The 219054-nt window shown below is 42.1% G+C and overlaps 3 protein-coding genes, 4 long non-coding RNA genes, 1 other non-coding gene and 1 pseudogene across 12 annotated transcripts; 4 read left to right on the top strand and 5 right to left on the bottom strand.

Moving 5' to 3' along the window:
* Positions 1–7384: 7384 nt before the first annotated feature.
* DUSP6 (dual specificity phosphatase 6) lies at positions 7385–11928 on the bottom strand. The gene is made up of 3 exons (XM_027543197.1): positions 10976–11928; positions 9963–10400; positions 7385–8911 (listed from the first exon to the last, which is right to left on the bottom strand). Exons 1-3 carry the CDS (start codon positions 11373–11375, stop codon positions 8604–8606), a joined length of 1146 nt encoding a protein of 381 aa, XP_027398998.1. The 5' UTR covers positions 11376–11928; the 3' UTR covers positions 7385–8603.
* Positions 11929–12211: 283 nt separating this feature from the next.
* On the top strand, positions 12212–43972 carry LOC113893299. Its single transcript, XR_003511277.1, has 3 exons — positions 12212–13272; positions 37234–37341; positions 43933–43972. It is a non-coding gene; the product is annotated as an uncharacterized LOC113893299 (long non-coding RNA).
* Positions 43973–44049: 77 nt separating this feature from the next.
* Positions 44050–52425, top strand: LOC113893297. Its single transcript, XR_003511276.1, has 2 exons — positions 44050–44089; positions 52080–52425. It is a non-coding gene; the product is annotated as an uncharacterized LOC113893297 (long non-coding RNA).
* Positions 52426–70291: 17866 nt separating this feature from the next.
* Positions 70292–71383, top strand: LOC113893296. The gene is made up of 3 exons (XR_003511275.1): positions 70292–70611; positions 71033–71165; positions 71282–71383. It is a non-coding gene; the product is annotated as an uncharacterized LOC113893296 (long non-coding RNA).
* An 11565-nt stretch (positions 71384–82948) lies between these two features.
* Positions 82949–83760, bottom strand: LOC113893798 (annotated as a pseudogene).
* Positions 83761–89470: 5710 nt separating this feature from the next.
* POC1B (POC1 centriolar protein B) lies at positions 89471–194456 on the bottom strand. Of its 5 annotated transcripts, none has more exons than XM_027543196.1 (12): positions 194289–194456; positions 193547–193631; positions 166790–166961; positions 160186–160365; positions 146969–147076; positions 146727–146842; positions 145458–145591; positions 142740–142808; positions 141972–142124; positions 126095–126175; positions 94810–95028; positions 89471–91021 (listed from the first exon to the last, which is right to left on the bottom strand). In XM_027543196.1, exons 1-12 carry the CDS (start codon positions 194301–194303, stop codon positions 90917–90919), a joined length of 1437 nt encoding a protein of 478 aa, XP_027398997.1. In that variant the 5' UTR covers positions 194304–194456; the 3' UTR covers positions 89471–90916. The 5 variants fall into 5 exon arrangements, with proteins under 5 accessions (XP_027398997.1, XP_027398991.1, XP_027398994.1 ...); XM_027543190.1 differs by lacking the exon at positions 194289–194456 and adding an exon at positions 186749–186814 and having other exon boundaries at positions 193547–193698; XM_027543193.1 differs by lacking the exon at positions 142740–142808 and having other exon boundaries at positions 194289–194392.
* Positions 107790–107892, bottom strand: LOC113893832. The gene has a single exon (XR_003511355.1). It is a non-coding gene; the product is annotated as a U6 spliceosomal RNA (small nuclear RNA).
* Positions 187883–193514, bottom strand: LOC113893293 (polypeptide N-acetylgalactosaminyltransferase 4). Its single transcript, XM_027543189.1, has one exon. It carries the CDS (start codon positions 192958–192960, stop codon positions 191212–191214), a length of 1749 nt encoding a protein of 582 aa, XP_027398990.1. The 5' UTR covers positions 192961–193514; the 3' UTR covers positions 187883–191211.
* LOC113893295 lies at positions 193703–207736 on the top strand. The gene is made up of 3 exons (XR_003511274.1): positions 193703–193975; positions 206315–206412; positions 207521–207736. It is a non-coding gene; the product is annotated as an uncharacterized LOC113893295 (long non-coding RNA).
* Positions 207737–219054: the final 11318 nt, after the last annotated feature.

Below are 219054 nucleotides of genomic sequence, written 5' to 3'. Positions count from 1 at the left end.
ACCCTGAAGCTATAGAATCTGCCACTGTCATTAAATAGATAGTGTCAGAATGTGGTTTAATTGTGGGACATCCAGCTGGTATCACAGAAAACTGCTTGGTATGGGGAAATTCCTCTGCACGTTGGATGATCAGAAGTGTCGAAAGAAAAGTGTGTGAGTAGTAAAGGAGACACAAGAAACAATGGCACAGGAGGAGAAAGCTGGAGTTTTTCCAGTTCAAGATGTTACTGGGAAGGCAGACAAGGCCAACCAAAAGTCACTATTTTTTCTACTCTCTGCAAACTCTTTTTAAATTTCACCCCCCATATACCTGGTTTTGTGACTTGAAAAATACTTTTGCTGTGCCTTACAAAGAATTTGTCTTTTACTACTTCCAAGTCTAGACATAATTCATCACCTATAACCGTAGCATCCTTTTCATGTCTGTGAAAAATACAGCACTCTTCAAAACTTGGTACAAGATTTAGTACACCCCAAAATGCTTCTACACCAGCCCCAAGTAATCCAAAGTAGCTATTCTTTCAACTCGATCTCTGTTTCCATGTTTGTTAAAATAGAATCAGTGGTTTTCAAACCTTTTTACCCACAAGTCCCATGATTCCCTAAGGCCTCCATTTAAGGTTACGCAGGTTGGTCACTGCCATTTTTGTCACTGTCTTTCTGGTTAACACCTTTCAGAGCGATACAGTATATAACCTGCCATTAAAGGTGCCTATGCCCTTCCCTGAGAAGCACCAGAGGGACAAAGTTTGAAAATCACTGCACCAATATTTTCAATGCGTATAATCAATAAGGGACTAAGTGCTTAGGACATCAAAGCATTCCTTGTGCTGTGCTTAGTCACTCAGTCGTTTCCAACTCTGTGTGACCCCACGGACTGCAGCCCATCGGACTCCTCTCTCCAGGGAGATTCTCCAGGCAAAAATACTGGAGTGGGTTGCCATGCCCTCCTCTAGGGGATCTTCCCAACCCAGGGATTGAGCCAAGATCTCCCCCATTGCAGGCATATTCTTTACTGACTGAGCCACCAGGGAAGCCCTTAAATCAATAAAAAAAAAAAATAGAGGTTATGCAATCAAAAACTTGGCAAGAGGCTTAAACAGGAACTTTTCAAAATAAAATACATATCCTTTGGCCAATCAACACTGAACAAAGGCTCAACCTTGTGAAGAATCAGAATACTGAAAGTGACTGCTACTGCTAAGTTGCTTCAGTCGTGTCCAACTCTCTGCAACCCCATAGACGGCAGCCCACCAGGCTCCCCCGTCCCTGGGATTCTCCAGGCAAGAACACTGGAGTGGGTTGCCATTTCCTCCTCCAATGCATGAAAGTGAAAAGTGAAAGTGAAGTCCCATGGACTGCAGCCTACCAGGCTCCTCCGTCCATGGAATTTTCCAGGGAAGAGTACTGGAGTGGGGTGCCATTGCCTTCTCCCACTGAAAGTGAAAATCATAGTAAATAACCATTTCACACCTTCTAGATGAATGACAATTAAAACAAGTCTGACAGTATTAACTATTGACAAAAATGTGGAACTACAAAAACTCAAATACTGTGGATGGTATTGTAAACTGGTACAACACTTGGAAAAGAATTTGCCATTACTGGGGATCTACACAGCCTATTCCTATTCCATTCCTTTTCTACTCTCAGAGAAATGTGTGCACATGGGTATCAGGGTCGATGCACAAAACTGTTCTTAGCAGTACTGTTCATAATAGTTAAAACTGGAAAAAATCCAACTGTCTGTCTATGTAAGAGGGTCTGCTACAATGGAACACTATGAAATACAATAGAATACAATTTTTCTTGGAAATAATCAACTATCACTATGTTTAATAACTTGGTTGAATCTATCACAAATATAACACTTTCTCTGGACCAAATGAAAGCGTTAACATTCTTTTGCAAACTGTTTCATATTTTATTTCATGGGTCAATTTTTGTTAGTGTCTCAATGGTATTCCTACACTGGGAACATTGGAGACAGAAGAAAGAAGAGTTGGATTAAAAGAATAGCTGCAGCATTGTGGACAACTATAATCTTTTCAAGATAGGATCATGAGACCAATTTGGGGGCTCATTATTACTTCTTGGAGTCCCGGATTCAAGCAGTTTCCACATAAGATGTGGCAGTCTCTGTTTTTCAAAAATGGTTGTAGCCATATGTTCCACCCCATGGGCTTTTCCAGAATCTTGCCCCTCCTTCATCTCCTCACCTCAAATCCTGTAGACCATTGTGTGACTGTGTGAGCCTGCATCCTAAAAGTCAACACGGTTTCCACCTGACTCTCTCACTTTTTCACCCATGGAACTCAGACTTCATATTGGGAGGAAATTTAGACCATGTGAAAAAGAATCAAAGTCCCTGGCACCAGCCGGTGGCTGAGCGCCCCGCACCAACTTGCCAGCCATGTGAAGGCACCATCTTGGAAACAGCTTCTGGGTTGCAGTCAAACTACCCCAATAATATGGCACTGAGCAGAGACCAGACTTCCCTGCTGAGATCTCTTCTAATGCAGACCTATGAGCAAAATTGATTGTTGTTGTTAAGCCACTAAGTTTGGGGCTAGTTTTTTACATAGCAGTAATAGCCAGAACATAAGAGAAAGGGATATTCCTGCTACAATTGTCCTTGGAGTTATGTGCTGCCAAAGAACGTCTTCTGTACCCTCCCCTCTTTCTTCCTTATCCTGTTAGCATTTTGCAATAGGAAGTAAACTAGACTTAGTGGAAAATCCTTAATGTAATAAATACTTAGTTTGTCTCCAAATGCAGGAAAAGGAGAATTCTAGTTAGAAGAAGCACCTTTTTTTTTTTTCTTTCTTTCGTTTTTTTTTTTTTTTGGCTTAGTGCTTTTGAGGATGTCATTATCAAATCGTGTATATTTTTTCCCTTTGTGTGCCTAAGAGTTCATTTCTGGAGGTATGGTAGGCCAAAACTTCTCATTATTAAAAGCCTGCGAACAGTTTCTAAAGGTATTTTCCATGACAAAATAGGGAAGTGGGTGGGCCAAACTGCAAACATGTGGGCTAATAATCCTTTCCCATATAAAAAATAAAATATCAGATCTAAGGGCTTCCCTGGTGGTTCAGACAGTAAAGAATCTGCCTGCAATGCAGGAGACCTGTGTTCAGTCCCTGGGTTGGGAAGATCCCCTGGAAAAGGGAATGGTTACCTACTCCAGTATTCTTGCCTAGAGAATTCCATGGACAGAGGAGCCTAATGGTGGTAAAAAAAAATATATATATATATATATATATAATTTTGACTGTTGCCTCAGGTAAGGACATACAAGTACTTGCCCAATAGCTCCTTTGGGCTTCCGCTTTGACTTGGAGCACCAGCAGAAAAATTGAGAGGTTACACTTTGAAACATGACTTTGTTTTCATCAGCCTTTGAGGGCCTGTTAAGTCTTCAGTCCGGTTACTTTTTATTTTAAACTTGTTTCAACCAAGCAGTGCAACACAGATCAAGGCCTGGATAAATATTTGTGAATTGTTTGAACTTTGTTCTGTGCCCTTAGATACTCTTAGGAAATCAATTGTGGACTTTAAAGAAGTTTAGAGATTTCATCACCAAAACCAGACTAATTCAGGGACCACTGTAGTAGGAACATGCGAGGAGTATGTGTATTTGAAAGTCTGCGAATCTTGTATGTGAGGAATGACATATAAATTTATACCCAAAATAATCCTTTTGAAGCAGTTTGAAGTCTGAAGATTGAGATTTTAGATGACTTTTCAAGAATATTTAGTTACAGCCAGCTTTCACATGATCTGCCCTTGTATTCTGCTTCTCCATTTGCTTCTAACATGCCTCTCTTATTCTGCAGCTCTCCATGGTTCCCTCTCTCCCCCTCCCCCTCCTTCCCCTCTCCCCTTCCCCTCCTGCCCCATCACCAGGCAAGTTTTCTTCCAACTGGATCACAGGGAGGAAGTGACTCTCTCTGGGGCCAGTTCACTTGTGTAATCCTGAAAGGGGAGTATGGGCAAGGGTCAGGGCCAGCTGGCCTGTTGCTAGCTGCTCTAGAGATTCTTAGGAAAATCAGGTTTGTAATTCTGGGCCCATAGGCCCAAGACAGAGCAACTTCTCCAGTAGAGGGAGGGTGGCATCGTCTAGGCAGGCTGATTTCTCTCCGATGACACATCAGCCAGGGTCCTCTGACTCTGTTGATTTGGGTTTGATTTGGCAGGTCACTTAACCCCTGCTTCCTCCACTTCCTCGGCTGTGAAATGGGGTCACCACTTCCTAGTCAGCATCACAGGACTTTACAAAGAGAAAATTCTGATGACAAGCAGTTTTGCAACAGGAAGAGCTAAAGCTTCAACGCTCAATTGTACCAGTTCCCACGAGCTGACCATAGGCTCTGCTGGCCTCTCCCTGCCTCAGTTTCCTCATTGAAAATCAGGATAATAATAGGACTCATCTCAAAGCTGCTTTGAGGATTAAATGAGATAATATTGTACTTGAAGTACAGTATCTAATAGCCTTAGTAAATGTTATTTGTTTCCCCTGATCTGCAGCTCATTTTACCATTTAGTATGTGTACCAGAGCACTGGAATAGATAAGAGAATCCTACAATGAAAGAGAAAAACTCTCTCACTTTACAGACAAGAAAAAAAAGAGAGAGAGAAAGATGCAGTGAGATTGGGTAACTTGCCCAGGGCTTCTGATTCATTAGTGAGAGTGAAGTTTAGGGCTTCTAATTGTTGGGTCAAGCAAGCCTCCGTTTTCACTCCTTTGAAGGTTGTGCTGGTATTTCTATCCCCAGATAACCCTTTCGAAGTCTGATATTAACCCTTAGACCAATTTTGACCATTAAGCAATACATTTTCTAAGTCTCCAGCAGTCCCAGGAAACCTGCAGAAAACCTCCAAGAAAGCCACCGCCTCCCGCAGCTCCCTGCAGAAGGCCAGGAAAGGTAGCTGGCTCAGAGACCTGAGGAAGCCACTAACGGGGACAGCAGGTGAGGGGGGAGGCCGGGGAGCTGCAGCTGCTGGGAAAGGTTGCCCTAGTAACCATGCAGGGCTCCATTCAGGAAGTGAGCCTAACTCCAAGGTGCAAAACGATCGCCTTCACGGGGGCTCCTGCAAGCACAAAGGCACCAAAGGAACGAGGGCCGGCCCGGAGAAAGGAGGCGCGGGGAGAGGTGGGGGCCCACGCTGTCATTTACAACCCTCCACCTTCCAGAGAAGAAAGAGAAAGAGAATAGCTCTTTGAATCTTCTGGCCTGTGTGAACCGTAAAAATCCCCATTTAACATGAGGCCCTTTGTGGCAATGGAGAGAAGCTGGCCCCGACTCTGTTCACCAGCCTTATGAAACAATATACCAGGAGAAGGGGGAGAAATCCCTAACATTGCAACTTTATGGGGGCCCTAAACTCTCCTTGCTCCCTCTCTTTTATTTGCACTGATGACAAAGACCATTTGCTACCAATTTATTGGAAACTTTTTTTTTTTTTTTTCACAGCTTGAGCTGCTTAAAGGCAGGGAGCTCCCTCTCCCCCAAATCGATGTCAGACACTTGCTGAATGGGCTGGGCTCAATTATGCTCCCACCGCAAGCTCAGCTCACACTGTGACCCTGCATGGCTTCCTGCTATTCATATGTGTTACTTCCCCTTTGTGGTAATGGCTTGTGGCATTCGGCCAGAAAACATTATTAATTTCAGAAGTGGACTGACAAACAACAAGCCCACAGTGAACCGAGAGGAAGTGCCAGGGAGGCCAGCTGTCGGCCTGAGCAGAGCCGAAGGAACTCAGTGTTTGCAAGTTCTAGAAGGAAAGGAGACGATAATCCACAAAGAGGAAATGCACTAAAATTATCCACCGCCCGTATTAAAGAGAGAAGAAAGAGAAAAGAGAAAAGAAATCAGAGAAAAGAGAAGGGAGGAGAAAAGCACACAGCTACTTGAGCTGCAGCTGGACAGGAAATTGCTAAGGCTGCTCGCAAATCCCTACTTTGAAGAGGCAGTTTAGGGAATGCCAGGAGCGGAAACCGTTCAGAACCGGATTAACACGAGCCAAGTTGAACTGCAACCCACTTCTCCTTTCGGAGCTCCGGCTGACTCAGGGCACCCAAATGGGAGGGACTGACTTGGTATTTTTCTGCACTGTTTCTGCCTTTTGTACATGCTTAGCTGCTAAAAGTCACACGGGACAGCTTGATACAATTGCCATAGAATCAGGGTTATTTGCCTCCTAGCAGATAATCCAACTGACATCTCACATGTACCGTGTGAGTGAAAAGCTCATTTTTCTCTCCACTGCAGACAAAGGGACTAAGCTCATTCAAAAGGGGCTGGAAATTATGTTCTAGTTCTTTTGATTTCATACACTTTTTATTTTGTGTACTTGGTCACTCGAGACAAGGAGAGGGATGTCCTGAGGGAAATGACAGAATATTAAGCTTTTACCTTGAAAATTAATGGTTCAAAATAACCTCAACATAAAAAAAACTTTTTTTCAACAGGGGTTTCTGGCCCACATTCTAAATTAGTTACGCATAAAGCACATTAGGACAAGAGTGGTGATGCTTCAAGCGCTAATGTGAAATTGTGGCCACGTCCAGACTCAGGGAGAACGCTGAGCTGTGGTCTGCCATGAACACCAGAAAGGGGAGACACCATCTGATTCATTTACTATTCCAAGACTAGAATTTGCAGGTAGAAGTGCCAGTTACAAACCAGAGAAATAATTATCTCTACTTTCTTCCTGCTATGTGTATTACTGAGCAGAAGACCCTGTCAGGGAAAATCAAGAGAGGTTAATGCTGTCATTTTGTTATTCTGATGCCTTCTCTTTGTGACTATTCATGAGTATCTAAATACTGTCATTTCAGAAAGCTATGCTCTTAGTACACTATTTTCCTTCAAGAGGATCACGGTTTTCTTAAATAGGCCAGACTTACTATATTTTGTCCATAGGAATGATATGAACTTCCCTGGTGGCTCAGATGGTAAAGAATCTGCCTGCAATGCAAGAGACCCTGGTTCAACCCCTGGGTGGGGAAGATCCTCTGGAGAAAAGAATGGCTGCCCACTCCAGTATTCTCACCTGGAGAATTTCATGGACAGCAGAGCCCCGCGGGCTATAATCCATAGGATCACAAAGAGTCGGACACGACTGAGAATTTCACACTGACACTCATAGGAAATGATATAGTCAATCCCTTCCATTACATCACTTTTACTTGAAGCAAAAGGTTAATTTCATAAACTGTACCTGAAGACTTCTTGGAAATAGTTTGAGATGAGAACTTTGCCCCAGTATTCCTACATGTATTTTAAATAATCCAGTATCAATCCCCAAATGAAAAATCCTAAAATTTATCACTTCACATCCAAGTACAATTAAGGAGAGATTTAGAAAAAATACACATTTGATAGCCAAAATAGTTATTTATTAATAATTTAAGGTTTTACATTCTTATAATAAAATTTCAGCTCAGAACTTTATACCATGAACATATGGAGCCACTTGTCTCCTTCCTTCACAATCATATGCATGTCGCCTATCGAATGAGTAGTACCCATGCTCACACACACACACACACACGCTTCCAGTTTCACACAAATTGTTTTTTAAAAAGGAAAGAAACCAACCCAAAATATTGCATTTGAGGTGACACTCCCTGAAGAATTTTGTACAGAGGTAAGATACTGTTTAGCACAGCTGAAGTTTCAACAACAACAAAAAAAGTGAGCCCATGATTTTGGTGTCTTTCCAAGATATCCCCTTTGAGACAATACAAATCAAAATATTTACAGAGATAAGGCAGAATCAAACTACATTAAGGAGAAAAAAAGTCACAAGGAAGATATATGAAAGAGACTGAAGACTGCACCATAACAAGGTCTCCATGATCATTCAGTGTCCATGAAAATGTCATTCAGAATTGGTAACGTTGAGCATGCTGCAAATATATCCTTTGGATTCAAAAAGAGCAAAAGTTTCCATTGTTTTTAAGTGGCAAACTGCTCTTTCTCCCTTTGGATGATTTCTTTTAAACCCATCAAAGGAAAAACACAGTTCAAACAAACACTGTCAAGTGATTTAAGATCAAATATTTACAATAATCAAATGGAATATGAGATTCATTTGATTGATTATTTATTTTTGTTTTTCTTTTTTTTTTTTTTTGCAAACTGATACTACAAATACAGAGCTGAAACCTCTCTTTGGCTCCTCTATATGCAAAATTGAATCGGTCTTCACTGAAGACAATATAGAATCAGTTCCAGATGCAAAAGAAACAGTCATACAAGGCCCTAAAGAACACATGCTCCTACCCTACCATTTGGTCCTACCCTATGTACCTGGAAGTCCTCGAATCCCAGTCCCTGCAGGGGTAGGCTGTACACAGGGGTGTGGAGCAAACCTACTGCCTCTATCTATACAGCAGGTCCTGTTCTTCCAACAGGAAGGGAGCAAATCTCTCCCTTGGGAATAACCAATGCCATACGTGGTAACCTTGTCTAATACAGACAGCTGGTGTCCTGTTGACACCTGGGGCCACATACAAAGAGAGCAGCCTGGCTGATGCTGCTAAGAGAAACTGCTCAAGATCGGCTGGACACATCCCAGCGGGGGGTGCCCTTCACGTGGATTGCAGAGAGTCCACCTGGTAGACATTCTGGTTGGAGGGGGTGGTGAAATAGAGCTGCTGTGTGGGGACGCGGTTGTCACAGGGGCTGCTCAGTCCCAGCGTCCTCTCGAAGTCCAGCAGCTGGCCCATGAAGTTGAAGTTGGGGGAGATGTTGGATTTCTTCATCTTCACAATGTCATAAGCATCGTTCATCGACAGATTGAGCTTCTGCATAAGGTAAGCCACAGTCACAGTGACCGAGCGGCTGATGCCAGCTAAGCAATGCACCAGGACGCCACAGTTTTTGCCCCGGGCTTCATCTGTAAACAGAAAAAGAAAGGGAAAAATATCAGTAGACCGAAAATCCCCCTTTGTGAACGATCAGTCTAAAACCTGAGTAATAATAATACTAAACATTAAAAAATAATTGTGTGTGGCAGCTGAGCCCTGCAGGCAGCAGAAAATGTATCACTGGGCTAAAACATGTACACTGGGCACAATTACATATTTCAGATATTTTCTGAAAAGGGAGCTTTTGTATTAAGTTTCTGCCAACACAAAACCCCTTAATGTGTGCATTCTTTGCCTCAGCATGTGAATACCAGAAACCCTGCAATATGGTCGTGAATGCCTTTTATACAGACAAGCAGACTGCAAGGGTCTATTAAATTATTCTCCAACTGTTGTGCAGCGAACAATGGAGGTATTCAGGCATTTCAGAAAAGAGAGAGGGAAGTCACAGGGGACAGCCCATTAGGAGGAACAGGATGTCGACATGGCCTGAAAATGAGTTCCTTTGTAATAGGAAATGCATTACAATGCCTGGAGATTCGCTTCTCCAGGCTTTCAGCCCACAGTTCTTCCTGCTGGGCTCAGGTTACCCTCACTGTCTCACTGTGAACCGGTATCACAGTAACATTTAGTTGGATTACAGCATCTCGCATTCACAGAGCTTTCCAACAACTAACTTGGTGTCCTAAAACAACTCCCAGGTCGTTCTTTTAAAATTATTAAGTCATGCTAGGATTCCTGTTTACCAAGAGTACTTCTACCGGGCCCTCCTCCAGTCCAAAGATGGTGGGAAAATCCTGCTGTCTACTTACAAATGGCCCCTCTTTCAAACGACTGGAGTCAGTCAAACAACAGACAAAATTTGCAATACACCTGTGGTCTGCAACCTTGTCAAAAGGCACTTTTTTTTTTTTTTTTTTAAGGAAGAAGATATACCAGAATCAAGAACGGTCCTGGAACATTTGAGACCTGCAGTCCCACAAATTAGCAAGCAGCGAGAAAGATGAACAGCTTAAACTCTAAGAATGGTGAGGAATTCTGCGTTTAAAAGTCCGAGCAAGAATTGTTCATTAGTCTCACCTATGAAAGAAATGGCCTCAGGGAAAAACTGGGACAGGTTTTGGCTCCAGTGATCCGAGATGGGGATCTGCTTGTATTTGAACTCTCCTGCATTCTCAAAGAGATTCGGCAAGTTGGGGGTGACGTTCAATATGTACTTGATGCCAAACTCCTCCAACACGTCCAGGTTGGTGGAGTCCTTGGCACAGCCCAAATAGAGGAAGGGCAAGATCTCCACAGGGAAAGAAGGCTGACTGTTGGACAGCGGGCTGCCATCCGAGTCCGTTGCACTATTGGGGTCTCGGTCAAGGTCAGACTCAATGTCCGAGGAGGAGTCGGAGCTGATCCGCAGGCCCCCGAGCCCCAGCACTGGCAACGGTGGCGAGCTGCTGCTACACGAGCCGTCTAGATTGGTCTCGCAGTGCAGGGCGAACTCGGCTTGGAACTTACTGAAACCACCTGCCAGGAGGAGAAAAACAATCATGTAACCCGAGATCCCGTAGTAGTTTTCACAGCTTTGAGAGCCACAGCCGCACGCATAAACACACCACAGAACCCTACCAACCCCCCCTACACGCGAAACTAAATGTAAGAGAAAGACACTAAATGTGCACCCTTGGGAACAGAACGAACGGGCCCGCCCACCCTGGGAACCCTCATTCTTTTGAATCCGGAAATGAACAAAATGGCAACTTTTCCGAATATCTTGAAGGGCTAGAAGGTGCCAATCTGCACCACAACCGTCCTGCAAAATCTGAATCAAAAACCGAACGACAGAAAGTAGGGAAAGAACATTTCGGGTAGGAAGCAGAGGTGGTTAGAAAGAAATGGCCCAAGAGTGCGGCCGGAAGCGGGCCGGTTCCTCGCGGGCCAAGCTCGTGGGTGCCGGACGCACGAGGGTTCGCAGCCGGGGGACAGGCAGACAACCCCTGGCGCAGCAGTGGGTTCAGAAGCGCCGGCCGAGCGCCCTGCCTGCAGCTTGCAGCTCGGTGTCCTCCGCCTGGCCCCCCTGCGCGGAGCTCCCCGGCTCGTACCTTCCAGGTAGAACGCCCGGCATCCCTCGTCCTTGAGCTTCTTGAGCAGCAGCCCGAGCACCGACTCGCCGCCCGTATTCTCGTTCCAGTCGCTGCTGCTCTCATCGTAGAGCACCACGGTATCGGTGCCGCAGCGCCGGGTGAAGCGGTCCCGGTCCTCGCCGCGCGTGAATAGCGCGCGCACCGGCAGGCTGCCCTTCTGCAGGCGCCGCAGCATGATCCCTGGAATGGCCACGTTGATGGCGGACTCGATGTGGGACGACTCGTACAGCTCCTGCGGCCGGCAGTCCATCAACAGCAGCCGCTCGTTGCCCAGCTCCAGCTGCTCGTTGAGCCACGCCACCGTCTTGCTGATCGCCATTTCCGACGCGAAGGGCACGGGTCTGAGCGTATCTATCATGGGGGTCGAGCTGCCGTAGAGGGCGGGGTGCCTATCAGACGCCCCTCGGGGCAGGCAGAGGCCGAGCGCGCCGCGGGAAGCCGCCGCTCTCGGAGCGGGGTTGGAGTCCACCTCGCCTTTCCCAAGCCGGGATAGCGGTTGGGGCAGGCGAGACCGAAGTAAAGCCGGCGGTTCCCTCTGCACCCGGCTGCAGCCGCTCGTTCTCGGTGTCAATGAATCTCTCTGAATGAAGCTGCCCAGACAGTTTTGTTCCTCTAGGGTGAATGAAATCCAATTAATTCGGACTCCGTGCTACAGAGAAGGGAGGAAAGAAAAGAAAAGTCCAGCGGCTCCTAATCCCTCCCTCCAAGACTGCACCTCAAATCCACCCGGCCGTCTTTCTCCTAGGATTATTCAAACCTCGATTGCTCACTCTCTCTTGGCCTCGGCGCTCGCACACCCCCTGCGCAAGGCAGCTCCTCAATGGATACAAACAGCGAGCGTCTCAATGGATACATTCTCCGGGCCAGCCAATGAGCGCTCTGCGGAAGGGGCTGTTGCCGTGGGGACGGGCCGGCTGGAACAGGTTGTGTTGATGAATTGTTAATGAGTTTGTCATTCACAAAAACGGAAAGGAATTTCCGCTCCGGATAAGCCCCAGTGCAAACAAGCTGCAACAGCGGGCTCCGCGGGAGGAAGGAGAAAGAAGAGGAGGCGGCGGCGGCGGAGGAGCAGGGCACACAAACCAGGGCACTTCAGTTGTCTCATGTTTCCTTCTGTTGAGAGTTCACACTTCGCGTCGGAACTTTTGCGCACAAATGGTGCAATTAGCGGGCACAAAAGCCCTTGTTCGCGACGCCTGTGAGCGCAAGCTAGCTTTAGAGAAACTTGTGCTGACTTTTTCCCTTTTCTTCCTTTTAAACTCATTTGCACTGGAGTTCACCATTGCCCACCCCACCCCGCCTTAGGCAGTGTGTGTGGCGTTTGTTTGCCAGTTTTAAAAGCCCAGCTCTGTTTGCTCTGATGTTCTTTTAGCCGAGGCTCTGTTGGGGCTGGTAAACTGCCTGGGCTTTAGTGACCGATGAGGTGTTAAATGCTAATCCAACATCTTTTGAAACAAACCAGGATTTTGTTCAAACATTTTTAATCAAGCAATCAAATGCTTGGAAGTCCAGATAATAGGAAGCAAGCCTTTTTTTAAAAAAACGGTGTTTTAATTAATTTTTTAAAAACCAGTGGAGACTGCCGGAACAAAGTCGTTGGGCAGTCTGATGCTTTTATTTCTGGGGCGGTGTGGGGCGTTATAAGCCATTGTTCCGGGGATCCAAGCACCCCCTCCCCGGTCCCCGCAGTCACCCACTGCGCGCTGGGTGGTAGTGCTCGTTAATCATTTCTGAGCAGCGAGCTCAGCTTCCAGACACAGGAGCCTCCCTGGAGGGGCTGCCTGGACGCGGTGCACCCGGGCACGCGGAGCTGGGCCGGCTGTCCCCACCATCCGCAAAGCATGGGGAAGTCCTCCCGCAAGGCCTGCAGGCTGCGGGGGCTCAAGTGGGGCTCGCCGATTGGTTTACTGTAGACCGAGGCATGTCAGAATGGAGCCACCCGGACAACCCGCGCCGGGTCAGCCCCTTTCTTCGCGGGGCAGCAACCCCCTCCCTTGCAAGTCGCCGGGCACTGGCAGAACACTGCCCCCTCCTGCGCGTTGCGCTCCCCGTGAGCACCCGCCGCCTCCGCAGCCCAGTTCAGCTGGCGCCGAGCCTCTAGGGACCCTGGGGACCGGTGGGGGACCGAGTGCGGGACTTTGGGCTCCAGTTCTGCCTGGGGCGGGTGTGGGGCGAGGAGTGCGTGCCGGGTCCTCTGCTCCAGAGGCGACCTGGGGATTCTGGGGAACGTCTCGGCCGCGCTGCATAGCCAGCAGGTAACTGGGGAGGTGCTGGCCAGACCAGCGATCCGCGCTCGGCTGGCGTACCACGGGGTGGGGCGGACTGCCGGATAGAGGCGTGACGGGTGGGGGCCGCGGCGGCGGCGGCGGCGGCGGCGGCGGGGAGGAACACTCCCAGCGCGCACAATCATATTGTTATATGAAAGTACCCGAGCCTGCTGCTCCCGAGCGGAAAACCACCTGTGTGCGGCCGGCGCGGCGCGCAGGGGGTGGAGGTGGGGGGTTGCGGCCGGAAGGCGCGGGCCCCAATCCGGCCGCCCCTCCCTAACCCCGGGCGGAAAGAGGCCGCGCATTGTCCCGTCGCCGCCGCCGCCGCCGGGGAGGCGGAAGCGGAGGCAGCGGCTCGGCTGGGAGCGGCTTTTCCGAGCGCCCTCGCGGCGCTCTGCGCCCACCGCGGATATCTCCGGGGGCACCTGAGGTCGCGGGGTCTCCCCAAGCTAGACGCCCTGCACCCACGGGCCTGCCTGCTGACGCCCCCGCTCCAATTTGCATCTTTAGTCACCCGCCTCTTCCCTGGTTTGGAGAATGTAGGCTTAAAAAAAAAAAAAAAAAAAAAAGGCGGCTGCTAGGCCCAGGTTGCCAATTTTGGAGCTTTGCTGCGGTCGGGCCGCCCCTGGAGGAGCGTGCTGGGAGAAGGTGGGGTTGCAACGCTTTTTGGCTCCCTGCGCCTTTTTTGGGCATCTGGTGGAACAGAACTCGCATGTTTCACTGGATACCATCCGGTTTGAGCTGGAGGAGGCCTGCGCGGGAGGTAACGCCTCCGACCCGCCCCCACCTGTTGCTGATGTCCCTTTCTGTTAATGGGACCTGGAGGCCAGGAGCCGAGAGGCAGGATACCCTGCAGCGGAACTGAGACGTGCAAAATCTTTCAGCCCAAGCCCTCCAACAGTAAAGGCAGGGAGAGAAGTTGATTTCCATTTAGCCATTTTAAAAGTGCAGTTACCTGAGCCTAGGCATCAATTTGGGGTGATGGTCGCAACACTTAAACTTGAAACATTTAGCTTTGCCCATGCGTCTGAACCCTTCAGCTCCTCTCTAGACATTTTATAGAATGGCCTTCTAACCGGTGGGTCTGAAAAAGTGCGGTGTTAAAAAAAAAAAAAAAGGCGAACTCCGGGAGTTGGTGATGGGACTGGGAATCATGGCGTGCTGCAGTCCATGGGGTCGCAAAGAGTCAGAGACGACTGAGTGAACTGAAGTGACTTGAAAGAAAGGGCCCCTGGGGTGGCGACGGCCCGAGTTTGAAGGGGTCCGTCCCCACCCCTTCCTAAATGTGCGACGTTGATTATATCCTCTACCTTTTTAAGCTGTAGTCTTCCACGTTGGCATAAGGAAATTGATAGAATCTCTGATGATTGAAAAGGTAAAGTGAGATGCCCTAAGACGTTGTTGGTCTGTCATTAAGCATTGGTATTATTTTGATCTTTCTGAATTTGGAACCTGCAGAATGGACCCAGTCCTTTCCATCCCAACGATGCTGTGTGAGGCCTAAGAACCCGCCTGGAATTCCCTAGTCTCAGGAGAAATCCTCTGAGGAACTGCGCTAAGCAGTGTAATCCATCGCGATTCAGATGTCAAGAAAAGCACGTGCTGTGACAGACCGGCACCAAAATCCTTTAAACCAGTTAGATACAAAATATACCCAGCTACCTTTCTAACTTCTCCCTACTGCTTCCCTCTTAAACACTCTGTACCCTATGCTGATATAATTGAAGTAATAGGGGTAATGGGCATTTACCACACATTGGCTGCTGCTGCTGCTAAGTCGCTTCAGTCGTGTCCAACTCTGTGCGACCCCATAGACCGCAGCCCACCAGGCTCCCCCTTCCCTGGGATTCTCCAGGCAAGAACACTGGAGTGGATTGCCATCTCCTTCTCTAGTGTATGAAAGTTGAAAAGTGAAAGTGAAGTCGCTCAGTCCTGTCAGACTGTTAGCGACCGCATGGACTGCAGCCCACCAGGCTCCTCCATCCATGGGATTTCCCAGGCAAGAGTACTGGAGTGGGGTGCCATTGCCTTCTCCGCCACACATTGGGCATGGTCTTAATTTGTGTGTTTACATACAGTATTTCCATCAGTCTTCAGAAAACCCATGCAAATTATTCCCGTTTACAGAGATTAAGGAGTTTGCCTGAGGTCAGAGGGTAGCAAATGGTGGGGTGGGGATTTGAGGTCTGACTCTTTACAGACCCTTAAGGATTACCATGTATCCGTATTAGAAGGCCTGTGGAGACCGCACCCACCACACTTCCTTATTCCTCCTGAAGTTTGAAAGAATCAAGGTCTGCACTTGTGAACTGAATTTTGGCCACCAGGCTTTTCTGGGCTTCATGTTTTATGTTGCTCCTTCCCCACAGATGTCAAGGATCAAAAGTCAGGCTCATTTCCTTCCTGCTCCTTTTCCATCCGGTGGTTTTCTTTTTCTTCATCAGTCAACCATTCAATAAATGCGCGTCTAGCGTTCTTAGCGTATGTCCTGGATGCTTATCCTCACAGCCACCATTACTGATGGGTGTTGGTGTAGCACCCAGGACCTGAGTTCAAATCTTAGCTCTGTCTCCTAAGTAATAGTTTGACAGAGGAAAGTCATTTAACCACTCTGGGTCTCCATTCATTCATTCACCCATTTATTCATTTACTCTGGATTCCAGGAAGGCAGTCGTGAGTAAAACAGGTAAGAATCCCGTCTTCCTGGAGCACACGTTGTAGTGAGGACAATAAACAAAATAAATAATTATACAGCATATTAAAAAGGGAAAGTGCTACAGTGAAAAATAAAGCAAGGAAAGGAATTCAGCAGTATGTAAAATGGGGAATAGTTAGGCCCGCCCCGAACAACTGTGAGGGTTAGGGACAGCCAAGATGACGCAAAAGGCACAAAGTAGGTACTCAATGGATGATGCTTTTTAAAATCACTGCTACATTTCTGCATAAAGCTGGCTGGCTGTTGCTGATTATCCTGCTTTGAATCTCATTCTGGCCCTGTTGCCAGGGCTCCCAGGAAAAGCTCTCTCAGGAGAATTCCAGTGACTGTGAGAACCACAGGCTTCTTTACTTCCGGAGGCCTCAGTTCCCTGCTTAGGGTATCAGTCACATATAGAAGACTGTGTTTGAAGGTTGCAGAATATGGCCAGTCATCTCTGCTCCGTTTTCACAAGGGCACAGAAACAGTTTCATAGATCCTGCTGTCCCTCTGCGTGTGTGTTTGTGCATGCAATGAGCACCTGTGCTGAATTCTTCCTCATATTTCCTCCTGGGAAGTTCCTTAAAATCTTGTGGCTATAAACGTTTGCTTGGTTATTGGAGAAGCATTCCAACTTGGCAGGAATTTTCCTGCATTTGCGAACACTTGTGATTTATGAGACCTAAAAGGGTTGGTACGACCTTTAATCTTCTTGGAGTAATCTCTGTGAATACAGTGACATTTATTAACACATCATGTGAAAATAGTTAAACAGATTTTCACCTAATATGGAGAGCGTGTTTTGGAAGATCAAACTTAAAATGGAGCCTTCTGGCATATCCAGGATTTGGTATTTTTAGAGGTCCTGGGGAGGCCCTCAAAGTGACAGTCGAGTGAAGTCAGGCAGAGAAAGACAAATATCATATGATAGTGCTTATTTGGAATCTTAAAAAAAAAACCGGGTACAAATGAATTTATTTACAAAGCAGAAGTAAAGTCACAGTTGTAGAAAACAAACTTACCATGAGGAAAGGGGAGGGGAGGGATAAATTGGGAGATTGGGATTGACATATACACACCACGATATATAAAATATGTAACTAATAAGAACCTGCTTTATAGCACAGGAAACTCTCCTCAATATGCTAATGATTTTTTGAGAAAAGAACCTGAAAAGAGTGGATATATGTATATGTATAACTAATTCACTTTGCGATATATCTGAAATTAACACACCATTATAAATCAATTATACTCCAATAATTTTTTTTTAAGTGACAGTCAGTGACTTTCAGGACAGCTAAACCTCAGAACAGAATTTAACTGCATTTGAAAAATATGTTTGAAATAATCTGACTGTAAATAAAGGGCATATGGGTTCACAAGGGCTTCCCAGGTGGCACAGTGGTAAAGAACCTGCATATTCACAATGGAATATTACTCAGCCATTAAAAAGAATGCATTTGAATCAGTTCTAATGAGATGGATGAAGCTGGAGCCTATTATACGAGTGAAGTAATTCAGAAATAAAAACACCAATACAGTATACTAACGCATATATATGGAATTTAGAAAGATGGTAATGATGACTCTATATGTGAGACAGCAAAAGAGACACAGATGTAAAGAAGTCTTTTGGACTCTGTGGGAGAAGGCGAGGGTGGGATGATTTGAGAGGGTAGTGTTGAAACGTGTATATCATCTTATGTGAAGCGGATCACCAGTCCACGTTCCATGCATGAGACAGGGTGCTCAGGACTGGTGCACTGGGATGACCCTGGGGGATGGGATGGGGAGGGAGGTGGGAGAGGGATTCTGGATGGGGAACACATGTGCTCCCATGGCTGATTCATGTCATTGTATGGCAAAAACCACCACAATATTGTAAAGTAATTAGACTCCAATTAAAATAAATAAATTATATTAAAAAAAGAAAAAAAAAAAAGAACCTGCTTGGCCAATGCAGGAGACATGGGTTCAATTCCTGGTCTGGGAAGATCCCCTGGAGGAGGAAATGGAAACCCACTCCAGTAGTCTTGCCTGGGAAATCCCATGGACAGAGGAGCCTGGCGGGCTGCAGTCCATGAGGTCGCAAAGAGTTGGATGTGACTGAGCACACGCACAGGAGGTTCACAGATGTATGCTGAGCTTTCCTGACAGGTGCCTCAAAAAGACAGCAACTTATGTCAGAACAGCAGGAACTGTACAAGAAGCCCAAATCTCTGACGTTAGGAAACCCAGGTAATATACAATGATGGGCTGTGCATGGAGAAAACCAAAGGGAGTTTCAAATACGAGCACCAAATTAAAATACCATGACTGCAAATCCGGGTTTTCCAGCTTACCGCTTCCAGTGTGGCAGCTTCATGCAGCTTGCCCTAGGGTCAGCAGCAGGGAGCTTATTCAAGGGTCTGCAGGATCTTACTGAAGGCAGGTTAACAATTTCCCCAGACAGTGCAGCACTGAAGGGAAAGGCGGGAGAGCTTAGATGGTGACTGACAAACAGCTAGAGTTCCAGAGTCACGGCCACAGTCTCGTGGAGGGGGCAGACGGAGCTTTCCTGTAAAAGATGGCGCTTCCTCACCTTGCCGGAATGATACAGCCTGAAGGAAGATAGGAACTCCTGTGAAGTTCAGACCTTGACCCCAATCGGGCAAAGCTTCTAAACCTTAGGTCTTTATCATCTTTCGCCTGTTTCTGTTTCTCATCATCTGATGGAATGCCCATTAATGTACTTTCTGGATCCCACAGAGATTATATCAAGAATATTGAACATAACTTTGTAAACTTGAACCTAACTTTGGAATTAGTTTCTAGTAAGGAAATTCACGTAAAGCAGTGTTGATTTCTTCCTTCAGAAGCTTTTGTCCTTTTCCTTCCAAGGGGAAAACATTCATTGATTTTTCCCTCTCATCCTTTATCAATTTTTTGAGGGGGGCCCCCCTGTGTCGCATAGCATGTAGGGTCTTAATTCCCAGAGCAGGGATTGAACTTGCGCCCTCCACAGTCAAAGCACTGAGTCTTAACCACTGGATCACCATGGAAGCCTTTCCACTGACCCTTTATTTTCATAAAGTAGGAAATGTAAAAGCGCATGTAAATACATATGGTAGAAATCATCAGGAGTTTGGCGTCTCTACGTCAGCAGTACAGCCAAGTTCATTTTCTGTTGGTTTCTTTTCAGTTTTCTTTTTTGTTTTGTTTTGGGAAAGCAACGATGGCACTTTGCTTCCCCTTGTACTATTTCCAAAGCCTCAGCAAGGATCTTTGGTGAGAAATTAGGCCTTCCGGGGAGATGAGGCCTTATATGTACTCATCTTTCCAGAACCTTCCCTGGCCTAGTCATGGGGCCTCATGTGTGAAGGACCCTGCACACTGGCCATGCTGCGTCTACACGCGGAACATTTGCCTTGCACCTCCTTATGTGGGCCGTATTTCCCCGGGAGACTTTTTTCCTCATCTTGCGTTCCTTTATTTATGCAGGTGTGAGCAGTACAAGTAGTTGTTGTATAAGAGAACTGATTATTTTTCTAAGTAGGTACTATTTCCTGCCAGCCTGTTTTTGCCAGCAGTCAATGGAAACGGCTGTGTGTCCACAACGCAAGGACTGCTTTAGCTCCGTTGATCACATGTAAGAACTCACTGATTCCCCAAGAATATATCAGTGGAACTCCAGAGGCCTCCAATCTCCAGTCTGCTCCAGTCCTGCTTTGGGCCATTTGGTGAGCTAATTACAAAAGTTGTATTTGGATAGACCATGAAAATAACAACATAAAGCTACAATTGATGCTACATCAAGCTTTGTACATGTTCAGTCTAACTACCCTGGTAATTCTGCATAACAGGAATACTGTTATCACAGTTTTATAGTGGGGAGGGCTGGCCTCAAATATCAGATCATTACCGTGGAATTCAAATACCTCAGTCCCTTCAAAGCTTCTTTTGTACACCTTACTCCCTGCCTGATAAGAGTGACTTCATACAACCTGTCATAAAAGAGCAGCGTCTACTGTTTTTGTTCAGTTTGATCTTGCAGGTCAAGACTGGAAGTTCTAGAGTCAGACCAACTTGGATTCTAAACCTTTCTAGCATGTGACTCTGAAGGACATCGCATAATTGTCCTATACCTCAGTTTCCTTATCTCTGAAGGGAGGGAAGTTTATCAGAGGACTATTGTGATAAATGAGTTATATTTGTAAAGGGGTTAGAAAAGTCCCGAAGCAATACTAATTCATTGATAGTTACGTGTTTTTATTATTCACACACACACATACAGCTCTTAATAAATGTTGATTGACCTGTCTGAAAAGGGATCATATCATGAGAAACAATACAGTGTCAGTTCTGTTCTTAGGAATAGAAAGAAAAAAAAATTCATGCAAGATTCTTAAAGAAAAGTGTTAAAGAACAGAGCCCATTGCCTTACCACCCCTCTTAGTGGCTATTGTACGCAGCCTAGATTTCAAGGTGCCTAGAGATAAATAATTAAATTGGGGATAAATAAATTGGGGAGCTTGGGGACATTGGTTGTCTCAGAGGGACTTCCCAGCAGTCTGGGACTGCAGCAGGCACTCTTCCCCTCCATCTCTGATGGCTCACAGCCATTCCCATTGCCTGCACAGTCTTGTTCTTCACTCACTAAGCCGTGTCCAACTCTTTGCAACCCCATGGACTGGAGCCTGCCAGACTCCTCTGTCCATGGGATTTCCCAGGCCAGAATACTGTAGTGGGTTGCCATTTCCTTCTCCAGGGGATCTTCCTGACCCAGGGATCGAATCTGTGTACAGATTCTTTACCACTGCGCTGCCTTGGAATCTCCCTGCACAATCTAAACGAGGCAAATTGGAAATCTACTGGCGGAAGCAATGCAGCCATCCTCCGTGATCTGGATTTGTTGTCGCTGATACTGAAGGTTTTAAGGCCTCCTGCATCTAAGAAGTCTCTGGGAAGTTCCTTCCTTCCTTTGATGTCTCGCCTGGCAGGAGCTTTTCAGGTAGAGGGAGAAGGAGCTGAGTCAGAACTGAGTATGAGAGCCACTCTCCCATGAATGGGAGGAATCTTCCATTTGTGGGTGAAGGGTGCTTTTGCTGAAGGCCGCATGGTAGAACCACACCTCGCCTGCTCAGCACACTTGCTGTAGTAATTTTTGCACATGCGTGATTTCAAAGTTATTTTTATTAAATGTCTGACGTATGTGCTTTGTGTGTGTGTGTGTGTGTGTGTGTAAGTTTGTCAAGTTTTTCTGGAGCCATCAGAAATTTTAGATTCTTTTCAAAAGTCTAAACCCTTGCTTGGCCGTGCCCCCCCCCCCCTTAATCCACCCCGCTGGCCTGACCAGTTTCCCAGGGACAAAGCCTTTATAATGGGGATTTCTCTGCTCTTTTGTTAGAGTGTCTATATGGTAATTTCCTTTAGGTAATTCAGTATAGCTCCTGTAGTACTCTAATGCTGTAAAGATGGAGAATTAGCTGTGACATTCTCTAGTTAGACTCAGTGACCTGTGAGGTTTTTTTAATTTGCGTAAAAAAGGTTAAAAAATTATTTCTGTTACTGACATTGGTGGCACTTGCGATGTGTCATTGTTAGCAGATGCCCCTCTCTCCATGGTCCCAGAGGGATAGAGAAAGAAAGGCACTCTGGATAAGAGCCAGGTGGCATGAACGAAGGTTTGGAGGCAAGGACAGCTGTGCATGAGAACTGGAGAGCAGGTGAGCAGTTAGAGAGGGTGTGCATGTTCAGTCGCTCAGTCATGTCCCACTCTTTGAGACTCCATGGGCTGTAGCCTGCCAGGCTCTGTCCATGGGATTCTCCAGGCAAGAATACTGGAGTGGGTAGCCTTTCCCTTCTTCAGGGGATCTTCACAACCCAGGGATTGAACCCAGGTCTCCTGCATTGCAGCCGGATTCTTTACCATCTGAGCCACCAGGGAAGCCTCAAAATACCGGACTGGGTAGCCTACCCCTTCTCCAGGGGTCTTCCCGACCCAGAAATTGAACCCGCGTCTCCTGCATTGCAGGCGGATTCTTTACTCACTGAGCCACTTGGGAAGCCCTATAAAGGACACAGAGGCAAAGAAAGAGGAAAGGGAGTTTAAAGCCAGGTGGACCTGGGCTTTGGATATCCTGCTAAGGAGTTTGGAATTTTTATTTAGATAGTGAGAAGTCATCACAGATATTTATATGTGTGACGTGATTTCAGAATATGGTTCTGTTAACAAAAGGAGTGAGTAGACTGGAGGAGAGAGAGAAACTGGGGGCAGGAAAACCAATTAGGAAGCAATTGCAATTGTTCAAGAAAATGATGCTCTTCACCACAATAGTTCTGTTCCTAAAATAATGAACTAATCATCTTGCTTCATTTTATTCTTCTTATTTCTGGGGCTAGAAAAATCACTTAGCCCTTCTGTGACTCAAAATCCTTCCCTATTAATAGAAGATGACAAAATCCTTATCTTACCTCACACCGGGAGGTACTGAGAGATGCTTGTAATTGTAGCCAGGAAAGGGGGGGAAACGTTCTTCTAAATGCCAGTGATGTCATTTCTCTCCAGGAGAGAAATTGCTTTTTGCCTCTAACTTTTTATTATGAAAATTTCAGACCTGCGGAAAAGTTGAAAGTGGAGTAAAAGCATCCTAGTTAAGCTTCTAGAGAAGTTCCACTACTCAAGAAGTGGCGTTTCTAATACATGCAACAAGTGGGATTACAATCACTGTTCCTTAAAGTGAAGTTTTGTTAATAAATAAATGAATACAGCTTCTGTCCCTCATATTTTTCATTAGAAACAAAATTGTAAGGGATCAGTCCTATTGCTGCAATGGAGGTGGAGGGCCGTCCCTTATCTGTAGACAGAGCTAAACATGGTTATTTAAGTGGAGAATTGGGCATATTGCTTTCAGGTATTCTTGTGTTTGGGGCCCCTGGAGGCTGGCCTGGTAGCAGAGGACACCTGGCCGTGCCTTTTCCACCTGCTCCCAGAGTCTCTCTGACAACAAGATGTCCATTTCACTGCCCTGAACCATAGCAGACTTCTCTCCTCTTTTTGGAAAAATATCATCAGTATCTGTCGCAGAAGGCAGTACAGATTGAAAATGTTTTATGCTTTGCCAAAATGACTGTCTTCTACCTTTCAGAGAATCCATGCTCGGTATCTCTGATGAGTTGGGGCAAGGTCTTCTGAGGGGTAAAAGAATAAATCACGTGGGGACACTCCCCTCAAGTAGGTTACAGCTGGGACCATGATCTAAGATAGACTGTTGCAGAGGTAGCCTCAGTGTCGTCTTAGTATCAAGTTCAAGATCCATAAGGATGGTGGTGGTGGTGACAGACAGAGTCCCACCAACACAGGATGGGAAGATTTAGACTTACAATGAGGAACTCCAAAAATCATCATTTTATGTATGAAAACTAAGTGATTATGGAATGATGTAATAAGAAGACATGGCAGGAAGGCATAAGAAGAAGATAACATACAGTACTTTCTAAAGTACACTTACATAAGGAAGAAGTGATTAGTTCTCCAAAATGGAAATATTTGCTCTGGTACAGTAAATTTTTCTGTTTAATTTGTTCTGACTTACCATGCATTTCTTGGAAAACTTAATGGCAAAATTCATCACCAAGCAATTGGGAGATTACAAATTATAGAAGAATAACTTAACTTTTTAAAGCTTGCACAAATTAGGTCTTATTTTAAGGGCAGTTTAAATATCACAATATGAGTTATCAAGATATGAAAAAACATGGAAGGAAATTAAATGCATGTTGCTAAATGAAATAAGCACATCTGAAAAAGGCTACACACTGCATGATTCCCACTATATGACACTCTTGAAAAGACAAAACTACTGAGACAGGAAAAAAATCAGTGATTGCTAGAGGTTGTAGGGAGAGAGGGGTGAATTGGTGGAGTACAGAGGATATTTAGGGCAGTGAAACTATTTTGAACAGTATTAAAATGCTGGATATGTATCAGTATATATTTGTTAAAATTCATAGAATGTACCGAACTGAGAGTGAATCCTTATTTAATTTGTGGACTTTTGGTGATAATGACATCTCATTATGGGTTCATGGTTTATAACAAATGGACTCTGGTGGGGGATGTTGGTAATGGGGGAGGCTGCACACGTGAGTAGATGGGAAACCTCCTGCTCAATTTTGCCCTAAATGGAAAACTGCCCTGAATAAAGTTTATTTTAAATAAATAAAGCTTATTTTAAAATAAATGAAAAAATAATGTGTATGTTGCTTCCAGTTGACTTGGAACAACAGAATAGAGTTTTCTCGTGAATTAGATGAAAACTCCCTTTCAAATGTCTACATATACAGTTTTTCCTCCTCTTAAAAAATAAATATTAGTGACATATTTGGATAGATAATACTCAGACTTCCCTGGTGGCTCAGACGGTAAAGAATCCACCTGCAATGTGGGAGATCTTGGTTCAATCCCTGAGTTGGGAAGATCCCCTGAAGGAGGGCATGGCAACCCACTCTGGTATTCTTGCCTAGAGAATCTCCATGGACAGAGGAGCCTGGCGGGCTGCAGTCCATGGGGTCACAAAGAGTCGGGCACGACTGAGCGCCTAAGTCACAGCACAGATAATACTCATGCATGGAACAAAATTCAAAAGGAAAGAAGTGGTAGAGAGTTAAAGTAAGCCTCTCCTAGACACCTAGATCCCTTCCCTGGAGACAATAATTGTTAACTAGTCTGGTGCATACCCTCGAAGAGAGAGACTATACATATACAAACATACACATTTACTATTGCTGATGTTATCATTACACAACAGTGCAGACTAAACATACAGGAGTGCAATTTGATTTTTCACTGAACACATTTTGGAAATGGGCTCACATCAGAAAACATAGAGCTTCCTCATTCTTTTTAGTTGCTCTATAGTATTCCATGGGCTCCCCAGGTGCTGCTAGCGGTAAAGAACCTGCCTGCCAATGGAGGTAGACATAAAAGATGTGGGTTTGATCTCTGGGTTGTGAAGATCCCCTGGAGGAGGGCACGGCAACCCACTCCAGTATTCTTGCCTGGAGCAGCCCATGGACAGAGAAGCCTGGCAAGCTACAGTCCATGGAGTCACAAAGAGTCAGACAGGACTGAAGTGACTTCAGTTCAGTTCAGTTCAGTCGCTCAGTCGTGTCCGACTCTTTGCGACCCCATGAATCGAAGCACTCCAGGCCTCCCTGTCCATCACCAACTCCCGGAGTTCACTCAGACTTACATCCATCGAGTGATGCCATCCAGCCATCTCATCCTCTGTCGTCCCCTTCTCCTCCTGCCCCCAATCCCTCCCAGCATCAGCATCATGAGTCAACCCTTTGCATGAGGTGGCCAAAGTACTGGAGTTTCAGCTTTAGCATCATTCCTTCCAAAGAAATCCCAGGGCTGATCTTCAGAATGGACTGGTTGGATCTCCTTGCAGTCCAAGGGACTCTTAAGAGTCTTCTCCAACACCACAGTTCAAAAGCATCAATTCTTAGCACACACAAATAGTTTTCCATTGTGTGAGCACAGCATGGTTTATTTATGAAATCTTCCTGTCAGTGGGCATGGTGGTTCCTCATTATCTTTTTTACCAGTGCAAGCAATGACTGCAGTGAGTATGCTTTTATTCACTTATCCACTTTGTGTATGAGTATGTTTGTGGGATACATTGTTACATGTGGAATTGCTTGGTTAGAGTATGCAAGTATATGATTTTGCTTCTTGTCACCCAAATGCCCCTTTCCGAGACTGTATAGTTTGCATTCCTACCACTAATGTATTTTTTCATACCTTAGCTGACACACTGTGCTGTTAAAGCTATTGCCAATCTGACAGATGAATCTTGATATCTCGTGGCAACTTTAACATCCATTTCTCATACTAAGAGTCAGATCAAGCATCTTGGCACATGTTTAAAGTCTGTTTGAATTTCCTTGTCTTTGAACTATCTACTCATATTCTGTCCCCCCCCCCCTTTTTTTTTTGATTGGTAAATAAAATAAAAATCCTATTTTATTTTTATACCTTATTTTTCAGCCATAATATTAAGTTGATAGTAGCCACTGAACTTAAAATACCATAACTCAATCATTAGCTTCAAATTAAAAAAAAAAAAAATGTAGAGGCCTTTAACAACCCCTGAACACACTTTGATATATAACTCACTGATACCTGACTTTTTCTTTCCATCTCATTCTAAATGCCATCTTATAATGAAAGCTTTTCTCATTCCTCAGGCTTGCTCAGGATCCAAGAGTCCCAACCTTTGTTTGTTTTGTTTTAATCCCAGAAGAGTGTTTGTCTTAAATTCAGCCTCAGATATTATTATCAATGCAAACCTTCTGAAGAATTTTAACTCATTAAAATAACAGCCTTAATACTCTCTTCCAACATTCATAGACTCTGCTTTTCAGTAGCACTAAAAATCTAAGCGCCTTTATCCTCACCCCCTTTCTCTCCATAAGAAGATACTATCTGGTTCATTAAATATGGAAATGAAATATTTTTCACTTTCTCATTCTGGGTATGGTTTAAAGTGTCTTGTTTACAGTCTTCAAATATCACATTGCTCTTGGTGTCTGATATTCTCAAACTGTCGATTTTACCCAAAACATATTTTACCCAAAACAGAATGTCCTGAATCAAAAAGATTTTGATTTTTCCTTTGAAACAGATTTATCGTACATACATATCAGGAATTTGCTGAGAGTAAAAGGGAAGGTAAGTATACAAGGAAGATGGAGCGTGGCATCAAATACGATAGAGATCTGGAGGTAGGTTTGTAAATACCAGGCTATATGTAAGAAAAACTATTTCTGGGTTGTTCTTTCTGAGCCACAGTGCAAGCTTTCTAACCCGGGGAGGGGTTGGCAGATGCTCCCTCCAACCAGACTGGACAGAAGCAATCAGTTTGAGAAAAGAACCGCTAGTATCCAAGCATCCTGTGGTGAGATGAAACCGACTTACAGAGAAGTTAGATTTAGAGAACATATTCTCCACCCAGAGGCACTTCACTGGAGCAGCTCTAGTTAACCTTGATATAAACTTTAGATCTCTGTTCATTCTTATTAAAAAGAAAATAGACTGTAGGTAGGAAGCTAGACTGAAGATATGATGTGTGGGGTTTTTTTTTTTAATCATTAGCCAAATTCCCTAGAGAATAAAACCTATGGCAGAGATTGCTATGATGGCCCCTGCAATCCCAGGGCTGCAAAAGTGAGACACAGAGATGAGACAGGGGAGAAAGGAATGCAGTTACTAGGCAGGCGTGTTGGGGACTGGCCATAAAGTCATGAAGAATTACGAGCCAGTTGCTCATCCTGCAAGTCACCTTGAAACAATCCATCAGATAGAGGTGGGGGTGGAGAAAGGAAGAAGGATTTATCTTCTCGGCCTCTAGTTCCTTGACTCAAAGTTTTAGTCCCCTGAACATCTGGGTTGTTACTCGGCCATTTCAGGGAGCCATTAGGGAAGCCAGATTCCACATCTTAGCAAGCTGCCTGGAAGAGGCGGGAGGGCAGCAGCCTTCCCTGGGCATGAGTTTTGTCAGGTCAGACCTGGGCCAGGAACCACTGATGAGGTTCCTGTTATGGCAGGTGAGCTGTGATCCCACCAGATCCCCACCCCAATCCCCCACCCTCTCCAGCCCCAGGAGGCTGTCCATTCAGGACCATGCTGGGGCTGGGGGTCAGGTGAAGCTGGGTGGGACATCCCAAGAACCACACAAATTAGTCTGGTATGGCCATGTTTATAAATTATGAAGAGTTATTTTAAAGCTTTTGAGGATCCAAGAATTAGTGCTTTTGTGAAGGTTAATATGAAGGACTTTCAGATAAACAACTCATCACATCATAATGAAGGTGAAAATTCTATTATTTACTAGATTTATGATGACAGATTTTTTTTATGATCATTTAGATTGATTTCTGGGCTGAGTTTACTCATTCTTGATCAGATGACTTTTATGATTAAAGTTAATTCTGAAGGAGTGTTCATTAATTAAAAAAAAATGCATTTTACCACAGTTCTTTGTTTCCAAGTGGTATATAATAATTTCTGTTAAGAAACATGGGCTTCCCTGGTGGCTCAGTGGTAAAGAACCCACCTGTCAATGCAGGAGACTTGGGTTCAATCCCTAGGTTGGGAAGACCCCCTGGAGAAGGGAATGGCAACCCACTCCAGTATTCTTGCCTGGGAAAGCCCATGGACAGAGGAGCCTGATGGGCTACAGACTGTGGGGCTGCAAAAAGTCAGATGTGGCTTAACGAATAAGTAGGCATGCTCACACATTAAGAAACATATCTCAACTTCTAGACATGTATTTTACCAAAAATCCTATTGCACTAAAAACTAACAAGCTCTTACCTCTCTGCACATTCATTCACGTGCTCACACCAGAGTCCCGTCCTGTGCAGCTAGAGGTGGGAGGGCAGATGGTGATGATGGAAGTGGGGGGAAAAATCAGTGGAAGAGTTTATTGATGGAATGAGTTTCGTAATCTAAAAATAAAATAGCCACAATTACTTATCTTAATGTGACATCCACATAACATTTGGAAATTTACTTAGAAGTAACAGGAGGGTCTACATGAAACCTTCTGGGGAAAAAAGTCAAGCTTTTCCAAAAATGTATGTTCTCTTGGATTCTCGGGATTCTGGAAACTTATTTCAGTTATCCAAGTGAACAGACTGTCTTTGGTATCATCTCCATATATATAGCAAAAAGCTACCTTTGGAGAGCAATACATGGACACTTGTCCCCACAACTGTAGTGTCTTTATGTCCTTTCTGCACCCCCCGGCCCCCGCCAAAAGCCCCACCAAGAACAATTTGTGTTTTCCTGCTTAATGCAGATTTCTATCTATAGGTAGTCTGTCTCCTCTGGCTTCCCTGTACACATCTGCCAACCCCTTCCCGGGTTAGAGAGCTTGCCCTGTGGCACGGAAAGAAAATTCACATCCTGACTTCATATTCTACAGGAGAAAGAAGACCGCACGAGAAATTCTCTTGCTACTAACTGAAAGGAGTTTATCACCTTATTAGAATGTTTAATGTCAAAACTTCAAAGAGAGGACCAATATTTCAATCTGAACCTAGCCTGAGTTTCCCACTCTCCCTGGAATTTCAGTGTCTGAGAGGAATCTGAGCAGATGTGCAATTACATGTTAGTATCTGAAATCGGGCGCAGCCCCCACCCAAAATGAGTGTACACTGACTCCCAAAGGACTCGTGTCCAGAGGGTGGTGGAGGGAAGGAACAACGGAGGCAGCCACATGCCCACACACTCAGCCATCTGCTGTTCCAACCACACTTCTCTCCCCTCCGTTTCCTGCAAATGATTCATCTATTCTTTTTCTCCTTCTTCAAAGATAACTGTGTAGGCATTCAAAGAGGGGAAAGTCATTAAGAAAAGTGGAATCTGGAGTTCTCAGGATGAGGTAGAGCAGATTAAACAGTCTGGAATTTCACAAAGCAAACAGCGTGGGCGAGGGCTCCGGGCTCCTCTCTCCTACTGGTACCCTGTTCCGTAAGAGCCACTTGTCATCCGTCGTGAGCAGGTCAATGAAAACGGCTGCATGTAATCTGTGAGTGACTGAGCTGCTAAAGAGCAGAAGAGGAGAGGACGGGGGAAGTCAGTAGAGGGAGGAGACACCATCATACCTGGCTTCTGTCTCTGACTTTACATGAATGAATGACATCTTTATGACTTTCTTTAGTAAGCAGACCAAAAGGCTGCCATCAAAGTCATGCTTTAAAGGAGACCTTGACCCATAGCCAGAGAAGATGACTATGGCCATGTCCCCACCACCAAAGTATTTTAGTGACAGCATGCTACGTGTTGATAAGCATGCTCAAAAAGAAGGACTTCGTAGACAGTTCCTGAATTGTGTCTCTTGGAGGCGGACGACCCTCGGTTCCAATCCTGGCTCTTCGTTCAGCTTCAGGGACGTTAGGCAAGATTGCCAAACCTCTGGGACTCTCAGTTGCCTCATAAGTGTGTTGGGGGATAAGGATACCTCCCTCCAGGGGTTGGAGTGAGGACTGAAGTGGATGATGTAGGTAAAGTACTTCCTGGGGTCTTCAAAAGGAAGTAGATATACAGATATCAGATGATTAGGGAAATGCCTTATTATTTCATTTCGTCTTCTACCACACCTACACCTTGATGCTAGCAAGGTCAAGAACTCAAAGGAACCAACTCTATAGACTATTTCAGTACATGCATGTGTGCGTGCTAAGTCACTTCATGGCATCCAACTCTTTGCAACCCTATAGACTGTGCCCTCCAGGCTCCTCTGTCCATGAGATTCCCCAAGCAAGAATACTGGAGTGGGTTGCCATGCCCTCCTCCAGAGGATCTTCCCAACCGAGGGATTGGATCTGGGTCTCCTGCACTGTGGGTGGATTCTTTACAATCTGAGCTACCAGGGAAGCCCTTTTTCAGTACAACTCTAGCCTATCCTCATCAGGAGAGAAAGGGGCAGTCATCATGGGGGAACCAGCAATCAAACTGCAGGAGACATACTCTTCTTGTTAATGCAAGACACACCGGAAGGGGAGGAAGAGAAAGGCAGAGAGACAAGGAGGGCCTGATGTCATCTTTTCCCACCCCCAACAGTCACCACATCCTGGGGGCAAGTGAAAGGCCTGAGAAGTGAGTGATCTTATTGCTGAGTAGAATGAACAGATCTCAGATCAGACTGACTTCTTAAAGACTCTAGCATGATGTCTCCATTTTTTCACCTGTAAAATGGGTGTCATAATAGCACTTCCATCTTGAGTTTTATGAAGATGAAATAAGATAATCTATGTAATGCGCCCAGGACAGTCAGCAGTATATAACTGTTATCTACTGCTATCATTCTGTATCCTTTGTCAATATGTGGAATGTTAACAATTCATTCGTTAACTTGTTTATTGATCAGTTTCCATTTGATAAATACTTGCTCACCCCATTAAGTGAACTGAATCATTCAATTACACCATCCATTTATTTATCATTAAATATGTGTTCAGATCTTAGGCTGTACTGGTGCTGTGCTGGGCTCAGGAGATGCCAAAGCTCATTTGGCAAGAGGCTTGAAGCCTACTCAGGGAGAGATGTGTAAAGAAAAACAGGATAAGACAAGGTATAGAAAGTGTCAGGAGTGAAGAAGGGATTCACTTTTTGAACTTTTTGAAAAGGAGACGCTTTTTGAACTAGATCCTGAGGAGTTGGGACCTGTGAATTTCAAGTAATTAAAACATCTTGTGAAAAGGGATGAAATTGTTAAAAAAAAAAAAAAGTGGGCTGAGAGCCACGAGAACTTTGGTGTGGGTGGTGCTTGGCCATCTGCCTGGTGTCTTTCCCTGAATTCAGGCTCATTCCTGGGCTGAGGCCATGGAGACTCATGTGCAGCTCAGCCCTATCCCAGGAGTTGAACCCAAGTCTACTCTTAGTCAGAGGAAGTGTAAGTAGTTCATCTAATCAGTATCTGGTCAGCTGGGCTCCAGGTTTATCTAATCAGTATCTGGTCAGCTGGGCTCCAGGTTTATCTAATCAGTATCTGGTCAGCTGGGCTCCAGGTTCTGTTCTGAACTCCTGTTTCATCTCCATCTGTGGCAGCTTGATCCACGATGGGTATTGCCTGCCAGATTCCTACTCTTCATCCTCTCAGGTAGGGTACAGACTGATGACCTCTTGTTGAAAATCTCTGATGACCACCATATGGCCAGCCCATCACTGCCTAAACAGGAACTCTCATTTACAATCTGTTTCAACTGCCCAACAGAACTGCCCCTAGAGTCCTCACATAAACAAACCTGGTTTGGTTCCCCACTGATGGAATGTCTAAACTTCAATCCATCTCTTGCTAATGCTCTACCGTGTGTTGGTAGCACCAAACATATGCTGTAGGGGACACAGCTTATGCAGTATGCTTCAGCAAGTTCCCCACAAGCATTTGGACTTAGAGAAGACTCTTGAGAGTACTTTGGAGAGCAAGGAGATCAAACCAGTCAATCCTAAAGGAAATAAACCCTGAATATTCATTGGAAGGACTGATGCTGAAGCTGAAGCTCCAATACTTTGGCCACCTGATGCAAAGAGCCAACTCACTGGAAAAGACCATGATGCTGGGAAAGGTTGAAGGCCAAAGAAGAAGGGGGCAACAGAGGATGAGATGGTTAGATAGCATCAATGGACATGAATCTGAGCAAACTCCAGGAGATAGTGAAGGACAGCGGAGCCTGGCATGCTGCAGTTCTTGGGATTGCAAAGAGATGGATACGACTTAGTGGCTGAACAGTAACAAGGTATCTATTAAAAGCCCCCAGAGATGGGACTTCCCTGGTTGTCCAGTGGTTAAGAATCCACCTTGCGATGCAGGGGGCACAGGTTTGATCCCTAGTTGGGGAAGTAAGATCCCACATGCTGCAGAGTAACTAGAAAGTCTGTTAGCCACAATGAAAGATCATGCTTGATGCAGTGAAAATCCCACAACCCACAGCTGAGACTCCACACAGCCAAATAAATAAATATTTTTTTAAAAAGCTCTGGGAGTATATGAGCCTTGGTGTTGTGGGCCCAGGCCTGTGCGTTCTCATTGGCGTTTGATGGTGTGTGCCTTAACATTGCTCAGAAGATAAGACACCAGTCATATGCTACCAGCTACAACTTTTAAAAAACAAACTTGAGGATAAAGTCACAAGAGGAAATGCAGACCATTTGGAAACTTGAGAACCCACACGTTCTTTATGTGATTTTGTCTTTCAGGAAGGATTTCAGAGTTTCAACCTGTTTTAATTCTAGCCCATCTGGCTGCTTCATTAATGAAAACAGCAACGTCTTCTAATGCTCTCATGTGAGGCAGTACTTCCAAAAGATAACAGAAAGAACTTTTGGATTTGATGTACCATATTTTGTCTTTCCCCCTTCAGGGAGGAAAAAAAAAACCAAACTGGAGCACATTTTAGGGAGAGTATGTGCGTAGAAATAGTGAGTCATTCCTTGTGTTGTAGGTCTACTCCGGTGCGTGGGGTTTCCAGAACAATTACATAAGTGTTCACATAGCCAGGAACTTTTGACATTTGTGGCAGCTTAATGGAGCTCTTTTCTTCATTGAAAATATCCTAATTGTTGTTTCCTGAAATTTAAAATGCATAAAACTAGTGGAGCAGTATAAATTGATTTTGAGGCATTTCTATCAAGTGTGCTTTGCTGGCAAAGAAACTGAGGAAAATGTATTTGAAATGAAATACAGGTGATCAAGTTGTAACACATACAATAATCTAATCACCCAGCAAAAAACTGCCTGGGAGCATCAACTGTAAGTGAGATATGTTGGTTTCTTTGTCTTCTATCATCCTTCAAGATTTCCTTCACAGTCTGAGAGTCTGCAGCCCATTAGTTACTTGGACAGCCTTAAATAGGGGAGTTATTTAATAGCATGGATCTGAAAAGTCTGAGGTTCCTAAAGTCACTAGAACACACCAATATCTTGCTTTTATTTTCTCAGAAGATCACCCAGGAAATAATGTGATATTCTGAATGCCACTAATATGTTCCTTAAAATGTTATTTTTTTTTTTAAAGAGCCTCAAGTTCCAAGATATCTTCCAAAAAAAAGAGAGAAACTAGAGAAAGACCCAACTAAAGCCATTGTCAATTCTTTTCCATCTCAACAGTGAGCGCCTCACATCCAAGGTTGAAGGGCTTTCCAGGGAGGGTGGAGTGCTTGGTTCTTGTGGATATTTGTTCAGTGTCTTGCACAACTTCCCTAACTGGCTTATTTTCCTGCAGATAAGAGGTGGTAGTTGTGGGTGTTCCTGTATTTATTGGTTCAAAAGATTGGTGCAAAGGACAGTCAGGCAGAGCGGGCACTGACTCACAAAGGTTGCTGTTTGCTTGTGAGCTGTGTGTTCCTTTTGAGGGGAAAGAGCATAGTCCACCAAGTGCACCTCTGCCCAGCGCTGCCGGATTCTTTCCACATGACCACACCACTCCTTGAACACCTTTCCTCTGTAGCAGAGTTGACGGCACAGGACACCTCAGGAACCCGATAGGGAAGGAGCGCTGAGGTGGTGTGAACTGCGTGGGCTGTGGTCATGTAGGTGAGGATATAAATGGAATCACAAATGTAGCGAATATCCATGTGACGTCCAGTCATCATCGGAATGTGCTTGTTGAGGTTGGACAATGACATGCTGTCCAGAGCTATTTCCAAGAATCTACTGTACACGTACCCTAGGGGCTTAGGAGGCAAGGCGAAAGGAGGAATTTGATGTCCCTGCCAACTGGATAATGGAGATGATTTTTTGGGAGGAAGTGATGTGTTCATCCCAGGACTAGGAGGATAGAGGGGGGCGAAGAGGCAGCCTTCACAGGTAAGAAAGCACCACCAGAACCAAGGCCAGGTTAGAGCATACCCTCTAGACCAACAGAAAGGAGTTGACGTGAGCTGCCCTACATGGTTTCATGGAAAAACAATTCTTGTGACTCTTCATATTTCTGCATGGTGGTCATCAAGTCCAGCTAGCTCTATCTCTTTGGATTCTAGAATTCATCTTTCCTTCTTTCACTCTCTACTCAGTGAGTTCAGTCTCTCACCATGTCTCATGTGGATTACTACAGTAGTCTCCTAACTGGTCCTCCTGCTCTCAATCTTGTCCCAGACAACCCATATCACACCCAGGGGATTTTGTCTTTTCACTGTTTAACAATGCGACCTGGACTTTCCTGGTGGCACAGTGTATAAGACTCTGCCTGCCAATACAGGGGATATGGGTTCAATCCCTGGTCTGGGAAGATCCCCCATGCTGGGGAGCAACTAAGCCCATGGGTCACAACCTCTGAGCCGGCGCTCTAGAGCCTGTGAGCCAAAACCACTGAAGGCCACGTGCATAGAGCCTGTGCTCTGAAACGAAAGAGACACCACCGCAGTAAGTCCACACACCAGCATGATGCATAGTCCCTGCTAGCTGCAACTGGAGAAAGCCCAAGCAAAGCAAAAAAGACCCAGTGTAGCCAAACATAAATAAATAAAATTATATATATATTAAAAAAAAGGGACTTTATCAGGAGGATTTCTATCAGCTCTCTGGAGGGTCCAGAAGATGCCTAAATTGATAGAAACTGGCAGGGATGGGCCTAGGAACACTCAAGTATTGTCAGTGCCCTGATCCAGAATGAATGATTTTCTGTCATTTCTGGGGATTTTTTTTTTTTTTTCCCTTTCTATCCTCCTTTAAGATTTTGATTCCAAGGAATAAACAGTGCTCCGGCTTGGTAAGGAAGCCACTCGTTGGTGAGTAGAGGGTTGTGGGGTCTTCCCAGGTGGCGTTCGTGGTAAAGAACTTGCCTGGAAATGCAGGAGACAAAAGAGACCTGGGTTCGATCCTTGGGTTGGGAGGATCCCCTGGAGGAGGACATGGCAACCCACTCCAGTGTTCTTGGCTGGGAAATCCCCTAGACAGAGGAGCCTGGTGGGCAACAAACAGTCCATGGGGTCACACAGGGTCAGACACGACTGAAGCGACTTAGGATGCGTGTACCCAGAGGGTTGAAAACCCCTAGATTTAACAGTCTCATCAGATTTTCCAGTGGAGAAGATGTAATCCTTCTAGAGAAAGTCAGATTAGAGAGAATAATGTACGAGCAAAAACCAGTGTGTGCCCATGATATGTTGATTATAGAATGGGCATCTAAGGACAGAGAAAATATGTATTATCCCACTCCACTCTGACAGCTTGTTAACTTCTCTCTCTTCCTCAATAGACACTGAATTCCTTGAAGGAAGAGCCATGTCTTACTCATCTTTGCATGCCTGCCCTCTCATAGACACTCAAAGACACACAGCATAAATACTCATTGTATGAAAGAATGAATCAATGTCCACCTAAATGAAAGCTTTGTTTCATCTAGTTTATAAGTTTTCACCATGTCTTTATGGTCCTCCAACCTTTAGCCATCCTTCTCCCTGACCTAAACTGCTCAACACTGAGCTCAGAAGTACTCAATCCACTCGCTCACCCTCTGGGCACCCCCAACAGGAAAGGGAGAGAACCACGAGACTATATGTCAGATACAACATATCTGACATATTTCTGCCTCCATTTAGCCAACTCTTCTAGCGTCATTTTGGTCTTAGGAACTCGTAATATGCATTTTTTTCCTGGAATGTGTAGTAGTTCTTGATGAGCTGATAGCCAACTATCTTATTTGACGTAATACAATGGGAGGAATGTGCTTTGAAATCAGACAGATAGAGGTTCCAATGTGAACTTACAATTACTAGCTTTGTGACCCTGAATACTTTTTTTTTTTAAAGCTCTCTGGATCTTGGATTACACATATATTTATGTTTGTCGTGTGACAGATATCTGGTAAACATCAGCTCCATTCTGGGTTGGGGACTTGTCGCCACTGAGAGGGGAGGGAAATTTGCAGTGCTGGGGGAGGTGATTGGAACTGAAAGGGAAAAGAGAAGTGGAATGAATGTACTGATTTGCTCTAACATGAATCAAAGTCAAGGGTTAACTTTTTGCCGAACTGTATGAAACATACCAAAGTTTTAAAAGAAGTAACAAATACGTTTAAGAGAGATACAGGTCTTTATATTTTCTGAAGCAGCAACAGAATTAGATACGTATTCTTCAAACTAAGGCTAGCACAGGTGTAACCCTGGAAGATATTTTCTTCTCTAGGAGGTGTTGTTTTGCTCCACTCCAGGATGCACTGGGATGAAATCCTGGGTGCATTATAGATTTTTAGGAAGTTTCACCTGAGAGGTCATTTTCATGGAAACCCTCGAGCAAGATACATCACGGACTGGACCATCAAATGAGCAAGCTGCTTTGGAGCGGCTGGAAGTGAGGGTGCTGAATCTGCCCAACAACTTCCCCACTTCTGTGGCACCCTCAGTTTTTGTCATTGTCTATCTCATCAATAAAAGAATATTTTAAATTAATGGTGCATGTTATAATTAATTGTATGATGTAATAAATTTTAGAGAGGTCAGTTCTAGAAAAAGAAATTTAAAAAACATCTTGGATATTACTCTTCGTTTTCTCTTCACATGTTAAAAAAAAGAAATCACAGATAGCAGATTTGAAGGTATTGCTGTAGAAGTATAATTCGAGTTTCTCTCAAATTAAATACAAAATGTGTTGACCTGAGGAGAACAGAAATCAACAGCTCAGAAGAAGAGCACGATACGCGCACCTCTGCTCTCCCACATCTTTCCTTTAACTCGTTTTTCTCCTTCTCCAAAATTCTAGGCTGCTCACACATCCCAGACTGTTCCTGCAGGGACGGGTGTGTGCTGTCCTGGTGTGCTAACACATGGTTTGGAGGAGAAGGAAGATATGGCGTAGAACTGGAGGCTGGTGAGTTAAAAATACACACCATGTTCTACCCTGCAGTGGGGCAGACACGCGCCACCACAGCCTGAGGAGAGACAGCTTTGATTTTTCTCTGGAGAATCCCTTTTTCCCTGTAGGAGAAACATTTTTCCATCACGTGCCTTCCCCTATCCTAACCGAACGGAGAGCACATACGTAGCTGAAACTAGGTCTCCCAGATGCTCTTGAGCTGGAATTTTAGTGTGGAGACAAGTGATGCAAAAACTGAGAATGGTTCTAAGTCACTTACTCTGGTAGCAAGGGCCAAAGGGAATTGTATTATTCCTGCCACTTGAATTCCTACAGCTTCTCTCGTACTTTGATAAAGTGGATTCCTGGCTTCTCCTTCTGTTCCGTGAGCTCTTTTGTATCCTTCCAATACATTCATTTCTTTGCTTAAGATACCCGGACTCTGCTTCTGTTATTTTCATCACAGAATTCGGACCAAAATCGATTCTCAGATACTGCATGTTTCAATATGCAATGCTGGAAGGGCAGTATTTGGGAGGTGGAGAGAGTCACTTGGAATCAAACATTTATTCAGGCACCAAACTCAATTTTCCTCAAGCCATTTAGATCGCAATTGTTGGCTTTACAGCATCGCTTGCAAGCCTAGGAAAGAAAAGGAGCCCTTGAACCAATTTTCCCAGGGGTTCATTTGGTTGAAATCACCAGATTCTCTAGCTCTGCCAATGCAATTCTAATCAGCCCCACAGATTCTAGAAAAAGTTCAGTGATGCTGGTCTAGGTGGCTAAGTTTAAATCAGTTTTGTAAGAAGCAGCCTGGAAATTGCTCAGTAATTATGTAACAGATTATGATGGAAAAGCAGCCACTGCAGAGAGGTCAATAGGCATTTAAAAAATCACTGCGTGGGAAACTTTTCAAACCACAACCCTCCATTAGGAGCCTACATTTCCCAGAAGATCGTCATTCCTTCATTTAGGCAGCAATTTTAAAGTCAGCCGGAACCACTGTTTCTGCATGACAGCCACTGAGAAAGAGACAGGCTGTATTTTACTTTCCTGTAAGCAGCATCTCCTGGTCATGGCATTTGATATCCCTAAGATGTCACACTCTTTTGAAGTGTTTTTAGCTTTGGTTTGAAAAGTATCCTAAATCAGCAATGACCAGCCTTCTCCTGATGGAGCTTAGGGAGCAAGAGGGAGCCAGGGAAGGAGTGCAGAGAAGATGAACTTTTGGAAACCTTGTCCAGAGCCCTCCTCAACTTGCTGGAACTTCCCTCCTCCTCTTCTTTCCTTCCCCGCCTCCTCCTCCACTCTTCCTCCACCCCACTTCTTCCCCTTCTGTCCTTTCTCTTCCTTCCCCCACTCTCCCTTCTCCTCCTCCTCCTCTTGTTTGTTTTTGCTGCAGAAGCCGCTCCAGCAGCCTAATGAGGAAAAACCTCTCTCTGTTCTTTCATTCAACAAGCGCCTGTCAAGGACTTATTCCATATACATACAGAATATATTCTCTAATATCCTGTACCAGGCACTGGTAAACTAGGAAGGCAAGGTCTTTGCCTGCCAGGTGCTTCTATTTCAATGGAGAGAGATGATCTGCTTGGCTTATAGGTAGACCCTGGGTCTAACCACTGGGAGAAGGGGAGTCAAATGTCCTCACCTCCCAGCTAGAAATGGTTGTTTGCGCAAAGTAGCAATTAGTTCACCAAACACTTTAGACAATGAAAATCAAAACAGGAAATCATTGACCAGTTAGCTTAAGTGGACCAGAAACCAGGCCTTCCCTTTCCTGGTCAGCACCACAATCCTCACTCTTCCCCTTCCAGCTATCTCATCGTCTATAACCTTGTCATCTACCACAACGTGCTCTGTTGCTGTGGGTTTGATGGCGATTAGCCATAATTTTTGATTAGGATACACAATATTCCCCTGAGATGCAAACACAGTCCTAGAAAGCATATACCTCTATAATCTGCTCCCATCATTTGTCAAAAATTATTATTTTTAAACCTTTTCTTCCTTGCTCAGAAATCATTCAGGAAAAGAACCACATTTCCAATGGGGCATTTGCCTTCTTGGTAGACACAGTCATTAGAAACCATGCAGAGAGGACACCACACACCTAATGATTGTTTTGCATCAAAAACACTAGAATCCCTAGAAGGAACATTGATGTCATGTTGATAACAACGCCTCTGAATTTATAACAGAATCTCAGTCTTCCATGACCTGTTTGCCTGATTCATCCACATAAAAGTTGACCAATGTATTGGAATCTGGGATTAATATATACATACTACTATATATAAAATAAACAACAAGGACCTAGTGAATGGCACAGGAAACCATATTCAATATTTTGTAATAACCTATAAGGCAAAAGAATCTGAAAAAAAAAGTGTATGTGTGTGTGTATATATATATATATATATATATATATATATATATGGGCTTCCCTGGTAGTCAAGAATCTGCCTGCAATGCAGGAGTCGCAGGAGATGTGGGTTCACTCCCTGATTGGGAAGATTACCTGGAGGAGGGCATGGCAACTCACTCCAGTATTCTTGCCTGGAGAATCCTATGGACAGAGGAACCTGGCAAACTACAGTCCATGGGGTCGCAAAGAGTCAGACACAACTGAAGTGACTTAGCATGCACACATGTGTATCTATTTACATAAAGTGAATCACTTTGCTGTACACCTGAAACTAGCACAGCATTGTAAATCAATTATATTTCAATTAGAAAAAAAGAAAAGCAGATCAGTTTAGTGAAAAGGATGGAAACCACACACAAATAAACCATTTATTATAATAATATGGACTCTACAAATAAAGGTAACATTTCTCCAGCACCTGTAATAGGCCAGGCCCTATGCTAAGTGTTTCATATAATTATCTCACTTAATCCTTACCCCAACCTTTCAGGCAGGTACTATTACTATAACCATTTTACAGATGAGGAAATGTAGGCTCCAAGGCTAACTGTCTTGCCCATTGATAGGTAACTTCTTTGAGATGGAGACAGCAGTTGAAACCACAGCTACTTGACTGCAGAACCCTCTTTCCTGATCACTGTTCTAATTAGGGGCACAGATTATTAGGGCTAGACCTTAGTCTAGGCACTTCCCTGGTGACTCAGATGGTAAAGAGTCTGCCTATAATTCAGGAGACTCAGGTTCGATCCCTGGGTCAGGAAGATCCCCTGGAGAAGGAAACGGCAACCCATTCCAGTATTTTTGCCTGGGAAATCCCATGGACAGTGGAGCCTGACAGGCTACAGTCCATGGGGTCCCAAAGAGTTGGACACGACTGAGCAACTAACCCTTTAGTCTAGTCATGAGGTAGCAGAGGCCCCAGGTGATGAAGGATCTGCTTAAAGTCACACAATATGTCTTCACCAACAGAAAGAGACTTGCATGTACATTGTGCCTCCCAACTGGAGAAAAGCTAGAATGAGGCTTTCAGTATTTGCCTATATATTTACAGAGGAATATTTTTTTGAGGTTTTGAGCTGAGAATATCCATGCCATGTAAAGTAGAATCTTGACAAATCTGTACTCACAAACCCAATTATGAGGCTATCTATTTAGTCATAAGAAACACTTCTAAGCCATTGGAAAGTAGCCATATTCCGGTAGGAGTCTCCAATTCCACCTGGATCTGTTCTGATAAGAGCAAACTTGAAGAATGATAATCTGTATCATAGTAATATATTTATCTCAAGCTTTCAGGGGAGTCATCATTGAAAAACTCATAAGCAGAAAGTTAAACTGTTGTAATAAGCTGATGGTGATGGTACAGATTCTTATTACTTTTGTTGTTTGGGTTGTTTTTCTTTTCTTTTTTTTAAGAACTCGGTAAACCACACTGAATGTTAACAATCCATCAGCTCTACAGGGAACATTTTTCACTCCCAGAAAATTCATTTTACCTCCAGAATCTGAACCTGTAAATGTAAAAGCTTTTTTTGTCTTATAAAAAGGCTTAGTGTTAATTGTTTCCACAAGGTTAGCCCAATTGATCTGAAGCACCTGTGCTTCTGGCAAATGTAGGACATTATCAATTTTAACCATTTGTTCAGCAAGCTCTTTTTGGACTAATGCTATTTATCCAGCTGGGTATACTGACCAGGACAGGGAAGATCAAAGCAGTTGGGGATTGTGTAACATCGAAGATCTGTCCTGGTCGTTAAGCCTGGAGCGTATGGAACTGATTACAAAACTCCTGCTTATATATCCTTTTAGGACCCTGATGAGTGGAAGGCTGTGCTGCCTGTAATGGCCATAACCTACATCAAGGATTCCTAGGACCACTTTTTAGGTCTTTCTGTGGTTCTTAGTTTCCTGCATGGTGAGCTCACGGAAAGCACCAGATGGAAACTCTAAAATGCAATTTGCAGCCTTGAGACCCTTGAGATCGTTAAGAGAATAAGTTCAAAGGGGTGTGGGAGGAGGCCTGGGGAGCTGTGTGTGGCCCTGTCTAGGATGGGCCTGCTTCTGCCCTTGCCAGGGAAGAAGGCTGGGAACCGCACCCGCATCCCCATTCCTGCCCGGCTCCCCCTACCCACCCCCACCCCCCACAATGGCAGGAAGTCAGAGGAGAGCACAGGAAAAGACACTCCTCAGGGGAAACAGCCATGGGTTTCAGTGAAAGCCTGAGGGCTGGGGACCAGAGGACCCAAACAGGAAGAGGAAAAATACAAGACGGTCTGGAGAGAAAGGAAAAATGGAAAGAGCCAATATATATATATATATATATATATATATATATATATATATATAGTAGTAATAAAAATGATGGGTTTATATGAAATCATGTGTGTGAAACTTTTGAAAATTTTATAGCACTATAGAATTCAAAGAATCAAGTTTTAAAAATGTGGAAAAAAAAATGGGATGACCTAGATGACTGGGATGAGGGATGGGTGGGAGAGAGGTCCAAGAGGGAGGGGATATATGTATATATACAGCTGATTCACTTCACTGTATGGTAGAAACTAACACAACATTTTACAGCAATCATATTCCAATTTTTTAAAATTTTAATTAAATTAACACAAAAACAAAAACAAACCCCACTGGCTATATTGACCTGAGAAGCAAGAAACCAAAGGAAGCAACTTGAAAGATGCAAAAGTGGCAGGCAGTGCTGGGTGCTCCCAGCTGCCTTCCCTGGGCAGGGCCAGGCCTCAGAATGAGAGAATCCATTCCCACCAGGCACCTCACAGCCTGGCAAACGATTACTCTCTGAATGATTCTGGCTTCACCCAGCTGCTTGGAAAGGAGCTTGCAGGAAGGTAGGTGGGAAGGGATTGCAGAAAAGCTGCTGGCATGCCTCTTCCCTTTCTGAGTCTGAAAGCTGCTCAGAGAACTTTAAAGGCTGACAGCTAAATTTAATCAGAGTTAAATTACTGAAATGAAGATGATGTTCTTATGCAACACAAATGAAAGGTGGTTCTGCCAGCACTTTCCCTACAAGGTAATGGTACAGACTCCCAGGAGCAGTCTGGCAGTTTGGCAATGTTATGAATTCAGGGGAGGCAGGAAATGTGAAAATCTGGTTCATTGCTAATATTGTCTTCTGGGGACTTGGGGGCCTGTGGGTTCAACAGACAGGGTTCCACAGCTGGTGTTCTGTGATGATGGTGCTCACTCGCTGGCAAGTCTGTGAAATGCTTCAGACATGGCATCTTAACTGTATTCTATATTTAAGACAGCCATTTTTTTCCCCCCTCAGGAACTCCAAATGTTTTCTGCCAAAGGAACTCGCATAAACGTTACAACCTGGGACTTGGACTGAATGGAACATTAGTTTATTTCCAGAGACTCTGACAGTTTGATTTTGTGCCAGTTCTGTCCTTGTTAAAAATGGACAGAGTTGGCTCTAGTTCAGACTAATTTGCCACATGATTTATTTTCTTTAAAAATAAATGTTAAATCAACTGTGATTTAACATTTAATGAACATAATCAGGTTCGATCCCTGGGTCGGGAAGATCTCTGGAGTAGGAAATGGCAACCCACTCCAGTATTCCTGCCTGGAAAATTCCACGAACAGAGGAGCCTGGCAGGCCACACAGTCCATAGGGTTGCAAAGAGTCGGATACGACTGAGTACACATGTATACAATAGACGTAATCTTGATAAGGTGGGACAAGAAGGGCTCTTTACCTCTGAGGCTGTCCTCCCCAAAACCCATCAACCCATCTAATCATGAGGAAAACATCAGATAAAGCCAAATTGAAACACATTCTATACATTACCTGACTCATACTCCTCAAACTTCATCACAGACAAGGAAAGTCTGAGAAACTGTCACAGTCCAGAGGAGTCTGAAGAGATGGAACAACTGAGTGGGAACAGGAAAGGACATTAGGTAAAAACTAGGGAAGTCTGAATGAAGTACGATCTTTAGTGAATAATGTCCTGTTACTTTTGGTTTCTTAGCTGTGACAATGTCCTGTACTTGCTGATGATGTAAGATGTTAAGGGAAACTGGGTGTGCGATATACGAGACCCCTTTCTTTGTACTATCTTTATAACTTTTCTATAAATCTAAAGCTGTTCTAAAATTAAATGTTTATTAAAAACATAAATGTTGGACTTCCTTCGCAGTCCAGAAGCTGAGACTCCGTGCTCCCAATGCAGGGCACCCAGGTTCAATCCCTGGCTGGGGAACTAGATCCCACGTGCACCAGCTAAAGATTCCATATGCCACAACAAAGATTGAAGATCCTGCGTGCTGCAGCCAAGACCCGGTGCAGCCAAAGAAGTAAGTGCTTTAAAAAAACGTAAATGTCAGTTTGGCTGTTGTTCTTAAATGAAACCAATCATTTAAGTCTACTCGTGTTTCCACTTCTGCTTGATTTAAATTCCTGTCCTGTTATTGCTGATAATTTACCAAGAGGAAAATTGAACCATAAAGACAGAACTGAACACATGGTGAGGGACGGTGTGGTAAAGGGAATATTGTGCTTCTAGAACTCCTCTTCTTGCTTCATCATCAGGTACCTGACCTATGGGCCTTGCACAATTATCTCCTGCCAGGATACTGGGTGATAAAGGAGTTTCAGGAGTCACCTTCTTAAGGGTTGATGTATTTTGATAGGATATTTTGGAAAAAGCAAGTCCTAAGGAATGATTTTCATGATGGTGAAATTTCCATAAAAACATACAGTTGGGTAGGAACAGAGACAGGCTCGCTCCATGGGTCCTCAAGCCCTTTCTACTCATGGGGCCAGCCCCTGCTCAAATAACACAGTATTAGGGCTGTGGCCATTAAATCTTATGCCTAAGGTCATGACTTCTCAGAGTCCATCTGGGATAACGTGACTTCTCATTCAGGTCTATGCAACACAGTCAGTGTGGGAGGGAGTCCTGGAGTCCATAATAGCAGGAGGAATCAGCCTTGTCAGGGATGACCTGTACTTTGCCTTTTGGTCTTTAATAACCTGAACATTGTTACCGGCTATCTAACCAAACCCTGCTACTGTTATAACAAAAACATGGCAGACTTTGTGCTCATAAAAACCTGAGTTCAAATCCTCACTTCTAGGTTTGCACTTCTGGCTGGGTGGCCCAAGTCAGGCTGCTTAATCTCACTGACTTCCAGGTTTTCCATCAGCACCAAAGCTGATGGTAATCTTGCTTTGAAAGATTGGTGTGAGGATAAACTACACTGGGTCTGTAAGAGCCCCTTACCCAAAGTCTGGAATACAGTAAGCTCTGAACAAATATTCTTTCCCTCCCCTTTTCCTTCCTTTCTCACAGAGCCAGGTCGGTGGAGACAGGCACCGTCTGGACAGCTCAGACCTTTCACAAATGTTTCTCTCTGTTTTCATGAGATTAGCATTTCTAATAGGATCAGAAATTCTGCTAATTCATTGATCATTAATCCTGAGGTGTACAAATAATCCCTTCTGATTTCTGCAGAACCAAGCAAATGCTCTTTGAGGACATACATTTATTTATTATTATTTTGCTGTTATTTGGGGGAAAGGCCTAATTTTATCCCACCAGAAATTGTCTGGGCAGCTCTCTTGCTCGATGATGATGGTTTGTTGAACCCAGGATCTCTGCAAAGTAGCCCCTAAAAATGATCGTTGGAAGCAAGATGGGAACCGTCTGCCAGCAGGATGCCTTGTTGGGAAAGATGCCAGTACAGTTTTGATAGAATTATGGGAGCAAATACATAACACACAAAGCACCTGAGAAGGCTTAGAGTGGTAGGGGAAAGGATGCAAAGAAACAAAAAAGCTTAATCAGTTAATTAAAATAAAAGGCAAGTGGCCAGGCATGGTGAACTAGAAATGAACACTTAATACAGAGACAATCTGAAGGTGGAAAGGCTGGGGAAAGTTCCGATCTGAAACCCCAATAGGAGATGGAGAAGGAAAGCACTCCCAACACACAGGCCAGTTATACTTCTGATAGCAGCGTCTTCACAGTGACCGTATTTCTGTTATGTTAAGTGTATCAAGTGTGTGTTGTTATATCCAACCTTGCTCATACTGAACTGTTTCCCTATGGTTGGGATATAGTTTGTTTCCAGATCTTTTTATTAGAAAGTATTAGAAAGTAGTATGGCCATAATATGTTTTAAGATTCTTCAAATGCTATGATTTTGTTACCTCAAGTTATTTCTACTTAAATATCAGACATTTATTTAGTGCCCAATGTGTTCAGCGTGCTGGGGTAACAAGATGAGTAAGGTACGGGCTCTGTACCCAGGATACTACAGTGAAGACAGAATGTAGTGGAGACAGATACTTATTAAGATATTTTACTTCACCTTGAGAAGTATCATAATAGAAGTAAGTGCCAAGTTCTATGATCTAATGTGTAAAATTCGTTTGTACTGTACATGGCATAGTAAATGCTCAATACTAAAATGACAATGGTGATGATGATTGTAGCCATCCCATTTCTGATAGAATCATTTAAATGCTGCTTCCCATGATTCACATTTATAGAAAAAGAAATAAAATCAAGAAAGCCCCAAAACGTGTTCTTTGATCTACAAAAATTGATGATATAAATTCAAAAAAATTGAAATCATCTCAAGTATCTTTTCTGATTACAATGCAGTAAGATTAGATATCAACTACAGGGAAAAAAACTATTAAAAATACAAACATATGGAGGTTAAACAACACACTTCTGAATAACCAACAAATCACAGAAGAAATAAAAAAAGAGATCAAAATATGCATAGAAATGAAGGAAAATGAAAACACAACAACCCAAAACCTATGGGATACAGTAAAAGCAGTGCTAAGAGGAAGGTACATAGCAATACAAGCCTACCTCAAGAAACAGGAGAAAAACCAAATAAATAACCTAACTCTATACCTAAAGCAACTAGAAAAAGAAGAAGCACCCCAGGGTTAGTAGAAGGAAAGAAATCATAAAAATTAGGGCAGAAATAAATGCAAAAGAAACAAAGGAGACCATAGCCAAAATCAACAAAGCTAAAAGCTGGTTCTTTGAGAAGGTAAACAAAATAGACAAACCATTAGCCAGACTCATCAAGAAAAAAAGGGAGAAGAATCAAATCAACAAATGAGAAATGAAAATGGAGAAGTCACAACAGACAACACAGAAATATAAAGGATCATAAGAGACTACTATCAGCAACTATAGACCAATAAAATGGACAACTTGGAAGAAATGGGCAAATTCTTAGAAAAGTATAACTTTCGAAAACTGAACCAGGAAGAAATAGAAAATCTTAACAGACCCATCACAAGCACAGAAATCAAAACTGTAATCAGAAATCTTCCAACAAACAAAAGCCCAGGACCAGATGGCTTCACAGCTGAATTCTACCAAAAATTTAGAGAAGAGCTAACACCTATCCTACTCAAACTCTTCCAGAAAATTGCAGAGGAAAGTAAACTTCCAAACTCATTCTATGAAGCCACCATCACCCTAATACCAAAACCAAAGATGCCACAAAAAAAACTATAGGCCAATATCACTGATGAACATAGCTGCAAAAATCCTTAATAAAATCATAGCAAACAGAATCCAACATATTAAAAAGATCATACATCATGACCAAGTGGGCTTTATCCCAGAGATGCAAGGATTCTTCAATATTCACAAATCAATCTATGTGATACACCACATTAACAAATTGAAAGATAAAAACCATATGATTATCTCAATAGATGCAGAGAAAGCCTTTGACAAAATTCAGTGTCCATTTATGATAAAAACGCTCCAGAATGTAGGCATAGAAGGAACATACCTCAACATAATAAAAGCCATATAAGATAAACCCACAGCAAACATTATCCTCAATGGTGAAAAATTGGAAGCAGTTCCCCTAAAGTCAGGAACAGGACAAGGATGCCCACTCTCACCACTACTATTTAACATAGTTTTGGAAGTTTTAGCCACAGCAGTCAGAGAAGAAAAAGAAATAAAAGGAATCCAAATTGGAAAAGAAGAAGTGAAACTCTCACTGTTTGCAGATGACATGATCCTCTGCATAGAAAACCCTAAAGACTCCACCAGAAAATTACTAGAGCTAATCAATGAATATAGTAAAGTTGCAGGATATAAAATTAACACATAGAAATCCCTTGCATTCCTATACACTAACAATGAGAAAACAGAAAGAGAAATTAAGGAAACAATTCCATTCACCACTGCAATGAAAAGAATAAAATACTTAGGAATAAATCTACCTAAAGAAACAAAAGACCTGTATCAGTTCAGTTCAGTTCAGTTGCTCAGTCGTGTCTGACTCTTTGCGACCCCATGAATCACAGCACGCCAGGCCTCCCTGTCTATCACCGACTCCCGGAGTTCACTCAGACTCACATCCATCAAGTCAGTGATGCCATCCAGCCATCTCATCCTCTGTCGTCCCCTTCTCCTCCTGCCCCCAATCCCTCCTAGCATGAGAGTCTTTTCCAATAAGTCAACTCTTCACATGAGGTGGCCAAAGTACTGGAGTTTCAGCTTTAGCATCATTCCTTTCAAAGAAATCCCAGGGCTGATCTCCTTTAGAATGGACTGGTTGGATCTCCTTACAGTCCAAGGGACTCTCAAGAGTCTTCTCCAACACCACAGTTTAAAAGCATCAATTCTTCGGCACTCAGCCTTCTTCACAGTCCAACTCTCACATCCATACATGACCACTGGAAAAACCATAGCCTTGACTAAATGGACCTTCATTGGCAAAGTAATGTCTCTGCTTTTGAATATGCTATCTAGGTTGGTCATAACTTTCCTTCCAAGGAGTGAGCGTCTTTTAATTTCATGGCTGCAGTCACCTATATAGACAACTATAAAACACTGATGAAAGAAATCAAAGATGACACAAATAGATGGAGAAATAAACCATGTTCATGGATCAGAAGAATCAATATAGTGAAAATGAGTATACTACCCAAAGCAATCTATAGATTCAATGCAATCCTTATCAAGCTACCAATGGTATTTTTCAGAGGACTAGAACAAATAATTTCACAATTTGTATGGAAATACAAAAAACCTTAAGTAGCCAAAGCAATCTTGAGAAAGAAGAATGGAACTGGAGCAATCAACTTGCCTGACTGCAGACTATACTACAAAGCTACAGTCATCAAGACAGTATGGTACTGGCACAAAGACAGAAACATAGACCAATGGAACAAATAGAAAGCCCAGAGATAAATCCATGCACCTATGGACACCTTATCTTTGACAAAGGAAGCAAGAATATACATGGAGAAAAGACCATCTCTTTAACAAGTGGTGCTGGGAAAACTGGTCAACCACTTGTAAAAGAATGAAACTAGTAAAAATAAACTAAAAATGGATTAGAGATCTAAATGTAAGACCAGAAACTATAAAACTCTTAGAGGAAAAGATAGGTAAAACACTCTCTGATGTAAATTATAGCAGGATCCTCTATGACCCACCTCCCAGAGGAATGGAAATAAAAGCAAAAATAAACAAATGGGACCTAATTAAGCTGAAAACCTTTTGCACAACGAAGGAAACTGTAAGCAAGGTGAAAAGACAGCCTTCAGAATGGGAGAAAATAATAGCAAATGAAGCAACTGACAAAGAATTAATCTCAAAAATATACAAGCAACTCCTGCAGCTCAATTCCAAAAAAATAAGTGACCCAATCAAAAAATGGGCCAAAGAACTAAACAGACATTTCTCCAAAGAAGACATACAGATCACTAACAAACATCTGTATGTCTCAGATGCTCAACATCTGAAAGATGCTCAGCATCAAAAAGATGCTTGACATCACTCATTATCAGAGAAATACAAATCAAAACCACAATGAGGTACCATCTCACGCCGGTCAGAATGGCTGCTATCAAAAAGTCTACAAACAATAAATACTGGAGAAGGTGTGGAGAAAGAAGAACCCTCTTACACTGTTGGTGGGAATGCAGACTAGTACAGCCACTATGGAGAACAGTATGGAGATTCCTTAAAAAACTGGAAATAGAACTGCCTTATGATCCAGCAATCCCACTGCTGGGCATACACACTGAGGAAACCAGAAGGGAAAGAGACACATGTACCCCAATGTTCATTGCAGCACTGTTTATAATAGCTAGGACATGGAAGCAACCTAGATGCCCATCAGCAGATGAATGGATAAGAAAGCCGTGATACATATACACAATGGAATATTACTCAGCTATTAAAAAGAATGCATTTGAATCAGTTCTAATGAGGTGGATGAAACTGGAGCCTATTATACAGAGGGAAGTAAGTCAGAAAGGAAAACACCAATACAGTATATTAACACATATATATGGAATTTAGAAAGATGGTAACAATGACGCTATATGCGAGACAGCAAAAGAGACACAGATGTAAAGAACAGACTTTTGGACTCTGTGGGAAAAGGCGAGGGTGGGATGATTTGAAAGAATACCGTTGAAACATGTATATTATCATATGTGAAATAGATTGCCTGTCCAGGTTTGATGCATGAGGCAGGGTGCTTAGGGCTGGTGCACTGGGATGACCCTGAGGGATAGGATGGGGAGGGAGGTGGGAGGGAGGTTCAGGATGGGGAACACATGTACACCCATGGCTGATTCATGTGAATGTATGGCAAAAACCACCACAATATTGTAAAGTAATTAGCTTCCAATTAAAAAAGAAAATACAACACTGTAAAAAAAAAAAAAAATTCAGTGATAACCCGTATATGCCTAGGCTATGCCAGCAAATAACAAAGATTATCAAGTTCTATCTAAGTGTAAAAAAAAGTTGCTCATGAAACAAAAACTTCTTTCATAGTGATGTTTTAATGGCATGATGTTATCCTAGCTTAAATGCTGTCAGATGGAATGACTTTGCTCTCTAAAGGTGACATGGGTCAGATAGAGCTATTTTCAGATAAGAGATTGGTCAGTTTAGTTGTAACTTCTATTTCTCTAAAAAATGTGCAATATATAAATATATGCATATTTGGTATCATACTTTTATTGGATCAAGGCAGATATGGGAACCCTAAAATTTTCCGTAAATTGTATTTTTTTGCATGTGATTCTGGATTTCCCACATTGCCTTCGGCAGCCAGGTCTACAGACCTGAACAATGGTTAATGTTTAAAAAGGTACAGAGTGTTCTGGTTAGCAGCCCTGCTCATTTCCTCTTCCTGATGGTGCTGTTGTGATTGTAGGTCTCAATAAAGGGCTTTTCATGACATAAAAATACATGAGAACTGATGCTCAAATCATACTGAATGTGAGATTAAAGTCCCTTGAAGATAAAGAAGTTGCAGCCTTAAAAAAGAAAAAAGAAAAACCTGAATTAGCTTGGATCTTTATGGGGATAGGTTTATAGTAGTACATGGAAATAATCCACAGGCACCACTGAAATAGGCATAAGGATTTCAGACAGGAAATAAAGGAAATGCTGCATTAAACTGAAAGCACAGTGGGATTTAAATAAGCCAAAGAGAGATTCTCTGGTGAGCATTTGATCAGGAAGCTGGCATTGGCTCACCCTCTCAACTACAGTAGTGGAAAGAGTGATGTGGTCTGCCCATCAAATCCAGAATACAAAGTGCTTTCCATGGTCCTCCGACTATTCTCTTTCCTCAGTTATTAATTCTGTTCTCATGAATCGCCTGCACAATGGTTTCTGAGAGCAGCGCAGTGCAGCTACTGACATTTCCCATAAATGATATGTCCAGTCCTTTTCCTACCAATCCAATTAGTTCCACTTCCTTCAAATGTTACTCAGCACTCCTCTGAGAAGCTCTCCCTGGTTACGCTATGGTCCTTCCTCTGCAAACCATCAGCAGTTATTTGTGGATTGATTTGCTCTGTATTGCTGGGTATTTACTTGCACTGGGCTTGGTCCTGGAGCTACACTGATGAGTAAACCCTAGTCACTGCCTTCATGGAGGTCACAGTCCACATGGAAAAAAATAGTCTAATAAAATGTGATCAAGTTGATGACTGAGATAGGTATGCAGGAGCCCGCACGCACTCATCTTCCAGGGTGTCAGAAGATTTCCTGGAAAATCTGATGCCAGAGTCTTCTAGGATGAGTATAAGCTGAGCAGGTAAAGGAAGGTGGGGAAGCACAGATGGGATGTGCAGTAGGTGGAGGAGGCCAGGAACGATATGACAGGCCATGCATGTGCCATGCCATGCGTGGGTACATCAATAGTCTTCCATTTGTTTTGAGAAGTTCTCTGAATTCAGGTTCTTTTCTTACAATTAAATTTTAAGATCTTGTTTTCTAATTATTTTGCCTTCTTCCCCTTGGGTCTATTACAGGAAAGAGTACGTACCTTCCACCATCCTGGGAAATAGTGCTGACTTACTGGCCACCTCCAATGCTAACAAGACTCTATGTGGCCGTGGAAAGACCATCATGTTTTCACCTGCAAGCCAAGACCCTGGAAAACACGCACATCTATGACTCAAATCAAGTATGTGCTGCCTGAATAGAGAAGCCATCCAAACCACTTACCAGAAGCTCCCCCATTCCCATCAAATACCATCATTCAGCTCTTTCATATTCTTAGATTTTGTGATGGTGCTTTACATTTTAGATTCAAAAAACTCTGTGCCAATATTTTGATTAATATTTCATTGAATAATTATAAATATCACTGAGCAAGTGTGGAATAGATGTTCTAATCATCCTACAAAAACAGAAATTAGTCATTTTTTAATTAAATTATTGAAAGTCCCCTTTTAATAGGGATAGGATTGCCACCTCAAAAGTACAAATGCCAGGTGAGTCACTGTCTTCCCTTGATCCATCTGACTTTACTTAAAGGGAGAAGTACTTAATGGGCATGCAGGCCAGTATGTTATGAATCTTTGAAAGCTTAGTTGAGTCCCTCTGATTCCCAACAAGAAGGTGGAATCTCACAGACTGAGGTTGAGGCCTGGGATGTGTGCATTTCTGGCCTCACATTTGGCCTCTAGGTAAACAGACCACCACACTTCCAAGGCTGCCAAATTGCCATCTTTCATGGATGGTTTTCATGGATGGTTAAATCTCACCCCCTCTCTCATTGCTTGGGGTCAGGGGTAGAGAAGGAAGGAGAGGTAGAACAACATCACGGTAAACTCATTAAAAAACACACCAAACAAGTTTTACAGGCTTTGCTGTCCCAAAGCTGTTGTTTCAAGGTCATGGCTTTAGAGGTGGTAGGTTTCCCCCTGAGCCCTCCTTCATGGAAACAGCCAGCATGTAGCTTGCCTCTGGAAAGAAGAAAAAAAAAATCATGGAGCATGGAGGCAGGTGGCAAATTTTGGTCACTGAACCCTGAGCTTTGGAACTCCTAAATAATATGTGAGAACCTTTGTGTCTGGTGGCCCACAAGCAAAGCCTAAATAATATTTTAGTGTGAAGAAACTAAGGGCCTGTTCTAATTCCCCAAACCTTGGTGATATGCTAATAAACAAACACTCCATGGATGAGATGATTAGACAAAAGCCACTTTCAAACCCAAGGTCTGCATCACTGAGGGGAAGAGAAGTAACGCAATAATTCCTATCTGGTTAAACTTCACAGTATCTACATCAAGTAATGCATTTCAAACATATTAGCAAAACCTGTTCATGAACACTTTGGGAAAGCAAATTATGCAAACTGATTGGCTTTTGCTGTCAGCCTAGTGTCCTTATTTTTGTATTAGAGATAGTCATTTGTTATTGTTTGGTCACTAAGTCACGTCTGACTCTTTGCAACCCCATAAACTGTAGCCCTCCAGGTTCCTCTGTCCATGGAATTTTCAAGGCAAGAATGCTGGAGTGAGTTGCCATTTCCTTCTCCAGGCAATCTTCTCAACCCAGGGATTGAACCCACATCTCCTGCATTGGCAGGCAGATAGATTCTTTACCATTGAGCCACCAGAGAAGCCCTAGAAGTCCTCAACTCAGTAAGACAGTTATATAGATAAGAACCCGCGGTATAGCACAAGGAACACTACTCAATACTGTAGGGACTTATATGGGGAAACGATCTTAAAAAGAGTGGAAATATATGTATGTATAACTGAACTGCTTTGCTGTACAGCAGAAACTAACACAACACGATAAATCAATTCTACTCCAATAAAAATTAATGTCAAAAAAGACAGTTACAAAGATGGCACAAGATAAGACTTCTAAGTCCTCACACACTAGATATATAAAGATGATCTGCTTCCTTCTTTTCTCCTACTATTCTTTCCAGCTTGGTAGTTGATCACCTAACCAACTCAGGGTGCTTCTGTGTTCATGATTTCTCTCCTGGGAAGATCTGAAAACTCCTTGAGGATGGGACCCGTGTCTGAGGTGCTTCCCACAGAAGGCTGTGTGTAGTAGGTTAGACAGTAGGTGCTCCATGGAGACCTGCATTTCTAAACCTGCATGAATGGCTTCACTCTTGTCTTCCTTTTCTTCTCTCTCAATGACGTACAAAAGATGATGGGACAGCATAAAATGCTTTTCAATACTTCTATGGCTTTTCCCAGATTTAAAAACTAGAAACTGACAGGAATGAAACTGAAGGAGAAAAGTATTTCTTAACATACATTGGCCCTGGAGAAGGGAATGGCAACTCACTCCAGCATTCTTGCCTTGAGAATTCGATGGACAGAGGAACCTGGTGGGCGATAGCTCATGGGGTGGCAAAGAGTTGGACACGATTGAGTGACTAACACATGCACAACATACATTGGTCTAATTAAAGGACCATGCCTGAATTTCCCAACAAGGACAGCATTACTGGAGAAATTACCCTCTAAGCAGTTTGAAAATACAGACTCAGCAATGTGTAAGTTTAAAGCAATTATCTGGTCAACAGGGCATTTTACAGATAACTCCATAGCTTTCCTAAATACAACTCTGTACTCCATTGTAAAACACCAGCATGCCTGCAGCTGTTTATTGATACCATCAACCAAGAGGTAAGGAATATTTGGGGAGACTTGGGCTCCTACAGGTTCTACAGGGTACTTTCCAGGTGGCACTAGTGGTAAAGAACCCACTTGCCAATGCAGGAAACATAAGAGACAAGGGTTGATTTGATCCCTGGGTCGGGAAGATCCCCTGGAGGAGGACATGGCAACCCACTCCAGTATTCTTGCCTGGAGAATCCCATGGACAGAGGAACCTAGTGGGCTATACAGTCCATGAGGTCACAAAAAGTTGGACATGACTGAAGTGACTTAGCACACATGCATGGGCTTCTACAGATAGATGATTTTGATTCACAGATACAGAAGGACATTTAAGATGACCAAGTCTTTCATTTTACAGATGAATAAGCTGAAGCCAGAGAAATGATTGTTTGCCTTCAATCACAGGGCTAGTTAGAAGTTGAGCGAGGTGGAAATACCTATAGCCAATAGTTGCTAGTCCAATCCATTCATTTAAAAGATGTTTATTAAATGCTTACTCCTTGGAAGGAAAGTTATGACCAACCTAGATAGCATATTCAAAAGCAGAGACATTACTTTGCCAACAAAGGTTTGTCTAGTCAAGGCTATGGTTTTTCCAGTGGTCATGTATGGATGTGAGAGTTGGACTGTGAAGAAGGCTGAGTGCCGAAGACTTGATGCTTTTGAACTGTGGTGTTGGAGAAGACTCTTGAGAGTCCCTTGGACTGCCAGGAGATCCAACCAGTCCATTCTGAAGGAGATCAGCCTTGGGATTTCTTTGGAAGGAATGATGCTAAAGCTGAAACTCCAGTACTTTGGCCACCTCATGCGAAGGGTTGACTCATTGGAAAAGACTGATGCTAGGAGAGATTGGGGGCAAGAGGAGAAGGGGATGACAGAGGATGAGATGGCTAGATGGCATCACTGACTCAATGGATGTGAGTCTGAGTGAACTCCAGGAGTTGGTGATGGACAGGGAGGCCTGGCGTGCTGCGATTCATGGGGTTGCAAAGAGTCACACGACTGAGCGACTGATCTGATCTGATCTGATGAACTTAATATATTAGAAATATTGACTACTACAACATGATCCTTATATACTCAGGGAATGTATAGTCTAAGAAGGGAAGAGAGACATGAGAAACATTTTTATAGCACAATGTGGAGTAGTAGGTGTAAAGGTTACCAGGAAAGGCGGGTAAGGAGACGTGAGGCACTCACTTTGGGCTCAAAATTTAAAGGGACACCAGAAACTAGGTAATCAAGATAAAGAGTACTATCAAGATTAAGTTCAGTACCACTCATTTTTTCCTTTTGTTTCAAGTTCCAGTGTGGCTCAGCATGGCACCATTGCTAATCCTGTCTTTATCTAACTTTATCTAACATGTGCATATTTTGTTCATCGTTAACTTTTTGCATTAATTAAAAAAATTTTTTTGACATGTACACACTACTTTATTTATGTATTTGGCTGTGCTAGGTCTTCATTGCTTTCTCTAGTTGTGGAGATCGGGGACTACTCTCCAGTTTCAGTCATGAGCTTCTCATTGCAGTGCCTTCTTTTGTTGCAGAGCACAGGCTCTAGAGTGTGCAGTCTTCAGTAACTGAGGCACACAGGCTTAGCTGCTCTGTGGCATGTGCAACCTTCCCGGACCAGAGATCGAACCAGTGTCCCCTGCATTAGCAGACGGATTCTAATCCAATGCACCACCAGGGAAGTTCAACTTTTTGCATTAATTTTGTTTGTTAGAGTAATACATTAAAATGCTCTTTATCTGCATTGCTGAGTGTTTTTGGTGCTCTCCACTAACACTTTGTACCTTAAGCAGGGATCTCTCTGCTCGCCAGGGGAATCTAGGGGACACTGCATAAGAATGGGAGGAAAGAGGATTCTTTGTGCGTGAGTTCCAGCAGAATTGCCAGGTTTTCAGATTTTGCTTCCAAGAGACCTACAGGTGAAGAGGTAGAACCTTTTCAGCCAGAGCAGCTCTGCCTTGATCTATTTTTTTGGCTAACATTTTGGGTAAGCGTTTGTTGGATTCCTGGTTTGGTAGAAAGGGATTCTTAGGTCTAAAACGTGTTTAAAAAGTTCCTGCAGCAACGAGAAAAGACTAGATTCACACGCATAAGACCCATCACATGCAACGTGGGGCTTGAGTTAGGGGTTGAGGGTCAGAATAAATAGATGAAGCGGACAAGGCATCAAGGTCCAAAGAAGCCGGAGGCTGACTGACCCACCAGAGATGTCATGGGTATCGAAGCTCAGCTGTCTGCTTTCGTCCCTCGCTCCCCTTGGAGAGAATGTTAGCACATGTCTGCTCGTTTTACCGGACCAAATGGCTTGCATGCCTTTCTTGTCCACCAGAGAAAGGGCCAAGAAGGATAATTTTTTTAAAAAAATTTGACTATCACACCAGAAAGTGTGCTTTTCTCAGACAAACACTCAATAGATTGTGAGGGGAAGGACAGAGCCAGAGAAAGAAAGCATCTCAGAAATGATTCCTAAAACTGAACTGAGTACAATGTAGTCAGAACTTTAAGGGGGCTGTCACATTGCACAGCTCCGAGGGGGTGCCTTCTCATTGTGGTCTGTGTCTGTAGCACCCTGTGGAGTCACACAGGGCACAGCTGGTTGAGTATACAAGGCAGCAATGGTTTATGAGAGTCTTCAAAATACCACAAGTGAATAACAGCTGTGTTCATACTTGGCCATCCTCATTCAACCTATCAGACTTTCTGTTTATTGACAAGTTAGATTTTGACATTCTGGAAATTTTCTCCATCAAGATGGTTCACTTTTCATTCTCTTGAATCCCTGCAATTATTGAGGAAGGAGGAGGGATGTGTGTATAGTGAGAAGTGATGAAGGGGACAGGAAACTGGGAGGCCACTGAGAGTAAAATCGGTGAAGAAAGATTTCAAGATCAGAGGCAAATTTATTATATTGGTTGGGTTCTATAAAAGCAAATCTGGTAAGGGCAAGTTCAGGGCAGAAGATGCAAAATGGACCCTCATAAACTCCCAGCAAGGCATAACTTGTTGTTTCTGAATGGCTCTGTGGGGGTATGTGTTCAAAGTCTAAATTATATGCATATTTAAAAATTTAAAGCAGGTTTTTAAACTATGTATAGAGTAACATCACTTTGCCAACAAAGGTCCATATAGTCAAACCTATGGTTTTTCTAGTAGTCACGTACGGATGTGAAAGTTGATCCATACAGAAGGCTGAGTGCCAAAGAACTGATGCTTTCAAATTGTGGTGCTGGAGAAGACTCTTGAGAATCCCTTGGACCACAAGGAGATCAAACCAGTCAATCTTTGTTTTTTGAATTTGTTTTTTTTTTTAATTTATTATTTTTTTAATTGAAGGATAATTGCTTAATAGAATTGTGTTGGTTTCTGCCAAACATCAACATGAATCAGCCATAGGTATACTTAAGTCCCCTCCCTTTAGAATCTCCCTCCCACTTTCCTCTCCATCCCACCCTTCTAAGTTGTTATAGAACTCCAGTTTGAGTTCCCTGAGTCATACAGCAAATTCCCACTGGCTATCTATTTTACACATGGTTGAAGCAGGTCAGGCAGCAACAGTTAGAACTGGACATGGAACAACAGACTGGTTCCAAATAGGGAAAGGAATACGTCAAGGCTGTATATTGTCACCCTGCTTATATAACTTCTATGCAGAGTACATCATGAGAAACGCTGGGCTGGAAGAAGCACAAGCTGGAATCAAATTGCCAGGAGAAATATCAATAACCTCAGATATGCAGATGACACCACCCTTCTGGCAGAAAGTGAAGAGGAACTCAAAAGCCTCTTGATCAAAGTGAAAGTGGAGAGTGAAAAAGTTGGCTTAAAGCTCAACATTCAGAAAACGAAGATCATGGCATCTGGTCCCATCACTTCATGGAAATAGATAGGGAAACAGTGGAAACAGTGTCAGACTTTATTTTTTTTGGACTCCAAAATCACTGCAGATGGTGACTGCAGCCATGAGATTAAAAGACGCTTACTCCTTGGAAGGACAGTTATGACCGACCTAGATAGCACATTAAAAAGCGGAGATATTCCTTTGCTAACAAATGTCCATCTAGTCAAGGCTATGGTTTTTCCAGTGGTCATGTATGGATGTGAGAGTTGGACTGTGAAGAAAGCTGAGCACCGAAGAATTGATGCTTTTGAACTGTGGTGGTGGAGAAGATTCTTTAGAGTCCCGTGGACTGCAAGGAGATCCAACCAGTCCATTCTAAAGGAGACCAGTCCTGGGTGTTCATTGGAAGGACTGATGCTGAGGCTGAAACTCCAATACTTTGGCCACCTGATATGAAGAGGTGACTCATTGGAAAAGACCCTGATGCTGGGGGGATTGGGGGCAAGAGGAGAACGGGACGACAGAGGAGGAGAAGGGGATGACAGAGGATGACAGAGGCTGGATGGCATCACCGACTCAATGGACACGAGTTTGAGTGAACTCCGGGAGTTGGTGATGGACAGGGAGGCCTAGCGTGCTGCAGTTCATGGGGTCACAAAGAGTCGGACACGACTGAGCGACTGAACTGAACTGAACTGAATGTAAGTTTCCATGTTACTCTCTCCATAAATCCCACCCTCTTCTTCCTCCCCACTCCCGTGTCCATATGTCTGTTCTCATGTCTCTGCCCTGCAAATAATTTCATCAGTACCATCTTTCTAGATTCCATATATATGCATTGCTGCTGCTGCTGCCACTAAGTCGCTTCAGTCATGTCCGACTCTGTGTGACCCCATAGATGGCAGCCCACCAGGCTCCACTGTCCCTGGGATTCTCCAGGCAAGAACACTGGAGTGGGTTGGGATTTCCTTCTTCAATGCATGGAAGTGTAAAGTGAAAGAAGTCACTCAGTCGTGTCAGTATTTGTTTTTCTCTTTCTGACTTACTTCACTCTGTATAATAGGCTCTAGGTTCATCCACCTCATTAGAACTGATTCAAATGCATTCTTTTTTATGGCTGAGTAATATTCCATTGTATTTATGTACCACAGATTCTTTATCCATTCATCTTTCGATGGACATCTAGTTTGCTTCCATGTTCTAGCTATTGTTATAGTGCTACAATGAACACTGGGGTACATGTGTCTTTTCCAACTTTGCAAACCAGTCAGTCTTAAAGGAAATCAACTCTGAACAGTCTGGAAGGACTGTTGCTGAAGCTGACACTCATGTACTTTGGCCATCTGATGTAAAGAGCTGACTCACTGGAAAAGACCCTGATGCTGAGAAAGATTGAAGGCAAAAGGAGAAGGGGATGACAGAGAATGAGATGTTTGGATAGCATCACCGACTCAATGGACATGAATCTGAGCAAACTCCAGAAGACAGTGGAGGACAGAGGAGCCTGGCTAGCTACAGTCTAAGTAGTTGCAAAGAATCAGGCATGACTTAGTGACTGAACACACACATATAATGACTCCACCAAAAATACATAGGGATACAGGGGGAGAAATGTGAGTTTATATGTATGTAAGCAATGATCCTCTGGATACTGTGGTTATGGATGTTTCTTTTTCAGCTTTACTGAGATAGAGTTGACTGACATATAGCATTATGTAAGTTTAAGGAGTACTGTGTGTTGATCTGATAATTATATACTGCAAATGATTACCATCATAACTTTAGCTAACACCTCCATCACATTATATAATTACCATTTCTTTTGGGGAATGAAAACATTTAAGGTTTATGGGGCTTCCCAGGTGGGGCTAGTGGTAAAGAACCTGCCTATCAATGCAAACTCAGGATACACAAGTTTGATCCCTGGGTTGGGAAGATCCCCTGGAGTAGGAAATGGCAACCCACTCCAGTATTCTTGCCTGGAAAATTACATGGACAGAGGAACCTGGTGGGCTATAGTCTATGGAGCTATGAAGAGTCAGACATGACAGAGTGCACACACACACATTTAAGATCTACTCTTTTTGCAACTTTGAAGTATATACTGCAGTATTATTAGCTATAATCACCATACTATACATGAGATCCTCAGAACTCATTACTGGAATTTTTTGCCCTTTGTCCAACATCTCCCCATAAACCCCACCCTTGGCCCCTGGTAACTACCATTCTACTCTTTTTTCTAACACCTTTTGTAGTTTCTATTACTTTTAAGTGAGTTCATACATACTGCAAGGAGATCCAACCAGTCCATTCTGAAGGAGATCAGCTCTGGGATTTCTTTGGAAGGAATGATGCTAAAGCTGAAACTCCAGTACTTTGGCCACCTCATGTGAAGAGTTGACTCATTGGAAAAGACTCTGATGCTGAGAGGGATTGGGGGCAAGAGGAGAAGGGGACGACAGAGGATGAGATGGCTGGATGGCATCACTGACTCGATGGATCTGAGTCTCAGTGAACTCCGGGAGTTGGTGATGGACAGGGAGGCCTGGCGTGCTGCGATTCATGGGCTGCAAAGAGTCGGACACGACTGAGTGACTGATCTGATCTGATCTGATACAGTATTTGTTTTTCTCTGTCTGACTTATTTCACTTAGATTAATGTCCATAGGTCCATTCATGTTATTATAAATGGCAAGATTGCTTTTCCTACTGACTAAAATTTCAGTCTGACTGAAATTCCTCATGGCTGACTAAAATTTCCTTTTCAAATATATGGGTGATTTTTTTTCCTAATTCTCTCCTTTTACTTTCCTAATTTTTTGGAAAGATTTATTCACTCAACAGACATGTCTTGAGCACCTGTCACATGCCAGGGGTTTTCCAGGTGCAGGAGATAAAACAACAAATCTCATGGCACTTAGATTCTAATGGGAGGATCTAGGCAACAAAGGAAATAATAAAGTATGTCATGATATGGAGAAAAATCAAGTGGAGAAGCATATCAGGAACAATGGGGTGGAGATTTGTGGTTCTTATTTTACTTTATTTTTTTAATATTTATTTTGGGGACTTCCCTCATGTCCAGTGGCTAAGCTTCCAAGCTCCCAATGCAAAGGGCCCAGGTTTAATCCCTGATCAGGGAACTGGATCCCCCATGCAACAACTAAGAGTTCTCATGCCATAACTAAGACACAAATAAATATATTAATTTATTTGGCTGTGCTGGGTCTTAGTTGCGGCATGCGGAATCTAGTTCTCTGACCAGGGATCTAACCTGGGCCCCCTGCCTTGAGACCCCAGAGTCTTAGCCACTGGACCACAGAGAAACCCCAGATTGTGGTTTTTAAAATAAGTGTCAGGAAAGGCTCAGAGAAAGGTGAGATTTAATCAAAAACTGAGTGTAGGTGAGGGAATAAGTCTTTCAGGAGTCTGTGGAGAAGCATTTCCATGCAGAACAAATAACACGCAAATAATGCATGAGGTGAGGACAGAGCAGGCAAGAGGAGGAAGGTAGCAGGATCTGAGGTTAGAAAGGCAATGAGACTGATCATGTGAAACTAAGGTCTTTACAAGAACTCTACTTCTACTCTGAGTGAGATGGAAAGCCATTGTCTGATTTTGAGCAGCAGAGTTACATGTCCTTGCGCATCCTTTGTTGGTACCCCTCTGGATGTGTTGGGAATAGTTTCTAGGAGAGGAAGGTGGAAGCAAGAAGACCAGTCGTGAGGTTCTTTCAACAGTCCAGGGAAGATGTTCTGGTAGTTCAGACTGTAGTGGTGGTGACGATGGTATGGTACTAGATACATTCTTAAGATGTGACCAACAGGATTTGCTGAAGGTTTGGATGGATAGAGTGAGGGGCCAAGAGAGATCAAGGAAGACTCCAAGGTTTATGGCGCTAGTTAGAGTTGCCATTGACTGACACAGGCACATCAGTAGGAAGAACAGTTGGGAAGGTGAAGACCAGGGGTTCAGTCTTGGACACACTGTATTTGCAATGTCAAGGAGGGATGGATCTGGAGTTGGGGGTAGGATACAGGTGGGAGAAGGAGCCTAGGCCGGAGTGTTACATTTGGGAGTTTGTTAACACGTCTACGGCCGAGAGACTGAATGAAATGACCAAGAGTGCCTTTAAACAACAAAGAGGTGTCCAAATCCTGGCTTCTGGAACACTCTAGAGTTAAGTTCATGGAGATGATAATGAGCCAGCAAAGGATGCTGAGAAGGAAGAAGTGAAGGCGAAGGATAACCAGGAGCTCATGATATTCTGAGCCTTGTGAAAAGAAAAAGAAATTAAAAAAAAACCTTTTTCAAGGAGAGAGATTCATGATCGGTGTCAACTGCTGTGGATTGGTTAGGTAAAATGAGAGGAAAAGTTGTTCATTGACTACAGCAACTTGAAGGTCATGGCTGACCTTGACAAGAACAGTTTTGGTGGAGTGTGTGCATGAAAGCCTGATTGAAGTGAGTTTAAGAAAGAATGGGAGGAACCGGAACCAGTGAACGAAGACAATTCCTGTAGAGTTTGCTGCAAAGGGGAGAAGAGAAATAGATCTGTCGTTAGAAGTGGAAACGGGGCCAAGCGAAGGGTTCTGTTTATTTGTTTAGAGAGATGGGAAAAATAAGAGTTGTTTTATTGATAATAATGATCCACAAGAAGGAGAGGAAAAATTGATGGTGCAGAAAAGTGAAAAGACACTTTCTGGAGCAGTGTCTGTGCATAGGCAAGGGGGAACTGGCATCCAGTCCCGAAGCGAAGGGAAGGCAGGGCTCAGGTCAGATAGTGGCAGAAGTGGTGCGGGAGAGAGTGGAAGCTATCTTCTGGTGGCATTTATTTTCTCACTGAAATAGGAAGCAAGTGTGAAGAAGATGAACACGTATTACTTAAAGACAAGAAAATCAGGAAAAGAAAACTTAAATATGCATGAACTTTCAGTTGGCAACATCACTTCCAGGAATTTTTCTTAAGGAAATGATTAAAGAATTTTGTCAAGATGTTCTCTGGCAGGATTTTTTGTGAAAGCAAAAAGTTAGAAACAATCTAAGAGCCTCACAGTAGCAGACTGGTTCTATGTAACCAATCTATTAATCAGCACTGACTTTCAAATACATGAATTGATATGGAAAGCTATTAACTATAGCTTTCCATAGTCCCAGGTGGTGCTAGCGGTAAAGAACACACCTGTCAATGTAAGAGGATGTGAAAGATGCAAGTTCAATCCCTGGGTCTGGAAGATCCCCTGGAGGAGGGCATGGCAACCCACTCCAGTCTTCTTGCCTGGAGAATCTCATGGACAGAGGAGCCATAGGGTCCATAGGGTCGCAAAGAATCGGACACGACTATATATTTAAAAGAAAAACAAAGTTCCCATGTTTGTAAAAAATATATATTTATTTGTAGATACCTATCTATATGTATTTACATGTTTAAAATTGGCAGTCCATGACAAATGGGATCATAGATTTCTGATATTTTTTGTTGACTGTATTTTCTGATCTTTCTATAACAAGCAGAATGAGAAACTTGCAATAAGAAAGCAGCAACACAAGAACCAGCTCGGTGTATCTGTGCTGTGCGGCACCTTTAGATTTTTGGGTGACTCTCAAGAGGTCCAGGGCCTCTTTGCCCTGGGTCCTTCCACATCCTGCAGGACCCTCTTGCTTGATCCAACTCAAATGTTGCCTGTATAGTCCTGTTGTATGTCAGCAAGTCCCCTTCAATCTATGCCTGTTAGATGCTGATTGATATCCACAGAAGCAGCTCCTGCCTGCTTGCTAACACATGTATGTATGTCTGGCTTTCTCTCGGAGACTCGCTTGAATTGTGACATGCTGCCTGGTGTGGATCAAGTAAGGCCCACTGGCCTGTTAGAAGAAACTGCTGAAATTTCTCAGGAAGACCCTCATGATCATCTCTTGGTCAGATTGGTTTAGGCCATTTGTTACGTATAAAAATAATCATATTACTTGATATGTATCATGGACATTGTCTCAGTAGTATGTGAAGTGGGTATAAAGCATATATAGAAAGTTATACTTCCACTGATCTGTTGCGTGCAATCTAAGTTTAAAAAAGCGTGCTGCCTATGGCACACCTTGAAGACAACCCTTAGCCATCCATTTTTTAGACAGATTGCTGCTCCAAGCCTGTACTGTCTAAGAATTCTGGTGCTCCTCCATCCCACGAAGGACTCTGGGTATTTTTTTGATGGCTATCTGCCTTGTTTCCGCAATGTGCCACTTACCTTTGAAAACAGCTGCTCCACACTTAAAATTTCCAGCCCTAAGTTGTCATTTCTCTGAACCATTTGCAACTTATGCACTATTAATGTTTGGACTACACTGGATAACTTTGGAGGTTAAAATTGATTCATGCAAATAGATGACTGAGTAAGCAACAGAAACATGACCTAGAATAATCTCACGGTTTGCTATTGCATAAACATGTTTTATAATCTGTTTAACAGCAAACTTGATACTTCCTGAATGTGCCAACCATAACATGCCCTTTTCTGTTTGACAAGAGAAAAAGAAAAACCAGCTTTTTCTTCTCATTCATAATCAAGGAAATTATTAAACTAAGAAAATCTGATTGCCCTTAGTAAATACACTTTCTTGTGCGCTCCTTTTCATTCTGGGTTCTTTTATTATCTTCTTGTGTGGAGCTGGGACAAAGGCACTTCTCAGAGTTGGAATGGTGGCATTTAACCCCAGGTTTATGATTTTCAATACACCTGCCTGACTCTGACCAGAGACCAAAACAAGCATCACCAATAATGGGAGAGATTGACATTATATGTCACTTGATATGAGTCACTGAGAGAAACACCCCCACTTCCATGATGTGTATGTATGTGTGTTAGTTGCTCAATAGTGTCCAACTCTGCGAACCCACAGATGGCAGCCCGCCAAGTCCTCTGTCCATGCGATTCTCCAGGCAAGAACACTGGTGTGGGTTGCCATGTCCTTCTCCAGGGGATCTTCCCAACCCAGGGATCGAACCCAAGTCTCCTGCGTGGCAGGCAGATTCTTTACCATCTGAGTCACCAGGGAAGCCCCCACTTCCATGATAGTTCTGGCAAAATGCAAATGATCATAAGGAAACACCATACAAACCCAAACTGAGGGAGATTCTACAAAACAACTGGTGGAAATCTTCAAAAACATAGCAGTCATGAAAGACAAGTCCAGATTGAAGATCAAAGAGACATCAAAAGTGAAGGTGACATATTATCCTGGATTGGAACCAGAAACAGGAGAGAAAAATGGGGGGGTGGGGGTAGTACATACTAGAATAATAAGTGAAATTTGAGTGGCATGAATGGATTACATGATGATACTGTGTAAGTGTCAACTTTGTGCTTTTGATGGCTGAATTGTGGTTATTATGTGGGAAAATGTCCTTGTCTTTTTAACAAATTCATATGGTCATATCTAGTGAAACTAGGGCATTATGTCTGCAACTTTCAATTATTTCAGGGAAATAGCTCATAAAGATAGATAGAGATAGAAACACACATAGATAACGATAAAACATAAGTATACTTACCATTCTTCTTAAAGTGAGAATGTTCACTATCATCATAAAACAAACATCTGTAGCTACAGACAGTTATTATTGCAGGCAGACTCTTTACCCTCTGAGCCACCAGGGCAGCCCTATTATTATATATAAGATATAAATAGACAGTATCCATCAATCTTTTTTATATCTATCTTACAAAAGTATGGACTTCCTTGATGGCTCAGTGGGTAAAGAATCTGCCTGCAATGCAGGAGACACAGGAGACATGGGTTCCAGCTCTGGGTCAGGAAGATCCCCTGGAGGAGGGCATGGCAGCCCACTCCAGTATTCTTGCCTGGGAGATCCCATGGACAGAGGAGGCTGGCAGACTACAGTCCACAGGGTCGAAAAGAGTCAGACACGGCTGAGCATCTGAGCACGTGCACATGTGTATATGTATATAATTTGCCTGGGACCCTGAGGGTCTGCTGAATTAGAGTACGGGTGGGGATGGAGTGCCCCTAGAAAGCCTAGAGGTAACGATGGCACACAGCCAGTGCAGCGGGTCGCCCTCTAAGCAAGTCCCCTCAGTTTCAGGAGCTCTTGGGTGGGTCTGGGAAGGAAGGCACACTTCTGCTTCTCGTCCTGGCTTCTGTCTCACATTCCAAGCCCAGTACCTACTGTCCGTCTCTCTTTGGCTACTTCCCTAGAGTACAGATGCCTGACGATGACTCAGCAAATCTTCCCAAACCGAGTTTCTCGAAAGCCTAATGTGTTCTCAGAAAACAGATGAAAACAAAAACAAATAATCCGTTTGATTCTAAGTTGAATAAGTCTACATACCCCTTCACAGAAGAGCTCCTTCCTGGACATTTATAAAATGTATTCATTTATAAATGGCTTGCAAACGGCTGCATTTTGCATAATTCAGTATTTCACACATGCTTTCGGCCATGGAATGCTTTCCCTCCCACTTAACACCGATCACATTTGTGTTTCTTCAGGTGCTTAGTCCCAAAGCCTGGTGAACAATGAAGGACACTGATGGGAAAAGTGTGAAGGTACTCGGCTCTGGGGATGGCTCACTCAGCGCCTGGCGCGGGCTGTTTCTTCTTATTCTCACAGCTCTGCCTTCTTGCCTATGTCAGCTTATATGCGAGGTGACTCCCCTCTTGAGATTTCAAGATGCTGTAAGCAACAACTGGGTCTAATATTCCTGCCTTTGCAGACAGACAAAGAACATATTGTGCTCATCCTGCTCAGATGAACCCTAACCAGTCCCCAGACCCAGGGAAATGGGATTGCCCTGTTAGCCTGGACCAGCCAGTGCTCACTCATCCATACATGGTGGTTACACCGTGGGGCGGGGGGTGGGATCGATGTTGGGGTGGGATTATCCGAATGTCCTCCACAATGTGGATCTTAAGCCAATAGAGGACTGTGGTCTTGTAACTGCTTGCTGTAGCCACACAACACTCCCCAATCACCCGCTCCTCATGCAGTTCTCGACTAGGTTAACCTGTCCTGGGGTGAGGAAGGGGCCCCCTGAAAGTTGAGGGTAGCGGGCAGAGGCAATGGCTGACCCAGTGGCTGCTCACTGAAAAACAGATAAGCACGCCAGTGAATTGAGTTGCCTTTTCCATATTTTTCCTTGCTTCCTTTTTTCACGTTCTTTCCCACGATTGGATTTTTCTTTTTCTTTAGCCCCACTGGGCAAGCCTGGTCTCTAGGAATACAGCTATGTTCAGGACACTTCTGAAAAGAGTGCTGAACACAGATTGCTTGCCAGTTCCCCTACTGGAGGCTGAATTCCAAAGGTTATTTTCTTTAAGCCTTAATCTCAACCTTTTGCCTCATAATTTTGAAGTAAAACCCTTCTCAAGACAGGTCCTTACAAAGTGCTTAGAACTGAACAATGTGTCATTGTTACACTTGCAGTAATTCCCAAACAGCATCAGTGAATTCAAATATTTGTAACTTTGCATGGGTCAGTCGGCTGCAGCCAAGGAGACTCCCATGCCGAGGTTAATGATGTAGCTTTAGTTTGATCTACTGCAAACAATGAACAGAAATCAACACAGGTTGGATTTTCCCACCTTTCCTGTGAAATAGTTAATGCCACAAATACAGTGCTTTCAGAAGATTACATCTAGCTTTGAAGACCGGCCATCACTCATTCATCACCCAAGTGATGAAGGATTTTAGGGCTTAGTTGCCTACCCTAGGAAGCCTCAGAAAGTGCCTGAGCCTGTGCCAGAGCAGGTGTCCAAAATGTATATACTCTCTCCTTCCTTCTCTTCTGTCCCCCAATCAATGCCCCAAAGGAAAAGACCCAAGAAATTACTGAAAATTAATGTAACTGGTTACTTCTACAGCTACTTTCTGGTTGCCATTCCTGAAATTATCAGCCATTCGTTATTAGATTACTGCCTAATTCATTTGATAAGTCACTAGTGATGAGGTGTGTTATCACACACACACATGCACACATACGTTTCTAAAATTGAAATATTGTTAATTGATAAAATAGGTATAAATATAGTTATTTCATAAAATGAATGCTGTATTAGTTCCTGGTGATTAGCAGGTATTAGCAAAGTGATTTAGTTATGCATCTGTATATATATATACACATATATTCTTTCTCATATTCTTTTCCATTATGGTTTATTACAAGATGTTGAATATAATTCCCCTGTTGCTTATTTTATAAACAATGGTTTGTATCTGCTAATTCTAGACTCCTAATTTATCCCTTCCCTCTCCTTTCCCCTTTAGTAACCATAAGATGGCTTTCTATATCTGAGAGTCTGTTTCTGTTTTATAAATAAGTTCGTTTGTGTTGTATTTTAGATTATTCCACATATAAATGATATCATACGATATTTGTCTTTCTCTGACTTACTTCACTTAGTGTGATCATCTCTGGGTCCATCCATGTTGTTGCAGATGTCATTATTTCATTCTTTTTATGGCTGAGTACTACTCCATTCACATATTTTAATGTGAGAACTTCAATGCTTCAATTCAAAATAGTGATGGGAGCTGAGAAACTTAAGCCTTCTCCTCACCATCAAGTACTTGCTACTCAAGTCAACTTTAGCAATGAATTTGGTTTAAATTTTTAGGGTCCCTTTGGGCTACAAGTAACTTCTTAAAACCTGATGCTTATCAAATACCTGCCTCAGAGAAGAGTCGGAGCCAAACAATTATGAGAGTTTCTTAAGGCTCATAACTCCACAAGGCCACCTTAGATGTGTGAATCTCCTTTACGCCCAGAATGACTTCTGCATTGACCAGTTCAGCAGATGTAACACAGGATCATAGAATCTCAAGAGAGGAGCTGGGCTTGAATGTTCCATGGTCTATTATAAGCTACAATTTTCTTGCCAATTGGTAAGCTAACCTCCCTTGAGCTATCTTCTGCCCGGTAGAGTCATCGAGATTCTTACCTTCTTTATGCTGACATATATCCTTCTAAAAATCCCTGTATTACCTGAAACAAATCAAGTGAATGTCTAGTCTTTGAACCCACAATAATTTAGCTCAGAGTTCTCACGTTTTCCAAATCTTCTCTTCTCTGCAAATGTTTAACCATCTGCAAATGTTTAAACCCTCCTTCTGAAATGACTTCCAGTTGCTGCAGCTTCTCTGCCTGCCCCCCTCATCTATCCTCTCTAAAGTTCTCAGTCCTACCTCCTCACCTCCAACAACCAGCATCAAAAAGAAGCACATCAGACAGCTGCCCATTCTAAGCATGTGCTTTGTATCTCCAGCATAAACAGAAGGCTTTTATGAAACCAAACATGTACCTTCTTTTCACTCTTTTGAATGATCAGAGTAGAGATTTTTCTTCCTAATCAGTACCGTGGCTCCCAAAGATTGTTAGAACCAAGCTCATGAAGAATGAACGCAAAAGAATGATTATGGTCTTGAGGGGAACATGATGAGTCTTCTTTTGATCTCCTGACGACCCATCTTCACTGGGTAAAACAAACAAAGGTATTGACTCATTTCAATTTACTTAGCTGGTACTTGGAAAATAAGTATCTGAAAAAATATGTCAATGTTTTTATGTATATCCAGTTTTTGACTGCAAGTCCAGATGGCTCAGTGGTAAAGAATCTGCCTGCAATTGCAGGAGATGGTGGTCCAACCCCTGGGTCAGGAAGATCCCCTGGAGAAGGAAATGGAAACCCACTCCAGCATTCTTGCCTGGCGGGCCACAGTCCAAGGGGTTGCAAAAGTCGGAAGTGACTTATCAGTTAAACCACGACAATAGAAAACCTAATAACTGCATAAACCGTAGGATATTACTGAATGCTGGCATCTAAAGCTGGATGCATTAGAAAAGTCTATGCTTTTGTTTTTTTTTTCCATTCAAGGTTAGAATCTGTGACTCTGCCTCCAGAATTCTGCTTGGCATTTTCACATAACTGTGTTCAAGACAGAAAGTTCTGAAAATAATGGAGCCACCAGCAGACTTCCCCTCCCATCTCAGTCAGCATGGAGGCACCAGGCCAGTCTGAGCTATAGAGAAGCAAAGAAGTGAGTTTCTGGCAAGGGAGGTCATGACCAGGGAAAGCGTCTGCTTCATTGTGTTCAGAATATTTTAAAAAATAGAGCTTTATTTTATTCTAAAAGTTAATACATAATTATTTAGAAACTTCGTGGAAAAAAAGTTTTCCCAATGCCATGGCCCAAAGTTGTTTTTCAGTGTACTATTTTAACACTGTTCTAATCGTACTGTACAGAGTGAATTTTTTCCTTTTTTTTTTCATTTAACATGGTTATTTTAAAGCTCTATGGTTTTTGAGAAACAGGTACCATTTTGAAATAAAATATTATAGAAGCCAAAGGAAGCAAGATGGGACAGTGGAAAGAGGGCTGGCTCAGGAGTGAGGAGAACATGCTTGTGGCCGGGGCCCTGGTACTAATCCATCACTGTATTCCTGTTTCCTCGAAATAGAGAACTGTGTTTCCTTAGTTCCCGCATTTCCAAGTCTTCAAGATCATGAGAGCTGTACCTTTGAGACACCCAAGCACGCTGTCCAGTTGCTGACTCAACTCAGAAGGTCAGGACCACAGAGACAAGCAGACAGGTGAACTGGAGGTTACCACCGAAAGAACTGAATGCCTGATACATAATAACGTAAGATATCACACATAATATGTACTACATGACATTAATGTAATACCAGTCCTTCTTATTTTTCAGTGGAAGTCAGAAAGCTGCATGTTAATGTGAAATTATTCACTTTTTAAACATGGGCTGATGCTGAAGGTCTGATGCTGAAGCTGAATCTGCAGAGTCATTGGAAAAGACCTTGATGCTGGGAAAGATTGAAGCCAAAAGGAGAAGGGGGCAGCAGAGAATGAGATGGTCAGATGACATCACTGACTCAGTGGACATGAATTTAGGCAAAATCCAAGGGATAGTGAAGGTCAGGGAAACCGGGCATGCTGCAGCCCATGGGGTTGCAAAGTCAGATACGACTTAGCAACTGAACAATAACAAAACATGGGCACATAATTTGCAAAACAAAATACTTTAGAAGCCAAACAAAACATGTCTATTAAATGCAGTCTGCAACTCTGGCTAAACTAGTGGCCAACTTGAGCAACACCAGGTAAAAAGATGTACAGGTATATCATAGAGGAGTGCTAAGAACAGCTGCTTATAAGACATTTTGGCTACACCGCTACTGTGTTATTAGAATCCATCTAAAATATCGACTGTTTATATTAATGGTGAATAAATATAGTCTATGATTTTATCATCTCTAGTGTTTTACATTGATGGTAACTGATAATTACTTCCCACCGCTGTTTCCAAAACACCCCGGGGTAGGAGCTGAGCTTTGATGTGCTCTTTTGAATACATGTGTGCTCTACGGGAAACATCTGAGACAGGACCCTGCTAGGCCATGTCTCCTTTCATATGTGTGTTTCATGTTCATGATTTTTTGTGGTTCAAAATCAAGTCCTGCGTCTTTTGTCTCAATCATTCCGGGTAAGGACAAAATGAAAATGAAAAAGTCTTATGAAATGAAAAATGATGAAAGTCTTAGACAGGAGTTCCCTTGAGAAAGAACCGCCACCGCAAGTAGTTTGCTCTCTTCTCACACTGATGTTGCATCTTTAATCTCTCCTTTTCAGAGAGACAATGAATGATCAACGTCACCAGTCACCGCGGGCCTTCGCGCTCCGTGGTTTAGACTCCCACTAGCTGAGAGCAGGGCAGAAAGAGGATCTGACAACTTTGAACTTTCTATGTGATTTTTGCCTTCGCCACAGTTGTTATTAGGGTTCTAAAAAGGCAACAGCTCCCTACAAGAACGTCGAGTTTCTAAATGATTCATCTTCTCACAGACCTTGATATTTAATCCAGGTGTAGGAATAAACAGTAGCCCTTGGGTCCTCTCCTCGGGGCTTGGAAAGGCTTCAGTGAAATTCTATAGCAAAAGGCCCCCGTGCTTCCCCTGACTTTCTTTGTTCTACCAACTTTTTATCTCTGAAAAGCAGAGGGATTTCCTTTGGGGATTAAGCTGAGGAAACAATTTAAGGTAGCGATAGTGTTTCATTAGCATCATGAGATGCAAAAATATCCTGAAGTCAATTCAACAAGCAGCTCTTTGCCCTGATCTTAGAAGGTTCCCCCTGTATATCGAGCAGAGAGGATCACAATCCCTTGCCTCAGTGAGGCTTCTCATCCTCTGATCTGGCCTCACCAATATCTTGGACAAACCGTAGTGGTTTTTTGAGTAAGGCAGAGAGGTGTCTCACCTGAATGCGATACATGCCTTTTTTTTTTTACTTTTTCATTTTAAACTTTTTACCCATTTTATTTTACTAACATGAACTCATTTTGAAATATGGCTGATTGACGTTGTTGTACAGCAGAAACTGGGCCCTCCCTGGTGGCTTAGTCAGTAAAGAGTCCGTCTGTAATGCACGAGACCTGGGTTTGATCCCTGGGTCAGGAAGATCCCTTGGAGAAGAAAACGGCAACCCACTCCAGTACTCTTGCCTGGAGAATCCCATGGACAGAGGAGCCTGGTAGGCTGTACAGTCCGTGGGCTTGCAAAAGAGTCGCACACAACTTAGTGACTAAACCACCACCACACCAGAAACTAAAACAACATTGCAAAGCAAGTTTATTCCAATAAAAAAATAAAAGGAAATGGAACATTCCAAAAAAAAGATAACGTAGAATAAAATTTTAAACACACACATGAAATGAATAGGTCCTATTCTCATCCTGATGTGCCCTGGTTTTGAGTCACTGAACAGAGATAGAAGACCAAGACAGATGATTACTTTTCTTAATGACAGACCTTAGAAGCTTCTGTTCAAAGAATGACGTGCAAGTGAAGAGTTTCCTGTTCACAGAAGGCCAGTGCGTACTCTACAGATTGCTCCTCCTCACACTTCTTATTCCAAACCCGGAGTCTGCAGAAGGATGAGGATAAAACCGTAAAAGAAAAGGATTTGTGTCAAAAGCTACTAATGCTAGCCTGACATATCCATCTCCTGTCAACACAGAGCTAGATAAAAAGTACATACTTAGCTGCTATTCAAAGAGCCACTGAAAAAAACCTTGAAATAAACAGCATATATCACATTCTATTAGATTTCTCAAAATTTTACATTCTGATTGATGCCTGACATTTACTTTAAAAATGTTCAGTAGTGGTAACCTGAATGAACAGATTTTAAACTAACCATAAAATAACCGCGCTTGTATTAATTACTCTTGAAGCCCTAAAGTATTTGTTTTTATTAATTACTTTTGAAGTAAAACAAGTTTTATTCTCTTTTGGTTAATGATTAACCTCAACATTTTTCAAAGTGCCAACTATTTTTTTCACATTTCCTTATCTAACTTTGTTATATTTTCCTTTTACTTATTATGATCACTCTTTACATTTTTAGGGAGACATTTGGTTCATACTTTCATTATTTTGGCTCAGTTTAGTTCAGTCACTCAGTCGTGTCCGACTCTTTGCGACCCCATGAATCGCAGCACACCAGGCCTCCCTGTCCATACAACTCCTGGAGTTCACTCAAACTCACGTCCATGGCGTCGGTGATGCCATCCAGCCATCTCATCCTCTGTCATCCCTTTTTCCTCCTGCCCCCAATCCCTCCCAGCATCAGAGTCTTTTCCAATGAGTCAACTCTTCGCATGAGGTGGCCAAAGTACTGGAGTTTCAGCTTTAGCATCATTCCTTTGAAGGAAATCCCAGGGCTGATCTCCTTTAGAATGGACTGGTTGGATCTCCTTGCAGTCCAAGGGATTCTCAAGAGTCTTCTCCAACACCAAAGTTCAAAAGCATCAATTCTTCGGTGCTCAGCTTTCTTCACAGTCCAACTCTCACATCCATACATGACCACTGGAAAAACCATAGCCTTGACTAGACAGACCTTTGTTGGCAAAGTAATGTCTCTGCTTTTCAATATGCTATCTAGGTTGGTCATAACTTTTCTTCCAAGGAGTAAGCGTCTTTTAATTTCATGGCTGCAGTCACCATCTGCAGTGATTTTGGAGCCCCCCAAAATAAAGTCTGACACTGTTTCCACTGTTTCCCCATCTATTTCCCATGAAGTGATGGGACCAGATGCTGTGATCTTAGTTTTCTGAATGTTGAGCTTTAAGCCAACTTTTTCACTCTCCTTTTTCACTTTCATCAAGAGGCTTTTTAGTTCCTCTTCACTTTCTGCCATAAGGGTGGTTTCATCTGCATATCTGAGGTTATTGATATTTCTCCCGGTAATCTTGATCCAAGCTTGTGCTTCTTCCAGCCCAGTGTTTCTCATGATGTACTCTGCATAGAAGTTGAATAAGCAGGGTGACAATATACAGCCTTGATGTACTCCTTTTCCTATTTGGAACCAGTCTGTTGTTCCATGTCCAGTTCTAACTGTTGCTTCCTGACCTGCATATAGGTTTCTCAAGAGGCAGGTCAGGTGGTCTGGTATTCCCAGCTCTTTAAGAATTTTCCACAATTTATTGTGATCCACACAGTCAAAGGCTTTGGCATAGTCAATAAAGCAGAAATAGATGTTTTTCTGGAACTCTCTTGCTTTTTCCATGATCCAGCGGATGTTGGCAATTTATCTCTGGTTCCTCTGCCTTTTCTAAAACCAGCGTGAACATCTGGAAGGTTTTATCTCATCTAATTTGACATATCGCATATCTACTTGCATTTAAAAATACTCTTTACTACATTTGGGAGTTTACTGTCTGGCCTGAATGTTATTCAGTTAAGTTTTCTTTTTCATATTTTCTGATTAGTAAATCTGATTTTATGATTTACTCTCTGGATATATGGAATACAGAGTTGTGACTTACTTTTGTGTTACAGTATGTGGTCAATATTTGTATAAAATATACTTGGGCAAAAAAACAAACTTGGTTATATTTCAATATAATTTTCACACATATGTTAAATCTGCTGTATTAATTTTGTATCACTCTGTGTCATGTGGATTAACTAAATTCTACTTATGAACTGTTGATATTCCTTATTACATTATGTATTGTATTTCTGCCAATTTTTTCTATTCATGTACTTTATAAACTTAGAAGTTTAAGGTGACTGAGTTATTTTTCCTACAGCTTTGGGTTGTGAAATCTACCTTATTATGAGAAGAATTTCAAATCAGAGGCTTTATTTTTAATATTAATAGAAACATGCTTGAGATTTGGTCCAAAAGAAACTGCAGCTGATGGACTTTGCAAACAAAAAGTAGTTATACACACCCTTCCCACCCCCATTAACCTGTGCCTCTTGGCAAGCCATTGACCTATTTTCCTAGTAAGGCCAGGCTACCATTGTGTTATCTGGCTGAGTCACAGTTGGGGCTTATAAAGGACAACCTGGCAATTACACTGTGTTCCTAGATTCAATGTACATCCATAAATCCTCTGGTGCATGAAGTCTAAGATCTTGTGACTTGCTAAGGCAGCATACTGTATAAGCCATCAGGGAAAATGAAGCATATAGTGCATTGATGTAATTCCACTTATCTACTACAGACCTGTTTTTATCATTAAATTTGCTCATGAATTGAGCACAATTATTTGTCAGTAAACTCCAAATATTTAAATTTTTTTCTTTAGCAGCCAAATATTTCTACCCGGGGGCAGACGGTTTATCTTCCAATCCTGTTGCATGGTCTGGATACTCAAGATGGCTGTTCTCTTGCTCTCTGTACACCCCCTGTTCCATCAGTCCCTGCCTCCCCTACACCCCACGCACACGAACGTCTTTCCTCTGCCCTAGCTAGTACTTGTTCTAATCCTTAGGCCAGAAAGTCTCCACCCACCAGTTTATTAAAAGGAAACATCAGCCCTCATGATGCTGGTTAAACTGAGGGGGCTGTGAGGGATGTGGCTCAGCTGCTGGTTTCCCTGGTAACTGATAAGCCAATAAGGGGGAATCATCCCCCCTATAAATGGGAGCCTCCTTCTGCTCTGGGTAGCAAAAATGGCTGCCACGTCCTGACTGCTCCAGGACCCCTTGCCTTGGATGTGTAAGCTCCCCTGTCCGATAAATCACCGATGGCTCTGTGGCTGTCTGAACTCTTTCTTTGGTCTCCAGGCTGGGCAAGTACAAGGCTTGCAGGCAGGCAGGGTGCAGTCCCACAACTGCTGAGCCACAGACACTCCTATGAGTGCATGATGCAGGCAAGTAAGGACAGAGAATGGAAAGTTGTGGAGGTAACCCCAGGGTAGCCATCCTCTGGAGGGGGTAACCTCGAACCATCTATCCACTAGCATGTGTGGCCGAGTGACAGCTGGGTACCATGAGAGAAGTCTTTCTCTTCCATTGTATTGATATTCCTGCTAACCTCAGTCTCTTCCCAGGTTACAGTAACAGCCCCATGCTCCCGACTGCATGAGGATGACTGGTGAATACAGATGAATGCAAGGACCTGGATTATCTACAGAATACAGGGATACCCACACCCACCACCCCTAGACAATTATAGACACAGGCTTTAGGGATATTCACTCCGGAGCAGGCTGGTGAATCGGGTGTTGCCAGTTACCCGGAAGGGTTTGATAGGGGCCCTAGGCAACAGCAAAATAAAAAGAATACCCTTGGGCCTCTAGTCCCAGCTGTGGAAGGGTGCAGAGCAACAACACAGAGTGAGGAATAGATGGAGCAGCGGCTATGTGCAGTCTATGATGCTTTCCACCAGGTGGAAGACTTTCCAGAAAGCCTGCCTGAGTCCTTGCTGCTGCTGCTAAGTAGCTTCAGTCGTGTCCGACTCTGTGCAGCCCCAGAGACGGCAGCCCACCAGGCTCCCCCGTCCCTGGGATTCTCCAGGCAAGAACACTGGAGTGGGTTGCCACCTGAGTCCTTGAGCAACACACGAAAAAAACACTTGCTGTGAAGTTCAGGAATTGACGGACAAAAACAACATACACTGGCCTTTCCACCTGCCCTACATCCCTACTACTGCTGGGCTAATTGAAAGGATGAGTGGATGACTTAAACAACAGTTGAGATGGAAACCTGCTTTCTCCACACAGGGACTAACTTAAGCCCTATGCACTATATAACTCAACATCCCAGGAGCAGTCATCTCTAACCCTATGCCATATGAACCCAGAGGCAACTAGTCAACACAACCTGATTTCAACTGTTGACCACTACTGGTCAGGACAATAGCTCACTTTTGCCCTTGTCACAGGATCTACCCCAGGGGAACACACTATAAGATGGGACTGGAAGGTAGGTCCCCAGTGGCTCGAACAGAATTAGAGAAGGACTTGCAGATTTCACCGGGGCTTCTACCTGGCCCCTCCTAAGGCCACTAAGGTAATTAATCTGGGCCTCCCACAGGAGAAAGGCACCATCACATGAACCCTGTGGGCTGTTGTTAAACTGCCTCCCCAGTACTGGGCACCAATGGTGGGGATGGATAGTGGACAGGCAGAATTGTCCTGCAGGCCAGGGGGAAAGTCACAGGCAGGGTTGCTATGATCTCAGAATGCTGTTACTGCTTCCATCTTGCCTAGCGGTCATGATCTTCCCTGTACTGTGCCTGTTCAACATTTTATGTTTCTTCCTTAATCTGAACAGAGGGAATCTGCTTGTGGACTGGGCGACGACAGTGGCCTCACTGAGAAATGGGCTTCATTGCTGGGCTGACAGCAAGGTACTGCTATCATCCTTTGGACTTCCATGAAAGGGTGATCCAATAAAGCATCTGGCTCCAGAGTCTACCCACCTGTTGGACTCTTGATCCTCTCGCTGCTGTTGTCTGTACTTCATTTGTGGTATTTGGCTGGAAGGCACCTCTACATACCTGATCCCAGGGCTATCAAGGATGAGGGGCAGACCAAGATCATAAGGGTTATGCAGAGTACAAGTAGGGGTGGATGTGGTCAGGCCACTCAGATGACTGTTGTCTTGACTTTCTACATCATCTGCTCCACCAATCCCTGCCTCACCTGCAAAGCCTTGCGTGCACTGATCAGGTAGGTGGCCCCCCTCGATCATATGCACACCCTCCTTGTTCACCTGTACATCCACTTTTGTTCACGTGCCCCATCTTGGGTCACATGCATGGTTCCCCTTTGATCATGTACACACCCTCTCTTGATCACAGTGTACACCCCCTAAAAATCCGAAGTGTTCACCATGGCTGGCATTCTGTGTGCCCTCAAGGGTACATGTTATAGATTGAGATCTTGGGCCTACAGCTGCTCTGACATCTGGCTCATAGGTGGGATTTATTTCTTGGGATCCAAAGGTGAATTTGAAACCAGAAATCCAAAAATACTCTCAAAGGAGGCTAACCAGGGTCATTCCTCCAGCCCTTGTCCAGTCCACTTCTTATTGGCAGGAAGTACCCAGAGCTGACCTAGCCCTTTTCCCTCCAGATGAAAGAATGATCCAAAGATGAGGGGCTGAACCCAAAGGTTCAACCCACTCCACTTGCCCTCAGGAATTAAAGTCGTGAAGACTTTGGGTTCTCCAATCAGCACAGAGCCTAACTAACGAGCTCTTTCCTGGAGGAATTACTTTCTAGGAACTTGGAGCCTCAACTGTGTCTAGCTGGGGCTCAGCAGGTGAGACTGAATAGAACCCTGGACCCCTACCCTGGGCCTGTGCCCTTTGCCGCCTGGTCTGTTGTGAACGTTTAGGGACCTGGAGCCTGCGCAGAAGGGCACTTCCCCTGCATCTTTTGCCAGTTACCTTTGCCCGCCCTCCTCACGCAGCCTACTCCCCAGCCTGCCTAGCAACTTTATCCTGATCCATCAGTGCCTTCTCTGAGGCAGATCTGAAGCCTGTCCTGTCTCCTTGCCTGGCTTTCTCCAAAGAAACCCTCTCCTCAGTTCTACCGTCTGCATCTGGACTGGCTGTGTATCTGGCAAGACGAACTTAGTTGTTTGGTGACCAGTTTGGAAGCCAGTGGGAGGGCATCCAGAGGGACCTTTGCCTGACGATCATGGTCCCCGGGGGCACTAATAGCCGGTGTATGAGCACCTGTGGCCTTGGGTCCCTTGCTTCCAGCACCACCCTGGAATCCTCCAGGCACCACCCATCACCTGAGCTTGATTTGGGGTTTGGGTAAGATGACACCTTTTGCTGAGTAACCTCATTATGGAAATGTACCTGGCTCTAGGTTGTTCCATGGAGCTTTCCAGATTGTGCTAGTGGTAAAGAATCTGCCTGCAACTCAGGAGACAGAAGAGACACTGGTTCGATCCCTGGGTTGGGAAGATCCTCTGGAGGAGAGCATGGCAACCCACTCTGGTATTCTTGCCTGGAGACTCTCATGGACAGATGAGCCTGGCAGGCTACACTCCATGGGGTTGCAAAGGATCTGACAGGACTGAAGTGGCTTAGCATGCATGTTGGCTGGGTTTGTTCCACAGTCCTGAGTAGATCGTAGTTGGAAGTCCCACTGGCGGATTTTGGAGGCAATAGGAAAGATCTTGGCTGCTGAGGTTCTCCGTGCCTGGGGGAAAGGTTCAGTTCAGCTATTTGTCCTTTTGTTCTGGTCTTCTGTGTCCAGGACCCTCTATATCTGATTGTCTTGTTAAGGATTAGATATCGGGGACTGAGCTTCTTGCTGAGCACAGTAAGGACCCTGAGATTTTGGTACTGCAAGCACCTGGAAGCAAGCCCCTTCAGAATGGTGGTGGTGGTAGTTTAGTCACATCTGACTCTCAGGACTCCATGGATTGTAGCCCACCAGGCTCCTCTGTCTATGGGATTTCCCAGGCAAGAGTACTAGAATGGGTTACCGTTTCCTTCTCCAGAGGGTCTTCGCCTAGGAATCAAACCTGCATCTCCTGCATTGCAGGAGGATTATTTACTACTGAGCCAGTGGGGATTCCCCTCAGAATGGATGATGTTAATTCAACAACTTGCCATTTCCTCTAACTTGCATTCTCCAAAATTGGGTGACTTTGAGTAAGAACAGAAACGGTATATATCTAACAGAAGCAGAAAATATTAAGAAAAAGTGGCAATAATACACAGAAGAAGTAGACAAAAAAGATCTTAACAACTTAAATGACCATGATGGTGTGATCACTCACCTAGAGCCAGACATCCTGGAATGTGAAGTCAAGTGGGCCTTAGGAAGCATCACTATGAACAGAGCTAATGGAAGTGATGGAATTCCAGCTGAGCGATTTCAAGTCCTACAAGATGATGCTGTAAAAGTGCTGCACTCAATATGCCAGCAAATTTGGAAAACTCAGCAGTGGCTACGGGATTGGAAAAGGTCAGTTTTCAGTCCAATTCCAAAGAAGAGCAATGCCAAAGAATGTTCAAACTCCTGCACAATTGCACTCATCTCACACGTTAGCAAAGTAATGCCCAAAATTCTCCAAGCCAGGCTTCAACAGTACCTGAACCATGAAATTCCAGATGTTCAAGCTGGATTTGGATACAGATCATTGAAAAAGCAAGAGAGTTCCAGAAAAACATCTACTTCTGCTTTACTGACTATGCCAAAGCCTTTGTGACTGTGTGGATGACAAAAAAACTGTGGAAAATCCTTAAAGAGATGGGAATACCAGACCACCTTACCTGCCTCCTGAGAAATCTGTATGCAGGTCAAAAAGCAACAGTTAGAACCAGACATGGAACAATAGATAGGTTCCAAATTGGGAAAGGAGTAGGTCAAGACTGTATGTTGTCACCCTGCTTATATAACTTCTATTTAGAGTACATCATGCAAAATGCTGGGCTGGATGAAGCACAAACTGGAATCAAGATTGCCAGGAGAAATATCAATAACTTCAGATATGCAGAAAACACCACCCTTATGGCAGAAAGTCAAAGAGGAACCAAAGAGCCTCTTGATGAAGGTGAAAAAGGAGTGAAAAAGCTGACTTAAAACTCAACATTCAAAAAACAAAGATAATGGCATCCAGTCCCATCAGTTCAGTTCAGTTCAGTTCAGTCGCTCAGTCATGTCCGACTCTTTGCAACCCCATGAATTGCAGTACACCAGGCCTCCCTGTCCATCACCAACTCCCAGAGTTCACCCAAACTCATGTCCATCAAGTCAGTGATGCCATCCAGCCATCTCATCCTCTGTCGTCCCCTTCTCCTTCTGCCCCCAATCCCTCCCAGCATCAGAGTCTTTTCCAATGAGTCAACTCTTCGCATGAGGTGGCCAAAGTACTGGAGTTTCAGCTTTAGCATCATTCCTTCTAAAGAACACCCCGGGCTGATCTCCTTTAGAATGAACTGGTTGGATCTCCTTGCAGTTCAAGGGACTCTCAAGAGTCTTCTCTAACACCACAGTTCAAAAGCATCAATTCTTTGGCGCTCAGCTTTCTTCACAGTCCAACTCTCACATCCATACATGACCACTGGAAAAACCATAGCCTTGACTAGACAGACCTTTGTTGGCAAAGTAATATCTCTGCTTTTTAATACGCTGTCTAGGTTGGTCATAACTTTCCTTTCAAGGAGTAAGCATCTTTTAATTTCATGGCTGCAATCGCCATCTGCCCATCACTTCATGGCAAATAGATGGGGAAACAATGGAAATAGTGACAAACTTTATTTTGGGGGGGCTCCAAAATCACTGCAGATGGTGACTGCAGCCATGAAATTAAAAGACTCTTGCTCGTTGGAAGGAAAGCTATGACCAACCTAGACAGTTTATTAAAGAGCAGATACATTACTTTGCTGACAAAGATCTGTCTAGTCAAAGCTATGGTTTTTCCAGTAGTCATGTATGGATGTGAGAGTTGGACTATAAAGAAAGCTGAGCACCGAAGAATTAATGCTCTTGAACTGTGGTATTGCAGAAGACTCTTGAGAGCCCCTTGGACTGCAAGGAGATCCAACCAGTCAATCCTAAAGGAAATCAGTCCTGAATATTCATTGGAAGGACTGATACTGAAGCTGAAGCTCTTAATAATTTGGCCACCTGATGCGAAGAACTGACTCATTTGAAAAGACCCTGATGCTGGGAAACATTGAAGGCAGGAGGAGAAGGGAACGACAGAGTATGAGGTGGTTGGATGGCATCACTGAGTCTATGAACATGAGTTTGAGCAAACTCTGGGAGATGGTGATGGACAGGGAAGCCTGGCATGCTGCAGTCCGTGGGGTCGCAAAGAGTTGAATATGACTGAGCGACTGAACTGAACTGAGTTATGAATCCACGTTGGAGATACTGTTTTAATTCTTGCTGTAAAATGACAGGTTTTAGAATGGGATCGATGTGTTCATAAATGATAAATTGTGCTTTTGGGTTCAAATTTCCCACTTCAGAGTTCAGTTGGGTGACACCACCCATGTGTATCAAAGAGAAGCATGCCTTGGAAGAGTAATTCATTTGAGTATGAGATGGAGACATACTGGATTCTTTTTTTTTTTTTTTTTTTTTGGATGTCTGATCTTATTTATTTGTTACTCTTAGAACATCTCATTTTTGACTGGACTCAGACTTGGAAGTAGAAGCTCTCAGAGAGGACAGCCTCCGTCTCTTGGCAATCTGTTCCTGCCGTTTTTCTTTGGCCTCCTTCATTCTCTTGGCCAAAAGTTTAGCATATTCTGCAGCCTCTTCTTTTTCTTAGTACGCTGTTTCTTCAGAGCAATACGCCGGCGTTTGTGCCACAGAACTCGTGGAGTCAGGAGACGCTGAATCTTGGGTGCTTTAGTCCTAGGTTTCTCACCTAGTCTTTGTTTAGGGGCTTTCACACAACATATTGGCGGACATCATCTTTAGAGAAATTGAAAAGTTTGCGGATTCTGCTAGCTCTTTTGGGACCCAGGCGATGAGGCACTGTAGTATCAGTGAGTCCAGGAATATCCTTCTCCCCTTTTTTCACGATGACCAAATTGAGAACACTCAGATTGGTATCCACAATGCAACCCCATACAGATTTTTACGCTTTCTCTCTCCAGTCCTCCTTGGTCTGTAACAGGAACGCCCCTTACTCAGTAGCAGGCAAACTTGGCCATGGGTCAAGACACCCTGCTTCATGGGGAAACCCTGCTTATTGTTCCCGCCACTGATTCGGACCACATGACCCTTCCATTCTCCACCTAGAGCGTCAGCAGCAACTTCTGTGGCCATACGCTTCTCGCAGAAGGTACGAAGTTTTCATTCATCGTCCACTTCAATGAGCTTCTGGCAGCCAGTGGCCAGGAAAGAGATGTTCAGCTTCATTCTGAAGCGGCCGACAGCCTCCGAGGCACCATGAAAAAGACCATACTGGATTTTTATAGGCATGTGTGGAGCAAAAAAAACACATCATTTCTAAGATGTCTTCTCTTCAATCATGACTGCCTTTCCCTATAGCTCCCCTTCTAGGGTCCTGACCCAGAATGAGAAAGGTGGGTCCCCCTGTGTGTTCCCTTCACTGCAAACCATGAACATGCATATTCATTTTGTCTTGGCGTCCCTGACACCACAGCCCTTTATTCTGCAGGGTTTGGTCTAGTAAAGGTACCAAAAGGCATCCAGCACATGAGTGGTCCTGCCTTTAGCATTCTTGCTGACTGTGTATTTTACCAGGAAATCAAGTGTTGAGTGAATAATGATATCAAGTTTGCCTGCCTCTGTGAGAGTAAGAAGAACATGTATCACTTGAGTGGGCTTACTCCACTTTGGCTTTCCCATGTTTAACATGCTGTTAGCATCTGTGCGTTTCTGTCTCATCTTCTCTCCCCTTTTTTCCTCCCTCCTCATCTCCCAGAAGTCTTTTGAATCAGTTATGAAAGCTACATGGTAGAGATGGTTTCTGTTCAGGTGCTTACGTGTCTAGAACCTTATGTTTATATGTTTCCATTATAGTATATGATGGTATTTTCAATATTTCTTGCACTTAAAAAATTAATACCAGAATTGCAAACAACTTAGGGGCCTTTTCAGATGGTCATCTTTCACTTAGTGATATACATTTAAGATTCCTCCATATCTTTTTATGACTGGATAGCTCATTTCTTTTTAACAGTGAATAATATTCCATTGTCTGGATGGATCACAGTTTTATTAAACAAATCATCCCTGAAAGAGATCTTGTTGGTTTCCAAGTTTTGGCAATTATGAATAAAGATGCTGTAATCATTCATGTGCAGGTTATTGCGTGAGCACATTTTCAATCTATTTAGTTAAACAACCAAAGATAATTGATTGTCGGACTGCACGGTAATTGGTATGTTTATTTTTGTAAGAAACTGTCAAACTGTCTTGCAAAGTGGCTGCCCCATTCTGTATGCTTATCATGGAGCTCCTGTTGCTTCACATGGTTACCAGCTTTGGTTTTCTCAGGGTTTGCATTTTAGTCATTTTAATAGATGTAAAGTCATCTTTCCTTGTTTTAATTTGCAATTTTCTAGTGACCTATGATGTTGAAGATCCTGTTATGTGCTTATTGAGCCTGAATTTACCTTTGGTGTTTTCAATTGGTTTATTTGCTTATTTTTTGTTTCACTGGGTCTTTTTTGCTGCTCGGTCTTCCTCTAGTTGCAGCGAGCAGGGGCTGCTCCCCAGTCGCAGTGCGTGGGCTTCTCCGTGTGGTGGCTTCTCTTGTTGCAGAGCATGGGCACTAGAGCTCAGGCTCAGTGGTTGTGGCTTCATTGCTCTGAGGCATGTGGATCTTTCCGGATCAGGGATCAAACCCATGTCCCCTGCGTTGGCAGGCAGATTCTCAACCACTGGACCACCAGGGAAGTCCCAGGTTTTTGTGTTTATATTGTTGGGCTTCAATTGTTTTATGCCTATTTTAGATAGGATTCCTTTATCAGATAAGTGCTTTGAAAGTATTTTCAAAGGTCGGATGGGCCAAAGAGACCCTCCTTTTTGGTTCCCGACATTAAAGCACCCCAACAAGTTTGCTCTGTTTATCCCAGATCAAAGTTTGGGAGAAAATTACACTGAGATACTTGATGAATAATTACTTGGTGCAACAATTAGGACTAGTCAAAATCAAGTTAAAAGGTTGATAAAAGGGCCTGAGTCTCTTGGCTCAACCCCTGACTGGGGGCCCCAGGACCTTTTATACAAAAACAGATGAATGGTCAGAGATGAAAAGAAAGCTTCTAGGACTCCTTGTAAAATCAAGGCTTTTTAAGGGGCTTCCCTGGTGGTTCAGCAGTAAAGAATCTCCCTGCCAATTAGGAGACAACGGTTCAATTCCTGGCTCAGGAAGATCCCCTGGAGCAGGAAATGGCACTCCAGTCTTCTTGTCTGGGAAATCCCATGGACAGAGGAGCCTGGTGGACTCCATTCCACAGTATCATAAAAGAGTCAGCCATGACTTAGCAACTGAACAACAATGGAGACTAAAATCTAAAGGTGTGAAAGTTGGTAGAACTGAGATGCAATTTTATAAAAATCGGTATATTTAAATAGGTTTTATTGAAGCTGGGTTGCCTAAGTATGTTGTTGAAAAAACACTTGGTCTTGCTGGGGAATGCTTCCTGTGCTGTGCTTAGGCAGTCAGTCATGTCTGACTCTTTGTGACCCCATGGACTATAGCCCACTAGGCTCCTCTGTCCATGGGGATTCTCCAGACACAAATACTGGAGTGGGTTGCCATGCCCTTCTCGAGAATGCTTCCCTTGCTTGGTATTATAAGGCAGGGCATATGAATCTCAGGAAATACACTAATTAGCATACTAAAGGAAATGGATGGGGTTAGCTAAAACTGTGCAATATAAAGTAAAAACTGGGAGCTAATATTTCGGGGATAACTTAAAAAAAAAAAGAAACTTTACTCTGGATCTAGCCTTGCACTCTGAAAGAGGGCCTTTGTTGAATGCCTTGTGCAAGCTTTTGAATGCTTGATAAATTAACCCTGAAATTCTAGAACATAGAACTCTTGAATTTCAGTTTAGTTGGAAATCTTCTCACTTATATTAAAAGATCAAATTAAAGAAAATATAGTTGGGCAAAATCAATCTTTTAAAATCATTTGGGAGGCACACGGGTTCTTTGGAGAATTAAAAGCAACTATCTTTCTCTCCCCAGGCAAGAATACTGGAAGTTGCCATGGCCTCCTCCAGATCTTCCCAACCCAGGGATCAAACTCAGGTCTCCCTCATCGAGGGCAGATTCTTTACCATCTGAGCCACCAGGGAAGCCCATCTTTCTCTTGCAAATCTCTACAAATCAGAAACTTAGCTATAGCCCACAATGACCTGAGACTGAGCCTAATTAATCAGATAGAACCTGACAACAAGGAGAGAAAAAGTGGAAAAATAGCCTTTAAAAACTCCAACAGTTGGAAAGGCTCCTTTGCCTAGAATCTAATTCATAGCCTCCTTAAGGGTTTATCAAGGGCAAGTAAAAATCTTATTTCTTTTCCAAAAGGAGTAAAGCCCTAGTCCCCTGGCAAGCAAATTTAACTTATTCCAGCTATTATTTATAAACTGTTTATGAGCTTCACCGGTGGCTCAGCAGTAAAGAATATGTCTGCAGTGCAGGAGACGCAGGAGACACAGTTTTGATCCGTGGGTTGGGAAGATCCCTTGGAGGAGGGCCTGGCAACCCACTCCAGTATTCTTGCCAGTAGAATCCCACAGACAGAGGAGCCTGGTGGGCTATATGGGGTCGCAAAGAGTCGGACACGACTGAAGACTCAGCACACAGCATGCAAGTTTATATTATAAGTTTATATTGTTTATAAACTTACTTTATTATAAGTTTATATCTAAGTATATTGTAATGCCGGATTCATAACTGTTACAGGGAAGCTATGAGATTTCAGAGTGTCTGTGTAGACTGAATAGCCTATATCACACAGTCTCCAGCCGATCTAGGAGTGAAACTTCCTAGTGCCATGGGACAAAATTGATCACTAAATGCCTTCCAAACGGTTGAATTTATGATTGAGAGACATAGAATACTGGAGACATAGAATGTTGCCAGCATTTCAGTAAACAGAGAATGTTGTGGTCACCGCACCCGCCCTCGACTGGGCACCCTGAATTCAGAATGGAGAAAAAACGGGATACTGGTAGTAGATGGTTAAGGTGCTATCAAAGGAAGATTTTCAATAAGCCCAGACTCTTGCATCTTCTTATACATAGAAAAGTGCTAAAATTCATTAGCTCCAGATATCTGGTTTTCTTCAACAGTAATCTTTTAATGTTCTACCTAGTTTGTATTTGTTTTGTTATGTTGTTTTATTTGCAAAACTTCTATTTATCCTGCTCCTGTCTTACCTCTTTAGAAAAAGTCCCTTAGAGTTATCTGAGAGGCTGTATCTTGGACGTAAGTCCTCCGTAAGTGCACTGAATAGAATCTTCTCAACTTTTAGGTTGAGCTTTTTTTTTGGATACCTACCTGTTGAGCTGCTCCTATGAACTGTGCTAGTTTGGGAATCTAAAGATGACCGTGCTTACTTTTTGAAGAGGTCAGTTCACAGTGGAAGAGGCTGTGTGCAATCTTATTGTACCAGGGCTAGGCAGGGAGTGAATGGAGGGTTACTATTTCACATAGGCTGATTAGGAAGGGCACCTCTGAAAAGGCAACATGTGAGCCGGGCTGGAATGTTATGAGGGACGCCTGGGGACAGGGCTCCAGGCAGAGGACATGGCAAGGCCAGTGCTCTCAGGTGGGAGCCGTTTTGCTTCTACAAAGGGAAGCAAAGAAGCCACTGTGACCAAGTGCAGTGAGTAAGTATGGCCCCCAAGGGGAAGATCAGATTAGATCAGATCAGTCGCTCAGTCGTGTCCGACTCTTTGCGACCCCATGAATCGCAGCACGCCAGGCCTCCCTGAACATCACCAACTCCCGGAGTTCACTCAGACTCACGTCCATCGAGTCAGTGATGCCATCCAGCCATCTCATCCTCTGTCATCCCCTTCTCCTCCTGCCCCCAATCCCTCCCAGCATCAGAGCATTTTCCAATGAGTCAACTCTTCGCATGAGGTCGTCAAAGTACTGGAGTTTCAGCTTTAGCATCATTCCTTCCAAAGAAATCCCAGGGCTGATCTCCTTCAGAATGGACTGGTTGGGGAGGTCTAAAATGAAGGGGTGGGGAGCATATCACCACTGTCAGACCCTAGGCTTCTACTCCGAGATAGGAGGCCCTGAAGGGCTTGGAGCCGAAAGAGCCACATGTTTGAACTCCATCTTTTCAAGAACCACTCTGGCCTGCTGTCCAAAGGTGATGGTGGAGACAGTTAAGAAGTACTGCAGTCATTCTGGGAAGAGACAATGATGCCCTGTTTTGGTGGACGAAGAAGGGGTGAGAAATGATCCGGTCTCTCATATCTTCTCATAAGATTTGCTGAAGGAATGGGAGTGGAGCGTAGGATCAAGGATTCAAGGATAACTCCAACCTGAGTGCCTTGAAGGAGAGTTGGAGGTCCGGAGACTAGGGGAGAGAGGAGCTGGCTGGTGGTTGAGGGTACAGTAGGGACTGGCTTTGGGCACATTCAGAGACGGCCTGCCAGGTCTTCCAAGTGGAGATGTTGCTCACGCAGCGAATAGGCAGCTAGGACAAATGAGAGGCTTGAATCCGAAGGAAAGAATCCTCAAAAGTATAAACAAAGTTGTGGGGGAGGGAAAGAGGGTTATAAAATATCCCTCCTGAAAACGTTTTAAGGCTTTTAAACTTCTGTCATCACTGTTTTTATATCACTTATAATCAAGGTCTATGGCCATAAAAGTATGTGGTAACACCATGTTGCAGGAAGTGGCTATAGCTGGTCAACAGTTTCTAAACTGTCGGCCTGAGGCCAATAGCACCAAATCTCCTGTGAGCTTGTCAGAGATGCAAATTATTGGGCCCTGCCAGACCAGACCTAGTGAATCAGAAGCCCGAGGAAAAGCACCGGAACTGTTTTGACAAGTTCTCTAGGAGGTTGTTACGAAGTTTAGAGTTAAGTGAGCTAGATAAGAAATTTACTATTATTTCTAGACTTTAATCACTTAAAAAGAAACAACTTTTTTCAAAGGTAAAATGTCTTTTATTGTTTGAAGAATAAAAAAGTAAACAAAAATTGGTATGACATTTCATTTCTTAGTCTTCTCAACGAGGTTATAAAATATACAGTGCCACTTAGTCTTATAAACGCTTGAAACGGTCTAGAAGTTCCTACTTAGTATTGTATAAAAAGGCACTTAAAACACAAGGGATGATAAAACAAAACCACCTCATAAATACAATTGAAATGGCTTTGAGAAATTTCTCAATATAGACCCGTACGTAAATAGGACTTTTTTCTTTTCCAAAACATAGTATTTTCCCCAGGGTATGCCTGCAGGTATCATAAATGCGGCCCGTCTTCTTCCACCTTCGGTTTTTGATATAGGTTAACAGAAATGCAAGATAAATTCATTTTTTTTCCAATTTAATCTCTTATTTTGTTTAAGATAAAATTCTTAAATTATAACCAAGATCTTTTAGAATGTTTTACTCATTTTCATTTTGTTTCAAATCACAATTAAAAGAAACAGGTAGACAATGATGCCAATAAATGTTCTTTTAAAGTCCTTACATTCAGGTACCAAAATCACCCTAAACATTCCTGAAGCATGTGAACACACATGTGTGTATATTTTTAAGTAATGCTGTTGCATGGTTCTGGGTTTTGAGGATTCTGCACTAATTTAATCTTCATAAACTGATATCACAGGTTTGGATATAACTGAAAACATTTAGTGCCTTCATCTACGGAAGATACGTGCACGTCACATATTTCTAACTCTTCATTTTCTTTCAGGTTGGTCAAAGAATAAGCAATATATGCCGTAAATTAAATCAAAATCCCTGCCATATGTCCTGTATGTGCTGTTGCTAATTAAAATAAGTGTATTCTTGCTGTGGAAATTCTGTGGTTTGAGAGTTTGTGAGATCATCTTTTCATCAAATGGCATAGGTAAGAAAGAGTAAATTTTTTAAACTGGGAAATACAAGTCAGATCATTAATTCATTCTCTGCACATAAAATGCTATTTTAGAGGTAAGTGAATTATTTCACCCTAAGGGTACAGTTCACTAAAGAGTACACTAATTGTTGAAGGAATTGCCTGAACATGGTCAATTTGAAATCAAAATGAAATCCAAAGATTTGGTTATTTTCCTGGCAGGATTTGAACTATTAACAAAAACTAACATTTAAAAAATAATATGGGGGGGAAATATAGAGCCACTTGAATGCTTATCACTTTATTACTGGAACCATAAATAGTAATGATTTGAATTAGTCCTAGACATTGATTGGTATGTTTAAACTGGTCCTTAATTCTGCCTTTTCTGCCTTTTGTTCTGTTGCTCACCCTTTTAAGAAATGCCATGCCAATTCGCACATGGCTGCGTTGCATGAAGCAGCTGGTACTGCCTTCCTGAGTATACGTACATGTGTTCATTTCTCATGCCTCTGCTCATACTTTTCTGTTCAAATTTTCTGTTGAATTGCATTGAAAAGCTTTTGCTGATTTTCAAGGCAGTCTTTCAGCTTATCCTCTGTCAAAGTCAGTCGCTGCTCCAAGATTGAAACAGTCTGCAAAAAAAGGAGGACAAAGTCATCAGGGCCTGGTGACCTGGTGGTGAGAATGATGGTGATAATCTCTGCACTGATCTTTTTCAGAACTGTAATGCCTACCCTCTTGCCAGGAGGTTGGTTCAGAAATGAGCTCCAGAACTTGCTCCGTTTCTGCAACCCACCACAGGACAAAGCACTGCCAAGCCGTTTGAGGAAAAGGGAAAAAGAGGAAGCATTTAAGAAAAAAGGAATAAATGATCAAGCCTCTGTGGACAATTCTAAAGTCTGATCTTCTAAAGCATCGATGCCAGAGAAGAGACCACATGAGGCATGTTAAATAGTGTCCCAGGTAATGTGGAATGTGGGAAGTGGGACGGAATGCCACATGCACCACTACTACTTAAATGGCATCACTGGTCATTCTGCCACAATCAATCCATATGGGCCATATCTATATTACCCTAGACAGCTGGATACCTAGCTTACCTTGAAAATATAATGATTGCCACTCATTTCTGCACCCAGAAGATGATAACAGCACCTCACAGAGTTGGTAGAAAGACTGAACGAAATCAGGGATGTAAAATGCTTAAGCTAGTGCCTGGCACAACAAGACTTTACAAATCTTAGCTATTCTAACTCCTTCGGCTAGTAAGTGAGTATATGACTATACACACACACACACACACACACACACACACACACACACACACACACGGCTACTTTTAAATTGTGATTATCGATTACTTCAATTCTTTTTTTTTAACTTCACTATAAACTTGATTCAGGAAATTGCACACTAAAAAGTATCAATGAATTCTCATGAGAAAAACACCCTTGTGACCAGCACCAGGTCAAGAGCTAGTGCCTTGCATGCACCTTCCCCTTAACAGCCACTATCCTGACCACTATACGAATAATCTGCATGTTTTTATGGCTTTATCTTTCAAGTATGCATCCCTAGAAACTACAACTTTATCTTACCCATTTAATCTGCAGATTACCCACTTCCTTGCTTTATTTTCTTTATAATTTGTCTATTTACAGGCTCAGGCCATCTGACCTGTAGATTCCCTACCAGACTGGATTTTAGGGACTGTGTGCTCCAGATACAGTTAAATCTGTTCTTTTACTTTCTGTATTTTATATAAATTGGAAACGGGATTCAAAGGCTTGATAAGACTCAGGCTAGATCCCTCGGTAAGTCTATTCTTTCTTTACAGGGCAATGACATTCTATTTCCATTTATTAGTTGGGATGGTTTACAAAATACACTTCTCATATATTATTTGGTTGCCTGGAAGTACAGTTCATACAGGAAAAGCAGCATAAATTCATGGTTACTTTAGTCAATAAGTTTCAAGATAATGAATTGATTCCCTATCAGTTTCTGACAGTAATCAGTTGTTCTTTTTTTTTTTTTCTATTATTTAATAGTTTTTTTTCTTTCATATTCCATACTATAGATCATGACTTGTTATGATTGGCCTGGGAAATAGGCCAATCAAAACTAAAGCTGGCATGAGGTTGAGAGAAAAACTGCCTTTTAAAGGCAAGAGATGTCTGATAAACACAAAGTCACCTCCAGCACAACACTACACTACTGTTAATGATCAAAATTAACAGCAATGCTCATAATACTTTCTAATATTTCTTGGGGGCCTACTATGCTCCAAGCATTTTGCCTGATATTTACATAATCATAATGCAAAAAGCAAAAGCTTTTGATACGTATATTATCAACACCTATAACACTGGTTAACTCCAGTTACCTACTGTCTGAAAAATTATAATGAGAAAGTGATATTGTTGGGTTGGCCCAAATGCTCATTTGAGTTTTTCTGTAACATCTTATAACTTACAGAAAAGCCCAAACGTTTTGGCCAACCCAAAACAATCTGTACTGAATTATAAACATTGCCACAGGGTTAGGAGATACTCAGTCATCTGTAATTGAAGTGAACCAGAATGTGCTTATTTCACTTGATTCGCCCACAGATTCACACTGTTCCCATTTTGCAAGTGTGCTGTGCCTGCTTTTCACTTCTTTCGTATTTGAAGGGTAGTCAGTCCTTCAAAGTTAAAAAAGTAGAGACTTTCAATACAGTTTAAAGTGATCCATTTAACCCTGAATCAGGGAAAAAGGTGAAATGGGTCACAAAGCTGATAGAGCAGAGGATGCAAAGACCCGCAAGAGGACCTGCCACTCAATGGGATAGGCAAGTGAGGAAGCCAGCACGTGCGGAGCCAGGGCCCTCGGAAACAGGCCCCAAAACTAAAGCTGGCAGGAGGGTGAGAGAAAAACTGCCTTTTAAAGGCAAGAGACGTCTGATAAACACAAAGTCACCTCCAGCACAATACTGCAAAGCAAAAATTGGTGATTTTCCTATGATTTTTCACTGAACAAATCTTATGACTCCAAGGTCTCACAAGACTTGTTCCCACAACCTGTCACGACTCATATCCATGTCCCTTAACTCCAAGGTTCGGAGAAGTTATCTAAAGGGTAACATTTTTAATTACTGGCTCTAAACCCAGAAGGGAAAGTTAAAAGACCCATGCCAAAACCTTGAATTCTCTGGAGATGAGAACTGGACATCTGGACGATTCTTAATTGCCTGGGCGATTATAATGTACAGCCAGGGTTAACTGTACATTAACTTATATGCAAGATAACTTCTATACAAGAGCTATTTCAACTCAAAATATTTATTCTGGGAAAGTAATTGACATCTCTAGTTCATGTCATAGCTTCTTTCTGTATAACTTGGGACAGCATCTGCTCTGACAAATATTAGTGTCCTCATCCTATTTATCAAAGAATGATAAGACTTATTCAAAAGAAACACCAAGGAAAGCTGGAAGGACAACCTTTGATGTATCCATTTTAATACACTGCTTCCATTAAATGACATCTAAATTTCCTGACCAAGAGTTGGAAGACCTTTGGTGTGTTAAGATTCATTGTATTCCTTCTTGGCAAAGGTAAATTGGCATTCAGTAAAGCAATTATCCTTCAATAAAAGAAATAAATTTAAAAAATTGCTTAAATGTAATTAAAAGGGATTAAGCCATTACGTCTTTCCTTTTCACTGTAAAATTATTCATTATAAGCATGACCATATAATGAAATTTAATAAAAGGATGTATACAGTCTGGTAAAAAATAATGAATGCTGAAAGTCATCCTGTGCAGTAAAAAATAAATTAAAATTTAGCATCAATGAAAAAAAAAAAAAAAGACTGGGTAATATTCTAAAGGGGGAATGTGAAAACCTCATCTCCAGAACAGAGTGTCCCGTAAGAAGCTTTGAAATGAGGGAAGTTATACATTGGACAGAGGGAATTATCCTCAGAGTGAAAACTAAAAGCATTGCCAATATTTCATTCTAACTGAAAGGATTAATCCCAATACATTTTTTCTTTTGGCCTTAAATATTTCTTTGATAATATCCAAAATCTAAATACACTGCATTAGAAAATTCTTAGGGCAAAACATTACTGTCCAGAATCAGATTTATAGCATGAAGTACCCCAATATTTCGTCACTGTCTCCTCCCCTCCCTTCTGGTCCTCAGATGCCAGATATAGTACAGTCTGCGTATGCACACGTTTACATACGCATGGGCTCAGACCTTGCCTCCACAAGACCTAGAGCACCTCAGCAGAGCACGTGTTGCTCTGTTAACTACCACCTTTGAGCTTGCTAAGAAAGAAAGTCTCCCCACGCTGCTCTGCTAGTTCTGCAGCCTGCTGTAGCCAGGATTTTGTACATCTTACCTCTAAGTGTGAAACATGCCAACCCACCTGTGTCAAAACATTGAGCTGTTCCATAATATGCTCTAACGCATCAGTCACAGCAAGCGGTATGCTTCTTTGACTCTCAGAAGGGAGGTCGCTTATGTCTTCTGTTTTCTTTTTCAAAATTGTAGGTGAACATTCTGATGACATTAAAGAAGGATTCAAGAAATACCCGCAGATCTCTTCACCCTTGTCTGGTAGAGTTCTAACAGTTGTTTCCGTTGTCTTTGACACCATAGAAAAGATGGGAAGAGTTACATTTTCCAAACTTTAAAAATTATATATTAAATATATATATAGTTTCAATATTCCTCTTTTAAAAGCCAAACTTGCATTTAATTTTCATCTTCAACTACTGCAAATTACAAGAGGAAAAAAAGGCTAAAAAAGAGAATGGAGGAAATTCACAATTTTCCTTGATTTTTTTTCAGTGAAATATAGTTTGTATGTTGTATATATCTGTCTAAAGGATGAGGTGTTATACATTTAAACGGGTTGTTAAATGCTGTCTAATTCTTGATTTTAAAAGTCACATCAGTTAAGATAACTATTATTTGATTTCTGAGGGGAGGAACAAGATGGCAGAATAGAAGGACTTGGGCTTGAGTCCTCTAGTGAAACACCAAAATTACAATAAACTGCTGAAGAACCATTGACAAAAAAGACTGAAACCTATCAAAAAAGATATTCTACACTCAAAGATGAAAAAGAAGACAAAGCAAGATGGTAGAAGGGGGTGCTTTCTCAATATAGTCAAATCCCATAACCACTGGGTGGGCAATAATTAAATAATTAAACCACAGAGGTATTCCCACAGGAGGGAGAGTTCTGAGCCTCACTTGAGGTTCCTGAACCTGGGGGTCTGGCATCAGGAGTAAGGAGGAGCCTCTGACTTTGAAGAGCTTAAGTACAGGAGCTCCACAGGACTGGGTGAAACAGAGACTCCACTCTTGGAGGGCACCCATAAGATTTCAAATGCACTGTGAGCCAGGGTAAGGTAGTGACTCCATAGGAGCCTGGGCCAGGCCTGCCTAAGGGTCTTGGAGGGTCTCCTGGGGAGGTGGGGCTGTGGCTCACTGTAGGGTCAAGGACACTAATGGCAGAGATACTGGGGAATATTCACTGACATGAGCTCTCCCAGAGGTTGCCATTTTCACACTGAGAACACAGCCAACAGGCTCCAGTGTTGGAACACCTCATGACAGACAATCAACAAGGTGGGAACGTCTTGGGAACACCTCCCAAGTAGAGGGAGCCCCATCCATCAGTAGACACGCTGCCTAAAGTTGTCCTGAATGTACAGCCACCTCTAAACACACACCATGACACAGCCCTCCCACTGGGAAACCTGCACAAAGCTCTTAGACCAGACACACCCAGCAGGAGGCAGCATCAGAAGCAAGAGGAACTACAATCTTTCAGTTTGTGAAACAGAAATTGCAATCACAGACAGTTAGACAAAGTAAGATGATGGAGAAATATGTTCCAGATGAGGGGACAAAATAAAACCCTAGAAGAACAATTACGCAGAGTGGAGATAGGCAGAGTACCTAAAAAAGAACTCAGAATAATGATAGTAAAGATGATCCATGATATCAGAAAAAGAATGGGGGCACAGACCAAGAAGATACAAGAAAATATAAAGAGCTAGAAAATAGAAACAACAAACAGTTGAACTATACAATAACTGAAATGAAAAATACACTACATGGAATCAATAGCACAACAAATGAAGCAAAAGAACAAATGAGTGAGCTGAAAGACAGATGGGTGGAAATCACCGCCGTGGAACAGAAAAACGAATGAAAAGAAATGAGGACACTCTCAGAACCTCTGAAACAACATCAAATGCACCAACATTCCCCTTATAGGGGTCCTAGAAGAAGAGACAAAGGGTCTGAAAATATTTGAAGAGATAACAGGTGAAAACTTAACTAACTTGGGAACAGAAACAGTCACACAAGTTCAGGAAGTGCAGAGAGTTCCATATATTAATAGATAAACCCAAGGAGGAACACGCCAGGACTAATACATATTAATTAAACTGACAAAAATACAATTGACACCACAGAAATACAAAGAACCATAAGAGACTACTACAAACAACTGTATGCCAATAAAGTGGATAACCTAGAAGAAATGGACAAATTCTTAGAAAGGTACAATCTTCCAAGACTGAATTAGGAAGAAATAGAAAGTATGAACAGACAAATCACAAGTACTGAAAGTGAAACTGTGATTTTAAAAAATTCTAACAAAAGTCCAGGACCAGACGCATCATAGCTGAAGTCTATCAAATATTTGGAAAACAGGAAACATCTATCCTTCTGAAACGATTCCAAAAAACTGCAAAAGAAGAAACACTCCCACACTTGTTCTATGAGGCCACAATCATCCTGATTCCAAAACCAGACAAATTGTTGAAGTGAAAGTCGCTCAGTCATGTCCGACTCTTTGCGACCCCATGGACTATTCAGTCCATGGAATTCTCCTGGCCAGAATACTGGAGTGGGTAGCTGTTCTCTTCTCCAGGGGATCTTCCCAACCCAGTGATTGAACCCAAGTCTCCCTCATTGCAGGCGGATTCTTTAGCAGCTGAGCCACCAGGGAAGCAATAACCAGACAAAGATACCACAAATAAAGAAAATTACAGGGCAATATCACTGAACACAGATGCAAAAATTCTCAACAAAATGATAGCAAAGCAAATCCAATGATACGTTTAAAGGATCATATACCATGATCAAGTGGGCTTTATCCTAGGGAGGCAAGGACTTTTCCATGTCTGCAAGTCAATCAGTGTGATATACCACATTAAGAAATTGAATAATAAAAACCACATGATCCTCTCAATAGATGTAGAAAAAGCGTTTGCCAAAACCCAAAATCCATTTATGATTTAAAAAAAAACAAAAACAAAAACAAAAACACAATTCTCCAGGATGTGGGCATAGAAGGAACCTACCTCAACATATTAAAGGCCATATATGACAAACCTACAGCTGACATCATTCTCAATGGTGAAAAACTGAAAGCATTTCCTCTAAAATCAAGAACAAGATGAAGATGTCCACTCTTGCCACTCTTATTCAACATAGTTTTGGAAGATCTAGCCATGCCAATCAGGGAAGAAAAAGAAATAAAAGGAATCTAAATTAGAAAAGAAATAAAACAGTCATAGTTTGCAGGTGATATGATAACTGTGTGTGAAGTGTTAGTCACTCAGTCATGTCTGACTTTGTGACCCCATGGGCTGTAGCCCACCAGGCTCCTTTGTCCATGGGATTCTCCAGGCAAGAATACTGGAGTGGGTAGCCATTCCTTTCTCCAGGGGATATTCTCAACCCAGGGATTGAACCCGGGTCTCCTGCATTGCAGGAGGATTCTTTGCTGTCTGAGCCACCAGGGAAGCCCAACATGATTCTATATGTCGATAATCCTAAAGATGCTACCTGAAACCTACTAGAGTTCAACAGTGAATTTGGTAAAGTTTCAGGATAAAAACTTAACACACAGATATCTCTTCCCTTTCTATATACTAACAAGGAAAGATCAGAAAGAGAAATTAAGGTAACAATCCCATTCACCATTACTTCAAAAAGAATAAAATACCTAGGAATAAACCTACCTAATGAGGCAAAAGACCTGTACCACACTCCAAAAACTTTAGGATGCTGATAAAAGAAACTGAAGATGACAGGAACAGATGGAAAGATATGTTTTTGGACTAGAAGAATTGATATTGTTAAAATGGATATACTACCCAAAGGAATCTAAAGATTTAATATAATCCCTATGAAACTACCAATGGCATTTTTCACAGAACTAGAATAAAAAAAAATTTTTTTTTAATCTGTATGGAAACACATAAGACTTTGAATAGCCAAAGCAATCTTGGGAAAGAAAAATGGAGCTGGAGGAATCAGGCTCCCTGACTTCAGTTTATACTACAAAGCTACAGTAATCAAGACAATATGGTACTGGCACAGACACAGAAATATAGATCAATGGAACAGGACAGATGCCCAGAAATAAACTTATAACCTATGGTCAATTAATCTATGACAAAGAAGGCAAGAATATACAATGGAGAAAGGACAGTCTCTTCAATAAGTGGTGCTGGGGAAACTGGATAGCTACATGTAAAAGAATGAAATTAGAACATTTCTAACACCATACACTCTCATAAGTCTTTGTGCCATCAGTAGAGCACTTATCGCTTCTTGTTCTATTTGTGTTTTCGTGTCTATATCCCCTAGCAGCTTGTGAGGGTTACTCTCTAGGAGACATAACTTGGTCATTTTTCTTCCTAAGGTGCCTAGCATAGAGTGTGAGACACAGACTGGGCTCAACATTTGTTAAACTAAATTCAACTGACTGTCCTGCATCTGTTGAGCCATCAACAAAATGCAAATATTAATAATTTGACAGTATTTGGGGAGAAGTATAAACTTAAAGTTAGGATAATACCATTCTCTACTAAAACTTAGTCTTAAATGCCTCCTAAGGGTGTAGTCTCTTCTCAGGTTGCACAGTTGGTAAAGAATCCACCTGCCAGTGCAGGAGATACAAGAGATGTGGGTTTGATCCCCGGGTTTGGGAGATCTGCTGGAGAAGGAAATAGCGACCCACTCCAGTATTCTTGCCTGGAAAATTCCACAGACACAGGAGCTTGGTGGGCTACAGTTCATGGGGTCATAAGGAGTCGGACATGAGCACGCACACACACACACACAGGCACAATGAGGGAGCAATATAAGCATTTATCACTTACCTGAAAATCACTGCTTGATTTTTATCCCCTAAAAGTATATTTGATGGTTTCTGGTGAAATAGCATAAGGATTTTCTGACAAGCATGAACGCAAAAGGAGGCACTTCACACGTAAAGTGAAAGTGAAAGACTCTCAGTCGTGTCCGACTCTTTGTAACCCCATGGACTATACAGTCCATGGAATTCTCCAGGCCAGAATACTGGAGTGGGTAGCCTTTCCCTTCTCCAGGGGATCTTCCCAACACAGGGATCGAACCCAAGTCTCCCCATTGCAGGCGGATTCTTTTCCCCTGCACCACCTGGGAAGCCCTAAAATAAGTCAGTTTGGGCTTATAATTCACATTGCTAGTTTTGCTTTAATTCTGTAAGTAGAAAATAAAACAGAAAACAGTCTACCCAAAAGTGGTCTTGACCCCTCCAGCTCAAGTGAGTTTCCCATCACCGAAGGTTCTAAAATAGACTTGGGATGGTCACTTGTCAGGGATATTGTGAGAAATATACAAACATCAGATCAGGAAATTCAAACTGAATGCCCTTTAAAAGTCCTTTCCATTCCTGACATTCTGAGAGTTTTTAAGTCACTACACGCACATTACTCTCTCTCTTATAAAATGCCTGCCTGAAATAGACTAGGATAACAAAAAATATCTTTTGCCTGGACAAAAATAAAAGCAAAGGCTACTTTTCAAAGAAAGAATGGATCATTTATTTTCAATGAGAACATTCAGAATCAAGATTAGAAACTCCAATTATCTTTATATGGTATCTAAAACAATGAAGATATACCATTTATTCAAACAAGATTGTTTTATTTTAGCACTTATGGGTCTGGAAAATTCTAGATGCCAGAGATATAGGAGTATATTAGTTTCCTACCATGACTTAAATTACCCACAAGTTTAGTGGCTTAAAACAACACAGATTTACTCTCTTAAAGTTCTGAAGGTCCAGATCGATTTTATGGGGCTAAAGTCAAGGTGTCAGCAGAGTTCCCCACAGAGTTCCTTCTGGCGGTTCTGGGAGGGAATCTATCCTTGCCTTTTCCAGCTCCTTGAGGATGCTGACATTTGCAGCTCTAGGCTCCATCACTCTGATCTCCACTTCTCTACTTCCCATGCCTCCCTCTTCACCCTCTAAGGACCATTGTGATTGCACTGGACCAGAATCTAGGATAATCTCCCCATCCCAAGATCCTTAACTTGATCATATTTGCAAAGCCCCTTGGCCACGTGCATGCCTGCTTGCGTGCTCAGTGGCTTCAGTTGTGTCTGACTCTTAGTGGCTCCATGGACCACAGGCTGCCAGGTTCCTCTGTCCATGGGATTCTCCACACAAGAATACTGGAGTGGTTGCCATGCCCTCCTCCAGGAGATCTCCCTACCCAGTGATCGAACTGGCATCTCTTCTGTCTCTTGAATTGGCAGGTAGGTTCTTTACCACTAGCGCCACCTGGGAAACACCTTTGCCATGCAAAGAAACATACTGACAGTTGCTGGGGATGAGGACATGGACACCTTTTGGACCATTACTCTGCCTAATACAAGAAGTGAATAAACAGGAGACCCTGTTGACATGGGGTTATATTCCAGTGGGTAAATACACAGATATGTGATGTAATCTCAGGTAGTAACAAAGGTTATAAAGAAAAATAAAGCTGGGTAAGGTGTTACATTATAATTTAGCACCACTGATGATGCATTTTTTAATGGGAAGAAAGGTAGAGAATAAATTTTGGGCATGTTAAGTTTGAGATGCTTATGTGATTTCCAAAGGGAAAAGTCATGGATATAACTGGAAATACATGAATCTAGATTTCTGTGGAGAGCCTGGGGCTAAAGATATAAATTTGGGAATTATCAGAATATATATGGGCTTCCCAGATGGTGCTAGTCATAAAGAGTCTGCCTATAATACAGGAGACCCAGGTTTGACCCCTGGGCCAGGAAGATTCCCTGAAGAAAGGAACAGCAACCTACTCCAGTATTCTTGCCTGGGAAATCCCATGGACAGAGGAGACTGGCAGGCTACAGTCGATGGGGTTGCAAAGAGTCGGACACAACTGAAGTGGCATAGCACGCAGCATAGAACATACATATATTTACTAGTTTTTACAACGGATATAAATGAACAGCCAGGTGAAGAGGTACATACGGCAAGGTCTGGAAGGGCACCACTTGCAGAAGCTTCTGTTCCCTTGGAGTTGGGCTGTGAGGCATGTGACTCTTTATAGCTATGAGTCTAGGAACCAAACAGAGTAACTGCAAAGACTTTAGAAGGCAGGAAGAAAGGAGCAGGAAAGGTGACTGGCGGCTCATGTGGAAGGAGAGGTGCTGGACCAGCAGCCAAGTAAGGAGAAGGCAGTGGCCACCAAGACCAAGTCCTGTAGAAAGACTGATGTGGCTGACCCACCGGAACCTTGACAGGAGTGGACTGGTGGGGGCAAAAGCTGAACTGGAGTGAATTCAGAAGAGTGAAAAAAGGAAAAGGAAAGCAGAAAGACTGAATGTATGCCTTTCTTTTAAGGAGTTTTGCCAAAAAGGAGAGCAGAGCAATGCGACAGGACTTGGAAATAAATGAGGGGTCAAATGAAGTTTTGCTTTTGAAAGATGAGAACTACATTACAAACGTGTGCTGATGAGAAAGATCAAACAGAAAGAGAGCGCTGATGTCACAGGACAGGGAGGAGGTAACCGCTTAGTAAATGGATTGCTAGGCAGTACTGAGCGCTCCTGGAGTTTTGTATGAATAAATTTAAGGGGAAGTCAGTCAGCATGGCTGGCTAGTCAACTTCAGTTGCTTGGGTGTACAGAGTTGGCAGAAAAATTTAATCAGGCTGAAGTTTTTTGGGGTGACTACAATGGAGATAGATGGGAAAACAGTGGAAACAATGTCAGACTTTATTTTTTTGGGCTCCAAAATCACTGCAGATGGTGACTGCAGCCAGGAAATTAAAAGACGCTTACTCCTTGGAAGGAAAGTTATGACCAACCTAGATAGCATATTGAAAAGCAGAGACATTACTTTGCCAACAAAGGTCCATCTAGTCAAGGCTATGGTTTTTCCTGTAGTCATGTATGGATGTGAGAGTTGGACTGTGAAGAAGGCTGAGCGCCGAAGAATTGATGCTTTTGAACTGTGGTGTTGGAGAAGACTCTTGAAAGTCCCTTGGACTGCAAGGAGATCCAACCAGTCCATTCTGAAGGAGATCAGCCCTGGGATTTCTTTGGAAGGACTGATGCTAAAGCTGAAACTCCAGTACTTTGGCCACCTCATGCGAAGAGTTGACTCATTGGAAAGACTCTGATGCTGGGAGGGATTGGGGGCAGGAGGAGAAGGGGACGACAGAGGATGAGATGGCTGGATGGCATCACTGACTCGATGGACGTGAGTCTGAGTGAACTCCGGGAGTTGGTGATGGACAGGGAGGCCTGACGTGCTGCGATTCATGGGGTTGCAAAGAGTCAGACACGACTGAGAGACGGAAATGAACTGAACTGACAATGGAGAGAGAAAGGGGGCAAGGGCGTGGCTATGATGATGACTATAGAATCTAAGCCCATAAAGAGACGTGCACACAGACACAGAACGTGAGCAATGAAAAGACAGAGGCTTGGTGGACTGGAGCTCCTTCTGGGGCTGATGAATGATCAAAACCAGAAGACTAGAGGAAGTGGTGGCCAGGGAGTGGGAGGCTTTACACTGAGTTTACCGTCAACACAAAGGATTCAGACAGTTACTGAGTTCATCTGAGAATCCTGACCAGGAGAGGACAGAGGTATTTCAGAAGTGAGTCAGAGTGTTGCTCTGTCTTTGGTTCTTGCCTTGAGATTAAAAGCCAGTGTTAACCAAGGTGTGGATGGGTCAATCAGAGAAACAGAACACAGAGCTATGGAGTCACCTGTGTGGGCTTGTCACAGGGCCACAACACAGGCAGGACTCGTTCTCAGTTTCTAATGCCCTTAGGAAGAAAAGGCTGTTCATCCTGAAAGAGAAAACCGCATCTACTTTATATCTGCACAGTGTATTGTACATCCTTGTGAGAACATACTTATCTGATCCAGTCGGATTGATTTAAAAATATTTCTAGGATAGAATCAGAGAATGTCATGTGAAATTTGTGTCTCCCAGACTAAATTCGCTGAGCTGAGAAAGCCTTCTGTTTATCCCTTGGGAAAAATCGTACATCTTTTTTTTCTCAAAGAGAGAAAAAAGAGGCTTTGGGGATAACGTTTTACTGAGGGCTTTGATTTCTCTTCTTCAAACCAAATTGGAAATTTCATTTTTGTCAGAAGACTTGAAAAACACCCCTGCCTCAATGCAGCTATCAACTAGAATATCTGAATGATTAATTCGGTGCCCTTGGAAATGACAGCCAAGGCCATAAATCTGTCTGTCTTTGTTTTTAATCTTTACTATCAACTCCAGAGAAGCTTATTAGTTTTGAAGCCATGAATAGGTAGGATAGAGCTAGGAAAAATAAATCTGTGCAAAAATATCCTTCCACGTTTCATGATTAGGCAAACATAAGCTATGAATCCCTTAAAAGAATATTTGTCTTCAAATGCCCGGTGCTGAGTCTCAAATCGTGCACTGTATCAAATAACTCTTAATTAATGATAAAGCACTACCCAGAATTATCTAGGGGAGGTGGAGAAAGAGAGCAGGTAGTCCATGAACTAGAATTAGAACTCTCTCTTCTGAGTTAATATAAAACTAAAAATGCTATTCCCAGTATTCTAGATGAATATAAAACCAATAAAACTTTCTGTAAATTCCAAACAGAAAACACATAGTTATTACATCTTTGTAAATCCTGCTGTTATACCCCAAAGGCCTACAGAGTAAGGGATTTATTCTTATTATCTCTTTCCTGAAGAATCAACAAGAACATTTTATGCAAACTGCTGAAATGACTAGGGTAGAAATCAACCATTATTTATAGCGATACCTCACTCTGTTCAAAAAAGGTGTGTGTGTGTGTGTGTGTGAATCTAAATTCTGAGGCAGGTAGTAGCTTATACTGTACAATGATGTACTGCTTTAAGAGATGTTTTACATTCAGGTAAGGATCACACCTTGCAAAAACTCAAGTTTGATGTGGAAGACCACATTTGGTTTAGTTGCACCCACATCATGTCTCAAAAAAAACCCCATCTGTTCATCTTTCAGAAAGCTGCCCTTCTCTGTACGCACATCAACCATCTGGTGAAATTAATATAGGCACGAATAAGAGATGTAACCTCACTGCAACACTAACATTTCTGAATGAATCTGGAATCCTTCTCTTTTCATCTCATAATAACTGATGTTTTTAAGTTCCAATTTTGCTCTTAAAATTCAATGAAAATACCAAGTGAAGTTAAGTCAAAAAGAGAAAGACAAATACCATGATATCACTTATATGTGGAATCTAAAATAGGACATAAATGAACTTATCTGTGAAACAGACTCACAAACATTGCGAACAGCCTCGTGGTTGTCAAGAAGGTGGGGGAGGAACGGCTCAGGAGTTTGCGATCAGCAGAAACAAACTCATATATGGAATGGATAAACAAGGTCCTACTGAATACCACAGGGAACTATATTCAGTGTCCTATGATAAACCATAACGGAAACCAATAGGAAAAGGAATGTATCTATATGTATAACTGAACCACTATGCTGTACAGCACAAATTACCATAACATTGCAAATCAACTGTAATCAACTTTTAAAGAAATTCAGTGAAAAGGTGTAAGAATAATAAAGCAACCCTCTCCCCAACCTTAAGAAATAAAGTATACTCTACCTCTCCCTCTTAAAGGATGCCACCATCTTGAATATGGTGTCTGTCACCCCAAGCTATGCCCTTTACTTTTATCACATAAGCTGACATCCCTAAATAGCATATTGCTTTTGCATGTATTCAAGCTTCACATAAAACAGTATTATATTAGGTCTCTTTAGTAGTTTCTGTTAACCGATATTGATGGATTTGCTACAGATAAGTCTGCTTTACTTATTTTCATTGCCAAATAGCATTCCACTGATGGATTATTCCACAATTTATGTATCCTTTGTACTGGTAACTAGCATTGAATTCCATAGTAAGCACTCTTATAAATGTGTCCAGTACACAGGAAGGTGAGTTTCTCTAGACTCATAGTTTTACCAGATATTCTCCCAAATGGTGGGGTCAACCTACTCTTCCCTGAGCAGAAGAAAATCTCCCCTTTTTCTACAGAGTCAAAAATATTTGACAGACATTTTAAACTTTAACAAAATAATGGACAGGAAATGATTTCTCAACGTTTTAATTTTATTCTGCATTTCTTTGATTACCGGTGACTTGAGCATATTTTACGTGTATATTGATCATTCTTCTGCAAATTGCCTATTTAAGTCTTCTGTCCACTGTTTAGTTGGTCTACTTCTCTTTTTTCTAATTAATATTTAAGAGTGCCTCATGTAGAGAAGTGCAAATCAGAACTACAGTGAGGTAGGTACCACTTCACACTGGTCAGAATGGCCATCATTAAAAAAAAAAAAGAATTACCATGTAACATAGCAACCCCACTCCTGGACATATATCCAGACAAAACTACTATAATTCAAAAAGATACATGCACACTTACATTCATAGCAGCACGATTCACAATAGCTAAGACAAGGAAGCAACCTAAATGTCCTTTCACAGATGAATGGATAAATAAGATGTGGTGCATACACACAATACTATTGAGTCATAAAAGAGAATGGCACAATGCCATTTGCAGCAATATGGATGTGACTAAAGAATATCATACTACGTCAGTCAGAAAGAGAAAGACAAATACCATGGTATCACTTATACGTGGAATCTGAAATATGACACAAACGAACCTACCTATGAAACAGAAACAGAATTAGGAACAGAAAGAACAGACTTCATAACTGAATCACTCTGCTGTACAGCAGTAATTAAGACAACATTTTAATTCAACTAAGCAATGGCACCCCACTCCAGTACTCCTGCCTGGAAAATCCCATGGACGGAGGAGCCTGGTAGGCTGCAGTCCATGGGGTCGCTGAGGGTCGGACATGACTGAGCGACTTCACTTTCACTTTTCACTTTCATGCATTGGAGGAGGAAATGGCAACCCACTCCAGTGTTCTTGCCTGGGGAATCCCAGGGATGGGGGAGCCTGGTGGGCTGCCGTCTATGGGGTCGCACAGAGTTGGACACGACTGAAGTGACTTAGCAGTAGCATACTTCAATAAAATAAACAAAAAAGTGTTCCTGATATGTTATAGATGTAAATACTTTGTTTATATGTGTAATGCATCCCATACTCTGTGGATTGGGTTCACTTTTATTTTATGGGATATATTTTTACAGATGTTTTTGCTTTAAATGTAGTCAAATTTATTAAACTTTTTCTTTTATGACTTGTACATTTTATATTTTGCTTAAGGAATCCTTGCCTACCCAAAATACACATATGTTCCTCTGTTTTCTTTTAGAAGTGTTCAGGTATGGTTTTTCACACTTAAGGCTTTAACCCATCTGTTATTAATTTTGTTTGTGGTTAAAAGTAAGAACATAATTTTATTTTTTTCCAAATAGCTAGCCATCCCAGCAACATTTATTGAACAGTCGCTTTAGTGTCTACGTCATCTTCACGGGTCCAGAGAGTCAGGCCTTTCATATACTAACCATCCGCATTTGTGTGGTTCTGTCTATGTGTTCCCCACTGTGGACTCTGTCTCACCCTGTAACAATACCGTGTGTGCATGTGTGTGTGTGTGTGTGTGTGTGTGTGTGTGTGTGTGTTAGTCGCTCAGTTGTGTCCGATTTTGCAACCCTGTGGACTGGAGCCCATCAGGATCCTCTGTCCAAAAAATTCTTCAGGTAAGAATACTGGAATGGGTAGCCATTCCCTTCTACAGGTGAATCTTCCTGACCCAGGGATCAAGCCTGGGTCTCCGGCATCACAGGCAGAGTCTTTACCATCTGAGCCACCAGGGAAGCTCATTCTTAGAGCTTAATGAGTCCCCAACATTCAAAGAGCTTCAAAATTGCCCTGGGTATTTTTGGCCCTTTGCTCTTCCATATATGCCATGAAATCAACTTTATGGTTTCATTACAAATCTTACTGGGATGTGTATTGGAATTACCTTGAATTTGTACATTTATTTGGGGAAATCTAACATCTTTATGATCTTGAGCTTCCCTATCTACAAATAAAATATTCCAAAACCCATGGCACATTTAATAAATTCATGTTATCCTCTTGTGGAGGCCACTCTAGTATTTTCTGTATCTTTTCAATTTTAGTATATGTGCTGCAAAAGCAAATACACCACCACCACTTTAGTATCACGGTAACGCACACAGAGGACCAACCAACCCAGCAAGCCAAACGTGCTCCTCAAATAACCATCCTCATTGTTTCTGAAACATAAAATTACCACAGAATCAAAAGGATTATTTAGAATAAATTTCTGAAAAATTATTTCCTGGGCTTGCTGACTCCCTGAGATAAATAATGCCATCCCTTGACATTTTTTTACAAGCTTATCTACTATTCCTTAAAACTCTTCAAGTGCCAAGTTCAGGAGAAGTAAGCTGTGTGTGAAAAATCATGTTTTAATTGTACACATAAAATAACTCATGGTTCATGCTTTGCTCACTTGAATAAGACTAGCTTCCTCACTGTGTTTTAATACTATAAAGAAGCAATTTTAAGTCAGGAATTCATCCAATCATTTAACAAAGCTACATTCAGAAAACTGGCAAGCTTTATAGAACATCTTTTAGAGGGCAAATATTATATTTATTTATGGTTCTACTCACCAGCTAGCATAATGTGAACATTCTAGTATGATTAATGACAACTGTGATTGTAACAGGAATATATATTCACAGCTGGGTACTGAGAACCACTGTTTTATTTATTATTCATTATATCATTCAAAAAACAGAGAGTGAGAGCTTTCTGTGTGATCTCGGTATACACAGTGCACTTTGTATTAGTTGATTTCAATTTGCATTTGGAAATTAATGAAGTCATTCCTCATCTTCCCCAAAAGGATGCAATTTGTCCCTGTTCTAAATCTCTATAAAAATTCAAATTTTGTTTCTGAAAGGCAATTATCATTTTCCCTTCCATTTCTGCTATTTGTAATACTGTGTAATGATCCATGCTAACATATAATATGGCACTATATGAATGAGGCATCAAGTCACACAAACTTGGGTTTGGTCTTTTCTGTGTACTGACTGTGTGACCTTGGACAAATTCCTTGGCCTCTTTAAGCCTTCGTTTCCTCATCTGTAAAATGAAGAAAATTTTATTGGGCTATATTATATGGTGGCTGTGAGAATACTGGTAAAGAGTTTAATCTGTAGTCTGTAATCAATTACCTATCATTATCAATATTATCATATTGTGTCCTCCCCTGCTTCCGCTAAAATCTGAACTGCACCTTTCTATAAGACAGAAGGCATATCTCGTCTTCTTTTAGATAGTTGACCATTTGGTGAGTACTGTCTGTATAAGGCATACATAAAATAATTAATAAAGTCTGTTGAATTAAAGATAATTTTCTATCCATTATATTCAAAGATTAAAAAATTCTCCTATGTCTGGTTTCTCTAATTAATAGGCTATTTAAGGGCTGGTGGCAGTTGAATAAATAAATGAATGTGTGTGCGCTCAGTCACTCAATCACGTCCAATTTGTGACCCCATGGACTTGTAGCGCACCAGGCTTTTCTGTCCATGGACTTTTCCAGGCAAGAATACTGGAGCGCGTTGCCACTTCCTACTCCAAGGGATCCTCCCGACCCAGGGATCAAACCCATGTCTCTGGCATTCAGGACAGAGAGCTTATAAGTAGAAAATCAGTAACAAACACTTCATTATAAATAACTGAAGATGCCATGTATTACTGTTTGATAGACATACTATATTTTTCTTTCCTACATTTTTATGTTTACAGTGTAGAAAGGTACAGGTGTTTTGCTCCTAATTTTGCTGGTAGAAGAAACTCAGAAACCAAAGGATAACAACCATGATTGCTAACTAAGAAGGACCTACTGTATAGTACAGAGAACTATACTCAGTATTTTAAATAACCTTTAAGGGAAAGGAATCTGAAAAAATATATAATATGTAAATGGATCACTTTGCTGAACATCAGAAACTAACACAATATCATACATAAAATATACCTCAATTTAAAACATTAATTTTGAAAATGACTGTATTTTTAACAAATTACCATGGGGAACATGGTCCAGGAGAATTCATATTCAAAAATATAAAGTTCAAAAATATTTTTCATGCCATCATGAGTCAAAGAGAATATAAACTAGATTCAGTAACTTTATAAAAAGAGTGGTTAAGAATCATGAAAATTTATTTGCACTAAACACATACCCAGAAGAGTAAGCAGAAAGTTACTTAAAGTTACTTCCTTAAAGAGGAAGCCATGACACCACCAGAGCACACTGCTACTTATCGCCATTAAATGCAACCCACTTTACCTGCTTTATGTTTCAGTTACAGTATTTACCAAATAATCAGCATTATTCAAACAGTTGTCTAATGATTCCTTCGGATGAATGAGATGAGATTACTGCCGATCATCTATCAAAATCGTTACCGTATTTGGTATGGAGACCCAGGTTAGGGATCATCCCGTGGGACCTTACATCTTACTCAGTTAGAGATTCTTAGATCTGTGATTCTGCCTGGATGCTGCATATCCAAGCCTGGGCTCTCAGTGCCGTTATCTACCTAGGAGCTTCAGACTGGGAGATATTCTATACTCCTGCCTCTCCTCCTTGTCTAATCAGTAAACAGAATTTTAACTCTTTCTCTTCAGGATCTCATGGTTCAGTCTTCTCTTCTTTATTCCCCTCCACGTTACTGCTGGAGATCAAACACCTCCCACCCTGCATCTGGATCACTATTGCACTTGCCTCCTCATGTTCATGCCTCCAGTCTCACCTCCCTCTAACCTCTCCTTTATCATGTCTCTAGAGTAACTGTCCTAAAATCCAAATTTGCTCTTGCCACTCTCCTGCTTAAAATCTTTCAGTGGTCTGCCAAAAATTATTAGGGTGAATCCAAACACCTTCAAATGGCATTCAAGATCATTCATGATCCACCCTCATCTTTTCTCTCCTGACTCATCTCTTGCTATTCCTCAGCCCCAAGAGTCGGCTACTGTTCCCCACAGCCAAGCAGCAATGTTCATGGTTCCCAGAATTTGCCATCCCCTTTCAAGCCTTCTCACCCATACACATACTGAACTGTGTGTTTTCCATAACGGCAGGCAAATCCCTAAAGAATCAGCTCAAATTTCAACCCATTCCGGGAAGTTATCTCTGATTTAAGTTTTCTGTCCCCCACCCTAATTTTCTGGGCTTCTCTGGTATATCAATGGTAAAGAATCCACCTGCCAATGCAGGAGACACGGGTTTGATCCCTGGGTCAGGAAGACCTCCAGAGAAGGAAATGGCAACCCATTCCAATATTCTTGCCTGGGAAATCATATGGACAGAGACTTGCGGGCTACAGTCCATGGGGCCGCAAAAAGTCAGACACAACTGAGCACACACACTCTAATTTTCTAGCACTTACACACATGCTCTGGAGAAGGCAATGACACCCCACTCCAGTACTCTTGCCTGGAAAATCCCATGGACAGAGGAGCCTGGTGGGCTGCAGTCCATGCGGTTGCGAAGAGTCGGACACGACTGAGCGACTTCATTTTCACTTATCACTTTCCTACATTGGAGAAAGAAATGGCAACCCACTCCAGTGTTCTTACCTGGAGAATCCCAGGGATGGGGGAGCCTGGTGGGAGGCCGTCTATGGGGTTGCAGAGTCAGACACGACTGAAGTGACTTAGCAGCAGCACACACATGCACACACTCACACTTCTTATTTAACCACTCTACTGATGTACTCCCATAGCAACTTAGGTATTTATCACTATTACTGGACTGTCTTTCATCTGTGTATTCTCATTGCTTGGTATATAATAGATGCACAACATATATATTGAGTAAAAAATTAATATCTTCTAGCTGTCTCCTCCTGAATGTTTTCTGAACATTCAGAAAACTAAGATCATGGCATCTGGTCCCATCACTTCATGGCAAATAGATGGGGAAACAATTGAAACAGTGACAAACTTTATTTTGGGGGCTCCAAAATCACTGCAGATGGTGACTGCAGCCATGAAATTAAAAGATGCTTGCTCCTTGGAAGAAAAGTTATGACCAACCTAGACAGCTTATTAAAAAGCAGAGACATTACTTTGCCAACAAAGGTCCGTCTAGTCAAAGCTATGGTTTTTCCAGTAGTCATGTATGAATGTGAGATTTGAACTATAAAGAAAGCTGAGTGCCAAAGAATTGATGCTTTTGAACTTTGGTGTTGGAGAAGACTCTTGAGAGTCCCTTGGACAGCAAGGAGATCCAACTAGTCCATGCTAAAGGAAATCATTCCTGAATATCCAGGAAGGACTGATGCTGAAGCTGAAACTCTAGTACTTTGGCCACCTGATGCAAAGAACTGACTCACTGGAAAAGACCCTGATACTGGGAAAGATTGAAGGTGGGAGAAGGGGACGACAGAGGATGAGATAGTTGGATGGCATCACCGATGCAATGGACATGAGTTTGAGTAAGCTCTGGGAGTTGGTGATGGACAGGGAAGCCTGGCGTGCTGCAGTCCATGGAGTCACAAAGAGTCAGACATGACTGAGCTACTGAACTCAACTGAACTAAGCTGTTTCTTTGCTCACCCTGCCCCCTCTACTCATTGTTCAACCCACTTCATACTGGCTTGCACTTGTATTAGTCCACTGAAAGTGTTTTCCAAAACGTAACCAAAGACATCTGCTAAATTCGTCATTTTAAAAATTCTTCTCTTAGTTTTCAGCAGTGTTGACACTCCCATCTTCTTGGAAACACCCATCTCTTGGTTGCCCAGGCACCACATTCTCCCATCCATCCCTTCGCTCCAGCTATCTTTTCAGTCCCTAGAGCATACCAAGGTCCCCAAAAGTCTCTGCATGTACAATACCCTTGGTCTAGAACACGCCTGTAGTGTCCTTAATGTCCTCACATCAACTCTTACTGAAGCTTTAGCCCAGCACTTCTCAAATCTCAATGTACACATAAGTCACACCTGGGGATTGTAACATGCAGAGTCTGACTCTAAAGGCCTGGGATGGAACCCAAGACTCTGCATAGATCTAAGATGCTCCCAGGTGATGATCAAATATACCATGGACACGTTTTGAATAGCAAGGCTTTGTATCTCAGCTCCAACAACTTTTTCAGGGAAACTTTCTCTGATTCTACCTCACTTACACTCCTGACTCAATCAAATGCACAATTCCTACTTTCGCTGTATCATGTAACTTTCCATGATAGCTTTGGCTTATAATAACCTATATCCATCCTCCTCCCCCTCCCCCCCCTATTCCTAGCTAGTTCCTGGCATATTCATTTTTTGAAAAATGAACGAACAGTGTCTATTGAGCCAGCCCCTGACTTAGTCTGAGTCATTCCCTTCAGGATGCTACACACCACAAGGTTCACTACTCTGAGCTCAGCTCCTACAGAAATACAGCTCATCTGTGGTTAGCAGCCTGTAAGATTTTCTATTCCTGCCAAGACTCACTCATCTAGGGTCTGCAGAGCTATGGCAGAAGAGTAATTCCATATGCACTGGTTTTTCTACTCTAACAAGCTGGTTGGCCATATCCTCCATATACACAGGCTACTAGTGCTCCAGATTTTCCTGTGCTAGGTGTATAAGAAGCAGAGGAAAAAAGCAAATCCTGGTTAATGTGGTCCGATCCAAGTCTCCCTCCTCTGTCTTTTGCACTGACAAAAAGTTTCAGTACATTCTGAATTTTTTCCATTCAAAATTCATTGTTAGATTCTCAAAAAATTTATTTTTTTTACATTTAGGAAAATAATTTTGATTAATAATACTGTAGAAAAATTATATAGGTTAATAGCTGGATACAACAGCTATTAGAACACTTACATGAAATAAGTTTTGAAGTGGAATATAATGGAAAAGTTTAATTGCATAAAACATGACAACCAGAAGCATTGCCACTGTTGCCAAGAGAACTGCCTGGAAAAAGTGCCAAAGCAAAACTAAAAATAAACAAATAAAACATAGTTTGAGATAAATCCCAGGAATGTCATTTCTCTCAACTAATAAGTACATAAAAATAGTCATTGCACATAGTAACAGAAATAATAAGACCTTAATGCTTGATTAAAATATTAATCATGTAATACCTTAGGAAAGACTGTTGTTCTTTAAATAAAATGTTTCAAGTATACTTCAGGGAAGAGATAATTTATCTTTAAATAGAAATTTTTTTTCTCAATTCTGTTCGATGAACCCAGTGGCACCCCACTCCAGTACTCTTGCCTGGAAAATCCCATGGACAGAGGGGCCTGGTGGGCTGCCGTCTATGGGGTCGCACAGAGTCGGACACGACTGAAGTGGCCTAGCAGCAGCAGCAGCAGCAGTATACTCAATTGTCTAAATGGCGATTTTTTAAAAACATATTATTTGCTTAAAATTTTTCATGTCATTTAATTGTATGTCAGACAGAGGCTGTTTTCCCTGAGTTGGGAGGAAGAGGGTGTGACTCTCTGATAGATGAGTGGTCAAATGTAAAACAGCTATAGCCTTATGGCATTTATAAATCACAGAATATACATAAACTATTTCTTGAAAAAGAAAGAAGTTTTAAAATAGTTTTAACAGCTTGAATTTTTTTTTTTTTTTTTAAACTTGGACATATTGATGGCTGAGCTTCTCTAGGGCCAGTGTTCAGTGACAAGAATATATCTGCAAAAAGGCCACCAGTAGCAGCCGCTCCTCGGAAAACCGAACAGCCAGCGTCTCCCAGGGCTCATCATCCTAACAGCTTGAATTTTTTCCAGTAATTTTATTGTGTACTGAATTTTATAGAGAGTACACAGAATTTTCTAAAAGTACAAATCTGGAAGACTTAATTTCTTAGTCAAATTCTTCAAAGTTTCAACTGATTTTTCAAAGCACAAAACTGTCTTCACTGTATCTTAAAACAATGCTTAAAATGAGTAGTTATTTTTCATCCTGAAATTTCATTAAATGATTATTATCCCTAAAATGTATTTTTCTGAGTTTAGAATAACATTTACTCTGGTACTTTGTCTAATGCTAAATGTCATTTAACATGAATTTATTTCACATAATATCAACCTTAAAGAATGGGCAAAATAGGGCACAGTTTCACTGTACTGAACCTGTAGCGTCAAATAAGAAATTTCCAAGTGAGTTAGGAGATGTCTTCACATTTCACCTATGGGGACAAGGTTTACCACGAACAGGACATAATTACTCCCTAAGACGAGATGGGAACTGAGTCTAAGGAGCCGTGAGCGTGGTGGGACTGGATCCCTGTAACTGTGGGTAGTTCTGATCTGAGCAATAGCAGCAGCAAGAGAGAAAGGAAGGTTGGAGGAGACAGTCTGGGTCCTACAAATAGGTGCACAGCTGTACAAGTGTCTCAGATCACTAGAAAGAAACCCCAAATATTACGGGTTTGAGCAAGCTTTTGAGACTTGTTCCTAAGATTTCCAGCCCAATGAACAGAATATTTACCAAGAAAACATAGCTCAGTTAAGAAAAAGTCAATGGAAAATGTTATTCACTTTATAAAATTCACACTGTAACCAAATCTGATGGACACTGACATTATCACCTATCCCACACAGGAAATTATATCTGTATGTATCAGAAAGAATAGCAGTAACACCAAAGAAACCTTAAACACACACACAATTCTTGCCACAAAGAATACTCTGCCTTAAAAAAAGAAAGAAAGAAAAAAAAAAAGAACAAAAAATTTTTTAAAAGTTACAGAGTGAGGTTGAGGACCTTGGAAGGTCCCTGAAGTAAAAGAAAAATAACTACAAAGTCCTGTGAAGGAGGGAAAGCCCAGACTCAATTTTTGTCAACTGTCATAATGATGTTCTATACAGTAATTTTTTCCATCATCCCAGAATCAAATCCAGAGTCATACACACACATTTAGTTGCTGTTAAACATGGTATGGATATATAATATTCTATCACTTGACATAATATGCTTTTATTTAACTAATACTCTCTTGAAGGATATTTGATTTGTGTCCATTTTTTGTTGCTGTTGTTTTCAGTACGCCGACATGAATACCCTTTAAGTTTGTTTTCTTTACATCTTATTATTTATTTAGGATCTTTAGTATGATCATTCAGAACCCAGCAGGAAAACAGAAACCACAACAGCTATTTTAACAGAGAGAATTTAATATAGGGAACCCAGTTAGGTTTGGAAGTCTGCAAAGGCTAAAAGGGAGCACAAAGGTGAGAAGAAATAGTAAATGCAAGAAGCAAGGCCCGCTTGGAGCTGAAGGAACAAAGCAAAGAAGCTGGTTTGTTAGAAAGTTAGATACGCAGAGGCCCCTTGCTGAGCTGAGATAGTTTGTTCATAAGGAGGGAAGAGGAATGTTCATTAAAAAGACATTCTGAAAGGAACAGGAAATGCCTGGCATTCCTTCTCCATCTCTCCTTCAACTTAAAACAAACAAATAACTCTTCTGTGCTTCAGTAAAACAATCCAAACAAATACATGAAAACTTAAAAGAATTTTGCCACCATAAATGCTGAAACCCACCAAAATTCTGTAGTGATCTGTCTGGAAAGCAGTTTAAAAAGCACATATGATATTAAAGTTGGGCTTTATAGTGACCGTCATTATTTCAACTAAAGGAAAAAGAAAATACTGTAGGAATTAGGAAAAAAAAATAGGGAGTCAAATGATACCAGAACATTCCTCAGTTGTAAAAGTCATTTCAAGTCAATCATAATTTTTAAATTATAGGGGCTGATGGGCTGGCTGGTTTGAAGCAGTTTTCTGTGTGCTTGAGGATGTATGACGGTGCACAGAGAATGGTATCTTCTTCTGAGGCCTGACTGTCTCAGAAAGGAAAACCAAGGACACTGAAAGACACACACAGAGCTAGGCGAGAACCAGCAGTGAGCATCCGTGGCCAGTTCACTCAGGCCATGGGGATTTAATCTCTCTCAAGTCCTAATATATTAATAGTTTACATCACCTGACGTCCTAAAGCACAAAGAACTGCAGAAAAATCAATTTCAGCAGACTTGGGGACTACCTCCACCAAATAATTAGCTGTCAGGTGGCTAAATAAAGAAAGGAGCAAAGGCAACTAGCTTCACCGAATAAGCAGCACCGCATAACTCAAAAGTAGACGGGTGTCCTACATGGAACAGCTGAGAGTGAAGCCTACTATTTCCCACACAACTCTAAGGGACCCCCGTCTGGTGTGTAGCTCCAGCGCAGACCTCCCCCCGGGTCGGCAGGAAGCCGGTTAAGGGCTGGCCGTCCAGGAGACAAGCACTTGGCAGTCGTTTCCTGTGTGAAAAGCCCACTGCTGTCCTGCATTCCTCAGGGCGCCTTTCTCCTCCTCTCAGAGGATGTTGCTCTTCCACAGGAAGAGGAAGGAACCAGTTGTTACTGGATGTGTGGGCTGAGGCTGTCGGGCATTTTCAGCATGCCTCGGTCTCAGCTGTGGGAACTGGGGATGCGGCTTAGATTCCCAGGCCTGGGTCAGCCCCGAGTGCGGCAGTTTAGAAACACAGGAGCTCAGGAAGTTGGAAGGCAGAAATGATACCTGGAATTTTAACAGCTCCAGTTCCCAGCAATGTGCTCAATTTCTAAAGGAAATTCAAAAAGGTATTTACTCTGTTGGGCTCCCAAAGAGCATATTTTATAAAATCCTTCTGTAAATTCTCTGTCCCTCCATTTCATATAGAAAAGTTTAAGTCCTAAACCCCTTTTGTCAACAGGTTATAAAGACCAGTTTTATTGCACAAATTTTAAACTAGGACGAAGCCTAAAATTTTAATTAGTATAAAATTTTTGGTAAAAGGAAACACAATTTAAGCTTTCTTTCTCTGTGACCTTGAAACTTGAAGGGAGTGAAGCTCAAATTAGTTAATCCTTAATGGACAGCTAAGTCAAACACTTAGGGACTTATGATTACTATGATTTTTATCAAAAAGTATATTTGGAGAAAAAAAAGAAAGCCTCTGACCCACACTATTAATCTCCCTTTACAGTGGTACTTAGTAAATCAGCTTTTTAAAAAAGCCATGTTCCTTTAACAGACTAAAAAGTTTTAGTTGGTTGCTTTTTTCCATAATCCCAAAACACATTTTTTTAAAAAAAGTCAGTTATCTCATTTACAACTGTTTGTAGTTCTTATAACATATGGGTCATGATGTACCCAAGCAAGGATGAAACTAATTTGAAAATAGTCTCATTCTCTCTAATGTTTTTTCTAAAATAACTTGTATCTGAAAAAAAAAAAAATGTTTTCTATTCTAAAGGGTAAGAGATTTATGGAACTGTATTTTTTCTTATTTACTTGTTAGTTACCATGTGTGACTTTTTTTTTTTTTTAATGCTTTGACAATTTAATTACTTTATTTCTTTTAGTTTCAAAGAGTGAGGTTTTAAAATTATTTCTCAACTCTGCTAAGAATTCAAGTTTTACTCCTAATATCTAACAGTTACACAACTTTTTGAGACACTGAATTAAAAAAAAAAGTATTACTGTATCTCACTTGACACATTCACTATCATTTGAAATTAAGACTAAATGTCTTAATAACATGAGGCTAAACTGTGGAAAGCACCTCTGTGTCAAGTCCAGAGCTGAGTTTTACAAATGCCTATGTTCAATTTCTTTCAAACACTTAAGAATGGGGACAGAAGAAAAATATTGAGGGCCACTGAACCAATGCCTAAAGATCCCATAAAAATGCCTTTTCCTAAAGCTTAGTAAGTACCAACAACAAAAATACAAACTTTTTTAGTTTTGGAAATCATATGCACTAAACTAACAAGTCAAATGCTACCTTATAAACTATTGCAAAGTTTAAACACTTAAAAAAGAACTTCACCTACCCCAAATTTTAGAAGCTCTTTATATGATAATCCAGGAATGTTATCATACAGAAAAGCAGTGTAAGCAGAAGCTTTGTGCAACATGATTTTTATTAGTTTTCCTGGAAAGGTAAATGGGGTATCTGAGGACAAAATGCTGTATATTGCCAATTTACACTTTCTAAATTACAAATTTTAGTTTTGAGACTTTTAGGTTTGCATACACTATTCTTTCAAATAAGTCTTTCCAAATCTTTGCTTACACAAGCAGTTAGAACTGGAATAATTCTGAACTAGTTATGTAATGTTGTCTAGTAACCAGGATGAACTGTTGCCACAACATCCATGGAGATATCCTCTCTGCATTGGCAAGTTTATTCTGTCTGTCCTTTCATTTTATCAATACATCAGTATTTCTCAGATAGCATGTACCATATGACAACCTCCATGAGACTGGATTAACTTTTTTCTTCCTAAAAGTAGGCTGATGTGACCATCTTTCCAGAAGGGGAAATCAATGAACTTTGCTAAAAAATGCAAATCTAAAGGACACCTCGGAAGGAAGAGAGTGTTTCACCACTGTCCTTCTCCAAGTCAAAGAAACAGTACAGTATCTCTTGCTTTGATTCAGCTGACCACTTTCTTGATCCCAGAAAAGAAGATAGAAAAATCAAAGGTCTTTTTCCTCTCAGCAACTCCTCTGGTAAAATGATGCTGAACCGGGAGATAATCTCGGCCACCCGGAGATTACTCAGGGCTCCACCTTACTGTCCCTGGAGACAGGAGACAGGGAATCCCACAGCTGACATCCAATCTGTCAGGAAATCCTCTTGGCTCTGCCTTCAAAATATCAATACATTCAGAATCAGATCACTTAAAACCACCTCCTCTGCACCGTGGATCAAGCGACTGCTGCCTCCTGTCTGATGATTTCATTAGCTTCCAAACTGGTCTCTTTGCTCTCCTCCACTTCCTTTTCCCAGTTCTTTGGCCACCTGATGTGAAGAGCTGACTCACTGAAAAAGACCCTGATGCTGGGAAGGATTGAGGGCAAAGAGGAGAAGGGGGCGACAGAGGATGAGATAATTGGATGGCATCACCAACTCAATGGACATGAGTTTAAGCAAACTCCAGGAGACAGGGAAGGACAGGGAAGCCTGGTGTGCTGCAGTCCATGGAGTCGCAAAGAATTGGACCCGACTGAGCTACGAAACACCACCACCACCACCACCACCACCACCTTCGCCAGCTGATTTTCAACACAGCGGCCAGAGTGAAGCTATTACAACACTTGCCAATCATGCCTCTTTCTCTGAAGGAAGCCCACCCCCAGGCGGTGGATCCTCCTTACTCTCAGTCTGGCCTTCTATCACTGCGCCCACTGGCCTGGAGTTGCCTCCCCACAGATTCTTCTCATTTGTTCACTTCATTCCTTCAGTTCCTTCCACAAACATCACCTTTCACGTGACTCCTGTCCTGACCACACTATCTAAATGCACCCCTCTTCCTCCCTGAGTTCAGTGCCATCTACACCTTTGCATTGTTTCTACTATACTACATGGTCTATTTCTAAAATCTGTGAATTGCTTGTCTCCCCCTCTAAAATATAATGTAGGCTTCCCTGGTACAGGCACCTTTTGTTACTCATGAAGTGTGGATTGAGAGCTAAAACTCTGTGTGGGCAGGTATGCTCCTGGCATTCTCCCACATCTGCTAGCCCATGCGTTAGGCAACGTCAGAGACTCCAGATGAGACAGACGCCCTTACCTTACTAGGGTACGTATCACATTTTCAGTCACTTCTGAGGCATCTACTTATACCTTGCTTTCCCCACCTGGAATGTCCCTATCAAAATTCTACCCATCTCCAGTCAGGTCAAGACCTGGTCAAAGGTTTTTTTTTTTTCTTTAAGAGACGTCTTATTTCCTGTAGCCCATTCATGACCTTTTTCTGAATCCTTCTGTTAATAATCTTTCATTTGACAATTGTATACCCTTGGCATCTGGACTTCCCAGGTGGCACTAGTGGTAAGAACCTGCCTGACAATATAGGAGATGTAAGAGACGTGGGTTCAATCCCTGGGTCGGGAAGATCCTCTGGAGGAGGGGCATGGCAACCCAATCCAGTATTCTTGCCCGAAAAATACCCAAGACAGAGGAGCCTAGTGGGCTATAGTCCATAGGTCATAAAGAGTTAGACACAACTAAAGCAACTTATACTCTTGCCTGGAAAATCCCATGGATGGAGGAGCCTGGTGGGCTGCAGTCCATGGGGTCGCTAAGAGTCGGACACAACTGAGCGACTTCACTTTCACTTCTCACTTTCATGCATTGGAGAAGGAAATGGCAACCCACTCCAGTGTTCTTGCCTGGAGAATCCCAGGGACGGGGGAGCCTGGTGGGCTATTGTCTATGGGTTCGCACAGAGTTGGACACGACTGAAGCGACTCAGCAGCAGCAGCAGCAAAGCAACTTAGTATGCACTCTTGGCATCTAGTATTTTGAAACCAACACTTATATTGTGTTTTCTCTCTACCTAGGTTATAAGTTTCTTGAGGTGAGGCAGACACCCTGACATCCTGTCTTCAGGATATCATGTGATGCCTCCATGCAGTGTGGCTTTAAATATTTTGACTGATGGAGCAAAGAAAAGAGACTGTAGACTTTGATTTTCTCCTGTAATGCAATTGTCGATTCTCAGTTATTTAAGTAAATTTAACCCGGAAACTGTCCCTAATTCTAAAGAAAGGCATATATTATGTTCATACTCTACACAGTTCCCAGAGAGAAAACGAGAAATGCAGTTGTCTGAGAAGAGTCCATTGTTTTGATAGTCAATCAATGGAACATGAGCAAGATCGACAATTCCATTGCGGTCATTTGTTGGGAAAAAAAATAATAAAATACATCAAAACCTAGGAATCTAGTTTATCTAAAAATAACAATTTTAGTAATCTTAGTATTTTAAGTAAATTTTGCTTAGTCAGTATTTTTAAGAAATGCCACTTTATATAGACAATTGCTCCTTGAAAGAAAAGCTATGACAAACCTAAACAGCATGTTAAAAACCAGAGACATCACGCTTCCCTGGCAGGTCAGTGGCTGGGACTCTGAGCTTCCAATGCAGGGGGTGTGAGTTCAATCCCTGGTTAGGGAACTAGAATCCGTATGTTGCATTGCACAGCCAAATAAGTAAAATAAATATGTAGTTTTCTTTCTTTCTTTTTTTTTTTAAAGGGAGACATCACTTTGGCACAAAGGTCCATATAGTCAAAGCTATGGTTTTTCCAGTAGTTGTGTACGGATGTGATGTCTAGACCATAAAGAAGGCTGCTGCTACTGCTAATTCATTTCAGTCGTGTCCGACTCTGCGACCCCACAGACAGCAGCCCACCAGGCTCCCCCGTCCCTGGGATTCTCCAGGCAAGAACACTGGAGTGGGTTGCCATTTCCTTCTCCAATGCATGAAAGTGAAAAGTGAAAGTGAAGTCGCTCAGTCGTATCCGACTCCTAGCGATCCCATGGACTGCAGCCTACCAGGCTCCTCCGTCCATGGGATTTTCCAGGCAAGAGTACTGGAGTGGGGTGTCATTGCCTTCTCCAAAGAAGGCTGAGCACCAAAGAACTGATGCTTTCAAATTGTGGTGCTAGAAAAGACTCTCGAGAGTCTCTTGGACAGCAAGGAGATCAAACCAGTCAATCTTAAAGGAAATCAACTCTGAATATTCATGCAAGGACTGACTGATGCTGAAGCTCCAATACTTCGGGCACCTGATGCGAAGAGCTGACTCATTGGAAAAGACTCTGATGCTGGGAAAGATTGAAGGCAAGAGGAGAAGAGGGTGACAGGATGAGAGGGATGGCTGGCATCACCAACTCAGTGGACGTAAGTTTGAGCAAACTCCAGGAGACGGTGAAGGACAGGGAAGCCTGGTGTGCTGCAGTCCAAGGGGTCACAGAGTTGGACAGAACTGAGTGACTAAACAACAACAGAGAAATTCCTGTCTTGCTTGCCTAGTGAGGGGAGGGGCTGAGGATGTAGCCACACCACATGTCAACCTAATGTTGAATGGCTCTGTATAATTTTGATGACAAAATCTTGGTCTATTTCTAAAGAATAAATGAAAACATTAAAATACTCAGTGAGAATCTTGAACTAAATAATCTTCAGAAGATCAGAATTTAACAAGTGACAATGTAATTGGAATAAGATTCAGAAGTTTGAGATCATTTTTAAACTATGTCTATGTGACAGCCTTTACAGAAACATTTTTTTTTATCAACAAAGCTTTAAAAATGCAGATTGGGAACAGCTTATTTTGATCCTGAACTATTGTATCAAATTTCCTGCCTGGCATTAGAGACACAAGTGCAAGCCACAAAGATACCAGCTGTTACACTGTATCCCATAATTTCTTCTCTGTTGTAAGAAGGCATCAGAGCACAGATATCAATACACTAAGATCTAGAAATCTGCCTGAATGTAATATTAAATCAAGTCGAAACAGGAACAGAAGCCAATTATTTCTTATATCATAAACAGTCTGCCTTTATCCTATTAATAAATTTCACAAATTAGGTTTTAAAGAGTAATCTTTTTATATCTCATCTTGATGAAAATGAATTTCTAAAGAAATGTTCTTCCAGTCTGCAAAAACCAAACAAATCTCTAAAATAAATAGTAACCACAATAACAAAAACCACCTTTAAATACGGCTTTTTTTTTTTTTGGCTTCCAACATTTCTCTGGGTTTTTAAATTATAATCACATGCAAAGTTCACACCACACTAGTGCTTTATGCCAGAATAGAAACAAATATCCTTTACAATTATGCTTGACTTGTTGTGCAGAAGCAAAAGAAAAGCAGCCAATATGTAGAGGAGATGACAGATTAAGAAATACTTACCACGAAATTAGTGGGCTTCCCTGGTAACTCAGATTGGTAAAGAATCTGCTTGCAATGCAGAAGACTCAGGTTCAATCCCTGTATTGGGAAGATCCCCTGGAGAAGGGAATGGCAACCCACTCCAGTATTCTTGCCTAGAGAATTACATGGACAGAAGAGCCTGGTGGGCTACAGTCCATGGGATTGTATTGAGTTCATGGGATCGCAAAGAGTCGGATTCGACTGAGTGACTTCACTTTCACTTTTCACTCTCATGCATTGGAGAAGGAAATGGCAACCCACTCCAGTGTTCTTGCCTGGAGAATTCCAGGGACGGGGGAGCCTGGTGGGCTGCCGTCTATGAGGTCGCACAGAATCAGACACAACTGAAGTGACTTAGCAGTATAGAGAACAGACTTGTGATGGCCAAGGCAGGGAGATGGATTGGGAGGTTGGGGTTAGCAGATGCAAACTATTGTGTGTAGGATGGATAAAATAACAAGATAAAAACACAGGTTTCTGTGTAACACAGAAACTGTATTCCCTGTGATAAACCATGATGGAAAATAATATTTTTAAAATGTATATATGTATATAACAGAATCACGTTGCTGTACAGCAGAAATTAACATAACATTGTAAATCAACTACACTTCAATTTGGAAAAAAAAAAGAATTGTCGTCTTGAGGTCCTACCTACTCTGTATTCCTGAGTCAGTTGCTCAGCAGTGTCTGACTCTGTGATCCCATGGACTGTAGCCCACCAGGCTCCTCTGTCCATGGGATTCTCCAGGCAAGAATACTGGAGTGGGTAGCCATTCTCTTTTTCAGGGCATCTTCCTGATCCAGGGATCAAACCGAGGTCTGCAACGCAGGCAGATTCTTTACCCATCTGAGCCACCAGGAAGCCCTGGCATTCCTGAGTTAAGGTCCCATAATGTAGACACTTGACTCTGATGCTTCTGCAACACCATCCAGGGACAGACAGCCTGCTATCTCTTGCTAGCTGGAATTTTATGCGCATCTCCATAGCATACTATCGAGAACACCAGGATTCCTCAGGTCATGAGGCTTTGCAAAGTTTGAAGGGTACTGGCAAGGAGAGTGAGTCTCAAAGTTCAGACCAAAGACTTTTGATGATCTCTTGTATCTTCTAGGACAGAAATACCCAATTTTAGTCTACCAACTACCTCACAGGAAGGCAGCACATCTCAAAAGCCACTTATCTTTTGCTCCTCTCACTACTGGGGCAAAAACTCAACTCATCAGAATTTATAAATTTCAACAGCGGGCCTTTTGAGTAATTCATTGAACATTAATGTATTGAGCACCTACTATAAGCTAAGCACTGTGGCAAGAATTTGATGTCTAGTTAATTTTTAATCTCATAAATAACTTATTAATGCAGGAATGCTCACAGGTTTATTTTGTAAACATGAACATTGTAAGAGATAAGATCACAGACCTGCTTGAGGTCCTAGTGCATGCGTGCTAAGTCACTTCAGTCGCGTCCCACTCTTTGTGACCCTATAGGGCCCATCAAGCTCCTCTGTCCCAAGGAATTCTCCAGGCAAGAGTACTGGAGTGGGCTGTCATTTCCTCCTCCAGGGGATCTTCCCGACCCAGGGACTGAACCCACATCTCTTATGTGTCCTGTACCGGCAGGTGGGCTCTTTACCACTAGCACCACCTGGAAAATTACCAACAATTCTTGGGATTCTCTTTGACAACCAGCCCCTAGGCTGACCCTCCAGCTGATTTCCTGTCTCTGGAACTTCTTATGGCTGATCTGGGAGTCTTTTGTGCATGGAATTCACCCTAAAAGACCCTTTAATAAGCAGACTTCTTTCTGACACAGGATAGACTCAGGATAGACTAGTTCTCTGCAGAATTCCTCGACAATAAATACAATTCTTGAGATCTACTGGAAAGTTTATAATATTGTAATGTCAAGGGTTTGTCTTGCTTGTTTTCTTTTTTTTGGCCACATATGAATAATTTACCCCCAATATTTAACTATACTGACACTATTTCAGTAGTGTTGCCAAAGACTATGCCATTCCTCCCATTTGTTTTTAGGACTAGTTTTGCTCTAACAGAATTGATAGCAGAAATGATCTGCCTTGCAAAGATTAAGCACACTCAAAGTGAAAGGCTAAAACTCAATTTTTTAAGACTTCGGATACACTGATAAATTGTATGTATGCAAATACACCTTAATTTTTGGATTATCCATCAAGAGAGATGAACAAAGGAAAATGACTACCTTTCTTACAGCTCTAAGGAGAACAGAAGCAAGTTTAGCACCTCCGAAAGGCAATTAGGAAAAAAGGAAATCTGTTCTCCAACAGCACGTGAAATGTCACGTGGACTACCTTAAGAGGAGGTGAGACAGCATGGATTCTCCTGCCCTCAAGGTCCTCAAACTACTTTTCTGGAATCTGGTACTGCTCCCCCTGGTGGCAATTTAGACACATTGTAAGTTGACTTTTCATACAAGGTTTTTTCTAAACTGTTAGGCTACTTAAGTCAATTTTATAATCTTTTCTCCCACACACTTTTTAAGGAAAATGGATTATGCCAAACAATTAAATACCACTTAAATGCCAAAGGAAACTTACTGTGGTAGAATCAAAAGAAAGGATGTCCACAACAGGGGGAGTAGAGGTCTGCAAATCGGTTACATCAAGCTTTGGATTAATCTGCATATATACATTAAAAAGGCTAATATTAGATTTTTATACCAGAAGAAATTGGATGCCATTTGTAACAATCTAGAGGGTATTTCCTAATATATTCTAAAATTAAATATATTTGTATATTAGCATGGATACAAAATTTTTAAATATTAGCCTATCAAATCTATCAGTATGTAAGAAAAGATCACTGTGGCCAAGTTGAATTTATCCCAGGAATAAAAAGTTGCTTTTACATTTGAAAATCAATGGGATTCACCTAGAAAGGGCTATTAAAAATAAAATAAATGACCCACCTTAAAAGATGCAGAAAAAAATCCTAGCCAGTTCAGTAAGACAAGAAAAGGAAATAAAAGCATTAAGATGTAAGAATTGGAACAGAAGAAATAAAAATTGTTATTCATATATAATTATCTATAAAGAAATCACAAAAGAATCTACCACTAAATCATTAAAACTAACAAGAGAGTTTACTAGATCCAAAATTGATACACAAAATCAATTACATGTCTGCACTTTAGTACACAGAAAATGTAAATTTTTAAAAATCATAATTTACAATATTATAAAAATTTAAAAATACATCAGAGAAAAACCAAGATGCATAAGACCTTTATGGAAAAATAAAATCATGTGAAGTTATTAGAGAAGTTTATTGCAAGTTATACCATGAAGAGCTCAGAAGCAAAGTCCTGTATAAATGAAAAACAAATACAAAATAAAAATGGTGCCACAAATCAGTAGAGGAAGGATGACTTGTACCTGAGACACAGGCTCACTAAATAGATCCCTAACATGTCATAAAAGATGGGCAGCAGATAAATTATAAACCTAAATGGTATGTTAAAACTATAAAGTTAATAGGAGTAAATGTGTAAAAATGTCTTTCTGACATGGGGTAGAGAAGAATATCTTAAACTAAAGCTGCAAAAGTAAAGCCATAAGGCCGAAAAAGGTAAAAATGGGTCCATCTTATTTACACCAATATTAAGGATTTCTGTTTCACAATGGATACCATAAAGTTAACAATCAGATAATGGAACAGGAGGAGATATTATGTTTGAAACTGGAAAAGGACAAATATCTAAAATATATAGGGAAAAACCTACAAATCAATGTGAAAAGAAGTCCTAAGAAAACATCACAGGAAACCTAACAGTTATCTAGACTATGAAGAGATTTTCAGAAACAGTAGTAGTAATTAGAAAAGGGAAGAGTAAAGCAAAATCCCACTTACTACCTATCAGGTTACAAAAGCTAGAAAGCTCAGTGGTGTGCTGACCCTGTTTATAGAGCATTTTTTGTAATGACAAAAACAAAAACCACAATCTTGGAGAAACTAACACTACATTGTAAATCAACTGTCAATAAAATAAATAAATTCAAGAAACAAACCACAATCAGAAATCCCCAAATGTTTATCTACAGTAGAACAGATACATAATCATGGGAATTTCTGTCTTAAATTCATTGGAATCCTATACAGCGGTGAAAATGAATGAAATACAACTATGCGTAACAACATATGAAAGCATGAATTCAGAATCCATACATACAAATCTCAGGATTTTAATGTTAAATAAAAAAGCAGGTTGTATAAAAATATACATAGTATGATTCCATTATATAAAGTTTAGAACTGTCCAAAATTAAATAATATCTAATTATTGATTCAAACATATATAGTAAAATTTAAAAGAAAAGCAAGAGAATAATAGAGTGGTGACTACTTTGGAGGAAGATTATTTCAGAATTTGGAAAAAAAAAAAAACAAAACAGGAAAGAAACCACAAGGTCACTAATTATTTACACTAAACATTATGAATACAAAGAAATAAACAAAGGGCAACCAAGATAGCAGAACTTGGTATCAAACAAATGCTGCCAACAATGAGAGTACTGGCGAACCTCAGGAAGGGGCTGTTGACTGAGAAAGGCTTCCCATGGGGAAAAGAGAGCTTAAGATGACTTCTTTAGAAAAGTTACGAAAACAAAAGCAGAGAGAGACGGAGATGAGGTTATGGGCCTCCCTGAGCACAGAGGCAGAACGCTGACACAAACTTGCACAAGGTGGCCACGAGAGAGGGTGGCAACGGTCAAACTGTGACGGGTGAAGGCATTTGGGGAGGCACAGAAAAACTGGAGGCTAAAATGTGCGTTAGAAAGATTATGCTGGCGGGAAACGTAGAGTATCCAGAATAAAGTGGGGATGTAACAGTGAGGAGAACACTGCAGCAGTCAGGGGCTGAACCCGTGGTTAAGAGGAGTGGAATGATTTCAAAAGCAGTATCGTGTTTGCTCCGTACAGTTGTAGCTTTGGAAACATTATGAAGTATTTACATTTATCCAGCCACTTGTGTTACAGGCAGAGGGGTACACACCCAATAATCCCCATACTGCAATAAAGAAGGAATCAGAACCGTACAAGACAATCTGTTTGGCCGCCTCGGTTTTTTCTGGCCATTCCACAGAGCAGAACACACAGCCTCCTTCCCATCAGCTCTGGGTCCAGAGTTGAAGCAAAGATAAGAAACCTGAGGTGACTTGCTTTCCTTTCAGTGGTGAGCTTAGCTGTCCGGAAAGTGCTTGCAGACGCCTTATTTTCTTTTATCTACTGCCACCTAGTGTAGATGTGAAATTGTTTACCAATGAAAAATTGAATCTGCTTTTGCCATCTGAAACAAGAACTGCTCCAAAAGATGAAATCATATGGAAACGATCAGTGTCTCTCATACAGAAATCCTTGAGTTTCTACGAGCTGGGAAATTCTTGCTATAACAATATTTTACTGTATCGTGCTACAAGTTGCTGCCACATTGATTAAGTGAAGCAGGAAAGTCTCACTAAGTAAAAGTTTATAGTCTTTTCCACAAAGAAAATATGCTGAGACAGTGACACTTACAGTTATGTTCTTTGCAAGCTAATCTCTGTGAATATTAACAGCACCTTCTAGCTCTTCATTTTTATTAAAGGAAATAACGCTTCAATAACAACAGTTGCCTTGAAATAGGAATCAGCTGCCTCATGAGAGGCTGAGTTTTCCATCATCGTGCAAGGAATTCATGCATGATGGAGGATTAATACAGGTGCCCTCACAGATTCCATCCCATGCCGAGGTTCTGGACAGTGAGGCGTTCATGAGCTAAAAAATTCTGAAGAGCAAGAAGCATGTCCATCTTGTCCATTGTTGCGTAATCTAAAGCTACTATGATGTCCAATATTTGTTAACAGGATGAAATCAAATTTCGATTCTACTGAAGCACTGCATGAAAATAGTTAAAGGTACAGAATGGAACCAGAGTGACTGGTTTCAGTTCTCATGTTGCTGCTTGCTAGCTCTAAGATTTAACTTTCATGGACCTCAATTTCGCATGGAATAGAAATGGTGCTTACTTTATAGTTTTTAGGAAGACTTAATGGGAGAGGGCGATGGCACCCCACTCCAGTACTCTTGTCTGGGGAATCCCATGGATGGAGGAGCCTGGTGGGCTGCAGCCCATGGGGTCACAAAGAGTCAGACATGACTGAGCGACTTCCCTTTCACTTTTCACTTTCATGCACTGGAGAAGGAAATGGCAACCCACTCCAGTGTTCTTCCCTGGAGAATCCCAGGGACAGGGGAGCCTGGTGGGCTGCCATCTATGGGGTCACACAGAGTCAGACACGACTGAAGTAACAGCCCAGCAGCAGCAGCTGGGAGACAGTAGACGACAGAGGAGCCTGGCGTGCTTCAGTCCATAGGGCTGCAAAGAGTTGGATGCAACTTAGAGACTGAACACCACCACTACCAACCCTTCTTATAATATCCTGCAACTCTCCAAGAATAGCTATTTTGAAGCCTTTCTGTCTCCAAGATCTACCATCATCCTTTAGAATGGCTCTATGTCTTCCCATCAAAATGTGCAAAAATGTGGGGAAGAAAAGTGTCAGGCACACACTAAGTTCCTCCTTCAAGGAGGAAAGTTTGGTTTCGTCTGGGGGTTTGGACTATGTAGCCCAGCTCGTGACAGTCTGAAAAAGACGAAGTCGGCGTGAATTAGTGATGTGCCATTGCACAATGTGGACAGGGTTAAAATACCTTGTATTAAAAATGAGCTTCTTTCCCACCAAGAAAAGAAAGTTGTTCTTATGTTTTAATTAAGACAGTGTGCCCAGGCCAGGAGCATTAACAAAGGCTCTGCAGTTAGATGAGCAGAAAGGACAGAGGAGGGGTCTGACACAGTGAAGAAGATTTTATGCTTTCTGCCTTCTTTCATGTGACCTTCATCTCTCATTTATTCTAAAAGCAATCTGGCCATCACCCTCTCTATCTGTGTAGGAATTAGTAATTTTTATGTGTAGTCAGCTGGTACCCAAGGTCTAAGACTCCATAAGATTCCACACCTTCAAACAAGTGGTGCCTTTAAAAAGACTGGCAAATGGATGACTTTTGTAAATTGCAAATAATTTCACTCAGAAGATTGAGATTATGTGATTCAAATCAGCCTAAAACATAATAAAATACAGATCACAGGAATATGGTATTGCTTCAAACTCAGAAATGAAACCCGTCTGTTACTAAAAAAAAGAGGAAGCTGGGGAAATTAGATCATTTAGATGCTATTTATTTCACATTTTCTAATAATATATTTTCATTCTTTTAATTAGGAATTTTGACCTCAAAAAAAGGGGGTTACTTGTTTTCAGTTATTTCCAAAGTAACATATTACTTTGCCTAAAGCTTTGAAAAAAAAAGTTTAATCCATCAAAGTTAGTATTTCAAAGTAAAATTTGCTTATCTTAAATAATACACAGTACAACTTCTATTCTGACTCACACTATTCTAAGTGACATTTAAAAATTAACAGCCTTTTAGCTATGAGAGATTCATAGACATTAGTTTGAAGTCTTTAAAAAATAATTTGATATTTAACAATTATTTATTCATAATGTTAAAGATGTTCTCTGTCCAGAAAACTTTATACCCTTGCTTTACTTTAAGAGATTTTACGGGAAAAAAATGAACAGTTGGTTGTTCTTATGCAGAATCCTATATCACAAAGTCTCTGGCATTTTATGTCACAAAATCTGAATTTTGACAAATGTAAGCCATACTGTATACTTAGTTTAAGCAGGTAATAAATGCAAAGTGCTCAGGTAGTAACTGATATTTAGTAAATGTTCAATACTCACTGGGCATCTAGTAAGAATGGAGCCTTTTGTTAAATATAAAAAATAAAAACAAATTGGAGTTGTAAGAATATCTTCTTGTACAATCTATATACTCTCTCAGGAAATGGCTCTCGTCGCTGTCCTATATACAAGCCATACTTAAGAGTGTTAAATCATAATTACTTGTAACACTTAGGGAAACAGAACATTAGTTCCCCCAATCATCTTCCATAACTAAGAAAAGGGAAAGAAATGGATAATGACTCTATGAATTGGTCTCTGATCTGCTAGTATTAGAAACTGAATTATGTATCCAGACATTCACTTTCTCAGAAGTGCCATTTTCAAAAATTTTCTTGGTAAATAAATGATGGATGACAATCGCTACTGAAACTTTATTTCAGTCCATTTAGTAAATATGTATAAGTACGTACAGGCTTCCCAGGTGGCTTAGTGGTAAAGCATCCACCTGCCAAGCGAGAGACATGGGTTTGATCCCTGGGTTGGGAAGACTCCCTGGAGAAGGAAATGGCAACCCACTCCAGTATTCTTGCCTGGGAAATCCCATGGACAGAAGAGCCTGGCGGGCTACAGACCACAGGGTCACAAAAAAGTCAGACATGACTTTGAGACTAAACAAGAGCAACAAGTATTTACAGAAAATTTAAACTATACACAAAGGTTGACTTTCTCAAGGCAACAAACATAATCATTCAGTCCCAATGTTCAAGATTCTGCACCAAGTAACTGAGCTGTAACTCCAAGATGAAAAGCCAGTTTTTAATAGATTTTTAAGTGTCTATGTGAAAAATATGGGTATAGAATGGTTCTGCATGGCCTGGGTCATCCTGACCTAGCCATACAAAGCAACCCAGCTAGTTTTACTGCTTTCTGGCTGGACTGCCAGAGCAAAGCTACTGAGAGAACTTGTTGACATCTTAAAGAAAGTCTAAGCACTCTTAAGTGGGCTACGGGCTAAGAGTAAATCACAGAGAAAATGGCTTGAGTCCCCAGAGCCGAGGCAGTGTGATATCACGCAAGTATCACTAGATTAAGGGTAAGGAGAACTGGGCTCAGCCTGCAGCTCTGTCACCTACCACTCTGGAAAGGCAGGTGGCTGAATGGATAAAAGGACAGCAGCAATGCTGCTGATCAGGCCCAGCCAAGCTACAGAAATACCAGAATGAAAAACACCAAGAGTCCATAAGATCAGCGTGGGTGAAACAAGGAAACTCAAGTTAAAATATATTTCACATATACTTGATGTGAATACATTTGATCACAGGGGATCAACAAATGCATCTATAATTGTAGAAACTGAAACAAAATGTGATAAACCAGAAATTATAATATATTCTTTCAAAAAAATAAAAGTGGGAGAACCAAGATGGTGGAAAAGTAGGTGGATGTGGAATACATCTCTGTACATAGATGGATCAGGAGTACATCTAGAGATACCTCAGTTCTCACAGAACACTGGCTGAATACTAGGAGTCCTTGGCCACAGGAAAGGACCGTACAGATCTGTGTGTGACTGGGTAGGATGGAAGGAAGGGGGAGGAGAGCACACAGGACCAGACCTGCCTCTAGGGGTCGGGGAGCTGAAGCAGGGGAGAGACTCCTGCTGTTGGTTCTGGGTTTCTAGGGTTTTTTCCTTTCCTTTTTCTCTGATGTTGTGGTTGTTGTTTTTATTATTAGTATTTATATTCAGGCTTTGGGGATTTTTTTTTTTAACCATACTTTTTACTTCTTTTATATATTTCTACTTCTACTTTGGCTTTCTGCTACACTGTCTTTTTAAAATTTTATGTTGTTTTTTGTTTTCTTTTTGGGGTTGGTTTGGCTCTTTTTGGATCTTTTTTTTGATGTTGTTTTAATATATACAGATTTTTTTAATATATACTTCTATTTCAAATTTGCTTTTCTGAATTTCTTTTTCTTTTACCATTTTTGTCTTTTTTTCCTTTGCTTTATTCCTCAGTTGGCACTCTGCTTTGGTTCTGCTTTGTTTTGTATTTTAGTTTTGTTTTTAATTGGTGGATTTCATTTTTGCTTTCTTTTGTTTGTGGGGTTGCTCTCTTGTAATTTGCTTTCTGTTTTAGTTTTGTGTGTGTGTATGTGTGCTCTTTTGTTTTTGTTTCTGCTTGTCTAATTTTGCTTTTACCATTTGTCTGGAGTTCATTTTTTGTTTTTTTTTTTTAAATCCCCTTTATTGCCATGACAAACGGCTTATGGGGTCTTGGTTCACTAACCAGAAGTTGGGCCTTAGCCTCTGGGTGGGAGTGCTGAGTCCAGGACGCTGGACCACAAAAGTACTCCTGATTTCAAGCAGTATTATCAGTGAGAACTCCCACAAAAGCCTCCATCCAAATCCAAGACCCAGCACCACTCAACTGTTGGCAGCACCCAGTGCTGGGTGCCTCACCCAAGGAATAAGCAAGACAGGAACACAATCCCAAGCAGCAGCAGACAGGCTGCCCACAGATACCCCAAAACATACCACCTTACACAGCCCTGCCCACCAACAGGAAAAAACTCACTTCCACTGACCAGAATGCGGGCACAAGCCCCTCCTAACATGAAGCTTACACAAGCCACTGGACCAACCTCACCCACCAGGGGCAGAGACTGGAAGCAAGAACTATGACCCTATAGCCTGAGGACAGGAGACCTCAAACACAATGACACAAAATGAAAAGACAGAGAAATATTGCAGAGTTGAAGGAACAAGGTAAAAACCCACAAGACCTACAGACGATGGGGCTGCAAAAACAAAGAGGAAATAAGCAAACTACCTGAAAAAGAATTCAGAGTAATGATAGTAAACATGACCCAAAAATCTCAAAAATGGAAAGGAAAAAATGCAAGATTCTTTTAACACATTTGGCAAGGACCTAGAAGAAATAAAGAATAAACAGTAATGAACAACACAATTACTGAAATTAAAAATACTGTGTATGTTAAGTCACTTCAGTCATGTCAGACTCTTTGCAACCCTATGGATTATAGCCCAGCAGGCTCCTCTGTCAATGAGATTTTTCAGGCAAGACTACTGGAGTGGGTTGCCATGCCCTCCTCCAGGGGCTCTTCCCAAAGCCAAGGACTGAACTCACATCTCTTTTGTCCCTGCATTAGCAAGCAGGTTCTTTCCCACTAATGCCACCTGGGAAGCCCAAAGTACTCTAGAAGAAATTATTAATAGAATAACTGAGGCAGAAGAACAGATAAGTATGTGAGCTGGAAGATAAAATGGTAGAACTAACTACTGAAGAGCAGACTAAAGGAAAAAGAATGAAAAGAATTGAGAATAGTCTCAAGAGACCTCTGGGACAATATTAAACTCACCAACATTTGCATTATAGGGGGCCTAGTTGAAGAAAAGAAAAAGGGTCTGAGAAAATTTTTGAAGTGATTATAAGTGAAAATTTCCCTGAGAGGAAAAGAAATAATCAAGTCCAGGAAATGCAGAGTCCCATACAGGATAAACCCAAGAACGGTGACAAGACATATTTATCAAACTAACGAAAATTAACCACATATCCCCATAAGGTTAACAGCTGATCTTTCAGCAGAAACTCTGCAGGCCGGAAAGGAGTGGCAGGATATACTTAAAGTGATAAAAGAAGAGCCCTACACCCAAGATTACTCTTCCCAGCACGGATCTCATTCAGATTCAATGGAAAATCAAATCTTCACAGATAAGCAAACTTAAAAGAATTCAGCACCACCAAACCAGCTCTATAACAGCTCTATAACAAATGCTAAAGGAACTTCTCTAGACAGGAAACACAAGAGAAAGAAAAGATCTACAAAAACAAACTCCAAACAATGAATGGTAATAGGATCATGGACTTGGTGGCTCAGTGGTAAAGAATTCGTCTGCCAATACCTGAGATGCAGGTTTGATCCCTGGGTTGGGTGATCTGCTGGAGGAGGCTATGGCAATCCACTCCAGTATTCCTACCTGGGAAATCCCATGGATGGGAGCCTGGTGGGCTGGGGGTCCCAAATGAATTGGACATGACTTAGTGACTAAACAATAACAACAGTAGGATCATACATGTCAATAATTACCTTAAGTGTAAATGGATTAAACAATCCAACCAAAAGACACAGATTGGCTGAATGGATACAAAAATAAGAACCCTACATATGCTGTCTACAAGAGACCCACTTCAGACCTAGGAACACATACAGACTGAAAGTGATGGGCTGGAAAAAGATATTCCATGCAAACGGAAATCAAAATAAAGCAGGTATAGCAATTCTCATATCAGATAAAATAGACTTTAAAATAAAGACCATTACAAGAGACAAGGAAGGACACTACATAATAATCAAGGGATCAATCCAAGAAGGAAATATAACAATTATAAACATATATACTCCCAACACAGGAGCATCTCAGTACACAAGGCAAATGCTAACTATAATAGTGGAAATAGTAACACAATAATAGTGGGGGACTTAAACACCCCACTCACACCAATGGACATATCATCCAGAAAGAAAATTAATAAGGAAACAAGTCTTAAGTGACACATTGGAGCAGACAGACCTAACTAGGTCTGTCCAGAGGACATTCCATCCCAAAACTGTAGAATATACTTTTTTCTCAAGTGCACATGGAACATTCTCCAGAATAAATCACATCTTGGGTCACAAATTAAGCCTTGGTAGATTTAAGAAAATTGCACTTTTTCTGACCACAATGCTGTAAGATTAGATATCCATTACAGGAAAAAAAAAAAACTGTAAAAGACACATGGAGGCTAAACAGTAAGTTTTTAAGTAGCCAATCAGTGAAGAAATCAAAGAGGAAATAAAAAAATACCTAGAAACAAATGACAATTAAAACACAACAACTCAAAACCTATGGGATGCAGTAAAAACAGTGCTAAGAGGGAAGTTCATAGCAATACAAACCTACCTCAAAAAACAAGAAAAATATCAAATCAACAACCTAACCTTACACCTAGAGCAACTAGGAAAAGAAGAACAAAAACTCCAAAGTTAGTAGAAGGACAGAAACACAAAGATCAGAGGAGAAATAAATGAAAGAGACAAATAAAACAAATGCAAAGATCAATAAAACTAAAAGTTGGTCCTTTGAAAAGATAAACATTAAATAAAAAATAAATTGATAAATCTTTAACCAGACTCATCGGGAAAAAAAGATGACTTAATAAAATTAGAAATGAAAATGGAGAAGTTACAACAGACAACCAAAAATACAAAGGATCATAACTGACAAGAGACTGCTGCTGCTGCTGCTGCTAAGTCGCTTCAGTCACGTCTGACTCTGTGCCTTCAGTCACGTCTGACTCTGTGCGACCCCATAGACAGCAGCCCACCAGGCTCCCCCGTCCCTGGGATTCTCCAGGCAAGAACACTGGAGCGGGTTGCCATTTCCTTCTTCAATGCATGAAAGTGGAAAGTGAAAGTGAAGTCGCTCAGTCATGTCCGACTCCTAGCGACCCCATGGACTGCAGTCTACCAGGCTCCTCTGTCCATGGGATTTTCCAGACAAGAGTGCTGGAGTAGGGTGCCATTGTCTTCTCCGGACAAGAGACTACTATATGCCAATAAAATGGACAACCTGGAAGAAACGGTCAAATTCTTAGAAAAGTAAAACCTTCCAAGACTCAACCAGGAAGAAATAGAAAATATAAACAGACCAATCACAAGTGCTGAAATAGAAACTGTGATAAAAAAAATCTTCCAACAAACAGAAGCCTAGGGCCAAATGTCTTCACAGGCAAATTCTGTCAAATATTAGAGAAGTGCTAAACCTATCCTTCTCAAACTTTTCCAAAAAACTGCAGAGGGAGGAAAACTCCCAAACTCATTCTAAGAAGCCATCATCACCCTGTTATCAATACCAAAGATACCACACAAAAAGAAAATTATGGGCCAATATCTCTGATGAACAACCATCCTCAACAAAATACTAGCAAACAGAATCCAATAACACGTTAAAAGGATCATACACCATGATCAAGTGAGGTTTATCCCAGGGATGCAAGGATTCTTTAACACACACAAATCAATCAATGTGATACACCATATTAACAAATTGAAATATAAAAACCATATGATCATCTCAATAGATGTAGGAAAAGTTCTCAACAAGATTCAATACCCATTTATGATAAAAATTCTCCAGAAAGTAGGCACAGAAGGAACCTACCTCAACAAAATAAAGGCCATATATGACAAACCCAGAGCAAACATTCTTAATGATGAAAAAGTGAAAGCATTTCTTCTAAGATCAAGAACAAGACAAGGATGCCCACTCTTGCCACTGTTATTGAGTATTGTTTTGGAAGTCCTAGCCATGGCAATCAGAGGAAAAAAAAAAAAGAAATAAAAGGAACCCAGACTGGAAAAGAAGTAAAACTCCCACTGTTTGCAAATGACATGATACTATACACAGAACACTTTAAAGATGTCACCAGAAAATTACTAGAGCTAATCAATGAATTTAGTAAAGTCTCAGGATACAAAATTAATACACAGAAACCTCTTGCATTCCTATACATTAACAACAAAAAGTCAGGAAGAGAAATTAAGGAAACAATCCTGAAAAGACAACCCTCAGAAGAGGAGAAAATAATTGCAAACAAAGCAACTGACAAAAGATTAATCTCCAAAATAACAGTTATAGCAGCTCAATATCAGAAAAACAACCCAGTCAAAAAACGAGTGGAACACCTAAACAGACATTTCTCCAAAGAAGCCATTTCTCCAAAGATGGCCAACAAACACATGAAAAGATGCTCAACATTGCCCATTATTAGAGAAATGCAAATCAAAACTACAATGAGGTATCACCTCATGATGGTCATAATGGGCATCATCAAAAAAATCTATAAACAGTAAATGCTAGAGAGGATGTGGAGAAGAGGGAACCCTCCTGCAATGTTGATGGGTATGTAAATTGATACAGCCACTATGGAGAGCAGAATGAAGATTCCTTAAAACACTAAGGAGAAAACTACCATATGACCCAGCAATTCTACTACTGGGCATATACTCTGAGAAAACCATAATTCAAAAAGACACATGTACCCCAGTGTTCATGGCAGTACTATTTACAATAGCCGGGACATGGAAGCAAGCTAGATGTCCATCAACAGATGAATCAAAAAAGAAGCTGTGGTACGTATAAAAAATGGAATATTATTCAGCCATAAAAGGAAGGAATTGAGTGAGGTGGATGAACCTAGAGCCTGTTGTACAGAGTAAAATCACTCAGAAAGAGGAGAAACAAATATCATATATTAACATACATAAATGGAATCTAAAAAATGGTACTGAGGAACTTATTTTCAGGGCAAAAATAGAGATGCTGACATAGAGAACAGACTGGTGGGTATGGGTGGGGAAGGAGAAGAGGAGGCGCATAGATAAGCGTAGCATTGACATATATATAGTACCATGTGCAAAACAGCCAGTGGGAAGTTCAGCTTGGTGCTCTGTCACAACCTAGAGGGGTGGGATGAGGGAAGTAGAAGGGAGGCTGATTCACATTGTTGTATACTGGCACCCCACTCCAGTACTCTTGCCTGGAAAATCCCATGGATGGAGGAGCCTGGGGGGCTGCAGTCCATGGGGTCGCTGAGGGTCAGACACGACTGAGCGACTTCACTTTCTCTTTTCACTTTCCTGCATTGGAGAAGGAAATGGCAACCCACTCCAGTGTTCTTGCCTGGAGAATCCCAGGGATGGGGAGCCTGGTGGGCTGCCGTCTATGGGGTTGCACAGAGTCGGACATGACTGAAGTGACTTAGCATAGCGGAAACCAACACAACATTGTAAAGCAATTATCCTCCAATTAAAAATGTATAAAATTTATTTTAAAAAATGAATAATGATTTCAATGGAATACAATCTATTGCATAGAATTAAATTCCATGAGCCATCCTCATGTAAATACATAGATGACTACAGTTCATCAAGCATTTGTAGTTGTTTTTAGAGGGAGGTAGCCATTTAATTACACTGGTGAAAATGGAACTTCTTACAACCCATTCTGAAGATCTAAAACATATACCACCATGTATTCACACAGAGTACGAACTTAATAAATATGGGTAGAGTCTAGGAATATATAATAAAAAAAGCGAATGATATTATACTCACTTAATGTTCTGACCTGCCTCCTGAGAAATCTGTATGCAGGTCAGGAAGCAACAGTTAGAACTGGACATGGAACAACAGACTTGGTTCCAAACTGGGAAAGGAGTATGTTAGGACTGTATACTGTCATCCTGCTTGTTTAACTTATATGCAGAGTACATCATGAGAACGCTGGACTGGATGAAGCACAAGGTGGAATCAAGATGCCAGCAGAAATATCAATAACCTCAGATTTGCAGATGACACCACCCTTATGGCAGAAAGTGAAGAAGAACTAAACAGCCTCTTGATGAAAGTGAAAGAGGAGAGTGAAAAAGTTGCCTTAAAACTCAACACTCAGAAAACTAAGATCATGGCATCTGGTCCCATCACTTCATGGCAAATAGATGGGAAAACAATGGAAACAGTGACAGACTTTATTTTGGGGGCCTCTGAAATCACTGCAGATGGTGACTACACCCATGAAATTAAAAGACACTTGCTTCTTAGAAGAAAAGTTATGATCAACCTAGACAGCATATTAAAAAGCAGAGACATTACCTTGCCAACAAAGGTCCGTCTAGTCAAAGCTATGGTTTTTCCAGTAGTCATGTACAGATGTAAGCTGCTGCTGCTGCTAAGTCGCTTCAGTCGTGTCCAACTCTGTGCAACGCCATAGACAGCAGCCCACCAGGCTCCCCCGTCCCTGGGATTCTCCAGGCAATTACACTGGAGTGGGTTGCCATTTCTTTGCATGAAAGTGAAAAGTGAAAGTGAAGTCACTCAGTCGTGTCTGACTCAGCGACCCCATGGACTGCAGCCCACCAGGCTCCTCCGTCCATGGGATTTTCCAGGCAAGAGTACTGGAGTGAGGTGCCACTGCCTTCTCTGATGGATGTAAGAGTTGGACTATAAAGAAAGCTGAGTGCCAAAGAATTGATGCTTTTGAACTATGGTGTTGGAGAAGACTCTTGAGAGTCCCTTGGATGGCAAGGAGATCCAACCAGTCCATCCTAAAGGAAATCAGTCCTGAATATTCATTGGAAGGACTGATATTGAAGCTGAAACTCCAATCCTTTGGCCACCTGATGTGAAGAACTTACTCATTGGTAAAGACCCTGATGCTGGAAAAGACTGAAGGCAGGAGGAGAAGGGGACAACAGAGGATGAGATGGTTGGATGGCATCACAGACTCAATGGACATGAGTTTGAGTAAACTCTGGGAGTTGGTGATGGACAGGGAGGCCTGGTGTGCTGCAGTCCATGGGGTCACAGAGAGTCGGACACAACTAAGTGACTGAACTGAACTGAATGTTCTTATTTTCAACACATTATCCTAGTATTAGATTTTACAATAAATGTTGAAATAATTGATTAAAGAAAAAGCGAGGAAATGATAATACAATAAATGGCACAAAGATGAGGTAAAGCTCAATGGTAAATACTTTATTTAGAAGGTCTGGAAAAATGGTTGCAAGTTGAAAAGGACAAAAATTATAGCAAAGAACTGAAAATAAACACTACCATGGAAAAACAAGGAAAGAAATCCCAAAGATGTGGCCAGATTAAACAAAATCTAGAAAACTGTCCAAAGATATCATTTTTTTCTGAAAACTTACACATGAGTGTATACACACACACACACACACACACACAAAAGAAAAAAACCCTGAGACTTACAGAAACAGCTGAGGTAAGAGAAAAGACCAAGACCGACGAAACGTAAGTTAAAGGACTGACAGCGGGTGAGGGACCAGGAACCACGGAAAGGAGTCGAACCACAGCATGAATAATAAGCACGAAGTGGCTGGGAACTGCCATTCAGGAATAATATCTGAAAAATTCAAAACATCTACTCTAAAAACAAAGAAAGATTCTGCCAATGATTGGGGAAAAAAATTCAGATGAACAGACAATAGTGATTCCTGATTTCAGCTCTTGCTGAGAGAAAAAAGAACTTAAGAAGAATCATGCAAAATCGAAAGAAATAGACTAATCCCAGCTAAGTATCCAGCAAAGACAAATGTACAGCTAAACAGACAATTATATATGTGAAAATATATGTTGGCAAACAGTAAAATGGTCTCAATTACTAGGTGTAATGCTTAAACCTCTTCTTACTGTTCATAAGACTTGCTTCAAGATACCCATTTCAATAATCGCTCTAAAAATTCTTGCCTTTCAGCTGTTCTCTTGACAGCTATCACATGAGTTTCCTAAACACATCTAGAACACCAACTAGCTCAGACTTTACCGTCAGCGGCCTTCGATTTGATTCTTCATTTCCCATTATTATTATCACAGTTTTTAAGTTTTATTTCTAAATCTTCAAGCTGCAAATATGAGGCTTTAGCACTTTATATACTACTCAATTTATAGTTTTATTAGTGAATATAATTGTTTCTTAAAGTGCTGTTGTTTTAAAGGAGGGCTAGGCTTTATATAATTCAGTGTAACTCCAAGCATACAGTTCGCCAATAGTCCCAAAGTGTACACTTACAAATGGCAGGGCAAATCCTCAAGTACTCACCTCAACAGTGTCAATTCTTCCCTCATGGGGATGTGGTGTCCTTGGGTAGATATCGAGAAGATGTGGTGGTGAATCAAAGTGCAGTCTTTTGAGATTTCTTTTACTAACATCTTTATAATTCAGTTCATCAAAGTTAGTCCTCCATAATAAGACCTATAAAAATTAATCAAGTTGGCAGTTGTTGATTTGCAAGTAGTAGAAGGAAATTTTTTAAAAATGAACATATAAAATATCAAGCATTCAAAATAATTAGGAAGGCTAGATACATTTTTCCACAACACTATATCTCAATACTTTTTAAAAGGGTAATAGGGAGAGATTTCGTATTCTGAATTTTATGTCCACCTTATTCCAGAAATGTGGCTCTGAATGACTTTTGGTCATTTCAAATAAATACAGACGTGTTACAATTTAAACGTACCATACTCAAGAAGTTTAATCAACACTTGAAAAATAAAACACACAGACAATAGATTAGGCAACAATTCAAGTGAAAAGGCCCACACCAATATTAGGCACTCAGTGTTAGTTTTATGTATAAGTATAAAGATGAGCAAAAGAAAACAACTGCTATTTGAGTTCCACAAATGATCAGAACTGGTACCGTTTCAGTTATGAGACAGCAGATTCCCTGGCACTAACGAAAACATAAACTCATTCATAATCATCTGAACATAGACAAACTAGCTGGTTGTAAAAATCTTAGCTCAAGTCTCAGATTCCATTTCCCCTAATCAAATCAAAGAGGGAGCAGAGAGCTTTACAAACCTGTGCATCTGCACCTCCTGATGTAAACAGCTCTCCACCTTTTGAAAATGAAACAGTGAAGACAGGCCCCTAAGAAATAAATGGAGATAAAAGGAAAAAAAGCATTTGATAACATGTTTCCGTGGCCAAGAAGGCTGTGAGTACTAATTTTTCATCCTAATTTGTGCAGACTATTTATGCAGTAAGTGTGAGGACACATTCAGCTGCTAGCAACCAAGGCAGGCAAAGAGAATCAAAGCATCAACTCAATTATCTGAAGACATCTATAAACAATACTAACTGAAAAAGAGATACTAATAAAAATGAGAAAATACACTTTTCTTCCCTTTAAAGAAGTTCATGCATAGGTCAGTGAGTAAGAATTTCTTCTGTTAAGATTTTCTGGCTTTGGAATCTTATTCAACAAATCACTAGCAGAAGCTGAATGATGGGAATGAGGCTGTATGAAGAGAAATCATTCCCTGAACCCCAACATGCTTCACCGAGTTCTTCACGTGGGCAACAGTGAGCCACTTATAGTTCTGAGAGCAGGACACAGATAGGAGAAGAGCTGTGACTGATGACAACTGATACGACGACTGTGAGAATGATGAGCTGGAGTCTGAAAGAACGGTTGGAAGCCACTTAGGAAGTTCCTGCAGTTATCAGGGTGGGAGGTAACAGGAAAGCGAGCATGGTGAGCAATGGCTGCGGTGCTGGACGACGCGGCACAGTCACAGCATGACCTCTGGGTCAGTTTTAGTCAAGAAGACTCATTTCTCATCTCAGAAATGCTAGTATACTGTTTGTTTTTTTAATAAGTTGGTAATCTACACAATGGAAACAGTGAGAGACTTTATTTTGGGGGGGCTCCAAAATCACTGCAGATGGTGACTGCAGCCAGGAAATTAAAAGACGTTGCTCTTTGGAAGAAAAGCTATGACCAACCTAGACAGCATATTAAAAAGAAGAGACATTACTTTGCCAACAAAGGTCCATCTAGTTGAGGCTATGGTTTTTCCAGTGGTCATGTATGGATGTGAGAGTTGGACTATAAAGAAAGCTCAGCACCGAAGAATTGATGCTTTTGAACTGTGGTGTTGGAGAAGACTCTTGAGAGTCCGCTGGACTGCAAGGAGATCCAACCAGTCCATTCTGAAGGAGATCAGTCCTGAATATTCACTGGGAAGACTGATGCTGAAGCTGAAACTCCAATAATTTGGCCACCTGATGCGAAGAGCTGACTCATTTGAAAAGACCCTGATGTTGGGAAAGATTGAGGGCAGGAGGAGAAGGGGATGACAGAGGATGAGAGGGTTGGATGGTATCACTGACTCAATGCACATGATTTTGAGTAAGCTCTGGGAATTGGTGATGGACAAGGAAACCTGGGGTGTTGCGGTCCATGGGGTCGCAAATAGCCAGACACAACTGAACGAATGAACTGAACTGAATCTATACAAGAAAATCTATGGGGGAAAACCTCTATATCTTTCACGTATACCAGCCCACAGTCTCAGGTTATTAACACCTCATAAACACCTTCACCTCCAGACTGTGAAGCCAGTCTCCTGGCTTTTCTCCTAAATTATTTTATTTACCTTTTTTTCCAGTACTCAGTCCTTCTTCCATGGATATTTTAATCCATGGCCACTTTTATTGGTTGTTAATCCAGCCCAATTCCATGGGTACACATATATCTGAGCTGGTTAATTGTCTTATTTCTGCTTCCCTCTAACACAGCTGTGAAACAAATGATAAAGCAAGCAGGAAGTCTGGCAGGATACATGAAGGCAGAAAAAGAAAAGTTCTCCCCTAGACCACAAAGCCCATTCTATTTCTGGATATAAATAGCTTATACTTGGTTAAAAGGAAGTACCTAGTACATCTTATTAAAAAAATAGGAGGGGATGTATTCTAAAAAATTTAGAGAAGTTTGAACATTTACCCAGAAAGGAAGAATAGTTTTTACACTTGAAAAAGTTTTTGTTCGGTATATTATACATCAGTATGTGCGTGTGTGTGTGAGTGAACAGGCTCAATAAATAGCACCCCACTTCCCCACTGGGTTCCTAAACTAATTAAAAAATAAGACAAAGAAATATTATCTTTCTTACTGATGAGGGCTTGTAAAGAGAATATAGCTTCATCTGTGGGTAAACGGGCTTTTTAGAACTGAAATCCAAAGTGAGTCAGACTTGAGTACCCCGTCACAGGCAAGACTGGACAAGGGCTGGCCTCCCACAAGAAATACCAGAGGAAAACCATGAGCACAGGCTCCTAGGAGCTGAAGGTGTTAGGCTCGACTTGCAAATTTCTCCTTCTAAACTCACCCATCAGTTTAGTGGAAAGCGAGAGTGAAAGGGTGTGAGAGGGTCCGAGCTGGCGCGTGAGCGGAAAGAGTAGAAGTCAGAAAAACACGGATCTGTCACCATTTAAGCAGTCAGATCCACACTACATACTGGGGAAGACAGCAGTGGAGGATTAAGTTACCAGCCAGTGAAAGATACATATTGATTTTGACAAGAACTACAATAAATAATACTTTGAAGAGTTGCTTCCAGAGGATGAAAACACAGCCTTGCAAGCAAAAGAAAAAAAAAAAAAATTGCAATAGCAGCAATGTGTAGTACACTTGGAAAAATGTAATAAATTTTTTACATATATAAAGTTTATATTTTAGTTAGTGCCATATACTAAAGTGGATCAGAACTAAAGCAAATATCTTAGGGTTCACACCGTGTGTCCTTGAAGTGTATATATAAGCCTTCCTTCTAAGAGGTCCAGGATCTTCAGCGTACCATCTGAAGAAGCAGTGATGAGATAGTTACCCGAAGGATGGAACGACACACAATTAACTCCACCGCTGTGAACTGATTTGTAGAAAATAAAAGCAAAAAGTTCAGAGAATAATTCGTAATTCTAAAGATGCCCCTTCACCCTACTAGCACCATTAGGTTGAAAGCAAGAATCCATTAGAGGCAATGTCTCCATAGCACCAAAACTCTACAGAGCTCACTAAAACAAGTAAGTAGAGTGGCACCAAACAGCTTAAGCTTCCAGTTCATGAGACAGAAAAACTTTACAAATGAAACTCTGTCATGGAAAGATGATCTTATTAACTACGTAACTATAAAATCTTAGGGTATGTTACCAATATAAACAACCACTGTCTACCACCAGTTCACGTAAGGTATACATCCCAGCCTTAAACTGAATTTAATAACCAATTAGTTGCTTGGGACAAGGGGCGAAGAGTATGGAGATGTCTTTGGAGAAGGGCAGCCTTGCCAGTTTGAGAATTCATTTCTGGACATCATCCTTCCAACAGGAGGCAGTATAACACAGCGATCAAAAGTTTGTTAATCACTGTACTTTGTAAAAAACGTACTTTGTAAACAGAAAGACCTATGTCAGTGGGAGCAAAATTTTAGCAAGTGACATAGGCTCCTTCAGCCTCAATTTCCTGTCTTTAAAGTGGAGGGAACATACCTCTGAGGGCTGATGTGAGAATTTAACCCAGTGTCTGCTGCATTATGTTTATTAAGGGACGGAAATTTGGATTTAATATAAATCTAATATACATTAAGAAATCAGTTCATTTCTCTTTTAACTTCAATAGACAGGCACAGTAGGATGCTGTTTCCTGCCAGTTTTAACACCTATTTGTGCTCACGTATCTCTTTCTGAGTCAACTTCTATCCTGGATTCTTTACAAAGCAGATAACCAAAGTCTGAAAATCTTACAGTAACTTTTTTTCTTTTCTTTTCCCTTTTTTCTCCACAGCTCTCGCATCCACCTCCCTTTGCAGGCTGGCACCTACGCCAGCTCCCTTTGCAGGCTGGCACCTACGCCAGCTTCTTGGACCATGCTGCTGATGGTGGCTAACTTTTCTCTAGTCAGTCCATCACATTTAGTAAGAGGGCCAAGCCACACTGAGAAGAATAGCCTCTGCTAGTGTAAGAGAAGCCCGTTGTACAATTCAATTCTGTTATGGAAGTCGTTACCTTGATAATGCTGGAGTAACTTGTTCACTCTTATATCCCAGATTTTCACAGTATGGTCAGAACCTGCTGAAGCTATGCATGTACCATTAGGGTTAAAAGCCACAAAATTTGCAAACCTGGGAGAAAGGAATAAGATGGTCTAATATTTCAATTTCACTTTAATTTCTTTATTTGAATTGTAATAATTAAATACCTCCTTAGCAAACTAACCTATATAAATGCAAAAAGAGAAATGGACTTACCCTACGAAATCTGAGAAGTTGTTAACACACTGCTTATTTGTGGTATCCCAGATTTTAATAGTTTTATCCTCACTGCATGATACAATTAGTCTGCCATCGGGTGAAAACCTGGAGAGCATAAGAAAGATCATTCTTGTGGAAGGCTCCTGACAATCACAATCAACTCTACCATGACACACAAGTCAGGCTGTATGTATTAAATGATACCACAGCATGCAGCAGAACCATGTTCTGCTACCAACATCTTTCCAACTGAAAATAACACAATGAATGACATTAATAAACCATTAAAAAAGATCACAATATATGATATAGACTAACCAAGTTTCTCTTAACCTTTTATTCTTCTATTTAAATAATTTACTTTTATGGTATCTGTTCTAGGTCTGCACTGCTTCCAAGCCAAATATCTTATGCTTTTTTTTTTTTTTAAAGTATTCTCTATTTCTGTCATTTTCTGGTGTTATCCATACGACCCAAGAGAGTCTCTATCACTCATCTTACCAACCCTGCAGTGACGCTCTTTGTAAGAGAACGACTGGTATCTTAAGAATTAAAACTGAATGCTATCAGCAATAGAGGCATCAGTGGCTCCGTCAGTAAAGAATCTGCCTGCAATGTGAGAAACCTGGGTTCAACCCCTGGGTCGGGATGTCCCCCTGGAGAAGGAAATAACAACCGACTCCAGTATTCTTGCCTGGAGAATTCCATGTACACAGGGGCTACAAAATGTGTCCATGGGGTCACAAAATGTCTAACACAACTGAGTGACTAACTTTATCATTGACAGGCGAACAGATTCCCCAAGCCTGTAACTTCCTGGATGAGGGGAGGCCAGAGAGCTTCAGCGGACTGAAAATAGGACAACTCATTTATACAAAACTGAAGTTCCTTCATGGACTACTATCCACACACCCCATTAAAAAACAAATGAGAAAATTCTCAGACATCTTGTCTACTACGTTCATGCTCTCTCTCCCTTTAAGATCCTTTCCAAGGTTGCTTTTCTGCCTTAAGTGCCTTTTTAGAATGGAGACAGAAGAGCAGAAGATCAAAAACAAAGTGAAAACTATTAGGAAACTATGAATACTAATTTTGCTATTAATACTTCAGCAATAGCAAAACCCAAAAAAGACAGATTTAGGTCATAGACCGATAATGTTTCAATTTTATTTGTAGTTTCCCTCTCGGCCCAGATTACTATAAAAGTCATCAACTAAGTAAGGGTGTGGATTATAATTGAAAGCTTTTCTTTTTGTTCTCTGACCATCCCCTCCTCCCAATTCCTGTTCTTAAGGCTGGCCTAAAAATAATTCTTCCTAACAGAAATTTTCAATCTAGAATTTATGAATTCACCATATTTTAAAAAGGACAGAGATAATTAAATTCTACATGAAATAGTCCTTAAAAATTCAAAGAAATAAACTTGCAAGGAAATATCTTCCACACCGGGCAGTTCAGCTTGATTTTATAATAACGTATCAATCTTTTCCTTTAGAAAATATGTAAGGAAGATTCAAATATGAATGGCAGTATTATAGAAATGCTCCAAAGAGATGAAACTTATTTTGTATAGATTCTGGAGAAGAAAATCCTATTCAGTATCCCCATGAAAATAACCTTTGCATAAAATTATAAATAATTAGTGCAAGAAATCAAAGTGTGTTTCTTAATATGATATCTTTTTTAAAAATTACTTAATGTGAACATTTTAAATTTTATTTCTAAGAGATGACTCAGTTATTACATTTTAAGAAAGCAATGATGAAAAATGTAATAAAATGGAAGGATTAGGTGAAAGCAAAGTACGAAGTACAAATTCACACTATGACATTATTGGCCTAATACAACCACTGCCACGGCCACCACTACCACCATTCTCATTTATCCTGCCAATATTAACCGAGCATCTATGTGCTAGAATGGTTCTCAACACTTTACTTATAACTCATTTAATTCTCAAAATAACCCTACCAAACAAGGGCTACTGCTGGCCTCCATTTACAGATGATTAAACCAGGGCATGTAAAGGAAGAAGAGGAACTGCCCGTCACACAGCCGGGAAGACCTGAACTAGGAAGTCTGGCTCCAGAGCCAAACCGCTCAGCCACTCTGTTGAAGACTCTGACAGCAAGGAAAGTTTCTCTTACTGGCCAAAGTAGAGCACAGGAAGTTCTGTGTGGCTTCTTTGTAACCACAGAAAGTTCTAAAGTGGAAGCAAACCACAGGCCATGCTCTTAGGAGGCTAAGTGCCTGGGTTCTGCTTGACAGCCTGACCACCAGACTATCTTTTAATAAAAATCTCTGTCTGCTGCCATGCCCCATCAGTGCCCTTGGGGAGTTTGTGGGAAAGACATTCATTCATTAACTCATTCAAATATTTACTGAGCACCTGCAGAAACCAGGCATTGGGCACTGACCTGGGTTATAGGAATATCGTGGTGAATGAGACCGATAAGACCCCTGCTTTCAGGAGGCTTTCATTCTAGGTGGGAGGACAGGCACACAAATAACATAATTTTAGATAATGGTAAGAAAAAAGTTTTTAACAAAAAGGTGCCCATTAGTCACTAGAAGCGCCCCAGAGAAACTTGTAAATAAGGAAAAGAATGTTACCTTGATTAGCCAAAAATTCATCCTGAGCAGCTGGAATTAAAGCCTGGGAGAAATTTCCCCAGTGATGAAGAAATGAAATGAAGAGAACGTGAACTTCAGATAAGTGGGGAGTGGAGGAGCTGGCTGGGATGAAAGGAGCCAGTGCAGAGAGGATGTTTCTATCTCCAGCTTGGCAGGGCTGAGGCAGGGCTCAGGTACATGCTCTGGACACTGTATTACAACCCCTGCATATACTCTCTGTAGTTTCTTTTTGTCTACGTGTGTATGCTATCCCTCAGCCATGTCCAATGCTTTGCAGCCCCATGGACTACAGCCCACCAGGCTCCTCTGCCCATGGAATTTTCCAGGCAAGAATACTGGAATGGGGTGCCATTTCCTCCTCCAGGGCATCTTCCCAACCTATGGATCGAACCCGCATCTCTTGCATCATCTGCACTGGCAGGCAGACTCTTTACCACTAGTGCCCCCTGGGAAGCTTTTTTGTCTTTGGAAGGGTTGAAAGTGACAATGGCGATTTGGCCTTCTCCTCCCTTTCAGTTTTAATTAGATACATCAAATAGTTTGGCACCAATAAGAGGCTACTCTTTGCCCTGTCTTTGATCACAAAATGACAGTCCTTTTTTGTGTGTGTGAGGGTTTAAACAATACCTAACAGGGTTATTCGGAGAAGGCAACGGCACCCCACTCCAGTACTCTCGCCTGGAAAATCCCATGGATGGAGGAGCCTGGTGGGCTGCAGTCCATGGGGTCACTAAGAGTCGGACACGACTGAGCGACTTCACTTTCACTTTTTCACTTTCATGCATTGGAGAAGGACATGGCAACCCACTCCAGTGTTCTTGCCTGGAGAATCCCAGGGACGGGGGAGCCTGGTGGGCTGCCGTCTATGGGGTCGCACAGCGTCGGACAAGACTGACACGACTTAGCAGCAGCAGCAGCAGCAGCAACAGGGTTATTAATTTTAAGAATATTAAGAGGATATAAAATTTCTACCAAGACATTAACAAATTTCTAACTCTCTAATTCAGTACCACCCAACCACCTTTTAAGACTTCCAGCAAGTGTGTCACCAAGATGGATATTAGTCAGTGGTGACTAATGGATCACCAGATGTGAACTGTCTGTAAGGCATATGAGAAGTTAACTACTTCTTATTCAATCCCTTAAAATATACTTTGGAGAAAAGGAGGAAATTCTCAAGCTTTTTGCTAGAAAAACTGGTTGACATGTCCTTGAGAGTAGCCAAAGTTATATAACAGGAGTTCTTTAACTTTGAATCTATAGAGTTCCTAAAACTATATGTAAAACTGTAGTCCATAAGCACAGTGATTGAGTTACTTCTTCATCAGTGAGCCAAACAGATCCGTGAACCCTGAGAAGTTTTAAAGTGCATTCATAAGAAATCAAAATCCTCATTTGGATAATTCTTATCATTAGACTAAATATTCTATAAAAACCACTATATACATGCATGTATCAAATCACCACACTGTACACCTTACCCTTACACAAGGTTATATGTCATTATATCTTAATAAAGCTGAGGGGAAAAAACACAAAGGCACACAATCTCCACCCCTGCCAGACAATTAGCTGCATGGAGGAAGGGCTAAGCCTTCTGAGATGAGAGCTTGTGACTCAACTATTAGTCCTCCATGCAGGGGAAAGAAATAGTTTAATTTGAGAGTTAGATAAACAACATTTAGGAATTAGTTATGGTCCCTGAGGACCAACCTGGATTTCACAGGCTGAAGGAGATTTACTAAGCATCCAGTATCAGCCAAACCCAAGGCTCCAACTGCATGCTGCTGCTAAGTTGCTTCAGTCCTGTCTGACTCTGTGAGACCCCAGAGATGGCAGCCTACCAGGGTCCTCTGTCCCTAGAATTCTCCAGGCAAGAACACTGGAGTGGGTTGCCATTTCCTTCTCCAATGTATGGGAGTGAAAAGTGAAAGTGAAGTCACTCAGTCATGTCCAACTTTTCGCGACCCCATAGACTGCAGCCCACCAGGCTCCCCTGTCTATGGGATTCTCCAAGCAAGAGCACTGGAGTGGGGTGTCATTGCCTTCTCCATCCAATTGCATAGGGGATTAAAAAAAAAGAATTTAAAATAAGGGAGGATAGAAAGGAAATAGTGGAAGAGAAGGAAAGCATGAAGAAAACATAGAAAGAAATATATTCCCAAAAACCAAACTTACATTTCTGGCCCCCAGGGCTCTGAGACCAAAGTAGGCATTGTTCTATGTCCCTTAAGAAACAAATTGTTAGTAAGTGGTACTCTGAAGCCAGCAGCTATTCAATAGGAGGGAAAAGCAGTGAAAAGCAGTGAAAGTAAGACTGCCCGGTGAGTACAGAGTCTGAATTTTAAGGCCATTTCTGCGGCTGCCCAGATATGTAACCTTATGAAGCTCCTAACTACCCGAGCCACTGTTTTCTGTCTGGATAATAAGAGAGTCTGAACTGCATTCAAGACTAAAACTTTCATGTGGTGGTTTATTTGCTAAGTCAGGTCCAACTCTTACAAAACTTTCATAGACTCATTAAAAAAAAAAAAAATTGGCAGCCTCAATGTTTGCTTTGATGGGATTTGGGCTTTACATACTGAAGGTGGAGTTCAAGGCAATAAGCAAAACATTCATGTTTTTTTAAGTGTTGGGCAGCATTAGAAGAGAAACCATCTGTTGATTGCAGTGATAGAATTCATTCCTATAAGTGCTGAGAGACAAAAAGCAGATGAAAGAGATGCAAAAAGATTTAGGTGTACTGTGAAACACGCTAATTATTGCTGGATCATTTACCATTTACACGCCCAGACTCCTCTCCTGGGATTTCTAGGAGAACTGCCTAGTAAGCGCTTCCTCTTGCATATGCTTCGGGCACTCTCTGTACTTGTCCCAGTCTGAACTCATCTTCCTCCCCAAACTCCACTGTTCCTTTTCTCAGTAAATGACTTCTCAAGCCAGAAACCCAGGAATCAAGTGCGATTCCTATGTCTTCCACTCACTCTCACTGTCACATTCCAGTCTATCACCAGACCCTGCTTCTTCAGATCCTAACAGGCCCCGCTGACGTTCCATTCTTCACAATCAAAAACGATCTTTTTTTTTTTTTTAATTAAAACCCTTTGGTGGTTTCACAGTTTTTCATGGGAAAAACTGCCTGCAGGGTCTGCCCTCCTGTCTCTTCATCATCACCTTACACTTCCTGGCACCACACCCCGCTTCTCTCTGTTCTTGCCCCAGGTGTTCCCCCATATGCTGTTCGCTTTGCTTCAAACAAGGCTCCCTACTCTTTATCTTGTTTCAAATACTGACTCTTTGTGACCCCATGGACTATACAATCTATAGAATTCTCCAGGCCAGAATACTGGAGTGGGTAGTCGTTTCCTTCTCCAGGGGATCTTCGCAAACCAGGGATCAAACCCAGGTCTCCCACATTGCAGGTGGATTCTTTACCAGGTGAGCCACAAGGGAAGCCCCTAGTACTGAGTATTCAGTTCCGTTCAGTCTCTCAGTCGTGTCCGACTCTTTGCAACCCCATGAATTGCAGCACTCCAGGCCTCCCTGTCCATCACCAACTCCCAGAGTTCACTCAAACTCATGTCCATGGAGTCGGTGATGCCATCCAGCCATCTCATCCTCTGACGTCCCCTTCTCATCCTGCTCCCAATCCCTCCCAGCATCAGGGTCTTTTCCAATGAGTCAACTCTTTGCATGAGGTGGCCAAAGTATTGGAGTTTCAGCTTCAGCATCAGTCCTTACAATGAACACCCAAGAGTGATCTCCTTTAGAATGGACTGGGTGGATCTCCTTGCAGTCCAAGGGACTCTCAAGAGTCTTCTCCAACACCACAGTTCAAAAGCATCAGTTCTTCTGTGCTCAGCTTTCCTCACAGTCCAACTCTCACATCCATACACGACCACTGGAAAAACCATAGCCTTGACTAGACGGACCTTTGTTGGCAAAGTAAAGTCTCTGCTTTTTAATATGCTATCTAGGTGGTCATAACTTTCCTTCCAAGGAGTAAGCATCTTTTAATTTCATGGCTGCAATCACCATCTGCACTGATTTTGGACCCCAGAAAAACAAAGTCTGACACTGTTTCCCCATCTATTTCCCATGAAGTGATGAGACCAGATGCCATGATCTTTGTTTTCTGAATGTTGAGCTTTAAGCCAACTTTTTCACTCTCCTCCCTCTTTCACTTTCATCAAGAGGCTCTTTAGTTCCTCTTCACTTTCTGCCAGAAGGGTGGTGTCATCTGCATATCTGAGGTTATTGATATTTCTCCTGGCAATCTTGATTCCAGCTTGTGCTTCTTCCAACCCAGTGTTTCTCATGATGTACTCTGCATATAAGTTAAATAAGCAGGGTGACAATATACAGCCTTGATGAACTCCTTTTCCTATTTGGAACCAGTCTATTGTTCCATGTCCAGTTCTAACTGTTGCTTCCTGATCTGCATATAGGTTTCTCAAGAGGCAGGTCAGGTGGTCTGGTATTCCCATCTCTTTCAGAATTTTCCACACTTTATTGTGATCCACACAGTCAAAGGCTTTGGCATAGTTAATAAAGCAGAAATAGATGTTTTTCTGTAACTCTCTTGCTTTTTCAATGATCCAGTGGATGTTGGCAATTTGATCTCTGGTTCCTTTGCCTTTTCTAAAACCAGCTTGAACATCTGGAAGTTCACGGTTCACGTATTGCTGAAGCCTGGCTTGGGGAATTTTGAGCATTACTTTACTAGCGTGTGAATTGTGTGGTAGTTTGAGCATTCTTTGGCATTGCCTTTCTTTGGGATTAGAATGAAAACTGACCTTTTCCAGTCCTGTGGCCACCGCTGAGTTTTCCAGATTTGCTGGCATATTGACTGCAGCACTTTCGCAGCATCATCTTCCAGGATTTGAAATAGCTCAACTGGAATTCCATCACCTCCACTAGCTTTGTTCGTAGTGATGCTTCCTAAGGCCCACTTGACTTCACATTCCAGGATGTCTGGCTCTAGGTGAGTGATCATATCATCGTGATTATCTGGGTCATGAAGATCTTTTCTGTACAGTTCTTCTGGTATTCTTGCCACCTCTTCTTAACATCTTCTGCTTCTGTTAGGTCCATACCATTTCTGTCCTTTATCGAGCCCATTTTGCATGAAATGTTCCCTTGGTATCTCTAATTTTCTGGAAGAGATCTCTAGTCTTTCCCATTCTGTTGTTTTCCTCTATTGCTTTGCACTAATTGCTGAGGAAGGCTTTCTTATCTCTCCTTGCTATTCTTTGGAACTCTGCATTCAGATGCTTGTATCTTTCCTTTTCTCCTTTGCTTTTCGCTTCTCTTCTTTTCACAGCTATTTGTAAGGCCTCCCCAGACAGCCAGTTTGCTTTTTTGCATTTCTTTTCCACGGGGATGGTCTTGATCCCTGTCTCCTGTACAATGTCACGAACCTCATTCCATAGTTCATCAGGCACTCTATCTATCAGATCTAGGCCCTTAAATCTATTTCTCACTTCCACTGTATAATCATAAGGGATTTGATTTAGGTCATACCTGAATGGTCTAGTGGTTTTCCCTGCTTTCTTCAATTTCAGTCTGAATTTGTCAGTAAGGAGTTCATGATCTGAACCACAGTCAGCTCCCAGTCTTGTTTTTGCTGACTGTATAGAGCTTCTCCATCTTTGGCTGCAAAGAATATAATCAATCTGATTTTAGTGTTGACCATGTGGTGATGTCCATGTGTAGAGTCTTCTCTTGTGTTGTTGGAAGATAGGTAAAGCATTAAAAAACTTTTCAACAGGATTGGGACTAACTTCATATTATGATCAATGACACGACTGAGCAACTGAGCATGCACACACGCACACAGTCAGTGAAAGCTGATGTGTAAAACTTTTGTTCACTATTTGCACAACATGAATGTACTTAATGTCTCTGAACTATATACTTGAAAATTGGTTAAATGGTAAATTTTATACTATATATAGTTTACCCAAATACAGAAAAGCCTTAGCAATTCAGAGGATCAAAGATCACTTGTAACACGACCAAAAACTGAAAATTAAGGTCAGATTTTCCCTGTGAAAATTAATGCTAGAGAAACAATGTTGGAAAAGTTGTTTCGTTGGCCTCTACTTATTTTTGACTGAGGATACCATGAAAAAGGTAGAAGAAGAAGAAGGCTGAGCACCGAAGAATTGATGCTTTTGAACTGTGGTGTTGGAGAAGACTCTTGAGAGTCCCTTGGACTGCAAGGAGATCCAACCAGTCCATTCTGAAGGAGATCAGCCCTGGGATTTCTTTGGAAGGAATGATGCTAAAGCTGAAACTCCAGTACTTTGTCCACCTCATGCGAAGAGTTGACTCATTGGAAAAGACTCTGATGCTGGGAGGGATTGAGGGCAGAAGGAGAAGGGGACGACAGAGGATTAGACGGCTGGATGGCATCACTGACTCGATGGACGTGAGTCTGGGTGAACTCCGGGAGTTGGTGATGGACAGGGAGGCCTGGCATGCTGCGATTCATGGGGTCGCAAAGAGTCGGACACGACTGAGCGACTGAATTGAACTGAACTGAACCATAAAAAAATACAAGTTAGCCCACACTGCACATTATTTTTAAATATTGAACTTTTAGAAAAATCCTTGTGCTGCTAAAAATAAGTATTTCTCACCTGCATATGTAGATATTTCAAAGAATACATGTTTTCTTCATTACTCCTTAAACAAATTGCATGTTTAAAAAAGCTGGGAAATATAGTAAGTAAAAACAGCCCATAGCACCATCACTCAAACAAAATCATATAATATTGTGTGTATGCAGGAACTTTATCTTTTGTTCATGTATAGATCTTTTATATTATATGTACGAGTTCTGAATATTGCCCCTCTTACCTCAAACACAAACATATTTTCAAGTCACTACTTATGTATCTTCTTTTAATAGCTATATAATCATTTAAGTTTATTTAACCAGCTTTCTCTACTTGGAGAACTTGATTATTTCCAAGTTCTCATCATTATAAATTACACTGAAAGCAGTATCTTTAAATACAGATTTTTTTCTTTGAATAAGAATTTGAATAAATCTATTTAGGATAGATTTCCAGTTGTGAACTCACTGTAACAAGGACTCCTGATACACTTTACAAATGGATTTCTAAAAAGACTGTGCTAATTTCTATTTTTAAAGCATGAATATATCTCCCAACAGATAACATATCTTAAAAAAAATATTTCTGTGAATCAAGATGTATGATTGAAACAATAGGTTAGCCTAGAAAACACAGCTACTCATCTGTTCTTACACTAATGGGCACTACCTCTATGCCACACGGAGTGAGTCTGGGCTCCAGGGACAAACTCATAGTAAGTACGGGGCCCAGAAACAAGGCATTGAATTTAAATTACTTAAGTCAACGACACACTTAAAATTCAAATACTTAAGGGAGAAATAATTGCTCTGTTGACCCTCTACATTCATTTAAATATATTGTCAATGCATTGGAAGGAAAAGCAGTATCACTTAGAGTATTTCTAATGTTAAGCTGTCTAATTTATCTGTACTTTTTGGAAATGTGTGGTGTGCAATACAGATCTAACTTTAAATTTTTCCAAATAGAAATCTAATTATCTGAACTACATACATACATTTTAACATATTAAATAACTACTTAATATTATCTTAATATTTTAACAACTATTCATCTACTTCACCACTGATTGGAAATACCATCTTCATCAGAAAGCATATGTGGATCTGCACCTGAACCTTCCATGACCCATGTCCCTAATCTGGTACCATGACTGTCTTATTTTAATTTCTACAGTTTTATACTGTGTTCTAAAAGCCGGTTACGCAAGCTTCTTTCAATTTTTTCTGGTCATTCTTTTCTTGGTTGTTCTTGGACATTTAATTTATACATATGAATTCTGAAATCAGCTTGTATAAGTTTCCACTAAATTCCTTTGGCAAAACTTCCCGTTCTGAGTAAGGGTAGTAATGATTATCAGACTTACTCCCCTACTATAAAAAAATCATACAACTCAGCAAAATACATGAAGTGATTGTTTTTAGGCACTGGATGAAAGACAGAACAGGGTTGTGAAACTTGAGAGATAGAAAATAAAGGAGATAAGCACCAAATGCATCCCAAATTTCTACCTGGGAGCATTTTTCAGACATGGCTTACGGACACAGAGCCCAAGGAAACAGCTGCAGTCTCACTGGGCAGACAAACAGCAATTAGAATTCAGAACTGCTGAAGGGCTGGAATTTTGAGGGCAGGATTGATAAGAGGACCTGTGAGGAGCAGAAATACCTCCAAATCTGCCCGAGTCTTGAGTCTTTGATTAAATGCAAACCTGATAAGGCTCAGGACAAGAAGGATTCGAAGAAAACAACAGAGACTGTGAATCAAACAAAGATTCCTGAGGTTACACAGTACCGAGGCATGTCCAAGTTCTCACCAGATCTGGTTGAACATTCCAGGCATTCAATGGAGGCCCTAGAAAGGCCACTAGTACTAAAGTCCAAGAGTAAAGGCCACTCTAGATCCACCCTAAAAAGTCTACATTCAACACAATCTAGCTAGGCCAGCAGAAAGGTAACAGCTTACCAAAACAAAACTCAACACTTTTTAGATGATAGAGTAACTCATACTCTCAAACATTTAGCCATGTTTGAGCATACAGTAAAACATTTAAATATAAACAAGCAAAAATGTTGACTCGGATATGACATAAATATTGGAATTAACAGACAAGGACTTAAGAACTATTATTATAAATATGTTCAAGAATTTAAAGGAAACGATGAGCATAATGAGCAAACAAATGGAAAATCCCAGAGAAATGGATAAGCTTATAGTACACTGGACACGGCCAGGAAAAAATACCATTGAACTTGAAAAAAGGTCAATAGAAACAATGCAAATTGAAGCACAAAGAGAATATAAGTTTGAGAAAACGAACAAAGCCTCAATAAATGATGGAGGTTTATTGCAAAAGTCTCCATAAGGGATAACGATGCTGAAAACGAAGGCAGTGTTGGGGCTGGAGATACAACAGGTATTATGAGTGCACGTGACTGTATGCAGGGACCACTCCCGCTTTTCCAAACTCTGCTTCACTATCACTTCCTATGGAAAGTGCCTTTTTAAAAAAAGAGTGACAGGAAATGTTTTAAGGCTCATGTCTCTGTCCCCTTCCACCTCTCCTCCCATTCCCTTACTAATAATTCCAAGTATGGCTTTATCCCGAAACCACACCATGTAATTAGACAGCAACTTCTGTCTTCCTCTCACAGCTCCACTCTCCTCTGAAAGAATCAGCATCATTCTCAAATCAGTATTTTGAGCACGGTGTCCCTCAGCAGTACAGGTTCAAATAAGACTTGGACTGTCTCATGCCAGCCCTCTAAATGCAAAGTCATGCCAGTAGCACAGATCAATCAACAAAAAAGAGCTCAGATCACACTTTAAATAAGGAATTTAAAACAAAAGTGCTTCCCTCCAGGCCAATTTCGATAAGGAAAGAAGATAAATATTAAGTACTGTAGCAGTGGGTCTTAGGAATAGAAGGCTCCCTGGCTGTTAGCAGATGCTAATAACACTTATAATAGCACTTTTCCCAATAGACTGTTGCCAAAGGTTATGGAGTCATTCTTGGTTCTCTTTCTCATCCCATCCAATTAGACACACACTTTTGGTGGTAACTTAACCACAGTAGACCGTTGAACAACATGGTGATTAGCGGCACCAACCCTCTGCACAGTGAAAACTCCATGTGGAATTCAGTTTACCCTAGGAATCCAAGGTTCCTCCATATTCCCAGTTCTGCATCTGTGGATTTAACCAACCACCCCTGCAGCTCAAACCCACGTTATTCCAGGGTCAACTGAATAAATGATCTAAGATCCAACCACGTCTCAAAATCTCCACAGCCACCACCGTGGACCAAACTGGGGTGAGAACTAGTGCAATAGCCCATACTTCCCAGCTCTGTCCTGACTTTTGATGGTTTACTCTCCACATGGTGGTCAGGGAGATCCCATTAAACTGTAAGTCAGAGAGATGAACAGGCTCCAACGGCTCATCTACTCCGCCTGTCCATCAGAGCTATTCCTCTACTCTCCCACACTCTCCACCACCCCTGCCTTCCAGCTCTTCCTTACATGGCCACCCAGCTCCCGCCCGAGGGCTCTCACTCTTGTTTCTTCTATGCAGGACATTCCTTTCCCAAACATCTTCAACTCTCACTCCCTGCCCTCCCTCGGGTCTCTGCCCAAAGGTCACCCTCTCTGGGAGCAATTGCTGAACACCCTATTTAAACCAGCAGCTCTGTTTTTCTCCATAGCACTTACCACCATATCGAGTTTCCTATTTGCTTATTCTCTGTCTCCCCTCCCCAGAACATAAACTTCATGAGAGCAGCAGTTTTTGACCATTTTGTTTATTATTATTCCTGGCACACAATAAACATTTGGTGAATGAATAAATAAATGAATGAATGAATTTGCCCTCAATCCCCTTTTCTGGGATTTGGGGGTAAAATTCAGACTACAGCAGGAAAAAACATATGGAAACGTTACGGTGAAACTCTGCACTTACTTGGCACAGCGAACCCAATGTGTGTGTCGGTACAAGGAATATAAGAAGCGCTGGCGGTACATGTTCCAGACTTTGATAGATTTGTCTTCAGAAGCTGAGGCAAGAAACTGGCCATCGGCTGAAAAGTCCACACTTCGAACTGGGGCTGTGTGAGCTTTAAATTCAGAGGATTTCCCTCTCCTGGAAATAAATAGTTTAATATTTATAACATGTGATTTAATTATAATCACGATCTTATCAGTATACAGACTTTGAAACATATACAATAGTTTAACTCATAAAAACTGACAGAAAGTGTGGAAAGGATGTTTTGAACTGCGCTCCGCATCAGAACCGTTTAAGCCAGTTTTGTTCACTGAAGTCACAGCTGATACTTAACAAGAGAGAACCCTGGTGGTCACGACCCAGAAATTCATTTGCTGAGTTTGTTTTAACGGGAAGCTAGGAAATAATATTTCTTTTTGGAAATAATATTTTGAACCAATCTCTACCATGTATTTTAAGTTCCTGTTGTTCCTCTAGAGACCGCAATATACAGTTTAAATAAACTGCAACCTAGCAAAGCTAAGATTTGTTTAAATAAGGAGCTCTAAGGCAGTGTTTTCAACTTTCACATGCAAGTTGTGTGGGCTGGCAGTCTGGGTTGGGAAGGAGGAAATGTCCTCCGTGTCATATGCCTCGGCAAAGAACGTCCCTGGGTGATTTGACGCTCCTGTTTTGACCCCAGCAAGGGGAACTGAGACCCCTGGGGTGTACCTACGACCCTGCTCACCTCTGAGCCCAATCTTACATTCATAAGCAAAACAAAAGATAAATGGTAATAACATACTTCGATTCTCAACACCTTGAAATTTCAGATACCTTCTTTCTTTTTCTTGGCTAGGGTGCAGAAAAGAAAATAGAAAAAAAAAAAAAAAAAAGATGAAAATAATGTGTGGCATTTAAGGAGAAGCAGCGGGAAAACAACTGAAATAATTCAGGGCAGGCCAGTAGATGGAACTGGAGTTAAATGGTGACATTCGGGAAATGCTACTTTGTGTCAGCGTCTCCACTTTCCCAAGGTACTTTCACTTTATACCACATTTAGACTTAGCAATTTTTTCCATTCAGAAAGTCACATTTATACAGGTGATGCCTTATGGGAAAAACTGCCACAAGTGTGTTAAAAAGATGAGGCAGCAGAACTGGCAAAAGCCCAGAAGTTACACCCAGCTCCTCCTCTTCTCCAGTATCCAAGGGGTCAGCAGACCTATTTAGTGCCAGTGAGATCGTCATCGCCTCCTAAGTATCTTCTGAATCCCTTCTCTTCTTTGCATTCCGGCTGTGCTCGTATTAAGGTAGATATACACACCCTCTGTATCCTTCACCTAGATTACTGCAAAAGCCTCTTAACTGGTCTCCCCGCTCTAATCTTTTATCCCCCTCAAGTCACCTACATACTGTGTTTATACACTTGCTAAATGTGTGATTCTAAGCATGTAAATCCCAGTGTAAATGTGTCATAGGCTGCTCGCCAAGAAAAAGTACAATGCCCAGGCTCTTTGGCAAGACCCCCTGCCACTGCACTGACCTTTGTACCCTTAAGACAACCACACTGCCTCAGATACTTCTCTGGCTTTGTACTTGCTGCTTTCTTAGCCTGACTGCTTCCTCCTACCCTGCCTTTCACCAACCCGGATAGGCTTACTTGTTCTCTATCTGCTGTGTCTATTTTGCTTATTATACAGTAATTTTTGTTATAAAATAGACTTGCTTCTCTATTAGGCAGTAATTTTTCTGAGGACAGGAATCATGACTTACTTATCTCTAAAAGACCACCATCTAGCACAATATCAGGCACGTAAAAAGAGCATATGCTTTGCTGAATTCTGCTGGGAAGAGTTGAAACTTAAATGATTCTTAGATCCATCCTGGCTTTCCCTTCCAGTGGTCTGTAGAAGGCAGAGGCGACTCTGTCATAAATCTCCATCACCTGATATGTGGTATTTCACCACGAATAATGAAAATAATACAGGAGGGAACATTCAGGGACTAGTCCAGTGAGGTTTCAAGGGAATGTTCTATGAGTAGAAGTCAGGAGGCAGCATGGGCTGATTTTCAGCATAAGGCCTAGAGTAAACAAAGTAAAGATTGGCATCTAATGTGACCAGGAAGCCAAGGGTAGTCAGTATCATCAAATCTGCCTTGATCTTTACTGGGCCCTCCACACTGCAGAATGTCTATCCCGTCTGCCTTCTTTGTAACAGCTCCTCCTCTTCACAATCAGTACAGTTCAGTTCAGTTCAGTTGCTCAATCGTGTCTGACTCTTTGCGACCCCATGAATCACAGCACACAGGTCTCCCTGTCCATCACCAACTCCCGGAGTTCACCCAAACTCAGGTCCATCAAATTGGTGATGCCATCCAGCCATCTCATCCTCTGTCGTCCCCTTCTCCTCCTGCCCCCAATCCCTCCCAGCATCAGAGTCTTTTCCAATGAGTCAACTCTTCGCATGAGGTGGCCAAAGTATTGGAGTTTCAGCTTTAGCGTCAGTCCTTCCAAAGAACACCCAGGGCTGATCTCCTTCAGAATGGACTGGTTAGATCTCCTTGCAGTCCAAGGGACTCTCAAGAGTCTTCTCCAACACCACAGTTCAAAAGCATCAATTCTTCGGCACTCAGCTTTCTTCACAGTCCAACTCTCACATCCATACATGACCACTGGAAAAACCATAGCCTTGACTAGACGGATCTTTGTTGGCAAAGTAATGTCTCTGCTTTTGAATATGCTGTCTAGGTTGGTCATAACTTTCCTTCCAAGGAGTAAGCATCTTTTAATTTCATGGCTGCAATCACCATCTGCACTGATTTTTTGGAGCCCCCCAAAATAAAGTCTGACACTGTTTCCACTGTTTCCCCATCTATTTCCCATGAAGTGATGGGGCAGATGCCATGATCTTTGTTTTCTGAATGTTGAGCTTTAAGCCAACTTTTTCACTCTCCTCTTTCACTTTCATCAAGAGGCTCTTTAGTTCCTCTTCGCTTTCTGCCAGAAGGGTCGTGTTATCTGCATATCTGAGGTTATTGATATTTCTCCTAGCAATCTTGATTCCAGTTTGTGCTTCTTCCAGCCCAGCGTTTCTCATGATGTACTACTCTGCATAGAAGTTAAATAAACAGGGTGACAAGATACAGCCTTGACTTACTCCTTTTCCTATCTGGAACCAGTCTTGTTCCATGTCCAGTTCTAACTGTTGCTTTCTGACCTGCATGTAGGTTTCTCAAGAGGCAGGTCAGGTGGTCTGGTATTCCCAGCTCTTTCAGAATTTTCCACAGTTTATTGTGATCCACACAGTCAAAGGCTTTGGCATAGTCAATAAAGCAGAAATAGATGTTTTTCTGGAACTCTCTTGCTTTTTCCATGATCCAGCAAATGTTGGCAATTTGATCTCTGGTTCCTCTGCCTTTTCTAAAACCAGCTTGAACATCTGGAAGTTCACTGTTCACATATTGCTGAAGCCTGGCTTGGAGAATTTTGAGCATTACTTTACTAGCGTGTGAGATGAGTGCAATTGTGCGGTAGTTTGAGCATTCTTTGGCATTGCCTTTCTTTGGGATTAGAATGAAAACTGACCTTTTCCAGTCCTGTGGCCACTATTGAGTTTTCCAAATTTGCTGGCATATTGAGTGCAGCACTTTCACATATCATCTTTCAGGATTTGGAATAGCTAAACTGGAATTCTATCACCTCCACTAGCTTTGTTCGTAGTGATGCTTTCTAAGGCCCACTTGACTTCACATTCCAGGATGTCTGGCTCTAGGTGAGTGATCACACCATCGTGATTATCTGGGTCGTGAAGATCTTTTTTGTACAGTTCTTCTGGTATTCTTGCCACCTCTTCTTAACATCTTCTGCTTCTGTTAGGTCCATACCATTTCTGTCCTTTATTGAGCCCATCTTTGCAGGAAATGTTCCCTTGGTATCTCTAATTTTCTGGAAGAGATCTCTAGTCTTTTCTCATTCTGTTGTTTTCCTCTATTTATTTGCACTGATCGCTGAGGAAGGCTTTCTTATCTCTTCTTGCTATTCTTTGGAACTCTGCATTCAGATGCTTATGTTTCCTTTTCTCCTTTGCTTTTCGCTTCTCTTCTTTTCACAGCTATTTGTAAGGCCTCCTCAGACAGCCATTTTGCTTTTTTGCATTTCTTTATGTTAAGGATGGTCTTGATCCCTGTCTCCTGTACAGTGTCACAAACCTCTGTCCATAGTTCATCAGGCACTCTATCTATCAGATCTAGTCCCTTAAATTTATTTCTCACTTCCACTGCATAATCATAAGGAATTTGACTTAGGTCATACCTGAATGGTCTTTTCAGGTTTTCCCTACTTTCTTCAATTTAAGCTTGAATTTGGCAATAAGGAGTCCATGACAATAGTTCTTGGCAATAGGCAGGCCCAGCTGATGAATCCAGACCCTGTTCCAACAGGAAGCATGTAAGACCCCGAGACAGGAGTGCCCAGTGCTTGTTGTGCTGGTGCTTGGCTGATTTCTAGCTCCTCTCCAGCGTTAACAGAGTCTGTCCACCTCCCACACAAGTACCTGCCCTTTCTGCCCGAATTTTCTTGACTGCCCACTGTGACTAACGCCAGCCACACCTGCCTCCCAGCTCGCTCCTGCTAGCCTTTTTCAGACTTTCGATCACCAGCTGAGGTGTCCGTCTGCTCACCTGGCTGCCCACAGCTCCCCTCTCCGCCAGGCACACACACCACTCTTCCCCACCAGCGGCAGAATCCACCAATTTCTCCTCCTTCAAATCTCAAGTTGCAGTCAGGCTACTGTTGTGACCGACTGACCGACAGGATGTGGCAGAAGGCACAATGGGCAGGTTCTAGGCCCAGCCTTTAAGAAGTCTAGCAGCTTCGGCTTTGATTATCCTAGATTGTCCTACAGCTGCCATGCTGCAAGGAATTCCTTTTATGCTGCTGCAGAAAGGGCATGTCGAGGACAAAGGTGCCCAGCCAATAGCCAACACCAAGGCCACCGGCATCTGAGGGAGGCACTGGACCTGCCAGCCCAGCTGCCAGTGTAATGAAGCCAACGGCCCACATTAACAGGGCAGTGGGATAAATCGTCCAGACAGCCCCGAAAACTGGGAGAAATAATAGTTACTGTCTTAAGCTACTAAGTTTGGGGACTGTTATGCAGCAACAGATAACTGGTTCATCAGTTTCCTTCTCATTGCCATGATCCACTATCGCCCTGGCCTGCTGAGATATGATTTAGGAAGAGGAACTAGACGTGTCTACACAAGCCTAATTGTGGTGCTTAGATCAGGCAGTGAAAATGAATGATCCGTGTGCTTTTAGCTCACCTACCCAGTGCCTTACTCACAGAGCTTTCCCCAAAATAGCAATTGGAGACGGAGGCTGTACTGGAAACAGCAAACCACTAGTCCAAAATTCTCAAAGTCAAGGCTTTTAAAAATGCTTTCGCTTTTAGACCCTGAGCCAGTCTCTCTTCCTTACAACTCCCTCTTACACTGCTATCCGTAGTGTCAGAACGTGTCAACACGTCACTTCTCCTCAGTAGTGTTTCCTGCCTGGAGATAATCTTCAGATTTCTCCATTTGGTTTCCTTTAGGCAGTGGCAGGGAAAAAAAGTGCCCACTGGCAGGGAAATACTTCAGGAACTTTCATTTATTGGGGAGTGCCTGGGCCCATTCAGGCACAAACCACAGATCAAATCCTGCCCCCACAGAGTGAAGGAAAACATTTCTTATTATCTGAAGAGAAGTGATCTGATGTGTACATATCCCAGAAAACAAGGGGGTGGAGGACGGATGAAACAAGACTGATGGAACACTGAAGAACCACTGAACCCGGTAGATGGTTATGGTGGGGAGCTGTCACGCTATCTATTCTACTTTCAGATATGTTTGAAATGTATATAATTAAGAGTTTAAAAACTTAAAATAATCAAGGCTCAATAACTGCTTAAAATAGATGGACTATCAGCTAGGGTTTGAAAAGGTAGTAGGTTGAAAGTCAAAGTGTTAATTGCTCCGTCATGTCAGACTCTTTACAACCCTGTGGACTGCAGCCCACCAGGCTCGCCTGTCCATAGAACTCTCCAGGCAAGAATACTGGAGTGGGTAGCCATTCCCTGCTCCAGGGGATCTTCCCAACCCAGGGATCGAACCTGGGTCTCCTGTATTGCAGGCAGATTCTTTATCATCTGAGTCACCATAAACTGTAAAATCTTGGTTAGGCAGTCCGATGTGTATCTCTCTGGGGAGATGATCTAAAGCTTACATGAGACTGATAAAGGGATTGATAACCATCACCCCCCCAACCGCCTCTTCCACAAAAACACTTAAGACATTATTAAGCATATTCCCATGGTTAGAAATAATTTTCAAATAGAAGACACAATTATGAGTTCAAGATGAGGAAAAAATGGTATGAAATAATTTTACCAGGCCAGTACGCCTCGTTTGTGACTTAGACTAAAGATGTACAGGTAACTGGGGGGTTAGGCAACCCAAGAGGGACACAATGCACAGTTCAACCCCAGTTATCTTTTACATTTCTAAACCCACAGCATAGCAGCTGCTCTTCTCTTACTTATCAGGGATCCAGAGTCTAATGGTCCTGTCTCGTGATGCTGATGCCAGTAAGTTTCCAAGTGGAGAAAACTGCACGCTGGTGATAACGTCTTTGTGACCCACGTATCTGAAAGCTCTAGCTTGAGGCCTGAGACTCCACAGCATGAGAAATGTATCCCAAGAGCCGGTAGCTATTAAGAAATAGAAGAACAAAACCACTGTGTGTTAAAATGCAAACATAGGCATGTCTCATTACAATGGGCAGGGTATCTAATAACAAGACGTCCAGGTAACAGAGAGGCTGGAGGTGGCATGACAGACCAGGTAATGGCAAAATATTTTAAAAAGAAACCCAAAGCCACATCACTAATCTGCAAGCATGGCTGTGTCCTATGTAGCCGTACAGCAGGATTAGTGGCCCCTGTATTTGGTTAGGACTCAATGACTACTAAAAAAAGGCAGCTCAGTACAACAGAGACACAGGACTGGGGGTCAGTTCTCTCTCTCTCGGGGTGACTGGGAAAGTAACTTCATCTCTGTGTCATAAGCACTGCATGCTTCTCCTGAGAGGGCTGGAAGAGATGATTTTTTTCAACTGTTCATATAGAGATAATTTCACAGTTGCAGAACAGTTATATTAACAGTATAACTAACATTAATATACTTTTTACCAGATCCACCTGTTGTTACTATTTTGCCCCTTTTGGTTTATAATTTGCTTGTGGGCCCACTCTCTCTTTTTCTGAACACAAGCATGCATGTGCATGCACGTGTGCACACACACACACACACACAATTTTTTTCTTAAGCCATTTTGGGGTAAGTAAATTCAACACCATGGTACCTTTATTCCTAAATACTTAAGTGCATATTTCCAAGAATAAAGCTATTCTTCTACATACCAATAACACTGCAATCAACTTCACAAAATTTATCAGTGACAGTACTTTAAACGACCAAATGTTTTCCAGTTTTGTTAACTGACCAGTAATGTCTTTTATAGCTAGATAAGGTAGGCTTAAAACCCACTTTGTGCTGTTATGACATCCTACAATTAATAAAAGAATCATGCGTTTCAGACATCACCTTAAGGCTTTAAGAAAAGAAAGACAAATGGAATCAATAGTGGAAATAAATGCCTTTGATCAAGAAGTAAACAAATGAAAGACAGATCTAACTCTTGCCACAAAACCAAATGTTATATGCGCATTGAAGTGAAGTGAAGTGAAAGTTGCTCAGTCATATCTGACTGTTTGTGACTCCATGGACTATATAATCCATGGAATTCTCCAGTCCAGAATACTGGAATGGGTAGCCATTCCCTTCTCCAGGGGAATCTTCCCAACTCAGGAATTTAACCCAGGTCTCCTGCATTGCAGGCGGATTCTTTACCAACTGAGCCACCAGGGAAGCCCATTATATATGCCTGTACCCCCAAAATAGCCCCAGGGAGAGAAACCAGGCCAGTGAGAATCATTAAGTTTATATTATAGAATGTTTAGGGAAAAATACCTTGAAACACAATTAGTATTATTGTTAGAAGAGAAAAAGTCTCTGAAGCTCTGAAAAGCTTCTAAGTTCTTTAGCCATAGATAAAATTCATTTGAACTTGGTCTATGCATTGTTTCCACGTAAAACAGTTAAAGTGAGTTTATAAGCTGCATACTATGCCCCTTTTTTTTCTTAAAGTACGAAAACTGATGTTCCATCACAATTCATCAAATTATTAAATAAATAAGGTTCAAATTATTTGCGGCTAATGTGAAAAAACAGGGAAAACAATGGATTATCATATGTGTTATATTTAGGACTCGAGTTCTAAGGTATTATACTACAAACAAGAGCTACAAAAGGGAATAAGACACAATTTCTTGGAACTACAATAGAGTAGGAGATAGCTCATCAGTAATGTCATACATATTCAGAGGACTTTTATATATTATTTATTCTTTTCTTCTTCCAGTTATGAGATATACATCATAAAATGATTATTGCAATAGATTTAGCAAACATCTATCATCTCACAACTCTTATTAAAGAAATAGAAAAAATTTTCCCTTGTGATAAGAACTCTTAGGACTTACTCTCTCAGCAATTTTCATATATAGCATTACAGCAGTGTTAATTAATGTTATACATCATGTCTCTTGTACTTATAATGGAAGCTTATACCTTTTCCCCATTCTTAATGTTATGAGTGGTGAGTGGTTCTGTTTAAGGAAAGGACATCCCCATTTGAGCAGAGACTTGAGTGAAATGAGGAGTGATTCAGGCTAAGACATGAAGAAAGAGCACTCCAGGCAGAAGGATTCCACCTGTAAGGGCCCAAGACAGCAATAAACTTGGCAGCCTAAGAAACAGCAAGGAGGCCAGCATGTCCGCCGGGACAGGGAGAAAAAGACAACCAGGGATGGAAGCCCAGAAGGAAGCAGATGCCAGCAAGGAGCCACGTGAGTGGTGTGTGTTTAGTTCTAAGCCACTGAAGGATTCTGAACAGGGGCATCTTGTGATTTAAGAAAACTGCCATTTTGACAGTCAGAAAAGGATGGGCTAGCCAACAATAATGGTGGGTCAACTGGGTATTCACAATGAGAAAGACAATGTCTCCTATATTTTATACTATACATAAAAATAATTCCATATGGATTACATATCTAAATGCGATAGGTAGAACAATAAGCATTTAGAAGAGAACTTCAGTTCAGTTCAGTTCAGTCACTCAGTCGTGTCCAACTCTTTGCGACCCCATGAATCCCAGCACGCCAGGCCTCCCTGTCCATCACCAACTCCCGGAGTTCACTCAAACTCACGTCCATCGAGTTGGTGATGCCATCCAGCCATCTCATCCTCTGTCATCCCCTTTTCCTCCTGCCCCGAATCCCTCCCAGCATCAGAGTCTCTTCCAATGAGTCAACTCTTCACATGAGGTGGCCAAAGTACTGGAGTTTCAGCTTTAGCATCATTCCTTACAAAGAAATCCCAGGGCTGATCTCCTTCAGAATGGACTGGTGGGATCTCCTTGCAGTCCAAGGGACTCTCAAGAGTCTTCTCCAGCACCACAGTTCAAAAGTGTCAACTCTTCGGCGCTCAGCTGTCTTCACAGTCCAACTCTCACATCCATACATGACCACTGGAAAAACCATAGCCTGACTAGGTGGACCTTTGTTGGCAAAGTAATGTCTCTGCTTTTCAATATGCTGTCTAGTTTGGTCATAACTTTCCTTCCAAGGAGTAAGCGTCTTTTCATTTCATGTCTGCAGTCACCATCTGCAGTGATTTTGGAGCCCAGAAAAATAAACTCTGACACTGTTTCCCCTTAGGGGAATATATTCATGGCCACTGGGGTAGGCATGACTATTTAAATAACACCTGAAAATTACTAAAATACTAAAAGAATGATAATTTATACTACACTAAAATTAAGAAATTTTATTCACTGAAAGACACCACTAAGAGAATAAAATGGCAAGCCACAGAGAGGAAAAAGATGTTCACAATACAGTTATCCAATATATAACAAAGAATATATAAAGAACCTTACAAGTCAATAAGGAAAGTCAAGAAAACACAGTAGGCAAATAGGCAAAGGGCTTAAATAGGCACTTCATAAGGGAAGATATACAAATGGCTAATAAATGTATAAAAAGGTGCTCAAATCCATTAGTCACCAGCGAAGTACAAATTAAAACGACAATGAGATATTACTACACTCTCATTAGAATGGCTACAATAGAAGACATCAGTTCAGTTCAGTCGCTCAGTCGTGTCCGACTTTTTGCGACCCCATGGCCTGCAGATCATCAGGCTTCCCTGTCTATCACCAACTCCCGGAGTTTATTCAAACTGATGTCCATAGAGTTGGTGATGCTATCCAAGCGTCTCATCCTAGGCTGCCCACTTCTCCTGCCCTCAGCATCAGGGTTTTTCTAATGAGTCAGTTCTTCACATCAGGTGGCCAAAGTATAGGAGCTTCAATTTCAGCATCAGTCCTTTTAATGAATATTCAGGACTGATTTCCTCCAGGATTGACCGATTGGCTCTCCTGCAGTCCAAGGGACTCCCAAGAGTCCTCTACAACACCACAATTCAAAATCATCAATTCTTCGGTGCTCAGCTTTCTTTATAATCCAATTCTCACATCCATACATGACTACTGGGAAAAACCATAGCTTTGACTAGACGGACTGTTATCACAAAGTAATGTCTCTGTTTTTTATTATGCTGTCTAGGTTGGTCATAACTTTTCTTCCAAGGAGCAAGCTTCTTTTAATTTCATGGCTGCAGTCACCATCTGCAGTGATTTTGGAGCCCAAGAAATTAAAGTTTCTCACTGTTTCCATTGTTTCCCCATCTATTTGCCATGAAGTGATGGGACCAGATGCCATGATCTTCGTTTTCTGAATGTTGAGCTTTAAGCCAGCTTTTTCACTCTCTTTCACTTTCATCAAGAGGCTCTTTAGTTCTTCTTTGCTTTCTGCCGTAAGGGTGGTGTCATCTGCATATCTGAGGTTATTGATATTTCTCCCAGCAATCTTGATTCCAGTTTGTGCTTCATCGAGCCCAGCGCTACTCATGATGTATTCTGCCTGTAAATTAGATAGGCAGGGTGACAACATACAGCCGTGACATACTCCTTTCCCTATTTGGAACCAGTCGGTTGTTCCATGTCCAGTTCTAACTGATGCTTCTTGCCCTGTATACAGATTTCTCAGGAGGCAGGTAAGGTGGTCTGGTATTCCCATCTCTTTTAAGGATTTTCCACAGTTTGCTGTGATCCACACAGTCAAAGGTTTTGGCATAGTCAATAAAGCAGAAATTTTTCTGGAACTCTCTTGTTTTTTCGATGATCCAACGGATGTTGACAATTTGATGTCTGGTTCCTCTGGCTTTTTTAAAACCAGCTTGAACATCTGGAAGTTCTCAGCTCATGTACTGTTGAAGCCTCACTTAGAGAATTTTAAGCATTACTTTTCTAATGTGTGAGATAAGTGCAACTGTGCAGTAGTTTGAACATTCTTTGGCATTGCCTTTCTTTGGGATTGGAATGAAAACTGACCTTTTCCAGTCCTGTGGCCACTGCTGTTTTCCAAATTTGCTGGCATATTGAGTGCAGCACTTTCTCAGCATCATCTTTCAGGATTTGAAATAGCTCAACTGGAATTCCATCACCTCCACTAGCTTTGTTCATAGTGATACTTCCTAAGGCCCACTTGACTTTGCATTCCAGAATGTCTAGCTTTAGCTGAGTGATCACACAATTGTGGTTATCTGGGTCATGAAGATCTTTTTTGTATAGTTCTTCCGTGTATTCTTGCCACCTCTTCTTAATATCTTCTGCTTCTGTTAGGTCCATACCATTTCTGTCCTTTATTGAGCCCATCTTTGCATGAAATGTTCCCTTGGTATCTCTAATTTTCTTGAAGAGATCTCTAGTCTTTCTCATTCTATTGTTTTCCTCTAGTTCTTTGCACTGATCACTGAGGAAGGCTTTCTTAACTCTCCTTGCTAGTCTTTGGAATTCTGCATTCAAATGGGTATATCTTTCCTTTTCTCCTTTGCCTTTAGCTTCTCTCCTTTTCTCAGCTATTTGTAAGGCCTCCTCAGACAACCATTTTGCCTTTTTGTGTTTCTTTTTCTTGGGGATGGTCTTGATCACTGCCTCCTGTACAATGTCACAAACTTCCATCTATAGTTCTTGAGGCACTGTATCAGATCCAATCCCTTGAATCTATTTGTCATTTCCATTGTATAATCGTAAGGGATTTGATTTAGGTCATCCCTGAATGGTCTAGTGGTTTTTTTCTACTTTCTTCAATTTAAGTCTGAATTTGGCAATAAGGAGTTCATGATCTGAGCCACAGTAAACTCCCAGTCTTGTTTTTGCTGACTATATACAGCTTCTCCATCTTCAGCTGCAAAGAATATAATCAATCTGTTTTTGGTATTGACCATCTGGTGATGTCCATGTGTAGAGTCTTCTCTTGTGTTGTTGGAAGAAGGTGTTTGCTATGACCAGTGTATTCTCTTACAAAACTGTGTTAGCCTTTGCCCTGCTTCATTCTGTACTCTAAGGCCAAATTTGCCTGTTACTCCAGGTATCTCTTGACTTCCTGCTTTTGCATTCCAGTTCCCTATAATGAAAAGGACATCTTTTTTGGGGTGTTAGTTCTAGAAGGTCTTGTAAATCTTCATAGAACCATTCAACTTCAGCATCTTTAGTATTACTGGTTGGGGCATAGACTTGGATTACTGTGATATTGAATGGTTTACCTTGGAAATGAACAGAAATCATTTTGTTATTTTTGAGATTGCATCCAAGTACTGCATTTCAGACTCTTTTGTTAACTATGAGGGTTACTCCATTTCTTCTAAGGGATTCTTGCCGACAGTAGTAGATATAATGGTCATCTGAGTTAAATTCACCCACTCCAGTCCATTTTAGTTCACTGATTCCTAGAATATCGATGTTCACTCTTAGCATCTCCTGTTTGACCACTTCCAATTTACCGTGATGCATGAACCTAACCTTCCAGGTTCTGATGCAGTATTGTTCTCTACAGCATCAGACTTTACTTCCATTACCAGTCACATCCACAACTGGGTGGTGTTTTTGCTTTGGCTCCGTCTCTTCATTCTTTCTGGAGTTATTTCTCCACTGATCTCCAGTAGCATATTGGGCACCTACTGACCTGGGGGGTTCATCTTTCAGTGTCCTATCTTTTTGCCTTTTCATACTGTTCATGGGGTTCTCAAGGCAAGAATACTGAAGTGCTTTGCCATTCCCTTCTCCAGGGGATGGTGTTTTGTCAGAACTCTCCACCATGACCTGTCCTTCTTGGGTGGTCCTATATGGCATAGCTCATAGTTTCATTGAGTTAGATACGGCTGTGCTCCATGTGATCAGAGACTGAGTCAGACCTGCCTTTGAGTGTTTCAGTGTCTCCTGTGGAGGTATGGGTCAGAAATTCTTACACATGTTCAGCAGAAGATATATACAGTAATGTTTATGGAACTACTACTCAAAGAAGACCAAAACTAGAAACCCAATTGCCCATCGAAATAAAACGGATACACAAATTGTGGTATATACATACTGTGTACCTGTGTAATTAAAATGCACTCATGAAGTTCAAGAAGCAAAACTGATCTAAGGAGTTAGAAGTCAGCATAGAGATTATGTGGGTGGCAGGCAGGGAGGACAGTGGCTAGAAGGGAGATCAAGGGTACTGGCAAAACAGGCAAGTCACATTGTGGAGATTCAGCAAGCTGTTCAAAGTTGGTACATATCTTATACTTCAAAAAAATGTTTAGACAAAACAAACAAAAAAATCTCAGTCTGGCTGTTGTTTGGAGTGCATACAGAGGGAAAAAGGAAATCAATTTGGAGGCTGTTGCAATAGTCCAGCCAGAAGGAGGTGGTCTGGACCAGGCTGAAGGCTGTGGAAACAGGAGAAGTAGTCAAAACCAAGGTATATTGTAAAGACAGAGTCCACAAGGTTTGCAAATGCACTAGATGTGAGGGGGAAAGGCAGAAAAGAAAACAAAGGTGCCTGGCTGCTGGCCTGGGCACCCAGGTGAATGCTAGAGATATTTAATGAGATTAAGGCAATTAAGGTATTAAGTGAAATAATACTCATAAGCCAAGCCTGGCACACAGAAAACACTCAGCTGTAGCTATCATTATGGTAGTTTTAGTTTTTGCTACTGTCAGCAGTGGCAGTGTGGATAATACATTAAAGACTGGAAATTGGATGGGGTCACTCAAGCAGTAAGTCTAGATACAGAAGCGGATGAAGGCACTTAACCTGGAGAGAAGGAAGTGAAAGGAAGGAGCCATTAGTGGAGTAGAAAGGGCCAGGAGACTGCGGTGTCCAGGAATAGAGTGTGTACTCACAGAGGGTGACAGAGCTGCTGTCAAAGGCTTCAAAGAGACTTGGTAAGATCAGGCCTGAACACGACCAGCTACATTTGGGATTCAGTATAAGATATAAACGTGGGGTCTCTTGTAGGAAATCAGTGAAAATGTCAAGACCAGGATGGCAGGGCCTTAAACTAAATGTGGGACTTATGCGACCCCACAGGTCAACTGCCCAAGAAGCCAGCTGTAGGCCCGAGGATCAAAGGCTGGTTTGGCAGCAGAATGGTTTCAGTGGAGTGGTGGGATCAAAGCTGGAACGGTGTGGGTTGAGGACAAAATGGGAGGGAGGCAGTAGAGAGAGTTAAGACACACAACTGACCCACGAACTCACTGAAGCTTCATAGGGTCCCTAATATTCAATATGGCAAGGACCAGGAAAAAATGTTATTATAGGATCAATGTGAAGTGACAATTAATTGGGGCTGGTGGTGGGGGTGGGAGAGACACAGAGCCAGAGACACAGAATATGACACAACCAACATGGTGACACAGGAATTGAGCTTTTACATATTTCCTCAGAAAAGGAAAAGGGCACCTTAACATTAGAGTTAGTGTTAGCTGCTCAGTCGTGTCCAACTCTGTGATCCCATGGACGGCAGCCCACCATGCTCCTCTGTCCATGGGATTTCTCTAGGCCAGAATATTGGCGTGGGTAGCCATTCCCTTCTCCAGGGGATCTTCCTGACTCAGGGATTGAACCTGGGTCTCCTGCATTGCAGGCAGATTCTTTACTGTCTGAGCCACTATGGAAACCCTTACCCTTAACCAGAGTGGATGCTCAAAAATTGTTAGCTTTAGAGTTGATGGCTACTTACCTGTATTACAGCAATACTTGCTGTTATCAGCATGAGGCCTGCTAAAGAGAAGTGACAGAAAGCAGGATGAACGCTTAGTTTAAAGGATGTGGACAGTTAATCCTGAGAGCCAGGTGGCAGTTTCGAGCCCTATTAATGATGAAACACTAGCAGCAGAGATGTCCCACTTAAAACTCTGTGGCTCAGCACACATGCTACGTTGTCTTCCAATTTTCAAGAAAACAGAAAAAGGACTAACAATCTACAAATCGCTCATGAATGCATTCTTCTTGGAAACTATGAAAACCGACACTGAATTTCCCTCCTTAGTTCCTTAACCGTGACCCACCAAACGCTAACACCATCATAATAAAAGATATTTGATTATTGGTATCCGTGCTGTACTGTGTCAACTTGGAATCTGCGTTCATACATTTCCAGCAAACCACACCCTCTATAAACATTACCCCCATCATTTAAAATGTCAAAGCTTGTACCTAAGCACCATCTGTTTGAGATTAACTATCAGAGGGAGGAAGCTAAAAGTTTAATAAGTCTAGCCACTAAAAAAAAATCTTTAAATTCTATTCTATAACAGTAGTCCATTGTTTCAAGAAATCCTCATTAGGACAAAAGAAAGAACAGAGTCCACATTCACCTGGAGCTGACAACAAAGAATATACTAATGGTTTGCTCTCCATAATGTCCAAAAGGGCATCAGTTGTGTTGAATAGCAATAACTTTCTTTAATCAACCCAAGCGCTCTCACTGATTTAACCAAAATCAACTACGGTTAATTAGAAGCTTGCTTTGTAAGAAATACCTTTTCTGGAAACTATGGTATTGCCTCTGGTTTTTTTACATTTGTTGTTAAATTCCTATATCTATTCTGTTGTGCAAGTGTGTATGATACAGAATTCCAATATTACAGGAGTATTTACTGAATTTCCCTCCAGCCCTTGGCCACCTGGTTCCCCTTCCGGGAGGCATATTTAACATATTTGTTTAAGCATAGAGGAGAGAAGATACTCATTTTCTTGAGTATCCTCCTATGTGCTTAAACAAATATGGGTGTCTAGTCACATTTTTGTCTAGATTATTTATAATTTTTTCCTCCAGTTTTATTGAGACATAACTGACATACTATACTGTATAAATTTAAGGTGTACAGCATAATGATTTGACTTACATGCCTCAAATGATTACCACAATAAGTTTAGTGAACACCCATCATCTCATATAGATACAGCAAAGGAAGAGGGAAGAAAAGATTTTTCCCCATGATGAGAACTTTTAGGATTTACTCTTAACTTTTATATATAAAGTCAGTTGGTTGCTCTGTTTTGATCAGTTGCTCAGTCATGTCCGTATCTTTGTGACCCTATGCACTATAGTCCGTCAGGCTCTTCTGTCCATGGGATTTTCTCAGCAAGAATACTGGGGTGGGTTGCCATTTCCTCCTCCAGGGGATCTTTCCAATTCAGGGATTGAACCTGCTTCTCCCACACGGGCAGGTGGACTCGTTACCACTGCGCCACTTGGGAAGCCCACATATAATGTACAGCAGTGTTAATTACACTTCTACCCCGCTAGTAGTACGTCTCTTACAGCTGGAGGTTTGTATCTTTTGACCACTTTCATCCAATTCCTCCTTCTCCTACCACTGCCTCTGGTAATCACAAATCTGGTCTTTTTTTTTTTTTTTGAGTTTCTTTTTGCTGATGTTTCCTTGTCATTAGATTTAGGATACATACATTTTGACAAGAATGCCACAAAAAGTTATGCTGTGCCCTTATCAGTGCATTGTATTAGGATACATTTGATATCTGTTTGTCCCAATATTGGTGAGATTAACTTTCATCATTTGGTGTAGGTAATTTTTGCCTTGTAAAGTCAGTGTTTTTTCCCCTTTGTAATTAATAAGTATTTTGTGGGGGAGATAGTTTAAACTATGTAAATATCCTCTTCCTCAATAAACTGTCACCCACTAATTTTAGCATCCTTCAATAATTTTTGAACCCATTATTCTTTAATTTACTAATTAATGTTTAATTAATGAACTAATATTTAATTTGTTGATTTATTATTTTAAGGAAGAATCTTCTCTTTTTCTCCATCTATCTACTTATTCAATTACTCATTTACATCAGTATGGACTCAGATTATTTTACTCAATGGGCTATTGTCCAGATTTATCATTACTTATTCTGATTCTCATACGTTCCAGATTTGGCTAGGAAGAGCCCCTTAAAGCTCGCCTCTGTGTCCTTCTGATATGTATCCATCATTCTTTGAACGCCTCCTTACTTCCGTAATTACAAGGTATTGCAAGATGTACTTTCCCTGCTCCAGCCCTGGTGCAGGTCTTTTCTTCCCCAAGAAGTTCTGATTCCTTTTCATAGAGAATGGCAAACTTAGAAACCAAGATCTGGCAACTATGTTTGCTCATCGCTACTGGGCTTACCAGGTGGCGCTAGGGGTAAAGAACCCGCCTGCCAACACAGGAGATTTAAGAGACGTGGGTTTGATCCCTGGGTTGGGAAGATCCCATGGAGGAGGACATGCCAACCCAGTCCAGTATTCTTGCCTGGAGAATCCCATGGACACAGGAGCCTGGAGGGCTACAGTCCACAGGGCTGAAAAGAGTCGGACACCACTGAAGCGACTTAGCACACATGCACAAGCTGCTGTGACAGCTGACAGAACTAAGAAATGAGATACAAACAGGAATCTCGGAACTAAGAAATAAGATATAAATGGAAAGCAGTATCTATCCATATGCAGAAATCAAGATAAAGATATTAAGAACCATGTGTTCATGTACTGGTAACTCCCATTTCAATCTAACAGCACAGAGTACATTTCAGCCCTCTGTCTTCTAACATTTATAACTCTCCTTGCCCATAATAAAAAGAAAAAAAAAAAAAAAAACTGGCTCACATTACACTCCAATATTTTTGTTCAAGTCTAGAGCATGCAAACAGTTTCAGAATCACTAACCCACACCCCTGCCATAAGCAGTTCTACTAACTAGAGTCAAGGTGCAGTTTTACGTTTTACTCCCTTTGATCTTGTCAGACTTGGTTTTATGCTTTGTTAGAGTGAAACTCCTTCAGTTGTGAACTGAGTTTTCGGGCACATGCTTTATTTCAGATGTGGTCCTGATGCCTACAGCCTGGCCTCCCTGGTGTCTCGGCTGAGGTGCTGGGAAAGATCTCCCCTCTGCCTGAGCTACAGCTTGGTCGAGTTCTACCCGGCATGGTCCCTGGGATCACCAGCCTCTTCCTCATCCTCCTCCGCCTCCTGCCTGGCAGGAAGGGATCTCCTCTAGACCTCACACCCTCTCAAGTGCAGCTCAGCCAAAACTGCAGAGGCCCCACAAAATCTGAGGCCACCCACCTGACTCAGCAGCTTGGCCCTGACACAGCCAGAATTAAGGCCTCTGCTGCCTTGGCTCAGCCAGGCTCACTCTGCTCGGCTCTACCTGCCGTGGGCAGCAGGGAGAGTGCCCCTGGGAGAAAGCCAAGGCCGTGTGCGAACGGGAGGGGCTCACCTTGTGTTTCCTTCTTGCAAGGATCACCAGTTTACGTTCCCTGTCACTCAACATCTGAAAATAGCTGCCTTGCATATTCTGTCTCATCTCACAGTTGCTTTCAGCTGGAGGGCAAGTTTGGTTCCTAGTTAACTACCGTGACTGGAGGCAGAAGTCGGCCTCAGTCTTTTTCGTAGCCGAATAGTATTCAAGGTGGTGGTGGTTAGTTGCTAAATTGTGTCTGATTCTGCGACCCTGTGAACTGTAGCCTGCCAGGCTCCTCTGTCCATGGAATTCTCCAGGCAAGAATACTGGAATGGGTTGCCATTTCCTTCTCCAGGGGATCTTCCCAACCCAGAGACTGAACCCACATTTCCTGAATTGCAGACAGATTCTTTACCACTGAACCACCAGGGAAGCCATTCTATGATGTACCTATGTCTTAAGTTTTTCAACCAGGTGACCATATTTAGGTTGTTTACAAACAACGCTGCAATGAACATGTGTCATTTCTGATATGTACAAAATATCACTGTGATAAATTCCCTGAATAATTATTGATGGGTCAAAAAGTACATATTTTAGCAGGCCCATGTTCACCATCTAGCATCCTTCACAATTTAAAAAATTTGGATTATATTCCTCTCAGGCCTTTTCATTCCATAGTCAAGAGGGTCTGAAAAACTCAATCACCTCCATATAGAAACTCTTGAATTTTTCAATTATTTCAGAAGTTCCTCGATATACTTTGTACCTTCATTATGTCTGCTTTAAAACCCCCTACCAGGATGAAACTCAGCTTTCTGGTTTGAGGGCACCACGATTTTGTACTTTCTGTTGCATTTCTAGGTTCATATTGGTTTGGGGTTACAACAGAAAACATTGGATCACCTTCTTCAGAGAGATATAAACAAGAACATTTTCTAAGGAAATCTAAGAGGAGGAATTCACTGTAAATATTTTTTTTCAAGACAAGAAAAATAAAATGTAATCCCCAGTCAAACACACCACAAACCAAGAGAGAAGTAAGAGAGAGGGTTGCACAATACAAAGACAATATTCTAACCATAACTAGATAAACTTTGCTGGGAGAAATACCAATAACCTCAGATATGCAGATGACACCACCCTTATGACAGAAAGTAAAGAGGAACTAAAAAGCCTCTTGATGAAGGTGAAAGAGGAGAGTGAAAAAGTTGGCTTAAAACTCAACATTCAGAAAACGAAGATCATGGCATCCAACCCCATCACTTCATGGGAAATAGATGGGAAAACAGTGGAAATAGTGTCAGACTTTATTCTGGGGGGGCTCCAAAATCACTGCATATGGTGACTGCAGCCATGAAATTAAGATGCTTACTCCTTGGAAGAAAAGTTATGACCAAACTAGATAGCATATTCAAAAGCAGAGACATTACTTTGCCAACAAAGATCCATCTAGTCAAGGCTATGGTTTTTCCAGTGGTCATGTATGGATGTGAGAGTTGGACTGTGAAGAAAGCTGAGAGCCAAAGAATTGATGCTTTTGAACTGTGGTGTTGGAGAAGACTCTTGAGAGTCCCTTGGACTGCAAAGAGATCCCACTAGTCCATTCTGAAGGAGATCAGCCCTGGGTGTTCTTTGGAAGGAATGATGCTAAAGCTGAAACTCCACTACTTTGGCCGCCTCATGCAAAGAGTTGACTCATTGGAAAAAACTCTGATACTGGGAGGGATTGGGGGCAGGAGGAGAAGGGGACGACAGAGGATGAGATGGCTGGATGGCATCACTGACTCGATGGACGTGAGTCTGAGTGAACTCCGGGAGTTGGTGATGGACAGGGAGGCCTGGCGTGCTTCGATTCACGGGGTCGCAAAGAGTCGGACATGACTGAGTGACTGAACTGAACTGAATTCTTTCAGAATCAGCTTGTCCAATCCAAGCACTATTAAGTGATGGCACTAACTCAAAATTCCTCTTCCATGAATAGGGAATAATTTTCCTGCTAGCTGACACGAAGTAATTAGCCTGTTAGTAGTGTAAACAGAGTCTCATAGAAACTGTGGCTGCTTTAAAAATAATCTTTAGTAATGACAATGTGGAGAAATTTAATTTATTCAAGCTCTCCATGAGGGCTGAGGAGCTTAACAACACAAACCTTTCAGGAGTTGTCACTAAGGGCCAAATCCTTTTAAGAACTTGGTAAACATTCTTTTACTTAATCCTCACAAGGAGGTAGGTGACTATCATTATCCCTTTATGGATGAGGAAATGAGGCTTGGTGAGGTGAAGTAACTTGCCCAGGGTCATAAACATAGAAAGGAGTAGAGTTTAACCCAGGTCTATCAGACTCCAAGGGCTTCCCTGGTGGCTAGGTGGTAGAGAATCTGCCTGCTGATGCATGAGACGTGGGTTCGATCCCTGGGGTGAGAAGATCTCCTGGAAAAGGAAAGGACAAACCACTCCAGTATTCTTGTCTTGGAAATTCCATGGACAGAGGAGCCTGGTGGTCTACAGTCCACCCACTGGGGTCTCAAAAGAGTCGGACACAACTTAGAGACTAAACAACAACAACCAGACTCCACATCCACATCCGTTTAACCAAGAACCCAAGCCCTGGGGATTCACGTATTATCCCCGCTGGAATTCCTGGGGACCCTGTTAAAAATGTGTGTTTCTAGTAAGCTACATTCTCCAGAGTGAAACCCAGGAACCTGGACTTTTGACCACTTTCTCCGTTAATTCTGACGAACACGGAAATCTGAGAAAGACGGCACTCTACTTCTGCCTCTCAGTGCACACCTGAGGTCACTTTGGCACTTGGGAGCAATATTTAAAAACTGTAACAGGAGGAGAAGCTTCAATAAAAGCTGCTACACAGGTTGCCATCAAGAACCAGAATAACAGGCTTCCCTGGGGGCTCAGGGGTAGAAAAAGTGCCTGCAGATGCAGGAGATACGGTTTGATCCCTGGGTCAGGAATATACCCTGGAGTGGGAAGTGGCAACCTGCTCCAGTATTCTTGCCTGGAGAATTCCATGGACAGAGGAGCCTGGTGGGCTTGAGTTCATGAGGTCTCAAAAGAGTCGGACACAACTCAGCAACTAAGAACCAGAAGAGAAAAAGAATTTCTGGCAAACTTCAATTATGGTTTCACTGTCAGGAAAATAACTTTAAAAATTCACAGTTTCATTCTGCCTCTATTCAGTAAGAAAAGGGGTAAATAAAATTGTTCTACACCATCATTTATTCTACAAACAACCCAGAGATTAAACAGGGAATGAGTCGACGACAGAGCAACCCTGAACACAAAAAGAGGAAAGGCTGATAACGTCAATGCTAAAATACATCATTTTAACTGGAAACTTCTAACATGCAGCTTAGATTGTGCACATCATATGAAAATGCTCTTAAACTCATCTAATGTTTGTATAAACTTGAGTGCGGCCCTCTGGGAAACTAAGCTAAGGGGAAAGAGTGTGGCTCCAGAAGCTGACAGGAGATCGGACTCAGCTAGGCTCTGCTGCTTACCAGCTACACCGCTTCCGCTAACTTACTCAGCTTCCAGTTTCCGCCTCCATAAAGAGGGATGACATTCACAAGTTATCATCTGCTCCTATTCTCTCCCCTCTGATTGCCTCCCATCCTGTGAAACCCAAGAGCCCACTGCCTTCTGAGAGGCTACTGCATATACATAAATCCACCACACCTCCCGTTCTGTTTCCTCCAGTCATGCCTTCAGCCCCACTGCGTCAATCACACTGCACTCTCACTCTGATGACGCTCGAGATGCTCCCTGGGCTGACCCTGGTACCACACTTGCTCTCCTTCCCCGAAGCTACCACCTGGCCAGAGAAATAGCACTTACAGGATCTCTCTTGTACACACATCCTCCTCTCTGAAAGTCCCCCCTCCTACTTACCTACTTACACATTGACTCTGCTTGGGGACATCAAGCTCCCTGAAACCCTCCCAAGCGACAAGCATTTTCACACTTCACCTACCTGAGGTCACAGTCTTTCTCTCTGTTCCAAGTCTTGGTATTATTAGTTCACTCAACAGATATCTCAGCCCTACCACATGTAAGGGCAGGGTGGCTGGGGTGGGGGGAGTCCTGAGTCACAAAATAGGCAAAAATCTCTAAACATGGAGCTTCAATTTAAGCAGAAAAGAGGGCAACAAATCAACAAGCAGGCTAACGTATCAATTTAAATTGTGTTAAGAGGCATGAAAGATAAAAGCAGGATGTCATATGAGAATTTTTCATGGGCACAGAATACTTAATTCAGGTGAAGTGAGCAGTGGCATTTTAAGCGGAGGTATGAAGGACACAAAGGAACCAGCCAAGCAGAGTGAGGTAGTGAAGACCATTTCTGACGAAGGGGACAACCAGGCCTCTCTGAAGCCTTTTTCTTCCATGTGTCCTCAGCATCCTGTTCCAGTGGCCACACCATGGATGTTACCACAAGCAGTGCCAACACTCCTCTGATTACTGACTGAAACCCACTATCCTTAACGACACGCTTTCCTTATAGCTTGCTCGTTCACAGCTTCTATCTCATCCAGGACTCCAATGCACCGACCTACGTTCTCCACCGAGGCTCTCTTTCACTATCTTCATTTCACTATCCAATCTGTAGTCTTCAATTCTTTCCTTGCCCAGTTTATAAACCCTTTCTTGCACATACATTCAGTCCTTTGACTTGTCTTCCTCCCTTCAAATTCCTCTGGCAAAATCCCAGTCACTTGGCCTTTTCTGAGACTGTATTTGTGACAGAATTGCTAGACACACTCCAAGGAAGACCAGGAACAATACAAATTCAAGACTGCTCGCTTCACAGGGACCTGTCTACACTGCTCAGTGGCGCTCAATTCTGCAATAATTCCCTCCCCCACTCTAATGACTAACATATTCTCTCTTTTCAACGTTTTTACTCTACTCTATCTACACCTTGGCTTTCATAATACCCTGCTATAGAGGCATTCCCTCCTATTCTTCTAACCATTCCTTCTTGGATTCTTTTGTTATTTCCCCTTCTCACCCACAGGCTGGAGATCTTTGCATGTGTGCATACTCAGTCGCTAAATCGTGGCTGACTCTTTGCGACTCCATGGACTATAACCTGGCAGGCTCCTCTGTCCGTCGGATTTCCCAGACAAGAATACTGAGGTGAGCTGCCATTTCCTTCTCCAGGGGATCTTCCTGGACTAGGGAATTAACCAAGTCCTGCACTGGCAGGCAGACTCTGCCACTGAGCCACCCAGAAACGGGCCATTGGCACTCATTGTTCTGTTTTTCCCAGGTGACTTTGTCTATTCCATGACTTTAAACACCATTCAGATGCTAGTAACCCTAGTTTGAAGACCACCATCTTAGTTTGAATCACCACCATCTGCTGATATTACTATAATGGCTCCTAACTGATTTTTCTACTCACAGTAGTTCAATCCACATAGAAACTTGAGTGACTGTTTTGAGGTGTGAATCAGATTGTGTCGTTCTCTCCCTTAAAATCCTTCAACAGATTTCCACGACTCTCAGAACAAAAGCCTAAAACATGGCTTCTGTCTTAGTTTCCTGCGGCTCCTGTAACCAAGTACCATAACTTTGGAGCCTTAAAACAACAGAAATTGATTCTCTCACAGGTTTGGAGGCCGGAAGTCCAAAATCCAGGGGGAATGCTGGCAGGACCACACTCCCTCTAAAGGCTCTAGAGGTTTCATTCCTTGCCTTTTCCAGACTCTGGTGCCTCCAGGATCTCGTTGGCTGCTGGCTCTATCATTGCAATTTCTGCCTCTGGTTTCCTGTGACTTCTCCTCTTATCTCTCTGTATGTCTCATTTAGGGCCCACCCAGATAGCTCAGGAGGAGCTCTGCTCAAATCCTGCAAAAACCTTTTCTTTCCAATGGAGTCACACTTAGGGGTTCCAGGCATTAAGACAGGGACACATCTTCGGGAGGGTCGCCATTTAACCCGCTGCAGCCTCCAAAGACTCAGTGAGCTGTTTCTGCCTCCCCTGCAACCACACCTCCTGAAGCTTTCTTCACCTCCCAAAGCCATTGTTTATAGGCTTTACCCATCCGGGCCTTCTTTTATCTCCTTGATCAAGGACAAGCTCTTTCCCACTTGGAATTTTTGCTTATGCTAATCTCTCTCCAGGCTTCGTTGGTGGCTCAGCGGTAAAGAGTCTGCCTGCCAATGCAGGAGATGCCGGTTTGATAGCTGGGTTGGGAAGATTCCCTGGAGAAGGAAATGGCAACCCACTCCAGTATTCTTGCCTGGGAAATCCTATGGACAGAGGGCAGGCTACAGTCCACAGGGTCGCAGAAGAGTTGGACACAACTTAGTGACTAAACAACAAATTCTGCCTCTCGTCTTTGCTTAGCTAGCTCCTCCTTCAGGTCTTGAATTGAATCTAACACACAGAGAAGTGTTCTTTGACCCCCATAAACTTAAGTATATTGCCCCAGTTATCATCCTTCAAAGAACCCTGTTCCTTTTCTTCACCATAAGTTGTATCTGCACATGATCTGTGCTTATGTGTTAATATCTGTGTCTATCACTGGACCATTAATTCTTCGTACCATTGTAAGAAGCACATCTGTTTTGTACACTTCTGTATGAACACCCAAGCATAGGATAGCACCTGGCAAACAGCAGAACTAAATTAAGAAGAAAGAAAGAAGTAAGTAGAATACCTCCTATTCCTTTTTGAAAGAGGATCAGATAAGTATAAATAAATGAGTTAGAATGATGATCAGGCAGTGGAGGACACTGCTGGCCCTCAGGAGACATCCTTGCCCAGCCAGCCTAGAAATGATAGAGCTGGGCAAAAAAAGGAAAAGCAGTACCCGACTACCAGAGTTAGGACTTCTCTAATCTCCAGTTCTGCCACAGACAGCTATATACTCTGTCTGGAACTCATTTCACTTTTTATAATAATCTCTACTTCCTGTTCAAAAGGATTGACTGAGGTTTTTCTGAACTTTTAGGGAAAAAACTCCAATACAAACTAAGTTCTACCTGTAGCCTAATTCTAAGCTAGGAGGTGCACAGATTTATCTAACTTCCTTAATTATGCTGAATTACAGCATGACTCAAGCATTAACAACAAATACTGCTGGGCTGGTTTAAAGTCTAGTATGCACGGAGGGGCTTCCCTGATAGCTCAGTGGGTAAAGAATCTGCCTGCAATGCAGGAGACCCAGATTTGATTCCTGGGTCAGGAAGATCCTCTGGAGAAGGAAAATGGCAACCCACTCCAGTATTCTTGCCTGGAGAATCCCACAGACAGAGGAGCCTGGCAGGCTATAGGCCATGCGGTTGCAAGAATCAGACACGAATTAGCAACTAAACCATCACGCACTGAAGGACAGAGAAGACAGCGGTCTTTTCTGAGACACGTTAAATTCCCCAGCCACTTTTTCTCCCCTAAAGTTTTGTTTTTTTCTAACTGAGATACAATTCACACACCACAAATTCATCCTTTTAAAGTATACAATTCAGTGTTTTGTTCAAAGTTATACAACCACGGTCACCATCTAATTTCAGAATATTCTCACCACCACCATCACACTCTCCAAAAAATCTACCTTCATGAGCAATCAGTCTCTATTCCTGCCTCCTCCAGGCCCTGGCAACCACTTATGTTCTGACTCTAAGGATTTTCCGGTCTTTTTTTTTTAAATGTTAATGAAACTGAAACACAGAGAGATGAAATGATTTGCATAGGGTTGCAGCCACTTAGAAACTTACCAGCAAGATTAGTATTACTCCTTATTAGGAAGATCACAACACACATGTTTAGGATAAGTTTTTAAACTGTATATAAAAGAAAAAAAACAAAAGATCAGTGAAAATATATTTAGCTTGACTATGTGCATGCATGCTTAGTCGTGTCTGACTCTTTGTGACCCTATGGACTGTAGTCCTCCAAGCTCTTCTGTCCATGGAATACTGGCAAGAATTCATGTCCAGGCAAGAATACTGGAGCGAGTTGCCATTTCCTCCTCCAGGGGATCTTTCCGACCCAGGGATCGAACTTTGTATACTGCGTCTCCTGTGCTGATGGGCGAATTCTTTACCATGAGCCACCTGGGAAGCCAACTTGACAACACATACCTTAAATAAGGCTGCAAGACACCTGAAATATAAGGCAGAGTCCTGAGACTGGTGATGCTCAGGCAGTGTGTCATGCCAGGGATTAGCAGGAGTGGAGGGTGTTTGGCAAGGATTACTAAAAGAGGAAGAAAGATACTACTGGTGGACAGGAATTGTGCTTAGGGACAGGGTAATACAGATAGAAGGTTGAGGGAAGTGTGACGCTATGCAGTTTACAGGACAGACATATTTCTTTTTGGCCCAGGGTTTTGAATGTTGTGTTAGTGTGCCCACATGTCCACTTGCCTCCTTTTATAGTGCTCCCAATTTGTCCCAGAGATTTCTGACCATTTCTAGTTTGTTTATGAGTAGTTAATGCATACGACTTCCCTGGTGGCTCAGAAGTAAAGCGTCTGCCTACAATGTGGGAGACCCGAGTTCAATCCCTGGGTAGCGAAGATCCTTTGGAGAAGGCAATGGCACCAGTATTCTTGTCTGGAAAATCCCACTGTCAGAGGAGCCTGGGAGGCTACAGTCCACCGGGTCACAAAGAGTTGGACACGACTGAGCGACTTCACTTTAGTGCATGAGCAGTGTTAGAACCACTACAGAATCCTTGCTAGTTAGTGACACTTTGCAAAATAATACATGGAATCCAACTTTTTAAATATTCTACTGTCTGCATTTGTCAAATAAGTAAAATGATAACAAGTTTACCTTACTCCTATTACCAGCCGTAAATGTGTACGTAGAAAGAGTGACCCCAGAGACTAAAACCATCAGAATCCATTTGCAAAAATAATTAGGCATATGTTTTATTTTACATGTCTTAATCAATATTGCAAATATCATTAACAAAAGGAAAAAAGGGTAGAAATCGCTCATCATACACCAAAAAATTCATTGTTCAAAAGAGATTAATCTGAATCTCAACATTCTTTGTGCTCATTTAATAATATTATTAAAACATCAATTCAAAAGGACAAATAAGTCAAAACTAAGTATTTTATTAACTAAAATTGAGACCCTAAATCAACTACACAACTGAAAAATAACCTACCATCAACCTAGAAAAGTTTTATTTGCTGACATATAATGAATACTCAAGAGCCTACTACAGGGTGCATAGACAAATTTTCTTTTACAAACAAGTTATTTTGAGTTATAGAGACTCTGTAGATGACTAGATCATTGTTTTTAAATGGCTGCTAAAAATGACTATTTAGAGTCAACCTATTCACAGAATTGAACACTAAATAACATTAGTTTAGTTCAGTTCAGTCGCCAGTGATCATTTAAAGTTGAAATTCTTGTCTACCAAATTTTCATAACACTTTTTAAGCACGTAAATTAACTTAAAAGATCTGTTAATTATATACAGCAAAAGAGCTTTGGTACCAATAAATTAGGAGTAGGAAATAAAAAATACCTTGTAGTTTTACAGTGTGTTTTAGAAATTAAATTGGAAATGGCTACATATGAAAATGTAGAAGTCTTTTTCTATTAACTACATTATTGTGAAGAATGAACCACTCGCTTATTCTGAATTACTGATATAAATAAAACACGAGCCTAAAATTTCTTCCAAAAAGATGAATGGGTCACACCCTGCAATTTAGGCAAAAGGTAAATAAAGAATTCAGTGCTTTACTTTTCAATGCTCCCTTTTTCTTTTGATGAGAGCAGAAAGATTCTAGGATAAAAATAATTCCAATAAATACATCTAGAATATATCAATCTTAGCACTCCCATCTGATAAGGGGCTAAGAAGAACAACCACCTGCCAATGCAGGAGACACAGGTTCAATCCCTGGATTGGGAAGATCCCCTGGAGAAAGAAATGGCAACCCACTCCAGTATTCTTGCCTGGGAAATCCCATGGGCAGAGGAGCCTGAAGAGCTACAGTCCATCGGGTCACAAAGAGTAGGATATGACTAAGCGACTGAGCATGCATGAAGAACAACAAAAATAAATAAAAAGAGAAAAGTGATTTTTAAAAACCAAAAGGCAGATTGAGTAAGAGGTGAGGGTGGGTTTAGTAGAATATCTGCTGCCAATGAACGAATTCAGAGGACTATTACAAATTCTTCCTAAATTACACCCAAGGTCATGCACATTGTACATAGAATCTAAACAATTCTTTGCTACATAACATACAGAAAATTATGAACACATTTTTATTTTAAGAAAAAGAGAAACAAAATATACAAAGCAATATTACTGTTTGAAAAGGTTATTCTAAAAACTTTTGTTGAATTTAGATTTTGCCAAGTTCCTACTCTCCAAGTAGTCAAGCAGACACCAAAAACAACTTCTGAGTACTGTGGACTGATCGTTCATGGAGCATGCATTTTTCACAAATCTACAGCAAAATGAACTAGTTAAGATTTAATTCTGAATTCAGCCTGTGATTGATTTCTGGATATAACATTGGAATAAAAACAGTAAAAGTAACTTTGTAAAAGTATGTTTACTTCTCACATAAATTAGTTTGGAAAATATTAATATTCTTAACCCAAAAGATTCCTTTCAGAATTTGAAAGATCAAAGAATAAAAAACAAAATTGATTCAGCAATTCTCAAAATAAAATGAATACAAACACTGGCCACAACTTTCCACTCAATCCAAAATAAACCACTTCAGTTGAGCTCAGCTGACTTAATTTTCAAAAACCATTTCTTTTTTCCAGCTTCATACCTGGAATAACCATTTCTCAACAACATTATCTGCGTTAGCAGGGAGGAGATAAAAGTGTTCTAGAGATTGCACAGTCACTGAATGTACAAGCAGGACATTCCAGTGCTGGAGGGAATCTTCAAGACCTGCTCCAGCACCCACATTTTACAGATGAGGAAACTAAGGCCCAAAATGAGTCATTTAATCAAATGACTTGACCAAAGCCACATTGTTTGGCTGAGCCATTCATTCAGCCAGTCATTCATTCACCCACAATTACTGACAGCTATCTAGGCACCAGGCCTGGGACTCCGTGCAGAAAAGAAGCTGGAAGGCCCCATCTACCATTGCAGAGGCTATCCTTCCACTTGGAAAATCTTAAGATCAACCCTTAAAAGTCCTCATCAGCAAGAACTCTGTAGGAGAGTTTCACTGACTTTGTCCAACAGGGCTCACTTTCAGTTTCACACGTTTCAGTAAACACAGTTGGCCTCTACTGTGTTTATTTTAAGCGATTATTAAGCGTTTACTTTAAGTGATTAAGCATTAACAAAGAGAAGCACAGTATTCTGAATGAGTCCCTCTCTGATACATTCAAAGTTTAAGGAAGTGCAATCAGAAAATATCCCATACACACAAACAAGTTCATAGAGAGGACAGCTTACAAAACCAGAGCAATCTGAGGTATCAACATAGAGCAGTTAAGTCTAATAGCTCAATCCCCTCAATTCCACAAAGTGTGGAATGTAAATGGTTCCCATTTCATTCAGATGTGGGTATATTTTTCTGAGATGTCTGTATGTTAGGAAGAACTCTAAACTCAATTCCAATTCACATCCAGTGACAATATAACTAAACCAGGCCTTTTTCCTGAAGAGTAACCTTCCTTGATTTCTATTTGAGTAACAGAAAATTAGAATAAAAAAACTAAGTAAAACCTAAAATTTCATTTGGGGACTAAAGAAAATTCAAATTCTATGTACAACAAAAATAGCAACAGCTTGAACTGCACATTTCTGAGTTTTTTGTTTTTTCTTTTTAATGAGATGTGCAGTGAACTTACCCATCAACATAAATCATCCCTCATTTTGCTTGGACTTTTATATTCTTTTAATATTAAGTCTGGCACTTAAATGTTTTGTGTATCTCAAGTCACAGTCGAGTCGACTTCTTTAAGAAGTAAGAGAACATATTGACAAAGCTCTTAAATAAAACAACCCCAAAATAAGGCACTTTGAAATATTAAACAACAGCTGTCTGTGTACCCAGTTTCAGTGTTTTGTTTTCTTTTTTTTAACCAAAATGCTCCACCGCTTTTACAGAGCTGTTGCAGATGACCACTGGGTGAATGCTGATGAAATAAATCTTCACTGAGGCTCTCTGAAGGCTGACTCCCCTGAAGCTATTGTCAGTTCAGGACCAAAGTGCTGTTATGCTCCTCTATGTCTCAAACTTCCAGATTTGATTTTTATCCAGAGCATTACAAGTTCTCATCTGAACATCGGGCCCGCCCTCCTGTGTCCGGAAAGCGCTAAGACACAGTCCTGAGTGGGGATGAAAAACGGTTCCATCTTCTTTAAAATGCCAAATAATGTTTGCTGGGATAGGAAACCCATCTTTGGGACAATTTTGCATTCCCACATGCTTTTTTAGCTCGGGAACTTCTGCACATAACTCCGTCACCGAATTAAACCTTATTTCTTTGTTGGAGGTATATTCAAAGAATTGATTGCCTCCTTGACCATGGCATCCAAACAGGGAAAGGTTAGCACTTGTGGGGTTGTTGTCAGGAGCATTATAATCTAAACATTCAGAAGAGATCCCAATACTGCGAATAGCTCCGTGCCAGCCTGGCCTATCCTCTGGAACATGCAAAGTAGAAAACACATTTTTCAAATACCAGTCAAAGCTCTTGCACCTCAGCCTTTCCCGTAGTAATTTTCTTTCAGAAATATCGCCATAAGCTTCTTTCCTTGCTGGAGGGTTTCGGTTGTAGAAATGCTCTTTGTACTCGTCCATCCAGACTTCCGCTGCCCGAGCAGTATTCTGCAGGAAATTGGGCCGAGCATATGGTGCCCGCTTAGGGAATACGTGGCCCACGTGGGAACATGGGTGGATCTCCAGTTTACCTCCACACTGCCACACCCTGAAAGACAGCTCCAGGTTTTCACCTCCCCACACTTCCATCCCAGTATCGTAAGTTCCAAGGTACTGAAAATACTTCTTGCTGACTGCAAACAGTCCTCCGGCCATGGTGGGCGATCTGAATGGTTCAATTCTCGATTTACGCCTGTCCCTTTCATGTTTGGGAACAGAATGCCACTGGAATGTCAGACGCCAGTCGAACCCACCAATCATGGGCTCCCCAGTCTGCATATAGAATTCAAAAGTATTCCAGTCGATGGTGTCTATAACAGGACAAATGACCACTGTTTCATCCTTACGAATCCTTTCCAAAAGTGGCTCCAGCCAACCAGTATTACACTCACAGTGACAATCCAGGAAAGTGAGGACATCGCCAGTGGCAAAAGTGGCCCCAATCAGACGGGCCCTCACCAGCCCTTCCCGCTTGTTTGTTCTAATCAGGCGGACTCGATCCAGATTGCTGACGTAAGTTTCAAGCTGTGTCTTCAAATATACTCTGTCGCTCAAGTCATCGACTAAGATGATCTCCTTCAGAAGGACTGCGGGAGAAGTTTCTAAAACACTGTGGATGGTGCGAAGTAAAGTCGACCAGGCTTCGTTATAGAAAGCGATGATGACAGAAGTGGTCGGAAGTCGCCTGTAGTTAAACTTCTTGGACTTACACTCATACATTCTTTTATCCTCTATGTGGCGGTGCAGGGAAATCCTGTCACTGAGGTAAATGTTAATGGCATATCTCTCAATGAGTTCCTCTTGCTGCTTCAGTTCACTCTCGCTGAGCTGGAGTTTGCTGGCTTTCCCCCACTCCCCAAGGGCATGGGAATCTGCAGGGGGCTTCTCATACAGCGGTCGAGACAAATCCACTGCTTTCTTCCCCGGCTCTGAGAGCTGTCTTGACCCCGGCTCCCGGGCACCGCCGGCTCGTAAGGAGGCATGCAAAGTGGAGACGGAGAGTTCCACCAGGAGGTAGGCCACTGTTAGGAGCGCCAGCAGCAGACAGCTTCTGCGTGCCCACGTCCACCTTACGGCCATCCGGATCTTCATGGCTGGGGCGCGGACGCGGCCACCAGAGTCACCGCGCGCAGGGGAAGGGCTGCGGGACCCGCCACTTGAGCTCCGGGCTCAGGTAGGAGCGAACTTCCGAGCGGGTCCCTCCTTTCATGCAGGCGTTCGGCTCCTCGGCAGCCGCGGGGGCTTCCTGGGGGTCACCTGGGACCTCCGCGGGGCTCGGCCTCCGGTGCAGCCCCAACTCCTCTCTCCCCACTTCCTCCTGCCTGCCTCACAACTTTTCACAAACTCCGCAGCCAACAACACCCCACCCTCCCCGGGCCGAGGACAAACCCCTCCCCTTCCCACTTCCTCCCCCTGGTGGCGAGTTCGCGCCAGTGGTCGGCCAGGCCCGGGCCCAGGCCTGTGGGCGACTCTGCGGGGCCGGGGGGCGGGCGCACCAAGGTGACCCCGGACTCGGGTCCACTCCGGCTCCAACTGCATCTCGACCGCTCTCCACACGATTCCACCCATATAGGTCCTCAGTCGTGATGCTCCCGGGGACCCAGTGTGGATGGGCGGCAATCCTACCGATTGAGCGTCTCATCACAAAAAAAGAAAAAAAAAAAAAAAGAAAACTTACCAAGTTGTTTGCCATTGGGGCTAAAGTCCACAGAGGTGATCGCAGCTTTGTGGCCCTTAAAGTAACGCTCCAGAACCGGATCCTCCTGGGAAGGAAAGTTGTCAAGTTTTGAAAGCCGGTGCAGACCTCGAATGTGGGGGGTCGGAGAGGAGCGCGGTCCCCTCCTGCGGGAGCCGGCCCGGGAACGGCCATATCGGTGGAGGGTTGTGGGGGAGCAGCAGCACCCCGAACGAGCACGCGCGGCCGCAGCTAATTGGGGTGTACGCCGAGCACCAGTGTCCCCCCGCAGAGCCGGCGGAATCCCCGCTCGCGCTGCCCAGAAGCGGGCGCCCGCCGGAGACCACCTGGGCAGAGCGATTGAAATGCACGTTCCGGGGCCCCGCCCGCAGGCTCGCGGTCACAGGTGCGAGGCGGAGCCCCCCGGCTTCGGTACGTTTCAAAAACCTCCCAGGTGATTCTGACGCAGGCGCTCCACGGAAACCCTAAGAGAATTCTCGGGGGCCATGGGGCCGCCGGAGCTCGGGGAGGAGCACCCGGGGCTCCGTCAGGGCTCGGCGCTCCCGGTGCCCCGGGGGCAAGGGATGAGTCACGGGCGCCCCGGGACGAGGGGCGCGGAGCTCGCAGCTCAGGATTCGGCTGAGGACTCCTGCCTCCATGTCCCGCCAGGTGCGGGTGTAGCCCCGACCTGGCTCCCCAACCCGCGGGACCGGCTCCAGGGAGGCGCACCGCAGCCCGTCCTTACCGGGGAGGAGGCCATGGGGGAGCGCTCAGCTCCCGGCTCCTGCCCGCAGGGGGAACCGGGGGGAGGGAGGGGGCGGGGTAGGAAGGGGGACCGTGCGGTGCCCGGAACCGTCTGCCCGGAGCGGCAGCGCCTCCCGGTCACTACAACAACGGCGCCCCAGTCAAACCCCGCGCTCCAGGCGTGGCCAGCCGAGCCCCGAGGCTGCGCCCGCGCCAAGAAAAGCCGGACCTCCGCCACGTGGCAAGCCGGACGCCCGGGGATCGGGTGTCGCCACACATCAAAGCCAACGTTTGCTAACACCTGAGCTCCCCCCCCGCTTGATACCAGAAGAAGGGTAGTAACCAAGATAGGTAGGAGACCGATGCTTGGGAGAGGGTAAGGAACCTGTGATCGATGCAATCAGAATTCTATTACGCGTTAAAGAGACAGCGCGCGCGAATTTGAAGCGGGTCCCGCACAGCTTATTTTTTGATGCTGAAGAGAGTTTGATCTGAAATGAGGCGGCTTGCTATTTATTATTATACACAAAAGAACTAAATCTCTGGAGGATAGACTTGAATTTATTTAACCACTATTTTTCACGCACGCCCAGCATGTTATAAATGTAGATGCTGGATAAACGTGATGAATGAATGAATGGATGTTTTCCATCCACTTAAGGTTTTTCTGCTGCGTTTCTGTTTCAATCTCATTTGCCTGTGCTTTAGAGCTGCAAATTGATACAGTAGCATATTTGAGGTCTTTAGGAAGAGTTAGAAACATATTTTTTGTTCTGTTTAAATTATCTGGCCACATGGTAACTATAGCCATTGCTACAGTAGACTTTCCTACATAGAATATCATTTGAGCTTCAGCAACACTGCGAAGTTGATAAGAATTGTTGCCGACCTTTAGAGATTATAAACTTGATTCTTAGACATTTTGATTTAATAATCAAAGGTTACACAAAGGCAGCTCTTTCAGTTCCAAGTCCGTATCCTTTTTTACCTTGTTACAAAACTTGAAGGACTCAGCTGAAAATTACATATAGCATAAAGATTCTTGGCAGCATAAGATGGCATAATAGACCACAGCTGGTAAGATACACGGTCTATACAAATGAAAGGCATACTACACTATTACAGATTTTCTAACTCATTGTTTAGTAATAGAATTTAGTTGTAATGAATACTGTACATAGCAATCAAGCAAATTTAGACTGAAATATTAGTTCAAGTGTATGTTTGTTGAATATCTCCAGGATGTTTGGCAGTGAGGGATACAAAAGTAACTGAGATATTTTCCCCGCCTTTGAGAACTCAACAATCTAGGTTTCTGAGTTTCATGTTTTAGCATGCATAATGATGATTTTAGGGGACCTCAGTCTCAAAGATGCTGATTCAGCGTATATAAAGTGGACTCAAGGAGTCTACAGATGTATTAATAATAAGCCTCTTAGGTGATTGCCTTGGGAGTCTCAGCTGTGTACATTGAGAAACATCACTCTAGGAGGTGATGTGTCAAGATTGTTGATACTAGCAACTTATCAGCAAACTGTGGCAGGACTCTAAGCTTTGCTACTTATTCCCAGTCCAGGTTTGACTTTAAAAGAAAAAAAAAAAGACCAACATATTAAAAAAAATAATGCTGGATGCTTGTGGGTACGTAAAAGGATATACAGCACTGTGAAAACAGTTGACAGTTCCTAAAAATTTAACCCTGAGGTATATACCCAAGTGTATTAAAAACAGGGACTGGAACAGATACTTGTACACCAATATTCATAGCAGTATTATTCACAATAACAAATAAGTGGAAGCAATTCATGTATCCCACAGATAAATCAGTAAGTAAAATGTGATACATACTTACAATGCACTGTTACTCAGTCATAAAAAGGAATGAAATTCTGATACATACTGCAACATGCTATATGGTGCTTAGTCGATCAATCGTGTCAGGCTTTTTTCGACACCATGGACTGTAGCCCGCCAGGCTCCTTTGTCCATGGGGATTCTCCAGGTAAGAATACTCGAGTGGGTTGCCATGCCTTTCCTCCAGGGGATCTTCCCCACCCAGGGATCGAACACAGGTCTCCCACATTGCAGGCGGATTCTTTACCATCTGAGCCACCAGGGAAGCCTGCTGCAGCATGGGTGAACCTTAAAACATTATGGTTTTGTTTTTTTTTTTTTAATTTAATTTTATTTTTTAACTTTACAATATTGTATTGGTTTTGCCATATATCGAAATGAATCCGCCACAAGTATACATGTGTTCCCCATCCTGAACCCTCCTCCCTCCTCCCTTTAAGTGAATAGACCAAACACAGAAGAACATATATAGTATGATTCCACCTATTGAGGTACCTCAAATATGTGGATTCATAGAGACAGACAGTAGAATGGAGGTTAATAGAATGGACTGGAGATAAGGAAGAATGGAAAGTTATTGTTTAACAGATGTGGAGTTTCTGTGTGAAATGAAGTTCTGGAAAGAGTGGTGATTGTTACAAAACATTGTGAATATACTTAATGCCATTGAACTGTACACTTACAATAGTTAAAATGGCAAAACTTATGTATATCTGACTACAATAAAAATAAATAATCAAATACATAATAATTCTGAAAACTCTGAGGACCTCAGAATTTCTCACGGTCAAGATATATCTAATATTGGGTTTAGCAGATTAACAGAAAAAGTTGGAGATGTATAAACTAGCTCAAAAAAAGAGAGAGAAATTTTTTAAGTATGGATTTTTCTCTAAGTCTCTTAGTTAAAAGAGATTCCCTGGCGGCTGAGGGGTAAAGAATCCATCTGCGAATGCCAGAGACATGAGTTTGAGCCTTGATCCGGGAAGATCCCTCATGCTGTGGAGCAACTAAGCCCATGTGGCACAACTACTGAGCTTGTGCCCTGGAGCCTGGGAGTCACGTCTACTGAACTCACGTGCGCCCTAGAGCCCATGCTCCGAAACAAGAGAAGCCACCGCAATGACAAGCCCCGCGCACCCAACTAGAGAGTAGCCCCTGCTTGCCGCAACTACAGAAAAGCCCATGCAGCAACGAAGACCCAGCATAGCCAAAAATAAATTAAAAAAAAAGTTTCCCAGGTGATGCAGTTGGTAAAGAATCCACCTGCCAGTGCAGGAGACCGAAGAGATGCATGTTCAATCACTGGATCAGGAATATCCACTGGATGAGAAAAAGTCAACCCACTCTAGTATTATCACCTGGAAAATCCCATGGACAGAGGAACCTGGTGGGCTACCGTCCATAGGGTGGCAAAGAGTCAGTCATGACTGAGCATACACACTTGGTTAAAAATAAATTTAACTTTTTTCCAATTATCAGAAAATAAATATGAATAGGAAAAAAAATGATTGTCCCATCACTTAAAAGCTGCTTTAAAAATTTTTATTCAAGTACCTATGATAGGCTCACCACATGCCAGGTACTCTTCTAAGTACCTTAAAATTTTTGACAAATCTCATAAGAATCTGATTCAGTTCAGTTCAGTTCAGTCACTTAGTGGTGTCCGACTCTTTGCGACTCCATGAATTGCAGCACGCCAGGCCTCCCTGTCCATCACCAACTCCCGGACTCTACCCAGACTCATGTCCATCGAGTTGGTGATGCCATCCAGCAATCTCATCCTCTGTCATCCCCTTCTCCTCCTGCCCCCAATCCCTCCCAGCATCAGAGTCTTTTCCAATGAGTCAACTCTTCGCATGAGGTGGCCAAAGTACTGGAGTTTCAGCTTTAGCATCATTCCTTCCAAAGAACACCCAGGACTGGTCTCCTTTAGAATGGACTGGTTAGATAATATTAATTTTTTTCTTCCGGTTTTGTTGAGATATAACTGAATCAGCACTGTATAAGATTAGGGCATACAACATAATGAGTTGACTTTCATACATGATGAAATGATTACCACAGTAAGTTTAGTGAACATCCGTCATCTCATATAGATACAACATTTAAAAAAAATTTATTTTCCTTGTGATTCTTAGGATTTACTGTCTTAACTTTCATATAATACATCAGCGTTAATTATACTAGTCATGTTGTACATTATAGAGAGATGATATTTTTCCTATTTCCCTTGTATAGATGAGGAAATTGACATGCAGAGACATTAAGTTGCTTAGTCACAGGCACACAGCTAGGATGTGGAAGAATTTTAGATTTTAGTGGGGTGCTTCCAGACTCCACCTCTTAATCACTAAGTCATGATGCCATTTTTTGTGATTGCAAGCACATTAAAAATATGTAAAATTCTGTATCCTACCTAACACTTTTCCCAGGAAGTTTTACAAAAAGCAAGAAATATAACACCTCCTTTATTTCCATTCCACTGGCCTCATTTATTACTCCAAACTGCCCTGCCCATTATTTTCCATATTTAATTTTATTTCTTTTTTTGCTATTTCTAAACTTTGCAAACAGAAAAAGCTCAAAGGTCAGTTCAGTTCAGTCACTCAGTCGTGTCCGACTCTTTGCGACCCCATGGACTGCAGCACACCAGGCCTCCTTGTCCATCACCAATTCCCAGAGTTTACTCAAACTCATGTCCATTGAGTCAGTGATGCCATCCAACCATTTCATCCTGTGTCATCCCCTTCTCCTCCCGCCCTTCAATCTTTCCCAGCATCAGCGTCTTTTCAAATGAGTCAGCTCTTTGCATCAGGTGGCCAAAGTATTGGAGTTTCAGCTTCAGCATCAGTCCTTCCAATGAACATTCAGGACTGATTTCCTTTAGGATGGACTGGTTGGATCTCCTTGCCATCCAAGGGACTCTCAAGAGTCTTCTCCAACACCACAGTTCAAAAGCATCAATTCTTTGGCACTCAGCTTTCTTTATAGTCCAACTCTCACATCGATACATGACTACCGGGAAAACCATAGTCTTGACAGGGCCTTTGTGGGCAAAGTAATGTCTCTGCTTTTTAATATGCTGTCTAGGTTGGTCATAACTTTTCTTCCAAGGAGCAAGTGTCTTTTAATTTCATGGCTGCAGTCACCATCTGCAGTGATTTTGGAGCTCAAGGGTGGACATCTGGAAAAGTGGCCCAAGTTGGGGATTTTTTCCCCTTAAACTCAAGCCTGCTTGAGTTCATGTAATTCTACTTGCTACAGTGATCATTTGGGACCTTCTTGGATTACAAATTTATTAATCTGAATAGGAGCCACAATATTTAAAAATTTACAAGGTATCATTAGAAGCCAGGTACAAAGGTAGGACAAAATGGATTCTTTATTTAGCCCTCCTTTGCTAGATCCCCCTCAAATCAGAAATTGAGTTGATCCACGTTGACACTCTGAAGGGTTGTTATTTTAGCACCAGTCATTCCGAGGTCTGCTGCTGCTGCTGCTGCTGCTGCTGCTAAGTCGATTCAGTCGTGTCTGACTCTCTGGGACCCCATTGACAGCAGCCCACGAGGCTCCCCCGTCCCTGGGATTCTCCAGGCAAGAATACTGGAGTGGGTTGCCATTTCCTTCTCCAATGCATGAAAGTGAAAAGTGAAAGTGAAGTCGCTCAGTCGTGTCCAACTCTTCTCGACCCCGTGGACTGCAGCCCACCAGGCTCCTCCATCCATGGGATTTTCCAGGCACCGCAGTTCCCTTCAAAGGTTGAGAATCAGGCATAGCACAGAGGTGCCATCTGCTGTTCATTTCCCTTTATGGCACCTGGACTGAAAAACTGAGCTAGAGGCGGACACGACTGAGCAACTGAACTGAACTGAACCCTTGAACAACATGGGTTTGAACTGCACAGGTCCACTTACAAGTGGTATTTTTTTTTCAGTAAATATATTGGAATTGTTTTTTTGAAAATTTGCAACAATTTGAAAAAACTTTTAGACAAACTATGTAGCCTAGAAGTATTAAAAAATTAATAAATTTAGGTATGTCATGAATGCATAAAAATATGTAAGGTTCTGTCTATCCTTACATAGGCATAAGGTAAGTGATATTTCATATTAAATGAGTAGTGTGTTAGCCTTCTTTTGTTTTATAATTTTTCTTTCAAAGAATTACATCATAGAGTATGCCTCTCCCTTGTAATCAGAGAAACTGCATATCGGCCTAGCATCACAGGTAAGTTTTTTTTAATGTAATAATGTTTCCAATACTGTACTGTGAATAAGACTATGATACTGTATGCTATAATAGTTTCCCTGGTGGCTCAGTCGGTAGAGTCTGCCCACAGTGTGGAAGACCCTGGGGTTCAATCCCCAGGTCAGGAGGATCCCCTGGAGAAGGAAGTGGCAACCCCTGGAGTATTCTTGCCTGGAAGATTCCATGGACAGAGGAACTTGGTGGGCTACCGTCCATGGGGTCACAAAGAGTCAGACATGACTGAGTGACTTACACTGTATGCTATAAAAATTTTATATTGATCATTCGTGAGTGTATAGGCTAAGCTATCATGAAGCATTTGTATTGATTACACCAGGCTACAATAAAGCGATCATATTGCTGCTACTTCATTATCAATGCAGAAACTGTTATACCTATAAACAAGTATGGATTTCTTTTACATGTTACCTTTCATTTTTGATGTCTAGTGTTAGTAATTTGTATAACACCTACAGTGTTTTGTATTATACAAGACAATATTGATGTAGATAGAGGCAGATGATTCACTTTGTAAACAGATGACGTAAACTTATGATATGGATAATACAGTACAGTACTGTACGTGTATTTTCTCTCCCTTATGATTTTCTTGATAACATTTTCTCTAGTTTATTGTAAGAATTCAGAATATATCAAGTATAACATACAAAATAGATGTTAATCAACTGTGTGTGTTATCAGTAAGGCTTCCAATCAACAGTAGGCCATCAGTAAAAGTTTTCCAGGAGTCAAAAGTTATACATGGATTTTCAACTGCCTAGCATTGTTCAAAGGTCCCTGATGCTGGGAAAGATTGAGGGCAAAGGAGAAGGGGGCAGCAGAGGATGAGATGGTTACTTAGCATCACCAACTCAATAGACATGAGTTCGAGCAAATTCCAGGAGATAGTGACGGACAGGGAAGCCTGGCCTGCTGCAGTCCATGGGGTCCAAAGAGTTGGATACAACTTAGCAACTGAACAACCACCTGTAGCCTGTTGCCAGGCAGTTTAACTCTTCTGGATACAGTTGCTTCATAGTAGCCGAGAATACATAGAAAGCGAAGTACCAGATCCTTCTGAACCATTAAAGCATTAACCTTTTTTCTTTTAAAGACTGTGAATGATTTATATCAATTAACATTAAGTCACCAAGTCCTATCAACTACATTCTCACAACTGATTTTCCCATCTTTCTGTTCTTTTGGCTCCAGCCCTTCTATAGATCCTCTGCTTCTGCCTCCTGGAGTATTTCTGTAATCCCAATTTACTTTCCGATTTCCAAACTTACCTGTGTCTGTCTGTCCTTCATGGTACTAACAAATAGGTAAGAATCATCAGAGCAGCCAAAGTACCAATTCCCACCCCAGAGATTTTGATTTAGAAAGTCTGATGTGAATATAAGAAATCTATAGGTTCTCAAACAAGCTTTCCAGGTGATTATAATGTGCATCAATATTTGGGAGCCACTGGGCAAATCATGCCACAGGACTTCTTTAAAATGAATTTTGTGGCTACCTGGTCTAAGCCTCAAACCAAGTCTTATTTTATATTCAACCATCACTTCAAGGGATTCCCTGATAGCTCAGTTAGTAAAGAATCTGACTGCAATGCAGGAGACCCCAATTTGATTCCTGGGTTGGGAAGATCCGCTGGAGAAGAGATAGGCTACCCATTCTAGTATTCTTATGCTTGCTCTGGCTCGGCTGGTAAAGAACCAGCCTGCAACGCGGGAGACCTGGGAATGACCCTGGGTTGGGAAGATCCCCTGGAGAAGGGAAAGGCTATCCACTCTAGTATTCTGGACTGGAGAATTCTATGGACTGTATATTCCATGTGGTCACAAAGAATTGGACAGGACTGAGTGACTTTCACTTTCACTTTCACCTAGCTCCCCCAAGCCAACAGTTAAGCTATTGCAGAAAATTCCTGCAGGAAATGAGCATTAGGATCACCTGAAGGACTTGTTAAACTGCAGAGAGCTGACTCCACTTGAGAATTTCTGGTTCAGTAGATCAAGAGTCTGAGAATTTGCATTTATAATTACTAGGGTCGATGCTTATGCTATCAATGAACTATTTTGTGGAAGTCCGCAGAATAAAAAATAAAAAGTGGTAGCAGGGTTAGGGAAAGAGACAGGAAGTAGAATCTGGTGTTTGCCAGGGGCTGAGGGGGAGAAGGAGATGCGGAGTTACTATTTTATGGGTGTAGAGATTCAGTTTGAGAAGATAAAATATGTCTAGGTGGATGTACTTAGTGTCACTGAGCTATATACTGAAAAGTGGCTAAATAGTAAGTTTTACATTGGGTGTATCTTACCAAAATTGAAAACAAAAGTAAGAGAGAAGTATTGAAGGGAAAGAAAGCACATAAGTAATGGCATCCTATTTGGAGGGTGAACTTCGGTAGAACAGAGGGCACTGTAGGCATGGAGCATTCTGGCACTCTTGGGGTGCTGGCAGTAGGGATGTAAAAAAAAAAATGAGAGTTGACATAAATAGAGCTTCCCAGGTGGCACTAGCAGTAAGAATCCATCTGCCAATGAAGGAGACATAAGAGACACATTTGATCCCTGGGTTGGGAAGAGGCCCTGGAGGAGGGCATGGCAACCCACTCCAGTATTCTTGCCTGGATCCCATGAACAGAGGAGCCTCGCTGGTCCCAGTCCATGGGGTCTCACAGACTCGGACATGACTGAAGTGACTTAGTACACGCGCACGTGACATAAATAAAATGAAGGGAGGGGGCAGAAAAACTGAAGTGCTGTCCTTGGTCCTGAACCAATACTACCTGTTGGCAAAAGTTATCGGGCCTGCCTTCAGACACTAATAACTCTTTTTTTAAGACATATAGTTTAATATTTAATTTTCTAAAGAAAGAATGTAGCTTTTACTGTCTAAGAGTAAATAAAATCATGATAATAATTCACAATTTACCTAGCTTCTTTCATGTATATTGACAGTTGTATCAGGTTTCCACTTGTAAGAATTTTCTCCTTTTTCCCATTATGAAGAAAAGGCAATACACGCCTCCCTTCCCCTCTCCATCCTAATCATGAGCTTATGCATTAGAAGGTCATTTAAGGTAAACCATCACTATGACTTGTCAAGTAAGTATGTAAGAGGGGTGAAGGGGAAGACAGAATTGAAGATGGCTGACAGGTCTTTGCTTAAATGACACTCCTCAAAGAGGCTTCAGAGACTACCCTATTTAGTGTGGCTCCTCTTTGCAGTCATTCCCTATCCCATATCCCTAACCATCTTTGATTTTCTTCATAGCCTTAGCTATTCCCTCTGCCGTTACTTCCATAAAATCTTTGCATGACCCCCTTCATTTCCTTCACTTAAGTCTCAGAAGCTTTTCAAAAATTCATGCCTCATCTCATTCTATACCACACCAAAATTTTATTTTTCTTCAAGCATGTATGCCTCACAACTTAAAAATAGTCAAATGATTTTAAAAGACATTTCACTAAAGAAGATATATAAATGGTCAGTAAGCATGAAGAGATTCCTGACATCATTAATTGGTTCAGTTCAGTCACTCACTCATGTCTGACTCTTTGCAACCCCATGGACTATAGCAGGCCAGGCCTCCCTGTCCATCACCAACTCCCAGAGTTTACTCAAACTCATGTCCATTAAGTCAGTGATGCCATCCAACCATCTCATCCTCTGTTATCTCCTTCTCCTCCTGCCTTTCAATCTTTCCCAGCATCAGGGTCTTTTCAAATGAGTCAGCTCTTTGCATCAGGTGGCCAAAGTATTGGAGTTTCAGCTTCAGCATCAGTCCTTCCAATGAACATTCAGGACTGATTTCCTTTAGGATGGACTGGTTGGATCTCCTTGCCATCCAAGGGACTCTCAAGAGTCTTCTCCAACACCACAGTTCAAAAGCATCAATTCTTTGGCACTCAGCTTTCTTTATAGTCCAACCCTCACATACATACATGACTACTGGAAAAACCATAGCCTTGACTAGACAAACCTTTGTTGACAAAGTAAAGTCTCTGCTTTTCAATATGCTGTCTAGGTTAGTCATAACTTTCCTTCCAAGGAGTAAGTAAGTGTCTTTTAATATCATGGCTGCAGTCACCATCTGCAGTGATTTTGGAGCCCTCCAAAATAAAGTCTGTCACTGTTTCCACTGTTTCCCCATCTATTTCCCATGAAGTGATGGGACCAGATGCCATGATGTTTTTTTTGTTTGTTTTGTTTTCTGAATGTTGAGCTTTAAGCCAACTTTTTCACTCTTCTCTTTCACTTTCATCAAGAGGCTCTTTAGTTCTTCACTTTCTGCCATAAGGATGGTGTCATCTGCATATCTGAGGTTATTGATATTTCTCCTGGCAATCTTGATTCCAGCTTGTGCTTCATCCAGCCCACGTTTCTCATGATGTACTCTGCATATAAGTTAAATAAGTAGGGTGACAATATACAGCCTTGATGTACTCCTTTCCCTATTGGGAACCAGTCTGTTGTTCCATGTCCAGTTCTAACTGTTGCTTCCTGACCTGCATATAGGTTTCTCAAGAGGCATGTCAGGTGGTCTGGTATTCCCATCTCTTTCAAAATTTTCCAAAGTTTGTGGTGATCCACACAGTCAAAAGCTTTGGCATAGTCAATAGAGCAGAAATAGATGTTTTTCTGGAACTCTGTTGCCTTTTTGATAATCCAGTGGATATTGGCAATTTGATGTCTGGTTCCTCTGCCTTTTCTAAAACCAGCTTGAACATCTGGATGTTCACGGTTCACGTACTGTTGAAATCTGGCTTGGAGAATTTTGAGCATTACTTTACTAGCATGTGAGATGAGTGCAATTGTGCGATAGTTTGACCATTCTTTGGCATTGCCTTTCTTTGGGACTGGAATGAAAACACCTTTTCCAGTCCTGTGGCCACTGTTGAGTTTTCCAAATTTGCTGGCATATTGAGTGCAGCACTTTCACAGCATCATCTTTCAGGATTTGAAATAGCACAACTGGAATTCCATCACCTCCACTAGCTTTGTTCGTAGTGATGCTAATCATTAGAGAACTATAAATCAAAACCACAATGAGATACTACTTCACAGCCACCAGGATGGCTATAGTCAAAAAGATGAACAATGTTAGGTTGCAAGGATGTTTCAACATATGCAAATCAATAAATATGATGCTGCTAAGTCACTTCAATCACGTCCGACTCTGTGCGACCCCATAGACGGCAGCCCACCAGGCTCCCCTGTCCCTGGGATTCTCCAGGCAAGAACACTGGAGTGGGTTGCCAGTTCCTTCACCAATGCATGAAAGTGAAAAGTGAAAGTGAAGTCGCTCAGTCGTGTCCGACTCTGTGCGACCCCATAGATAGCAGCCCACCAGGCTCCTCCGTCCATGGGATTTTCCAGGCAAGAGTACTGGAGTGGGGTGCCATTGTCTTCTTCAAATAAATATGATACATCACATTAAAGGATGAAAGACAAAAATCATATAATCATCATATGCCTAACCAATTTAAAAGGATGAAAGACAAAAATCATATAATCATCATGTGCCTAGCCAATATGTCTCAGCATGATATGTGATCATTTATGTGTTTTCTCCCTCAGTAGCTCTTACCAAATCATGGTGGATATCAGTTAATGGCATCTTAAACTCCCCAAAAAAGTCTACTGTGTCCTCTTCTAGGCATCTACATCCTGTGTTGGATCAGGAGTTCCCGAAATAGTGCCTGAAGACATGAAAAAGTAATCTATTCATACGTGCCCTGATTTATTATCACTGATGCAGAGTCACTAATTGACTTTTCTCCTGCTGCTGCTGCTGACAAATTCTACTGTCAAATTACGCACATGCTAATCTTTTTCTGATGACTACTCAGAACAACAAAAAACTGCAGAACATTAGGTAGGGGTCTTGGAAAGTCTTTCAATTTCTTTCTGTTACAGGTGAGAAACCAAAGATCCCTGAAGGCTCACTGACTCCCACACTGTTCAGCTAGACCATCATGGAGCCAGTCCTACAAGTCAACACTCCAAAATTCCAGGTCAGGGCTGGCCCTTGACTACGAATGTGTCCTCTATGTTCCAGATGACCTCAGCCAGAGGTTATAACTTTTTAATCTATCTTTTTATCCAGATTTAGTGGAAGTCTTATAGTCTCTATGGAATATACTTTTGGTCCTCAGACTACTGATATATTTATGATATAAACATTATTAAGCATACTACTATGAACCACACAATATTTTAAATAAAAATATAAGTAAAAATGAGAACAAAGGTAGAAAACTCACTTACCTTCTAGGCCCAAGCAGATAACAGAAATGAGTGAGACTGGCTAGACTGTAGGGTTACCAATACAATACAGAGTGTCCTAAGTGAACTGCACGAGTTACACAAGACATACACTGAAAACAGTACAATAAAATCACTGTATATCTGAACTTCAGGAATTTGCAGAGAACTGGAAAGACCCTGCCCCTCTCACCTGAAGAGGGCAGCTGCCACTCAAGTCTCAGAGGTTGTTGCCATGGGAAACACAGCTCTGGTGTCACCAAATTATTTAAACTTGATAAGCTGGAAATCCAGGCTTTTAGTCAAACTTCCCCACACTGTAAAAGTTGTAAACTGACTTGGAAAATTTTACAGACTACTTGGGGGGAAAAAAAATCACGTCTGTAGATTCTGATGGTGTTTAAGGGAGCCCCCAAATAAGACTTCTCTTTCCCACCCAAATGGGGAAGCAGTTGAGCCCTACAGGTTTCAGACACATGGAGGTCGAAATGCCAGCATTGCTATCACCAGTGCTGTAACAATAGTGGATTTGGCTTAAGTATTAAGGATATGGGCTTCCCAAGAGAAGCTAGTGGTAAAGAATCTGCCTGCCAATGCTGGAGACAGATGGGGGTGGTGTGGGGGGTTGGGTTCAATCCCTGATTGGGAAGCTCCCCTGGAAGAGGGCATAGCAACCCACTACAGTATTCTTGCCTGGAGAATTTCATGGGCAGAGAAAGCTGGGGGGTCACCATCCATGGGGTCACAAAGAGTGGGACACGACTGAGCGACTGAGCGTGTGTGTAAGCATTAAGGATATAACCAAACAGACTCCTAGCAGGCTCCTAAATTGAACTAACCGTGTTCTACCTGATCCAGCCGTTCACTCCAGCAAAGCAGAGTTTACCCTTCAATAAAAAAAGCAAACTGGAACACTCCCTCTTCGCAGACATAAGAGGCAAGACGTGGAGAAAGGCGGAGCTGGGTGTGCTCTGCCCCTTCTTCCCGACTCTTCGGTCAACTCTGCGACAGGGAAAGCCAAAGGGGAGAGGAGGTGGATGCTTTAATTTCTGAAATAAAACTGTTTTGAATTAAGGGTGTACTGGAAGGCATTTTATTATCAGTGAAAGAACAGATGAGGCATGGGGCTTCCCCCTCCCCCTTGCAGATTTCACACAGAGAGGAAGAAGTAGGCCTTTGCGTTAGTTTGAATGGGCAGAAGAAGAAAAGAATTAAATTGTTTTCTAATTGCACCTGATGAATCCCGCTTTTTTATTAACATGAATGTTGCAGATATTTTTAGTTTGAATAACTGAAAACGCATCTCAAACTGGCTGGTGTAACAGATGTGGGCACAGTGTGGTTGAGACCACAGATCTGTTTCCTGTGGTTCTCTTAGATCTGCCTCTCTCCATGCTGGCTTCTTCCTCAGACCCAGCACCCTGCTTGGTTACAAAAAGGCAACTGGCAGCAGATGTAACTTCATGTTCCCGGTTCACTTCTGAAGGGGAGAACATTACTTCCTGAAAGGGAGGATCAGAGATTCTCAGTTCCCTGCTGAGTAGAACACCTGTGAAGAAATCCCTGTGGCTAGGGAAATGCCACATTCTGGCTGGATTAGGCTTGTATAAATTAATCCAGTCAATGGAACATAATTAAACTACCCAGGATCCTTCCACAAACGCTAGTGAAAAGGTAGACACAATCAAAATGCAAGGCTGCTACCAAGTAGGATGGAAATGATGTGGGTGTGAGATGGGGAAAATGTACACCATGAGAGATGAGGCCGGACTGAATAGAAGACACGGCTGTTGATCCATGACCTCTGAAGAGGAAAAGGGATTGGGTAGAGGCCAGGAAGAGACTGGACTATAAAGGGGCTGGACACAGAGTGTGAAAGGGCTCTGCAGACCGGTGAATTAATCGAAGAATCCTGGAGCTCTAAACAGCACATTATATTATGGAAACTGTAAAGAGTTGATTTGTTGGCGTACGAGGTCCCAGGGAGATGAGGGAGAGGTAAGAGTGTCAACCCGAGGAATCTGGACACAGCATGAGTAGAACTGTTAGGAGCTAGAAGCCACTCTCAAATAGGGCAATTGAGAGCTTGTGGGAAGGATTAAGGGAAATAACAGAGATATGCTGTGTTGCTATTGTTCCGTTGCCAAGTTGTCTGATTCTTTGCGACCCCATGGACTGCAGCATGCCAGGATTCCCTGTCCCTCTTTATAAAGGCATAAAGAGACTTGCTGTATTATGAGGTAATAACAACACAAAGTCATTGCCATCCCTAGGTCTGAAGGGGTACAGGGAGAGCCAACACCAACGGACCAGAAATCTCAGAGTCTAATGACAGGAGCTGTGGGCTTTGCTGGAAGGGTGGTGTTGTCTGCTCTTAGGAACCTGGCTGGGAGGAGCCTGGAGAAATAATACCCTAGACCTCAGCGCTGGTGACTTCCATGTGTTAGGATAAACTAGAAGTTGGTGGGTGAGGGACATTATGAAGGCAGTCTATTACAAGTCAGCATCCTGGGGTCCGGAGCAGAGTGGAAAGTGGTGGAGTGTAGAGCTAAAGGGACAAACAGGAAACAATCAGCACAGAAGGAGGGTGAACCCCTGGAGGAATAAACAAAATCTCATAAAGCATCCTGGGGGGCCCAGGACGTTATTGAAAATTTCAAAGTTGGAGCAACACTGGCCTCTAGAGGGAGCTCAAGGATTTCTCTCCTTGCACTCACTGGCTCTAGAGGCAAAACATCAATAGAGGCTTAAAGAAGAAATATATAGATTCCACGGAAAAAGCCCTCAGCTGGGAGAGGAAAGGAATTGCTCCCAGAAATGGAAAATTTCCCTTCGCACTTAGATTTGCTACATTTGGGTTGATTTGTAATAATACCAATTAAATGAAACTGCCACTAAGCATTATTCACTGGATGCCAAGTTTTAGTACAGCGTTTAGTACAATTCTTCAAGGTATACACCACTTAAATTCCCATTTTACAGATTAGGGGACTGGGAGAGCCTGGATTTGGACCCACATAAGGCTAAGCCACTCTGCTCCTTTTTGCTTCCAGGTTGCTGGTTTAGTCCACTAAAGGTTGCCCTTCCTTAGAAGCCTAATAAAGCCATATAGCCTAATAAAGCCAGGGCAGGGTCCAGGGAAAAGGAGCTTGAAAGTGGAAGAAGCTTTCTATGTTAGGGTTTATCGTCATTGAACAATTTTAAGCACATATTTAATGACTGACACTGACTACCTGCCAGGCTCTGGACCAGGCCCCAAGGTTCCCCAGATGAGAGCACGACCTGCAGCACCTAAGGGAGTTCAGAGTCTGCTTAAGCAGAGGCGCATCCCGAGTCTACGACATGCCACCTGGCTGAGCGGGGCCAGGCACTTAAGTCACTCAATACTCTGTTTCCTCATCCATAAAACATACAGAGTAGATAAATACTACTTAAGAGCAATGCCATGGGAGCTTCCCTGATGGCTCAGTGGTAGAGAGTCCACCTGTCAATGCGGGATACATGGGTTTGATCCCTGATCTGGGAAGACTCCACGTGCTGTGGAGCAGCTAGGCCCGTGAGCAACAACTATCGAGCCTGTGCTCTCCAGCCTGGGAACCACAACTACGGAAGCCCGTGCACCCTACGGCCCTCTGCAGCAAGAGAAGCTATCGCAATGAGAAGCCCACACACCACAGCTAGAGAGCAGCCCCGCTCTCTGCAGCTGGAGAAAAACCTGATCAGCAATGAAGACCCAGCAGAGCCAGAATGAAAGAAAGAACAGCACCGTGCATGTTGTTAATGTTACAAAAGTATGAGCTGCTGTCTTTACGACATGCTGTCAGCCTCTGAAGCTTCTACAGTAGGTGGAGAGATAGAAAGACAAGGTCAGGTTTTTGGCCTGAGGAGCCAAAGGAATCAAAAAGACCACACTGTCTGCCACATTGGCAAAGTCCAAGGTTATGTGGGGGGAAAAAAAAGTCTTCTGGAGGCTCTAAGGAAACCCAGTTCAGCTGTTGGTCTGGGGGTCAGAGCTCTAAGTTCCAAGGCAGCAGACAGCGCTTGTCTGGCATTCCAATTCTGATCAGTTGATATTGGCTGCCTAGACCAATAGTCAGAGGGCTTCTCAGACTATATGTAGGATTAATGGAAAGAATGCCACGAGCCAGAGAAGATGTCTGCCGTTGATTCAGGATTGAGAGGGGAGAGCACGTGATTCTAGAAATGTGTTCTTTTGCCTGGAATATTCCTTGAGCAGAGTCCTCTGGGGAGGACTCGGAGGTCCTGACCAAAGTCTGAGATGAAGGTAATCCCCTGGTTTCCCAGTCTGTCCAGGACCGTCCTTGACTCAGCGCTGAAGGAATCCCCTCAGTCTCAGGCACAACCCAATTCATGTCACAGGCTTTTTATACCTGACAACGCTTAACAAAACAAACAGCAACAAAAAACTATGAACTCAGACCAGCTGAGATGACTGGGTGTTTTTTTTTTTTCAGTCTGAGGAGAGGCATGGATTCTGGCCTGCTGTAATGTGTTGGCCTGTATGTCCCCTAAATTTCCTTTCTCCTCACAGCAGCCAATCGTATCTCAATTTCTCAGCGATTTTCCCTGCTCTATGCACTGGAAGTCTTAGCAGGAAACAGATGGCACCCTCAATGGGGTTTAACTGAAAAGCATTGCGCTCAGGGATTATTTACAGAGGCGTGGGCAGGGTTAGTGGGGCTGACAAGATCTAGGGAGACCCCCAGGGATTAGCCCTCAGCCCCAGAGGGGTGCAGCTCCTGGTGTGCTGAGAGCTGAGCTGCCCAGGGAGACCCACGGCTGGGAGCTGGAGCCTCGGCCAGCAGGAGCCCAGGGAAGGCGGATGCCTCCCTGACCTCGCCCGCCTCCTGCCCTCTGGCCTCCTGCCAGTGCCTCCGGTCAGAGGGCAGGGAAACCATGCCAGGCGCCTGTGCAGTAGCAGTCAGAGTCCAGGCCCCAGAGCCTGGCCAAAAAGGACAGAGAAAAGACCTAAGAAGAACCGGGCTAGGCCGCCCTGCTGTCACTCAGCTTCCATTCTAGTCCTTTCCTCCCCTGGAGAAAGCAGCTCAGGTCCACAGTCATGAGAACACTCGAAGTTTCATCACTGAGGGATGACGGAGTTCGTTCCTGCTGCTTGCTGGACACTAGACCCGGCAGGCCGCAAGGTGGGCAGGAGAGGGAGATGAGGAGCAAGCAGGGACAACAGAGTCCGGCTGCTGCAGCCCCAGGCCTGAGCAGATCTAATGTGACCATCCTGACTGCCTTCTCCCGCCCCCTCTCCTCATGATGCCCCAACTCTCAGCTAGCACCCTGGCAGTGAAGGCAGTGCTGACCTGAAGGAATGAGCCCACCCTTCAATTCCTCAGGACCCAGCTATCATACTTAGCGCTCTGTCATTATGGAGTTGTTCTGGTCTCCCCTTGACCATGTCAGCTGCACAGGGAGTACGATAAATCCCATGGGCTCCAGTCACAGCACTGTCCCCATTTGGTAGCAATCCAATTTCTCCCTGTTAAACAGAATCAATCACACTGGCCCATAGAAACACCCAATGCTTTGCCCTTAATTATGGTAGGCACAGCCTGAGATGGCCATGGGGCATTTTCAGTGCTGTGCAGTGGAAATATGCCTCCCTGTTTGGCACAAGGACTGCAAACTCACTAGATACAAAATGTTTCAGGGACAGGAAGATAACCTTCTTGAAGAGGGTTATTCAGGGTAACAGTGAGAGAAGTCACTTCCGCCTCTGCCCTGGGTGCCTACAGACATATACTCAGCACCTTGTATGTATTGACCACTGATCTGACCACTTGATGAACAACACTCCAACCTCACACGAGGTCGTCTCCCTTGCTGCCCCTTCCATAAACCAGACCTTCAATAAGTCAGACAAAGACAAGTACCATATGATATCCCTTATACCTGGAATCTAAAAATAATGATACAAATGAATCTTAAAAATGAACAGATTTAGAAAACTAACTTGATCCACTAAAGGGGGAAGTTGGGGGGGGGATAAATCAGGAGTTTGGGATTAACATACACACACTACTATAAATAAAACAGATAATCAACAAGGACCTAGGGCTTCCCTGGTGGCTCAGCTGGTAAAGAGTCTGCCTGCAGTGCAGGAGACCTGGGTTTGATCCCTGGGTTGGGAGGATCCCCTGGAGAAGGGAAAGGCTTCTGGAGTATTCTGGCCTGGAGAATTCCATGGACTGTATAGTCCATGGGGTCACAAAGAGTCAGACATGACTGAGTGACTTTCACTTTCACTTTTCACTGTAAAGTACAGGGAGCTCTACTCAATATCCTGAAATAACCTATGCGGGAAAGGAATCTAGAAAAGAATGGATATACGGGTACGGATCACAGTGACTTTGCTGTACACTTGAAACTAGCACAACATTGTAAATCGACTATACTCAAATATAAAGTACAAATTAAAATTAAGGAAACTGAGACTTCAGTATGACACTCCACCATTCCATCAAGCCAGGTGCTTCTAGGTGATGCAAGAAACAATGGATTTCTTGATGTCAGCTCTCAGTACCACAGTTATTTCATGGTAACTGAGTTCCGCAGTCAAAGGCAGTGACGTGCCTGATACCATGGGGATGAAGAAGGCAGTCTATCAACCACCTATGGTAATGCTGGCGGAAGCACAACAAGCAGTAAGGGGGGATCACTCTCCAGAATACGCAACTATCCCCATAAAGATGCAGTATAGCACTGCCTCTTCCAAACTGGAGTGCGCCAAAATAATTGACCTGAGTGGCTGATGCTCCTAGGAAACGGTGCCACACAGGGACTCAGGGTTGGATTCTGGTTTAGAAAGTTGGACACTCTACGGCGGCACGGGCTAGATCAACTGTGGTGAGAGGAAACACACATTTTTGTCTCCATGTATTGCATCTATCTCGGTTCCCACAGCCACTTGGAACTTGAGCCATTTATGCAAGTGCACAGATGGCCAGGGGAGGGGGTTCACTGACAAACAAGGCGTAGGCCATCTTGGCTGCCTCCTTACTTAGCCTTCCATGCAATGAACGTCCTCTGGGGGCCATTTACGTGAGACTCAAGTTGCTTCAAACACCGTGGCCATTCTTAGGGGTCCATGACATAATTTCCCTGCAGATGATCTTGGCATCAGTCTTCCAAGATGTTTAAAAATTACTGAGTCCCTGATTAGTCCATCCACCTGTTAGCTATTGCCCATGAAACAGTATATTTCAGGAAAACTCATCTTACCTTTTTTTTCATGTCAAGTGACCAACCAGATCACTTCAGTGCCTGAAGTTCTATCAGAGGGAGATTTCCCTCCGAATTGCATCCTTAAATCAGGCCAGAGTCCCCCTGTCTTCTGATTATTTGGTCAGAGGGAGTTCCCTGAGGCCAGAGGTAGGGTTTGAGGGAGAGGTGGGAAACAGCAAGAAATCTGAGTCATCTGCTTCTGCAGCAAAGAGAAGTGCTGAGAATAGAACTGGGGATGTGAAGGGATAACAGCTCACCCACATGCGTGCAAGTTCTTTACCCTTAAATGTAAATGGGATTTAAATGGAACTTCAGGAAGCTTCTTCTTACTTTATGTGAGAAATTCTTATAGACCTAACAGCATCGATATTCAAGCCAAGAAGACAATAAAGGAATAACAACTTAGCACTTGACATATATTTCTGACACACAATGTATTTCTTAGTCCATCTTAAATGCACCTGAGGTAAAAGTAGATGCTTCTTACAACTGAGCTTAATTGATTTTTGCCAGAAAGTCTGTTTGGAAATGTGAGCTTCTGATACATTCCTTTTGTGTGTGCTTTGTAAAACATTTCATTTTTCTGTTTTCTTTCCCAGTGAGGGGAAAAAAATCACATCAGTTCTATAAGATCAGTTATATATAAGCAGTCTTAAAACTGCTGGAGCCCCAATATGGAGTCTTTAAAATAAATGTGCTTAAGCTAAGCCATGATGTCAGAAGCCATGAAAGGTAGCACAAGGGGGCATCTAGTGGCTGATAATGTGTGTTTCTTCTTCTGGGCATTGATTACACAGGAAACTTCATTTTGTGAAATTACAACAAGCTATGTGCTTATGATAGATGTACTCTTGTACATGTCTGTTATACTTCAATAGGAAGGGGAAAATAAAATGCATTTTATATAATCATGACATTCTTGCAAAAGTTTTCCTGAGCTAGAAATTAGATTAGACAATTTTGCAAAATGCTGCACAATTAGTGCCTTTTTCCAACTAACCAACCCACCAAAATCATGTATTGGAAGGTCTAGGATGCACAGCATTGCATTAAATATTGTCCATAGCTTTGTGGGGAGAGCAACATATCTACATTAAAAGCAATTAATTCACAACAGAAATATTTATTGAGTACCTACTAAGTAGCAGACATTATTCTAGAGTCGTGAGCTTACACAAGTGAGCAAAACAGGCAGAATTCTTGTCCTTGTGGAACTGATGACCTAGTGAGAGAACACAGCCAGTTAGCAACAGATAATAAGTAAACTGCATGATGTATCAGATGCTGACATGGGATGTTCAAGAAAGTCGAGCAGTGTAAGAGGGACTGGGAGTGTTGTGAGGGAAGTTGCAATTTTAAATAAGATGTTCAGGGAGGTGTTACTAAGAAGGTGATAGTTAAGTAAAAATGCCCAACTCTTTGTGACCCCAGGGACTGTAGCCCACCAGGCTCCTCTGTCCATGGAATTCTTCAGGCAAGAATACTGGAGTGGGTAACCATTCCCTTCTCCAGGGGATCTTCCCAACCCAGGGATTGAACCTGTGCCTTCTGCACTGCACACAGATCTTTTCACCATCTGAGCCACCTTGGAAGCCCCAAAAGAAGATGCTACCTATGTGTAAAGGTGGAGGAAAGGAATCTAGGCAGAGGAAACAATGAGCCAGGAAAGGACCTGATGAGTTCCAGCCAAGGAAACCAGTGTATTAGGATTAGGTGAGTCAAGGGAAAAGGAGTAGTTGTGAGGTCAGGGAATTAATGGAAGGAAAGATAACTGTAAGCTGCTCTATGATTTTGGTATTTACTTTCAATGAAATGGGGCAAAAATCTGAGTAAGGGAGTGCCATGAGCTGACATACATTTTGAAAGTATCTAGTTGCTTTTTGTAAATAGACAACAAAGGAGGAAGAGTAGTAGGAAAGGAAAGCCTCCTACACTGTTGGTGGGAATGTAAATTGGGCAGCCACTATGGAGAATGGTATGGCGTTTCCTTTAAAAACTAAAACTCAAGTTACCATATAATCAAGCAGTCTCACTCCTGGGCATATATCAAAAAAAACCCCTGAAAACTCTAATCTGAAAAGATACATGCACCCTAATGTTCATAGCAGCACTGTTTACAATAGCTAAGACATGGAAGCAACCTAAATGTCCATTAACAGATAAATAGATAAAGAAGATACATATAATATATATGCTATATACATACATAACATATATATATATATACACGCACACACACAATGGGATGCTATTTAGCTGTAAAAAGAATGAAATAATGCCATTTATAGCAACATCAGTGGACCTAAGTGATGATCATACTAAGTGAAGTAAATCAGACAAAGATAAATATCGTAGGATATCACCTATATATGAAATCTTAAAAAATGATTAGAATGAACTTATTTAAAAAACAGAATAGTGTCAAAGACATAGAAGGAGTGGGGATAAATTAGGGATTGGAGATTAATAGCTATACACTGCCGCCGCCAAGTCGCTTCAGTCATGTCCGACTCTGTGCGACCCCACGGACTGCAGCCTACCAAGCTTCTCCATCCATTGGATTCTCCAGGCAAGAACACTGGAGTGGGTTGCCATTTCCTTTTCCAATGCATGAAAGCGGAAAGTGAAAGTGAAGTCACTCAGTCATGTCTGACTCTTAGGCACCCCATGGACTGCAGCCTACCAGGCTCCTCCATCCATGGGATTTTCCAGGCAAGAGTACTGGAGTGGGGTGCCATTGCCTTCTCCCATACACTACTATATATAAAATAGATAACTAATAAGGACCTACTGTACTGTATAGCACAGGGAACTCTTTGCAATACGTTGTAATGACTATATGGGAAAAAAATCTGAAAAAGAGTAGATATATGTATAACTGATTCACTTTGCTGTATAGCAGAAACTAACACAACATTTTAAATCAACTATACTCCAATAAAAATATTTTTAAATAATGAGGACCTACTGTATAGCATAGGGCTTTTCATATCTTGTAATAATCTGATAGAAAAGAATCTGAAAAATAATATATTTATATATATGTATTAATATATACGTGTGTGCCATGCATGCTTAGTCATAACCAACTCTTTGTGACCCCATGGACTGTACCCCTGCCAGCCTCCTTTGTTTACGGAATTTTCCAGGCAAGAATACTGGAGTGGGTTGCTATTTCCTCCTCGAGTGGATCTTTCTGACCCAAGGGTTGAACCCATGACTCCTGCATCTACTACATTGGCAGGTGGATTCTTTACCACTGCTGCCACCTTTGAAGACCCATATGTTTGTGTGTTTATAAATCACTTTGCTGTATACTTGAAACATTGTAAATCAACTATACTTCAATTTTTTTTTTTTAATTGACAAACAGAAAAAGAGTAGCAGCAGGAAGACCCATCAGGAAACTTTTGCAATAACACAGGGGAAAAACGATGGCGATGATGGTGCCTGGGCCAGGCTGGTAGCAGCAGACATGCACATCATTGTCAGAGTTTGTGTATATTTTGAAGATTGAACCGACAGGATTTGTTGAAAGATTGGGCATGAGACTTGAGTAGTCAAGCGTGGTTTTGAGGTTTCAGGACTGAGCAAGGTGAAGTTGTCATCAACTCAGCTGAGGAAGACTGTGGGTAGGGCAGGGCTGGGGAGGAACATGGCAAGTTCGGTTGGGGGCACCATGAGTTTGGGACATCTGTCAGACATCCCAACAGAGAGGTCAAGTAGGTCGTGAAGCATCTATGAGTTTAGAGTTCAAAATAAATGTGTGAATGCAAATGTAAATTACAGATTAATAGGCACAGAGGCTATATAAGATTAGATGAGATAACCAGGAAAAAAAAAAATGCAAAATAGAGAAGCGAACCAAAGAGAAGGACCAAGCAATAGAGAAAGAACAGCCAGTTCTGTCCTAAGGCATCCTAAGCCCGCAGCAGAACTGGTTGACTTTCCACTGTAATAACTACCTTCCAGGAAAAGAAGTCCAAGGGCATTTTACTAGTTTCTATGCCAAGCCATGATCATGAATAATCGCACAGTACCTGGAACATAGTAATAAGAGCTTCTGAATTATTACAAATTGTTGAATGAGTTATTTCAGGGCTCTGGGGACAGGCTAAAATCTCCTGAGGTTTGAGCTCTTTTTATTAGAGAGATTTGATATTCTAAATACATTTAGACTTCCTCCCCTTCATACCCTCTGGGCACAATGGGGATCAGATGGGCCAAGGTGCTTCCTCCTTGGGACTGAGCTGAAAGGCTGAAGGCGGCTTCACTCAAAACAAGCTGCTCTTTCTCCCTAATCAACTCTATCTGATCAATTCTTTTTTATTTTGAAACATCTACCTGCTGTGACCAAGCATTCTTCTTGGTATCCCCGGAGAGGGGAGAGTCTCTGGGCCGTCTCCCCTCTCAGCAGCTTGCTTCCTCTCCTCACTGAAGCCTCTGTTAATGTCATCTCCTCAGAGAAGCCTATTAGCATCATTTGATCTCAAGCTGTCCTAGTCTCTTCCACTTTCTTTTTATACCACTCATTACTATCTGCCACTTTATTAATTTGTCGGACGGTTGGTGATATGAACTGAGATGTATCCCCTTAAACTTTGTATGTTGAAGCCCTACTTCTCAGCATACTATATGTAGATTGAGAACCAATTAAGATTAAATGAGGTCCTAAGAGTGGCTCCCTGATCCAACAGGATTAGTGTCCTTATAAGAAGAGACACCAGAGATTTGTCTCTTTGTGTGAGGACACAGAGATAAGGTGGCCATGAGCAAGCCAGAAAGAGCTCTCGCTAGAAACCAAATTAGCCAATACTTGGCCTTCTCGCTTCTGGAACCATGAGAAATAAATTTCTGTTGCTTGAAGCCACCCAGTCTATGATATTTTGTGAGGGCAGGCCGAGCTGACTGAGACCATTGGTTACCTCCTGCCTCTTCCACTAAAAGAGTCTTTTTAAAGCAGGATTTTAGGGGTTTATTTTTCTTATGTCAGTGTATGCAACTAGAACAAAGTCTCACTCATAGCAGGCCACTCACTAAATGTGGATGCACGAATCAACTCTCAGATCTTGTCGAGATGTCACTTAGTGGATGACCCCCATGTGGAAGGATCACGCTGAGCAAGAGCTAAAGTCAAG

Source organism: Bos indicus x Bos taurus, chromosome 5 (assembly GCF_003369695.1).
Source record: "Bos indicus x Bos taurus breed Angus x Brahman F1 hybrid chromosome 5, Bos_hybrid_MaternalHap_v2.0, whole genome shotgun sequence".
NCBI classification, from domain to species: domain Eukaryota; kingdom Metazoa; phylum Chordata; class Mammalia; order Artiodactyla; family Bovidae; genus Bos; species Bos indicus x Bos taurus.
Note: the sequence above shows the minus strand (reverse complement) of the source record. Positions and strands in the feature narration are given on the sequence as shown.

Excerpts from the sequence above, each read along its gene's own strand:
- DUSP6 (XM_027543197.1), bottom strand. The coding sequence starts at position 11,375 with ATGATAGATACGCTCAGACCCGTGCCCTTCGCGTCGGAAATGGCGATC. Across the intron at positions 10,401-10,975 it reads CCGGGCGTTCTACCTGGAAG|GTGGTTTCAGTAAGTTCCAA; the intron begins GTACGAGCCGGG and ends TCCTCCTGGCAG. Across the intron at positions 8,912-9,962 it reads TGAGGCCATTTCTTTCATAG|ATGAAGCCCGGGGCAAAAAC; the intron begins GTGAGACTAATG and ends TTCTGTTTACAG.
- LOC113893293 (XM_027543189.1), bottom strand. The coding sequence starts at position 192,960 with ATGAAGATCCGGATGGCCGTAAGGTGGACGTGGGCACGCAGAAGCTGT.
- POC1B (XM_027543196.1), bottom strand. Across the intron at positions 147,077-160,185 it reads CATTGGGTTCGCTGTGCCAA|GTTTTCACCCGATGGCAGAC; the intron begins GTAAGTGCAGAG and ends TATGCTCTCCAG. Across the intron at positions 145,592-146,726 it reads GTTACTCCAGCATTATCAAG|TTCACAGCGGTGGAGTTAAT; the intron begins GTAACGACTTCC and ends TCTACAAATCAG.